The sequence below is a fragment of the Nelumbo nucifera genome, chromosome 7, assembly GCF_055504915.1.
Source record: "Nelumbo nucifera cultivar China Antique chromosome 7, China Antique-T2T, whole genome shotgun sequence".
Taxonomy (NCBI): domain Eukaryota; kingdom Viridiplantae; phylum Streptophyta; class Magnoliopsida; order Proteales; family Nelumbonaceae; genus Nelumbo; species Nelumbo nucifera.
In genome coordinates this window covers 27485795-27774152 of record NC_142655.1, presented here as the reverse complement: position 1 = coordinate 27774152, position 288358 = coordinate 27485795, and the positions used below count along the sequence as shown (strand labels likewise).

Genomic DNA, 288358 nt, shown 5'->3' with positions numbered 1-288358 from the left:
AGGGGTTCCGCTCCTCGAGGACCGCTTCGCGAACTGTGGTCCGAGCTGCCGCTGATGTGCACCCCGCCACCACTGAACCTCCCACAATTACATGGATGGTTCCCCGAACTGGCCTTTCTGCCGGAGGCTGTCGCTGCATTGGTTCGGCAGGCCTGCTGCTAGTCTCCGGGGCGTCTTTTAAGTGTTCGCCCGGCTGATCCGCCTTATTGCTATTATTGTTGTGCTGTACAAAGTTTCTTAAGTATCCGCGACGGATGAGCCCCTCTATCTCGTCTCGGAGGTTATTACATAGCTCGGTACTGTGACCGTGGTCCCTATGGAAACTGCAATACAAATTCTTGTTCCTTTCGTTCGGATTCTCCTTTAGGCGAGGTGGCCACTTCACGAAGGGGGCGTCCTTGATCGTCATTAGGATCTCGGTCCGCCTTGTGTTCAGTGGCGTGTAATCTGTTCGAGCTGGGAGGGGAGTTCGGAATGACTGGTTCGGTTTCGGGTCCCGGGCTGGGTTTTTCCGGTTTGCCGAGCTAGAGGGCTCACCGTCCCTCTTTCTTTTCTCGTTTCCGCCCTCGGTTCTTTGGTTGATTTCTTCCTTCGTCCTCATGAACTTGTCCGCGAGCTTGAGGAACTCGGCCACGGTTGCAGGCTGGTTAGCTACCATGTGCCACTTGAATTCCTTGTGTGTCACCCCTCTTTTTGCTGTGGCAAGCTGTACCGCGGGGTCTAACCGAGGTATCTGTAAGCATGCCTCGTTGAATCGTTTGATGTAGCCCCGTATGGGTTCTTCTTCCCTTTGGACTACTCCGAAGATGCTCTCCTCTGCTCTGGGGCACCGTTTGCTGGTAACAAAGTGTGCAGTGAAGACCTGCACGAACTGAGCCCAACACTTTATCGATCCGGGAGCCAGGTTCCTGTACCAAGTGCGGGCTACCCCCTTGAGGGTGGTGGTGAAGGCCACGCACATGCATGATTCGCTGGCCCTGGCGAGGTGCATTTGGGACTGGAAAGCGTCCACGTGGTCATTGGGGTCGAAGGATCCGTCGTACTTGTCTAGGGGGGGAGTTTGAAATCTTTAGGCAAGGGGACTGCCAGGAGTTCTGAGGCGAGGGGGGAAGGAACTGAGAGAATCGGGGCGATTCCTACCTCGTCCGATCTCGCCTCGCCTTTGCCTCTGAGCTCGGATAAGACGCGGGTGGTGGTTCGTCGACTTCGGTGGCGTCTCCGCTGCTGAGTGGGCCTTGTGCTGGTGTTGCTGGCCTCCGTGTTGCCGAGCTCGATGGGCTCGGAGTTCTGGTAGTCCGCTGCCGTCAGTGCGCCAAATCGGTTTCCCACCAGTGGGGACTCCGGTTTTGAGACCCGAGGTGCTGACCTCGCGGGCGAGGTTCCTGATCCGCCTGCGAGCCGCGAGGCGGGGATGACTTTTCTTTCTCTCCGGCCTGGGGACGAGGCCTGGCTGTTTGGGGGATTCTGGGGCCTGGAGGCCTTTCCTTGGTGAAGGCACCCATCCTGCGGAGAGGCCTTTACTGGCTTCGGGGCAGGGTGGCGAGGTGGAAGCGGTGGTTGGTTTGGTGTCAGTTGGGGAAACTGCTACTGATAGTGGTATTGGGAGAGGTTGTGCAACACTTGGTGTTGGTGAAGCTGGTGTTGCTGGAACTGCTGCATCTGGGCTTGCATTGCCCGCATGCATTGCATTAAATCGTCCAACCGATTCTGGCTAGCTGCCAGGGGGACGGCGGTCGGTTCGGAGAAGGTAGTCTCGATGGGAAGAGGGAAGGAGATGTTCGCGAAGGGCAGGCTTATAGGTGCCACTGTTTGTGGCGTAGTCAGGTTGGGGATTCCATCCACCGTGAGGGGGATGGTGAACTGCCCCACACACACTACGGGGACTTGGGGCTGTTCCCCGGTGGTGTTTGTCTCTGTGCCGCGTCCGGCGTTGCTGGATGAGGCCATAAGTAAAGAGTTCTTTAGAGAAGAAGGAAAGGGTATGAGAATTTTGGAGGGAGGCTTTTTGAAGCGTATTCCCACAGACGGCGCCAATTGATGATGCACGATCTGGCCGGTCTTAGCTGTTGATGATCTTGCCTCTGAAATGGGTAACAGGGACCTGAAACGGGAGGAGAAGAGAAGCTCCGGGGAGAACCCGGCGTAAAGGCTCCGAAGCTCAAGTTAGAATCCTTTAAAGGCAAGAATAACCAGATAGTGCGAAAGTTAGCATACCTCATCCCTGGGGGGGTAGAAGCCTTTTATAACCACTTCGCGCACTCACTTCCAGGCCTCCGTCAGGTCGGACATGATTACTTCTGAACTCCTGCCAGTTCGGGCGTCACTTCCTCTGGTCGGACAGAACCGCCCCTGTTCCTTCTGTCGGAGCCGTCTCTGCGGCTAGTGACGACGGTTGCAGGTGGCGGTGGCAGAAAGCCGTTTGAAATGCGGCTGTCAGGTGTCAGATCCCAAATCAGTCAGGTACGCCGCCCTTGGATAGGGACGTCCTTGGCATCGGGTACGTCTGGCGGGCCTGGTGTTTTGGAAGTGAAGTGTTGGAGTGGCGAGTGAGGTGCCTTGAGTTCGGTTTGGAGTGTTTCGAGCTGCCACGGGTCAGCTCGGGTCAGCTTCGTGAGGCTTGAGGCCCAGTACAGTTCGTGCTCCTCGCAGGGAGCTCGGGTTCTCAGGAGGGAGCTCGCTCTTATCAGGGAGCTCGGGCTCCTAGTAGGGAGCTTGGACTTAGGAAGCTCAGGTTCTTTAGGGAGCTCGGGTTCTTTAGGGAGCTCGGGTTTTAGGGAGCTTGGACCCTTAACAGGGAGTTCGCTCTTAACAAGGAGCTCGGACTAAACACAGCGATCTGGAGTTGGGGCTCGGTAGTGAGTGTGGACTTGCTTCCGATGTTCGCTTTGGGTGCTCTACTGTCCCGAGCTGCTTGCCTTTGCCACGCGTCGGGCGATCGCGAGGTCGGGCCAAATTTCCCTTCATCAGGTGTCATCTATGGAAGCTGAAGGTCCTATATATCCAAGGTCAAGTTGTTTCTTTTGAGGAGGCTTATGTGTTGATGCTTTGGCCGGGCGGAAGGCTTTGATCGATAGAGGAATGAGTGTTAAGTCTATCTATGTGATATGTGGTGTTGCAGAAAAGGATGTTATCCATTTGTTCCTCAAATAATGTAGCTTTGCCAGTTGGTCATATTTCACAATGGGTTGTTTCTTGGTTTTAGAGGGATGTGGGTGGGGTTGTAGATTCTTCAGAAAATTACAGACATAGTCAATGCAGATTTCTGATTTTTACTGCAGAGTTATATAAACATTCAAAAGGTCAAAAACCCCTATTTTATACACCAATGCCTGCCCATGAATTGGCATCAATTCCGAGCTGACATCCACTCCAATTGTACTTTGGGCCTACAAATTCTGACCCTAGGCTGATTGGTCATTCTCCCTACATTCTTTTGGGTGACTAGTTAGTCATGCCCTTGCATGCTAGTTTACTTAGAAAGTCTGTACTCTGTGGTGAGTTTATTTTCCATGGAAGCCAACTGGACCCAATAGAAGATATTTCAATTATGCTAGCAATGCTCTTAAAGGTTATAGGTGCTCTTCAAGAGGTAGATGCCTATTTCACTTTGTTATATCCCTATACAGGTAGGTGATGCTGTCCAAGTCGAGGTGGACAAGTAGTAGATGAAGATGCTGAGAGCTAGACAATGACTTGTGTTCCGTTGACTTGCACGTATAGTGTCAAAGGCTATAAGGTTGTGTTTGAATGCGGTGTAAAAGTAAAAGTACACCGATAGAGTTGTACACCAATCGATTTAACGTTATGGACCGTTGTAAATTGGAAAGTGTTATTATCAATGTAGATATTTGATAACCTTGCATTTTGATGCCTTAAGGGCATAAATTCAAGGGTATTTTCGGCCTTAGAATAGTCGAAGTGTACCATTTTTCAGTTAAAATCAATTATGTGACCTCTGAGGGTCTCAGTGCAAATTATGTAGAAAACTGAGAAATTTTCTAGCTGAAGTGTAGTTTTTGGGAAACGGGTGTGAAGACCAGCTAAGAGAGGGGGTGCTTTTGTAAAAAACTGAGAATAGAAATGTGCCTCCTATCTGCTAAACCCTATAGAGTCTTTTTAACCTAATCTTTTCACTCTTAGCAACCCTAGCCGCACCTAGGTGTTTAATCTCCACCCTCCACCTCTTTTAATCTCAACAACTCATTTTAGGTTTCTCCTTTATAGCTTTTAAACCCTAGGGTGCCACCTATTCTGCTAATCCTCACCATTCAGCTCCTCACCATTAAATCTCAGCCACTCCCACCATCCTATATCCCAACCATTTAATCTAGGGCACCACATATTCTTTTAATCTTAACCCTTCAACCCTAAATGTTCTAATCTACACCCTCCATTTCTGGGCACCCAAATCTCAGCCCTACATAATATTGGGTGCCCTCTCCTTCCATTTTCAGCCATAAGATCCATCCATTAGAAACCCTAGGGCACCCTAACTTTGCTAAATCCCAACTACCGCCCCCATCTTTCTCCCTATTTCTAGTTGTGTCCACCATTCTCTATAAAAAGGGTCCTAAGAGCCCTGTAGAAGGGGTTGGTCAATTCACCCAGTTAACAAGGCTAAGGTTTCTTGAGGAGTTCAAGGGTTGTAGAAGGGGAGGACGCCCGGTTCTTGTCATGAGGGGTTCCTACAAGCTGTTCGACCATTATACAACTACCGCCACTGGATCTGATCAACCATTCTTTTATTTTCGTTATTTTCTTTTTTGTTATTTTTATTTCTGCAATCTTTTAGATTTAATTCTTTTTTGTTTCTATGTTTTGCAGATCTGAATTTGTTCGGTTCAAGGCTAAGGTGTTTCGAGGGGTTCGAGGGTTGTAGAAAGGACAGACGCTCGGTTCATGTCAGGAGGGGTTTCTGCAAGCTGTCTGGCCGATTTGCAGCTACTGCCACAGGATCCAGATTCTGGATCATTTATTTATTTATTTATTTATTTATTTCTTTTATTTCCTTTGTTGATTCCCATACTTTATTAAATTCTGATTTTTATTTATTGTCCTGTTTAAATTCGAAACATTTAATTTAAGCAATAATAGATTCTATTTTCTTATTTTCTGTAATTCTCGATTGTATTCTCTTATTTGGATCTAAGTATATATTAATTTTTCACTTGCTTGTCTATGGATACGACCCGTTCTCACCCATTTACTACATTAGTGGTTGTTTGAGAAACAATAAAAATTATAAATGTTTAAACTGGTGTTCCAGGGTGTTTAATGACGCACTTCCGGAGACACCAAGTTTTTGGCGCCGTTGCCGGGGAAGCATGGAGAAAAATTTTTATTTACTTTTTTCGGATATGTTTCATTATTTTTTCTTTTTTGTTTTATTACTTGATCCGTTATCTCAGTTTAGTTCTTATTTCTCTTTGATTCTATAGGACGGAATAGCGAAAGGTGGGGTACCAAAGTGTTGCAGGACTACGGGACGGAAGAGAAGAGAAGAGAAATTGGATTGCGTTTCAGGTGTAGTCGTTCCATTTTATTTTTAATTTTATTATTTTTACTTTCAAACTTTTTTTGTAGAATAGTTATTTTTGAAATTTTGAATTAATTTTTTTTTCTAGATCTGATTTTTTTAGTATTATTTTGCTTCCATTTTGTATTTAGATCTATTCTTCTTTTTTTATTTTAATTTCTTGTTCGATTTTTTTTTGCTTTATTAGGTTTGTGTTTTTCTTTTGTTTTAGATTAAAAAAACAAAAGAAAATTTTGTTTATTATATTTTATTTTATTTTTTGTAGCATAATTTTCTTTTGTTTGTTTTATTTTATTTTATATTTCGGTTTACATTTTAGATTCATTTTTTTTCTTTTACTTCAGATAAAAAACAATAAAAAACCAAAAAAAATTCGTTTATTTTATTTTATTTTATTTTTGCAGCATATTTTTCTTTTCATATTAATTTTTAGATTTGTGTTTTTCTTTTATTATAAAAAACGAAGAAAATATAAATGAAAAAAAATTCAGCATATTTTTTCTTTTGTTTATTTTATTTTCAGTTAATTATTTTTTAGATTTGTATTTTTTTCTTTTATTTTATCTATTTCTTGCATAATTTTCTTTTTGATCATTTTATTTTCAGTTTAATTTTTAGATTAGCAATTACTTTGTTAGAATTTATTTTTGGTAGTTGTTAATTCTGTTTAGCACAATTAATTATTGTTTTATTTTCTGTTTGTAATTATTATTTGTTGCCATATTTAATTTCTTTTCTTTTAGTTGTTTAATTGAATAATTAATTTCTACATAGGAAATTGTTGAAACCTTCACATTTGAGTTTAAATTTCAAATCTGAATTTAAATTTTAATTTTAATTCAAATCTGAATTTAAATTTGAATTTGGATATCAAACTTCAAAATTTAAATTTTAAAATTTCGAATTAAAAAATTAAAAAATATTCAAATTTAAGTTTTAGGAATTTAAATTTCAAAATCTGAATTTGAATTTAAACTCCCAAAATTTTAAAATTTGAATTAAAAAATTTAAAAATATCGAGATTTTTTTTTTAAATTTCTCTTGCATTTTCATTCCATTATTTAGGGTTTGATATTCTATAGCATGCATCATATAGGTTTATTTATTTTCTGAAATTATTATTGTTAGTTGTGAATGTGTTGGGTGTTCTTTTTAGTATTTTAATTGTTCCTTTTTTCTTAGCTGTTTACTTTATTCTTTTAGGTTTAATTGCCAATTTACATCTTAGAAATAATTGTTCATGCATTGTAGTTAGTTGCATTTTGTTGTGTTTATTTTGTCTTTCCCTTAATTCATTTAAGGGCATCCAACCTAAATAAGATAAGGTGGGGATTTCATCACCCTTCCATGGCCCCAAAAAATCACCACCCTTCACGTGCGGTTCACCCTAACCCTAATTTAAAATTTGGATAGCAAGATCCTTTAGGGAAGCCTCACGTTTGGTTCAAAGGTGTGTTGAATTTTAGGAGAGCTTGAAATTATTTTCCATAACTGGCGGTTGGTGTCTAAGAAAGATGTTAAACGGCTAAGCCTAAGCGGGTTTTGTGTTACTTAATTAGGTCCTTGCGAGAGCAAGGGGAGCCTCCTACATCCCCACCTCTTACCTGGCTAATCAAAGGAAGTGGTGTAATTCCAAGTGAACCTAAAAGGATTCACATTGGTTGAACCACTAGTTTAGGAAACCCTAAGTCAGCCCCTAGGTCGTGTGGTTGATTTGTTTGCCTTTAAAAAAAAATAAAAAATAAAAAAAGAGAAAAATAAAAAAGAGTATTGAATTTTATAGAAATTGGTAGCAAGTGATAGGAGTCAAAATTGGTTTTATTTGAATATTGTCGAAATTGTTTAGAAATTGGAAAATACTCCCAAGTTTTCCCCTATCAAGATAAGAAGAGAAAGATTGAGAAATTAAACAAAAATTCTTCAAATTGTTAAACATAGTATTGCAAAAAAAAAGAAAAAAAGAACAAAAGGTTAATGGACACCCTAGACTTAGTAATCGAATCTCTTCACCTAAGTCAAGTGTCAAGATTCGCGTCAAACGGAAAAGGGAATGCCAAAGACACTTACCTAACACTTAGTAACCGGGTCTCTTCACCTAAGGCAAGTGTCGAGATTCGCATAAAATAGTGAAATGTAACAAAAATAATAAGTTCAGGGGTAGAAATCCGCTGTTAGAAATAATAATAAGAATACCCGTTTGATTTTAAAATCAATCTCATTTTATCAAGACAGTCAGCAAATGGAAGGGTAAATAAGATTTTTAAGCTATGTTTCAGTAATATTCAAAATAAGACAGTTTTACCCCTAAAGCCCAAGACCGATCTATACAGAGTTTGAGAATGCTAGAATCAAGATGCTTGATTACTTCTGTTGGGGATGACTTTGTAATGGAAAAGATCAATATACTCGGTGTAATTTTAAGGCTGCATTGCTAAGGGACTAGCAATGTTTAAGTTGGGGGTGTGATAACCCTACATTTTGATGCCTTAAGGACATAAATTTAGGGGTATTTTCGGCCTTAGAATAGTCAAAGTGTACCATTTTCCCAGTTAAAATCAATTATGTGACCTTTGAGGGTATCTGTGCAAATTATGTAGAAAACTGGGAGGTTTTCTAGGATGAAGTGCAGTTTTTGGGAAGCTAATGTGAAGACCAACTAAGAGAGGGGGTGTTTTTGTAAAGAACTGAGAACAGGAGGGCGCCTCCTATTTGCTAAACCCAGTTGGCACCCATCCTTTTGTATTACCATGCTCCCCTCTTCTTAGCAAACCCTAGGAGCCTTTTTAACCTAATATTTTCACTCTTAGAAAACCCTAGCCACCCCTAGGTGTTTAATCTCCACCCTTCACCTCTTTTAATCTCAACCACTCACTTTAGGGCTCTCCTTTATAGTTTTTAAACCCTAGTGTGCCACCTATTCTGCTAATCCTCACCATTAAATCTCAGTCACTCCCTCCATCCTATATCCTAACCATTCAATCTATGGCACCACATATTCTTTTAATCTTAACCCTTCAACCCTAGATGATCTAATCTACACCCTCCATTTCTAGGCACCCAAATCTTAGCCCTACATAATATTGGGTGCCCTATCCTTCCATTTTCAGCCATAGGATCACCCCAAAACCTCAAATAAACTGCTACAGTCTTCTTCCTTAGACAGTAAGAAAACATCCTAACAATGGCTCTAAACGACCCAGTGGTAATGACACTTCTATTATTCGTCAGATTTGTGGATATGTTGGACACACTACTACCACTTGCAGGAAATATCTGGAGCTCTAGGTGTCAAGAAGTTCTCCAACAAGAACACCAATGTAGCCTCTTGCACTACATCATCTGCAAGTTCTTCTCGTGACTCAGTCTAGTATTCGGATTCTGAGCTACAAATCATCTTACTGCAGATCTCAATAACTTATCTTTGAATAATCCATATAATGGTTATGAAGAAATCACTGTTGGTAATGGTATGCATTTACCCATCTCTCACATTGGCTCTTCTACTATTCACACCTCTTCTGGATCCTTTAATTTACATAACATCTTACATGTCCCTCGAATCACTAAAAATCTTTTGTCAGTAAGCCAACTCTACAAGGATAATGATGCAGTGTTTATATTTGATGCCTTTGGTTTTCTTGTAAAGGATCGGATGACGGGGAAGACTCTCTTCAAAGGACCAATTAAAGATGGCTTATACAAGGTGCAATCCATTTCTTCTAGCAATCTTGCAGCTTTGATTGGAGAACACACTTCTAAGGATGTTTGGCATTTGCATTTGGGACATCCTAATCATAGGATTACTTCTCATATTATTTCCAATAAATCATTTTCCTTTTGTACGACCTGTCCTAGAGGGAAAGCTCATTCTCTTCCTTTCTCTTCTAGTAGTTCAGTTGTTACAAATCTATTAGAATTAATTTTTTTCTGATGTTTGGGGTCTTGCCCCTACCACTTCGGTTGAAGGATTTAAATATTATTTATCTTTTGTGGATGCCTTTAGTAAATTTATTTGGATATTTCCTATGACTGCTAAATCTCAGGCGCCATCCTTATTTCTATCATTCAAAAATCATGTTGAAAATTTATTGGATTGTAAAATCAAAGTTGTTCAGACTAATGAAGGAACAAAATATAAGCCTCTTACTGATGATTTCCATTCTATGGGGATCTTCCATCGACGTTCATGTCCTCATACGCACCAACAAAATGGTGTTGTTAAATGTTAACATCGCATCATTGTGGAGACATGTCTAACTCCCATGGCTATGACATCTGTTCCTCAAAACAGGTGGTATGATGCATCCGAGGCTGCCATTTTTCTCATAAACAAATTGCCTACTCCAACTCTTTCCATGGCTTCTCTGTGGTGGAAGTTATTTGGAACTGCTCTAGATTACACATTACTCAGGGTTTTTGGCTGCTCATGTTATCCATATCTAAGACCGTACCAGCGTTCTAAACTGGAATATTGCTATGATGAATGTGTCTTTATGGGTTATAGTCTTCATCATAAAGGCTATAAGTGCCTTCACTTACCAACTGACCAATTGAATATCTCTCGTAATGTTATCTTCAATGAAGGGCACTTTCCATTTGCCACTATCTCTACAGAGGGATCTACCTCTCCTCTCACTATGCCACCAATTCTTGGGCCTCCACCACTTCAGTCAGTTTCTCACAGCACTCCTCTAATGACAAGTACAACTCCACCCTCCTCTGAGATTGCACCTCTCACTGAACCGCTTGATCCACCAGCAGCTTCTGCTCCCTTTCTTGAGAATGCACTTCCTGCTGTCTCCACTCACCCTATGGAGACTCGGTCCAAGCGTGGAGTTTTCAAACCTAATCCACATTATGCATTACAAACTAGCACACTCACTGATCTCATGCTCAAAAAGACCCTCAATGGGTTCTAGCCATGGCAGACGAGTACAAAGCCTTATTGTCCAACGACACTTGGTCGTTGGTTCCTCCTCCTCCCAACAAAAATATCATTGGCAATCGTTGGGTATATAAAATCGATGGTCAGGTGGTACTATTGAGCGTTTCAAAGCTTGTCTCGTTGCTAAGGGATACACTCAAGAGGCTGGTGTGGACTTTGATGAAGCATTCAGTGTTGTTGTTAAGCCTCCCACTATCCACACTGTGCTCTCTCTTGCTCTTTCTTACAACTGGGGTGTTCATCAACTGTATGTAAATAACGCTTTTTTACAAGGTATCTTGACTGATGAAGTGTATATGAAGCATCCTGTTAGGTTCGTTGATCTCCGGTATCCTTCCTTTGTTTGCTAGCTTAATTGCTGTTTGTATGGACTTAAGCAAGCACTGTGGGCTTGGTTCACTAGACTTCGAGATTACCTTCTCACCTTAGGATTTATTGAATCATAGCCTGATTCCTCTCTTTTTCTTTGACATACTCAAAGGGGAAACTCTTATTCTCCTAGTTTATGTCAATGACATTCTGGTTACAGGCTCCATTTCTACTTCTATTTCCTCTCTCATAGCTGACTTGGCATCTCAGTTCACCTTGAGGGATCTTGGGCCCGCACATTATTTCTTGGGAGTTGAACTTACTTGCTCATCCTCTAGCCTCCATTTGTCACAACACAAGTATATATCAGATCTGCTGATTCATGCTAAGATGCATGAAGCCAAATCGGCTCCTACCCCGATGTCTATCAGCACAAGGCTTCACTCCTCACAGTGTGATCCTCTCTCTGATCCATCATTCTACAGGAGCATTGTTGGTGCACTCCAATATGTGACATTAACTCGCCCAAACATTTGTTTTTTTATAAACAGTCTGCCAGTTTCTTAAAGCTCCCACCACTGTTCACTGGGTAGTTGTCAAGCGAATCCTTTGCTATCTGAAAGGCACTATCTCACATTGACTATCTCTTCGTCCCTCCAAATCTCTTATTCTCACTGCCTTTGCTGACGCAGATTGGGCGAGCTGCCCCATTGATAGACGTTCTCAGAGTGGCTATTCCATATTTCTGGGTACCAACCTTGTGTGTTAGAGCTCGAAGAAGCAATCTACTGTCTCTCGGTCCAGTACAGAAGTAGAATATTGGTGCCTTGCCTCCACAGCTACCGAAATCTCCCGGCTAACCATACTACTCTCTGAACTTGGAGTAAAGCTCTCTCTTGCCATTGTTTGGTGCGATACATGAGTGCCAAATCCTTAGCCTACAATCATATCCATCATGGTCGCACCAAACACATTGAACTTGATGCTCATTTTATTAGAGACATGGTTGCAAAATAACTGCTCTCCATACACTATGTTCCCAGCAGTGACTAGCTTGCTGACTTGCTCACTAAACTGCTTCCCTCTACACGGTTTCTTCATCACAAGGACAAGCTGACCATTAGTCCACCCCTGTCCAATTTGAGGGGGGAAGCTAGAGATAAATGCAATCTGTCCACGTCATCAACTAGATAGCAATAATAAATAGTTATCTGTGGACTTATCAACCCTAGATAACCATTATCTTGTTATCAACCTCAGATAACCATTTTCTTGTTGTACTTATCAAGTTATCTGTACATTTGATTTTAAATTTTTATACTCTTTATCTCTATCTATATAAACCTACGTAATCTTAGAAAATAATACAATGAGAATTTACTTCTTCAATTGATTCTCGCACATTGACTAGAATAGAAAAAGACACTGTAGACACACAACATGCAACAAGATTGAAAAACTAGTCTGAAAAACCTCTGAGATCGATGAAGTATTTTAATTAAAAAAACTCCCATTCTAATCTGTCATAGGCCTTAGAAAAATTGAGTTTGAGAATAAATGAGCCATATCTACCTCTTTTATTCCTTAGAGAATGAATTTCTTTTGAGGCAATAATTCTATTGTCTTGTATTTGTTTGCCTATGCAATCTCTTCACTATAATTTTGTAGAGAACATTGCAACACTTTATACGACAGAAACCCATAGCTTATTCCCCTCCATGTTTTTTGGGAATTAAAACTAAATTAGTATCATTGAGTTATGCTATATTTCACCTGGATTCATCCATAAATGTTTAATAAAATCAAAGAGATCTTAACTGATTTGTTCCAAACCTTTTTGCTAAACACAAGCTAGCACTCCATTTGCACCAGGGGCCTTCAGGCCTCCAATGCCAAAGAGAGCCTCCCTGATTTCCTCAATGGAAGGAAAAGCACAGAGCATGGAATTTTAATCAACACTAATATCATTCGGAGCATATACATGGTTTAGATCTTCCAGATTGGGTTCAGTGGGGAGAATAACTGAATATACTATTGTTGAAGTGAATTTTCAATGATATGTGGGTCAGAATTCCAATTACCCGATTGGTCCTTAAGCCAATAGATAGCATTCTTGCGCCTTCTTTTAGATGCAAATATGTGAAAAACCCAGTATTCTAATCGCCTCAGTTCAACCAGTTGCACCGTGCTCTTTGCTTCCAATAGATTTCTTCAAGGTACAAGCAATTGTTTAACTCTTGCTTCAGAGTACTCTCCTCTTGTAGATTTGCTTCTGTTCTAACATGTGTGAGTATATTAGTTTTGTGATGGAAATTCCCCTGTTGATCCAGTATTCTCATCTCAGGAATGTTGCAGTTCATCATTGAATTCTCTTTCTTCAGTCCAAGTAGCCTCGAAGCGAAATGGACAATTAGCTCTCCTTCAACTCTTCATAGTTGAAACCAGCAAAGGATAATGGTCACAACATATGGTTGGTAGATGTATAACCCAAGCTTAGAGAAGAAACTTAGGGGTCCGTTTGGTTTGCAGTTGAAATAGGAATCAGAACGGTCTATTCTCATAGTATGTTTGGTTCAGATAGGAATGGGAATAGAAATTGTAATCAATAGGAATAGGATTTCATTCCCAAGGGAAGGGCAGGGAATGGTCATTCCCTCAAATGGGGGAATGCCATTCCAGCAGGAATGGGAATGGGGTTCCAATTCCACCCAACCAAATAGTTGATATCGGAATAGCCCATTCTGATTCCAATTTTAGGCCCCTATTCCCGAATGAGATGTTCAGCATCACGTCCATTGGACCATGTGGATCGTGGTCGATGAAAATTTGCTCGAATCTAAAAGGTTGAAAGAATTAATAAAAGACATTAGTTCTACTGCCTGTGAAGATCAAAATTGTTGTCCACACTAGCGGAGGGGCCCCTACTTCATAAGGGCTGGAATGGAATTGTAACATTGCTATTTGCTAAATTAAAAAAGACAATGGTTTCTTAATAAGAAACTTGTAATTATAAGTACTCAAGTCTTGAAACTCATATAAAGACTTAAAAGAGATCATCATGTGCTTGATTTTTAAATATTGCTTCAGTAAAGCATCTCATATAAAAGAACATAATCATACAGTGATAGTTCTGAGTTCTACTTCATAGCTGTTCTTTGTTTCACATTGAGAACTCCCAGTTGGCCCAAATGGTAGGACTGTTCAACCCAAGAACTGTCCAGGCAACCGGTTCTATTTTACCCCAAACTCAGTTCCTAGCCAAAAATCATTGAATCAGTCAATGACCCATTGACCCGGGTGTTTTGGACTTTTTTTTTATTTTTTAATTTTTGTTGTCCGAACAGGCCATCTATTCAAACTGGACGGTCAAACCATCGACTGGAAACCGGTGGCCAAAACGGTTCCATTTTTGGAGCATTTTTTCTAGGTGTTAATAATTAAACGAAATAACTTTGTAGTCGTAGTCATGGGAATGGTGGACATTGCAAGGGATTGCAAAACCTTGAAAAATAATCCAAAGTGACCTTAAACACAGAAAAAATTGGTAGTAAATCCACCAAACTGGAAAAACCAAGGAAAAAAATCAAAAAATCGAGTCCAAAGTTCCGCTTTGAGACAGAGCTAAACATACATGCAAGCAAATAAAGAGACAAAGCAGATCGTCTTGTAAGAAAATAAAAAAAGCACTGCACAAGAAAACCCAAAGAAAAAAACAAAAGGGAAAAAACAAAATGGGGATAAACCCTAGACTGTTTTGGAGGATCTTCAAGAATGAAACCAAACACAAAAAATTAAAACAAAAGCAAAAAATGAAAAAAAGGAACATACCGCACACGCTCGAATACAACCCACAATAGAAGAAACTTTTAAATAGTGAAAATCCAAAAGCATAAAAAAACATGGTTTTCGATCCGTCGTTGACCCGGACGGATGGACACTTTGGCCCGTGAACCATCCAGGCAACCGGTTCCATTTTACCCCAATCCCAGCCCCTAGCCAAAAACCATTGAATTGGTTAACGACCCATTGACCCGGGCGGTCGAACCATCGACCCGTTGACTCATTCAATGGTTTTTCGCTTTTTTTATTTATTTTTAATTGGGAACTGTCCAAGCAACCGGTTTCGTTTTACCCCAAACCTAGTCCTTGTAAAAAAATCGTTGAATCGGTCAACGACCCATTGACCCCAACAGTTGAACAGTTCAACCCATTCAACGATTTTTGGTTGTTTTAAATTTTAATTTTTAATTTTTTTAATTTATTGTCAAAACGGGCCATCTGTTCAGAACGAATGGTCGAACCATCGACACAGAAATCGGTGGCCATAACGGTTCCGGTTCCGAGTCATTTTTTAAAACATTGCAAAATAGTAAACTTGGCCCAAAATTTGTCTAAAGTATATTTTATGTATAAAAATAGGTCCCCAACCGTATGTGCTCATACAATTGCAAGTAAGGCTAAGGTTCTCAGGAGTAGGATAGTTTGGTGGGGTTCTGGAGTGAGTTGGTTGTACCCTTTTGTATCTACTAGTAATTAAGCACATGCGTTGCATGTGAAAAATTTTTCTATATGTTAATTAATTGAATTTTATATATCTCATAGTTAAGATAGAAATAAAAAATGAATTAAATTTTAGAAACTACTACTACTACTATTAAATTTCGTATTCCATTTCTATCATAAATAAAAATTTCTTTTGTTTTAATAAATATTTTTATTTAACAAGATGAATATATATATAACATTAGAAATGTTCTCAAATGTTTTCTATAAAATTCTATACACTTTCATTTTTTGTGTTCTACATTTTTTTAAATATTTATTATTTAATTATGACATCATGGGTTTCTTTGAAAATTTGGATATCATTGAACTATCATCTAGATAAGAAAATAGCTTTGCTTTCAAATTAGTTTTAAATTATGGGAAATTATAGTCAGTGCTAGTTGTTGTACATTTAAAATTAGGCTATAGGTTGGTCTAGAAACCAACAAAACTATCATCTCTACATTTCAAATTATAAAAACCTCACCATGCCATCAGAGACTTATGTGGTTGTTGCCAACATGGGACCAAGGATCAAAGTATCATTATGTATCGGCCCGTATTAACCGATATGTATCGTATCGGGAACACCCCGATACGCCCCTACAGAGGGTGTATCAGGGTTTTGACCGATTCAGGGGGTGGAGGAACCTTAAACCGGCCCCCTGAACCGGATTTGAAAAAAAAAAGTAAAAAAAGTACCGATATGCCCTAATCGGAATATTGGGCGTATCGATATTTAGAACCTTGCATGGGACTCTTAATCCATGTTGGACACAACAAAAAAACTTATACCAAAATTGCCCTTTAATGCTAGGTGATTTGAAAATAAAAAAGGGTTTTTAGTTTCTCTCCCCCCCCCCCTCTCTCTCTCCCACTCTCTCATTCTCACAGTCATCTCTCTTTGCTCAATGATTGTGTGATTTCAAAATAAATAAAAATGGTTTTGTTTTTTGCATTTATGTTCTCTCTATTAATTTCTCTCATTCTCTCTACCTATCGTTCTCCCTCAATCTATACCATTCTCTTTATTGGTCAATCTCTCAATCTCCCTTAATTTCTATCGTTCTCCCTCAGTTTCTCTATCGTTCCCTCTCTCGTTCTTCTCTTTTTTATTTTCTTACACACTTATATGGTATTAATCATATCGTATAAAAGTATATGCGATCAACTTGGTATGGTTCAAAAATCATTACACCAATTTGATAAAAATTCACAAGAAACTTTTGGCTATAAAATTTACACCAACTGGGTAGAAATTTATAACTTGATTGTACAAGTGGTTTGATTAATATTGTATAAGTTTGTAAGAAGACTAAAAAAAGAATGAGAAAGGGAGTGGGAGAAAGACTGAGGGGAACGATAGAGAATGAGGAAGAAGGAAATATAAACTAAGAGAAAGATTTAGGGAGAAGAATGAAAGAGATTGAGAAAGAGAGAGAGAGAGAGAGAGAGAAAGAGAGAGAGAGAGAGAGGTTTTGATTTGGATATAGACTAAAGTTGATAGAGTGGGAGAGACAAAGGGAGTGGGAGATCGAAAGATGACTATGAAAGTGAGAGAAAGCGGAGGGAGATCGAGAGACAGAAAGAGTGGGAGAGAAACTAAAAACATATTTTCGATATAGGCTGTTTGTTGTGTCCAATATGGATTAAGAGTCTCATGTTGGAAACAACCACATAAGCCTTCAATGACATGGCAAGGGCTTTTATAATTTGAAATGTAGAGCTGATTGTTAAAGTTTTATTGGTCTCTAGACCAACCTACAACCTATTTTAGATGTATAGCTTTAATCGGATGATCAAACCACCATTTTTTTATTTTTTTTAATTGAGAACCATCCAGGCAACCGGTTCCATTTTACCCCAATCCCAGTCCCAGGCTAAAAACCGTTGAATTGGTCAATGACCCATTGACCCGAATGATTGACCCATTGACCCGTTGAGCCCAATCTCGGTTCCATTTTGGCCATTTTTAAAATTTTTGTTGTTAGAATGGATCGTCCATTTGAACTAGACGGTCAAGCCATCAACCCAAAAACCGGTAGCCAGAACGGTTTCGTTTTCGGGTCGTATGAGTCACACGCTCGAATGACATAACACATATGATACTACTTAATGGACCCCACACACTCAATTTTTTCCCTATAATTTTTGTTGCCATAACGGTTTGTCCGTTTGAACCAGAAAATCGAACCATCTATATATAAAGGAAATACTACCATATAGTGAAAGGGGAGACCACCCCTTTCCCTTTAATATATATACTACCAAAGGGTCTCCTATGTTGTAGGGGCTCGCTCATAAACTATCAGGCTCGAGCTCGAGCTCGATTCAAATTAGAGATTTGAGCTTGAGCTCAACTCGATTCAAAAGCTCGAAAGTTCGAGCCGAGGTCTCCCTCAATGGCTGAGGTGACACCCTATGTACACACTCGATTATGCTTGTGAGACCTTTGACTTCAAGTCTCCCTAGCAACTGAAGTGCCGAGCTGAGGTCTTCCTAGCAGTCGAGGTCTCCCTCAATTGCCGAGGTGCCAAGCCGAGGTTTCCCTCAATTGCCAAGGTGCCAAGCCGAGGACTCCCACAGCTACTGAAGTGCTGACCTGAGGTTTCCCTAGAAAGCGAGGTGTCGAGTTGAGGACTTCCTCAGTTGTCGAAGTGTTGAGCCGAGGTCTCCCTCAGTGATCGAGGTGACATCGAGCTCAAGCTCAACTAAGCTCGAGATTGGATACCTTTGATTGAAGGTCCCCTAGTAGTCGAGATTCCAAGCCAAAGTCTCCTTAGCAGTCGAGGTCTCCCTCAGTTCAAGAGAGTGGCATTCTTGTAATTTCTAAGGAAAAAATTGAGAGAAAGAGAGAGTTGGAAGGAGAGAGAATGGCATTCTTGTAATTTGTAAGGAAAAGAGAGAGTTGGTAGGAGAGAAAGTGGCATTTTTGTCATTTGTAAGGAAGAAAAAAAAAGAGAAAGAGTTGGTAGGAGAGAGAGTGGCATTCTTGTCATTTGTAAGGGAAAAACAGAAAGAATTGGTAGGAGAGAGGATGGCATTCTTGTAATTTGTAAGGAAAAAGAGAGAGTTGGTAGGAGAGAGAGTGGCATTCCTGTAATTTGTAAGGAAAGAGAGAGAGAGAGAGAGTTGGTAGGAGAGAGAGACCAACATTCTTGTAATTTGTAAGAAAAAGAAGCAAAAATTACTATAAGATTCCATTTCATGCTTCCCGAGGCCTTTTTCATACAGATTCCAACTTAATGTATTTATATTGATTAAGCTCGAAGTCTCTTTAACTTTGAGTGAAGAATTTTATATCCAACAAGCATTCCTTTCTTTAATGTCACTTATTTAAAAGATATTCTTTTATCTTTTTACATTTTATAATGTTTTTCTTATTTAAAAATATTCTCTTTTTATTTTTATGGATAACTATTAATATTGTATTGAAAAGACAATTAGTCAAGCCTTTCCAAACCTTTCATGAATAAGTAAAGTTTCTTTTTTCTTTTAAAATAATTTTTCAATTTATACAAAAAAAAAAACAAAAGTCTAGAACTTCTTAACCTTTATCTTGTTGTGAAAATTGACCTTGTGTCCTTTAAGATAACTATTCCACTTTTTAAATAAGACAAAAAGTTTGGCATTTTCAACATTTCTCATATTTAGAAGGTTCACTTTTTGTCTTTTAAGATATCTTTTCAACTTTTACAAGATAAAAAGCTTCACTTTTCAGACCTTTTTTATGAATAAGACAAGATATATTTTACTTTTTAAGCCCAAGGTTCATTGTGTCATCTATATCATATATATAAAGCAATGTAGCCCATGTCAAATGGTCTCTCCTTGCTCCAAATCCCCATGTTGCTCTCTTCTTAACTCTCTCTCATTCCCCTTTCCCATCACTCTTATTATGTTAAGTCAGTAAGCTATATTTATTTATTTTCAACCCAATTACATAAAATACTAATAGAATTTCTTTCTCTTAAGATATCTCCTCTTAGTTATGTATTATATTGATGAGATAGGATGCCAAAGTGATTTCTTATGAAAAATAGGAATTAGATTAATTTGAATGAATAATTAAGTTATTTAAAGGTAAAGTACCCATTTTTGCTTCATATGGAATCTCAAAATACAAGGGTTGTATGAACTTGTGTAAGATATATTTTGTTGTTTTGTCACAAGTTGTACATATGGATGTTTATAAACATTTACTAATTACAAGACTATCATCATTATTTGTTACCTTAAGTTTTTTATTGATTGAAAGAATGCCATTATTTGTCACATTGAGTTTTTTTACTAGTTAAAAGAGTGTCATTATTTGTCACCTTAAGTTTTTCTAATTACAAGAGTGCCATTGAAATCAATCATTGCTCCATTTTTATTTTCGCATATAACATTAGGTTTTCATGTAATTACAATAATATCATTATTTGTCACCTTGACTTTTACTAATTACAAGTATTATTAAAAAGCAATCATTACCTATTTTTTAATTGTATGTATGGCATTAAGTTTTTATATTGTTACAAGAGTGCCATAAAAATGTAATGATAATTTTTTTTTTTGTAATATGGATTCTAGAAATTTTAGAATCCCCTGTTAATTTTATGTTTATCATTTATTATACAATATTTCTTGTTTAGTCATGTAAACATATATTTATTATTTCCCTTTTAAAATGTTCACAACATAGCTAAATACAATTTTGCTTATAGAATGTTTAGTTATCTAATTAACTCATGCTAGTTTGTTGTTGTACTGCAATGTTTAACACCTGGGCTTTAAATAATTAACGCTAAATAGACCAATTTAACTCAAGTTTGACTCCGAGTTAATTTGATCTACATTTTTATATAATGCCACATTTTTATTCTTACAAACTACAATACAAAGTTATTGAGATGTCCTCTAATCAAGTTGGATATGTCTCTTGGTGTCCAAAATACTTTATAATGCACATTTTTGTAATTTTCTTTTGGAGATTTTAAAGTTTTACCAAATAAAGGCTTCCAAAATAATTTAAATTTATTTTAATGGCCTAAAATGTTACAAGAATCCTCCTAAGGTCTAAGTTAATCCTTTTGGAAAGTAAATTGCATCCATATTGAATAGATTATGTTATCTTAACTAAATTAAACTTGCTATTAAAGATTTATTATCTGTAAATATTATATTTAGACCTAGGCTTGAGACTTATTCTGCTCATTTAGTAGCCCAAATGGCTAAAACTTATAACATCTTTTTTTTTTGGGAGAACCCTCCCAACTAGTTGAACCTCTCTCCTAATAATTTTGCTTAGTTTAAATATATTTTTATTTATTAAAAATGTAATATGCCTAGAGACACAACATTTTGACATTGAAATTGACTTGATCTAAGAATTAATGACTTGCTCCTTTTATATTCTTTTAAATTGATTGCATGAAGCAAGATTCATCTTTTCTTTTTCATGTAAAGAGATCATGATATTCAACTTTTAACCTAAGAATAAACGTTGCAAAGCTTAAATTAATATATTAGATTTCATTTAGCTTAGTGTGCTTGTTATCATCAAAACACATATAATATTTGACCTAAGTTCAAAATTTTAAAACAAAACAAAAGGCTTGACTTTATTACTTTTTCTCATTGAAAGAAAAGATGGTCCCAATGAGAACAACATATAATTAAGAAAAATAATAATATTAATCATTTATGACAAGTAGGTACCACTAGGTGTCATTAGGCACCATGTCAGTAGAACAGTGAATAAATGCCTAACAGTTGAATGAAGCATTAAAATGAAGCTTCCCCAAATGGTAGGCGTACACATAAATCCATGCCAACTTTTATGATTATCTATGTGTACAAATCACCATAATGGGCTTAATGCTGATTTAGCGGTGACATAACAACGTTTTGATAAACACTTATCACGAAACGCTCACGGAACAAAACATACGTAATATTGAATCAGGAGATGTCATTTTGTCCTTGATATGACAACTTGTTAACTCACGTTATTTTGTTCATCTTTAAAGGCTTTTTGTAATTATTCATCACTTGACTTTTCAAAAAAAAAAAAGCATAAAGTTGAATTCTTGTCTTCATCTTATAAAAAATGTTGAAAAAAAAAGTGGATTCTATAAGTAAAAATGTATTCAAATATACATTTTTAATAATGCATCTCTTTTAAAATTCATTCAAAAAGCTAAGTTGCTTGTCTTTTTTCTTACGTAATGTAGAAAAAGGAAGATGCAAGATAATCTTGTCATAAATAAAACAAAAAAGAGTGCACTTGTCTCCATTGCCATTTTAGGATCAAATAATAATACATGCAAAGACTTTTCACTGAACTAAAACTTCAAAACAGTTCTCTCATAGTTCTTAAAGCTAACCTAGAGTTAATTCTAAGCATCAATTCACCTTTCTATGTAGAATATATTGCAACTACTCTTTAATCTTTCTAAACGTGAATTATATTAAATAGTAAATACTCTTTTTCAAAGTTAAATCAAATAGAAATGTGCACTAGGTCCCTCTTCTATTTTAATATGCATACTAATCTTGTCCAAGGAGAGTGGCTGCTTTTCTTTTGTCTAGCTAGTTCCTCAACTAGTGGTTAGCTAAGTCTTCCTTACCATCCCTTATTTAAGCAAAACAATTGAAAATCTTTTATCTTATCAAGAAAACCCTCACTCTTGTCTATCCAACTTAGATTAGAAAGGATATCTTAATCATTGGTGACAATGAGGAGAATCCTAAAGGAAATGTGTGAATCCCATATAAGAAAAGATGATGATAACAATGATAGTGATTCTCTTGAGCAAGAGAATGATCCAAATTTTCAAAATAACGCTTGTAAGTCAGGTATGATATTTTTTTTATTTCAAGGACATCATACAATTGAAAGTGTAGCCTTTAATGAGCTCAATAAAGAGGGATTTGGGTATATAGACCTGTTTGATCAATTAAGTTAGACTTTTATAGTGCCCATTTTGGTGAATGTCATATAATGAGATAATTGTAAGCAAACCCATTCAACAAAATTAATAAAAGACTCCATTTAGTCATACAAAAATGGCAAATCCATATTTTTTAGAATGCAAGAACTTGGAAACCTAATGGGAGTTATCACGGAATGTTCTATATTTTACAAAGACTCTAATCTAAGTGGCTTAAAACTTGTTATTTATATAGTGAAGTTTTATTCTCTACATTGTGTTTGAGGATGTCTCTCAAACTGAAGACTTCAAACCCTCAGTCAATATTCTTACAAAGTTTTAGTCAATGGTTCCCCCTCCAGGGTTTTTAAACCCCGAAAAGGAATTAGACAAGGAAACATTCTATCACCCTATATATTTGTTCTTTGTAGTAGAACTTTATCTAAATTAGCAAGTAACAAACAAAGAGTCCTAAAGAAGATTTAAGTTTTAAGGCCTCAAAATATAGAACTAATATTCCAATTCTTCTATTTATGGATGGTTGCCTAATTTTCGTTTAAGCTATGATTAATAATGCACTTAAGATTAAAGAAATTATGAAAAATTTCGCTATAACAATGGGGAAAAGGAAAACTTTAATAAATTAACAATGATGCTCTCAAAAATATTCATTGGAGAAAGAAAACGATCATTTCTAAGATCTTTGGGGTTTTTATTTATTAATAAAGAAATAGAACTATCCAATATTTTTTATTATTGAGTCCAGGGTTAATAAGGAGACCTTTAAGAGGATCATGAACAAAATGGATAAAAATAGCTAGGTGGAAAAAATAATTCTCTTTTCTTATCTATGATAATTACACTTCTTAATTCAATAATTTGTATGGTGTCATAACTTTTAATGATGTATTTCAATTTTCCTTAATTAATTGTGGATTCCATTAATAGAAAGTATAGATGATTCCTTTTGGGGAAATGGATGAGAATTTAATAATTTTGGTTAAATGGAACTTAATATGCAAACACTGGAAGAATAGTGGATGGGGCATAAAAAACTTAGGATGGATTAATGTGGCTTGTGTTGCAATGTTAGGATTGAATGTTTTAACCCAACTCAATAACCTTTGAGTTCAAGTCCTTAAAAATAAATACCTTAGATGTGATGTAGGAATTTATTAACTACTTTAGTCACTCATAAAAGAAGTAGAAAATTTTGGAAATGATCTTTAGTAATCTATTATCTTTCCACTAAAGGATAGAAAATGGACTGATTTGGCGGGCTAACCCTAAATGCAAGTTTAAGGTGAGATCAACCTATTCCCTACTCAAAAAAGAGAATGATTCTTTAAGAAATAGTATGCAACTACACATCCTCTAATTTAGAAAATAAAGCGTCCAGCTAAGATAAAATATTTTATGTTTCTCCTCAAGACAAACTTTGACCAAAGTAAGGTTAAAAGGAATGGATACTACCATAAATGTGGTTTGATCCTTTTGTGGTGATGATGAGGATGTTAACCATATTTTTTCTGTGTCAAATTGTTCATTAGTTTTAGTCAATTATGGATCTCATCACTTGTAGACCTCATGAGAGTGAGAATGCTTGAAAATGCTTGCATGATGATCTTATAATGGCATATTTGGAAAATTAGAAATAACAAGATTTTTCAATAATTCCAGTATACTTCCTTTGATGATCATCGATAAAGTCAGATCAAGCTTTGTGGAGTTTTTGCCATTTTGCTAGATGTTGATCCTCAACCTTGCTCTTTAAACAAATCCATTAAAGTTTTGATAGAAACTTCCTCGTAGGAATGGAGTGAAGATAAAGTCGAATGCATCCAGACAAAAAAAAAAAAAAAAAAAGGATGTGTGCCATAAGTGTTGTGGCAAGTGATTGCAATAGAAGGTTTACTTCATAGTCAATAAAGATGTTATTAGTTTGTATTCTATCACCATTGGAGAAGCTTGGGCGGCTCATGAAGTTGAGTTTAGATCAACTACCATGGCATGGTCCCTACAAGGGAGATGTTCCCAATGTAAGGCTACATTGGCTTGTTAGGGCCTTGCTGGAATCATATTGTTGGTAGCTATTTGGACTCCATGAAGCTCATTTGGTTTGTTTAGAGGAAATTGCATATCTGTTAATGGTGAATCTAAACTTGTCATCAATCCCTTGAAGGGTATTGAGGATTGTTGTTGCTGTTATTGTTTTTTTTTTTTTTAAGCTTTTACTTTATCGTTTCTTTGTCACTTTGTGAGGCTTGGGGAAGAGCTACCCCTTAGTTGTAAGTAGCCTCTAATTTCTTCATACTCTACCTCCTAGGAGGTGTTCTTTTTCTAGATTTGAGAGGGGGAAAGTTGGTCAAGAGAATTTTGAATCCCATTGACCAAGAAACCATGTTCTTTTTTCAGGTTTATGTGGGGGCTAGGGAAAGTTTATTTTCCTAGGTACCCATCCCTAGGTGGGTAAATAACTTTCCCACTTGGGGTAAAAGTTGCTAACACTTGAATGGGACAAAAATGCCCCTTTTAATATTGGATTTTTATGGCTAATATAGTCATTGCCTTATTTACATGGGAAATAAAAGAATATGGATAAATGCACTTACTCGGGTAAGTCTTTCCTAGGAAACACATACCTAGGTAAATGCATTTACCCAAGTAAGTAACATACCGAAAATCAAATGAAGTCCTAAAAAAATCCGCTCCTAACATGGACCATCAAATGTAACTAATCCCACTCGACTCATTTGTGAACCTAATTAAGCTTATAACAAAATATTATTTTTAATATATTTTTATTTATAACATATGTAAATTGATAAATTTATAATCAAATTTCATAATTCATATTCATTTATAATATTAATTTGAATTTCTTAATATTTTTTCAATATAAATTTATTCCTAATCAACTCAAGTAAAACTGAACTCAAATAAGTTGCTAGTTGAGTCAAATTTATGTAAAAAATTCAAAGCTTGAAAATCAAGTCCGAACTAATGAGTAACTAGAGGGGACCCGTGTGATGCACAAGAAAACGAAATGCGATTTTTGACAAATTATTGTAATTTATTTAGGTTCATATTATTTGATAATTTGAAGTAATTATCATCCTAAGTTCTACTAATTTTTGGATTTTAATAGTTATTTTTACAAAGTTATACTAATTTCATCTATTTTATCATATTTTATGGAAATTAGTGGTTATTTTTCCCCAAGTTCTACTAATTTCTGGTAATTTCTATTATATAATAATTTATGATAATTCTTGGTAAATATAATATTTTATGGAAATTAGTGGTTAATTTTGGCTAGGTTCTACTAATTTCTGGTAATTTCTATTATACTAATTTATGAGAATTCTTGGTCAATATGTACTTATTTCTTATACTTATTATATGTTAGTTTATTGGTCAATTAGTGGAAATTAGTTCTATTATATAATTTCTACTAATTTCTGGTAATTTCTATTGTATACTAATTTCTTGGTAAATATATACTCATGCATTATATTTATTATATGATAGTGTGATGGTAAATTCTAGTAATTTATCGATTTTATGGAATTTAGTGGCTATTTTGGACATTTCTACTAATTTATGATAATTTTCGGAAAATTATTTGAATGTATTTAGGATTATATTGTTTGACAATTTCAAGTAATTATCATCCTAAGGTCTACTAATTTATGATAATTTCTTTTGATTTATTTTTAGTAATTTTTTATAATTATTGGTAATTTATGTCTAATAATGGTAAATTCTTTTAATTTATATTTGATAATATTTATAATTATTTGACAATTGTTATTTTTACATTATTTGGCAATTCTAGGTATAACAGTTATCAAATTTCAAAAAAAAAATTCAAATAGAAATATTTTTAACTTACAATATGTAACAATCTTCAAAGCACAAAATCTATAAATGTAAACCAAAGCAATTCAATGTTCAAAGTAACGACACGTATCGGCCCGTATTGGCCGATACGTATCATGCCGATGGCTTCCCGATACGCCCTACAAGGGTTGTTTCGGGTCAGCCATTGGTTCAGAGGGTAGTCAAGCCTTAAACCTGCCCCTTTGAACCAATTTCAAAAAAATAAGTAAAACATAAAAAAAAAGCACTGACACTGGGCGTATCGGCCTGTGTCAATGTTTAGAACCTTGAAGCCATACATTAAGCTAAATGAAAATAGTATTTTTAACTAAAACTATGTAACAATCTTCAAAACACAAAACCCAAAAATTTAAACCAAAGAAATTCAATAAGCAAAAAGACAAACATTATTTTTGCTGATTTTTGTTAACATTATTTATTAAATATTTAAATATTAACAGCATTTATCAATAATAGTAAGTAATTATAATATTTTGTTAAATAATAAGTAATGATATTTTTAATAATATTATTTAGTTATTTTTAATATAACAGTAATTATCAAATTTATGAATAGGATTTATTAACAATATTCATTAAATTAATAATTACCAAAATTAAATTAAATTAACAGTATTTATGAGTAATAATTAGTAATTATAATATTTTATTAAATAATCAATAACAATACTTCTAATAACATTTTTAATTATTTTTGATATAGCAATAATTACTAAATTTATTAATAGTATTTATTAATAACGACATTTATAATTTTAATTTAAAGTAAAATTAAAGTAAATATCTATTTATTAACAATATTTATAATAACAGTAATTATTAATTATAATCACTAATTATATATTTATTAAATTACTGTAATAATCAATAATTATTAAAACCAGGTTAAAATAAATAGATAACAGTATTTATCTAAACCGGGTTTATAAATAAAATTGGGTTTGGTATTTATAATCAGTAATAGTTAGTAATTATAATCAGTAATGGTTAGTAACTATAATCAATAATTAAATTATTGCCATTTTGCGAGACCACCCCTTTTGTATTAATATATATAAGATATAAGATATAATATAAGATAAGATTAGAATATTTCATGGTATTTCAGATCTGATAGTTCAAAAAGACATATAAATAAACATATTCTAAAGGAATATATACATCACATGGAAATGGAATCTCATGAGGTCATCAAATTCTGTTAAGTAGTGTTTATGAAATTATTTATTTTTTTATGAACATTCAGCAATAACGAGCAAAGAGGGATATTAATGAACAGCTAATAATGTATGGTTCTAGGACTTCAATAGAATCTCTGTAGCTATGAATGAATTGAACGAATAGATCGTAGGTGTTTCAGGTAGATATATTATATATGATAAACTCAACTTTGCCTTAATCAAAGTTTTTATTTTTTTTGGGTATTACATATTACATATGATACATTACAATGGGATTAAGGGAGTGGTGATACAGTAGAGAGTGCATTAGGGCTATTGACCAAACTATTATGGGTGTTTATGTGTTAGTTTAGTTCAGTTGTAAGTTGTTTGGCTAATTAAAATAACCTAGTCAGGTTGGAGAGTTGGTCATCCAAAACTAATCAATTATTAGTGAAAATCAATCAACTCAGGTTGTATTGGTCTGGGTTAGTTTTCGGTTTGATTGGTCAGTTCAAAAAACTAAACTTAAAAAAGTAAATTTAAATTTAAAAATTACAACAATATTACCAAAATATTAAATTAAAAATTTATATTTAATATCTATATCTATCTATCTATATTTATGATTTGGTCAATTTGATTTTGGTCTGTTTACAAATGGCCAAAGGGCTCTATCAAACATCTCCTGAATGAGATATTCAGCATCACGTCCATTGGAACATGTGGATCGTGATCCAAGAAAATTAACCTAGATCTAACAGGTTGAAAGAATTAATAAAAGAAATTAGGTCTTCTGCCTGTGAAGATCGAAATTGTTGTCCAACCTCCTTTTCCACTCTAGATAATATTGAGTTGGATGTCCATACAAGCATCCCATGTCCCAAATGAAGTAACAAGATTTATTAAGCATGGTAGCAATAATGCAATGAGACAGTCTCCTCCTTTTGGCATATGAATCTATGTACTCTCTTAATGGGCCGTTATGAGTTTTATGCCCAGTGTGCTTGTGACTCTTTTGTCCTTCATTTTCTTTTAAATTTTCAAAACATCTAACCCAAAGTGAATGAATAAAAGAACTTTGATAGAAGTGTTTAAATAAAAGTACTTTAATAAAAATGTATTCGTAAAAGTGCTTTTACAAAATTACTTCCATAAAAATACTTTTATAAAAGTGTTTTTCTAAAAGTGTTTTTTATAAAAGTACTTCCATAAAAGTATTTTTATAAAAGTGCTTTCATAAAACTGCTTTCATGTAAAAGTACTTTTGTAAAAGTGCTTTTCGTAAAAGTATTTTCCTAAAAGTGATTACATGTAAAAGTACTTTTATAAGTGTTCTCATAAAAGTATTTTTCTAAAAGTGATTTTATATAAAAGTACTTTTATAAAAGTATTTTTTGTAAAAATACTTTACTTTTGTAAAAGCACTTTTCATAGAATTACTTTTATTAAAGTGCCTTTGTAAAATTGCTTTTGTAAAAGGGCATAATTGGTATTCTAAAAATTTACCGTGGACAATTTTGGAAGTAAAAATTTGAATAAGTGCTTATTGTATGAGCACTTAAAAAAAACTGGAAATTTGGGTTTAAAAAATAAGCCCTTATTTTTAAAATAAGCATTTATTTCAAGCTTATTTCCCAAACACCAATAAGTGCTTAATGGTGTATTCCCCGCCCAAATAAGCACTTATTTTTAATCATTCCCAAGCATGGCCCAAGTCTCATAAACAAATCCGTCCTAGCTCACTAGTAAACAAATACCCTCTTCCTACCTCCATTATCTTCCCCAGTAAGCAGCAATCACATCATTTTACTTCTTACAAACAAACAAAACAGTCAAATTTGAATCAACTGGATTTTGACATCAAGTCCATTTGCACTCCAATGCATTTACACCAATACAAATGAAATTTATTCAGCAAACAAACAGAGCCTAGCTAATGGGATAATAGAAGACATAAGGGCTTGTTTGGAAGGGCTAAGCTGGAAGCTTAAGCAAAGCTGGTTCAGCTGCTTTGAAGCACTCTGAATTTGGGATCTTCAAATGATTATATGCCACCCATGTGGGGCCCAAATAAAAAATCCAGAAGCCTCTATGCTTCAACCTCCCAAACAAGAACATAACGGAACAGCTATAAGGGGTGGTGCTTTTGAAGGGATCAATCCTTTATGTCTGCCCGCTTTAATACAAAACAATAGTTTAGGTTCAAAGCAAACAACCTATAGTATCCTAAAATTGGCTATTTTGGTTAAAATTTATCAAGCTTGCCTTCTTTCCCATATTTTGCTAACTTTACTCCTCTTTACGAGTATTTGAATGGGGTAATGGATAATATACAGTTGGGATATGCTGTGAAGCGTTTGTGGGGCGCGAATTCTTCAATGAACCAAGTTATGATTCCAGATCATCTGCCCACGTCTACCCACAATACACTATTCCTTTGAATTAAAAACATCTCCCCTAGCATAATACTATGTAGGAGAATGAAATATTTTTCATGTATATGATTGTGATATTATGTGGGTAGATATATACAGAATTTGTATGGACAAACACATTGCTTGCCTCTCCTCCGTCAAATCTCCATCTGATTCAATGTTTCGATGAAAGTGGCACATGTGACTCATTAATAATTTCAAAATGACAAAATCAACCTTGACCTATTTTGTCTCATGCAACACATTTTTTTTTGTTGACTGGTGCTGATGGCTGTTGGTGAAGTGGAAGTACTGTTGGGATTGGGATGGGCTTTTCTTCATGGATCAAATTCTTTATGTTGTTGGCCTTTAGTGCTTTTGACAGGCTAGTTCATAAAAGGAGAGGCTCTTGTTTCAAGATACTTAATAAGTAGCAAGAAGACTTTGTGGAATGAATTAATTTGTATTTGCTTCTTTTGGAACCCCACTAGATAGTCTTTGCACATGCAAAAATTGATTGGAGCATGAACAGCAGGAAGAACAAAAGAAAGTATAATTATTTATCAAAAAGTAAATACAAAATTATTATCAATTTTAAAAGGATAGAATAAGATATTAATAAATTTGGTTGGAAGTTGGAATAAAGGAAAGTTCCAGAAAAAAGGTTGGAAACAAAAGTCGACCAAAAGTATTACACATTTCATTCTAAGTTATTGAACTGAGCTTTATCATTTAATGGATAAAATAATATACCCAAAGGCTCGTCTTTGAAGTGATCACCTGTGGAGTGATTATAAAGTCTCGTTTGGCTTGTGGGAATAGGGGTCTGGAATGCAATTGGAAGGGGCCATTCTGATTCCAACTGTTTAGTCGGGTGGAATTGGAATTCTATTTCTATTCTTCGTGGAATGACATTTCCCCATTTGAGGGAATGATCATTCCCTCTCCCTCTCTTTGGAATGAAATCCCATTTTAATTGTTGTCTGAATCAAACAGACTATGGGAATAAACCATTCTGATTCCGATTTCAATTGCATACAAAACGGACCCTAAGATTGTGGTAGAAATAAGTGGGGCCGTGTAAGGAAGCTCCCTAGATGACCTGATTAAAAAATAATTTTCTTATATAAATGAATAAAAATTAGAAGAAGAAAGTAGGATATTTTGAGGTAGTGCAATTTTTTCACCAGTCAAATAACCTATTCATGCAATCAGGGTTTCTACAAACTACCACTAATAAAATATGCCAACTGGAGAAATTTTTATACCAACTGTTTGAGGCATGGTTTTTAAAAATGAACCGGTCAGGGGTCCAGTTACCGGTTCGAATGGTCCTTTGGACATTCCTGCTGATTTCAATTTCCATTCTTAATCTTGTCTAAACCAAATAGACTATAAGAATGGACCATTCTAATTCCGATTCCAGAGAATTTCGATTTCGACTACAAACCAAACGGATCCAAAAATGATCGTTTTATAGAGTTCAACAAGCAATGAAAATTATAATCATTTGGTTGAACATTATTGGATGGTAAAAAAATGCCAAATCACTTAGTAAAAAAAACCACTCGATTTGCTAATTTCTTTTATCAATATTAATGGTTATTCTAGTTTCTTATAAAACCCATGGTTTTTAAAAACGAACCGGTCAGGGGTCCGGTTACCGGTTCGAATGGCCGCCCGTTCTGACAAAAAAATTAAAAAATTGGAAAACGGTCAAAACCATTTGAACGGTTTGAACGATTAACCGGCCGGTTCAGCAGTTTGCTGACCAAAATCAACGGTTTTGAGGGAAAAAGTGGTTTTGGAGGAAAACGTGACCGGTTCCCGGTTTTTCCGGTCCGACCGTCCGGTCCAGTCCGGTTTTGAAAATAGTGATAAAATCAATATGTTAATTCAACCAATTTATGAAACATGGAACGTGTAACAAGGTTGGGCTCAAGTGGGGTTTGGGTTGGTATTATTACTTCTATTTTCTGCAATGTCAAATTTTTATGGTTATCACTCTAACACATGGTTTTCGAAATCGGATCGAACCAAACTGATGGTCGGACTGGAAAAACTGGGAACCGGTCAGGTGACGGGTTTCGCTTTATCTCAGAACCATTATTTCGTCAAAAACTGTTGATTTGATTAATAAATTGTTGATCCGGGCGAACGAACCGTCCAACTGTTTTGATCTTTTTTTTTTTAGATTTTTGTCAAAACAGGCCATCCATTCAGTCAAACGGTTGGACCATTCAACCCAAGAACCGATTCGTTGTCTAGTTTAATTTTAAAAACCTTGCTCTAACATAACCAAAATCGGTAAATATTGATATCGTTTTTATAAGCATCAGGGGAATGAATATTTTGATCCTTGCTCTAAAACTGCATGCTTATTCGAAGTCTTTGGTGCGGGTGAATGTTGTTAAATAAGGTGTGTGCCATTCTCCATGCCTGTGTTTTTGGATTCATGACATAAAGGAAATATGGCTTAGTGGTTCTCAAGACTCTCTTCCTATTGATTGGAGGTGTAACTCGGGTGGGTCCAACCTCCAACCCGACTTGAGTTTTTGCATGGGTTAGGTCTGAGTTTTCAAGTTGCAAGTTGGGCCTAGGCTAGAAAACTCGAGCCCAACCTAAATGTGGGTTGGGCTTGAGTTGAGGCCTCAGGTAACCTGAGATCAATTCAACCTAATTCGACTCAAGCATGGCCCTACCCAACCCAAGTCCACCTGAAAAAATACATATGTGTATTATATTTATATAAAATATTTTTTTTAATTATACATACATACATGGTAACCTGAGCTCAATTCAACCTAATTCAACTCAAGCATGGCCCTACCCAACCCAAGCCCACCTGAAAAAATACATATATATGTGTATTATATTTATATAAAATATCTTTTTTTAATTATACATACATACATACATACAAATATATATATATAAGATCAGAATCAGGTCATGAATTAATCTATTTGCACCCCTACTTCTTGTAGGGGTGTAAAATGGATCGAATTCGAATTGGATCAAGTAATATCTGAATTTGAATCCGATTAAATATTTGAATATTCGATTTGATTTGATTCGAATTTGATTAATTAATTATTTTAGGTAATTAATAAATATTTTATTTATATAATGTATATAAATATATAATTTAATTATTGTATATACAAATTATATTAAACATTGAAATATTTTTTATATTATATATAAGAATTAGTCGAATTCAGATATTTATCAAGTCGAATCAAGTCATATCCGAATTCGAATCCGATTAGCTATTCGGCATAAATAGGATATTCGAATTCGACCAATTAGATATTCAAATTATCCAAATCCGGTTCAATTATGTCAAATCTCGAATTCGAAACCGGATTTTCGAATACCGCTGACACCCTTAACTTCTTGGCTAGATTCTTCTTTTTGTAATGTTTTATTTTTTTGTGTATCTTTTTTCTCATTTATAAAAAAATGTAAGATTTAAATAGAGTGAATTGAATGTGGTGAAAAGTAGTAGTTTAATTTACAATTTAAATCTCACAATTAAATAAGGATTAAATTCAAAAATGAGTATTTTAGTCAAAAGAATATTCTACAATCTTATTCATATTTTCAATAGTAGTGTAAATATAGAATTATATATATGCTCAATTTTTACTATAGTTTTTGTATTTTTGTGTATAAAACTAATTCTGATATTTTACACTTACTTTTTATTTAATACGATGAATATATGATATTATACATGTGTCTAAATGCTTTCTTTTTTGCAAAATGTTGTATTTTTTATTTTTATTATTTATTTATGATGTTAAAGTTTAATACATTTAACCCAAAAGTTGAACTATTTATTATTAATTTTTTTTCATTTTTGGCCAGTTCTAAATCATGTATTTCATTTTCATTATCAATAAAAGAAATAGTTGTTTATTACACTTATGTTTTAATTTGATTACATAAATGTGTATAATTTTTCTACATTTTTTGTAATTTTCTATATTTATTTCTATTTTAATTTTTTTTTACCTAACTATGACTTTTTCGTAGATTGATCAATTTGATTCAAATGGTTGAATTGCTTAACCACCACTTAGATAACAAATGGTTTTGTTTATTGAGTCAACTTTAAAATATATGGATTTATACTATTAAAAATAATGGCATAGATCTAATTAGTAGCATTTATTAATGAAAAATAACTTAAAAATATAGGATATAATAAGAGAAAATTGGATTTAATACGCTAAGTATAAGACTTAATTAGAGGAGATCAAATGAGGTGGAAATTAATATTTAATTATTTTGGTGTTTTTTTGTTCATTTATCAAAAACAAATATAAGATTTAAATAGAGAGAATTGAATGGTGTAAAAAGTAGTAGTTCAATTTATAATTTAAACCACATAATTAAATAGAGACTAAATTCAAAAATGAGTATCGTTCGGTCCATGCTGTGATGGGCCGAGGGTTCAAGGCCCATGGGCCAGCACGGCACGGCACGACAGCACATGTCGTGCTGCCCACGGCCCGTGTGCCGACAAGGCCTAGCCCACGGCACGGTACGAAGCACAACCCACCAAGCCCGTAACGAGCCGTGCTCGGCCCGCCCAGGAATATAGCCGTTGGGGGGCCCAACGACTAGTTTCAGCTTTTTGGGGGGGTTTATAGAAATACCCCCCAACAACTATAAACAGCTATATTAGGGGGGTATTTGTGTATTTTGCTTATGGGAGGTTGAAAAAATGATATAAATTCCCCTCAATAGCTATATAACAACTAGTTTAAGGGGCATTTTGAGTAAAGTTATAAGTAACTTTACAATGACCAAAATACCCCTCCCAACAACTAAATAATAGATAGTTTTTTGGGTATTTTGGGCAATTGAATTATGTTCAATTCCTATAAATAGCCCTATCCTCCACCATTCTCATCACACCAATTCAACAATTCTCCTAATCTCTTCTCTCTCTTTCATACTCATACATTCTCAATTATCTACAATCTGAGAAATTCTGATTAGTTGATTGTCTGATTCTGCATTTTCCAATTCTCAAGTCTCAACTTTATCGAAGTTTCAACTTTCAACAAGAAGAAGGCTTGCTCAACCAGCTCAAGTATCTCAATTCGGGAGACTTGGACGTTGAAAGGCTTCAACCGTTGAAATCAAGTTGAGATTTTGAACCGGCAATCCGAGTAAGTCGAATTAGATTAATTTTTATCTTTTTAGAATTAAAAAAATTGGTCGGCTCTTCTGAAAACCAATTCCCCAACATGTTCACCATGGATGACATTCAATTGCATCACGATAGTGTTATAACTAATGTGATTGATGTCGATGGAAGTGGAACTTTCACCCCTAGTAGTAGTGATAATTGGAGAAAAATGAGGACTTCTAAGCTGAGTAGCCTGGTTTGGAAAGTTTTCAAAGTAGAGGATATTGATGGAAAGGGGAAAAGGGTCATTTGCCAAAAATGTAGGAAAGACTTTAGTTATTGTAGCAAGGGTGGTATGGGTCATTTGAGCAGACATCTGCTCACACATGAGCAAGAGGAAGATGAAGGGAGAGAAACAACCCAAACACATATTGGGAGGGGGACTAGTTTTGGTGCTTTTAGGTATTCACAAGAAAAAATGAAACAAGAACTTACTAACTAGATTTGTACATGCAGAACAAACATTTATATTAGCTGAAGATCCAAAGCTAGAAAAATGGTTGTGTAGTTCTGTAAACCCACAATATAAAAAAGTTTCTAGGAATACTATAAGAACTGATGCTTTAAATTTTTTTTATTCATATAAACAAAATTTAATTTCTTTGTTAGCAAATCTTAATTCTAAAGTTGCAATTACTTCAAATGTTTGGACATCCAAATTTAATATTAGTTATATTGGTATTATCGGCCATTTCTTTGATGAAAACTGACTTTTGAATAAAAGAATTTTAAGTTTTACTAGGCTTGAATGGCCACATAGCGTCCCATCTATTGCTGCAAGTATTTTAAATACTTCGCATGCTTATGAAATAGAAACAATTTGTTTTCTATTAGTTTTGATAATGCTAAAAATAATGATTCTACAATAAATATTTTAAATTTTCAATTGAAACCATGCTTAAATAGTAATTATTTCATATTAGATGTGCATGTCACATCTTAAATCTATGTATTCAAGATACCTTGAATATTATTTCAAATCAAATTTCAAAAATTAGAAATTGTGTTATATATATATATATATATATATATATATAAAGTTCAGGGGCAAGAAAACAAGAATTTAAATATTTATGCCAAAATTACGATTTAAAATATAAACATTTTATATTAGATGTAAAGCATAGGTGGAATTCTACCTATGCTATGTTAGAAAGTTGTATATCTCCTAAACAAATTCTTTTTTATTTTTATAATTTAAAAATGCCTAATGATATGATATTTGAGGAAGAATGGGAAATGGCAATCTGTATGAGAGATTTTTTAAAACATTTTTATGATGCAACAAATGAATTATCTAGAATTTATTATCCAACTAATTGTAATTTACCATATCAATTAATGGTAATTAGTGATCGTTTTGCTAAATATAGAAATAATCCACAATTTCAATGTATTGTTGAAATTATGCAAAATAAATTTAAAAAATATTGGGAGAACATTTCTCCCCTTTATTGTTTAGCTACAATATTAGACCCTAGGATTAAGAAAGATGGTTTAGATATTTTACTTGAAACATATTGTGAAAATATAAATATTGATATAAGAAATAAAAAAGAAGAAATTAATAATTTATTATTTGAAATGTACAGTTTGTATGAATCTGAAGTTGTAGGAAACACTTTTTTATTTAATAAGTGGAAGGCAGAAATCTACTAGTTCTACAAGTTCATTTATTGAACTTAATTTTTACAAACAAATTTTTCTAATTTAGGTGAAGTATCAAATAATTTTGATATTTTAGCCTGGTGGGGTGAACACTCGAAAAATTATCTGGTTCTCGTCGCCATGGCACGTGATCTACTAACCCCTTTGGTGTCGACAGTTCCATCAGAGTCTTGTTTTAGTGAAGGTACCAAGGTGCTAGATGACAAAAGAAGCTACATGAACGATGAAAGCATAGAGATGTGCATCTACTTCAAGGGTTGGCTAGATGTAGAAGAAAGATTACAAGACAAGGGAAGGCATGATACAACACTAGACATTTCACCTGAAGTAGACGATGAAAGTCATGAATGATGATTCATGATTTTTGACAACTTGAATACAATTTTTCATTTTTCCAAATTATTGTAATTTTTTTAATTTTATTTAATTTATTTGATATATTTTTTTAATTTTTAACAATGTAATTATGTATTTTCAATTTGTAACCATATTGTATTTTTTATATTTTATTAATTGATTCCATTTTTATATTTTATTCATCCAAGTATGCAATGATCCAATCATTGTATTTGTAATTCAATAATTTGTACCATTCAAATTTAAATGAAATAAAATTCCTATTTTTCTTCCAATTTGTTATTCAATCATTCTTATTTTAATTTGGTTAAGTATTTTTTTCATTTATGTGTTAAATAACTTAGATTTCTCATTTCCGAATTTTTTAAATAGTTCCCAATTCCCAAAGTTCATAGGAAAGTTAAATATTTTAGTTTTACAATTTTACTTAGAAAAGAAATCAAAATTTTCAAAAAAACAAAAAAAAAACCAGTGCAGCCCAGTTCGGCCCAAGCCCAAGGCCCAGCCCGGCACGACCCAAGCTCGCGGCATGGCATGGCACGGGCCCGCCTAGGCTTAAGCCGTATGTCGTGTTGGGTCGACCCCCAAAATTTCCACCAAGGAGGACGACACGGCCAATGGCGGCCCGCGGGCCAACACGGCACGGCCCGCCTTTAGGGCAGGCCGCCCACGGGCCCGACACAGCATGCTTTACACCTCTAATTATAGATGTGTTCAATTTTTTCTATAACTATTTTGTATTTTTGTGTGTAAAAATAAATCTAATATGTCACACTTACTTTATTATTTATTTATGACATTAAAGGTTAACATGTTTGACCCAAAATTTAAATTTTTTATCTTTGTCAAATAGTAAAATAATTTCATTTTTTATTTGTTCTAAATTATGTATTTCATTTTCATTACCAATAAAAATAATTCTTGTTTATTACACTTTTTTTAATTTTATTGATAAAAATATTATAAATGTGTCTATTTTTTTTACATTTTTTTGTAATTTCTATTTTAAAAATTTTATTGCCTAACTATGACTTCATAGGTTGATCAATTTGATTATAATGGTTGAATTGCTTTGCCACCACTTGAATTAAAAATGGTTTTGTTTTTTAGTCAACTTTAATATATATATATATATATATATATATTATTGTTAAAAATATTGACACATATATAATTTAATAAGAGAAAATGGAAGTTAATAATTTAAGTATAAGACTTAAAGAGAGGTGATTAAATGAGGTGGGAAGTAATAATTGAAGTTACATTTTCAACCTTACCATTAGAGATGAACTAAATGCACAATTATGGGCATTTTAATAGCTATAAAAGTTGACATTAAAATTGTAATAAAATGGTTTTTATACCCTTTCTCCACTTATAAGGCACTCAACCAAGAGATTTTAAATTCATTTGAATTAGAAGATGAAAGGTATTAGACACCCCTCTCTATAAGTTGTAAATGACAACCCAATTCTTAGGGTTAGGTTTGGATTGAGATAAAACCTAGCCCAGCCCGCTAAGTTTGATTCCTAGCTTCCACCTGAATAGGGATGCCAACAGGTCAAATTTGATACAGGTTTTTGCTAAACTTAAACCAGAATTCAGAGCCATTCCAAACTAAGTCCAACCCACCCATCCCACAAATAGGGCCTCAATACTTAAGGAAGACTATATTTATAAATGTTTCAATGTCACTATCAACGGCTGAATTGAATACCTTGACTAGAAAACCATTTAAGGCTGACCCGATAGGGTTGGGTCGAGGTAGGCTTGCCACTTAACCCGACCCAAAAACATCTCCATACTTAGTACCCAAGGAATCATGTGTTCCTCATCTAGTTAAAGTGATGTTCTAGTGCGTGAAGAGCCTTTTGTTATAATGTATAGTAACTTATACTTAAAAGATCTTCTCTTGGGATTTCTCCCCGGCAAAAACTCTTCATCCCTTGAATATATCCTTAAAGTTATGTATTTTCTCTCTTATCTAATGTTTTCTTGAATGTTCATAGCTAAATATGGAAAGCCCTAAATTTTATTTTTAATTATAAATTCACTGACATATCTAGGTGTTATATATCTGAGTCTAAACATCCTACCAACGATATTCAGTCCAACACCCTTCCAACATAATCTGACACCGAAACATCTCATACATGGAGTATCATAGTAGAAAGGTGGGTCCTAGTCTCACGATGAGTTTATTATGCGGTGTCAAATCTTGTTGAAAGGATGCTAGAATGTGATTTCTTGGCAATAGTTCCCTAAGGTCTATATGATTTTACCTGTCTATCTAGTTATCTATCTATATGTTGATCAAGTTAATTGATGAGTCCTATTTGTGTGGCCCAATCTTGAGCTACCACGTGCCCTTAGATGGAATGCTCAAAGTACTCGCTGATGATCTGAACCGGCCCAGTCGCCAATCCACCAGCTAATCTCATACATATGTTTCTAATTAATTTGCCTAGACCGACTAGGACAGTCACCAAGAAGCTCCATCTCCCAATAGGATTAAGACATGTTAGGTATCGATATGGGGTGTCATATCGGATAACTCAGACACGGATATGGATACGGATACGTTTTGGAAACGCATAGATACCTTAGGAAAATACATATGAATTTCATAAATATATTAGTAACACTAAATTTAAAATCAAAATGATCACAAAATAGTATCTATGAAGAAATATATTACAATTAATGAACCGGGATGCATAATTTTATTTATACTGCATCAATCAAGAGTCCAAGACACTAAACACATGCACCTATTATATTTTAATTATTATATCAATTATTTTTTATTTTACTATTTTAATTTTTTAACATTAAGAAAAAGTCAACTAAATATTAAATTTTCAAGTGCAAATTAAAATACCAATTAATAATTTATAAAAATATAATCTTAACTTAAAGTATATCAAATTTGTTAAAATTTCTAAGATGCATATCATATACAAATTAATAGTTTTTAATTACTAAAATAATTATTTCATTATTAATATTTTTATTTATATAAATTTTATAAAATAAAAAATCATTTTTTGAAATAAATGTAGATTAGTGGATTTGATAGATTCGATTTAATATTATAATACTTATTTTTTTTGTAAATAATAAATATGTTGTTATCACTTATTAATGTAAATTAAAATATTAGTTAATAACTAATAAAAGTATATAAAAATTTTAAGATCTATATCACGTACAAATTTATAAATTTTAAGTATTAAAATAATTATTCTATTTGTATAAATTTCTTGATATCAAAAGTCATCTTTTTTATATAAATGTGGATTTGATACATCATTTATCCTATTAGTTTATAAAATTTTATTTTTTTAAATTTTTAGTTAGAGTTGTTAAATATAAATATGTATTTTTTGTTTAAATTGCATGTAAATAGAAAAAGTTAATAAAATTAATTTTATTTTACTTAATATTACGAAATGTAGCATGGATTATTGGTTTCGAAATGTAGTGGATTCTAGACGCGCGTGTGGTGATCTGGGTTTGAATCACCTTTTTCGCATTTTTAATAGAGAGATTACTAAATGGACCCAATGCGTGTTGGTGTGGCCCGTATTACTACATATCAACCGATACAATGCGATATAGGCAAATACGCATCCGTATCCGTTTCATACTAGTGATTGACGAGATATGCTTATATTCGTAGCGTATCCTTGGGTGATACACCCTCCAAAAAACGTATGCACACTATAGCACTCTTTTAGCCTTCATCTCTTCCATTTGCTTTCCTCGAACACCTAGCCACTTCTACTCAATCCTACAACTCTCTACTCACTTATTGACTTAAGCATTGAAGAGTTCTCCCATGTGGACACATTCCCTAAGATTCTCTATCTCTCTTGTAGGTGCCTTTGAAAGCAGTTCGCTTCGTACAACCTTATCGGCTTGTACAGCTCTTGAACTCCTCCATATATTTTATCTTTACTAGAATTCTGACTACATGTTTGGTTTGATAGAAAAGGAGAGAAATAGAAAGTTGATAAGGGGAAGTTATAACAAAATTTGTTAATACCTTAACAATCCATTTGGTTGCTGAGAAGGGATGGGATAAGAAGGTATGGGATGAGAAAGGATGGGATGAGAAGAGAAAATTTATTTTCTCATTTTGGCATTCTGGTGTTTGATTGCTGAGAAGGGAAAATTATTGTTCATCGTCTTCCTTCGAACTCAAACTAGTGGCATAGACGAGGTGAGTCTCTCTCTCTCTCTCTCCTCCCCCTTTTGCATGCGAAGAATGAGAAAGAAATGTGAGAGGAAATATGAAGAAAGGAGGAGGGTCTGGAGGAGAAACCGGAGGAGGCCACTGCGCGTGTGGTTTCCTTTCTCACTGGGGTCGCACCATTTCAGTGCGACCCCATGTTCCAAGTTTTGGGAAACGGCATCTCACTATTTCTCAGTCTGTCTCACAAAATAAATGAATAAAAATAGAAATCTAAGGAGAATATTCTCTTTTCAATCGCACCAACCAAACAGACTGTAAAGAACTTTCCCTCAACTTACTTTTTGTTTCTCTCATATATTTTCTATTAACAAAAAAAACAGCCTAATGTAAAACATAGTGCCCTTCTAAAATGTTTTTTTAAGTCTCTAAAGTTGCTTTACTATTCAGAGCTATTCAGATAATGTGAGAAGGAGAAGTACCTAGCTTCAAAGTTCAAAGTATTTAGACGCATGAGCAACTTGGATACTGAAGCTTTGTTTTATTTGTTTGTCTCTCTATAACTGGACAAAGGCTATGATTTGACTGTTATTTTATATAAATGTATTAAAACCATTAAACCCCTTATATTTTAAGTATTGATAAGTTCAAAATCAAAATATATTTTAAGTATTGAGGTAAATAATTAGAACCATATATCTTGAGCAACAGCAGTCAACCAGAATGTGAGAATGGAATAAGAACCTATGTAACTATGGTTCAGATCTGTTCTTAACTGCCTCCAAGATGTAAGAGAAAGTTTTCTTGGTCACTTGGCTCATGATGGAATTCAAGGTTTGTATTCTTCACTGTTGAAGAATATCAAATATCCCTCTCTGAAATGAGCTGGATCTATTAAAGCATTTTTCTTAAGAATAAACAAAGGTTATCATTCCCGTCATTCGTGATTTTGATTTGTTTCTTGGATTTTTCTCTCGCTGGTTTATAGGGCTGTTACTCCTTGTATAATTTTGAGGGTCAGGTCTTCTATGTCAATAGCATTTTGACTATCAGCTCTTAAGAATGGGATGTGTTTGGCCCATTTCGGGAAACAGCATAATAAAGCTTGATTAATCATTGATGAGAATCTTGTAATGCTAAAACAAAGATACATCAATTAGATGGCATAGGCCTTAATAAAGAACATTCTCAGAAATCCCCCAAACTCAACTGTCATGGGCCTAACAAAGTCATCTTTAACACTGTTTGCCTTACTTTAATTTTGTTCCTACATGGATGAAAACAATTCTTCAGTGAATAAGCACATTTTCAGTTATGTTTGGGCCTCCTACAAAGGTCATCTGATTGGATGAAACTAGATGACTGAGAGCAATTCCAATAATCTTTGGACCAGTGATGCAGAAAGAATTAAATAAATTGCATTGTACAGAAGAATGGGTCTTCATTGAGAAATTGACATCAGTCTTTCAATTGTGCATTACTAAAAATGGTTTTTATCCAAAGACAAAATATAAAGGGCCCCACCCCATTTTCAGCCAATATTTGCAATAAAAACCCAATTGGAATCCATCCCATCTGGCCTAGGATTGCAACCAATTCTTCCATTTCCTTCTCTATAACTGGATCTAAGAATGGTCTTGATTTTGTTCTTCACCGTTAGGTGCAGTGTTTGATGAACATGGACAAAGAAGTCACTCAGTCAGAATCAGAATCAGATGTGTGTCCAAGAGAAACAGAAAACATATGGAAGTATATGCACTATTCATACCTACAAAAAAATGTTGCCTTTGTTACCAGGTGACATTTGATATAAAAATTTGGATTCGTCTTGTATATTAGCTATTCATTTATATCAAATAAAGTAGGAAATTAAAAATGAAATGTCCAACACAACCATTTAGGAGACTCCATGCAACACATTATGTATATACAAATAATTTTAGGCAAGGTTTTTTAAACCGACCTGGACAATAAACCGGTCAGGGGTTCAGTTTCCGGGTCGAACGGTCAGCCCATTCTGACAAAAAAATTAAAAACAGTCGGAACCGTTGAACGGTTCGAATGGTTTAACTGCCTAGGTCAGCAGTTTGCTGACCAAATCAATGTTTTTTTTGGCAAAAATCCGGTGTTGGGGAAAAACGGAACCAATCACCTGATTAGTTCCCAGTTTTTCTGGTCCGACTGTCCGGTCTAATCCGGTTTTAAAACCATGATTTTAGGTTTAACTTATATTTTAATTTTAATTTTTTATTTATTAACAAACCAAAAAAAAATGAGATTTGAGGCTAAAAAAGATGTCTTCTTTAACAAAATTACTAGGCTAAGAAACCCTTTTCACCTTGCATCACAGAGATTACAAAAGGTTACCAAAAATAAAAATCACCCCAATCTGATATATGCCCCCCACATGCATAGGTATTGGTGTTATTAAAAAGTTAAACTTAAAAATGAAACATTTAGGCATAATTTGAGCCTGTATCGACCCAGTGAGGAATCATTAATTTGAGCCCATTTTCAAAGTTTTCATGCTATGCCTCTCTTTCTTTGGGTATGTGTGTGAAATTCAGGTTCAGTTTTTTCTTCGGGTATGTGCGTGAAGTTCAGATTCAGTCCTCACACTGTCTTCACAGCCCTTTGTAACTGTACATTGGGAATATCTTCCCATCAATAAAAGCACACAAGTACGAAGATTTTGTCAATGCACGGATGAAAAAGGCTGTGAGACAAGTGTGACGACGGTTTTGTGAGGATTAAATCCAAATTCATCCATGTGTCTGTACTCAATAGTCGTGCAATAGTTCGAACAGTCGTGCGGCAGTCCCAAGTCCCAACCAGAACTCTATCGTTATCAACATCCGTGTTTGCAATTCGATTCCATTCAAGTTCTATAATGTTTGTTCTATTAACAATTAATTTTCTTTGAGCAGAGAGGTTTTGATGATTATTAATCAAAAGGAATACTTAAAAACTACTATAATTGATTCAAACAGTTTTAGATTTGAATTAAAAATGCTAAAATTAGTGTTATTGTTTGTAATTCATCTTTAGATTTGAAGTTTTCAATGAATCTCGACCCAATAGAGTCCAATTTTAACAGCGATCTAATCAAGGCTCTAAATCAAAACCCTCTATAACCCAAGGTGATGAGGTAGCAAGGCTCTAATTCAAAACCCTCTATAACCCAAGGTGATGAGGTAGCAGTATACAAAGTTGGTTGAATAGCAAGGTTTGGGTGAAAGTTTCTTTGAGCTGAGGAGTACAATGAAGGGTTTACCACTTCCATATATCTGAGAATTTCAAATTTGGAGGATAGTTAGAGATCTTGAAAGAATCTCAAAGTTGGCCACTCCACTAGTTTTATAGTAATAGAATGTGAAGTTATCCAACTCCACCTAGAGATATAAATCGGGTTGTGCTGCCCGCAGTCTGATACGACAGAATGCGGGCCGTGCTAGATACGGCACGATCGTACATGCTGTGTCAGGGGTTTCAGGTCCATGGGCAGGCATAGCATGAGCGTCTGCTGCCTATGTGCCTGTATGGCCCAGCTTGGCCCGTGGCACGATCCATATAAAATAAAAATTTAAGACTTTTTTTAATTTTTGTGTTTATTTTTTTAATTTAATTTGAGTTTTTTTTATTTTTTATTTTTTTTAAATATACCTTTCATGGCTTGGCCTAGTCCATGGCCTGGCCTAACCCAAGGCTTGGTCCGTGGCACGACAAGGGCCTGCATGGACTCGGGCCGTGGGCCATGCTGGGGAGGGAAGCGCGGCCCAACTCAGCCCATGGGCTGGCACAGCACAACCCACCAAAAGCATGGGGCCACCCACAGACCATGCCATGTCCACTTAGACAGTCCAATTTACACCTCTACTTCCACCTTCAATTTCTTTGTCCACCAACCATTGTATTGGCCAAATTCAGTTTCAATCATAAGGTGGGCATCTAAGCTTCAAAATAAGCTATTCCATGTCTCCTATTCAGTGGATCTTGTCTAGCAACCCTAAGGATTGAACATGACCCAATGACCATGGTTGCCTAATTATTTGTTTTGATTTAGCCTGATTGCATGTTAGAAGTTTTATTCATGTTCATATGCAAATAGGCTATGACTGCATTGCTTTCATTAATTTAAGATTGCAATCATGATGTGTTGGGTTAGCAAGTTTTATTAGTTGATGTTTTCCCATGCATTTTCCAAAGTGTTCATGTATCATGCTAGTCTCCCATCATTAAGTTTTTCTTACTAGTTGATGTTTATTAGCATTTGGCCCCCTTACCAAAAAATCCTGGTTACACCCCTTATCAAATTTAATAAGTAGAATTTATTGATGAGAAATAACATCTTAAATATAAATTTAATGAGAGAAAATAGGAGTTCATACTTTAAGCATAAGACCATATAAGAAAGAACTAAATTAGGCAAAAAGTAGTAGTTTAAATTATATTTTCTGCCCTCACAACTTGGATAGGGATACGGATATGTTTGGAAAACACATAGATACGAGCGAAAAAATATGGAAGCACTTGGATATACTAAGAAAATGCACATAAATTCCATAAATACATTAATAGCATTAAGTTTAATGTCAAAACAAATATAAATAATATATAAATACATAAGATTTGTATATTTAAATTATATATATATACATATACATATGAAGAAATATATTATAATTAATATAGCATGACATGTAAATATGCAACTATTACAAATTAATATATGCAAAAGGCCAATATTATTTAATTATATATTAAAGTGTAAGGCATAAATCATATGCAACTATTATATTTGAATTATCATATCATTTTACTATTTTTATTTTCTTATTTTTTAACATTAACAAAAAAATCAACTAACAATTAATTCTTAAATGTCTGATAAATAATATTTATATTTTTGTAAACAATAAATATGTAATTATAAATGTAAATTAAAATATCAATTAATAATATATAAAAATATATAATCTTAACTTAAAATATATCAAATCTATTAAAATTTTGAAAATGCATATCACATGAAAATTCATAAATTTTAATTACTAAAATAACTATTCCACTATTAATATTTTATTTTTATAAAATTTCGAATTTAAAAATTATTTTTTATATAAAACATAGATTAATGGATTTGATAAATTCAATTTATATTATATTTTCAAATACTTTGTAAACAATAATTTTATTTTTGTAAATAATAAATACATTGTTATTTAATGCAAATTAAAATATTAATTAATAATTTATAAAAATTTAAGTTATATACCATATGCAAATTTATAAAATTTAAGTATTAAAAGAATTATTCTATTATGAATATTTTATTTGTATAAATTTTTTAAATTAAAATTCATTTTATATATATATATATATATGTGTGTGTGTGTGTGTGTGGATTTTATAAATTATTTATTTCATTTATTTATAAAATACTAATTTTGAATATTGCCTTTTTAATTTATAGTTGAAGTTTTTTAAAATAAATGTATGTTGTTTTTTGTTCGCATGTAAACATTAAGTTTAATAAAAGTTATTTTATTACACTTACTAATATGAAATGATAAATGGCTTTGTGGTTAATGGGCACCTAGGCATTGGGCGTGCATTGAGCCCCGTATCGAGCGTATCGTGTTGATATTTTAATCCTTACTACTACTACTACTACTACCACCACCACCACCACCACCACCACTACTACTACTACTACTTCCTATTTATCATATTATTATTATTATTATTATTATTATTATTAGTATTAGTATTAGTATTAGTAGTAGTAGTAGTAGTAGTAGTAGTAGTAGTAGTAGTAATGTTCTTATCAAAATTCATGTAACAAAGATAACTAGTCAAAGCATGTTGTAGTGGTGGATTTATTGCCTTTCAATCTAAAGAACCAACTTCAAATCTTCTACTTGTAGTTTATATCAATGTTTACACCCTATAGTTGAATTGGATAGTCGTATTTTGTAATCCACTTCCATCCTTAATAAAATACTTCCTATTTATCATATTTACTTGTGTTTGTATTATAAATATATAATATTAGAGACATCCCAAAATTTTTCTACAAATTTTCTTTAATTTTCATTCTATCTTAAAATTTTTAATATTTAATTATGGGATCAGGGGTTCACCTATTTGACCCAAATAATTGAACCATTTACCCATCACCTGAAAACCAGGCTTTCATTATTGTGTTGGTTTTAAAAAATATAGTTTATGCTTTTAGAATTATTGTTCATGGATTTAATTAATAGAATTTAATGATAAGAAATAAAAATACTTAAAATATAGGACTAACGAGCGACAATGAGAATCCATACCTTAAATATGAAATTTATGAGAAGAAAATGAAGATTCAAATTACAATTCTTGCGATCACAATAATATATATAAACCAAATTAAAAAATAATGGCAATTTATTCAAGGAAAAATATTAACAAATTTAACCTACAATTTTCATTTTTTATAATAATATAAATTTTACTAGTAACAATCAACATAATATATCATATATATATATATATATATATATATATATATATATATATATATATATATATATATATATATATATATATATATATATATATTCTCCATTCAGATAAGCTATTTATCTATTTTCTCCATTTTTTGCATTTTTTTCTATTTTCTTTTGTTTTAAAAATATAAAAAAGTAATCATTGTTTAACTTGATTAGATTAATAAAGTTGCACACTATTAAAGAAAGACCTTTGGGTTTTCCAAGTCCTCTTATTTTAATGCATGTTATTAATACATTTAAAAGAGAGATAGAGAGAGAGAGAGAGATTTAATGGTAATTAAATAATTACATTATTTTATTAATTAACAGTATTAATTATACTTTTAATTAATATAGTATTTTTAATAATTACAGTATTATTAATTAATCAAAAGTATTTATTAACTAATAATATTTTTAAATAATATAGTACTTTTAATAACTAAAGTATTTTAATTAATTAACATTATTTATTAAAAATAATCTATTTTTTATTAACAGTAATTTTAATAATTGAAGTATTAATAATTAACCATATTTTATAGTATTTTAAATAGTTTCAGTATTATTAATTACATTATTTATTAATTAACTGTGTTTATTAAAATACCATATTTTACAGTATTAATATTTTAAAATTGTTAATTAATGTAAGTTATAATTTAAATTGTATTTTAAATATTATATAAATTATATTTGAAACTGTAAGTAATAAAATTACATTTTAAATAGTATTTTAAAGTAATTATTTTTAAATTATTTATTTAAATATAATTTAAGCTATAAAAAGCAAAAAATTACATTTAATGAACAGAAATTATCAAAAAAAAATAACCAAAAATGGATTAACATGATTTTTAATATATATGATAAATTACCAAAATTCAACAAATTACTCTTTGAGAGAACCTATTTATCTATTTTCTCATTTTTTGCATTTTTCCTATTTTCTTTTGTTTTAAAAATAAGAAGAGTAATCATTGCTTATCTTGATTAGATTAATAAAGCCATGCACTATTAGAGAGAGACCTTTGGGTTTTCCAAAGCCTCTTATTTTAATGCATGTTATTAATACATTTCAAAAAGACATTTAGGGGAGAGAGAGAGAGAGAGAGAGGGAGTAGTAATAATAATTACTGTGTTTTAAAATTTATAGTATTAAAAAAAATTACAATATTTATAATAATTACCAGTATTTTTATTAGTTAACTGTATTAATCATAATTATTAATTAACAATATTTTTAATAATTATAGTATTTCTTAAATATTTATCAATATTTATTCAAAAACATTATTAAGTAATGTGTTTATTAATTAATATAATGTAAATTACAGTTTATTAAAAAATAGTATTAACAATTACAATATTTATTAATTAACAATAATTAAATAATTATAGTATTTTATTCATTAATAGTATTAACTCTACTTTTAATTAATATAGTATTTTTAATAATTACACTATTAATAATTAACCATATTTTATAATATTTTCAATAATTGTAGTATTATTAATTACAGTATTTATTAATTAATAGTGTTTATTGAAATACTGTATTTATTAAAAAATATTAATATTTTTATTAATTCATTAATTAACCGATTTTTAAATTGTTAATTAACATAAGTTGTAATTTAAATTGTATTTTAATATTACATTTAATGAACAAAAATTACCAAGAAAATAACCAAAAATAAAGTACCAATAATTTTGTCATAATTACCAAAAATTATCCAAGAAATTACCAAAAATGGATTAACATGATTTCCAATAAATATGATAAATTATCAAAAATTAAAATATAACCATTAAAATTACTTTTTGAAAATATGTACTAATTATCAATAATCTTCAAGAAGTAAATTTAATTAGTTCATAGTGTATTTAAAATACATTTGATTTTTCATATGAATTATAAATTATTTAATTTAAACATTATAATCTTTGCCTATGATAATATTATTTCATAGTATTACAATAGAAAATAGAAAAAAAAAATGTGTTTATTATTATGTATTTTCATTATTTCACTTTCACTCAATAAAACCCGTGAATCACACGGGTCCAACTGATATTTTGTTAAAACCTAATCCAGTTGGATAGTTTGATTTATTAAAAACAAGAGAAATACTTCAGTCTGGTCCCTATTATCACTTTTCTTGGTCAAATCCATCAATCAAAAGTAGTATTATTAATATAAATAATATATTGGGCCAAAGGCCATTACCCAACACCGGTCCCAGGCCCCGTCCATGAGGGCCTTGCGAGGGTGGACTGTACATGGGCCTACGCTCCACTCTTCGGCCCATCATCTGTTGCATCAAGTAGTCAACGTCGCATTCAGTATTCATTCAAATTCACAGGGAAAATCTATGATACGAAAAAGACATAGTACCAGAAGAGCATTCACGAATCAAAATCCACCCGTGAATTTTGACTATCTGATTAATTAACACGTTAACGATACCGATTGATTGGTCATAAATTCGAACCCGCATTTGCCCTAATGGTCCCACTATCAAAGTTGAATTTTAAACGCATCAATTCGAGGTATTTACTAAAATGCCACTCACGGACGGAAAAAGACAAAAACGCCCGCTTTAGGGTTAGGGTGTTCTCTTCCTCACGCGTCCTCGGTTTGAGTGTTCCTCACGCTTCCCCTTTAAAAAAAAACGTGGTGGGCCCAGAGTATTACTTTTCTTTAATTCCCAAAGCACCCTTGTTGGAGCACTTAATTTCACCGACATTTCAACCAAAGTTGAGCGACGTCAAGATCAGGTTGCTTCTGTCTAATCTAATAATTTTTTGGTTGAAATATTAAACTTTCATTATAACAATGCTAATATGGATTATATCAGTAATTATGATTTATGAGCGCTAAAATGTAATTATGCACAATGATTGCACTAAACAGTATATGAATTAAATAAAAGCATGTAATTAATAAAATATCGCAAAGAAAATCTGAGTGAAGTAACCGAGAATCTATTAAATTAGTACTATCTTTACCAAAAGAAAACTTAAATTAGTACTATCGATTAATTATTAACAATTTATTCTCGTGTGTGAGGTGGTCATTTACGTCACTCTCAAATCCGAGACGCGGGATCGACCTCGCGGTTTGACTAAACAGTTGTATTCGTGATTTAGACAACTGCGTCTGATTTTTTATCGGTTAAACAAACCAAACCAATTGGTTGAACCATTTTCATCAAAATTGACTACCTTTCCGATTTGTCATTGTGAACCGGATTTTTAGAGAGTTGGTCTGAAACCAAATAATAGCAACTTTTTGTTCTTCTGGGATGGGATTGCAAAAGAGTAGGATCTAATCAGTATCTGAATCCAAAATTCAATAGCATGGATTCGAAGTCGATTTACATGCATATTAGAGAATGACCCAATACTAAGTACGGGGTAACTAAATGTGTGTATAATTTAGTTTAAAGTTTAATATTTAGTTATAAAAATTAAATTTAAAAAAAACTAATATAGATCATACACCTTTGTAATTGACAATTTATTATGACTTATGTTGCTGCTCGGGTTAACCGAGAGCAACGGGGTAAATTCACTCCTAAGTTCTAAAGGCAAGCCGAAGAAGGCCTTGAGGGCTCTAAAGAGGGTAAGCCGAGGCTAAAGACTGTAGGCTGAGGTGAAGGTCTCCCTTCTGACTACGATAGAGGCCGAGGACTATAGGTCATCGTCTCGGTAACGAGGTTCCTGGAGATCCAAGGTACTACAAAACAAGAGATATCAGAGGCCCCGGGTGGAGACCCGAGGCGGAAGCTCCGACGCTCAAGTTAGTACGAGGTGTAAGGTAGGATGAGGTGCAGACGAGGCCTCGATGGTGGTCCTCGGGTGCACTGGGTCCCCAGGAGTAAATGCTAAGCGAGGTAGGTGCTGGAAGTAAACGAGGCAGTTGTACCAAAATTCTGGAATCTGGATCCCTTGTCAAGGGAGAGTTACCTGCTTTGCGATTAGCTCCGTATGAAAGCAACAGGGCTTCCCCCCGCCCCTACTGTGGTAGACCACATCAACTTATTTTATTTGAAAATCATTATTAATTTATGTTTTTTTAAATTGATTTAAGATATCAAGTGAGATCTTTTTTGTAAACAACAACTCACATTATTTGGTATTTACTATTTATCTAATAAATCTATTTTGAGTTATTTATTTTTAAAAGTTAAATTAGGTTGCTTCCTAAAAGTTAAATCAAGTATATAATTTATAAAGTATTTTCTTTTTGAAACAAAATCATTTAAAAACAAACGTGGGTTTATGATAATCTTTAAATGGATTCCACCATTTGTATTTAATAGACTATGGACAAACATGTGTTAAGCTAATAAAGAACTATCTATTGAGAATGTTTAGGAGTGAAACTACCAACTTTTTTAATCATATTTACTGAATTAATAAGATGCCACGTGTCTAAATGGTGGTAGTGGGTTGTGGGCTTTAGCAGCAAATTCTCAAAAAATGACACGTGTTTAGCTTTTCAGAAAAATGAGAAGGCCACATGTGTAAATGGTGGTGGTGAGGAGGGGCTATAGCCTATTAGTGGGCTATGGGCTTTAGTAGTAATCTCAAAAATTGCCACTTGTGATAATGGGTTGTGAACTTTAAAAGCAACTTCTCAAAAAATGCCAAATCCAAATTAATAATAAATATTTTAATGCTAATTAGATTATATAGAAATGCAACGAAATCCAAATTTGATCTGATCACTAAATGGATCATATTTTTTTCAAATTTGATTTGATCCATAAATGGAATTGAGACTACATCTTAAACAAATTGGAATCGAATTCCAATCAAATTAAATTTGATCCATTTGTTGCCTTACTTTTGAGATAAAATTACTTTTTAATAATGGATTTTTATAACTCAAACAGTTATTATCTTATTTATCTGAAAAATAAAAAAACATAGTGATGATGCCCGATCTAGAAGCTCCTAGCTGGAGAGATACTTGGACGTACTTGAGTGATGAGTTGGAGCAAATTGCAAAACAGAGATCAGAGTGACCGGGGTGGATGACCTGGGGAGGTCGCTCCGATGCTTAAGGCAGTATTCTGTTGTGGTTGCGAGCTAGAATTTGAGTGGTAGAGAGCTTGGATGCAAGTAATCGCGCATACTTGGACCATGGAGGGATTGATGCCTTCATATAGTTGAGCTATCGTGGGTTTCCCGTAATAGTTCTGAGATCTGCGGCCTAAATGGACGAGATCCGTTTCCGCTTTAGTCGGGGAGAAACGTATCAGTCAATGAACCTTATTGTCGCCGCCTAATCTGGGCGGGGAGAAGATCAGGTTTGTCGTTATGCGGTTTGATCCCGTAATATTCAGTTTGTTGGGAAGCTACTGGAATTGATTATGTGTCACTTCGGTTCCTGGGCCCTAAACTCGATTAGGCACCGAGGTGGCGTTTTGCCGAGGTGACTTTATGCTAAGGTGGCCAAACATCCAAACTCCGCATACTATTGACTAGGCTCCCCTTGCAAAATTGTCATCCTACAGGCAGGTCGCGTCCACGTGACCTTTATTTACTAGGTCGTGCCAAATTACCCCTCATCAATTGCCCCCCATTCCTCATGGCAGGGGTCCTGACCCGGCGCAGGGAGTTCGTGACGAGCTTAGGTGGATTTGGCACAAAGTCTAGGTGATGTGGAGGGGGAGTCGTTGATCGAACCTGTTCAACCATTTGGCTCAACCAAAAAGTGACCCAGATCGCGCACACGGTACGCACGGACGTCAAGCCGATTATAGACTTCGTGGACGTCAAAACACGTGCTAAATCGATTTCAACCTCGAGAGGCATGCAATCCGTTTTCCTAGGAGTTATCGGATTGTGTTGATCTTGACTGTTGATTCCTGGATATACTAGTTATAAATAGGGGCCAAAGGGCCCATTTTCTTCGCCACAAATCCGCAAGTCCACAAGTTTTGAGGTCACGCTCAAGTATTCCAGTTCGATGTCAGCTATTTCTGGGTCCGAAATCGTCTCCCTTTCTTGGGTATTCCTTTTGGTGAGTCCACCTTCCTTTGCTTTTTGTATCCATTGTCATTTTCTTTAATATGTCTAGCCTTAGCTTAGATAGTCTTCTAGACGGGAGCGGCGAGTCCGCAAGGGCCGAGGTGGGTACCTTGGCTCAGATCGTGGAGCCTCATCCTGTCGATGTGGTCACTTCGGGACAGGATGTGGACCCCAGTCCGCCCGAGGCAAACTCACCTCAGCAAGAGCGAGAAGCTTCTGGCAAATCAACTTCTGCCTCACATTGAGGTCAGCTGCCAGACAACTTCGGCCCGTCGACAATGACGGCGAACAGGCTCCTAGCCTTATTAGCTCGGTACAGACTCCCTAGCAACTTTGTGTATAGCATCCCCTTAGGCAACTTTCCTTGGGATCATGATCACAACGAGATCGTGGTCTTCAAGGAGCAGCTCATAGCCGGTCTACGTCTTCCACTTCACCCTCTTATAATCGAAATCATTAAATTCTTTAACATCACCATAGACCAGCTACACCCGAACTCCATCCGTAATATCGTCGGAACCATTTCTCTTTTCCATGATTACAACTGTCCCCTTGACCTCGACATCTTCTCTTCAATCCTTTCCATTAAGAAGAACTCGTCCTGCGTTCTGCCCGAGCACAGGTGAGCTTACTACTTGTCTCCTCGTCCCGAGTGTAAACTATTGCACGATCTCCCTAACAAGGTCCCGACCTGCAAGAAGGGCTACTTCGTGGTCCACAACACCGATGGGTGGCCTTTCCCAACTCACTGGAGGGCAGCCATCTAGGACCCCGACGTTAGACTGGACCTGAAGACAAGGGAGGAGGTTCGATCTTGGGCGAAGCTTGGCTTGAAGTTCGAAAACTTCGTGACCGAGGAGAAACTCGTGCAAACCGGCCTCAGTCCTCTTGGTAGGTTGCTACTTGTTGTACTTTTTCCATTCGTTTTACTTCGGTATTGTATATGACTTAGCTCGTTTCTTATCGCATTTCCATGGATGACATCCTTGCTTATGAGCTCTTCGGGAGCATGAAAAAGGGAAAGAAGAAGAAGAAGATAACCTCCAAGAAGGCTCACATCGAGACTGAAGCTACCACCACTGAGGTCGCTGTTTCTAAGCCCGAACACCCACATGTCATCGACCAGCCTCCCGTAATCGGTTTGGATGAGGAGGACCAGGGCAAGGCCACCCCAACCCGCATTCCCAAGGAGACTACGTCTTCAGAGCATGTTCCAACGACCACCACCTCTTCGGGCAGCGATGCTCCAGTCCGGAGTATTTTGACTCCGAAGTTTGGCCTTTTTAAGATCAAGGATGTGGTGTTTACTAGGAGATTGCTCGTTCGAAAGACTTACCAATTGCTCAGCCCGGGGCCCAAGCGGCCACACATTGTATGGTGGTATGTTCTTGAACTTATCTTTCAAGTTGCCTTCTACTTAGATTTTTTGTACATTGATGCTTTTTTTCTACTCTTGGCAGGTGAACTCCTCTATCCATGCCTTGGCCTACCAGTCTGAGATGAACCTAAAGCGGGCTCTTGAAACCGAGGAGTCTTCTCAAAATGCCCACACCGAACTTAACTTAGCTCGCAACAAAATCAACCAACTAAAGAACGACGCGCGAGATAAGAAGGAGCTGCTAACTCTGCAGATGACAGAGAAAAAGGAGCTCGATGAGCATGAAGCGGCATTGAAGAGGGAGATCAAGAACCTCAAGGCTCACGTGAAGGAACGGACTGAAATCTTACTTCAGGCGATGGAGGAGGCCAAGGTTAAGGCAGTTGAGGAGTACAAGTCTTCGGTGGAGCTTTGGGAAAGGTTAGTCGAGGCTGGGACAGTGGGCAACCGCAAGGGGTTCAAGCTCAGTAGGTGGTTGACCCGGCATGAATTTCCCCACCTCGACCTCATCACCATCACCACGACGAAGATCACCAAGGAGATGGCTATTGAAGCAGCCAAGGATTCGGACTCCGAGGCGAAGACCGATGACGACCTACTTGATGACGAGGGAGAGGAGACTAGTGCCGCCAAGGACCATATGGAGACATATCCTCCTACTGAAGTCTCCGTTAAGGATGAGGAGCCCCGAACAGACTGACGCCTCTTTTCTTGGACCCCCCTTTTTGTAATGCTCGATGTTTTAAGCCTCCGAGCTCGGTTAAACCGTTGTAATCTTTCTCTTTTTTTATGTACTTGGAGTTATTTAACAATGAAATACAAGTATTTTGCAATCTTTGTGTGCAAAATTATTCTATCGATTACTCCCGATCTGGCAAACTAAACCAAATAGAAGTAAATTTTTTCTAAGTATAGATTACTCCCGAGCTGGTGAGTTAAACCAAATAGGAGTGAAATTTTTTCTAAGTATAGATTATTCCTGAGCTGACAAGCTCAACACTAGTAGGAATAATCTAATCATCATTATATGCTAGGGTGAACAGATACTGTAGGGTACATACCCAACCAGTTTGTGCCTGGGTTACTTTGCCTTGCCCATGCCAAAGCAAATGGTTTTAAGCTGCCTATGCCAAAAAGACGACTACGACTTTTATCGTGTCGAGGTCTCTTATCAGCTCGACACCATAGCCCTTAGGCTTCTGGGAGTGACTTATAGTCCTCTCTCCAACTCGTCGTCGTTTTACTAGTTCGGTGATCTCATGAGTAATTTATACCTGGAGTTGTGGGCTCAAACGTAGTACCTTCTTAAGTTGTGGGATCATACGATACAGACCTTCCCAGTTCGGTCGGAGCTTACCCACGCCGGGCTCAGGTACCATAACTTTCCATAGGACTAGATCACTAACACGAAACTGCCGCTTCCTGATCCGGGCGTTATAGTACCGAGCCACTTTTTGCTGGTATGTCGCAGTCCGAATGTAGGCCAATCTCACACCTTCTCTACGAGGTCCAAGTTGGTACGGAGCTTGTCATTATTTGCTTCCTCATCATAAGCCTCAAGTCTCAATGTGGGCACTTCGACCTCTGTCGGGATCACCGCCTCTGTACTATATGTGACGTTGAAGGGGGTCTCACTCGTCGCTGTCTTGATGGTAGTCCGTAGGCCCAAAGAACATTGGGTAGCTCGTCCACCCACAACCCTTTACCTCGTGCAAGACGAGCTTTCAACCCGCAGAGAATAACTCTGTTCATTACTTCGGCCTACCTGTTTTCTTGTGGATGTGCTACCGAAGTGAAGTTCTGTTGAATCCCCATCTCAGCGCACCAGTTCTGGAATTTAATATCTTCAAATTGCTTCCTGTTATCTGAAATCAAGACTTTGGACAGTCCGAAAGGACACACGATGTTTTTCTAAAAGAAATTTTGCACGTTCTGGGCTGTAATGCTTACTAGCGGTTCGGATTCCACTCACTTCCTCTATCTGGTTGCCGGCGGAAATGGACCGAGGATGTCGATTCCCCACTACACGAAGGGCCACAGGCAAGTAAGATACTTCAAATCGGCAGCAGGTTGATGAAGGATGTTGGCATGCCTCTGACATCTATCACATTTCTTGACGAGTTCGAGTGTGTCCGCTTTAATTGTGGGCCAATAGTAGCCTTGCCTTAATGCTTTTTGGGCAAGGGCCCTACCCCCAGGTGTCCTCCACATAAACCTTTATGGATATCGCAAAGTACAAGCTCAGCTTCTGTGGGTCGCAGGCAACATAGGTAGGGGAGCGTGAATGATCTCATGTACAGCTATCCGTCTATGAGAAAGTACTTGGCTGATTGATGCTCTACCCTTTGAGCTACATTGCATTTTGTAGGTAGGGTCCCATGGAGCAGATAATCAATGAGCGGGTCAATCTAGTTTAGTTCTGCTTGCAACACGGGAGCGGCCTCTTCTGCACCCCTAATAATGCTAGGACAAGGAAGGTCCTCTATGTACATAGTCTGCAAAGTGTTGTTGTTCGTGCTTGCTAGTCGTGATAGAGCGTCGGCCTCGGCATTCTCAGACCTCAGGATTTGTCTGATAAAGCAGGAGCTGAAGCTCGATAGGATCTCTCTGACTCTGGTTAAGTAGGCTGCCATAGTCGAGTTACGCGCTTCGTAGCCACCATTGACTTGGTTAACTACTAGTTGAAAATCACTACAAACGATGAGGTGCTTCATTCCCATTTCCTTTGCTAAGTTGAGCCCGACAATTAGTGCCTCATACTTTGCCTTGTTGTTCGATGCCTTGAAACCGAACTAGAGAGCATACTCCAGCTTTACCTCGCTCGGGCTGTACAGTATCAGTCCCGCACCGCTTCCTCGCTGATTGGACGAGCCATCGACATGGAGGATCCAGGGTTCCTCGTCCCAAGTTGGTACTGCTACAACCGGGACCAGTGTCACACTGGTTGATGCCTCCGACGTGCAAGCGGGCTTAGTCAGTTCAAGGGCCGGTGCACTGAACGTGCATTCTGCTACGAAGTCCGCCAAGACTTGGGCTTTGATCGCTGGTTGTGGCTCAAACTAGATGTTGTACTCGCTAAGCTCGATGGACCACTTCGTCAACCTCCTGGACACATTGGGCTTAAGTAGGATGTGCCTCAGAGGTCTATCCGTAAGGACGACGATGATATGGGATTGGAAGTATGGGCGTAATTTTTGGGTTGCTACCACTAGCACGTACGTCAGGTTCTCGATGTCAGGGTATCTAGTCTCTGCATTCTGCAGTACCTTACTTACATAGTAGGCGGGCCGTTGAACCCAGTCTACCTCCCTAATTAGTACAAAGCTGACTACCTCGTCACTCGCGGAGAGGTACAACTTCAAAACATCTCCTTCCTCAGGTCGGGTTAAAACTGGGGTGGTACTTAGATACCTTTTAAGCTCGTCAAACACGAGCTGGCATTCTTCAGTTCATTCGAAAGTCTCATTCCTTTTAATTGCTTTAAAGAAGGGGAGGAATCGACTTGCCGACTTAGACATGAAACGGCTTAGGGCTGCTACCTGGCCAGTCAGCCTCTGAACTTCTTTTATTTTCCGAGGTGGTCTCATATCTATAATTGCCTTTACCTTTTCTGGGTTGGCTCGATACCACGTCGGTTGCCTATGTAGCCTAAAAATTTTCCCGAAGTGACTCCGAAGACACACTTATTTGGATTTAATTTCATATTATATTTTTTCAAAATTCGAATAACAACGTCTAAATCGTTAATTAGAGATTTAGAGACCTAGGTCTTCACGACCATGTCGTCAACATAACACTCCACTTTATTGCCAATCAAAGGGTGAATTTTTGTTTACAAGTCATTGGAAGGTTGCTCTAGCGTTTTTCAAACCAAAGGGCATAACTTTATAGCAGTATAGCCCTAGTTCGGTTACAAAAGCAGTTTTGTCATAGTCAGTCGTGTCCATCCTAATCTAGTTATAGCCAGAGTAGGCATCCATGAAACTCGGCAACTCGGGCCTTGAGGTCGCATCTACCAGGCGTTCAATTTGGGGTAGGGGGAAGCAATCCTTTGGGCAAGCTCTGTTCAGATCGGTGTATTCGGCGCACATGTTCAGTTTTCGGAGTTGTTCGCTTATGAGTGCACTGATCTGGAGAGTCTTGGTCGATTCGGTCTCTGACAACAGTATGTGGATCGTCTCTTCCATCGGGGCAGCTAGCTCCTCGCTGTAGTCGATCGGTCGCTCCAGTTCGACGTCCTCTGCTAACTTTGCTTTTCCTTTGAGGACAGCTACATAACACCTCCAGGACTCGAGGTGGTCACCACGTACTACTCCCACTCCGCAATCCATTAGGAACTTCACCGCAAGATAGTAAGTCGACATTACTACGCATAAAACATGCATAATAGGCCAACCTATGATTGCGTTGTATGGGGATGGAGTAGTGACCACCAAGAATGTGTGCTCGAACCAGACAATATTTGGCCACGTGCCCGCCTCCACTGGTACTGTGACACGACCTATAGGCCTAACTTCCTCTCCGCTGAACCCTACTAGTGGGGCATTTGCTGGTTTTAGGTCGCTCTGTTGTAACTACAGCTTGTCAAAGGTTTCTTTGAAGAGGATATCGACCGAACTACTTGAGTCCACCAAGATCCGCCTTACTTCAAAGTCATTGATGACCATCTTCACAACCAGGGCATTGCCATGATGATATTGGATCCCACGGGCATCGTCCTCTGTAAAGTAGATCGGTTCTTCGATTCGAGATCGCTTGGATAGGTTCTCTACTTCATGTTTTAGTTCTCGAAATGATGTTCTCCCAGCCGCTATTGTGCACCCCGCTACAATAGATCCCTTGGTGATCATATTAATCACCTCGCGGATCGGTCTTTCTTCTGGTAGCGAGCGAGGTGGCTGCTCGTTCTGTCTGCTGCTCTCTGGGGCATCTTTTTTCTGATCTCTCTGTCGGCTCCCCTATTCCTTTTCCACATGTGGAATGTACTTTTTCAAGTACCCACGACGGATCAGTTCTTCAATTTCATCGTGGAGGTTTCTACAGTTTTCTGTCCTATAACCATGGTCCCGATGAAAGTGACCAAAGACGTTCGGATTCCTGGTCGTTGGGTCTCCGCAGAGTCTGGGTGGCCATCTGACAATATAGGAGTCCTTGATTGCCATTAAGATCTCTCCTCGCTTCGTGCTCAAGGGAGTATAGTTCGTCCTCTCCACTAGAGGGGTCTTGGAACACTGACCCAACTTGTAACTTTGCGAAGGGGATTTGCTCCTCGAGCTCGGGGACTTACTTTTTTTTTTCTTTTCTTGTTGTTCGTCCCTTCTTCCTCTTTCTCTCTCTTTTCTCCTGGCTGGTTGTCAATTTTCTAGTTTATCTCCTCTTCAGTGTTGATAAACTGATCTGCCAACTAGAGGAACTTGGTGATGTTCTTTGGTTTGTTGGCCGCGACGTGTTACTTGAACTCTTTGTGGGTGATGCCTTTGCGCGCTACGGTGAGATGTATGCAGGGTCAATGTCCGGTATCTGCAGGCATGTCTCGTTGAAGCGTTTGATATAAATACAGATTGACTCTCCCTCCCTCTGCACCACGTTTAGAAGGCTCTCATGTGACTACAGGCACTTCTTACTAGTGATGAAGTGGGCCGTAAACATATCTGTGAACTGCGCCCAACTTCTGATGGAACCTGATGCTAGGTTTTTGTACTAAGTCCGAGCTACTCCTTTGAGTGTGGTAGAGAAAGCCACGCACATACAAGCTTTGTCGGCCCTGACGAGGTGCATCTAGAATTGGAATGCGTCCACGTGATTATTAGGATCAAAGGACCCATCGTACTTGTCTAGCAGCGGGACCTTGAAATTTTTTGGCAATGGGGCCACTAGAAGCTTAGGTGACAGGGGGGAAGACCGGCTCAAAAGAGCAGGCGTTGTTCCTGTGGCCACCGAGATCACCTCCTCTCTTTCCCGACCTTGATCTGTTGGATGGCTAGGCTTTGCTACTGGATCATTCCTTGCTAATGAACGGAGATTCTTGTGATGTCGCTACTGCTCCTTTTTTGGTGGAGCGACATTCATACTGTCGGCCTCCATGTTGTTAGGCACTTCGATCTTACTTCGAATAGTAGGGCGAGCTGGTTCAGAGATTCTCCTCATCCCTTCCTCTTCGTCGTGCGTTCGATGCTGGCTATTGTGAGGAACCGAAGGGTCTCCCTTGGAGCCTACACCTCGGACCTCGGGTTGATGCTCCACGTGGAAAATCTGCCGGTTGTGCCTCTCGGGCTGGCTGGGTTCGGGCCTATTCCTCGAGCTTTCTCTTCGGGAAGCAGGGGGAGTACGTCAGCCACCTACGACACCTTGCGGCGGGGTTCGTCCTGAAGGGGGGACCAGTACCTGCCAAGTTCTCTCCCTGCGGGGGGGAGACTGACGAGCGTTATGGCGTTGGTTGTTCGTCGGCTAGCTTGGTTGCAGTGGTGGGAACTGCTGCTAATATTCTTGATAAAAATAATATTGCTGGAACTAATGAATCTGCTGCATTTGAATCTACATTGTCGGAACACTCTGGACGAGGTCGCTGAACTGGGAGTGCCCAATTCCAGGGGTTATCACGGAAGGCTCCGACAATGTGGCCCTCACCTGGGGGAGCGGGACACTCACCTGTTGGGTATTGTGGGGTGCGGACAGTGATGGGACCCCGGATGCGGTCAGAGGAATGGTGAACTAGCATATTGTCACCGAGGGTCCTTGAGGAGCGACTATCTGCTGCTCTTTCCCCCTAGTGATGTTCATGTTACCCTTACCGTTGTGGGTGGATGATGCCATTGAGGTTGAGACTGAGTTTGAGACTGTAAAAAATTGGGATGACCTTTTGGTCGTTTACCACAGACGGCGCCGATGCGCGATCTGGAAGCTCCTAGCTGGAGGGTTACCTAGACCTACTCAAGTGATGAGTTGGAGCAAACTACAAAACAAAATCAGAGTGACTGGGGTGGATGACCCGGGGAGGTCGCTCCGATGCTTAAGTCAATATTTTGTTGTGGTTGCGAGCTAGAATTTGAGTGCTAGAGAACTTTGATGCAAGTAATCGCGCATACCTGGACCATGAAGAGATTAATGCCTTTATATAGCTGAGCTATCGCTGGTTTCTCGAAATAGTTCCGAGATCTGCAGCCTAAATGGACGAGATCCATTTCCACTTTAGTTGGGGAGTAACGTATCAGTCAATGGACCTTATTGTTGTCGCCCGATCCAGGCGGGAAGAAGATAAAACTTGTCGCTATGCGGTGTGATCTCGTAATATTCAGAGTCTATTGGGAAGTTACTGGAATTGATTACGTGTCACTTCGATTCCTGGGCCCCAAACTCGATTAGGCGCCGAGATAACATTATGCCGAAATGACCAAATATCCAAACTCCGCATACTACTGACTAGACTCCCCTTATTGAGTTTTCATCCTACGGTCAAATCGCGTCCATATCAACTTTATTTACTAAATCGTGCCAAATTACCCCTCGTCACATAAATAAATAAATTCTTAAAAAACAAATAAATCCAAAATACGTTGGAACATATATTTTGTTGGAATGTGTTCCGGACTCCGGTCACACATGCAAAACTATATATTTAAGTGCGATGGCAACGGCTCAAGAGATTGACCCAGCGGTCAGACCGTTTGACCCGTGATCCAACGCCGGGAATGATGTAACGTGACTCACGTCCTGTCGGGAATTTGACAGTACGATACGAAACTAACGAAAGTAGATTCCAATCCGAGGGTTAGAAACCACAAACCACATCTCAGCACATGGGCGGTTGAATTACATGTGAGAGGATCAGAGCGCACAAGGAAATCATTGTACGATGGCGCAACTATTTTCGCGCGCTGTCAGCTTTTCCGTGATGAGTACATCAAACGCCATTGACTGTTAACAGTACGGTCATCGACGTGGCCCCATCCTAATCAGCCCCTCGATCTCGGCCGTAAATCGCGAGGCGTCGGTAGGGTGGGCCCGGTGTGGGGAACATGAATATTAAAAGGTTCTAAAGTCTGTGCAAGCACCAGCCAAAGAAGAAGCAGAATGTCTTTTCCTATCTGCTTTGTCCAGCTAGTGGACATGCGTTTCTTGAAACTTAAAAAACACGTGCGTGAATCTGTGCAATAAAAAAATCATTTTTATTTGCAATCATGATTAGCGTCATTGGAGGTGTTCAGTGAACCAGCAAGCTGCAAGCCAGACCCCATAAATTCTTAAAACTGGCCCCAAATAGGATTTATCGTCAATCGAGCTCGGATTTTGTTATTATTTTGGCCATCTGAATCGTTTTTTTTTCTTTTTTTGTTTTCTGTTTCTGGGGTTTGATTTGATCGGGAAAGATGTCAAGAGCGCCGGACCTGACTGAAACCGGGAGGTTCGCCGGGTGGAGGCCGGTGAGGGGGCTGACGGAGAAGTCGAATTTCACGCAGACGTGTAGTCTGCTGAGCCAGTATATAAAGGAGAAGGGGAGTTTGGGAGATCTCAGCCTCGGAATCGGCTCCAGTCTTGACGGGAAAGGTATGTAATCGTGATTTGGGGTGAGTCGTCTTGATTGAGCTGGTTTTCGACTGCGTCTGTGAAATCCGATCTGTTTTTTATTGTCCAGTGATTGTTTTCTCTTTGGTGATTTTGTTTATAGTTTTAATCTTTTTTTTGTCGGTAGATTAGGGTGGATGGTTCTTTCTTTTTTTAGAAAAATTTATTTTTATCAATCAGATTCGTGTTTTGCTGTTTAAAACGGCAAAACCCTACCTGATTAAAATAGAAATCTTTCCTCTATTGGGTGCGATTTTCTACGAAACCCTGAAAAAAAGAATTGTCAGATCTTTTCTTGTTTTGCTCAGCTCATTTCGATCTCTCTCTCTTTCTCTTTCTCTTAATCTGTTAATTCTTTCAACTGTTGCGAGAATCTCATAAAAATGATCTACTAAAATTCATTTCTGAAAATATTATATATCCATAGGTTCAATTTTAACTTCGAGTTCAAGCAAGCCGGAAACGATGAATTTGAATCTGTTGCCGGTGTTGGAAACACAGTCTGATTCAGACCGAAACGCCCCATCTCGAGAGGTCAAATCCATGGATTTGTTTCCTCAGCAAGCCAGTTTCCGAGTACCCAATCCCCCCGAAGACACAACAAAGAAACCTGATTTCAGGTATAACTCACTAATTAATTTGTAATTACCATGCACGTACAGCACGTTTAAGTAGTTGATTAAGTTCTCTCTTGTATTCTGTGAAAACAGACCGGCGACGAAGGAGCCTGAGAAGGCCCAGATGACGATATTTTACGCTGGAAAAGTACATGTATACGACGATTTTCCGGCGGACAAGGCGAAGGAGCTCATGGTTTTAGCTAGCAAAGGAAGTGCCATCCAGACCCCGGCTTCCGGCAGCATCGATACTGTTTCCGGCAAAGACCAACACAACTCCGTCGGCCTTGCTCCTTCCAATTCTAGCTTGATTCCTGCCTCCTCCACCAACAATCCCAACCTAGGCAAAGACCAACACAACTCCGGCGGCCTTGCTCCTTCCAATTCCAATCTGGTTCCTCCCTCCGCCACCAACAATCCTAGCCAAGGCAAAGACCAACACAACTCCGGCGGCCTTGCTCGTTCCAATTCCAATCTGGTTCCTCCCTCTGCCACCAACAATCCTAACCAAGACCGAGCTCAGCCTCAGCGACCTCCTCAACCCAGTAGTTCAGGTATGCCACCCTTTTTCAGAGCTGAAATTTCTTCTTGAAAACATATTTTTTTTAATTTTTGGTCTCTTGGGTATCTAATGCATTCGAAAATTTACGATTTTCTGAATCGAAAAACTTGGGATTTTAACATTTTCAGAAGCAAAATAGGATTTTTCTTTTCTTTTGCTTCAATCAAAAGCTAATCCCAATAAGATCGAGAATATTTCGTTTTATTTATTTGTTTTAACTGTCATGTGTTGCAGATCTGCCGATTGCAAGGAGAGTTTCACTCCACAGGTTCTTGGAGAAGAGGAAAGACAGGTATATTTAATGGCTTCTAAGCTGTGTTTTTTCAGAGTATTAATGGAGATTGTACAAAAATTAATCGTGAAGTAAAACCAGAAATAGAAGTTCATGTTTAAGCTGTGTGTTTTACTGTAATTTTCATCTATACCGTACATACGGACTACCGTACCATAGTAGCCCCATTTAGTGAGGGAAGGGTTGACAAGATTGGATGGCTACGATTTCATTTGTGAGAAGACTGAGACCAGACTACTTAAATCTACCCATTAATGTTTGATCAGTTGTTATGTTGAAAATTTGCAGGATTGGGGCAAAAGTACCCTACCAAGTGGGCAACCCGGGTGAGGGAGAAGCTCCTTCCAGTTCTAAACCGGGTTCTGAAGCGGGTAGCTCGGGTGAGAAAGAAGGTCCTTCTAGTTCAAAACCGGCTGAAGTGGGCAACTCGGGTGAGAAGGAAGGTCCATCCGGTTCAAATTCCAAACCGGATGAAAGCAGGACATGGCTGGGATTAGGTTCACAAAGAGAAGCTCCTTCCGGTTCATCCAGACCGGAAGAAGGTAGGACATGGCTGGGATTGGGTTCACAAGGAGAAGCAGCTCCGTCCAGTTCCAACTCCAAACCGCCTGAAGGCAGAAGCAATGCGTGGCTCGGCTTGTCCTCACAAGCTCGATCTCCACAGTAGTTCAGCTTCAGAGTTCAGAGTTTAGCCATTTATTTGCCCTATGACTAGCTCAGTCCTTACTCTTTTACTTATGGCTGAGGTCGATTCGCTTTGGATCTCTACCTGTGCTACGCCTCAATCCCTGTATGAGAAGAATCATTAATTGCTATTAAATTTTTATTATAGTTTGATTAGGGTGAGTTCCACTCTTTCACTCACTCAACATTACAACTCTCTCTTGTGTGAAATTGTTGAAGCAACAGTCAACAGAAAGCTTTGAAATCCCTTATCCATTTGACATGGGTCAAGTTGTGAAATTGAAATTGAGAGATCTATTTGTTTTCCTTTTGAAACATTAGACTGCACTATGTTGCAGTTACGACAGAAAAATATGAGGTTTTAGTTCAGATTTGAGCTCGATTCAAAAGATTAGGGCCTGATTTGGCGTGTCTTTCTGTGCAGTCTTTCGACTGTTTACAAGCTGGGTAGATTGCGTTGCATTCTTTTTCCATTTGATTCGTAACTGATCTAATTGCCAAAAGTTGGTATACCGAAAAGACATGAGAAGTCCATTTTGGGAAGTTTCAAATGGAGCTTTTCACATCTTTCTCGCTTTATTCTCACTCGGAAAGACACAGAGAGACGCGTAGTAACCAAACTAGCTTCGGGCTGCTCAGATCTTCATGCAAAAGCTCAATGCGTCTTTTGACTGTCAGAACTACCAAAAGATCTTCCCAAAAAGACTTGCCAAACAGCCCCTAGATGTTTGAGATTGGCTTGACTCCATCTAGAGGTGTAAAGTGGGCCGTGCCAGGCCGGCACGGTACGACCTGTGGGCGGCCCCGCACAAACCCTCCCTGGTGAAAATTTTGGGGGTCGACCCGGCACGGCCCAGGCCCATGTGGGCCCGTGCCGAGCCTTGGGCCCGGTCGGGCCGTGTATCGGGCCAAAGCTATTTATTTAAAAAAAATTGACAAAAAAACTTAAAATTTTAATTTTATATGAAATTTGTGTATAAAATTGTTTATATATGCAATAATTAAATAAATTAGTATAATAAAATTTAAAAATATATATTTATTTTATTAATATATTATACACTAAATATTATTATATAATTATAATATATAAATATATATAAAATATATATGGGCCGTGTTGGGCCATGCTAGGTCGGGCTGCAGGCTAGGCCGTGCCAACCCACGGGTGGCATGGCTCGCTCGGTCATGCCGTGCCGTGCCGTGCGGCTCGTAGACCTAAAATCCCAGGCCCAGCACGGCCCACATGGTCGTGCCGGGCCAGTCCAAGTTCGTGCTAGGCCACAGGCGGCACGACCCGATTTACACCTCTAGCTCCATCTCGAGAGTCAATCAAGCTTATATATAAAATAAAAAAAAACATTATACATATAAAAATTATTTTTAAAATAATATATAAGCTCGATTAAACTTTCAAGCTTGAGTTTGGCTTTACTAACAAATGAGCCTATATATTAAGCTTGAATTCGGTTTGAAGCTTGGTTTAATCCAAACCAAAATGAGCTTTTCACGGAACGAACTCAAATAGTCTTTGAAAGCTTGGTTCATATCTACCCTTAATTGAAGTTTGCAAATAGATTGAGTGTAAATTTTGGTTTTCTTTTTTCTAGATTTGACCTTGTCTTATTTGTTTGTATAAAGTAAAATGGTGTGTGTGTCCTACCTTAGACAAGACCAACAAGAGAATGAAAATAAGAGGTGGATTATTTGTTTGGGAGTGAGGTAGAAAGTAAGAAGGTGATGCAGATTTTGCAACAGTTATTAAAACAAATTAGACAAAAAATTACATTGCTAATAAGTTCAAATGAGATAAAAAGTACAAATTTTACATAAAATAAGAGTGTAAGTGGGTAAAAAATTTATATCTGATTCAAATTTGCACTGCAATCAAATGCAGCCTTATAGTTTAATCAGATAAATATTCTCAGACTGGCCGAGTCCTGAATCACATATCTAAGTAAAATAAATTCATGGTAATTGGTTAAGTATTTACCAAAGTTCTGTTGCATGGATAGTAACTACTTGAGCACATCTTAGTTATTGGTAAATAATATTTTTTAAGCCTATTGGTATATGATGCTAATTACTTGTATAGTGCAAAATTAAGTAAATTACCCACTAATAAGATACATGAAGCAATTATTAGTGGTTAATTGTTTGGGATACGAATGGTTCAAATGCTAGAGTTGCCGTGAAGACTCACATTGCCGTTACTACTTACTAACCAGACATGTAGATTCTAGCGTGTTGGACCTAGCGTAGTCCACAATTTTTACATTTTGAATTTTCGGTCTTTGGGCTGAGTTTAGGCCCAAAACCCCAAGCCTGGTCTGGGGTATATATATATATATATATATATATATATATATGCAACTGTTTAATACATTGTACATAATAGGCCCACCTTAGCCTGATTGACCAATCCAAGCCTGGTCTGGCGCTGGGCCCAACCCGAGTAGTAATACTTCGGTTTGAGTTAAGCCTGGGCTTGGACAAATTCAGGTTGGACCTCGAGCTCAAGCCTAAGACCAATTCGGCCTAGGTTGACCTTAAAACTGGCCCAATTCATCCAACTTAGCACCCCTAATTGGATCTCTTAGTGAGAAATAGTATTTTAGTATGTCTCATCAAGATTTAAAATAGTAATACCCACCATATAAAAAAATTAGCATATAGTGTGTTTCAACCAGTCGACACACTTTTTTTTAATTTTTTTTTTCAGATTGTTATTTATAAATGGGTTTCTTAAGATGGGTATTTACAGTTGAAACCATTAACATCCCCTAACTCGTAAATCCTAGGCCCCGTTTGGTTCGTAGGAATAGGGGTTTGGAATCGGAATTGGAATGGGTTATTCCGATTCCAACTGTTTGGTTGGGTGGAATTGAAATCTCATTTTCATTCCTGCTGGTATGGCATTCCCCCATTTGAGGGAATGGTCATTCCCTGCCCCTCCCTTGGGAATGAAATCTCATTCCTGCTGATCCTAATTCTCATTCCCATTCTTGTTTGAACCAAACAAACTAATAAGAATAGACCATTTTGATTCCAATTCCAATTATGACCCAAATGGACCTTTAGTATTTTAGTTTCGATGACTCTAGATGTCAATATGATACACATGATACAATGTGATACATATTGATACTTTGAACCTTGACCTTATCCGAATTTCCAATCATATGGGCTCTACCATATGAATTTTATTTGACCATTATCCATTGTCAATGCCATATCCACTGTTAAATTATGAGTGCTTGAAATCATTTCTTATTTTTTCAACCTTTGTTCTTTTTGTTTGCTCTTAACCCGTATGATCCCTTCAACTTATAACAGACCACTTCTTCCTATCAGTGTTGTAAGTGGTATTCTATGCACATGACCAACCAAACCATCTTAGACCCTGTTTGGTTCATGGGAATTGAAAGGGATGGTAGAATCCATTGTATGGACGCCAAAACAGTTGCGGAATGGGTGGGCGAATTTAAAAAATTTTCTACCTACCTTTCAATTGGGAATCGCATTTCCTAATTTTAGAATCAAGATTCAAGGATCCTACTTGAACCAGAACCGAACCAGATCTGAACCAAAAGTGAAGGGAATAATTATACCTGATCTAAAGAAATAATATCTCCCAAAGTTGGTGTTCACGCCCAAAGAAAGCACCAAGATCTGCTCCTGCTGAAGATGATACAGCAACTGTGGAACAGAACCAGCAGGGTGTGTCATACACATTGAATCCTTCAGAAGATTCCTTTGGATGACAATGAGCACCAAACCGAATCATCCTTTCAACAAAGACTGATGTCAAGAACTTTTCTTGATCTTTCTCTGACAGAGAAAACGAACTGAGACAGATGGTGGCGGCTGCAACAGGAGGGAGCTAGAGAAAAAGATGGCAAATTGCTTTTCTTTACTCTAGGGTTTCTGAGTTCCTATCTCACAAAACTGTAGGGTGTGTTCTGTGTCCCTAGGGTTCGAATTCTTGTCATTCGAATAGAGTTTCCTCCAATTGCTTAATGATTAAGAAAAGATTTCCTGATCATATCAGGAGTTGCCCTTATCCAAATCTGTATTTGGATTAGGACTCTCCTTAATCCTATCTGTAGATTAGATAAGCTTTTGGGATCATCCTAATCTCAGATCCGCCCCTTAAAATTGACTGATCAAATTAGCCCAGTTCGAAATGGACTTTAGGCCCAATAAGGTTATGTGCTCAAATGTCTTTCAAACTGCTACCCAACATTGATCTACACACCAACCACATGGGTTCGGCCCAGCCTCTGTTACAAGGCCTGGCCGAATTCACTAGAGGGCCCAGTGAACCCCTTGAGCCCATCATATGGACCCTAGGGCCCAACACTTACACTAAGTGGTCCCGGGGCCAAGCCATCTTATAAAAACACAGGGACTGCGGGCAAGTGCAAGATTAGCCCATCAGGTGTTATCCCAAATGGCCTTACACTTAACCTCTCAGCCTAGAATGATCAAGCACTGCCCGACAAGAAAGGACCTCTCCCTCGGCTACAAGGAACAGTGCTGCACTCTCTACTTACATGGATCCCGGGAATTAAAACCATTTGCAAATAATTTGAAACCATACTTAAATATATATCATATATATAAATTTTGCAAAAGCAAAATTCCAACGATTGAAATCAACTGCCGGCAGTTTGGTTTCCATCTGAGAGAGTGCATCCCCGATCATTACCTTTGTCCGACAAAGGGGTTGATCTCATCACTATGATCACCCACTTAGATGAATTCTCAGACTATCCCAACATACCCAGGTTTTGACCCCGGTAAGGATCTCACTGATTGGCATATCAAAGACAGCCCAATCCGGCACCTAGTGCAGTACCATAATCGGGTCTAGGGGTCAGGTGTAACTTTCCAGTTTTGTCCATCAGTCTCCAAGGTCTAGGGCAATACTGGAAATCTGGTCCGGTTCAAGGGTTCAAGTAATCCTACACTGCATGTGCCTTGGATCTCACCCTGGCGGCTAAGACAAGCCACCCCAACAGTTAGCAACACACCAGTGTCAGCCTTGGCAGGATAAATCTCCCCAGACTTATCCAACGGCTGTGAACATTTAAAACCAACACAAGTCTCATTAAGTGTCCAGTTTTAGGGTCTTACACACAGAAGTATACCACATAACATGAATCAAACATGTACTTCATTTATTTACATTAAATATCAAAACTGATTGAAGCTAAGGGCATACAAAAAGTGTCCAATAGGAATAGGGGGTCTGGAATCGGAATTGGAATGGGCTATTCCAATTCCAACTATTTGGTTGAGCGGAATCGGAATGGCATTCCCCCATTTGAGGAAATGGCCATTCCCTGCCCCTCCCTTGGGAATGAAATCCTATTCCTGTTGATTCTAATTCCCATTCTCATTCTTGTCTAAATCAAACAGACTATGAGAATGGATCATTCCGATTCCGATTCCAATTCCAACTGTGGACCAAATGGACCCTTAGTGTACATGGTGGAGCTTAGGTATAAAGTTGGGCCCAAACATTATGTTGAAAAAAAAAAAAAAAAACATAATAGACCAAACCCTCCTGCCCTATTTCTCTCCAAACCTACCTCTTTTACTCCCTATCTCATTTTCTTGTTGTTTTTTTTTTCCCAAGAAGAAAGACCATGGGAAAAGTAAATCAATTACATTGAGAGTGAAGTAGTATTTACATTACAGGATTTAGGAATTGTCACAAAACCTATAACCAAAAGATATGGTGGTCTTCTTACCTTTGGCATTTCTGACTTTTTGTAGTAATATTTGTGTTGTTTATGTTGCAGATCTCTATAATGTAATTGACTTAATATAATTTTTTCATTACCATAAACCAAAAAATATCAATATAACTCACCCCAACCCAAACAAAATCCCTAGCTCCGCTACTGTTAGTGTATTTTCTCTCATGTATCGTCTATTAGAGCTATTCATCCATCTCAACATAAATTCATTTTCTGGAGAAATCATTTATTGACTGTCCAACTGACCATATCAGTCTATCAAAACCATGATCGTAGCAAATGTGCCTTGTACGAGTGCAGATATGCTAGTAAACAAACATACTAGGCACAATATATTTTTGTTTCACTCCTTCCACTACTTTTTCATGGTGAATGTTAAAATCACCTCATTTAACATTTAAAAAATTTGAACAAAACAAGGAGTCTTGATCTTGTGTTGGTAATGAAAAAATGGAACTACGTACTTTAGGCTACGTTTGATTGTAGTGCAAATGAAAAGAACACAAGTTCTGATTTAATTTTGTTTTGAATTTTATTTCGTTTTGTTTCATGTCTTATTTTACATCATTTATACTGAAATAAAATAAAATAAGCTAAAATTTGAAATAAAAATAAATTAGAATCTGCACTCAAATTATTTGTACTATCATAATTTTGCATCAGTGCAAATTTATTTGCACTGCAACCAAACACAGCCTCGAGAACGAAGTGAAAAATTTTCTTGTGTCACCTGTCCTCAACAATAAGTAACATCTACTTTGGGCAATATTTGGCTACATCGGTTTTCTCATGGTGTATATTAGTTGCATCGTACCTACAATCGGGCTGGAGCCAAATATTTCACCTTGTAGGGGTGTCAATTGGACCGGATTTGGTCCAATCCTATCCAGTCCAATGTCAGTCCATTACAAATGGACCAGGTCCAATCCAATTCAATGAATATTTTAGATCATTTTGGACTGGTCCAATTTAATGCCTGGACCATCCAATTTATTCAAATTTGTTTTAAATTTAGATTAATTTTAACCCAAACCTGGTCCATTGACACATATATTCCTATCTTCTATCAATGGATCAGATATTGGTTCAATCCAATATAAATTCATTATGGATGGACCAGGTCCAATCCAATCCAATCCAATAAATACTTTGGGCCATTAAGCCTGAACTGATCCAATTCAATATGTCTTGTTGGCCCATCCAAATTGATTTTGGTTTGGACGGGGTCCAATCCAAAACCGTTCCAATGATACCCTTATCACCATGTACTTTTCGCATATTGTTTTAGGTCATTTACTAAAACACCCAGTGTAGTTTCATGGATTTACTAAAACCTACCCTATAGTACTAAAACACCCCTATAATTTGCAACCAATTTACTTAATCGACCTTCTATTAGTTAAAAGTGGAACATTACAGTTTTAACCTTAGCATCCCTCAAACAAATTTAATCTGCATAAAACAAAAATGGAAATGTCATTCTTGTAGAAGGAAGACAAACCATTGCTGAGAAAGAACCCTAGATGTCATTGTTCCCTTTTCTTCAATCTACTGAACGCAAACATTTTTTAATAGATTTGAAAATCAAACCTTCTTAATAAAAAGGTTGGTTAAGTAAATTGATTGCAAACTATAGGGGTGTTTTAGTAAAATGTAAATTATAACTAGGTTTTAGTAAATTTGTGAAACTACAAGGGGTGTTTTAGCAAATCACCCTAGTGCTTTTTAAAAACTTTCATGTGTTGAGAATTGTTTATTAGTAGCAGATCCGGACTCCTCTTATACAGTTATAATCATTTGTTATGCCAAAACTAGAATGACCTTTGGCACTGTATAAGCCTATTACCTCTAAATAGAGAGAATGTCCTAGAATCAAATAATTTAGGCTATGTTTGGTTTGAAGAAAAAAATAGGGAAAGAAAGGGAAAGATAGGGAAATTCATACAAGGTTTGTAAAGGTTTCCCTAACTTTCATTTCTTTTCCCTACTTTTTTCTTCAAACCAAACATAGCGTTAGGGAATGTATCTATCAAGAGTCCATTTTAGCTCATACGTCTATTTGAATGTTCCTCATGCCTATCAACAAGATGATTCGACATAAAGAGTCTGGATCTGCTTCCAGCAAAACATGTTCCCAATTTCCAATATGATTTATATCTACACATCTCAAACATGTTTCCTATGGCCCCTTTAATTAGTACAAAACATATTTGAGATGTGCATCTACGAATCATGTTGGAAGCATATCGAAACATGTTTTGTTGGGAGCAAATCCCAACTCCCATAAAGGGTGGTCCATGTAAGATTAAATGGGAAATTTGTAATCAAGAAATATTTTCCTCAAACTAGCATTTTTTCAGCCAAAAAAGGCATAAGTGTTCTTTGTGCCATAAGCAAGCACACCAATTTGACCAAAGGATTAAGCCAAACATAATATGGCTGATCAAAGATGGCTCGTCTATTGCAACTTTTCATTAATTTCTTTAGATCCCGGCAGTTTTTTAAAAGGCTTGAATCCCAACAATTGATTAAGGAGTTCCTATTTCAAGTGCATCTCTTTATTTATTTACTAGCGGAGCATCCATGCAATGCATGAGATTTGTCAAGGGAAAGTGAAATGATAGAAACCAATAACTATTACTGATGAGGGCGGATTTGGCCCTCCAATGATATTGTGACACATGGTACCTCAGAACAATTAGGTGACACCCGAAACCATTTTAGCAACAACTTGCCTTAGCCAAGTTGATGGTGTCCCACCTGGCAGCCTGGCGCGACCTGGCAGCCTAGCACAGGCACAAGGTGGCAGCCTAGCCCTGGCGCGACCTGATTGCTTGGCCCTGGTGCCGACCTGGCGACCTGGCCCAGGCACGAACTGGCAGCCTGGCACTGGCGCAGCCTGGCCCTAGCGCGACCTGGCAGCTTGGCCCTGGCACGACCTGGCTGCCTGGCGGCCTGGCCTAGACACGACCTGGCAACCTGGCATAGGCACCGACCTGGCGACCTGGCACATGCGCCGACCTGGTGACTTGCAAGACATGCTCGCCAGCGAATTCGACATGCATATCCAAACACTCCCACAATCCTTGGAAGTTGGCCCACGTGCTAAACGATCCGGAGGGTAGTCAATGTGCATGACAGTTACCTCTAGGAATCTCGAACCACTTAAACAACCTCGCAGAAATCTCGGATATGGTGCGTGAAGCCCACGCCAAACAATGCCTATATAAAGGCACCAACCCCAGAAGCAAAGGAGCAAGCAAGCAAGTAAGCAAATTCTAGCTATCATACTTTGTGATTTTTAGCTCGCAGTCTACTATGAGAGTATTGACTTAAGCATCGGAGCAACCTCGCCGGGTTATCCACGCTGGGTCCTCTAACATTTAGTTCCTTGCAGGTCTCTAAAGAGCAATGAAGCTCATCAATCCAGCTCGGCACCTCATAGGCAGCTCAGCACCTCACAGGCAGCCCTGCACCTGGTCAGCTCGGCACCTCACAGGCAGCCTTGCACCTGGTCAGCCCGACGCCTCACAGGCAGCTTGCCACCTGGTCGGCCCAGCACCTCATAGGTAGCTCGACACCTAAGCAGCTTCACTTCGGCTTTGAGTCATCGGCCACTTGGAAGCAAACCAAATGACGAGGTACTTTGCCAAAAGATTGATACATGACCAAAAATTAATTCATCAATTACATTGAAGGAATGCAATTTTATTTAAAATAATTAATCTTTATTTTAGAAATTTGTTGCAAAAATATTTTAGTAATTTGGATTAATTATATAATAATTTTTAACAAAAACAATAAATTACTACTAATTACTTAATAAAAATATTTTTACCATATTATCTATTAGTGGTCTATTTTATTTATTTTACTTTATTAATTATTTAATGTTACATTCTTTTTGTAAATATCACTTAAATATTAGTAAATATATAAAATTAGGTTGTGGTCAAAATTAAATTAATCTAAGCCCGAGCTCAAGATTTAAGACTTTAGGTTGGGATTTGGTTGATTCCCAACTTGATCCAACCCCTAAACTGCAACCCTAAGAGTAATGTGACATTCGTAACTAAACCAAACCAAGTGCTACCCATGCATGCATTATTTCTTGGGTTTTTAACTATTTTTTATTAAAATTATTAATATTAAAGCCTAAGAATCTATGGAGATGGGCTACCCCCCATTATGTAGCTTAATGGACAAAATGGAATAAAATAAAAGATCTTAAGCCAGATTTTGATAGTGTATTGACAGTTTTTAAGGTTGTCGGGCCCAATCTAACCCACACCCCATGCATAATAATATTTGTCTAGGCCTAAGAGAAGAACAATCTTGTCCGTGTTAATTATAAAACTTCAATTTTTACAAATTAAATTTTTTATTTAATTTTATTCTATAACAAAAAATCTATAAAAATTTCTATCTATATATTAAAATAAAATTTGTTATCAAAATATATATGTATATAACTTCTAGGTCAAGCTTAGGGTTTGCTTAGCTCGGGCCCTACCCACTTGGGCTATCAATGGACTCTGAAAGTCAAATACCCGATTCAACTCCGAATCCAATTATCTTGGATTTGAATGTTAGAACTTGCATCCAATTAATAATTGGATCAAATACAAATTAAACCCCATTCGATCCAACTAAAATTTGAGTCCAATAAAAATTATTATTTTATGTATATATGTAGTATGGTTATGTATACATATAGATACTATGTATAATTATATAAAGTTTACAACTGACGAATTTAATATTTTATATTTATATACATTTTTATACATATATACTTTAAAATAATTAGTTTTTAAAATTTTTTTTTAATTTTTTGGTCATTTTAAAAACAATAAGATGGTTACAGATTAAATCCAATACAAATATAGATCTAAAGATTTCATAATCGAATGCAGATGCAGATGTAGCAAGATCGATCTAAATCTGATTCGTTTACATCCCTACTACTGTACTCATATTATGCATGGGCTTGGTTCAAATCTGAGCTAGACCTAGCTTAAAGGAAAACAATTGCTTGAGCTTGGAAATTTGTATGTTAGCCAAGCTGGGCTTAAGTTACAACTTATCACTCCTAAGTAGAAGTCTTATGACATGTCTAATTGGGCCATTATTAGTTTTATTATTTTAGTTAATTTTTGTATAGAATGCAAATGGTTTATTTTATTACTTTTAATAATTTTTATTTTTTATTATTAATTATAATTATCCTATTAATATCAATCATTTTTTATTAATTTAGGAACTACTATTTTTTATTAATTTCTTAATTTTTAATAGTTGCTAGATAAAAGCTTGCTAAATTTTTTATATTTTTATTAACTTTAGTAACTTTTTTATTAATTTTATCTATTAAGTTTTAATTTATATTTTTTAAAAATTAACCAATTAAATATGATTTGAATATTAAACAAATAAATGGAATATGGATTAGAGTAAGATTCTCTCTCTTTGAAATACAATAGGCTAATAATGAAAGAGACGTATAGAAATATGCTAAAATAGGTTAATGATGAAAGGGGTGGGACTTATGTCTTAGAATTCAATCTTATTATTTTTAGGTGATTTAACTATTTATGTTATTTTTATTAACTAATTTTGTATATTGTTATTTTTTTATGGGCTGGGTTGGGCCCATGCCAACCTTGAAATATGTGTGTCTGATGCAGGCCCAGCCCTACGCAAGACTGAAATGATCACCCCTAAACAAATTGCTTTGGTTTATTAGAATAATGAGGAGAGGAGAGAGCGAATAAAAAAGAAAAAAAGTAAATGAATTTTGAGCAATTTAATGGAATGGTTAAAGTCTGAAAGACTTAAAGATTGGTTAATTGAGTAATTTTATTCAATTTTAAAAATAAAAATTCAAGAAAAACTACAAATTAGATAAATGGTAAAGAAGCAAAGAGAGTTAACGAGGAGAGATGAAAGTCTTTAAGACTTAAAGAATTAGCTAATTGAATAATTTTGTTCAATTTTAAAAATAAAAATTTAAGAAAAAACTACAAATTAGATAAATGGTAAGGAAGCAAGGAGAGCCATGCTGACATGGCACATCAAAGCTACATAAGACGGGGTTAGCCTGTCACCAAAAATTAAAAAACAAAAAATCATATATCTTCTCATACACCTAATCCAGATATTGAAAGAGATAGAGCTATAAAAGAAACTGGGTAGATACTACCATTTTTTCATTCAGAACTCATTTTCCTCTACTACTTACTTCAAGTAGAGCCACTTACGGAAGCTCAAAATTCTATACTGCCTTCAGATATTTATGTGGAAATTTTTTTGGGATGGCTTACTCGCAAATGATAAATGTGTTACGTGGCTTCCTAGAAATGATCAGTCGTATGCTCTTTGCAAGCATCATCCAAAAAATCTCCATCGCTTGTCTTGTTTCACATAGTCAAACGTTAATCAACGATGGAGTAATATTAGGAAAACTACCATTTATAAGTATTAAGCTCATATGATATGATCTAATGCTAGTAATAATGTTTAACTTTTATGGATGGTTTCATATCTGAATTATACTTAGGGGGCGTTTTTTTTTAGATTTTAAGAGAGGGGAAAGTTTGTCAATGGGATTTTGGTTTCCACTGACCAAAAATTGCATGTTCTTTTTTTAGATTTATGAGTTTATTTTCCTATGTATCATTCACCCGAATAAGTGATATCTATCTCCTAAGTGGGTAAATAACTTTCCCACCTAGAGGGAAAGTTGTTAACACTTGAATGGGACAAAAGTGTCCTTTTTAATAATGGATTTTAATGGTTAATATGGTCATTGCCTTATTTACATGAGAAATAAAAGAACATGGGTAAATGCACTTATCCAAGTAAATATTTCTCAGACCTCGACCGGGACGGTTCAGCCAATGGTGGATTGACTTGGGTTGGCTCATATCAGGTTTGTGCATGGGTTTGGGGCCAAACCGATTGGCTCGAAGCGGGTCAAAAGAAGTAAATCGGACCAGGCCGGATTTGGGTCGGTTTGTACGGATATAAACCAAACTGGACGATCCAAACCCGGGCAAAGCAAGTGGAGTGGTTCAGTGTTCAGACTCTTGCCGGTCCGACCCGTTTCGGATTCGGGTCGACCAGTATCAACTTGTGTCGGGACGAGCCGACTGCATGAATAATGGTTAGACTGGACGACCCAAACCGGGCAAAGCAAACGGTACCAAGCCATCCCATCCAAGGTCTATTTTGGATTCAGGTCGACCCGGATCGATATATGTTGGATCGGGTCAGACCGCATTGAATTGGTTCGGACTTGGGTCAAATTGATTTGGATTTATGTTGGGTGAAGTGTGTTGATTCAAGACAAAACTAAATTTAGTCAATAATTAATAGAAAATTAATGCATTAATTATAAATTATTTAATTCAAATGAAGAAAATAAAAAAAAATGCTAAGGAATTAATACTAATGTCCATAATGGTTAATCCAACGGTTATCCACAACCCAACCCAACCCAACCCATTATGGATTGGGTTGGGTGATGGGTTAATTACACAACCTGTCAACTAAATGGGTGGGTTGAACGGGTTAGATACTGGGTGGGTTGGGCGAATTCAACGGGTTGGGTGAAAAATTGCCACCACTAGATGTTATATATTTATATTGATAATAAAATGAAAATAAACAAACTCCAATTTGCTAACATACAAGTATTATGGGAAATATCGTGCAGCTGCAAATGCTACTCTGACATTGGTGTAAGACATGCTCTGTGATGAGTCTACCGGATTCAAAAATAAATAAAACGAAAAAACACCAGAAAGAATAGTTTTTTATTTTATCAAATTAGAAGAGACTATGGCAACACGTAGGGGTGTCAATGGACTGGTTTTGGATTGGATCTCGTCCAAACCAAAATCATTTTTTATGGATTGGATGGATCAATAAGACATATTGAATTGGACCAGTCCAAACTTAATAGTCTAAAGTATTTATTGGATTGGATTGGACTTGATCCATCCATAATGAATTTATATTGAATTGAGTTGGATTGAGCCAATATTCTGGTCCATTGATAGAAGATAAGAATATAGATGTCAATGGATTAGGTTTGAATTAAAATTAGTCTAAATTAAAACAAATTTGAATAGATTGGACAGTCCAGACATTAAATTGGACCGGTCCAAAATTATCCAAAATAATCATTGGATTGGATTGATCCGGGTCCATTTGCAATGGACTGGATCGAATTGGACCAAATCCAATCCAATTAACACTCTAAGAACACCGATAAGAAACGTGATTTATTATATGTTGAAGAAATTTAGAGGCAAGGGAAAGCTAATAAGGACATGGGTTGAAGTGGTGAGAAATGATTGAATTTGTGCTGTCATTGCTGAGAGATGCTTAAGGGAAATAACAAGGAAATACTATAATTGATGCGCGTCTCCTCCATCCATGAATCTCGACACTTGATTTGGAATATCATCCGAAATCCCACATGACTCATTTATTATTGTGGGAGGCATGCATGAAGGCAAACCATATATGCTTTAGATGGTGTTTGGTTGCTCTGGAATGTGAAGGAAGGATTCTCTACGTGGCATGCAGGAGTATTGGAAGATCCAGATAAATCTAGCACAAAGATGGGCAGCGTTAGAATCATTAAAGAATTTTTTGTATTCGGTGCCATGCATCATTAATAACTTCTCCTTAACCCTTTTTTTCTAAAACATTTACTTCCATCATGGCAAACTTGTGCCCATACCGATCTTCCTTTTGCAACCTTGTTGTTCGGGCCATGGCTAAGCTGGCCCTACGAGACACGTGGCCACCTAGTTATCGCCCGGCCACGTCATCCTAGCCCGGCTACGTTAATATAGCACGACCACGTCGGTATAGCTCGGTCGAGCTACGCTATTATGGTGGCCCCCCATTTCCTTTCAGCCACGTCAACTATACATCACGTGGATGAGCACAACTACGGATAAAGAGGAATAAGGAAGATGACTCCGCTGGGGAATGAGACTCTATCCTGAATACCTCAGCGGCTAACCTCATCCTGACAACCCTAGAAGCCCAATCCGACTAGGACACAGATCTTCAGCTATAAAAAGGTATTCCATGCTTGAGGTAAGGGCCCCCAACTTCTGACACCAGTACTGCTACTTAGCTCGGACCAGCATCCTTATAAGCTCGGCCCGACCATCTACCACCTTCTACTGACTTGAGCATCGGAGTACTTACCCGAGGATAACTCCTCGGGCCTCTGACTCCTCCTTTCTTGATCACAGGTCTTGAAGCGCGGCCTCGTCCTTGTAGCTCGGCCTCGCCCTATCAGCAAGGATTATCTAGTTGCTCTCCTCAGTTTGTGCACTACCTCGGATTGAGCGGCATCAGTATGGAGCCGTCTATGGGAACGCACAAAAAGCCTTTCCCGAAAATCCTTCCTCATCGCGCTATCAAGATGCCCAAGAACCAGCCCAAACAATCAACAGACCGATCCCCATCTCGGGAGTCTCACCACCGCAATCCTCCGCATCAAGAAATTCCACAGCCTGCAACCGTGGTTGATCCTGGGCAGTTCCGAGCAATGCAAGAAAAGGTCGACAAGATCTTTGAAATGATGCAGAATTTAGAATCCGCGGCACCACCTAGCAAGACCATCCCCCCTTATGCACCGACGCACACAAAGGATGATCCTCGTCTCGAGGACTCCAAAGCGCGCTGAGCAGACAAGGGCATAGTGTAGTCCAACCAAGAAAAGCAGGATACAACAAGAAGGTCGGCCCCCTCCACCCACTCTCATAGCATGACGCACCAAACCACGCGGATCCCTGCCAAGGAAAGGATCGGCAGGTGAACGCCACCTCACGCGGTCTCCGTCCCTGAGTCTAGCTTTGTGAAAGACCGCGCCACATGCCCCAAGAAGAAAACGGCAATGCACATCGCGGCCTCAGACTAAAGGGATGACGAGATTCGGGAACTCCGACAATGCTTAGAAGAGCTAGAGCGCAACTAGAGAAGCATGGCACCGGTAGTAGATCAACCCGCACCACCGACTGTGCCCATGGCCAAGGAATCGCCCTTCACCCAGGAAATTGTGGACGAGGTACCTCCTACAAGATGGCGGGCACCTCAGCTTGACAAGTACGATAGAAACACTGATCCCACCGACCATATCGAGGCATTGAAGGTTCAGTTAATGTTGCACAGATCCTCCACGGGCTTGATGTGTAAAACCTTAGTGGCCACCCTCGTAGGTCTAGCCCTAACTTGGTATTCCTCCCTGCCCACGCTCAATAGCGTCGTGGGAACAGTTGGAAACCCAGTTCCATGCTTAGTTCACAGCGAGTCAAAAGCATTAGAAGACCTCGGTCAGCCTCATGCAGGTGCGATAGAGGAAAAACGAGTCCCTTAAGGACTACCTGGCAAGATTCAACAAGGAAGCACTACAGGTCAGGAACCTGAACTAGTTTGTAGCTGTCACCACTATCCAACATGGCCTCCACCCATCCCCATTCAACTTTTCCATCTCCAAGAACCCTTCACAAACCTTGTCTATGCTGATGAGCCATGCGTAGAAGTATATCAGCGCAGAAGAAGTGCAGACACAACTACGGGATGAGGAAGAGAGGCCCGACAAGAGGAGGAGAGATATTAAGGAGCGAAAGTTAGAAAGATCAGATCGGGACCATAAGAGGCAAGACCGCCGACCCGACCACAGACTACAGACACCCCCACTGACCTATCGAAACTTCATGTTGCTTAATATGCCATAGTCTGAAGTGCTGATGCAAATCCGCGACCGTAACTACATTCATTGGCCCGAGAAGATGAAAACACAAACCAACAAAAGGAACCACAACAAGTATTGCGAGTTCCATAGAGATCATGGCCACGACACGGAGAACTGCTTCGACCTGCGCAACCACATTGAAGACCTAATCAGGCACGGATACCTCAGTGGATTCATCAAGAGCGAGAAGCAAGCACAAGAGGAATAGTGCCGCGGAGGATGCTCGACCACCGTCCCGAGCTCCCTCTGCTGGTGTGATCCACATCATATCGGGTGGAATCGTCGTAGGAGGGGAGAGTAGCTCAAGGCACAAGAAGTATGCACGACCGTGCAGAATCGACAACCGAGGGCACAAGAAGAAGCGCGACCAGTCCATCACATTCACCGACGATGATCTTCGGGGGTTCAGACCATGCATGACGACGACTTGGTAATCACAGTTGAGGTAGCCAACTTTGAGATAAGGCCGATCTTGGTTAACACGGGTAGCTCCACCGATGTACTCTTCGATGATGCATTTGAGAAGCTTGGAATCGGCAAAGAGCGCCTCACTCCCGTCAACACTTCCCTAATGGGCTTCTCTGGGGAGTCCCTCCTGCCCACTGGAAGAATAACCCTCCCCCTACTGATTGGAGATAGTGACATTACTACGACGACCATGGTACACTTCATTGTGGTTCGTTGCCCCTCTTTGTACAACGCCATTCTCGGTAGGCCAACCCTTAATTCTTTGCAGGTTATGGTCTCCACATTCCATCTCACCATGAAATTCCCCACCGAATATGGCAGAGGGGTAGCATGTGGAGACCAAAGAACTGCACGGTAGTGCTACTTGCTCTCTTGCCAAGGACCATGCCCAACCGCAAAAACATTGATGGCAAAAGCTTATGACCTAAGGGACGATGTGAGAGCACAACGCGGCCAACTTGAAGACCTCATCCAGGTGTTGTTCAATGAAGAAGACCCCGAAAGGACAGTCCAAGTCGGATCTCTCCTAGATGACCGCCTCCGGGAAGAGATTGTATAGCTACTAAAGGACCAAGCCGACGTATTTGCCTGGTCAGCAACAAATATGCTAGGGATCGACCCCGAAGTCATCGCACACCATTTGAACACCGACCCCCGCTACCGACCTATCAAGCAGAGGAAGAGGAGCTTCACAACAGAATGATGGCAAGTGATCGCAGACGAAGTACAAAAGTTACTCGACACCGGCTTCATTCGGGAAGTCAAATACCCCGATTGGTTGGCCAACATGGTAATGGTGAAGAAATCTAATGGAAAGTGGAGGATATGCATCAACTTCACCGATCTAAACAAAGCCTGCCCCAAAGACAAATTTCCTCTACCAAGGATCGACCAACTTGTCGATGCAACGACAGGCCATGAACTCCTGAGCTTTATGGATGCCTTCTCAGGGTACAATCATATCCAAATGCATCCCAATGACCAGGAGAAAACAACTTTCATCATTGACCGCGGCTTATATTCCTACAAGGTAATGCCCTTCGCCCTCAAAAATGTTGGTGCCACTTACCAACGGCTGGTGAATGAGGTGTTCAAGGATCAGCTCGGCAAAAATGTAGAAGCATACGTTGACGACATGCTAGTGAAGAGCAAAAAGGCCGAGCACCACCTTGCCAACCTAAAGGAAGTCTTCGGAACCCTCAGGAAGTATAAGATGAAACTGAACGTGACTACATGTGCTTTTGGGGTCGGCTTAGGTAAATTCCTGGGGTTCATGGTGACACAAAGGGGGATTGAGGCAAATCCAGAGAAAATACGAGCCATCATCGACATGCAATCGCCCCGAACTCACAAAGATGTGCAACGACTCACCGGTAGAGTAGCTGCCCTTAGCAGGTTTATGTCCAAATCCGTAGATCGATGTCTGCCCTTCTTCAAAGCCCTTAAGCAACCAAAGGACTTCCAATGGACCGAGGAATGCGAACAGTCCTTCCAAGAACTGAAGCAATACCTGAGCTCGCCGCCTCTCCTCACCAAGCCGAGCCCAGGGGATGAACTATTACTCTACCTCTCGACCGGGGATGAGGTCGTCAGCTTGGTACTGGTCAAGGTGGAAGACCGGGTACAGAGGCCGATCTACTACGCCAGCAAAGCCCTTAGTGGTACGGAAACCCGATACTCCAACTTGGAGAAAATGGCTCTGGCTCTGGTCACCTCGGCCAAAAAGCTTAGACCATACTTTCATGCCCACAGTATTCAAGTGCTCATTAACCAGCCACTTAAGTAAATCCTCCAAAGGCCGAAAGCATCTGGCCACTTGATCAAATGAAGCGTAGAGTTGAGTGAGTTCAACATTGAATACTCACCCTGGCCTGTGATCAAAGTTCAGTCCCTAGCTGACTTCATTGCCGAATGCACATTCATCACCGAGGATCCTGCCCCACCGCCACAAGTATGGACCCTGCACATGGATGGCTTATCCAATCACCAAGGCAGCAGAGTTGGCCTTATTCTCTTCGGCCCGGATGACACGATGTTAGACCATGCCCTCAAGTTCGTGTTTAAAGTGTCCAACAATGAAATTAAGTATGAGGCCTTGATCATCGGGCTATGCCTCGCCTTAGTCCTGGGAGCTTGGAGAGTAGAAGCCTTCAATGATTCTCAGTTGGTATTCAACCAGATCCATGGACAATTTGAAACACGCCCACGATGGCAAGTTACCTACAGAAGGTGCAGGAGCTCATCCACCAACTTGAGCACTTCAACATCCAGCAGATTCCTCAAGCCGAGAACATATGAGCCGATGCGCTATCCAAGTTAGTCAACTCCCCGACAACCGACCTCGGCAAGATAGCACAGTTGGGCACTCTAGCCCAGCCGAGCATCGCACCAATAGCTCTCCTTATCCTTCTAATACAGCACAACCCATCCTGGATGGACCCCACAGCATAGTACCTCCGAGAAGGCACACTTCTAGAAGATCGGACAAAAGCGAAGAAACTCCAGCACAAATTAGCTCAATATTACCTTATCCAAGGTCAGCTCTACCGCCACTCACACACTCTCCCCTACCTGAAATGCCTCTCCCCATCCGAGGCAGACTACGTCCTCAGGGAGATCTACGAAGGTATCTGTTGCGCACGCACACTAGCACATAAGGCACTCCGACAAGGTTATTTATGACCGACGATGAAGCAAGATGCAGCCCAATCAGTTCGAAGTTGCGACAGTTGTCAGCGACACTCCAATCTCCATCACCGGCCTGTAGTCCCCCTGAAGCCAATCATCAGCCCATGGTTGTTCGCGCAATGAGGGATGGACATCCTCGGCCCCTTACCTACTATGATTGCTCAAAAAAAGTTCCTTCTAGTGGAGATAAACTACTTCACCAAATGGGTGGAAGCTGAAGCTTTGGCACGCATTACTGCACATAATGCCCGAAACTTTTTCTAGCAAAGTATTGTCTACCGATTCGGTGTTCCACGCATCCTCATCACAGATAATGGGACACAGTTCACCGATCGAAAGTTCGAGGCCCTCTGCTTTGACCAGAAGATCGACCATCAGATGACAGCTGTACACCTACCCCTGGATGGTAGCACAACAGCAGAGGGTGGCGAAGTACTACGACACTAAAGTTAGAAGACGTGAGTTCAAGACAGGTGACCTCGTCCTTCGCAAAGTCATAGTGCCCGCGCTCGAAAAAGGAAAGCTCGGACCAAACTGGGAAGGGCCGTATAGAGTCACCAACGTTCTTGGTCCGAGCACCTACAGGCTCGAAGACCTGGATGGCCAACCAATATTGAGGAGTTGGAACATAGGAAACCTTCGGATGTACTATCAATGATTCAATATTAATAAAGAGCACCTTGTTCAAGCAAAACGTTGAGCGCCCAACACACCACATGCGCGCACACCACACATAACACACACACCACTACACAATTGAGCTATACAACCGCGCTACACGACCAAGCTACACGACCGCGCTACACGATCACGCTACGCGACCACACATGTGTAGCTCGATATAACCCATTGACTCGGCTGACCTCCAAATGGCCTGAGCCCACAACGCACAGCTCGGTAGCGTATTGCCGACCTACCTGACTCAGCTGACCTCCGATGTGTTTTCCGGAATGGTCATTGGTGCCGGATATGATCTAAGGTCGGATTTGAGGAGTGCAAGGTTGCACGGGTCCAGGTAGAGAGTCGAGAGAAAAAGCGGGAATGGTGGAGAGAATTCTGTTTTAGCTGATTTTGGAGCTAATCGGACAAGCTAATGGGCGTCCGTTAGCTCTGCACACACCGAGGAGGGTTTGCGTGTGTCAGGACACTTGGCAGCCTTCCAATGTGTGAGACATTTTTGGAGCACCTGGCCGTGGGGCGCAGATGTGAACTCATAGGGCACACGTTGTTTACCAAAAAAATGGTTCACGTTGGAGATCCATGATGTATTGTTATATATATTTGTTTGAATCATTTTTTTCAAAATATCTATTTTACCCTTTTATGAATTAGTGTGCATATGTTTTTATTAAAATAGTCCTGTCTCAACAACTGCTCAAACATTGTTCATCTTCTTCCTCACGACACATGGCGGCAGAATGGCGGTGCACTCTATAACCCGCTTGAACACTATTCATCTTCTTCAACTGCTTCACCATTAAAGCGTTCACGTAGTCTTGCATGAAAAATCTGTAGGTTCTTCTCATGGAAAAGTATAAAAAAAGGTCATCCTTTCCTCTTTAAAACCCTTACAGACCCGTCTTGACAAACCAGAGTTCCCTACCTCCCTAGGGTTCTCTTATCTCTTCTCTCTTTGTTTCTTTTCAGAGATGAAGATGATGAGGAGCTTCGATGGACCTACAGTCTCTGCTCTCTATCTTTTAGTTCTGTTGTGCATTCCTTTCTGCGCATTTTCTATGTTACATCCTTTCAATTTCAGAGGGCAATAGTTACCTAGGTAATCCCTTTAGCCTATCTCCCTTTTCTGGGTGAAAACGTGCACAAACACGAACATGCCAGGCTCGAATTTCTTCTCCTCCTAGGACTTCACCTCCAACCTGTGCAACTTCTCTGGTGTGTACTGTGAAGCCAACAAGGTCACCGCTTTGAAACTAGGTGATCCCATAGTTGGTTCTCTTGGCCTAACCGGTCGTCTCAATCCTACAATCGGTAAACTTTTAGCCTTAGCTAAGCTCTCCATTGTTCCGGTAGAATTATTGGTACTCTTCCTCAAATGCTACCACAATTGAAGAACCTCTGGTTTCTCGCCATTAGCCGTAACTTCATATCCGAGGAGATTCCGACGAATCTTATAGAGCTTCGGAGCCTTCAAACGCTCGAACTTAGCTACAATCAACTGAGACGCCAGATTCCCTGAACAATCGGAACTCTCCCATTGTTATCCAATGTCATTCTCTATCACAACCATCTGTCTAGTTCAGTCCCTCCGTTCTTATCATGAGCCCTAACCTGCCTCGACCTCAAGCACAATAACCTCTCTGACATTCTCTCACCTTCGTCTCTGCCTTTGTCGCTCCAGTACCTGGCAATGTCGTACAACCATCTCACAGGACCAGTCGACCGGCTACTATCATGGCTCAATCAATTGAACCACCTGGATTTAAGCATGAACCAGTTTACGAGCATTATCCTGGGCAATCTCTTCTCATTTCCCATCACAAACCTTCAGCTACAGAGGAACCTATTTAGTGGCCCTGTTCGACCGTGGAACCAGGTCAGAATACAGACTGTTGATCTTAGGTACAACCGGTTAGCCAGAGCCTCGACTACCCCCAAAAGAAGCAGTAAAGGACTGAGAAAGGAGAGAGGGCTATTTTAGTAAAAACTAAGAAGCCTGGAGGGGGGAGTGCACCGCCATTCTGTCGCTGTGCGTCTTGAGGAAGAAGATGAATAGTGTTTGAGCAGTTGCTGAGACAAGGCTATTTTAGTAAAAACATATGCACATTAATTTGTAAAAGGGTAAAATAGGTAATTTGAAAAAATGATAATCTCTTTAACGTTTTCCATCTTGATCATTGACGGAAGGGAGGTACTTGTTAAATTTTTCAAAATAGAGAGGTTTTTGATAAAGTAAAACTATAAGGAAAGTTTTTATAATGATCAAAAACTTGAGGGGAGAGGTTTTTGTATTTTACCCAAATAACAATGTATCTAAACAGCCATTTGTGTTATTTCATGTATGAATTTAAACGGGTAATCCATTGTTGGATGCCCAGATTTGACCACCATTAATGGTCTCCAGCTGCAATATTAACCGATCAAGGAGGAAAGGATAATTACCCTAGTTTAGGGTTCCCAAATTGCATGTTGAGGGCTCAAATTTCTACATAAAACCAGCTAATGTTAATCATTCCAAGCAAATAAACGGTTGATCTCCAATGAATGCATTACATTCCCCAATAAACTTTAGGATCTTTATAAATAAGTTTATTTATCAAAACCATGGCAAAATCACTATGAATTCAATTGTTTAAGAAATGAAAAAAAGGAAAAAAAAATTGTTTGATTGTATTTGGTTGCAATGCAAATAAATTTGCACTGATGTAAAATTATGGCAGTGCAAATGATTTGAATGTAAAATTTGACATAATTTTGTTTCAAATTTTAGTTAATTTTGTTTGATTGCCGTACAGTAAGTTAGGACACAAAGCAGAATAAAATAAAAACCAAAACAAAATAAAACAAGAATTTTCATTTTTTTTCGTTTGCACTTCCATGTATTTGTGTTAGTGCAAATAAAATTGCACAGCAATCAAATACAGTCTTAAGAAAATAGGAAATTCAAATCCGTTCCGGTTCCTCTACGTTTCAGGTCGCAGGGATAACCCTGCTAGTCCATTCATACTGGGACACGTATCTTGCATGTTTTAATCTACCGAATGTTGCAGAATACGTGAACAAGAAGACGAAAAAGTTGTTAGTTGCCATGGATGTTGGATCGAAACGTAGAAAAGGGTTCGAACAGGTCCAGTTACACCGTAGGAGAACCTAGTTGAATTTCTTCTTTTTACGATGACACTGGCGTCTGATATTTGGCTTGACTCGCAGGGATATCCCTGCTGAACCAAGCGTAGAGGATTAGGAAAGGTGCATAGGGAGAGGAGGGACGATGGAAAGGAACTGATGCCGAAAGGCGAAACCGAGTCCAGTTCAGAGAATATGAGAAGAAAACCCAAACCGAAGGAACGCTCCCGCTTTTGAAATTTGTTGTGAAGCAGAGCTCGAAAAAGTGGTACCTCTCTCTCTCTCTCTCTCATCAATCGAAAAAGGTGGTTCAATTCTCTCTCTCTGACGTTTGTCACGTTTCATCAGGTCTCTTTTCTGGCTTTCTTTGCTGCACGTTTTCTTCAGATCCCTCCCGAATTCCGATCATAGAAGACAGCCAGGTCAGTCTCCCCATCTCCCTTTCATATTCATTTTCCCAATATCTTTTAATCCGTCTCTTCTCAATAAGTTATGCTTTGGGCTTTTGGTTTTCATCGTGTACGATTTAGCTTCGATTCTTTGCTTGTCCCGGATCTGTTCTTGCTCCATGAGTTTTTGAGGTTCTGATCGAACACCCTTTGCGGTTTCGCTCGCAATTCGATCTCATTTCTTTCGTTCCCATCCGGGTATTGCTTGTTTACGCTTGATTTACCGACCCTTTGGTGCTCTACTGAGTGATCGTGGTTTTTGATCTCGAGTTGTTACAGATTCTGAATTGTAATCTAATTGGGTCGGAAATGGCCGAAGATGCCAAGGAGGATCAAGCTTCTGGAGAAAACAATTCTTTGTCTAGTGATACAAAGAAAGCGGAAAGGGAAATCAATAAGCGGCGAAGAGGGTTACTCTCTCGGGTTTGGAATGGGATCTTTCGAACACGAGCGGAGGATTTTGAGAAGAGACTGCAACATATATCTAAAGAAGAAGCTGCCGTCCTTGCAAGGATGAAAAGGAGATCCCAGAGTTGGCGGCAGACGGCGAGGAATCTTATCGTTTTCTCCATGGTGTTTGAGGTTAGACTGTTTGGCTCCTTTCAATCATCTAAATTCTGTAATTCAGATGGTCAAGAATGTATTATTTTGTCAAATGATCTATGTATCCATTCAATGCATAGATTTTGATTCAGGTTCACCTTAGAATATTGCTTATTTCATCCATTTCTCTGTCACGTTGGGCATATATTTTTATTTGATGTAAATAGGAAATTTGATTTAGTGGGCTGCGTTAGATTTTCCCATATACTCAAGAAGATATTTATGAAGAGACACATGAGAAAAGAATTGCATAAGGGCGATTAGTTTCATTACGTGCATATATAGATCTCCCTAGTCAATTAATCCCTAAAATTTATGTGATTGTATGTAGTGCTCATTTGTTCTGTTCATCTGAAGTAAAATTAAGAAAATTAGCCATTTATGCACTAGATTTGTAAGAAATACAGCAGGGAAACTGGTCAAGAGACAGTACTCCCGATTATGATCTGTGGATGTGGATGCAAATGTCAAGTTTTGACATAGACATTAGGTATTGGATATAGAAAGGTTAGAAATATGGAAGAGGCCTTCGTAAACATAGTCATAATCAGTCAGAAATGTATTTAAGCATGCGTACATGCACATGTTTTTTCATTTAAGATCATGTTGTTAAATTTAATGGAAGAAGAAACCAATATAAATTGCACAAGACATCTTTATGCACGTTTTAGAAAGATATACACATACACACTTATAACCAATCTTGTGCCCAACATCTGGAGACCAGAACATGCTTGTGGTGATAGTGTGTTTATATGTGCTTTTTAGGGGCATGCTATCCCCTGTCCTATGTACCCCCCTTTTCCTTTGTATAAAAAAAAAGTCATGGGGGTTCTTCTATGACTTGGTTGGTGCATTCCTAACTGAGATCCATTCACAAGCTTACTCTAGCTGCTATTTTGGTTGCCTTTTGAACCTAGCTAGTGCTAAATCAGAGACTTCCAATTTGTCTATCTTTAGATCCTCTATTAAGATCAACGAAGAAGGTAGAAAAAGATCTTTCTTTGGGTAATTATAAAAAGATCATTAGGGATTTCTTTGGCTGGATGACCAACAACGTGAGAATAACTAATCAATTTAGAAACATTATGCAAGAAACAGTGTTTTAAAAGGCGTGAGAGGTGTATGCCTGGAGGTGTGCCTCCAAGCGAGGCACCCCAAAATTTCCCTGAGGCGTATTCCAGATGTGTTGATGCCTCTAAGGTGTACACCTCATATGCCTTTTGCATGAAACATGCTAGAAGCGTATGCCTCATTCACATGTCATACAAAAAGACAAAACAGAAAAAAAACGAAAGAAAAAAGAAATGAAAGGAAGGGAAAGAAAAAGAAAGAAAGAAAGAAAAAGAAGAAAAATAAGAGAAAAGAAAAGGGGAAGTAAAGAGAATGGGAAAAAAAGTTTTCAACTAGTACTATGCATCTTCATTTTTCTTAATATAAAATATCTTTATTAAAAAAAGAGAAAGATGGATCCTCCTTCCTCCTCTTCATCCTCCCCCTACTCCCTCCTTATTCCCCTCCTCTTAAGGAGGCTTATGCCTCCTTGTGTACAGCAGGCTTTTCTGAACTATGCCCCATGCCTCCAAGTAGTGGAACGCCTTTTGTCACACCTCCGTGTTTTAAAACATTGGCAAGAAGAAAGGAGAACAGAGGTCAATAATGGGGAGGATGCGAGATAGCAAAACCTTTATTCGTGGAAAGTGATTGTGGAGATTTCCTGATCCTGAGGTACTGTTTATGCCACTCAGTTATAGAGTAAATGTGGACTTGGTCTGAATGGCTAGGTCGTAGGGTTCAGCATTGCACTACCATCCCTTTGGAAATCTATTGACACTATTTTTTTCCTGTTTCTCTCACCTAACCAGATACTATGTGGTGTTTGGAAATAGAGTAAGGTTTCTGGAAAGATCTATGGTGGGTGGAAATTCCTTTTGGCCAAAGATTTCCCAGCTTCTTCTTATTCTCAGTCTAGGGAGACTCCAATTGTTACTTGTGCTACCTCATATTATTTGGAACGCAGATGAGGAGGCGATAGAGTTTGTAAAAGTCTTGAAACTTATCCCTTATTGAATGACTCAAAACTCAAAGATGATTTTCATGATACTCGATGCTTCTGGAAGTGGTAACTGGTTCTACTTTGGTGACCCCAGATGCCAATTCTCCTGGTGTTTTATTATAAGGTAAAAGACATAAAACATACCCTGAGTTTTCATAAATTGACTTAAACATACCCTGGATTTTTCAAGTGGACTTAAACATACCTTCCACCGTTATGTTAAATTGTTTAAATAGAAAGACACTTCTACCCTTTGCTAAGATGTGAAAAAGGTTATCTTCTACTTTCAGACACCAACCCTGTAAACCTTCATTTAAAATTTTAAAGAATGAAGCAATTGCCACTAATGGGGCATGCCTTTCTATGCTCTCTTTAAAAGTTTAAACAACAAACTATTTACAGTGTTCTGAGAAGAGAATATCCAAAGATGATGGATTGTATTTGCTTTTTTTGTGAACTTGGATTCAATTTGTCTAAACTCTCCAAGATGATGAATTAACAGAAATTTGGTATCTCCAGAGCTCCTCCTCTATGCAGATGGTGGTTTCTACCATTTGTTTTAAAATGATAAATTTCTTTTTGTCCTTCTTTTTCTTTTCGTATTTTCTTTGGACTCTATTTTTCTTTTACAATGGCTGATTAAATCTAGCAATCTAATAGAGCTCTTCAGAGACTTGATTGAATTGAAATGACTCTTTAGGGTTACAAGAATGTAATCATGAATAAAAATGTAGGGTATAAATAAAGAAACATCAACAAATACAGCAAAAAATGTGTTTGACTTGGATCAAGATATCAATGTGGTTATGTGGTGAAGGGTGCTAGATTTTTTGTTCACCCTGCAGAAACCACAAGGAGCAGAGCAGATTTTAGCTGGGGGAAGACGTTAATTGAATAAACTATTGACTTCTAAAATTCCTTCAAATTTCAAAGCCTCATACCTTTATTCTTCAGCAACTTTAGCCCAAGAAAGAAAATGGCAAAATCTTATTAAGTTGAATTAAATAAAAAACAGATTTAGTAATTAACAAAGTTGACAAACCCACAAGAAAATATTAGAAAAACAAAGAAAAAACTTGTTAATGAAATATACTAGAAACAATTGTAGAAGAGCAAAGTTGCAACTTCCCTCAGCTCAGTATTAGCCTCACTCCCTTCCCAAGTAAGATAACACTCAATTATGTGTGTCTTAAGAAGCCAACCTGTCTCTTCTTCAACTACACAGAGCAAAGGAAAATTAAAAATAAAAGGAAAAAAAGATGAATTTCTCAAAATCACTATGATGGTGGTTTCTACAATGTGTCTATGCAGATGGTGGCTTTTTACCATTTGTTAGCCTTCGCTGTTATCAAAATCCCTATGATACTTCATCATCTAGATCTCCTCTACAAGATTAGTGTACTGAGAATAAGTTTTGAGATTTGCTGTACTCATCATTACTCCCCAGGGAGGATTGGAACAAGGGATTAATACCTCTCTAAGCTTTGCAAGCGATGACGAGGTGACCCCCAAGAAATGCTACCAAGTTCGGCAAATTGGTGTGTGTGTGGGGGGGAGAGGTTTTCTGGACTGACACCATTCAAACATTGGGGGTCAGCTATTTTCTTCCAATTCAAGTTTGATTTGCCCAAATATGCACATTGGCAAAGTGAAGGGCAAATCAGGAATTTTAAAAATTTAAATGAGTCACCTAGCGTCACATGTTAATTGTTCTTAACGTTTTAATAAGGAAGGTTTTATTTAAGTCCAGAGGGGTCAGCCCACAAGGTATATTTGAGTCAATTTGAAAAACTCAAGGTATCTTTAAGTCAATTTATGAAAACTCAAGGTATGTTTAAGTCTTTTACCCTTTATTATATTTGTCTTTACCAGCTGTTTGATAACAGCTGAAGTGGCCAAACCAGTGATTTAAAAGGCGTGCCTAGGTGCAAAAGTGAGGCACATTTTAGGGTAGGCACCTCGCTCGGGTCCTAGGCACAACACTTTCAAAAGTTGCACACCTGGTGGACTTAGGCATGCTCCTGATGCGCCTTGCGCCTTAGCCCAAGCGTGCGCCTTTTGAAAATTTTACGTTTTTTTGCTTTTTTTGAACCTAGCGGCTAGGCTGGGGGCTTCATCCCCAAACCCTGACCACACCCCTCGAGGCAAGCCCAAACAAGTCCATGTTAGGGTCTTAAATTCTTAATTTTCACACAAAAAATAATGATTTTATAATTTTAATTGCCTTTTAAGAAGATATTTTATTAAGATGAATGAATGAATAACATTCCGAGAACCCCCTATTTGCTAATGTTGTTCATTCATTCATCTTAATAAAATATCTTCTTAAAAGGCAATTAAAATTATAAAATCATTATTTTTTGTGTGAAAATTAAGAATTTAAGACCCTAACATGGACTTGTTTGGGCTTGCCTCGAAGGGAAAACATTAATTTTAAAATTTAAGTTTATATTTTTTGTTAATATTATGCTTAATTTTTTGTTTTTTTAATTTTTGGCTTTTTTTAATTTTCTGACATTTTTTAATTTTTAGCATTTTTTTGTATTATCGCGCCTTGCTTCAAAAAGGCACACACCTCACCTTGTGCCTTGTGCTTTTAAAATACTGGGCCAAACTGAAAAGTTTATTGCTTTGTCTTGTAGTGAATGGATTTTTTTATGGATCTTGTGGACTCCTTAATGGCTGAGGATGAAGTAGGGTAGATCGCTATACCCTTGAATTATTTACTTTTTAGTCATTTGATTCACCAAAATACAAAGCAATAAGTCATTCAGTTCAGCAACTTCAGCTGTTATGAAATGGCCCCTTAGACCTTAGTCCAGATGCTTCTTCTCCTCCATATAATATGCTGGGATCCAGTCTCTCCTCTTAGTCTGAAGATAGCAGGCATGAAGGTTATTACTTGTGTGATTTAATTCAACTCTTTTGGAGGATTGGATTCTCTTCCCCTACTTATGCTTCCTGTATCAGGGAGATGGCAAATTGGCTTATCATCCCTTAAGGTGAGGAGGGATCATCTAGAGTTTTACTATGAGAGGAACAAAAGAATCTTCTTAAATAGATCCATCCCCTCTCAAATCATTATTGATTTAATAAAAGTTCACATGATGCAGGTGATTCTTATGATGGATGAGTTCAGTGACTTGAAGACTTCTTTGTGGAATCTGTTGTGAGGAGCTGGCAGACCATCACATCTTCCTCCCTCTTATGCTAGTGATCATTCAGGAAAGGTTGGGCAGAACTGTGAAGATCAATTTCTAAAGTTGCTAAATTAGAAATATGGGACCCTTGTATGCTGGATCCTGGAGATGCTTTTAGAGATCACATGGGCACACCCTTCTGGTTTTCTTTGGCCTATAGAGGAGGGAAATCCAATTTTCCAGTGGGGTAAAAGTCATGGTTTTTCTTTTGGGGTTAAATTGATGCATTCTCTGAGCTTCTAGATGACCCAGCTGGAGAGTGACTCCCAGGCAGTGTTGCATAGACTCTCCTAAGTCCTAAGTGGAAGTGGAAGATGTGTCTGTGTTGGAGACATTTTGGATTCTGAGACTCCATGGCTTCTTGAGGGACACTTCTATAATCTATAGTTCTATGTAATATTTACTTTTTGTGTCCTAGCATATTTGACATAAATGAGCAGCTAATGTACAAGAGAAATGCCATTTTTTCATATAAACATTACTCAGTAACAAAGGCAACATTTTAGACACCTCTTTTTTGGGTATATAATGTTAATTAAAAAACGAACTATTTTTATAGTATACATTTTTTGATAGACATGTCTACAAGTCAGACTCTTTGGCATGTGTTGGATTCTAACTCTGGTGTCTGATGTCTGTATCCATGTCCATGCTGAGTCAGACTCCTAGGTTGTTGCTAGCTGACACATACAGAAAGCAAGGTTTTTTCCTTAGTGACAAGTGGGGAAGATCTTTCCCTCGCTGGCTCTAAGTTGTGTCCCTCCCTACTAATTTGCCAAAATCCTACGGTATGAGGTGCAGGTTTAGCCCTTGTGGTATGTTGGTCTGCCTCTTTGGGGTAATCCTAGATCCTATAATCCTAAATAGCTTCTTGTATTGTACCCATTTAGCATGAGAATGATCTATGAATGCAGGTTTCCAGTTTCTTCTGTTATGTAACCAATTTTACCATGTCTACCATTATAGATCTTAACAGAATGGGACCACTCAATGCCTTTATTTTTGGTGGTGTTGCTGGTTTTTTGGTTGGTGGTCTGTCTGTTGCATTACTTGGGCCACAAAAGCCGAAGTTTTGAAGATGTCGATCTTGTTTGAAGTCTTTAAAAAAGTCCCTAGAAATGGTCATGTCTTAGGTTTGGAGAAGCCTAAAGATAGAAGCAAAAACTTTTGTCTTTGAGGAGACAAGGTTTAAGGGTTCGGATATGTTGAAGGTTACAGAGATGAAAAGAGCTACTGTGTTTTTGTCTGTAGAAGTGATTGAATGGTTCAAAAACTGGATTGGTGGTGCGTCAACAGCAAATTGGAATCTTGTTTGAAGATTTCAAAGGTTGAGGAATGTAGAAGATTTGGGCCGAAAAGAAGGAAAACAATAAATAAAGGTACTTAGTGCTATATGAGTTTTTTGGACAAAGGGAGCTGTTGTGTTTTCCGGAACGTAAGAGAAGTTCAGGCTGGGGAGAGGTCTCAAAAACTCCTTTTTTTTAAGTATTTGCAAAAGAAGGAAAATGCTAACAGGGGGCCTATCCATCTCTCAAGATCAATGCTGTGGAAGGGGAGCCTTTGATCCTTGCTTGTGGGCTTTGGTGTAGGTAAGTTAGTGGTGATGAACAGAGGTAAAGAAATTTGGGAGGACAGATTTGTGATATCAGCTAATCAAGAAGAGAGAGATTGGATGAGAATGGGGGAAGATATCCACAGACATTTCAATTTGAAGATGGCAATCATAGTCACCTTTTATGATAGATGCAGATCTCTACTAGAGTTCACTGAGAAAATCACAGAGGTAGAAACTGAAACAGTCCATACACACGAGGGGAAAGTGATGGTCGAGAGATGGTTTTTGTTCTCAATTGCGAAAGATTTTTCCTTCATTGAAGGAGTAATTGTAAGGGTTTTGGGGTTTCTGTTCAACTTGTGGAAGAAAGAAATTCTTCTGTCAATTGCTGTTATTTGCGGGGGTGCATTTGAAAGAAGTTTTTTTGGATGGTCTTCATTTGGCTGCAATGAGGATAGTCAGGATGAAACCTGAATGTATTCCCAGGAAGCTGGAGGTATGCTTGAATAGGTTTTCCGTCAAATGTCTGGTTAGAAACCTCCATTGAAACTTCCCAGTGGAGCAATGGCTGCAGAAAGGAAGATGAAAATTTTGAAGTATCTGTTCTATTTGGCAATCCTGGGGTGGCATATTCAAATGAAGAGTATTGGAGTCAACAAAAATCAGAGACCTGTGTGGAAGAGGGTTGATGAGCGCTATTTTATCTTTAATGGAAGAGCTCGAAATGGTTCTTTCTTTTGCGTTTGGGAAAGAACTTGCACAGAGAACGTAACATCAGTTCCCAAAATAGTCTTTGGTAGCATGTCTTCAGAGGAAGCTAGAAAGACTCTTTGTGTAGGCTCAGATCAGGGTTGACTGGAGTTTGCTCTTGACCAAGATCCTACACGTGCTGCAGTTAGAGGTGATTATAATAAGAAGGTTAGAGGTGGAGCAAGAAGGAAATCAAGATCAAAGTAAGTTTTGGAGGAGAAGTCGAAGGGTCATGGCCCTAAGTGGGGGTCATCTAGGACTTTTAGTGTTGAGGTAGAGAGTGTTGAACTGGCATGAGATATTTTAAAGAGTCATGCGACAGAGGAAGCAGGTGGGCCAGACCCAAGCCATTTTGGCCTTGACATCTTGGGACCAATAAAGCAAAGGTTTCTTAAAGTCATGTGGTGACTTACTTGAGCATGTGGAGGGGGGGGGCAGGATTGAATGTCGGTAGATCTTTGGAGAGATCTATCACCGTCTACCTCAAAGACGTTAGCAGAGCCTTTGGTGTTTCAGAATCATGGTTTAATGAGAGAAAGAAGGAGAAAGGATATATTATCAAATTTGGTTATGGAAAGAAAGGTTATAAGGTTCAAAAAACATTCCTCTAGGAAGCATGAAAGTTAGGGTAGGAGGAAATGTGAAGCGTGGGATTGGGTGATAACAAGTTTTTTTGATAAAGACAGGTCAAGATACTCGAGTGACAATTTGAAGCTCAATTACTCGGAGGTGCTAAGGCTTCTTTAGGCCTTATTCAGACTTAGGATAGGGTTGCAACAATGATTGAAGAGCAGAACACAGAGGAAGATATCCAGGGCTCAGTAATAGAAGGTGGTTCTCGTTGCCATGAACCCCTTGGGGGCTTTGATCTAGAAGAGCATTTGTTTTCAGATGGGTTAATAGGAGAAACAGTGCAAAAGGGTTTGGTGGGCTTTGAGAAATCAAAAGAAAGGCGATGATTCTTTGGTAAACTTGAAAAAACCCAAGGAATCTAATGTTGGTCAGTTGATTCATGTTACAAAAGTGTTTCATTGTTTGAAGGACTAGTTGGGGATGGCCCTTGCAGAAAGTATAAGAGATTTTACAAGAGGAAGAGGATGAAGAATAGAACTAGAACACAAAGTAGTGCAAGAAACAGTATCGGTTTGTAGTCATTGGAGAAAGAGGTGGAAAAAAAAAAGAAACTGGGTCTATGTTCAGAGGTTCAAAATCTTCTTTGTTTGAGGAGGAGGCTTAGGTTGTGGAGGAAGAGAAAAATGTAGGAGAGGAGGAAAACAAGGAGGTGGTTATTGATTGATTGAGGAAAACCGAACAAAAGATGGATTTGGAAAAGATGGTGGAAACTGAAGTCCAAGTAAGCAAGGTATTAGGGCTATCTTTTTTCAGAGGGGAAGAATTTGTGAGGAAAAAAGCGTTTCTGTAACTGGAAAATAGATATATTTTGAATGGAGAAAGTTCTCAAGGGGAATTTGGGGTGGTGAAGGTTGTCAGGGTCAGTTTTAGTTTGGAGATTTTTGGGGGACTTCTTTTGGGCTTTGAGATGTTGTGGGTCTTGGTAGTGAGTTCTGTCTTTTCTTTGTAAGGTTTGGGGAAGAATTTTTCGTTTTTAAAAGGGTTTGTGGATTTCGTGTTTTGGGTTCTGAAAAATACTTCCTTCTTGTAAAAGAGTACATATCTCCTATAGATGGAAGGATGCTGAAGATGTCAAGTTTTCCATTTATTACATAATGATATTTAGGTTCCTGATTAAGTTATGAAAAATTGAAGATGAAGTTGTCCAGTTGTACAGATTTTCAAAGAAAAGAATCTTGCCCTCCATGGCAAGTGACTTTAGTTGTCCTTAAAACTTCACTCTGGCTGTCGCTAATAATAAACAAATACAGGTTGCAGGGGAATTATATTCCCACAAACACAGTTGCACTCTTTTGTCCTTGGAACCATTTCAGGTATCCTTCCTCAATTTTGTTGGTACATCATGTGTAATGTGAGTGGTAAAATGAGATTTTAAGGGGACTTTTTCATTTGGATGATCCTACCCTGGGTCAAATTCTCTGTAATCTTCATGTCCAGGTAAAATTATATGCCCATCTTTTAGGTTTCTTTGGTGTCTCCTTTTATTGTATCTTGATATTTCAGTCTTTCCAGGAATCTATGGAATCTGGAAATTGACGAGTTGTCTTCTTTTAAAGGTGTCTTAATGAAGTATTTTTCAGAGGTAAGGAGAGTGGAATTTTTTGTATGGTCCATCTTAATGTCCTTTCTTCTGAAGTCTATTCTGAAAGCTCAGCCTTCTAAATCTAGAGCTTTTGATTGAGAAGTGTGATAAGATATTTAACACTTACTGATATATTTTTGAGGAAGACAGATTGATTGTTGATTTGATGGCCCATTCCTGATTCTTGCATCATGCCGTTGGCAGAAGGGAATTGCTGAAGTGTCTTTTTAACAATTACCATGTAGTTACAGACTTGCAGCTATTTGGAATCTCTGCTTAACAACATTTGGGACTTGATGGTCCCTTCTTCATAATGTAGTTGACTTGTAATGGTCACCTTCCTTGGAAGCTTGGGGAAATTTAACACTTACTGATATGTTTTTGAGGAAGACAGATTGGCTGTTGATTTGATGGCCCATTGCTGATGCTTGCATCATGTCGTTGGCAGAAGGGAATTGCTGAAGTGTCTTTTTAACAATTACCATGTAGTTACAGGCTTGCAGCTATTTGGAATCTCTGCTTAACAATATTTGGGATTTGATGGCCCCTTCCTCATAATGTGGTTCACTTGCAATAGTCACCTTCCTTGGAAGCTTGGGGAAATTGATGTGGAGATCTTTTATGCTTGCTGTCCTCTGAAGCGTTGGGGAGCTTCAAGGGTCTTTTAGGGAAGCTCTATAGATTCTTCATTTTATTTATGTCAAATGATTTTATGGGGTTACAGCTGATATAATCATATGGAATTGGTTATATATCACTAGGTTGAGTCATATTCATTTAATATTGACCCTTGGGATCCACTTCTGAGAAATCTTGGCTTAATTTAAATTGTCAATGAATGTTTTAGGCAACTTTAACCACTCTGACATAATGAAACACTCATATATAAGGTCTATGGTTTTCCAGTCCAATTGGTATAAAGGTTGAATTGAAACTTAACTCTTGCTGATGATTTGGTGAAGTGGGAGTTATAGTTGGTATGACGCCTTGGGATATTCATAGGATGTGAATGTGTGGGGTCAATTCCCTTTCTTCTCTGCATAACATGCTTTTCATATTATATACCTACTACCTAGGGTCTCTTTGGTCTTTATTGATCCTTAAATATATTCTTCATATTTTGGTCAGAAAAAGGAATTTGTATGGCCATTACAGCAAGGGGTAAATTAGTTAAACCCTTCCTTCCTTTTATTTATCTTTGTTTGGCCTACAAAATCATGGTCCTTGTTTGATGGTGTCTGTCTACATCTATGATTCCTTTAGAGCAGGTTACTTACTGGTTTTGCATTTTGCAGGTTGTTGCAGTAGGTTATGCCATCATGGCAACGAGATCACTGGATTTAGACTGGAAGATAAGGGCACTTAAAGTTTCTCCCATGTTTCTTTTGCCTTTATTATCTTCTGTCATTTATTCAACACTTGTAAGATTCACAAGAATGTGTAAGTATCTTAACCTCTAATGCTAATTTGATTTTCCTTTTTAGTTACTATGATATTTTTGTTGTCCAAATTTAGCTCATTTTATTTTCTCCCTTCTTGTAATTACTCATTGTATCAATGCTTAGTATGCATCTTAGTTTTGCCATGCCTTCTAAAGGGTTTAATGCTTAGCATTTGGTGCTTATCCGCATACTGCATTCCATATTTTTTAGGTTTTTTATAGAAAATGGTAACTTTCATTAGATAAAAGAATTAGAATCACAAGGCTCAGCTCCTAGCTTAGTGAATCTGAGCCCCTAATGACTTTTCTCTATTACATTCAGCCCAAAATAATTCATCCCTGTTTTTCTCTTGTTTGGCTAACACATCTGCCAAACAATTAGCTGATCTTCTAACTAAAAAATACACCATTCTCTTTCAAGAGGCACCTGATCTCTGGTCTCCCTGTGATTCCAAATCTCCAAACAGTGTGTTTGTGAATTGAATGTTAGTCTTATTGTTCCTAAGGATATATGGCAGAGTAATAAGGGCGTGACTTACTGATGTAATTGAGCCTGTTTGGATTGGGAAATTTTATCATAGCAGAGATTCCAGTGCCATTACTGAATTTACTGTTACATGGCCTATTAATGATATTTTCCCTGGGACTTGATACAGTGATGGTGGAAAGTCATTAGCAGACCGTTACTGGATGAATGAAAGGTGGAGTAGTGGAGTAGATGGCCCTTGGTCAATTATGTCATTGGATTATAGGCACCAGAGATTTGGTTTTGTTTTTTCGGTGAGGGGTGAAGAAGGAACATCCAAATCCAAGAGGTGCCAAGATCAGACAATTCTTCAGCTGATTGTATGTATGCAATATACATACATACACATTGTATGTATGAGTAGAAATCACTAATTGCAGATTTAGTTGAGTTTCTTGTGAAAGGAAAGAGGGGGAAGATGAAGATTTCAGCAGTAGAGAAGAAAGGAGAAGAAGATTTCAGTAGTCGAGTTTCTTGTAAAATTAACCCTAGCCACCTACCTCTCATTCTATTTATACTTAAAGGATGAGATATTACAATGATGCCTTTAGTAGGGCGGCTACTAATATAGCTGAACAGTCACAACTTAAAAAAAACATAAACTAATGGGCCTAAAGCCCAATAACCTCCTAACTAAATAAAAAACAACTCGGACCAACTCAACACTCCCCCTCAAGGTGGGAGTAAATGTCACACATTCCCAACTTGCGTAGATCATGCTCCAGCTTGTTCTTTGCAACACCTTTTGTGAGAACATCAGCGAGCTGTAGATCAGAAGCAATGTATGGAAGACAAACTTCTCCAGAAGTTACTCTTTCTCTAATAAAATATCTATCCACTTCAATGTGCTTAGTTCGGTCATGCTGGACTGGGTTATGGGCAATGTTAATTGCTGCCTAGTTATCACAATATAGCATCATAGGTTCTTCTGCCTGTACAACAATTTCTTTTAACAGGGAACGGATCCAAAGAAGTTCTGAAACTCCATGTGCCATGGCCCTTTATTCGGCTTCAGCACTTGATCTTGCCACCACTGTTTGTTTACTCTTCCATGAGACAAGGTTACCCCCAACAAGGGTGCACACTCCTGAAGTTGATCTCCTATCATCAAGGCATCCTGCCCAATTTGCATCTGTATAAGCCTCTAGTTTCAACTGTCCATGATCAATAAACAATATGCCTCTGCCCGGGTGTCCCTTCAGATAAGCAAGAATCCTGTCAACTGCCTCCCAATGATGGACTCGTGGAGCATGCATCTATTGACTTACTACACTTACTGCATAGGAAATGTTTGGTCTTGTCATACACAAGTATAGCAGCCGACCCACAAGTCTCTGATATCTTCCAATGTCTTTTACTGGTTCACCTTTTGATGCATTGATTTTATGATTCTGATCAATAGGGGTGCTGATTGCCTTTGTTCCAAGCTTCCCTGTCTCTTGAAGAAGATCCAAGACATACTTCCTTTGAGAGATAAAAATTCCATGTTTTGATCTTGCAACTTCAATGCCTAAGAAGTATCTCAGTTCTCCAAGATCCTTAATTTCAAATTCTTTATGTATGTTCCTTTTCAGACCATCAATTTCACTCAGATCATTCCCAGTGACAACAATATTATCCACATAAACAATTAGGACTGACACCAAAGATCCCCTTCGCTTCACAAACAAGGTGTGATCGGATTGAGTTTGAGTGTAGCCAAAAGCAATTAAGGCCTTTCTAAATCTGTCAAACCATGCTTTGGGAGATTGTTTCAAGCCATAAAGTGACTTCTTAAGCCTGCATACTTTTTCCTTTTCAGTATCATTGTAAAAGCCAGCAGGAAGATCCATATACACTTCTTCTTGCAGATCCCTATTTAGGAAAGCATTCTTCACATCAAGTTGAAGCAAGGGCCAAGAGTATGAGGCAACAAGAGAAAGAAGTATCCGAATAGAGGTCATCTTTGCAACTGGTGCAAAGGTCTCTAATTAATCAATGCCATAGGTCTGTGTGTACCCTTTTGCAACAAGTCTTGCCTTGCAACAAGTCTTGCCTTCTGGTAGATCCACAATATCCCATGTCTGATTCTTAATCAAAGCTGCCATCTCTTCCTGCATAACTGTCTTCCATTCAGGTTTGGAGAGAGCCTTACTAACACTCTTGGGTATAGACACTGAATCAAGAGAGGAAAGAAAAGCACGGTAGGAAGGAGAAAGTCCACTGTAGGATAAGTACTGTGAAATACAATGAGCAGTACACTTTCTCTTCCCTTTTCTGAGAGCAATAGGGAGATCAAGGTTATCTGTAACAGTGTTAGTAGGATCAATGGGAACTGAAACAGTAGTGGGACCAAGAGGAATACTTGAATCCATGTCAGCCGAATCTAGAGTCTCCAAGGAATCGATAGGAAGTGATGTGAGTTCTGCTGTAGTGGAATCAACCTCCTTGTGAAGTCTCTGTCGTAAGTAATGCTGAGAAGCAGAACGCAAAGGAGGTGGCAAGGTAGGTGACATAGGGTGGTGGTCAAGCACAGGAGTAGACACAGGGACTGGAACTGGGAGAGGAATAGACTGTTGACTCACTTCTCCAAAACACTCCCCCTGAGAAGGATTCTTTGAGAAGAAGTACGTGGATTCAAAAAAGGTGACATCCATGGTAACATACCGGTTCCTAGAGACTGGATCATAGCAACAATACCTTTTCTGATTCTCTGCATATCCAAGGAAGACACACTTCTTTGCCTTGGGATCAAGCTTCGAGCGGTGAGGACCAAGGATATGTGCAACACACCCAAACACCCTGAGAGGAATATGAAACATCTCCCCCTGAGGAAAAAGGAGACTGAATGGAGTGTTGAAACCAAGTATACGAGAGGGAACCCTATTAATCATATATACTGTTGTGAGAACTGCATCACCCCAAAATCGAACTGGAATTGTAGATGTGATCATCATGCTTCTTGCAATCTCAACAATGTGTCTGTTCTTCTTTTCTGCAATACCATTCTACTGTGGACTGTAGGGACAACTGCTCTAATGGACAACACTATATTCTAACAGATATGAGGCAAGGTGTCTTTCAAAATATTCCTTGGCATTGTCGGATGTGAACACCTTTATTCTTGTTCCAAACCGTGTTAGTACCATTTGGTGAAATTGCCTCACCAAGGATGGTACTTCATCGCGGGATCTCATCATGTAATTCCAAGAGTATCGTGAGAAATCATCCACAAATAAGAGAAAATAGCGATAGCCTCCCATAGAAGGAACATAGTAAGGGCCCCACACATCCGAATGAATAACATCAAAAGAAGAACATCTTTTAATATTAGGTTTAAATGAATGTCTACAATGCTTTCCAAGTTGACAACCTTCACACTCCAGACTTGACAAACTAATAGACTCAAAAAGTTTTGGAAACAAAAAACTCAAAGAAGAAAAAGGTAAATGGCCCAAACGATTATGCCAAAGCATAATTTGGCCCACAGGCCCTGACTCACTATCCCTGTTGACACGATGACTCTGATGAGGAGGAAGTACATCCAGGAGGTAGATTCCATTCACTTCACGACCACTCCCAATCGTCTTCTTTGAATCCAGATCTTGCAAAATACAATGACTAGGAGAAATAATTACTGAACAGTTCAGGTTCTTAGTCAAACTACTAACAGATAATAAATTAGTGCTCAATCTGGGAACATGAAGGACAGAGGGTAGAGAAATAGAATCACTAATCTTGACAGATCCCTTCCTAGCAATGGAGACCCTATCTCTGCCAAAACAGAGCTGGTAAGTTGAAAAAATAGTAGAGCTCTGGGTCATGTGCTTTGAGGCTCCAGAATCTATAATCCAAGGAGGTCCCTCCTTACCTGAAGTAGAAACATAATTTGCAGTGACGTGTGAACTACCTGTGTGAGCAAAGGAAGTAGAGTGGACTCCACCAGTGCCACCTGTACCTTGCTGTTCGCTTGCAGTTGAACTGGAACTGGTTGTATCCCGCTGGTTCAGAAGTAGCCCATACCTCTCAAGTTCGGCCCTTGCTGCAGCAGCTGCAACAGACTCTAGAGCAGCTGTAGTAGGAGGGGCCGGAATGTCACCAGTAATTGCCATGTGTGCATTTCCCTTCTTATTTTTCAATCTAGTCGACACAAGATGTGGGTGAAGCTTCCAGCAAGTATCTCTTGTGTGTTTAGGCTTCTTACAGTAGTCACAGATCAAATCTCTTTTATCTTCCTTCTTGATTTCACTGCCACCTTGATCTCCACTTTGATTAGGTTTCACAGCACTTACCATGGCAGACTGATAAGGAATAAGGTTTTTCATCATCACATCTCTCCTGCACTCCTCCCCTGACACAAAGGCATATGCCTGGGAGAGAGTAACATTGTCCCTGGAAAGAAGGTGTTGTCGTGCAATATCATACTCAGGATTAAGGCTAGCAAGAAACTCAAACACCCTATACTTCTCTAGATGTTTCTGATAGGTAGCTGCATCCTTAGTGGTTTCCCAAGCAGATGTCTCTAAATGGTCAATCTCCTGCCACAGGGTTTTAAGGGCTGAAAAATAGGCTGCAACAGATCTATCTCCTTGCCTTGTAGAAATAATCTGATTTCTCAACTGATAAGCCCTAGCAACATTCTCCCTCTGTGAATAGGTTTCTGCAACCCCATCCCATATTTCCTTAGTTGTATTTGCCCATAAAAAATTTTTACTTATATGGGGCAACATGGAATTACACAACCAAGTCATCACCATATAATTCTCCTGTACCCACCGGGAGTTGCTAGTTTCGGGTTTCACCTCTTCACCAGTGATATACCCTAATTTCCCACGAGCACCAATGTCCATCTTTGCAAATTGTGACCATTCTAAGTAATTTGCACCATCCAACCTAACTGTAGTAATGGTCCCAGCCCCAAAAGGGTCTCCAGCACCTCCTCCCACTGATCCCATTTCACTCCCGGGCTTATTTTCAACTCCGTGGCCCTCCATGCTTTTCAAAAAATGTAAAGAAAATAATTGAAATTTGCAACAAGATCAAACAAAACACTTTTTGGAACCAACAACACCTTTCTGGTGTCCTAGACTTTCTTCCTACAAAAGATTCATTTTTTGTGGGACGGGAGAAGAGAGTGAAGAGGCAGCCGCTCTCTCTAGAAGCCTCCAAATCAGGCAGGACTTGAATCGCCCCTAGGTCAAAATTGAAGAGTTCAACAAAAATAGGACTCTTCCCCTTTCTCCAATTTTTCCTGATTTTGATGAGAAACCCTAGACCAGCTACAAGGCACACAGATCCACCAAAAAAAATCCAAAAACTGGGCTTACCTGAGAGCTTCGATCAACCTCTTAAATCACCATGCAGTCGGCCGATCTAGGGCTGCATGAGAGAACAACTTCAAGGAACCTTCAGTCCGCTCTGATACCAAGTAGAAATCACTAATTGCAGATTTAGTCGAGTTTCTTGTGAAAGGAAAGAGGGGGAAGATGAAGATTTCAGCAGTAGAGAAGAAAGGAGAAGAAGAAAAGAATAGGAAGTCAACCAGGATTGTAAAATTAACCCTAGCCGCCTACCTCTCATTATATTTATACTTAACTTAAAGGATGAGATATTACAAGGATGCCCTTAGTAGGGCGGCTACTAATATAGCTGAACAGTCACAACTTAAAAAAAAACATAAACTAATGGGCCTAAAGCCCAACAACTTCCTAACTAAATAAAAAACAACTCGGACCAACTCAACAATATGCAATGTGTCCAGTAGATCGGAAACTTGGCTCCTTCACCAGAATCTGAAACAACAAAACCCATAAATCAGAAAAAGGGAAAAAGACCCTGAAGATGAGAAAGCATCGTCTAGCCACCTCTCCTCATCGAGGAGGAAATTATCCATCCTTCCTGGAGAAGGCAAGCTTAAGAGAGCTTGCAGAGTGTTCTAGTCTTCTAGACCATTGTTTATGTGCTTGCAGTGATGGATGCGCTGGGGAACATCATCTTTGTCCAGCAAGGTGCCAACCAGCTGGTTGGTAAGGTCTCCTGCTGGTTGTAGTGGAGACTTGGGATCGAATCCTGCCTGCACCTGGGTTGGGGGATGGGCTCCCCCCCCGTTGTGTAGCCCTTCACAAGATATCAAAAAAAAAAACATCCATCTTTGTCCAGAGTTTTGGAGGCATGAGAGGATTTTAGACAGCTTGTAACTGGGTCTTTGGTTTTAGGATCCTTCTCAATCTCCAGAGTAGTTGATCTTCTCTAGCTGTGAGAAAACCAGTTGGTTTTTGGAAGAGATAATTAAATCCATTTCACCTGGAGATGAAGGGATGAAAGGGGCAGCAAACAAGAAATAAGAGATGATAACTAGGGTTTGTACAGGAGAAAGAGAGCAGAGATGAGGGGTGTGTGTGTGTGGGTTTGTCTAATGTCCCACATACCCAAACAAAGTATATTCTATACTAATGAGTTACAATAGGTGAGAAAGGGCCATTGTGCCCTCCCTTCTATAGTTTAAGAAAGAAATAAAGGACTATACTCATATGGTACATAGGATACACAATAAAAAGGTACTCCCAGATAAGAAAAACATGAAATCAGCCCTTCTCACAACAGAGATAGCAAGAGACTAATAAACAAGAGTGAATGAAAGAGTACGGAAGGGAAATAAACTTTTCAGTCTGGTTGCAGCTGCCACTTGAACTAGAGTTCTTCAATTGTTCTGTATTTTTCTGTAATTTTTTATATGCTTTTTTTTTCAGTTTAAATTTTTTTCAGTCAGTTTAGATCGGATCAGAACAGATCCAATCTGATCCATTTGCATTAAAACAAATTGGATTGGGTTCTGTTTCTATTGGATTCAGATCAGATTGGATCCGGATTGTTTATAATCGATTCATATGGATTGGATCGAATTGGATCAGTACCTGGTCTACTGACCACCCTACCCACTGCCTAAATATATTACACATAAAAATTAATAAAATCCAATTGACTATTTGTCTCCTGTATTATTGTAATTTCAATGCAATGGAAAACCACAAGGAAATAATTCCATTCCAGGTGGCATCAGAACTAGAGCTTGCTGTTGGTTTTTCTTTATCCATTTTTCCTAGAGCATAAATACTAAATTTTTATGCAGTCACGTTGATGCGATGATGTTTTATGTTTAACATCACACATTTCCTTTGAAGTTTTAATAATTATATATATGCCCCTTTTGAATTATTAGCTATTCGGTTTGGTGGAAAGATGTAGGGCATCTGGTGTTTAAAAATGCATCTAGTTTCTTGTTAGAAAACATTTATCATGTTTTTTTTTGCAAAATTCCATATACGGGGACTTCTCTTCCTGGGATTGGATGTGTCATTTGATCTGTTTTGTGAAATTCTTGCTTTGTCCATGGGGACATTAGTTACTTGGTTGTATGGCATTCTGATTGAGACATGAGACAATCAGAACCTTATATTTCATCCATGCATCTCTGCAGGTGAGAGGAAGGACCAGAAAACCCTTGAAAGGCTGCGTGCTGAAAGGCAAGCAAAAATTGATGAACTGAAGGAGAGGACAAACTATTACACAACACAGCAGCTTATTCAGGTGATGAATGGAATCACTTAGCTATACATCATTCCATCTATTGTAGTGTTCTATTTGTGTTAATATTTTATTGCAGATGAACTAGTAGTTGGAAAATGCATGAACTCATAGTATCTGTGTAGGGTGCTCACTGTAAGCCATTGTCAGTGCAGAGATATGACCCTGATCCAGCAGCAAAAGCAGCAGCTGCTACTGTTCTTGCATCTAAATTGGGTGCAGATTCGGGCTTGAAGGTGTATGTTGAGGATGAGTTCAACCTGAAAGCTGCACCAGGAGACAGCAATGATGTTGAGCTTGTGCAATCTAGTGGGCTTCGAAACCGGAAAAAAACTGATGTCAAATTTGGCAGTGCAGAGAGCACAATGATGACTCAACCAATTGATGAAACACTGCATGATTTTGGGCAGAATCAGATGGTTGTTGAACACCATCTAAGATCAACTGCCTATGATGGAGGATGGGTTGCTCGTATTGCAGCATTGCTTGTTGGCGAGGATCCAACACAATCTTATGCACTTATATGTGGAAACTGCCATATGCACAATGGTGAGCGGTAAACTCTTCTCGTGTTCAACTACTTGGTGGTTATAAAGATATGTTATGTGTTTGATGATCACCAGTAGACCTGTTCATGGATCGGTCAGGCCAAGTTTGGGCCAGGCTTTGCATCTTTATTAACAGAAAATGTCCAGGCCCAGCCCTTATATGAAGCCTGAAGCCTCGTCTGGACATAAGAAGTCTTACCTATGGTGTAATTTATTATTGGGCCAGGCTTGGGCTCAAGCTAGGCTTATTTAAGAAAGCCCAAGCCCACGTGCCTAAAATTTTGTCCAAGCCCAATAAAGAATGGGCTGGGCTGGGCGAGCCCATTGCACTACCCGGCCCATGAACAGGTCTAATCAGCAGCATAGTTCTCAAGATGGAAAATTTTATTAGACATTCTTTGATGATCCATGTGAAACACATGTTTCTTTCAGAAGACCCTCCAAGGGAAGAATGTAGAACCGATCCAATGAACCTTTGTTTGTTTTGGTGCAGGGCTGGCCAGGAAGGAAGATTTCGCATACATAACTTACTACTGCCCACATTGCCATGCACTTAACAGGTCAGGGCAACTCATAGAGCATGGTTCCGGTTCCACCAACGCAAGCCTCCCAACGACCCCAACCACTCGTGATGTGATTAATAGCCTCACTAGTGCCATGACAGACAGCGAACTCCCAACTAACGATCAGATAATGGCTGCTGCTGCTGCACAGACGGCAGGAAGTGAAGTAAACGCATCTGGGGTTGATTAAAGACTTATTTCTGTACAATTGCTTATGGAAGGAACTTTTCTTTACTCTATACCTCATCTTTCGTTGTGGTACAAAAGTGTCTTGTGGTAGGAGTGGAGAAGCTTTTGTTTTTCAACTGTGAGAGCCCCTTCAACGACATCTTACACCATATTCTATACATACCCGATTGTCATTTTGTTTGGTCTTTTTTTTTTGGGTTTTCTTTTGAGGCGGTGAGTTATCTCTGTAGGATGAATTACCCTTATTTTTTATTGCTTTTTATTTTTTAGTGAAAATACCTAAAGAAGCATGATGCAAAATATATTTTTTAAGGATAGTTTTCATATAATTTTGCTTTGGAGGTTTTTTTTTCTCTCCAAAAGATTTGCTTGGAGGGCAAAAGCCAGAAGGCAACGCACACGCACAAGTAACTCCGTTTCTATTTTCTACAATAGTAACTTTTGTTAACTCCAACTTTGTAAAAACATATATAGGTAACTTCGCTTGTAATTTCTTCGTAGTTATTAACAATATGTTTGGTAAAAGTCTATTGTGATCCCAATCTGATGTTCAATCTGAAGTACTTCAAACCGAGGGTACAGTCAGATAGTCTTGCCAATTGGACAAGGCCGAGGTGGAAGGATGGAGCCGCACATTGAGATCTGCAACCAGGAGAAAGGTTAGAGACCCAATGAATTGTTCCCTGGGTAGATACTCCGACATTTAAGTTGGCAGGGTAGAGAAGGATGCAGCTAGGATGAACAGGTTGAAATAGCGTTGGTCCAAGCCTAAGAGATGGTCTAAAGATGTATTCAAAGAGTGTAGTTCCCAAAGCCCTTTACCTCGAGCGGGGAATACCTATTTATAGTTGGGTGTTCATGCCCCAGATGGATAGGGCTCTCGAGGTTGTTGAGATGAGGGTATCCGTTGAGGTCTTTGAGAAGTTTCCTTTTCTCCGATGAAGTTTGCTCCCTTGTCCGTGTGGGACACTCTTTAGTCGTGCTCTTTTGCTATGCATGGCGTTGATGTGGCTTGAGAGGGGAGCAGTCGTGGAGATAGCTATGTGGCATCCTTGGCCAGTTCAACCATCACCCGAACACCACCCCCTTAGTTCCAAAGTCGATGAGTGTAGTGCTCGATCGTGGCTGGGCGTGGAAGAGTTCAAGGATCCTCGGTTGAGGAATACTAGTTTCTTCGAGTTGATTAGCTCAGGGTAAGACAGGTTTGCTGGGCAGACTGATTGGTTCAATGCTCATGTCATTTTCATTATGGGTCAACAAACGTGCCGTTTCGTCTTCCGATGTCACGTTCGTGCAAAGTGCAACGTTTAATCGGCATTGTTGATTTGAGCAAAACTGGATTGTTGGTCCTCCCTATATAAAAGGGGAGGTGGCAAGCCATTTTTACTTTGTCATTTTGATGAGCGATCATAGGAGCTTGGCGAGAGTTAGTCCTCGGTCGGTGCTTTAGGTGTTTTGCGGTGTAACTCTTTGGTAAGATGTCTTCATCTTCCTCCTCGTCTTCTTGTTCTTCCTCTTTGTCTAACTCTTGCACATCGGGTAGTGAGTCTGAGCAGAGGCCTCATCCCGAGGCCACCGCGTTCCTAGCTCGTGAGACCGATGCCCATGGGGCCGAGGTTGATGGGCCTAAGGGTGGGGGTGATGCAGCGGAGGAGGCCATGGTCCTTCGAGAGGCTGAGGTCGGGGAAATTGATGAGGCAAAAGTGGACATTATGTCAGAGGAGGGGCTCAACGCTCTTGGGTGGTTCAATAGCCGCTTTGCCTCTTCACCTACCTTGTAGGTTGACACCTGGAGACCTGGCCCAAATTAGGGCACTTTATTGCATTCCCAAGGAGTACGAGCTAAGGTACCTCAGCATTGGTGAGAGGGCTACCTCAGCTCGGTCGGGGGAACTTTGCATCTATGAGCACAACCTGATAGTTGGGCTGAGATTTCCTTTGAGTGAGGGTATCGCAATGGTGTTGAGGTGGTACCACATCCAGTCAGTCCAGCTAATGCACAATTCCTTTAGATACTTGGTTAGCCTCCTTTGTTATTGCTTGGTTCACAACATGGACATCACCCTGTCGATGTTCACATACTTTCTTCACCTGAAGAAGCACTAACAGGGTTATTATTACTTCTCGGCCTGGCAATACAATAAGGTACTCGTCGGAGCCCCCGCCTTGGTGAAACACTAGGAGGGGTTCTTCTTCATGTGTTGCCCGGGGGGCTAGTCGTTTCCTATCAAGCTGTCGATCTCGAGGGCCAAGGTGAAGGCGCCGACCGAGGCTAAGTTGTCTAGTGAGGAGTTAGCAGCAATCAGGCGGATAGAGAGGGTAGACATGTAGGAGTACACGTTGTTCTCTATGTTGATCCATGTCGGGCTGATGGAGCCCCCGGCTGGTCTATCCTTGCTTTTGTGTCTTTCTTCTTATTTCATTTCTTCATCTTTGGCTTACTCGTTCTCTTTAGTAGATACGATAGTCGTTGACGAGGAGGAGAGAACGAAATGCATGTAGGCTGCCAAGCATAAAAGAGCGTTGATGTCGTGACTGCATGACAGTATAAGAGGTCGAGGCCTATTGAGGGAGACGTGGTGGATGTCAGCTCTGACGGGTTTCCACCGCATGCTGGGCCATGGCCCGCGCCACTGGGAAGTCTTGAGATTCTACCGAGTCTAGTGGAGCCAGTAGCCGAGGTGTATAGGCCGAGCTAGAGTGTTCGGCCTGAGGACACTCTAGAAATTGAGGGCGTGCCCGAGCAGCTGGCTAGGGGAATTTTACTATCCGGTATCCATAGGGAGACCAGCTACTGCACCAGCGGAGTGTTGGAGAGCGCAACCATCATGGAGTTTGTCATAGTAAGACTCTTTGCACTGCCTTTTTCTATTCTTCGGTGTGATTTTCCATGCTCATTGACTTGTGTTTTCCTTTTATAGGTTGTCTATGCGGTGACAACATTGGTTGACTAGATGCACACCCCCTATCAGAAGGCAATCGAAGAGGCAAAGGCGAAACTATTACATGCCGAGGAGGGCAGTCACCAAGTACAAGGAGTCTGAGGAGTTCCAGATTGCCCTTGACGATTTTGCTACGAACTCCTGGCAGATCGGCTTTGCTCACTACTAGTGGAGGGTCATGCGCGAGCACCTTGAAATCTCCGCGGTTGTGGAGTAGTATGGTTCCTTTGATGCTGGGGCACCACCAGTTGAGCAGTCTTCCTCGAACGACAGTGCAGCCACCCCCAAGGACGTGAGCTTATAATCATTGTATCACATTTTCATTAATGGAAGTTTGGTTCTCTTTCTTTTTTTTTCTTTTGTTGTACATAGCTCAGTATGTTGAGCTTATAATCATTCTCACCTTTTCATCAATAGAAGTTTGGTCTTTTTGTCGAGCACGTTTTGTGTCGTTTTTCCCTTCTTTTTCTAAGTTGTTGTGCTTTGGAATTAGATTGGTCGATAGGGACCATAGGTTGTGCTTCTGTACTTGCTCTTAGGCTAGTCGGGGTTTCGAACTTGATGTTGTGGTTAGGGTCTTCGGCTCTATGGCCTCAGTCTCATGTTGTTTGACGTCTTGGGCTTGATTCTAGATGGTTGGGATCTTCGACTTCGTGGCCTTGGTCTCATATTGGCCGAGGTCTTATGCCAGCCAAGGTCTTTGGCCTTCACTAGCTAAGGTCTTCGGCTTTGTGGCCGAGGTTTGTAGCTCTGATTCTCGTCGGCCGAGGTCTTTGGCTTAGTGGCCTCGATCTTATGTTGGTCGCAGTCTTCGGCCTTTGTTGGCCAAGGTTTTTGGCTTTGTGGCCTTAGTCTTACGCTGGCAGAGGTCTTTGGCTCTAATTCTTGTCGGCTGAGGTCTTTGACTTAGTGGCCTCAGTCTTTTGCTGGTTGAGGTACTTCCAAGCTCCCAACGTTGCTAGGAAGCTCAGTGGCACCTAGTCTTGGAGAGCTTCACGCTCTTTGATTGGGCTAGCCGTGGTCCTTGGTTAGCTATACTCCGACCGTGAGTCAAGATGGTGCACGAAGTTCGATGACCGTCCTCTTACCATTATGTGGCGGGGACGTCATTCCCGTGGTGCCCGTCAGGGGCTTGTTCTGGCCTCGACCGTCTATGGTCAGTCGAGTCTTTTGTGTGATGGTTGTCGGGCCTTAGTCGTTATAGGTCGATCATGTCTTTGATGAGGTTGTTGTCGCGCTGCATCCATTAGTCAGTGCGGAGTTCGACCGTTGGAGTTCGGTTGGACTGTATGCGGGCATTTTGCCGTTTGTGCATGAAGAAAATTCTTTATTTATCGAGTTTGTATAGCCTGATCGCTGTTAGTGCTCATCGCCGATCATCATCAATACATCCTATCCCTGGCACTCCAACTCCTTGTAGTAAGTTTTCTGCGCCTAGTTTCCCCCCTTTAAGGATCGCCCTGCTCGAGATGACAGCGATGACCCTGATCGGGAGAGCTCGGGTTGAGGGCTCGTCGGTGCGGTGCAACTCTTTTCTAGGTTTATGCTCTTTGATATCGATGAACCCACATAGGTATCCATATAGGACAAGGTCTTCCAGGTGGTGGTGAAGGTCATGGCAACTTTTGGTGTCGTTGTCATGGTCTCGGTGGAAATCACAATACATGTCCTGATTCCTCTTGTTGCCCTAGGTTTTTATCGTTTCAGGCAACTTGACAAAACTATGGTCGCAAATCTGCATCAATATTTCGGCCCGTAATGCGATCAGGGGAGTAAAGTTCATGTACATCAACGATGGGGTCCTTGGTCTACAGTCAGGTTGGTGATCCAATCTCTTGCTATCTCTATCCGATCTATGCTCGTCATGGTCCTTTCGCTTCCGATCATGTTGGTCCTCTTCACTCCTTTGTAGTGCCTGGGCTTCCTCGATGTTCATGTACTTCTATGCTTGCTTCATGAGCGCGGTTAAGTTGGGCGGAGGGTTCTTTTGCAATGAGAAGTTGAACATTGAGGAGCGCAACCCACTCATGATGGCTGTCACAACTACCGACTAGTCTAGAGCTCGGACTTGATGGGCTCTAACGTTGAACCTCGCCAAGTATTCCCTCAAGGTTTCTCCTTTCCTCTGTCGTACATGTATAAGGTTGGCCGGTGTCTTCCAGTGCCTTTGGCTGGCGGTGAACTGTGTCTCCAACTGTTCCCAGGTGGATATGGACCACGGCAGAAGGGAGGTGTACTAGGTCCTAACTACTCCGTGGAGGGTGGTGACAAAGACTTTGCACATGAGACCCTCGAGGGAGCCGTTCAACATCATTATCGCCTTGAACCCTTCAATATGGTCGTTTGGGTCTGAGACCCCATCGTACTTCTTGAACTAAGGAGATTGTCATTCAGTTGGGGGAGGCTCGTCGACGATCTCTTGGACGAAGACGGGCTCTTTTGCAAGCTGCTAACCGTGATGTTGCTATGTTGGTTGGGCTGTCGGAGAGGCCGCATTGCGATCCGCTTGGCTGCATTCTAGCTCGGCCAATCATTGTCATAGGTCTCTGATTTTAGTGTCCCTTTCCGTCAGTGCCACGTTGATGGACATCTCTACTTTCGGGGCTGCTTTCCGATCTCGAACTGAGCTAGATTCGGCTATCGAGATTGAGGATTGTTGTATGTGCTAGCCAGGTCATTCTCACACCAAAATCCTTGTGCTAGAGCGATGTGATTTACTGCAAATGTCACATGCACAAGGCCAAGTTGGGGGTTGGACCTTTGAGATGGATGCGGACACTCGCGGTAGGATTGGTCCCCGTGCTAACTTGCGTGGCACCTTTTAGAGTCCTCGGTGCGAGGATCGGCCATGGTAGGCGCCTACAAGATAGAGCAAGTGGCTTGGGGGTGTGCACCGGTTGTCCCAACATCTCCATCATGGTGGGGATATAGTCAACTGTCTGCTACATGACGAGGAACTATGTAGGGTCGACTGCTGCCTGATGTTAGGGATCCTAAGGTGGGGAGTTGCGAAGTGAATGGGATTCCCGAGATGGGGAACGGGCTCCAAAGCGGTCGGATGTGTTCTAAGGCATAATTGCTTTTAGTGCACAGAAAGGGTTTTGGGAAATGACTTTTTGTATGTTTCCCACAGACGACACCAATCTGATGTTATCTGATCCGAGGTGTTCTTAACCGAGGACACAATCAAATAGTTTTGCCAACTGGACAAGGCTGAGGTGGAAGGACGGAGCCACACACCAAGATTTGCAATCAAGAGAAAGGTCTGAGACCCGAGGAGTGTTCCCCGGGTAGATACTCCAATGCTCAAGTCAGCAAGGTAGAGAAGGATGCGATCAAGATGAGTAGGTTGAAATAGCGTTAGTCCGAACTAAAGAGATAGTGTAAAGAGGTATTCAAAGAGTGCAGTTCCCAAAGTCCCTTACCTCTAACTCTAACGGGGAATACTTATATATAGTTGTGTGTCCATGTCCCAGATGGATAGGACTCCCGGGGTTGTCGAGATGAGGGCATCCATTGAGGTTTTTGGGAGGTTTCCTTTTCTCCAGTGGAGTTCACTTCTTTGTCCGCGTGGAAAACGCCTTCTTAGTCGTGCTGTTCCGTTACACGTGACGTCAACATGGCCTGAGAGGGGAGCAGTCACAGAGATAACTATATGGCATCCTTGTCCAGATCAACCATCAACCGAACAACAATAGTTGTAAAAAAATACAATAGAAATGAAAGTGTAGAAAAAGGCTAGAACAAATAACTTCGAAGATTTGTACGTGAGCCTTTTTGAAGGGTCAAATCTCCCATTAGAGCAACTACTCTTAAACATATAGTTGTTCCTCCTTTTTGAGAAAGGTATTTTATTAATGACAAAAAAAAACTATAAACTATATATTCATTTTGGTGTAGGGCTATAAAGTTTGCTTGAAAGAGACCAACTAGAAAAGAAAATGTCTTTATCAAAACACTTTTGATAATTTAACTATAATATCATTGTGACGCAACGCATGTTTCTTATCGTGTGTTGATTAGAGAGGCGAGATACAAAGTTCATGTCACGCAATTCAACACTGTTGTATTAAGGCTATGGAGTCCTCCCAAAGAAGTTGAAGGGTTAAAGATCATGAGGGTCTTACTCATTGTATTAATTGTTGTATTTTTTGCATGTATATATGTAAGAATTAGTGGTATGTGTTTGTTTGTTTTACCTCTGGACATGTGTATTTTTTGGTTGTTAATGAATTGTATCCCAATAAACTTGTAGTGCGGAATTTGATCCCTTTGTTGATGGAAAGGGTTAATAGAATGTCTTAACTCTATTATAATTGTTGTTCCTTTTGCCATTGTATTCAAGTTAATCAACTAATTAGTGAAGTTCCAATGGTGACAAAATTGCGGCATTAATGGTTAGTGTCCAACAATAATGAACATATTACTGCATAAATATATCGAGGACCTAATGGTTTAGGTTTGGACTCGTGAGGATGACACTAGTTCCATTGGTTCTCATTCATTGTCAAAGAATTATTTGCCTAACAACACAAGGGACATAAATAGGAGGTCAACACTCCTGCACCTCATTCCAAGGTTTTGCTCTTGGACCAAGGGAATCAAGAAGGCTTATGACCAAGGTATCCCAATTTTTTGCATGATCTCCATTAGAGTGGGATGACCAACCTTGCACGTGAGATCCAATTGTTGGTCCCTAATAAAGTGATGAGGGCCTATCAATAGTAGGGACCTTACAACAAGTTCCATTATACAAATAACCCTTCATTAATATGAAAAATGATAAGAAACCTTCACCCACTCTCCTCTCTATCTCCAACTCTCTATGTATTTGATCAAGTTTTTGATAAATTTATCAGAAACAGGATCATAAAGCCGATCATATTTCCTCTCTTTCTCTCTCTCCATCTTTGTATCTGATCAGGTTTCTAATCAGTTTCACCACCATTAACAATGACCGATCATATAAGGAAAGGGAAATATTCATTTAAATCGCCTATACACAACATTAATCCCTACTAAACATATGCCATTCATCCATCTCGAATGTATCAAACCATGTCTACAATAAATAAACACAGCCTTAAACCCTACTTCAAAACATATGCCATTCATCAATCTTGGTCATATCTAACCATGTGTCTACAACTAAGGGAATGAAAACCCTAAAAAATCTTGCATTAAAATCAAGCAAAAGTCAACGTAATATAAAGACAGTTAAAAAAGCATACTGAATGATAGCAAAAAAAATACCCTGATTGTCTCTTCCGCCGCCGACAACAAGAGTCATCTTCTCCGGCAACGACTAAGTTAAAAAAAGGGGTACACAATTTCTTCCGACGATTTCTTCCACAATACATAGAGTAAAGCACTAAAGCACTAGTTTCTTTGATTTCAACTTTTCTGGCGTTGCATTCGGGCATCGATTTCAACTTTTCCAACATCGCATTCACTTGACATCACCGGCGCGAGGAACTGGTTTCTTCAGAATTTCAAGTAACAAAGTGGGTGAACAGTTCCTACTTGCAAAGAAAGGATTATAATTGGGGTCATTTTTGTCATTTTGAAAATTAATTCAAGCATTGCTCGAAAAACCACGGTGGGTAGTTATGTCTTTTTGCATTTTGACCAATGGTGAATTAACGCCAAATATTGGGTCATCACAAATTGAAAGTTCAAATAGTAGATTATCGCATTTTAAAGTTCAGGTACTAAATTGACACTCACCTAAAATACAAGATACCTATTGAGAATTTTCTCTATACACATATATTATGTGTTATTACAATTAATAATCCAGTATGTGATTGTCACGTTTTGAAAATTTGGATACATTTTAAAGTTAGGGGACAAAGTGACGCTATAAAGTACAGGTAATCTAATCGGGAATTTTCCCTTAAATTATTAATTGTTTTTATTTTTATTTTTATTTTTACTTTTTGCATTTTCTTTCATCCTCCTAGCTCCCACGGTCCAGGACATCAAACAGAAACAGTCCATCTTCTCTCCTCTCCGACTTTTCTTATCGTCTTCAACATTTAATCTTTAATCTTCTTTGGGATTAGGATTTTAGTAGTTGTTGCTGGCTTGCAGCGGCAACCTTATTAGGCGGCGGCGAAGAGTTGGCTACTGCAACTACCATCTTGAGCGGGGATTTCTTGCAGCGGCAACCTTAAAACTGTGTCGAAGACTTGAAGCTATCCTGTGGTTGATACTCAGGTTGCAGCTGAAACCTTCTGGTTAATGTTGCAGAGGAGATTTTTTGAAGAGGAATTTCTTTGTTGAGATTTCAAAATGCCCCATGTTACTTTCTCCAGAGTCTAGAAAAACAGCCGATTCAACATGTCTTACTGAATTATTGTGAATCTGTAAGAGAGGGGTTTTCAGAGAAGTTAATCAGCTTTGGATCTTTTGACAAAGAGGGTGGTTTTCAATCTGCAAAGAGGGGGGTTGTTTAGAGAAAGCACAACGGAGGGATTTTTCAGTCTGTAACAAAGAGGATTTTTGGTTTGTAACGGACCGAATCGTTTGAACCAAACGGTTGAACCGCTGACTTGGAAACCGGAGGCCAAAGCGGTTTTGGTTCGGGACCTTCGGGCAAAGGCAGCACTTCTGAAACCAAGATAGCGCAATGGTTTTTCAACAGTCTTCGGCACATTTGGTTTCTTCTTAATTTTGATATGTTTCTACATTTGGTTTCAGGGCTTCTTTTTGTTATTTTGTTCTCTCACGATGTTCGAAGGATTGGTACGTCAGTTGCTGCTAGGTTATCTCGGTCGATATGTTAAAGATATTCATAAGGAGCAGCTCAAGATCGGATTATGGAATGGTAACCCGAGCCATAGCTACAATTTCCCTTCAATTTCTTTAGAGATTGTTGCTTGTTTCAATCATTTGATTTGTCATTATGTTGCCTATGTTTGTTTTGCTCCATTCTTTTAACTGATTAAGAAGTTTCACACCTGAATTAATTTTGCTGGATTTTTTTCGTGTTTGTATTCTTGTTTTTTCCTCCATTTTGATGGTTATATGGATAAGGTGATTGAAATTGACTCGTTGAGCTATTTATTGATCATAAGTTTTTGTAATCCTTACTTTGTTTGAAAAACATATACAAGTAACTTTGTTTCTAGTTTATTCCTGGTTACTAATAGTATGTTTGGTCAAGGGCTATTATGATCCCGACAGTCGTAACTAATATATAATAGAAATGAAAGTAGAGAAAAAGGTTAGAACAGTCAACTTCGAGGGCATGTAGGTATGCCTCTTTGAGGGACCAAATCTCCCACGGGAGCATTTACTCCCAAAATATAGTTGTTCCTCCTTTTTGAGAAAGTAAGGTTTTTCATTAATGGCAAAAAAACCTATAGACCATATACATCCATTTGAGTCTAGAGCTACACAACTTGTTATCAAGATATCAACTAGAAAAGAGGTCAGAGGTGGAGAGATTGATTTCTGATATTGAGTTTAGTGGTAGAGGGGAGAGAAGGAAGTCTCCCCTTTAAGGGAGTTCTAGATTTGAAGAGGGGCCAACGCTAGTGTGAAGCTTAATGAAGATTATTAGTTGGAATGTGAGAGGTTTGGGGAGTGCAAGGAAAAGAAGGGTGATTAAGGATTTCTTGAGAAGAGAGAGACCTGATATAGTTTTGCTACAAGAAACCAAGTTAGCAGAGTTAGACAAAAGGTGGGTTAGAAGTGTGTGGAGATCAAGAGGAGTGAAGTGGGCCTCAACTCCTTCATGGGGAGCCTTCTCTTGTGCCTCCTTTTTGAAGACCCTCTGTTCTTCCTCCCCTCAGTTGGCCTTTTCGGTTAAGGAGCTTTTGGCTAAAGCCTGTTCCCCCTAAAATTATTTTGTTTTGCTGGGAAGTGTTTTGTGGGAAAATCAATACTTTAGACTGCCTACAAAAGAAGAAGCCTTTTATGTGCTTGCCCCCTAACTGGTGTATTCTTTGCAAAGCTAATGGTGAGGGCTGCTTCCACTTACTAATTTCCTGCTCCTTTGCTGTTGTTATTTGGGATTAGATTTTAGCCTAATTTAGATGCAGGTGGAATCTACCCACTGATGTAAGTTTGCTTTTTGACCCGTTGGTCTTTGTATGGCCCACAAAAAGAGGGAGGATCATGTGGAAATGTATTAGAGCAACTGCACTTTGGACAATTTGGGAGGAAAGGAATGCAAGAACCTTTGGCAGTTTTTTGCACAAAATGGCTGTTCTTAGACTTGAACCTCATTTCTCATGCTTATCAGCCTGGGATTTTACCATTGCACTAAGCAAAAAATAAATAGGGAAAGTCGGGAAAAGTCCACTTTGAGGGGGACAAACCTCTCCAAGGGGGCAAATCCTCCACCAGAGAAGCTGCTCCTAAAACATAATTCTTCTTTTTCAAAGCTATATGACATCTATAATATACAAGAGAACTAGGACAAACTAAGCATGTAAGTTGCCTGATAAAATGGGTATTGAAGAAAACTTTCTAATAGATCTCAGAAATATAACTAATTTTTAAACTAAGAAATAAAGAAAAATTAAGTACTTTTTAGATACAGGATCATAACAAGAGCTTTATGAAATGCATTGATAGGTTTTGTTTTGCTGGCCTTTATTTTTTTTTTCCTCAAGTGGTCATGAACCTAAGGTTCCAATCTCCAATTAACTAGTGACAACGTTCTCAGATTTTATATTTGATGTCATTTATGTCCAAAAATATATTGCTTAACCCTTTTACCTAATCCTTATTTGGTTAGCAAAAAGACCTATGCTTTTTCCAAAAAAAAAAAATCTTTACTTAATGTGCCTACCATTAATGCATGATGCAGGTTGGAACCTGCAAACTGAGAAAAAGAAGAAAAAAATAACCTAGGAATCAACACCTAGGTACCTTGTTGGACACCTTAAATAGATTATTCAAAGCTGAGGTTCCTTGAAGAACACCTGTTACAATGCCCAACCATGGGTCAATTCAAAAGTCAAAACTATGTGTATATACATCTCTACCACCTGGCCTGAACCCAAGGTCAATACACACAGATGGGCAGGCCACCGGCCCTCATACCCAACCATGACCTGTTGTGGTCTACAGTATGCTAGTCTGCTTTTTTGGTCTCAATTTTCAAATGTAACTATGCCTTGTTTGAGCACTGGCAGGAGTAACCACCCGTAACTGCCTGCGCCTCATTGTTATACACCTTGCACCTGGACCAGGTCATGTTCTCATCACCACCCTTGCCCATCTGTGTGTATTCTTCTGTCCAGGTGTGCACTTTGCTCTTGAGTGCCTTCCAAATCTGAACATTGTGCACCCTCTGTTGGCGACTACCAGCATCACTGGGTCTTGTTGTCCTGGCATTGGTGTGCCAACTGCAAGCTATCTGCATGCTTGGCCAACAGCTATGCCCTGCCACGGCATCTTCCTGCCATAGATTGTCTGCCTTACTAAATCTGCCCTGTCCTGCTATCCCAGTAATAGTACACCCTATATGCCAGTCCTTGCCCACAGTCCTTCATGGCTGTGGATTCTCATGCCTCCCTCATGAGATGAGTAAGTCTTTTAGTGGCTTAGGTCAAGGGCATATTTGTCATATTGGTTATAATTCATAATTAGGTGTGGATCTGTAATTTTGTTGTATTGTAGTGCACTCATATAAAAAGCTAATGAAGTGGGAAGAGCTGAGCTTGTATGGAAGATTTGTTAGTCTTGCCCACGCAGTTCACCACGACCACTGAGCCATGGAGCCATCAAGTTAGGGTTTAACACTAGCTATAAAGGGGTGGGGAGACCTGAGCTTGTATTGGGGTCCCCATAGGCTTGGGGTACTTTTTTTTGGTTGTTAGCTTTCAGCTGTTGTATATCCTTCCCTACATATGAGCAGCTCAAGTTGAGGGGATTCCATTCTATGACATTTTAATAATACTACATTTGATTGTATTTTATTATTAATAAAAGATTGAAATGCTATAACTATCTCCTTGTTAGTTGTCTTTTGGACATTTAAACAAAATACCACTTTGTTCTCAGTCACCTTCTCAAGAAACAAAAAGAAAAAGGTATGAGAATGTTTTTTTTTTCTCCAGAAAATTATAATTATTAACAAGAACGTGGCTTTGGTGATTGCAATGCCATATATGCTAGATATTTTTGTCTGTGTGGCCATGAGTCAATGTTTGTCCCAGCTATCTGGTGTTTTGGGAGGGGTATACTGGATATGGACTTAACCTTTTTTTTTTTTGCACAAAGGCCCCTATTTTTTGTCTATATGCATATATTGTATAATTCTTAAGGCAGTTTTACCTTGTTTTGCAGGAGAAGTTCTATTGGAGAATGTAGAGCTAATTCTTGAAGCTTTTGACTACCTACAATTGCCTTTTGCACTAAAACAAGGTATTCTGATCCATTTTCTTTCTCCCATCCTGAAATTTCTTAACTGTGGAGAAAATTTGATGGTACTTAAAAAGTGTCTGACTGCATGTATTTCTCCTAGTTTAAGAAAACAGATTTATATTTGCATTTCGTCTTACTTGAACATGAAATAAGCAGAAATATCATTTGCTATGAAATATAGTTAACGTTGGATCTTAGGACCCCAATACAACTCAATCCTGTTAACCAAGTTGCTATGAAATCTTTTAACTCTCCCCAAAATCAATGAAAAAAGTTACAATTGAGTCCAAAACAACTGATTTCTTCCCACCCCTTGTTTTGCCAAGACATCAGCAAAATAAGTCTTAGTTTCAGCTCTGAACTTCTTCCCCCACCTGTTGTTAGCACGAATGAAGCTTATCTCTTCCTCCATTCCTTTGTCTCAAATGTGTGATTATACTTAAAATGATTCCTTGAAGGTTTATTGACTAATTTCATATATTTCCCTGATTTTTAACTTTTCCAAACATCTTAGTGAAATTTACGAAATATCCCAAAAAATTCCCTGTCTCCCTATGGTGAAATGTTCATTAATATTGAAATTGCGAACCATGTTCTTAACAAGGGTCTTGTGGCCGTAAGCTGCTTGTTGTTCCACCATGGCTACTGGGAAAGGTCTTCTGTGCTCTTTGACTCAGTATGGTGAAAGTTTTTATTCTTTGTTATTGATTGAAAAAAGGTTTTCTCATTTGTTGGTATAATTGATTTTGCTGTTATCTGAGCTCATTCATTTTTAAGCTCCTTTTCTCTCTTTCCAATTTATCTTTTGATGCTTTTTTCCTCTTTTTTATGGTTTTCTCTTCAAATAAAAATATATTTCCACTTATCTTCCCAATTAAATTCTTTCTTTTCTCTGATAGAAGGTAAATGTTTTCTCTTATCATCTTCTCTTTTACTTTGGTCATGTTTTCTAGGCCATGTTGGGAGATTAAGCATCAAAATTCCATGGAAAAAACTTGGTTGGGATCCTATAATAATCGTGTTAGAGGATGTTTTCATGTCTGCCTGCAGAAGAGATGATAATGAGGTATACTGGAGCATTTTATTTCATAAGTAATAATTCAAGCTTCATCTTTCATTCACTGTATGGTGGAATCTTCTGAAATTAATGACAAATTTGGATCTTGCTGCTAAAAAGATACGATGGATAATCATATTACTATAAAAGGAAAAAAGATTTCATTTGAAATCTAATTGTTGAGCCATTTTTTTCCTTTTGGTAGTGGAGTTTAGATTCAGTTGAAAGAAGAGAATATGCAGGCAAGAAGGCCAAACTTGCCACAGCAGAGCTAGCAAAATTATCAAGACGTGTATGTGGTGAGTAAATTTCATTTCAAATTTTCTTTTCTTTTTATTTTGATGTACATATACTTATACATATATCCTTCTTCAGATTTCTAATGTTCAAACATCGGTAATTATAGTTATTTAACTGTAATAATTTTTTGATAAACTAATTTCATGTCTGCATGAATCAGGTGACATAATTTTCAAAATACTCTTTATGATGGTTGGTAGCATTTAAGCTATGAGATAGTGGAATGAATCTATAAATCATGGACTTGGCACTAGTCCAGACTCCAGAGCAAGATATATTTTGATTCTAGGTGGGGGAGGGAACTAGTGAGGCACTAGCAAAATATCTTTTTCTTGGTGTAATGATGAAATCTCAGGCTGACAAGTGTGAGTACATGGGTTTGAGTTGAAGAGCAACCACTCTATGCAAAAATGCCAAAGTTTAGTCTGTACCCAGTCCACCCCTTCCAAGATCCCTGATAGCTGGGACCAACATTGAGTAATGGCCTTTTTTGGCTCTTTTTTTACCCCATGTACATGTATTCAAAGGGTATCTTTTTTGTATGTCCTAATTACTACTGGGGATGACATGTTAGAGAAGTTGGTTTCCAGGGATGAAATTGAAAGCTTTGAGGTTTCTGCCGAAGCGGTGCCTGTGGAGGAGGATATGTTAATAGAAAGCTTGGATTTAAAGAAATTAGTTGATAAAGAGGTGGAAATTGGCAAATTATTGGGCTTTATTCTTTTTGGGAGGGAGAGTTTTGCAAGGAAAGTTTTTGAAGCCTTTGAAAGGAAGAGGAAGGAAGAAAGTATGAGGAAAGTTTCTGAAGCGCTAGGAGGAGAAAGATGGGATGAGGAAGGAGGTTGGGAAGAGTTTGGAGAGGTTGAAGATTAATTTGAGCTTCGTTGGAGCCTATTTGCTTCTGATGTTTTAGTGCAAGTTTGGTATCAGTCGAGCTTATTTTTCTGAACTTCGTTTTAGTTTGGGTGGGAGTTTTTCTGTTGTGATTGTGGGGTGTTATCGCAACACCTATCTCTTGGTTGTATTCAGTGTTTTTTTGTTTCTTCAATAACATTTTCCTTTTACTTATCAAGTTATCTAAAATAAAAAAGATTGTAGGGATGTGGGAGAGGGGGGAGAGATTTAAGGGGAGACTTTTTTAGAAATGATAAATTAAAGTAGAAGTGAAGTGATTATGAGGAGAATAAGAGAACCCAATGTTTCTCTATCCATATGAGATATGGTTTCTCTCAAAATAAAAAAGAAAACAAGAAAAGGGTATAAATTGTAGTGATGTGGGAGAGGGAGAGGGAGAGGGGGAGAGATTTAAGGGGAGACTTTTGAGGAAAGGATAAATTAAAGTGGAATTGAGGTGATTATGAGGAGAATTTAGGAACAGAGGTGAAAGCTCTGTTAGAAACTGAAGAAAAATTCGAAAAATGGAAAAAAAAAATTACAGGGGACAACAGAGGAAGGAGAAGGCTTCTGTGGAATACACTGCTTTAGTATATAGTTATAGATACTTATGATTAACAAAATCTACTTGTTATTTATCACAAAAAGAAATGGTGGCATAGTTACCGAAGTACTGCAGAAATTATTTCTTGGCATTATTGCTGTTGTTTGAATCTGGGCCATTTATTGAATAGGTACTCTTGTTATCTTGGTGCAGATAATCAGGCTGGACAGTCGTTCATTTCATACATTACTGCAAAGGTAACCATCTTGAAAGTTCTTTGTTGCATTAATTAATTAGATCTGAACTTTATGGTAGCTGTTTATGACCTTTTTTATTTGTAAGTTCTTTGTTGCATTAATGATGTCATAATGACATCATAACTTTGTCCTTCAAAACAAGATTTTAACCATTGGACTGCAATAGTTTGAGTGGTTTGAAAGCTGGTTCAGTCCTGAATAAACTGAATATAATAGTAAGCTAACCTAGGGCTGGTAGATGGTGAAAAAGGTTTATGGGTAACCTTGCTTTAACATCAAACAAAGTATTCTCTGAATCTAGGAGAAAATTCAGAGAATAGTTGCTGGTTTGCTTCTAGTAGCAGAGAACTACTGGAGAATAACAGAGAAAAGAAGAATCATGTGTTTCTCTTACACTGATTTCAAGGACAACTGTGGAGAAAAATAAAAACTCACTCATTCGATTTTGTTTAGTTCTATTCTGGATAGATTTCAAGGACAATCAATGCTCATTGTCTTTAGCGTATGCTTATGTTGTGACAGTGGGACCTCCATAATTGATCTCATAACTTCTATCCCCAAGAAATACCTAGGGGTACATATAGGGCAGGCCCAACCGAGCCCGGACTGGTTGGAACCATTCATTTCGATGAGAAGTAATCTTTGCTATGGCATTTCTTACAACTTAATCTGATTGAGTGTGTGATTTATATGGGCCATTACTTGGTGTAACGGTAAAATCTCGGGTTGTCAAGTGTGAGAATGTGCATTTGAGTCTGAGAGCAGCCATTTTGTGCAAAAAAATGTGAAATTTTAAGACCGTATTGGTGTATTCGGTCCATCCCTCCCAACACCCCAGCTAGGGCCAACATTGGGTAATGGCCTTTTTTGAGTGTGAGTTATCAAAAACTTTTCTGTTTCTCTCCTTCAACAAAGGCCAAAATATAGCCTTGGGAATCAACTGCCAGATCACTTTTTCTTTATGGTTCAGCCTGCCTATGTGCCAGGTTGCCAGCTTGAGAGAGTCTCCAAAATTGTTTTGGGGAAGACCCAGCTGATGTTGAGAGCACTCAAAATGCTGGTCTAGATTTTGTGGCTCATGGGGCAATGCACAATGCACAAAGAGGTGATTGACTGTCTTGGGATCATAGCTGCAAAAGTCACAACTCATAGAAGAGAGATTCATTCTTCTACCTGAGAGCTTGTCTCTGGTTATGCATTTACCTAGGACTGCAGTCCAGGTTAGGAAGGCCACCTTTGAGGGGATATGATGGGACCAAATTAGTCTGTGAGGGAAGTGTAAAGAGTGGGGATTATTCAGGTTCCTTATGAAGGATTTGACAGAAAAATTCATGCTTTGTCCCAGGTTCCTTATGTTTTGGAGAGAATGTAATAACTTCACCATGTGCTCTTTTTCTCAATCCTGCAAGTTTCTTTTCTTCTGAATTTGGTAAACCAAACCACCCGGTCAGCATCAATAGGGAACATCTCCGCTACAGGTGCATCTTTGTTCTCCACAATGGAGAATAGTTTTGGGAAAAAGGTTGCAAGGGTTCTGCTGCTACATCACCAGTCTGCCCATTCCACCCATAGCAACCATAAGGAGAGGTTATGTAACTAGAATCCCAGCCCTAATGTTGTTGTGCCACCAGCTATCTCTTTCTAGGTTGAATCTTGTGAACCATTAATTTAGAAGGGCCATGTTCATGTCCTTGATGCTGTGCAGGCCCAAGCCACCATTAGCTTTTAGGGAGCAGATTTTTGACCAGTCAATCAAGTGGAATTTGTTTTCTTGTTTCACACCTTTTCATAGGAAATCCTATTGGATCTTTTCCAATTTAGAGGCCACCTTGTGAGGCACAGGTGAAAGGGGTAGGAGATAAGTAGGTAGGCTGGACAGGGGGCTTTTGATTAGGGCAAGCTTACCTCTCTTTGAAGGGTATCTTTCTTTCCATGAAGCGAGCTTTCTTTGCATATATGTGCATCTCTCTCTCTCTCTCTCTCTCTCTATATATATATATATATTCTAGCACAGGGTTCTAGATGGCACTAGAGAGGATGCAATTTTGGTGGGATTCAAGGATTGTGAACTCAATTTTGGATGAGATGTTAAGCCATATTTGCTTAGTTTTGAATTTTCTCTATTTACCTTTGATGAGGCAAAAAAATGTATGAATATATTTTGTTTTGCATTTTTTTTTGTAGTAGGATCCCAAATTGTTGTTTTTGGGTAACTTTGTTGATAGTTTGGGACCAAGAGTATTTTCGTCATTTTACAAGTCAGATTTTTGGCCAGGGGCAGTTGGGTGCATATCTGTTGGGTTTTGGTCCCTTGGGTCTTTTTGTAACAAAAGTTATCTTTTGAGGGTTCATTTGAAGTTAGTTTTGTTCTTAAGGAGTTGCTTGTGAGAAGGAAACATTCTAGGGGCTTGAAAGGAGGTGAGTTTACTTGGACTCCCGTAGCTGAGAAAAGCTTCCAAGAGCTAAAGATGAGGATGACAAAGGCTCTGGTATTGGCTTTACCTGATTTTAACAAGCTCTTTGAAGTTGAATGTGATGCATCCCATGTTGGAATTGGAGCTGTTGTTAGCCAAGAAGGCCATGTAGTTGCTTACTTTAGTAAGAAACTCAATGATGCTAGAAGGAGGTATTCTACTTCCACTTATGATGTTGAGTTTATGCCATTGTGCAAGTGCTGAAGTTTTGGAGGCATTATCTTATCCAACGGGAGTTTGTGTTGTATTTAGACCATGAAGCATTGAAATACCTTAACTCCCAACAGAAGATAAAGGGAAGACATGCTAAATGGGTTGACTTTCTACAAAAATATAATTTTGTTTTGAAGTATAAGGCTGGACAGCAAAATCGGGTAGCTGATGCTCTTAGTAGGAGAGTTCACTTGGTGTCAACAATGTCTACTAATGTTGTGGGATTTAGCTCCATCAAAGACCAATATCAAGATGACCCTTATTTTGGCCCTATTTGTAGAAGCTATGCAGTAGGTGACAAGGATATTCGAGCTAAGTTTGTGTGGAATGATGGTTACTTATTCATGGGCAATAGGTTATGTATTCCATCAGGATCTTTGAGGGCATTACTCATTGCTGATTTGCATTGCAAGGGACATTTTGGTCGCAAGAAGACACTTGAAATGGTCTCCAAAAGGTACTTTTGGCAAGGCTACAAAAGGATTTGTTCTATTATGTTGATAGATGTCACAAGTGCCAAACATCTAAGGGGCAGCATCAAAATACAGGTTTGTATCTTCCCTTACCTATACCAGAAGCACCATGGACTGATATTACTATGGATTTTGTGTTGGGGTTGCCAAGAACTGTTGGAAAACGTGGGGTTACTGGTTCAGATTTGAAAATAGAATTGTATATATTCCTAGGATTGTGGAAGGATTGATTTAGAAAGTTTTTTCTTTCTATTTCTTTCTTTCTATTTTTTGTACTTTCTAATTGTTTTTTCTTTCTATTTTTTCTTCTTTCTATTTTCTTTTCTTTCTATTTTTCTTTCTTTCTATTTATTGCAGCAGCTTACTGTATAAATATGCCAATTGGCAATAGAATGAAACATATCAGTATTCTACCATTCCAAAACATGGTATCAGAGCTCTAGGTTTGTCAACCTTGAGATATTTTTTCGGCCTTCATTGCTAGTTTTTCGTGTTTTTCTCTTCTGGCCTTTAGTGTTGATCTATAACCAGAAGTGTTCCTTTATTCTCCTTTCCTGCTGGCCTTATTTTTCCTCCATTAACAGTGTCCGACATGACTGCAACAAGTGCTCCCGTTCAAACCGATGAAGGAGCAACAAATTCTCATCCTTACACTGGTGGTTTGCAGAATATTCAGGCAACATATAGACTGAATGGCCAGAATTACTTGAAGTGGTCACAACTAGTGCGTACCTATTTGAAGGGAAAAGGAAAAATTAGTCACCTCCTTGGAACAGGACCAAGGTTGGGCAAGCCAAATTTTGATGCTTGGGACGAAGAGGACTCCATGATTATGTCATGGTTGTGGAGTTCAATGATACCCAAGATCAGTGATACTTGTATGTTTCTTCCCTCTGCAAAGGCTATTTGGGATGCTGTCCGACAAACCTATTCCAAAGCCCATGACGCTGCTCGTGTCTATGAGGTCAAAGTGAAGACAGTGGCAGCCAAACAAGGGAGCAGGAGTGTTACAGAGTATGCAAATCTGCTGCAAAATTTATGGCATGAGCTTGATCATTATCGGGTTCTTGAGACAAAGTGCGCAGAGGGTGCTGTGATCTTGAAGAATTTTATTGAAAGAGATAGGGTGTATGATTTTTTGGTTGGACTGAATGCTGAATTTGATTAGGTCCGAATACAAATTCTTGGCAAAGAAGAAGTGCCTCCATTGAATGAAGTTATAGCCCTTGTCAGAGTTGAGGAAAGCCGTCGTGGAATCATGCTTGAGCGTAAAGATCCCGAAGGCTCATTCATGGTGGCAAGGGGAGGAAGTTACAGTGGTTCAAAGGGTGAGAACAATCACAACTTGGCTCGTGACACAACCACCTGTGACTCTAACGGTAACCTCTGGTGCACCTATTGCAAGAAGCCCTAGACACACGAAAGATCGGTGCTGGAAACTTCATGGGAAACCTCCCACATCCAGCAAGGAATTGGGAAATCGAGGAGTTTCAAAAGGAGTTCAACAGACCCATAATGTCTCCACAACCCCGCAGCAAGAACACTCAAGTCAGGGACCATTTAATGATGAAGAAATTGAAAAGCTAAGGAGCTTCCTGAAATCCTTGAAACCAGGAAGTGGTTCTACGTCTCTTGCTGTTTCAGGTGAGTCTTTATCTCTAGGATTACATGCCTCGACTAGTGTTTTTTCATGGATTCTTGATTCTGGAGCTACTGACCACATGACACCCTCTTCACTACATTTTCTCACCTATACACCCTGTCCTAGTAATAGAAAAATTTCTGTTGCTGATGGTTCTTTCACCACAGTGGCAGGGATTGGGAATATTCAAATTACCCCATCCCTATTACTTAAAAATGTACTTCATGTTCCTAAGTTATCCACTAGCCTTATCTCTATACATAAACTCACCCAGGATGTGAACTGCAATGTTGTGTTCTTCCCTTCTTACTGTGTATTTTAGGATCAGGTTTCGGGGAAGAAGATTGGACTTGCTAACGAAAGAGATGGACTCTACTACCTTGAAGCAACCAACAAACTATCTCACACTGTTATGCATGTCACACACGAGTCATTCTTATCTACCTCCAATAAAGATTTAATTTGGAGTCATCATTTCCGTTTTGGTCATCCTTCATTTCCTATTTTAAAAACAATGCTTCCTTCCTTGTTTAAAGGAATTGATGTTGAAACCTTTCATTGTGATGTTTGTGAACTTGCTAAGCATAAAAGGGTTTCTTTCCCAATCAGCAATAAAAGATCTTCGACTCCTTTTTATTTGATTCATTCAGATATATGGGGCCCTTCTCAAATTCCCAACATTACTGGTTCCAGATGGTTCGTCACCTTTATTGATGATTGCACTAGGGTCACATGGATTTTTCTTCTTAAGTCTAAATCTGATGTGGGTACGATTCTTCCCAATTTTCATAACATGGTCCAAACTCAGTTTGGTGTGAGAATTAAAAGGTTTCGATCTGATAATGCTACAGATTATTTTAATTAGAATTTGTCCCCATTTTTTCAGAAAGAAGGCATTGTGCATGAATCCTGCTGTGTTAACACTCCCCAACAGAATGGGGTAGCTGAGAGAAAAAATGGCCATCTTTTGCAAACCACCTGAGCCTTTCTCTTTCAAAATCAGGTGCCAAAACAATATTGGGGGAAGCTGTCCTTACTGCTGCCTATACCATAAATAGACTACCATTTAAAGTTCTTGACAACCGAAGCCCAATACAAGTTCTTTCTCAATTTTACCCTGATATTCGAGCCTCAAATAATTTCACACCAAGAATTTTTGGCTGCACTGCCTTTGTTCATGTCCATAATAAGGGAAAATTAGACCCACGAGCAATCAGGTGTGTCTTCTTGGGATATTCCCCAACTCAGAAAGGTTATAAATGTTATCATCCAGCCACCAAAAAATTCTACACCTCCATCGATGTCACATTTGAGGAAGGAAAATCTTTTTTCACTCAACCTTATCTTCAGGGGGAGCCCTCATTAATGGAAGATAAGGCCTCAAATCTACTCTCCCTAGATGTATTACCCTCCTCACAGACATTCAATTGTCAAGAATCACATCCCTCTGAGTCACATTCCTCTGAGCCCCACATTCCCGAGTCTCAACAAGAGTCAAACAACCTGACCATTGAACCAAATTCGGACACTGTTAACCCCACGAATGATGTGCATGATAATGCTCAGAACCTGAACCTACACCTTCACAGTCTGAGTATGAGTATGACCTACCTATTGCACTGAGAAAAGGAACCAGAGAATGTACCAAACGCCCATTGTACCCTTTAGCCAAATATTTATCATTCCAAAGATTCTCTAAATCCCATAAAAGTTTTCTAGCCAGCCTTAACACCATTCCAATTCCTAATACTCTAGCCGAGGCACTTTCTAATAAGGAGTGGAGAAAAGCCATGAGAGTGGAAATGGAGGCATTAGAAAAAAAACAACACATGGGAAGTTGTGGATCTACCAAGAAACAAGAAAACGGTAGGTTGTAAATGGGTGTTCACAATTAAGTACAAATCTGATGGGTCATTAGAAAGGTACAAAGCACGCCTGGTAGCCAAGGGATATACACAGACTTATGGGGTAGATTATCAGGAGACTTTTGCCCTAGTAGCTAAAATGAATACAGTAAGGGTGTTACTGTCGTTGGCTGCTAACTATAATTGGGATTTGCAACAGTTTGATATAAAAATGCGTTTCTCCATGGTGATCTAGAAGAGGAGATATACATGGACATTCCACCGGGTTTTGGAGAAGGCATTAAAGGGAACAAAGTTTGTCGGTTGAAGAAAGCACTATACGGTCTCAAACAATCTCCGAGAGCATGGTTTGGAAGGTTTACGAAGGTAATGCTGAGTACAGGTTACAAGCAAAGTCAAGGTGACCACACATTGTTTATCAAACACACAACCTCAGGGGGAGTTACTGCACTATTAGTCTATGTGGATGATATAATCGTTACTAGGAATGATAAAAAGAAGGAAGCATTGAAAAACTGCCTTGCCAGAGAATTTGAGATAAAAGACTTGGGGAGACTAAAGTATTTTCTCGGAATTGAAGTTGCACATTCTAAACAAGGCATCTTTATCTCTCAACAAAAGTATGTTGTTGATCTTTTGAGAGAAACAGGAAATATGGCATGTAAACCAGCTTCCACGCCTATAGATCCCAATCATAAACTTGGTGAAGCCAACGAGAATGTAAGTGTAGACAAGGAGATGTTCCAAAGACTAGTTGGAAAACTCATTTATCTTGCACGTACACGACCGGATATTGCATATGCTGTAAGTGTAATAAGTCAGTTTATGCATAATCCTAAAGAAGTTCATCTGCAGGCTGCTCATCGAATTCTGCACTATTTGAAAGCCAATCCAGGAAAAGGAATTTTATTCAGAAGAAATGGGGGACTGGCTCTTGAAGCATATACAAATGCCGATTATGCAGGATCTCCAGTAGATAGACGGTCCACTTCTGGTTACTGTACCTTTTTAGGAGGAAGCTTAGTCACTTGGAGGAGTAAGAAGCAAAATGTAGTGGCTCGGTCAAGTGCAGAGGCAGAATTCAGGGCTATGGCACAAGGAGTGTGTGAATTACTCTGGTTGAAGATAATTTTAGAAGACCTGAAGATTCCACGAGAAGAGCCTATGAAACTATATTGTGACAACAAGTCATCCATCAATGTTGCTCACAATCCTGTTCAACATGACAGGACAAAGCACATCGAAATTGACCGGCACTTTATAAAAGAGAAACTGGACAGCAAGTTGATTTGCACTCCCTATGTGTCTACAAAAGGACAACTGGCCGATGTACTTACTAAAGGGCTCAATAGTACAGACTTTCGGAGAATTATAGCCAAGCTGGGAATGGAGGATCTCTATTCACCAGCTTGAGGGGGAGTGTTGGAAAACGTGGGGTTACTGGTTCAGATCTGAAAATAGAATTGTATATATTCCTAGGGTTGTGGAAGGATTGATTTAGAAAGTTTTTTCTTTCTATTTTCTTTTCTTTCTATTTTTTCTTCTTTCTTTTCTTTCTATTTTTCTTTCTTTCTATTTATTGCAGCAGCTTACTGTATAAATATGCCAATTGGCAATAGAATGAAACATATCAATATTCTACCATTCCAAAACAAGAACAACTAGGGGTAATAACTCTATTTTTGTTGTGGTTGATCGTTTCTCTAATTTATTGGTTGCCAAAAGACTTCTGATGCTTCTCATGTAGCTAACTTGTGTTTCTAAGATGTTGTACGGTTGCATGGATTGCCAAGATCTATCACATCAAATCGTGACACAAAATTCCTTGGCCACTTTTGGAGAATGTAGAGAAGATGGGCCGAATGGCCCATAGGCTGCTTAACATTCTTTATTTTTTATGTTCTTTGCTGTAATGGGCCTTAATCTTTATTCTTTCTTGTGTTATGTTTCTTAATTTTCTGCCCAACTAGGGGCCTCTCTATAAATTATTAAAGTTTAACTTAATGAAATGGAATTAGGGGTGTAAGAGAGAAGGTTATGTTCGAAAATCTCTCTCTCTGAACCCAAGTTGTCGCCTTCTTCTTCTTCTTCTCTCTTCTTAAAATCTGATTTTTGCTACTTTCTATTGAATTTTTGCAACTTTCTAAACAACCCTTTCTTTTCAAAAGGCTGTTTTTCTTCTTGGTATCAAAGCAGGCTCGTTTTTTCCCTCTTTTCACCTCTTTTTTCCCATACACAGTGTGTATGGAGAACTGAATTGTATGAATAGTTAAATAAACCTATTCCAGCCTAGTTGTTAGTGGTTTCTGGAGAGAAGGGGATTGGTTTTGTCGTCCTCTTGAGATTCAAGTGTGTTGCCCGAAACCCTAATTTGCTGGAGAAATCTGATTGCGGGCCCCACAGGGAGTTTGACCTGGGCGCTCAGTGACTGAAGGCCTTCTCATCCTTCATCTTGAAGATCAAATCAAGTGGATTGGTGTTCTGTGAAGTCTACAAGGAGCGGCTGAGTTTTCTATGTTTCTCCCGACTTCCGGGTGTGACGCAGGTTGTTGATACGACTGCATAGAGGTTGGCTCACAACACAGTTTTTGTTCTGTCTTCATTTGTTGTTATTCAAAGTTGTTAGAAGTCATTTTTGAAGTATTTAAGAAGATGAACTCTTCAGAATTTGAAAACAAGCATGTTCCTGAATCTAGACTAGTGACCACAGTCACTATAGCATGTTCCGGGAGCCTCTATAGACTCTCTACTGGCTATGACCACAGTCAAGCTGGATGGAACTAATTATTTGGCTTGGTCACAATTAGTAAAAATTCATATCTGTAGTAGAGGCAAATGGGGTTTTATCTCCGGGAGCAGAAAGGCTCCTTCAGAAGATGATCCATCATATGAAAACTGGATGCAAGAAAATTATATTGTTATTGGATGGCTTGTGAACTCAATGCAACCACAGATTAGTCAACACTTTGTGGATGAATTCAGCAAAGGAAATTTGGGATAGTGTTGTCGAAACCTATTCCCAGAAATTAAATGTGGCCAAGGTTTACAAGTTGAGAAGTGATGTGAAGAGTTTGAGACAGGGGGAGAAATCATTAGCTGTATACTTCTCAACACTGAAGTCTTTATGGCAAGAAATAGATTTGATAGAAGCTATAGCCTGGGACACCACTAATGATGCTGAGACCTACAGGAAACTGGTTGAGAGAAACAGGGTGTTTGAGTTCTTGACAGGGCTGAATCCAGAGTATGACATCACAAAGAAAAATATTTTATCCAAGGATAGTGTTTCACTGTCTTAAGCCTATGCCTTGGTAAGTAGTGAAGAAAGCAGAAGACTTGTCCAGGTCCAAGGGGCTGGTCTAAATGATCACTTTGCTAATATGGGAGTGAAACCCAAGGGAGTTGCAGGGACTCCAAGTAGCTCAGGGAAGAAAGAGATTATCTGTGAGTATTGTAAAAAACCAAAACACACTAAAGACAAGTGTTGGAAATTGCATCCTGAGCTTCTTTCTCTTCGGTTTCAAAAGAAGTATGATAATATGAAGGTAGGGAGTGCCAATGCTGCTGTTGGTCCAGATAGTGACATATACCAAACTAAAGAGATGATGACTAGTGAACAGTTAGCAGCTATGAAGGCAGAATATGAGAAGTTTGGGAGGATGATCAGTCACCTAGAGGGTGTGGCCTCTTCTTCCAACCCTCCAGGAAATTCAACCTCTTCTGCATTTGTTCATTCAGGTATACGGGCTTCTGCCAATCATGCAACCATTTCAGGTAATCGTAGGATCCCTTGGATTATTGATTTTGGTGCTTCTAATCATATGACCAACCTTTTCACTTTGTTTGTTTCATATGATTTACTTCCTAGACGTGACAAAATTACCCTAGCCGATGGCTCTCTTGCCCCTATCTCCGGCAAGGGAACCATCAAGGCTATAGATTCCTTGGTTCTTCCTTCTGCTCTTCATGTACCCAGGCTAAATACAAACTTGTTATCGGTAAGTAGCCTAACTAAGTCATTAAACTGTTGTGTAACCTTCTTTCCTTCCTATTGTGTTTTTCAGGTCAGAAGGTGATTGGGAGTGGCCATGAGGCGAATGAAATATATCTGCTGGATACTCCTGGACAGTGCCATGAACAACTTGGAAAAGATGCTTTTGGGTCTACATCTACAAAGTCCATTAGTCGAGTCATGTTATGTCATTTTCATTTGGGTCATATTTCTTTTTCTACATTAAGTCATTTATTCCCAGAACTGTTTAAGGGAATTAGTTTGTCCAGTCTTCATTGTGAGTCGTGTGAACTGTCAAAACATTGTAGAAACAGTTATCCTCTGAGTAATAAAAGATCTTCTCCTTTTCATATTGTGCACTCTGATGTGTGGGGGCCTTACCACTTACCTTCTATGGGTGGTTACAAATATTTTATCTTGTTCATTGATGACTTCTCTCAGTTCACTTGGATATTTTTGATGAAGTCCCGTGATGAAATTCCTAGACTTGTGAGGCAATTCCATGAATTTGTCCTAACCCAGTTTGATACCAGAATTAAAATTTTCAGATTCGACAATGCAAAAGAATATTTTGAGAAAAGCCTGACCTACTATCTCACTGATTTGGGGGTTATTCACCAAAGCTCCTATGTTAGGACCCCAGAACAGAATGGAGTTGCTGAAAGAAAAAATAGACATATTGTTGATGTTGCAAGAAGTATTCTATTTGCCTCACATGTCCCTACAAAATTTTGGGGTGATGTTGTTCTCACTGTTATCTACCTTATCAATCGTATGCCATCCAGGGTTTTGGGGTTTAAGTCTCCCTTCAGTTTTCTTCATCCAGACAAGGATCTTTTTCCTATTCCTCTTCATGTCTTTGGCTGCACTTGTTATATACATATCCCAAGTGTCCAGAGACATAAATTTGAACCAAAAGCCCACAAGTGTATCTTCCTAGGTTATTCCCCCACACAGAAGGGTTACTGTTGTTTTGATCCGAAGACTGGCACTCGGTATGTCTTAATGGATGTCACCTTTGATGAGTTTTCTTCCTTTTATGGTTCTTCTCAGGATAGACATTGTCCAAAAGGGGAGAATTTGTCACAGTTGTTTGCTCTTCCCCTTCCTGTTCCAGTTGAGTCTTTTGTTGAGACTCTTCCTCCTTCAAATGAGTCAAGGGAGGATCAGTCATTTCACTCTCATTCCAATGTTCCTATCCCTCCTCCTTCACCTCCTTGCCCTCTTTTAATCCCAGGTTGTACCAACGGCAGAGAACCAGAAATGAGCATATTGTTTCCCCTACAACACATGAACCTCATGCACTTCCAGTTACAGAAGAGACAACAGGTACTGTTACAGCCCCTTTGGAGCCATCATTCCTAGACCTTGATATCCCTATTGCTATTAGGAAAGGAAAAAGGAAGTGTACTACACATTGCATTTCCAAACACCTTTCTTATAGTTTGCTCTTTCCTTCATATTTTGCCTACCTTTCTTCTGTTGCTTCTAACCCAGTTCCCAGGTCTATGTCAGAAGCTCTTAGTATTCCAGAATGGAGGGATGCTATGAGAATAGAAATTGATACCCTGCACAAGAATGACACTTGGGAAGTGGTTGATTTTCCTGAAGGGAGGGATCCAGTAGGCTGTAAGTGGGTTTTAACTATCAAATATCATGCTGATGGCACCATTGAAAGGTACAAGGCTAGGCTGGTTGCAAAAGGCTATACACAGACATATGGGATTGATTATCTTGAGACCTTTGCCCCTATTGCCAAGATGACTTCTGTGAGAGTTCTGCTATCTCTGGCTGCACACTCAGACTGGCCACTTTATCAGTTGGATGTAAATAATGCATTTCTGAATGGAGAGTTACATGATGAGGTCTATATGTCTCTTCCTCCATGGATGTATGAAACAGATATGAAAGGAAAGGTCTGCAGGCTGAAGAAATCTCTTTATGGACTTAAACAATCCCCTAGAGCATGGTTTGAAAGGTTTAGGGCTGCCCTTGTTAGCTTTGGCTATGTACAGACACAATCTGATCATATCCTCTTTGTGAAGAGGAGAGGATCCTTGGCCGTTTACCTGATTGTGTATGTTGATGATATTGTTGTGACTGGTAATGATGTATTAGGGATTAATGATCTTAAATCTTTCTTTCATACAGAGTTTGAGATCAAAGATCTGGGGGAATTGAGATACTTTCTTAGCATAGAAGTTGCTAGATCCAAGGATGGGATCCTTATCTCTCAGAGAAAGTATGTTCTTGATTTGCTCTCTGAAACAGGGAAGATGAGTGCTAGACCAGTTGCTACTCCTATCGATATGAGCCATAAACTCTTTGCTTCAGATGGAATATTGTTAAAAGATAAGGGAGTCTTTTAGAGACTACTTGGAAAACTTCTCTATGTTTGCATGACTCGGCCAGACATTGCATATGCTGTCAGTTGCATTAGTTAGTTCATGCATGCTTCTAGGGATATTCACATGGCAGCAACAGAGCGGATTCTGTGTTATTTGAAGGGCTCCCTTGGAAAGGGGATTCTATTTGCTAAGCATGGCCATATGAAACTTGAAGTCTACACAGATGCTGATTGGGCCGGATACATTGATAACAGAAGATCTACCTCTGGGTACTGTAGCTTGGTGGCAGGTAATGTTGTCTCTTGAAGAAGCAAGAAACAATCAGTTGTTGCTCGATTTTCAGCCAAAACAGAATACAGAGCCATGACTCATGGAGTTTTTGAACTACTGTGGTTTAGATCCTTGATGGAGGAACTGGGTATTGAGCATGATAAGCCAATGATGTTATATTGTGATAATCAGGCTGCCATCAATATTGCTCACAACCCAGTGCAACATGACAGAACTAAACATATTGAATTTGACAAACACTTCATTTGAGAAAGAGTGGCTTCTGGAGAAGTGTGCTACTTTTCATCACCTCTGAAGGATAGTTAGCTGATTTCCTCACCAAGGGCATTCCCAAGGCTAAACTTCAACATGATACTGGCAAGCTTGGCATGATTGACATCTATGCTCAGCTTGAGGGGGAGTGTAGAGAAGATGGGCCGAATGGTCCATAGGCTGCTTATCCTTCTTTATTTTTTATGTTCTTTGTTGTAGTGGGCCTTAATCTAGGCCTTATTCTTTCTTGTGTTATGTTTCTTAATTTTCTGCCCAACTAGGGGACTCTCTGTAAATTAATAAAGTTTAACTCAATGAAATGGAATTAGGGGTGTAAGAGAGAAGGTTATGTTCGAAAACCTCTCTCTCTGAACCCAAGTCGCTGCCACCTTCTTCTTCTTCTTCTTCTTCTCTCCTCTTGAAATTTCTGCTACTTTCTTTTGAATTTTTGCAACTTTCTAAACAGTCCTTTCTTTTCAAAAGGCTGTTTTTCTTTTGAGAACTTTATGGAAGCGTATGGGTACTACCCTACAATATAGCAATATATTTCACCCACAAACAGATGGACAAATTGAAGTGGTTAATTGAAGCTTAGACAACTTGTTGAGGAGCCTAGTTGGAGACTACTTAAGGCAATGGGATCTTATCCTACCACAAGCTGAATTTGCCTTCAATGATCCAGTTAATAGATCCTCCAATGATCCAGTTAATAGATCTACAAGGAAGACTCCTTTTGAGGTTGTGTATGATCGGTCATCTAAAAGTGTTTTTGATCTAACTCCTACAACAGGGTTGCAGCGAGTGAGTGATGATGCCAAAGCTTTAGCTGAATCCATTCAAGAGATTCAAGAGAATGTACGGCAAAAGCAGAAAGAAAGCAACCAAAGGTATAACGAAGCTAAGGATAAGCATCGTCAGATGAAAGAGTTTCATGAGGGCAAGGCTTATTTGCGGCCTGAGAGGTTTCCTGTTGGGTGCTACCATAAGTTGAAGTAGAAAAAGATTGGTCTATGTCAAGTGCTGAGATGGTTTGGTGACAATGCATATGAAATCGAGTTACCAGCTGGTTTGTCCATTTCACCCATTTTTAATATAGCAGACCTCTTTGTTTACCATGGGGATCTAGAACCAACAACAAAGGTTGGACAAGGACAAGCACAAAGGGCCAATAGTTCTAATGAGTTTGAACAAGTAGAGGGTGTAGAAGATGTTCGAGTCACCAACACTCGAAATGGGGCATCTTTTAGGTTCTTGGTCAAATGGAAAGGGAAACCATCAATTGAGAACTCTTGGATTAGTGAAGAGGAGTTTATGAAGCTAGATGGAAACATGTGCAAGGCTGCTAAAATTGTTGCTCGCATGGGGTTGAGCTCTTTTTAACCCGGCAGGAATGACGAGGCAAAAAAAATGTGTGAATGTATTTTGTTTTGCATGTTTTTTTGTAGTAGGATCCCAAATTGTTGTTTTTGGGTAGCTTTGTTAACAGTTTGGGACCAAGGGTATTTTCGTCATTTTATAAGTCAGATTTTTGGCCAGGGGCAGTTGGGTGCATATCTGTTGGGTTTTGGTTCATTGGGTCTTTTTGTAACAAAAGTTATCTTTTGAGGGTTCATTTGAAGTTAGTTTTGTTCTTAAGGAGTTGCTTGTGAGAGGGAAATATTCTAGCCTTCTAGGGGCTTATGTGTAAATATTTTAACTGGCTTGTCCAGCATGCTAGTGAGTCTTGTAAAAGAGAAGGGGGCTGTTTTTGTAGGGGTCTTTTTGGTTATTTCTCTCTTGTTTGAGCTGTAGCTCAGCCCCAGCTAGGGTTTCAAGTATTGGGAGCTTGGGTTTTGAGGAGTCGACCCATTTTTGGCACCTTCCAATCCCTCTATCGCTGCGTGTCCGTGCGGGAGGCCAGCTTGTTGCCATTGTTACTGTAGCGGAACTGTTCCAGGAGGAGTTTTAATTCAAGTTCAGGTCTGAAATCCCTAAACATCCAACTTGTTTGTTGTTTTCAGCTTGATATTTCTTGCGGTTATTGCTGCATACTTGAGGTACTGCATGTAATTTGTCTTTCTGTCCACATCAACCTTATTTCATTTCTTTTCTTGATGTTTGGTTATGGACTTAAGCTGATTGAAATTGCATCCTATGCCATTCTTGTTCAAGTTGCCTAATGATGCTTCTATCTGTAGCAAGAACAAAGCTTCAATATTCTTTTTGGCATCATGTTGTTGTTGTGTTTACTTTCTATGTCAATCCTTAGACATTGAAATATTTTTGTTGTTCTTTGTTGATCATTAATCTTATACTGCAATGCCTGGCCTTTTTCCTACACAGATACTTGAAGGCATACAGGTCTCCATAAAAAATGTTCATGTTGTATATGTTGATGAGCAAAGTGACTCGGTACTATTTTTTCCTTGTTTTTTTAATTCTATATCTTTATTTCATTTTAGCTTCGAGTGTTTTAAATGCAATTTTCTATCATTTCTGTAACGTCTTGTTCCAAGTGTAGTTTGCTCTGTGGCTATGCTTCTTGTCCTACATCATGAAGAGTAAAGTTTTTCAATATACAAGTACTAGGTTTAGTGAGGAAAGTGAAGAGGTGGGGATAAGGTTTTAGATTGAGTGGCTTGGAACATACTATACACATCCACAGAGTTGTTAGGTGTATGCTACATGAGCAACTATGATGTTATGAACTTATGATGTCATTGGTTTGACTCAATCAATCCAGCAGGTCATCTGTGCATATCATATACAACTAGGGGCTATATGGGGTGTTTGTATTTGTTATTATTTTTGTCTTCGTGTTTCTCTTTTTCTAGTGGCTTTTGTTTTAGCCCATGATTCCAACATCTTGAAAATTTAAGTGGTCCTTTTTCCTGGTTAAGGTTGAGAAGGAAACTTTTTAGTAGGAATTGTAATATGTTTTAATCTTCTCAGGATGTCTTCCTATGATACAGATTATGCTTCTTACTTTTTTGGATTTTTCCAGGCACGGTCCTTATTTGGCTTAAGGTTTTCCAGTTTGACTGTAACGAAGCAGAATTCTGTTGGGTAATCTTTTATCCTTGTCATTTTAGATGTAGCATGTAATTGAGATGAAATTGTCTATATTATTTCTTGAAAACTTTCTTCAAGAAATGCTGATAGTTTGGAGAAGTGTAAATTAAGTATTTGTTTTTTTGTCTCTTTCCCTTGTTTAGCCGAATTGTTCATTGAATTCCCTTTTTAGTAGTTAGCTGTGGAAAAGCCCCAAGATGGTTAGGCCTTCTTAGTCTTTGATAGGGGTGAATGTTGATCATTGATGTGATAGCATTGGTGTAGTCACTCGAAGTGGCTCTTATGAGGGGTCCCTAGGCTCAAGAGTCCCAAGAATAAGTCCTTCGACATAGTTGGTTTTTGAGCACAAAGGATGGTCCACTGTGGTATTGAATGTGTATGTTAATGATATAATGATAATTGACAATTGACCCTCAAAAAGTATAAGCTCAAAAAGGACTCCTAGCTTTTGAATTTGAAATAAAAGATCTAGGAAGAGAATAGGTTTTGGAAATTTTGAAATGAGAAAAAAGATGTATAAATAGCTGATCCAGGACATGGAAATTAAGCTTCAGTGGATTAAGAGAAGTGCAAACTCCTTTGTGGATGCACTTGCGAAACAAGGGGTGGGAAGAGCTAATCTTTATTGTTATTGGGCAATATTGTAATATAAGTTTCATTCTTGATTTTACCCCTCCTCTCTATTGTATTTACTCCTCTTTTATTAAGTTTTAATAAAATTTCAATTAATTATCCAAAAAAAAGTTCTAGGAAACCTCCATTAATCAAACGGAAATAAAAAAACAGAAAAATTTGACTATGTGAACTTACTTGAAGTCAAACCAAAACTTGGGTGCTTGAAAAACTAGGGTTTTGTTCCGTCCAGCAGATGGGTGGGAGAGAGAAGACACAGCCGCACCTACCAGAGTAACCCAAACTCTTCCAAACCTGAACCGCCCTCCTTTAGCAGTCACAAGACACCTTCCAAGCACAGAGCGCCACACCCAAGCTTCACTTTTCCTGGTAACTCGAAAGATCTCTAGTCGGCTAAGGTTTCGGGCAGCAGCAAGACAGCATCACTTCTTGGCAACAACTGGCCAGATCTAAACTCTTCAAACCCTTCTACCAACCAGGCAAGTGATTCTCTATACTATAGAGAACCTATCCCTCCATACACTCCCTTGATTTTAGAGTGTACAGGAACAAAAGAAAAAGAAGAAAAAGAGGAACTGAACCCGCTCTGATACCAAGTTGAGAATCAGTCCTCTAATATTAGGTTTAAGATCAGTGATTAACAGTACAAATCAGATCTGAATGGAAGTGCAAGAGCTGTGTATGTAGAAGAGAAGAGGTAAGAGAACAAGAAGTCGAATTAGGCTTTTTCCTCCTCTAACCCTAATTTTATTAAATTCTAAAACAAATTGATGATGACAAGTATACCCTTAAGTGGGCGGCCAGCTTGGCAGTTACATAAGGGAAATAAAATAAGAACAAATAACAGGCCCATCAAGTGAGGCCCATCAACATAAAATAAAAGATAAAGAAGGATATCACATAAGAAGCTGTTAGGGCCCATTCGGCCCAGTCTCTTTACACAATCTTATTCAGGGTTTCAAAGTGGGAATAGAGGAAATCCATGTGACTCATTTACAGTATGCTATTTTTCTTGAGGCTAAGAAGGACTATCTTATTAGTTTGGAATGATTTTAAATTGTTTTGAGGTGGTTACTGGCCTCAAATGCAATAGCATCACTGGCATCAGTGTCCCTCTGGAGCTTCTAGAAGAGTTAAGAAGTCTGGACTGTACAGTGGAGAACTGGCCTATAAAGTGTTTGGGTTTGCCCCTGGGTGGAAACCCCAGATCTTCCAACTTTTGGGACCCAATCACCCAATTACTGAAAGTTGTGAAAGGAGACTTGATTCTTTCATGATGTTTCTTTGTGTTTGGTATACTTACATAAGTCCATTGCAATGTTTAAATTATGGACATACTGATAAAAAATGTTTAAATTATGGATAGTGCTGTTCCCAGTACTAAGAAGAAAGAACTTTGGTGTTCAGGTTGTAAAAGATTGTTTTTTAGTTCTGTCTTATCTGTCCTTGAACTTAAATGATGACTTTATTCCAATTTTTAGTTAGAAATTAAATTTGAGCTTCATTTTTCAGGTTATCAGGTGTGAAACTTAGAGGTGGCCAAGTGAACAAGATTGTGGAGATCTCAAGTTTGGGGATCTATTGTAGCACTTCTCTGGGAACTCTGAACATTGATGATGATAATGGCAATGACTCCCAATTCTGTAATGCGAGATTTGAATGTGGCTTAAGTGATTATATACTTGCACCATTTGATGTTGCTGTATCTCTTGTGGTATGCACTTCTGATCTGTTTTTGTTTTAATCTATAACAACCTAAATTTTATTGATTTATAATTACATAATGAGTACAATAATGCAATTGCCAGATTGTGCCTGGCACTCCTGTTTTTTATAGGCTAGCCAGCTACTACCCTCCAATTCTTCTTTGTATTTAAATCAGGGTTAATTACTTAAATATACCCTTTAGTTTTATTAAACTACTTAAATATACCCTGTGGTTTCCAAAACAACTTAAATGTCTCATGGGTTGATACCATTTGACACAAAGAGGTTCTCCATTAAAATGTGTTGGGTCATCTTATATTTTACTAGTATTCCAACTTTTCCCCACAAGTGGGTTCAAATCCAAAGCTGTGTTGCACATTCTTTTTTGGTATTTTAAATAGGGGTTCCTCTGTGCAGTTTTTGATATTGTAAATAGGCGTCAAATCCAAAGCTGTTTCGCAGGTTCTATTTCATTTATTTGAAGCCTCATATTGATATTCAGAGTGTTGAAGATTAGTCAATTTTGTGTTGTTTTAAGAGTAGATGTTTTATGTTAGTTGTTAGATAGGAAGTGGGGACCACAACAGTTATGTGTCCAAATTTTATGGTTTATTTGAGTCTTTTATATGCTGTTTTATGTTTTGCCGCCCTATAAGGGCATGGTAGTCTTTGTACTATTATATTTTTAATATAAATATTAAGTGAAGGGGGCGGCCAGATTTTTGCTCTCTTTCTTTTCAAGATCTCTTCTTCTCTTCTTCTTCTTCTCTCTTCCTTCTCTCTTCAAGAAACTACTTTTTTTTTTCTTTTTTATTTTTGAATTCAGCAGATTTCTACTTGGTATCAGAGCTTCGACTAGGATTCTTGAAGCATTCTCATGCAACCCTAGATCAGCTGATTGCATGAAGTAATAAAGGGCTGATTGATCTGCTATAGATTGCCTAGTTCTTGGATTTTTTGGTGGGATCTAGTCATCAGGAAGGTGATCTTCGTTTTGGCATCAAAACCAAATTTTGCTAATCCCGGAGGGATCTTATCACAGGAGGGATCAGACCCCTGAAATTTTGATAGGAGGGATCTTATCACAGTACAACACTTCTGAAAGAGCACCTAATTTTGCTAATCCATCTGCAAGAGCGTTAAAATCCCTTGTAATCCAGCACAGATGAACATTTGTATTTGCCAGTAGGTTCCTTGCTTCTGTCAGAAAATGACTGAGTCTCCACGGCCCATTTTCATCCCTTAAAACTCCTCCAACACCAGCAGTTCCAGGGTTGCCTGAGGCACTTGCATCAAAACATAGGGTCCAAGTTCCTTCCCTCCTATGTAAGGGGCCACTTTTGATGGGGAAGAGGGGTGAAGGGGGGGAGGAGAAAAGGAAAAAGCCAGCATCCTTGTTTAGGTCGTTTATAGAGACTCCTTTAAACTTGTCTGAGCTGGAAGCCCACTGATTACATTTAAAGGTAATGCGAGAGATCAGATCACTCTTCGTCTTTGCCTTGTTCTCAAACAAGCGGTTGTTCCTTTCTTCCATAGTTTTCAAGGCGCCAAGGCGAGTCTAGGCGACAGGGGGGCGCCTAGTCACCTAGTCGCCTAGGCGTCACCTAGGTGATGGATTTTTTTTTTTAAGTAAAAACATGTATCCTAGGGTAGTTCCCTAGGTTCCATAATCACATTTCCTTAATAAATATCCATAATTTTCATAAGAAAAGTATAAACTTCATATTAAAGTATAGAAAATCAACATATTCCAACATATTCATGAGAAGAAAAAGAAGGAAGGAAGAATTCATTTTGGGATGCTTGTAACGAACTATTTATCATTTGCTTCTAATGAAATAAATTGAATTTTATCTATCAAAAAAAAAAAAAGAAGAAAGAAAAGAAAATTCGAAAAACATAGGGGATGAAACCCCTATTTCTGTAATAGGAAAAGAAGAAAAGAAAAGTTGGAAGAAGAAGAAGAAAAAATTAGTTTATAAAAACACAAAATTAGTAAAGAAAAATAAGAAAATGTGTTGATTGGACAACATTTTATGTTCTTTCTTATTAGTTCAGTTTTGAAGTCTTTGAGGGTTCAATACAGCATTTAGCAATGTTTGTGTTGATTAAACCCTAACAAATAAGAAAATAACAAAAAGAAGTTAGTATATAAACACACAAAAATGAATATTTTAATTTAAAAATGTCTATTTTACAAATATAACCTCAAAAAAATTAAGAATATAAAAGTTTGTTATAACACGCTATAGAAAACTGCTTGGCGATTAGGCGAGACGAGACTCCAAGGGTGCCTTGTCGCCTAGGTGTCGCCTTGAAAACTATGCTTTCTTCCCAAACTTCCCAAAGTACAGCATGCAGAATTATTTGCCAATAAACCTTACCTCTTTTACTCAGTCCTTTACCTTGCCATTGATGGAGCAAATCCTGGAGGTGATTTGGGGGCAACCCAGCTGTACCCAGCTAGCTGTAGAAAATGGCTCCAGATGTCCCTGGTTTCCTGGCAGTGAATGAAGAGATGGTCAGTTGATTCCCCTGCTCTCAAGCAAAGGTTGCAAACATGGGGGGAGATGGAAAGTCTGCCAAAATTCTTCCTTTGCAATAGCTTACAATTGTTTATCCTGTGCAGACAGGTCTCCCATACAAAGAAACACACTCTAGAGGGGATGTAGTTGCACCAGACCTTCTTGAAAGGGAAGAGATAATTCTGCTCCTCTGCAACCTGGACCTTGAAGACAGAATTGGAAGAGAAGTTGCCTATAGGGTGAGGTTTCCAGGCACGGGAATCTAGGGAATTAGGGGAGATGTAGACTTCTCTAAGGGAGAGCAGGAGTTCAGTTAGCTCATTGATCTCTGACTCCCTTAAGGGTCTTCTAAGACTCAAGTTTATGTTGCTCTCAGTGGGGGAAGAGGGGAGGGATTGGGAGATGGTGGCTTCTTTGTTTAGGGCGAGGTTAAAAAGTCTAGGGTAGGAAACTGCTAGAGTAGTATTGCCCCACCACAGATCAGTCCAGAATTTTATTTTAGTACCATTACCCACTTTAAACCTTATGAAAGGAAAGAATTTGTTAGAGGTTGAGATGATACCTTTCCAAGGGCTTAATGAAGTTACACGGTTTGAATGAAGGTTGCAATCCCAACGATTGATGTCCAACCCGTACTTGTGATGACAGCTGCCCAAAGAGAGTTTGTTTCTTTAGGAAATCTCCACAGTCATTTTCCAAGTAGAGAAGTGTTCTTCTCTCAGGTGACCAATTTCCAGCCCTCTCGCCTCTTTTGATTTGCAAGTCTGGGCCCACCTCACTAGATTACTTCTTTTCTCCCTTCCACCATCCCATAGGAAGTCTCTTTGAAGTTTCTCTATCTGTGTTCTGATTTTGATAGGTAACATCGTTTCCAAGTGGCTAATGTCTTTTCGCATTTTTCCAACTTTGGCTCCCAAAAACTTTGACTTTTTGGATTCCCACCCAAAGGTAAGCCTAAATAGGTTAGGGGAAGGTTTTCCACTCAATAGTTCAGAATATCCTTGAACCTATCAACAAGAGCTTCTTCAACTGAATTGATTGTCACTATGCTACTCTTTGTGAAGTTAACCCTTAGCCTGATGACTTGTTCAAAACAATTTAGAACCCTTTTCACATTTGTTATGTTTTCCAGATCGGCTGGCTTCTAGGAAAAGAATTATATCATCTGCAAATTGGAGGTGGGAAATGTTAAGTGCACCTCTTCAAAACCTTTTATTAAATTCAGATATTTTGCTTTGTCTACGAGCTGACTAAATACATCCATCACCAGAGTGAAAAGAAAGGGAGAGAGGGGGCATCCCTGCCGAAGACATCTGCTTACCTTTAAATAACATTTCGACTCTGTCTCTCCATTCAGTAGAATTGAAAACCAGGTTGAGCTTATGCATTCTTTTAATCCACTGCAACCATTTAACTCCAAAACCCCTCAGTTTCAAGACTTGGAAGAGGTAATCCCAATCTACTTTGTCATACACCTTTTCAAGGTCTAGTTTTACAAGTAGACCCGACCTGCCACTCTTCCTTCTCTCTTCAACACTTTCATTTGCTATTAGGATACTGTCCACAATTTGTCGATCTTTCACAAAAGCAAACTGATTGGGAGAAACCAAATCTCCTAGGATTTCTCTGGTCCTTTTTGCAAACACATTTGCCAAGATTTTATATACACTCCCTACTAAACTTATGGGCCTGAAGTCCTTTACTTCCAAGACACCTCCTTTTTTTGGAATGAGACAAATGAAAGTTGAGTTATTACCTTTGTTTACAACAGCCGAGTGAAACTCCTTAAAAGCTTCCAAAAGATCTTCTTTTATTATGTCCCAGCAGGTCTGAAAAAAGAAGATAGGAAAACCATCTGGCCCGGGGGCTCTGTCTCCATCCATGTAAAAAATTGCTTCCCTTATTTCTTGTTCCTGCAATTCACTTTCAAGCCAATTCCTCTTTTCTTCTGTTAGGGTCGCCCCATCCCAGCTTCTCAGAGTTAGTTTTCTGAAACTTCCTTGGAATAGAGCTTTTTAAAGTGGTTAAGAAAAGTCTCTGGTAACTCCTCCGCATCTTCTACCTCCCTTTGGTTAACTTTAATTCTTGAGATGTAGTTTTTCCTACGCCTTCCTGAGGCGTGATTGTGGAAGAATTTTGAGTTATTGTCACCTTCCTTTAACCATTTGATGCTAGACCTTTGTCTCCAAAAGATTTCCTCCCTTCTAACAACATTCTCCCAGGAGTTTCTCAAGGCTTCTCTTCTCCTCTTTCCTTCTCCATTCAAGGTACCTACCTAATCCTTTTGGTCTAGATTCTTGAGCTCTGAGAGGATAGTACTTTTTTCCTCTACAAAAGATTTGAATTCTTCTTTCCCCCAGATTTTCATCGTTCTTTTTAGGTATTTCAGCTTTTGTTGAAATTTGTATCCAGCCCAACCCTCTACTTTGTATTCCTTCCAACAGGATCTTACTTTCTTGTTAAAGTCCTTGTGCAAGGTCCACATTTTTTCTATCCTAAATGGGGATTTTACTTTCAGAACCTTGTCTGTCCGCAGGGCTATAGGCCAATGATCTGAAGGGGTCTAATTTCTTGGATGAGATCTAGAGGTCGGACCATGATGATGTGGCATATACATATTTATACTATGGGTCATATAAATACTATATATAATATAATTTACAACTTTTAATGTACTTAAATATGTGGATGGATGGTAAGCTTCTTAATTTTTAAAACAAATGACTAGGGTTCAAGCCTTTTGACTTACATTTTCTTTAAAATACATGCATAATAATGTAATATGTATAATAATTAATAAATAATCATTAATTAGTATAAGTAAAGAGGTGGATTAGTGGTAATTAAGTAATCTGTGAAAATAAGAGGTCTTGGGTTCAGATCTTGTTAACAACATTTTAAAATTTCGCTTATATATGGACCCGGGCGGCTTCATGAAATTGAGACCGGTTCACCAGTTTTCCGATTCAACCGGCTGGTCATCCAGTTTTCAGTGGGCTTTGAGCAAGTCCGGTTATTGGGGTATGACCGAACCGGCCAAGGCCCCGGGTCACGGTTCAACCGGCTAGTACGGTCCAGTTCTCTAAACACTGGTTATTTGAGGGTGCTGCCTTAATGTTAATCATACCTATATTTCGAGCTTAAGAAAAATCTTTTTGAGGTGATCTCCATTGTCTATTACCTACATGCCTCTTAGTAGAGGTTGCAGCCATTCCTCCCTCTACTTCCTCATAATGTTATTAACAAGGATTAAAATTTTGTCATGTATCGGGACGTAACAGCTGATACGTATTGTATCGGGGACCCTTCGATACACCCCTATACATAGTGTTTCAGGGTCCCACCTATTTCAGGAGGTAGGTGGGCCTTAAACTGATCCCCTTGAACCAGTTTGAGAGAAAAAAACTAAAAGGCTGTTTGGCAAGTCTTTTTGGGAAGAGCTTCTAGTAGCTTTGACAGTCAAAAGACGCATTTTTCTTTTGCATTAAGATCTGAGCAGCTTGAAGCCCGGTTGGTTAAGGTGTGTCTTTCTGTGTGAAGATGAATAGAAAAAAAACACAATAGCTCCATTTGGAGCTTCCTGAAAATCGCCCGTTTTGGGATTCTTGCGTCTTTTCGATGCGTTGGCTTTTGGTGGCTAGATGTACCGCGAACCAAACGGGAAAAGACCGAATAGCGGTCTGTTGAGCTTGTAAATTGCTGATAGACCGCACGGAAAAACGCACTAAATTGGGAGTAAAAAAAGGAAGGCATGCTTCTATTACAGACTGATACGCCCCATCCAACATATCGGCCTGTATTGATATTTTGAACCTTAGTTATTAAAGGAGAATGATGAGTAGTAATCAAATGATTATGTCCAATATGCTACCTTTATTGCGATGCACTTGATTAAAGCCTCCTTTTATCTTGCTCTTTGAAGGTTCTTGTGTTCCTCTTCTCCTAAACTGTCCAAATACTCTTGTTTGGTCTTTCTTTTATGTTTTATTTAAGGCTTCTTTGTTGGTTGTACTCCAATGTAAGGAGATACTAACTAAATGGCCAAACTTGATAAGCAGCAAGAAAGATAAGATCTTTTGGCACATCACTCCTTTTGCAGTCTGTTGGGCTATTTGGAGAGAATGGAACAGGTGGATCTTTGAACCAAGTTTAGTGAAAGTCATTGGCATATCGACCATCAGTTACTGATTGGGACCTTTGTTTTGATCAGTGAACATGTATTTTATTAAATTTCAGATTGTAAACAGTTTATACAACTTGGTGATGGGACTGTTGATCCCTTTAATCACTCTATTCTATCCCTCATTACAGTGCAGCCCAAAATAGTTGCTGTGTCAATGCCCCCTGTTTTGCTAAAACATCAGCTAGCCCATTTGCAGTTCTTCGGACCCATTTAAATTCAGCCTCAACCTCCTTTGCAATCTTTTCCACTTCCCTATTCACATGTTCAAACGTCCACAAGGTATCGCTTCTGTTTGCTGCCCAAGAAATTACTACTTTTGAGTCCCCTTCCACCTCTACATTTCTGTATTCTAACTGTTTGGCTAACTTTAACCCTTGTAATAATGCCAAAAGTTCATCCTTCAGTGAGTTTCTGGTGCCAATCGGTCCTGAGAACATACCCAATATCCTCCTTTCAGAATTTCTGAATACTCCTCCTACTCTTGAAATGCCTGGATCTCCAAAGGAGCTCCTATCAAAATTCAGTTTCACTTTATTGCCTTCTGGTGGTTTCCACTCCAGCCTTACTTTATCTCTTACTCTCGAGGACTGTGCTACTTAAGACCAGGTTCTTAGAATGTATGTGACTGAGAAGACTTGAAAGCTATCCAAGGATTTTACCCAATGAGCTAGTTTCACTTTAATGCTATCAATCACTTCCTCTACTGTTATGCTTTTTTTCGGGAAAATCTTGTTATTCCTCTCTTCCCATATTACCCAACAAATTGCTGCCTTTGTTGCTTTCCACATTACCATCCCTCTTTTCTTCCATTGTCTCAAGAAGTCACAGTTGAAGAGTCTTGCCACATCTTGAAGGGGAACCTACCTGCAGCCAAAGAGAGTACAAAAGAATTCCCAAATTTGAAGCACAAAAGAAAAACAGATATCAATAAATGAGGTAGGGTTTCACCACGCTGCAGTATATTGCAAGTGTTTACCTTACCAAGGAATATTTCCCAACAGAAGGCTTGAATCTTCGGGGGAACAGGCTTGCACCAAATTTCTTTCACAGGGAAATCCCCACCTAGGGGGATGGGGGAAGCAAATTTTCTGAAGAAAGAAGAGCAAGAAAAGATACCGCCTGGAGAGCTTACCCAGATTCTAGAATCATCCAGCAAAGGGTCCAAGTGGACTTGCCCAAGTTCCAGTTCACACCATTTGGACACGGTGTTCCCAACATGGATATAGCTTCTCCCTTGAGGTTAGATAGCACAAAGAGATCAGGAAATTTGTCTTTAAGTGGGGTTTCCCCTACCCATACATCTTCCCAAAACAGAATTTTATTACCTTGTCCCACATTGAACTGGATGGAATTGAGGAAAGTAGGGTAGATTTCATGAATTGCTTTCCAAGGAGAAGCCAAAGAACTGTGAGGGGAAATTTTTGCATCCCAGCCATATCCATCCACCCCATGAATGCTCTCAATCACTTTGTGCCGTAGTCTGTCGCTCTCAAAGGGAAACCTCCAAAGCCATTTACCTAGTAGAGCTGTGTTCCTTAATAGGATGTTCCCAATTCCTAAACCCCCTTGTTCCTTAGGTTTTCTAACCTGCTCCCACTTGATCAAATGTTCCTTGGGGAGAGATTGTCGATACTTCAGAATTTTGTAATGGGTAACTTAATACTTCAGTGCTTCTGAAGTGTTCTCTTTTTACTAAAAACATTTCAGAAGTTTTAGTGGAGTGGTGCAACATGGGGACTTTCCAGGAGGTCACCCATCCTAGTGCTACTCATGCCCAATTATCCTTTACTTTTAGGGTTCTGATAGGATCTTTGATCATTAATTTATTAAACTTTATCTTATCAGAATACTTAGCTATTTTTAAAGGAAAAGTTTCATGATTTCTTTCAAACATGGTTCCTAGTAGAATGATGACATGCCATTGTTATTCATGGCAATATGATACCTTGAATAAAGTTGACATTGCCATTATTACTCCACTCTTTATTTTTTTATATTTCATTTTTTGGTAGATTCTCTTTTCTTATTTCTGAATTTGCTTACATTTTTTGATAGGTAATGGTTCAATTTTATTAAAAGCAGTAAATACGTGCAAAGATTACATAGACTTTTTGCAGATAGCAGATTTTACTTCCTTTAAAATTTAATTTACGATTGAGACCAAAAACTGAGCTCTATCCATCCTCTGTTTATTTAAAGCATCAGGCATACAATTTACTGATCTTTGAACCCATTTACTTTAAATTTGAACATTCCTAGTTGGTCACATAAATTGCTTTATTTCATTTCTTTAGGACCAAAATGCTGTTTCATTTTTCATTAGCTATCTACTAAGCACTTTAGAATCACCTTCAATGATTGTCTTTCTATATTTAATTCTCTTGACTGCTGAGCATCCAGTATACCAGCCATAATTTCTGAATTTGCTTTTACATTTCTTAAACATTCATCTGTATGCTAAAATGTTAAGCTATTTCATGAATTTGTTTCTGTGATATAGGTAAACAGATCTGGGAAGGTTGAGAATGGCATACCACAATATTCTGTTAGGGCTGAAATAAATGCTCTGGTTAGTCCTTTCCGCATTGTTCTGTCAATTTTGAAGTTAATTTAATTTATAGTTAATATTTAGTTGGTTGGCCCTGTTATATATTATGTAACCTTTTTGTGTACTGTGGAAAATTATTAGGTGATGTCATTGAATGAGGTTCAGATGCAGCGAATCTTAATTGTTTGGGATTATTTATGCATCTGTCAGTTGAGAAAGAAGTAAGTGATGATAATTCCTAATGTTTGTTTCTACCTTTCCTCCCCCCTCACCTTTTGCTAGTGCAATATTTATCACCATTTTGATTAATCCATCAACCATTTTATTTACCACAAAATTTGTGTTTGAATAATATCGTTTTAGTTATTTTCTCACTTTTACAAATATAAATCGGTCTATTAGTTGGCTTTGTACTAAACATTTTGCATGCTAAAATCATTTTATCTATGGTTGTGTCTGATCCTAGGACTGTGAAATCATTTTAGTAACTAGAAATTGATAGACCTAGTATTCCATGGTCACCCACCACAGCTTATTCTAAAGTTAATTTTTTTTGGTGTTAAAGTTACATTTCAATTGGTGTACCAGTGTTTTAAAAGGCGTGGGAGGCGTATGCCTCCGCTTCGACAAGACCCCCCTTTCAACTAATGTTATGCATCTTCATTCTTCTTAATATAAAAGATTTTTATTAAAAATAATGGAAAAATGAGATCCCCCTTCCTCCTCCTAACCCTCCTCTTAAGGAGGCTTATGCCTCCTTGTGTTCGGGAGGCTTACGCCTCTTGCATTCTGAACTATGCCTCACACCTCTAGGTAGTGGAACGCCTTGCATCACGCTTCTGCGTTTTAAAACATTGTGGTGTACTTTGGAAAATCTAAGGAATTTAGATATTTGAAATCACTTCGCTATTTTTATTAAGATATTTGGGAAATCTAACGAAATTAGGAAAAATTACTAAAATCATGGAATTTGTTGATGAAACATTCTAGATTGTTAGAAGTATAGTTACACATTTAAGACGTAAAAAAGCATAGAAATAATTGTATATATTAAACAAGAGTATCTCTCTGTTTCCCTTTAAGCCTTTTAGTCTTCTCGTCTGTAGTATGTCATTCACTTTCCATTTTGACTTCTTTTTTTATTTTTCTTACTATATATTTTGATTAAGTTAAGAATCTCTTTTATGGTTGTCTTTTTTTTCTTTTTGATAATTTTAACAAAATATGGGAAGTTTTGATAATGTTCTAAAATTTTAAATTTTATATATTTAATTTGTCATGGCATTGAACACAATGGAATGGTGAAACAGGATTCATGCAACATATAGTAGGGACAAGGTTTAAATGATGGTGATGATGTTTAATTTTTCAATGAAATTCAAAATATCCTTGATATATTGACAATGCATTAGAGATATGAAGAAAAAGGATCCTTGGAATATTTCATACCACTCCCTAATGAAATGGACAGATTTCTGGAATATGTCACCAAATATTACCAATATTACAAACCATGGTTTCATTTGGGAGGAGTTTATATTTAATATAAATGAAAATGTAACCAGTTATTGAAAATTATCTATGTTTTATTTTGGCAAAAAGACGTAACAGTAAGAAAATAATATTGGTACTTCATAGAAGTCAAGGGATGATATTGAGTGGTTATTTTCTTTTGTGCATGAACAAAGTGGTCATATTGTACTGGAGAGTTCCAGCCTATTTGCCTCTGCTTCTACAATGTTGGTCAGTAAAATTTTTAGAAGTGAGGGATGCAATTTAATGGAGGATGGCACCTTTGCAAGATTATGGCATTTGGAAGGAAAGAAACCATAGAATTTTTGAAGATCAATTTTGTTCTTTTCATAGGGTATGTAAAGGGTAAATGTTCCTTTCTAGTGGCTGCTCTTAACCAACAATAACTTTAAGTGCATGAGCAAATCTGATTTTCACATCCAGTGTGATGAGGAATTAGTGCAACATTAAGGGCCGTTTGAAAGGGCTTCAACTTTGACTGAGCTGCTTCACTGAGCCTCTTTGAAGAAGATACTGAAACTAGCTTCACTAGAAAGTCGGTTACTTGGCTGAATGAAAGCATATTGGGGCATTCCAGGTTTTTCACCAAACATAGTTTGTGGGGTGTACTTTACAAAGCCAGAAGCTGCTGCGTGGAAGCCCTCCCAAACGGGCACTAAGAGTTAATATTAATTTGGTGTTGTTTTCTTTTTCTAGTTTCTCTATAAAGTTTCTCCTATGAAAAAAGATTTATCACCCTCCTCTCTTGTTGATTATTTTGTACTTTTAATAACAATAAAGTTTTCTTTGTTACTGATCTGGAGAAGCAAATCATCATTGTGTCTAGGTTGTGTATTGCATATCTGTCCAGTTAATATCTGTATTAAGTTTCCCAAGTACAGCATATCCTGATAAACCTTAATATCTGTACTCTAATTCCACAGATATGGGCGTTACCGGCCTTGGTGTAGTCCTTTATCAAGGAAATTAAAGGGGTGGCAAAAGCTGTGGTGGCATTATGCACAAGAATCTGTATTGTCAGATGTTCATAGCAGGTTGAGGAAGACATCTTGGAGATACTTTGGTTGGCGGATGTAAGTCCTATTTTGCTTTATTTTCAAATAATAGTTGATTGGTATGTTTTCTTTTCCTATTTGCAAATAATAAGCTTATGTCGTTTGTGCCATTTAGTAAAGTATGACTTTTGAATCAAGGGTTAGAATTTTGGTTTGGTAGAAATGTTAGATCCTAATTTAGGAAATATGTCAGAAATGTCATATGGAAATATTGTAAAATTAAAATATGGTGGAAACATTGTGATATATGCAAAAACATTGATATTTTATGAAATGACAAAATAAAAATATATTTTTTATTATTATTTTGTTCAAAATCATCATACAAAGCCAAGAAACAAAGGTTTAATAGACAAAATAATACATTGCAAAGTTGTCTTTTAGACTTTATGAGTATAGTTGTCAAGGCATCTAGGTGATTCTGGGCAACAATGGGGCACTTAATCGCCTAGGTGATAAGAATTTCATTAAATTAAAAATTAAGGTTGTGTTTTGATAAGCTTTTTTAATAAGTTTGTGCTTTGACAACAAGTAGATTCCTTGAAAGAAAGCGTAAATCTACAACAAAAAGCACAAAGTCATTCTGGATTACTTCATGCTTCTGCTACACACTTTGGTTGAGCCTCTCAAAGAACCATTCAACCTAAAAGCTTAAGCTGTTAGGTGAGGTCCCTGAACAGTTTTTTATTCTTTAATGTGCCCCCTCATGTGAAAGCCCATTGGGCTTGAAGCGTGGACAAGCATAGACCCACCCATACCTTGTGCTGAAATTTAAGTAATTATAATAGGGTGGCAAGGATTGATCACTGGGCCACTTGGTCAAAAAGGTTCTGATACCATCTCAAAGAAGCATTCAACCTAAAAGCTTAAGCTGTTAGGTGAGGTCCTTGAATAGGTTTTTATGCTTTTCACAAAATGCAGTAAGGTGCAAATTTATGTGGCATTACCAAGTGTGATATAAACACAACAAGGCATGCACTTGGTCATAGTTTTCAAGGCGCCCAGGTGAGGCTAGGCAACCAAGGGGCGCCCAGGCTCGCCTAGGCGATGAAATCAGAAAATAGTAGGCCTACGTGTTTCTATCCTTCATGAGCTAGTTACTTGGTTTTATACATTAACCTACAAACCTCTAAACTAAATTTTCTACTTATGATTCTTGTAGGCTTAAAGCATGCAACACAGAATATTAGAAATAGAAATTCGGACTTAAAAAGAAGAACTGTAGCCCGTGTTTGACCAAGAAAAGAAAAAGAACTTAAGGAGAAAACAGGGAGGCAGAGCCCTGTTTTAGACCAAAAAAGGAAAAAAGAACAAGGGGCTCCACTGCTGTTTTAGACCAAGAAAAACAAGGAGGCGGAACCCTTATTCCAGGTTACCATTGAGGAGGACAAAAGTGCAGGTAAAAGGGTGAAAAGTTTGCAGGAAAATGAAGAAGAAACGAAGGGGGTGAAGCCCCTGTTTGATTCCAAAAAAAAAAAATCATGCAAAAAACGTATGGAAAAGACAAAAAAACAGGAAGAACCAACAAAAAGGAAGAAAAAAAAAGGCTGAAAACAAAGAGGGTAGGAGGAAGAATAGGCGGGCTGAAAACTGAGAAGAAGATGATTCATTTGACTACCTGGCATAGTCGAAGTTGTTTAGACTTCTAGTTGGTTATGCAGCATTGCAGAAACAGTTGGAGTTGGACTGTGTGTGAAACATACCTGACCGGACAGCTCTTCCTCTTCTATTCAGTTCTGCCATGAAAATAAAACCCTAATAAGACAGCACTCTTCTAATAAAAAGAATGATAATGTGTGATAGGTTCTATTGTAATAACAAAAACTAACCAATAAAAACTATTTGCAGCAAAAGAAAAGTAAAAAACAATATAAAAATATTAAAGGATCAATGTATTAATGTGTCTTGCATCTAGTCTAGGCGTGCGCCTTGGAGTTAAGCGCCCACCTAGTCGCCTAGGCGTGCGCCTTATACAAACTTATCATGGCGTCTGGGCGAGGTGAAGTTTGAAAACCACCTAGTTGCCTTGACAACTATGCACTTTGTAAAATTTGTGACACATAGAAAAATGTCAGATGGCAAAAACATCACAAAATATATGCCAGGTGGCAAAATTTGTGACATGAAATAATATGCTATGAGGTAAACTTTGTGGCACATGGCAAAAATATATGCCATATGGCAAAAATTGTGATACATGACAAAATATACACCATGTGGAAATCTTCTGTTTGAAAGTGCTTGGACTCCCATTTCTTCTATGGTCCCATGAAAACTTAAAGAAAATTGCAGTTTTGTGCGGAGGAGTTCTGGAAGATGCAACCAATCTCAGTGCAACACCTTTGAAAGTGAGAGGGGTTAAACTAGAAACAATACTGAAAATGGTGAAGCTGGAAATGGTGGTATGGCTGCTGTCATCGGTGGAGGAGAGACTATGGAGAAGCTTGTGGGAGGTAGAAGACAATGGCGTGGCAAGGTCAAGGAAGGAAAGTGTGAAGAAGTCTAACCATTGTTGCAAAGAAAAGGTAATTGCTTAGGCTATGCATTCAAAAGAGTTTGGCCAGATTTCTAAAGAGGGATTAGAATTTGGGCCTTCCATTCTTGATCCTGGGGTTACTAAAAGATCCTACGCTGAGGTGGGTGGCAGTTATGGGGCGGCAATAGGGGAAAAAATTTGAAAATGTGCCAAAAATCAACCTGGGGGTTAAACTGATTGAACCAGACAGCCCAACCCCAACTTATATCTTAACTGGGTCACATGACCTAAAAAATCAGGTGAGCAACCTGGCCCAAAGGTTGGGGGACGGTTGTGGGGGTCTATCATCGTCCAAATCGACCCCTGCAGCCTCCTCTAACGCTGTGGTTTCGAAAAACCTTCTTAGACTCCTAAAGCTCTCGGAGGCTCTGGTAAAGGAGTCGCTTGTACAGATATATAAGTTGCTAGCATACATGAGTTGGAAGACAATGGTTGGGAACTTGGAATTTTGGCAAGGGATACAACTGCCTCTCCTTGGAAAACCATATATAAGTTGCTTCTAGTCTTCTCCCCTTGGATCAGGTATGGTCTTAACTCCGGTAATAGAATAAAATTTTGGGAACAACTTTGGGTTGGGGACTCACCTTTGATGGACCAATTTCCCTCTTTGTATGCTCTATCAGATTTGAAAAATGAACCCATATCATCCTTCTTAAGCCCTTCAGACTCTCCTTTTGGTTTTGGGTGGAACCTAGTGAGAAGGGCAATTAGGGATACAGATTTGGGCCACATCATGTCTTTGTTAGCCATCCTTGAAAATATTTTCTTGGACCCTAATAAGGAGGATACCAGATTTTGGGTTCCTTCCTCATCAGGTGTTTTCTCTTGTGCTTCGTTTTTTGAGACATTAACTCAACCTTCTGATCCTATTGGGTTGTCTTTCCCGGTTAAAGAAATTTGGAGTAGGCCCATTCCTCCTCGGATTGGTAGTTTTTGTTGGGAAACTTTCCTGGAAAGAATTAACACAAATGACCTACTTCAGAAAAAGAGACCCAATTCTTGTTTACTTCCTAATAGGTGTACTCTATGTAAAGCTGATGGGGAAACTGGTTACCATCTTATGGTTACTTGTTCGGTTGCTAAATCAGTATGGGAGTGGGCTTTTTCCCTTTTTGGATGTGTTTGGATTCCCCCTGGGGACGTCCAAAGCTTGTTCTCTTCTTCTTTTTTCAAATGGCCGAAGAAGAGAGGGAAGATTATGTGGAGAAGCATTAGGGTAGCAGTCTGTTGGACCCTTGTTAAAATAATTTAGTTGCTGATGTTAGGGCCTGTTTTGGCTAATTAAAGTGTTTTTTTTTTTATTTCGTTTTTCTCTTTCTGTTATGTCTGTTATTGTACTCAGGGGCACAAGGGTCTTTTCCCTTGTTATTTCTGCCGCCCTATATATATTAAAATAAAGGCTGGCGCCGCCAGTACTGTTACATTGCAAAACCCTTCTTTCTTCCCTCCTCTCTTCTCTTCTTCTCCTCTTCTCTTCTCTTCTCTTCCTCTTATTTCTGGCCAGCCATACTGTCAAGATGGTATCAGAGCGGGAATACTGATTAAAGAAAGCAGATCGAACAACCTTACTGAGAGAACAGATCGAACAGACTAGCAGAACTTGGGTGGAACAAAAATCTGATTCGGGACTGAAAAAAACAACTACAACTGGTACAGTTCTCCCTGTTTCTCTCTTTACCCTCCTTGGTCATGTGCCGAGTGAAAACCCTATGAGTTTGGGCGGGCTGAATGCTGTCGAATCTGTGTACCCCCTGTTTTTTTGGATCGTGTGATCCTGTACATGTGTTAAGACAACTGTAGGTCAAGGATGACCTGTCTTCTCAATGGTTTGATTTGACTATAAGTAAGAAAGATCTCTCCTGCTGATTAGTGGCTGTTAGACATTCTGGAATTCTGGTAGGTGGGACTGTTAAAACTATACAGGTCTAAAATCTGTCGAGTATTACCTCTGTTTTGTCCGGAATTTGGTACTGTTTGTGCTCAACCTGGTTATTAAACCCAAGTGTGTGGGTGTGAACTGAGTGGAGCATTGTTTTGTGGAGTAAGGAGGGGTCCTAAGTCCGGTGTTCGGGACTGATTTACTGTTTGACCATGTCGACTGAGAATTCTGCTACTTCAGAGATTTCAGGGAGCCACAATGGAGTGAGTGGGGGAATGGATATGAGCTTTCCCATGGTTGTTATTCCCTTTGATGGTCTGAATTACCATGAGTGGTCTAGGGGAATAAAACTCTACATCACTGCTAGGGGGAAAATAGGATACATCAATGGAAGAGTGAAGGAACCAAAGTATGGAAGTGCTGAGCATGATAAGTGGAACCAAGAGAATGGTATGGTGATGTCTTGGCTCTTGGTTTCAATGCTGCCACAAGTAAGGAAGACTTTTATGTGGGCTGAAACTGCTTGTGAGATATGGGAACAAGCGAAGTCCACCTATTCAGAGCAGAGACACTATGCTAAGATATATCAACTTTAAGATGAATCCTCTACTTGCAAGCAGGGGGAGAGGAGTCTCTCAATGTACTATTCTGATTTGACATCAATATGGAAAGAACTTGATCACTATCAGAATGTGAATTGGAAGTGTGATGAAGATGCAAAGGCCTATAAGTCACTTGTATCTCAGCAACGAGTATTTGCCTTCCTCCTAGTGCTGAATCCGTCATATGAGTCCATCAGGGTGCAGATCTTGGGTAGTAAAGACTTGCCATCAGTTCAGGAGGTGTATGCCTGGGTGCAGTCAGAAGAAAGCAGAAGAAGTGTGATGAATGGTGTAGAAGGGGAGTCAGTTGCCCTAGCTGTCTGGGGAAATTCAGATACAAATGTCGGAGGTGGTTTTAAAAAGGGTGACACTCAGAAAAAATCAGATGACAAGAGCAAGCTTTGGTGCACTCACTGCCAGAAGACACGACACACGAAAGACACATGTTGGGATCTCCATGGAAAACCTAAATGGGCACAGGATTTGGGTAAGAAGTCAGCACCTGATCAGGGCAAGAAACCAGGCCAGCAAAATAAAAAAAGGTATAACTCAGCTAATATGGCATCGACAGAGACTAGTCCTTCAGTAACTCAGGAGAGACATCCAGTTCCGACCCTAAGGAAGATATTATCAACTCCTTCCGTGAACATTTGGAATTGTTTGGTAGGACTCTCTGCCAGATGGATTATGGCAGAGACTTTTGCTCCAGTAGCCAAGATGAACTCTATCAGGATTCTTCTTTCCTTGGCAACAAATCTTAACTGGGATCTTCACCAATTGGACATCAAAAATGCTTTCTTGAATGGTGACTTGGAAGAGGAAGTGTACATGACTCAACCCCCAGAGTTCTATGCCAAAGGTAATGAACAAAAGGTGTGCAGGTTAAAAAAATCTCTATATGAGTTGAAACAATCACCTCGGGCTTGATTTAGTAAGTTCCATTTAGCAGTTCAACAGATGGGGTTCAAACAATGCCAGTCGGATTATACTCTATTTGTGAAAAGAGGTGAAGGTAAAATTGCAACTCTTATTGTGTATGTGGATGACATAGTGATCACAGGAGATTGGGAGGCTGAAATCCGGAGATTGAAAAAATTCTTAGCCACTAAATTTGAGGTGAAGGATCTAGGCCCCTTACGATACTTTCTTGGAATTGAAGTTGCCCGCTCTCACAAGGGCATCTTTATTTCCCAACGGAAGTATGTCCTATATCTACTAGAAGATACAGACAAGTTGGGGGTAAAGCCATTTGATTCACCTATTGAACCTAATCACCATCTGGGAGACATTTAGGGAGAGTTTTTGAAAGATGTAAAGATGTTCCAGAGACTCGTGGGGAGACTTTTGTATTTGTCTATGACCAGGCCTGATATTGCCTTTGCAGTGGGTGTCCTTAGTCAATTCATGCACAGCCCTAGGACAACTCACTTTGAGGCTGCAGAGAGGATCTTGAGATATCTCTAGAAGTTTCCTGGAGCTGGTTTGTTGTTTTAGAAACACAGTCACTTAAAAGTGGAAGTATATACTGATGCAGATTGGGCAGGAGCAGAATATAGTGCCTTTGTAGGAGGAAACCTTGTCACATGGAGAAGCAAAAAACAAAGAGTGGTGGCTAGATCCAGTGCTGAAGCAGAGTATAGAGCGATGGCTCATGGGGTTGCGGAAATCATGTGGATAAGAAATCTGTTAGGTGAACTGGGTTTCGCAATAAGCAATCATATGTCACTTTGCTATGACAATAAAGCTGCCATCAATATTGCTGCTAATCCAGTTCTGCATGATAGGACAAAACACATTGAAGTGGACAAACATTTTATTAGAGAGAAACTTGAAAGTGGAGAAGTGTGTACACCATATGTCAGCTCAGAAGAACAACTTGCAGATATCTTCACCTAAGGTCTCCATCATGTGCGGCACAAAGATTTGTGTGACAAGTTGGGCATGATTGACATCTATGCTCCAACTTGGGGGGGAGTGTTAAAATAATGTTAAAATAATTTAGTTGCTGATGTTAGGGCCTGTTTGGCTAATTAAAGTGTTTTTTTATTTCGTTTTTTTCTTTCTGTTATGTCTGTTATTGTACTCAGGGGCACAAGGGTCTTTTCCCTTGTTATTTCTGCCGCCCTATATATATTAAAATAAAGGCTGGCACCGCCAGTACTGTTACATTGCAAAACCCTTCTTTCTTCCCTCCTCTCTTCTCTTCTGTTCTTCTCCTCTTCTCTTCTCTTCTCTTCCTCTTATTTCTGGCCGGCCATACTGTCAAGAACCCAATGGGAAGAAAGAAACTCACGAATATTTTCAGACAAGGAAAGAATCCTTGAAGACTTATTAGATCTAATACTGTTAAGGGTGGCACATTGGCTGAAAACTATGGAGCTGTTCTCAGATTATTCTGTGGTTGATTTGGTAAGAAATTGGAAAGAGATAGCTTCCTCTGCCCTATGTAAGAGGACTTGTAGTCCTTCTTGGTCCCCTTCTCTCTTAGGGCTGAGATTCTTGCAGCCCTGGAAGGTATCCAAAGAGCAAGAGAGTTGAACATCAGATGTTTGGTCCTTGAAGGTGACTCGGAAGTGGTGATTAAGTGGCTAAAGGAAGAAGACAGCGGTTTGTGGAGTTACAACAATGAGAAGAAAAAATTAAAATGGTTGAGTAGGGATATTGTGGTGCATTACAGCTGGGTGAAGAGGACTGCTAATTCATTTGCTGATGGGTTAGCCAAGCAAGGGGTGAATAGGGAATCTATTTTTTGGGCTAACTTTTGACTTTCTTCCATTGTATTCTGTTGGTGGGGAGTTAAGACATTTTACCTTCCCCTTTTGTACCTTAAGTTTCACATAGTTTCATATCATTAATAAAGTTTATTGTTACTGATAAAAAAAAAGTGTATCAATAGTCATAATATTATCCAAGCAGAGAAATCATGGAATTGAATCTATCCTATATTTTTCTTTGTTATTTCTCATGTATCTATCTTTTGTAAATTTAGCTCTCTTCGTCCAAAGTTGTGCTGATTCTACATTCTGGCTACTTGATTAAAATGTGTTTTTCTTAAATGCAGAAGTTATTGCCGCAAGTATGTAAACTTATATAAAACTAAACTGAATTTTCTCCGACAAGAACTGGTATGTGCTGTTTTTTTCCTTTTTATATTTGTATTTACCATAGTGGATGAGCTGTTGATGATAAGCTTCTAATAAGCAAAAACTGCCTTATGGTTTTCAATATACTATTCCTGAGTTTCCTTTCTTATTGTCTGGAAAAGTAGTTGGATTTGACTTCTTTTTTCCTCTTCTTCATCTATGTCCACATTCTTTTTGTTGTTTTTGGGTTGCTGTTGGCAAAAAGGAAAAGTTTGGAGATATTGATTACTGAAGGCTGATACTATAAAATTGAATGGTCTCTTTCTGGGAGGAAGAGGGTGTAGACACTGATTATTAGCTGGGGCAGTGTGTGATTTGAAGCCAATTTCTTTGCAAATCACCTAGATTCAGACCTACAACAGCATAAGTAACAGCCTGAGTAATACCCTTCGAAAAGCATCTGCATCTCCTTCCCAACTTGAAATTCAGGCCATGCCATTTGACATTGAAATCTCCAACAGAATTTTGGTGTCTCAAACTGTAGTTTATTGAATTAAGGAAAAATTGCCACAAACTTCTTGCAACCTGACAATTTATGAGATGTCCTATGGACTCCCCATCTCTATAGCATAAAATACACATTAGGAGAGATGTATCAAGCCAAGCGTTTTCTTCTGAAGATTGTCACAAGTATTTACTTTACCATTAGCCACCTCCCAAATGGAGGAGATACGAAGAGGAACTGTGGAGAGCGAAATCCAGAACAGAATTCTCTTCCATAGGATAAGCATAATACGGTCTTCCGTGTAACTAAGGAAACAGATGGGTAATCTTAGTGGAATCATAACTTGTATAGCAAGTTTGACTTCTTAACACCTAATTTGAATCACCCTTCACATTGAGAACTAGACATACTGGTAAACTTAAGAAAATCTAGAAACAAGACCCTCAAAGAACTAAAAGAAACATCAAACATGACTCAATCAGATATTCTGCACACTCGGATAGTCAGATGACACATTACTCCCATGATGTTGACTCTGGTAGGCTGAAGCAGTAGACTCAAGCTGATAGATCCCATCTTTCTCACAGCCACTCTCAATCATATTCCTTGAAGCCAGATCTTGAAAAACACAACAATCACGAAAGAATGTTACTGAACAGTTTGAACTTATAGTAAGACTATTGTAGGTGGCCTTTCCTTGGATGCAAGGTGGTGAAGTGTAGAGGATTTATAAGTGACGAGTACTGACAGAAAGTAGATTGGTGTTTAATTTTGGAACATGTATGGCAGATGTAGGAAAGTGAGCCCATCAGACGGAAGCCCTAATATCTCCCTTCTTTGACACAGGAGCAAGAGACCCATTGGCTATGGAGACTTTATCTCTACTCAAACACAATTGATAAGAATGAAATAAGGTAGAGATACTACTCATATCATCAGAAGCTCTGGATCTATGATGCAGGGAATATCTAAATTACCTGTGACTGAAGCTAAGTTGGCAGTGGTTGTTACACTTACACCTGAGTATGCAGACACACTGGGAGGGCAAGGTGCAGACGATGTAGAACTGCCAGTCATACTGTTCTCAGTCTGTCTAATATATTCTTTGTACTTTTCTATCTTTGCCTTGACAGCATTCAATGTGTCCCAGGAAGGTGTAGGAATGGAGCCATCACAGGATGCAACAATAATATTATTAGCAGTCCCTTTCTTGTTATCATTCTTCCTGAACCTTTGAGGCCTTAGATATGGGTGCAGCTTCCAATCAATGTTTTAAAATGCGGAGGCATTTCACTGCCTGGAGGCGTGAGGCATGGTTCAGAATGTAGGAGGTGTGAACCTCCTTAAGAGGAGGATGAGGAGGAAGGAGGAAGAAGAAGAAGTGGAAAGAGGATCTCATTTATTTTTGTTTATTTTTTTTTTTTATGAAAGATGTCTTGTATTAAGAAGAATGAAGATGCATAACACTAGCTGAAAAGGGTTTCCCTTCCTTTCCTTTTCTCTGTTTTTTTTTTCCCTTCTCTTTCTTTCCCTTCCCTTTCATTTCTTTCCTTTTTTCTGTCTTCTTTTCTTCCTTTCTACCTTTTTCGCATGAGGTGTGCATGAGGCATACACCTCTGTTACAGCTCATGCAAAAGGCGTATGAGGTATGCGCCTCTTGGGCCTGAGGCGTACACCTTCGAGGCATCAGCGCCTCTGGCATACACCTCAGGGCGTTTTGGGGGCACCTTGTCTGGAGGTGTGCCTCTAGGTGTTCGTCTCCCACATCTTTTAAAACTCTGCTTCCAACATGTATCATGTGTGTTTTGTCTGTTTTACTTCTTAGAACTTAGATTGCTGTCGAACATTGGACGTTGAACGCCAAACCCATTGTGGGTGTTCTTAGAACTCAGATCTGTTTTTCATTTTTTAACTTTGTTCTACGATAATCAAATCAAGAAGGATTTAATTTGATATCCAATTATTCAACTAATCAATTTCAAATCTAGGGATTTCTAGATCTGTTGGGTTTGAATTGAATCTGGATATGCTATATTTCTTAAAGAATTGAATTCGGATAAACCCCTATTTGAATTTAATTATCTCTGTTTGCACCCCTAAACAGCTTCAGACAAATGGGAATTATTGTCAATCAAATTCGATGGTAGCAATTATACTCTATGGTAGTTCCACTTCAGTTTTATGTTGAGGGCCAAGGACTTTGGGGTTATGCGGATGGTTCAATGGCCAAGCCTAATGAATCCAATAGCAAAGGGGTGAAGCAGTGGATGATAGACAGTGCAAGAATTGCTTTGTGGATTCTTTGTTTGATTGACACTGACATAGATATTCCAATGAGAGGCCTTACGATTGCAAAGGAGATATTTGAATACATGGAGAAGGTCTGCCAACAGCCCAACCTCTCTTGACAATACCAAATTGAAATGGAAATCTTCTCTTAAACCTGAGGGGAGAAGAAGATCCACGAGTACTATGTTGGTTTTGTTAATCTGTGGACTGAGTATGAATTAGTTCTCATGGGGGGATTCTCTGTCAGCTTGTTGTGTCAAGATTATGAAGGAACATTTGATAAAAGGATGATCATGCATTTTCTAATGCATTTACGGCCTGAATATGAAGTGATTAGGTAAAATATTCTGAATATGGATACTACCCCTACTCAGGCTGAGTATCGAGCTATGCCTTCTGTCTGTAGTGAAATTGTGTATTAGAGATCTTCTTGGTGATCTTCACATTCAGATTCTGGGCTCTATTCCCATTCATGTAGATAATGTCAGTGCCATCAAGGTTGCCTCTAATGTTGTTTTTCATGAACACACTAAACACATAGAAGTTGATTGTCACTTCATCAGAGATCAATTCCTTGCTAGAATCATCACTTTTCCCCATGTTTCATCTGGTCTTCAACTTGCTGACATCTTCACAAAGGCGTGTCCTCGCCACAAGTTCCTAGCTGACAAACTGATGCTTCTAGCTTGGCATCAGTTTGAGGGGGAGAGCAGGTGTAGAAATACTATGGGCTGACTTGGTTGGGAGTATCACATTGTCATGTATCTTATATACAGTATCTTTTATTTCTCTCTTGTATATATGACTTTTTCTTATTTGTTTTAGAGGACATAATTGTCCTTTCACTCTATTGTACTCACATGATATATAATACAATTCTTTGGGTGTGTGAACTCAAGACACCCTTTCAAGTTCTCTGTGTACTTCGAACTGTCTCTATCATTAGAATGCACTTCCCAAGTGATTCTTCTCAATTGGCCTATATATAATCTTCTGCAACAAGGGTCAAAGTATATGAAGCTGTATGCTTCATCGGACAGACTGTTTTTTGAAAGCAAGGGGTTTTACAAGGTTGAATGCTTCTTCATGAAATATCTTTGTGCTGTTTATCCTTCTTAAACTTTCAATGGTTTGTGTTTCTATGTTTGTTGATACATTTGTTGTATTCACCTGTTGGTTGTTTTCTTCTGTAGAAATGTTATTTTAGTGTATCAATTGAATACTAAATACCTGTGGAACAGCAAGAGTTATTTTTATTCCTTTTTGTTTCTGTTTGATACATTTGTTGGTTGATGATGACTAGCCTGTAGATGAAATTACTCTTCTGGAACTGGAGCGGATGGAGAAAGAATGTGATGTTGATGATATCCTGAGATACAGATCCATCGCAGAATGTGAGTTGCAGGTATTGGAATTTTTTTGTAAAGGAATCGGCTTCAATACATAACAAGGTTTTTGATATGCAATTCCTGCCCTTATATTGAGACTTATTTATTAGTTTTTTTTAAGTGGAATATATACATATATATTATATTAATTAAATAGGGAGGAGAAGAAACATGTGCTACACAGACTGAAGCTCCACAGGCAGGGCTTGTCCCCCTTATCCCAATAGTCATGGGCCAAACAATTTTGCAAAACAAAGGAAATTCCACTTACAAAAATGTTGGATAGACAGCAATTAAGGAGGGGCAGTCATCCACAAAGCTCTCTGCTGATCACACCTCTAGCTAGCCTAGTTGCAGTTCAGTTAGTTGACCTCTGGGCTCTGCCATACTGCCTCAAGTTTTATGTCCTGCTAGATTATATCCTCATTGATTCGTATCAATCCAATAGTTCTGCCATTATTCTTGACTGCATCAAGAAAACTGTGATCTAAGTTTTTTCATAATAAACAAATAATTCAATAAAATAAAAAATGTGATATGAAATCACCTGAAAGGAAAAATAACCAAACTAAAAGCAAACAATAAAACTCCTCACTTATAAATTCTCTACATTTCACCACCCTGCATCCAAGGAAAGGCCACCTACAATAGGGGCAATACAGAACCCACATCATCATACACAATCAGCCTCAACCCCTAATCACAACACATCAGCAGCTTCAAAATATCAGGCCTCATCCATGTCATTATCAGGCTCAGGAAGCGAGTGGTCAGCATCTGCTCTATTCTTTTTTTCCTACTCTAAAAAATTTCTCTCAGAAAACTCCTCCTTTCTCAAGAGAAGCAAGTGCAGTGATTACTTACCTGGACCTTCTGTTCAATTACTTTCTCCAAATCAACCTTTATCTTTCTTGTTTAAAAATCACCTCAACCTCATCCTCTTGCATTTCAGTCTCCCCCTTATTTTCTTCAGACATTATCTCTGATTCTTATACAACATCCTTCTTGAGATTGTCGTAGAAAATTTTGAGCTTGCATCTAATTGGCCATCTGATTAACCTAACAGTTATCTCTGCTTAGGGTCAGCTTCATCAGATTGACCTTACCACTTCATGTATTATCAGAAGGAGACGCCTTATGCTTCTCCCTCTCATGCACATTTCTAGATGCTCTAATGCAACTTCACCCTCCTCACGATCACCATGCACAGACAAACCATCTGAAGTTCTTTGCTGGCACTCTATCTTTTGGAATAACATCAGGGCAAACCAACGTATGTCCTCCACCCAATTTCCTCTCAACTAATTATTCAGCAATAACTCCTTACTGATTACTACTGCACAACATGGAAGAGCACTCGCCTTTAATCACACATTCTCTTGTAGACCTTCTTGCAACTCTTGCAAAATTTGTAACCCCAAAGGTCCAACTTTAAAAGAGAGAAAACTCTTGAGATAGGAGCTGAACATCGTACTTTATGACAATTAGTGAGTCTCTTCACAGCATTTGACCTCTTCTCTAAATCTAACTCATCAACGGCTTGTGTTGAAACCTTTACCTTGATATCTTTGCACGCCAAAGTAAAGTCTTTAGAAATCTTCTTAATCCAGCCCAGGTGTACCGCAACTTAGCCAATAGGAATCTCAATTTTCTCAATGACCAGAGATGATTCAGATTCTAGAGCAGACACCTTCATCTCTAAATTTCCTTTGTATCTACCTTGATTCCTATTACCTTCCAACAAAAAGCCAGAAGCCTATTATTTTTCTCTGAGACCAAACATGCAACCACTGGCATCTCCTTTTCAGCTCAACTAGGAAATGTGAGGTCTTGGAACAAGAAGTCTAGAGCAATGCTCTGAAAATTGTAATTGAATCGTAATTTGTAGAGAAAGTTAAATTGAGTCGAATCGTGAACCGTATCGTAAATCATAAGATTATTTCTATTTTTAAAAATTGTCAAAAAATAAATATAGATATGCTAAAAGGCAAAATATATATATAGAGAAGTGATTATACTTTATTTTTATCCTTATCTATCATATATATACCTGAAACAATAGAATTTTCCACTTATACAGTAGAATTCTAAGATGATATGATCAAATAATCCACATACAATGACTCTTTATCTTCCATATAATAGAAAATAAACTGAATATATGGTCTTAAATAACACAACTAGTAAGGTCTTTAAAACAAGTCACCCTTGACAAAACTAAATATAAACAAAACAAAATGACAAAGTAAAGAACTAATTCTTAATTGAATTGATTTGAATTGCAGTGAATCGCAAGAATCGTATAATTTGTAAGATTTATGAATCAAATTGTAGGATTCAAACAAAAATCATAAGATTTTTTGCAGAAAACGATTCAGACATAAGATTTGAATCAAAACCCTTGGGATTCATGATTCAAATCATGAATCATATCATAAATTGTAAGATTTTGACAACATTGGTCTAGATGTCCTTTGATGGTTCTGATTGCTCCGACTAACAATGATTGCTCTCATGATGATGGAGATTGACAAGTCCCGATTTATGAATCAAATTACATAGGCATGCTTCTTTGCAAGAGTTTTCATGTCTCTTGCAGGGGTTTTTGGGAATTTTCTTCAATATTGTTTTGTTCGCCAGTTCTTCTAGGCTCTTCTAGAACTAGCATAGGTTGTGAAGTGAGTCTCAATTTTCTTCAATATTGTTTTATTAGCTAGTTCTTCCGGCCACTTCTAGAACTAGCATTGGTTGTGAAGTGAGTCTCTAGAGCCTTCTAATAAACAAGAGGGTTCTTCAGGTATGCAAATGTAGTGGGGACGTTAGAGGTTGGGTTAGGTTGTAGTTTGGTTATTGACTTTTGATGGTGATTTGGCTTGGGAGATCTTTTGCTTGCGCAATTTCAAGGGGTGTGAACCGGACCGGGCATAGAACCGGAGAAGGGAGAGGTTCATGGGTCTGAGGTTCAACTGGGGTCGAACTGTGATGACATGGCATATACATACGTACATACATACATACATACATATATATATATATATATATATATATATATATATATATATATATAGCAAATAACTAAAAGGTCATGGGTTCAAATCTTGTTAACCACATTTTAAAATTTCAATTAGTTAAAGAACTGGGTGGTTTTATGAAACCAGGACCGGGCCACCGGTTTTCTGGTTAAACCGGCCGGTCAGCCGGTTTTCACTGGTTTTTTAGCAAAAGTGGTTATTGGAGTAATACCGAACTGACCAAGGTCCCGGGGCACGGTTCAATTGGTTTGGTCCGCTTTTCTAAACAATGGTGGTAAGGTGCTTCTTTTGTTAGTATATAGAAAAAATAGATATCTCACATCCTCAAACTTTTGTTTATGTAACAAAGGTTTGTCATATGGTAACCTATAGACTTAAAATGGTCAATTGTCAAAATACCATCAGGTTACTGCAGTTGTGTAAAAGCCTCAACTCTTGGTGAGTAGGGTAGCACCAAATCTCTTGTTTCTTATTTGTGTGTCATAATAAGGCTTAAAAAATAACTCTGAACATCTGTTTTCTCCTTCTATAATCTGCTAAATCAGGACTAATTTAATTGCTTCTAATTGGGTGAATAGGTTGATACATTTCTCCACCTCTCTAGTCAATAAAGAAATTTTAGGTTTTGGACTATTTACAACCTGTTACCCTCTAAACTCAAGCATTGGGTTATCATAATTTCTTTGTACTCAATCTACACAGTCTTGACAGAGGTGACACAACTTTCCAACTCACACCATTTGTCTTCCTGAAACCTTTTTCTTGGCCCTTCTTTTTGGTGGAAAGTAAAATTTAATTAGAAGAAAAAAGGAATTATAGTCAGGTAAAGGCGTTTGACCTTGATGCAAAACATTACAAAGAAATGAGCAACTGGACAATTTGAAATCCTTCCTTAAGCAACATGTCCAATGAAATCTGAAGTTGGGTATAACAATTAAGACTATTAGTCTAGACCCATGACTTGATGTAATGGTAAAATCTCAGGTTGTCAAGCGTGAGAATGTCGGTTCAAGTCTGAGAGCAGCCATTTTGTGTTAAAAAAATGCCAGAGGTTAGGACCGTATCCAGTCCACCCCTCCAAGACCCTGGATAGCTGGGACCAACATTGGGTAATGGCCTTTAGTGTAGACCCATCACACACTTGAAATTCCTGTGACATCAGCAGGTGAAAAATGAAACCTCATAATACCCTTCAACTCACATATCCTGTAATTTGAAGATTATGACTTTAGAGGCCCACTCAACCCTCAGAACATATATTCTCCCTGTCACTCTCCTCAACAAGGACTGCTTCTCCTCAAATCTCCAGTGTTCTTAGCTATTGAGCTTTACTCATTACTCTGTCTAAAATCGAAATCTTCACATTTTTTAGGTTTACAAACTCAATCACCATTTCACTAGATGAAGCTTTTTCCTATTTCCTCCTACAAGGCTACAACCAATAATAAATGCTGTTTAATAATTTCAATTTGATTGACATCTCTGTGAAACTTAAGGAGAGAATGATAGTGGATTGACATGCTAGAATACTCTAGAACAAATTAACTCTGTCATCAAAAGATATATAGATGTGCATATGTTGTACCAGAGGTTTTTTCAATCCATTTAATGGTAGGTTGTGAAATAGATGATGAGCTTTAGTACCAATTGGAAGATCCAAATAAAAAAGGGTAGTAATCAAACTTGACATCTCATCCCCACGGAAAAATCCTCAAGTACGTTTTAGCCTATACCTTACACTCCATTCATCATACTCTTGTTAAGGTTCTAAGAGACCGGAAAATTACTTAAATATTCGTAAAAGAATCACCTAAGAGTTTGCATGTGCTCTTCTGATGCTTTACAGAAAAGTGTATGATTGGCATATCGAAAATGTAGAAGAACCAGACTATCCAAACCAACCTGCCTTCAATCATGCCTGATTCTTCTCCTCTCTTAATTATCCTGAGTTGGACTTAAGCCAGCAACACAAAAAGCAATGAAGAAAATTGAATCTCTTTGGTGTATACATAATGACACTTGAAAATAGGATGGAAATTTGATGATTGACAAATAGGATGTTGGTTAATACAATCCTCTAGTAGTGTTGTCCAACTGCACTATCTGAATGTCATATACTGATATAAATATATTCTCTTATGATTCTAGAATTCATTTTCAGGAGTCTCTGTTGAACTCTGCATCTTCCAATATGGGAACAATTGGTACCAATGTTTCCATGGAAAAGCAGCAGAATGATGAATGCTTATTGAGCAGGTCCCGTGGATGGCTCAATTGGTTATCCCTTGGCGTGCTAGGTGCTGGAGGGACAGCAGATTCCAGTCAATTTTCTGGTGTTGTTTCAGATGAAGTAATTAAGGTATTTCTGTTAATTTCTGCTGTTATTTAATATTCATGGTTGCCTTCCCTTCAGGTGTTCAGTGAAGTACCCAAATGCATTCCTTTTTGTGAGAATTATGCATTGGATTTTCAGCATATAAATACTAACATTTTCTGTTTGTATATGCTCCCATACTTTTTGATACTAATGGATGTTGACCTTACTGTTTTATTTTATATAGAATTTCTTCTTAAATTTTATGGCTTTTCTTGAGCAGGATATTTATGAGGCAACAAAATTTCATCTATTGCCTTCAGTTGATGGTGATGCCTCTGGTGGAGATAAAACCTATGTGTCTAATATCAAGTTCAACATTCATCAAATTAATGCAACAATTGGAAAAAAGTATGATTTCTGCTTGTCTGCTTAATTTTGTTGTGTTTGTGTAGGAAATATATTAGTTATTGTTTAATGTTTATTATTGGTTGCGTTATTTCAGTAATTTGTCTTGTTTCTAGAAAGTTTTGAGATTTCTATAGTGCAGTTTTAGTACCATCTTCCATAGAGGTCGATGTGGTGCTTTTGTGTGATATAATGATATTGCAAATTTTGCTTGTTGGTTTTTAATTTTTGGTACTAAGGAAGGTTTTGCATAAGCAAAAAAGCCATCAACCAGTGATTCTAGCAGTGCAAGCTTGAGCCTATGATGCCTAGAAATGGATTTAAATACTGACACAAATCCGGAAAATGGGGAAACGACTCTCCATTTCCTAAAAGAAAAGTCCACTTTAGTCCTTAAAAATTGATCTTTTCATTTTTTTATATATATATATATATATATATATATCTAGTGATTCAATTGCTCCACCCATATGGTACTATACCAAGAGACCATGGATCCACTTGGATTGGAAGTGGTAAGGTGTTAAGTACCCCCCTCTCCAAGCTGCAAATGACAGCTAATGTTTTAAAACACAAAACACGATGTGAGGTGTTCCACTGCCTCGAGGCATGAGGCATAGTTCAGAATGTAAGAGGTGTAAGCCTCCTGAGCACAAGGAGGCATAAGCCTCTTGAGTGTTGCTAGAACGCTCCTTGACTCTCATGCACCAGCAAACCTTTTGGGTGGAGGCGGCCAGCACTGCTGTGCATCTTATCAACCTTCTTCCATCATCTATCCTTGGTAACCTGTCCCGACATTAGTCCCTGTTTAAGACTCCTCCCGACTTACCCACGCTTCATGTGTTTGGTTGTATCTGTTTTGTTCATCTTCCTCGACATGAGCGCACTAAGCTACCTTCTCAGTTTGCTTTGTGTCCTCCTTAGTCTCATTGGGTTAGAATCTCTCAGAATGTGATGTTTCTTGAAAATCTCTTCATTTTTTCAACATATCACAAAATTTTGTGTTCCTTTAGTATCTATCATACAACACTTTGAGCTTGCAGGTACTTCAGAAATGCCAACTTCTTAGTTGCTGCACCAACTTTATTTTAGGAAGCGGCTAGCAGATCCAACCCCTACGCTCCCAACCTCTCCTCATCTAGAGCATGGTGCCACATCCACTCCTACGCCTGTAAGTACATAATCCCCTCCTATTCATACTGATGTTTCTACCTTGCATTGCTCCAGTCTCTAGACCACTTGACCGCTATGTTTTCCCTCAGACCATAGTTCTTTCTCTGCTGTGCTGTCCACTATAGATATCCCTCGGTCTTTCCAGTAAGCTGTAGCTCACACTTATTGAAGAGATGCCATGGATGCTGAAATAGTTGTTCTTCTATAAAGTGACACTTGGGAGTTAGTTTGTCCTTCTCCTGATACCATAGTTATAGGAAGCTGGTGGGTGTATTTTGTAAAGTTGAAATCTGGTAGTAGTCTGAATAGATACAAGGCTAGACTGGTTGCTCAGGGATTCAAGCAAGAATATGGGATAGACTATGAGGATACATTTTCCCTAATGGCCAAGATAACCACGGTTCGTCTCCTTTTGGCCATTTCTACAGTGAAGAATTGAGTCATTGACCAAATTGATGTAAAGAATGCTTTCTTGAGTGGGATCTGAAGGAGGTAGTGTACATGAACCTCCTCCTGGCTATTGTGATGAGCCTCATCTAGTTTTTTGCCTCAAGAAGTCTCTCTATGGCCTTAAACAAGCCTCTTGTGCCTGGTTTGAGAGGTTTCAACTTGTTATCACAAATGCTAGGTTCATTCAAAGTTCTTCAGATTACTCTCTCTTTACATCATAGCGTTCTCAGGGTATCAAATTGTTGCTTTTGTATATTGATGACATTCTCATAATTAGAGATGATCAAGATGGTATACATCAGCTCAAGCATCTTCTTAGCTAATCCTTTAAGATGAAAGATTTGGAACCCATTACTAATTTCTTGGGCTTGGAGGTTCATCATAATTCTAGTGGCTAATTCCTTAATCAACAAACGTAGTCAGGCTCGCTCACCTCATAGACACAAAGATAGTTGATACCCCATTGGAAGTCAATTTGAAGTTGAGTAAGGTTGACGGTCCTCTTTTAGAAGATAACACCTTGTATCTAGGGGTGGTAATTGGATTGGATTTGGCCTTATCGGATCCAGTCCAATGTGAGTCCATTATAAATGGACCAGGTCCAATCCAATCCAATGAATATTTTGGACCATTTTGGACCGGTCCAATTCAATGTCTGGACCGTCCAATCTGTTCAAATTCGTTTTGATTTAGATTGGTTTCAACCCAAATTGGTCCATCACCACCTATATTCTTATCTTATATCAATGGACTAGATATTGGCTTAATCCAACCCAATCCAATATAAATTTATTACGGACGGACCAGGTCCAATCTAATCTAATAAATATTTTTGACCGGATTGGTCCAATGCAATATATCTTGTTGGTCCATCCAATCCGTCCAAATTGATTTTGGACTGGTCCAAAATGACATGCCTGGTCCATTGACACACTTACTTGTATTGTCGGTTTGTGGGAAGTCTTATCTACCTCACAATGACATGCCCAATCATCTCATATGCATTCCATATTGTAATCCAATTTGTTTCTGCTCCTCGTCAACCTCACATGACAGTTGTACATTGTATGATTAGATATGTTTGGGGGACTAATTCCTATGGTGTGTTCTTCCCATCCACCTCATCGCATTAGCTATTTGCTTATGCTGGTGCCGATTGAGCTGGTTGTCCAGATACTAGGAGATCTACCACTAGGTGGTGCATATTTCTTGGAAATGTAAGAAGCAATAGACCGTTTCCAAACCCAGTGATTTAAAAGGCACGCCTAGGCATGTAGGTGAGGCGCATTCCTCGCTCAGGTCCTAGGCGCACCCCTATCAAAAGGCGCACGCCTGGTGTGCCTAGGCATGCGCCTAATGCGCCTTGCACCTCAGCCCATGTGTGCGCCTTTTTAAAATTTTTCGCTTTTTGCTTTTTTTTTTGAGTCTAACCGCTGGGCCAGGGGCTCTGCCCCCGGACCCCCAACCATGCCTCTTGAGGCAAACCCGAACAAGTCTATGTTAGGGTCTGAAATTCTTATTTCTCACATAAAAAATAATGATTTTATAACTTTCATTGCCTTTTTATTACAATGAATGAATGAACAACATTTGCTAATGAACAACATTAGCGAATGAATGAACCCCCTATTTGCTAATATTGTTCATTCATTCATTGCAATTAAATATCTTCTTAAAAGGTAATGAAAGTTATAATATCATAAGAATTTCAGACCCTAACATAGACTTGTTCGGGCATGCCTCGAGGGGCATGGTACAAAGGTGACTCATAGAATCAAGAATGCAATATGTTTTACATCACATTAGCAACTTGAAGCAATGCAATTAAGGAGAAAAAGAGATTGTGAGTTTTACATGCTTGAAAATGCTTTATATGTTTGCTTTTATTTTTAAATTTTCATTTGAGTACAGTTTACATGTTATGTTTATGTACTTTAATTTTAGATAATAGGTTTTTTAAAACATTTATTTTAAAGTTTAAGTTTATATTTTTTATTAACATTATGCTTAATATTTTTTTGATTTTTTTTTGCATTTTTTGACCTTTTTTTATTTTTTAGCTTTTTCTTTTGTAATTTTGCGCCTTGCTTAAAAAGGCATGTGCCTCGCCTTGCACCTTGCGCTTTGCGCCTCAAGCGCAAATTGGCCCTTGCACTTTTTTTTGCGCCTTGCGCTTTTAAAACACTGCCACTGAAGTAGAGTATAGAGCCATGTCCTTAGCATGTAGTGAGATTATTTGGCTCTAGGTGCTCCTTCATGACCCCAATATTTCTCAGTCTTCTCTTGTTCCTTTATTCGTTGACAATCTAAGTGCCATCAAGATTGCTTCTAATCCTGTTTTCCATGAAAGGACAAAGCATATTGAAGTGGATTGTCACTTTATAAGAGACCTCCTTTCTCGTGGACAATCTGATAATAGTGCCCCTACATCCGATTGAGCGGGAGTGTAGAGACAGGGATAGTGAGGGTTAATTTGTAATTTTACTTTCTTTTCGTACTATTCATTTTCTATTATTTTATTCTGTACATTAGTTATTGTACTATAAGGACAGAAGTGTCCTTTTACATTTCATTAATATAAATAGCTCTTTCGTGGTGTGGTTGTTTTCTCTAGTACAAATTGTGCACTGACAGTTAAAACCTACCACTTTATATATTCTAAAAGTGTTAAGCTATAGTGTAAGTATCCGTGCATATCTTGTATTGTATCTAATACTTATTGAATATGATATTGGTATGCTAGACATGTACAAGTATCTAATATCATAGGCTTGAATAGTATTGTGTTTAGTGCTAGATACAATTAAACCTATGATATTTCCATTTCAATGGTTAAATTAGCTGGAAATAATTACATTGGGCACAATATAGCAAGATGTAAGTTCTATTATTGGAGGACGGGGCTAGATGGGAATATCAGAAGTTAAGCCTCTGGTATTCTCCTTACAGTGGAGATTACTTAAAGTGATAAACTGCAATGTCTGAATCTTTATGCTTAAAGTAACTTGAGTAACACTAGTGTACCCATTTATTTTGACATATTGTTGAAACTGAATCTACCATTCCTTTTTATCTTGATCTCACCATTGCTGTTTAGAAAGGTAAAAGTGAATAAACTCATTATTCTTGTACTATTATCTATCCTATTTCATATTATCTATTGAGTTATTATCTCTTTTGTATTGAGCATTTGTGCTCACTCTTCTTTCCTGTTCCTAACAGTGTCACAAAAGTTATTTCTCATTCATGACCCTAGAGATGGAAGCTATCGTAAAAGATAATACTTGAGAGTTAGTTGATTATCACAGTGGAATGGAATCAGTTGTGTCCAGATGGGTGTTCCTTTCATGTTTAAGTTTGATTATTAATAGAAAGGCATGAAGCCTAGTTGCATGCCGAAGGTTGTGCATAGACTTGTGGGGTTGTGATGACAACCTGTTTACCACATAAGCCTCTTCGAGGGGGCTCTACCACAGAAACCTCTTTTTTTGGCTTTGGTCCTTGGATTTCCTCTTCTTTTTTTTTTTTTGGCTTTTTTCGACTTTGAAGATAGCACAGCCTTCCTGCATGTGCTGAAAGGTGAAACAACATTCACAAACAAGAAAACACTGGTCCTACGGCCAGAAAAGAGAACTGAAGAGATGACAGCTGATCAGTGCAAGGAGATACAGTGCTACGCCCTTCAAGAAATCAGATTACAGCCTTCCTGCATGTGCTTGAAGATATGAACTAGGTCAGATGATAGGGAGTCAATTCTAATTTGGAATTCAATTCCAATTTGGAAGAAGATAACATTTGGAAGAAGATAACATTGTAAGAATGCTAAGAATGGTTATTTTCCGTATTCTTTTCTTACTTGCAAAAAGCAGAATGCTAAGGTGGTATTCTTGTTGTTTGGATGCTCCTTTTCTTTGCATTCTAAGTTTACATATTATTAGAAAAAGCTTTTTTTTTGTTCATGTTGCCATTAGAAAGGGTTTACATTTGAAACAGCGTTTTGAAATCCTTTCTCTATGTGACTTTTTCCTGTTACACAGACCTTTCATTTATCCTTTTCCAAGGGTGTATTTCTCCTTCCTCAATCCCTATTTGTAGTTTCCATCCTAGTGATATGTTCCAGCCATTACGATCACCTCCCCTAATCCTTCTGATGGTTGTTTTACCTAAATATTTATCCTCGAGACCATTAGTAACTTATTTATTTTTTATTGTTTTATATGATTTATTGTGTATTACTTATTCAAGTTTGGATTTATTCCCTATTTCTGGTGGTTTAGACTTGTCTGACTGGTGGAACTCTATGTTAGTAATTGTTAATTCTTGCAAAGGTTGCTTTTTTATGGTTTTAGTGAAAAATTGGTTACATATGTTTTAATTTATTGATTTTCCCTTAAATTTGATTGATAATTATATTCTTTTTATAGGACTTTAATTATGACTTTTTTATTCACTTAAATTGTTTTTTTATTTTTCATTGTTTTCCTTATAAAAATTTTCAGGGGGTTTGAGAAGGAATCTGTTCATTTTTCTTTTGGTGGAATAAAAATTAAATGTAATCATTGGGAAGAATCGGCAACTATTCATGGCAAGTTCAGCTCGCTGGAAATAATTGACCCATGTACAAAGAACACCATTTTAGTTGGCAGGAAGGTTTGTAAACTCTTTTCTGTTTTTGCTTTGCTGATTTACTTGGAGATCCTTTTGTTATTGAATGATAATTGGAAGTTCTGCAAATTGACAATAAAAATGATTTAAAAGAGGTATGCAGGAAAGGGGTGAGGGGTGAGAAATAAGGCTGTATGATTTACTGAGTGCTCTTACTTTATCCATCACTCTTCTTCTCTTCTTCCTCACTCTTTTCTACTGTCTTTCTGTTTTTCTATCGCTTAAACAAGTTAAATTTGTTATATTTTGTTGCTGATTACAAGACAAGTAGGTAACAGTGCACATCTCTTTTCTGTGCATAGACCCATACACTACTAGGATCACCAGTGTATAGGGTTTTGAATGGCTGGTCAGTCTAGATTAATCCTCCTGGTTTTCCTGGAGGATTTTGGAGAATATCTTGAAATTTGCTGCCTGGAAGTGATTTCTAGAGATCTTTTAATACTAGCTCTCCTATTTTGTTTAAGTTACTTTGACTTCCTGTTGAGATCAACAATTAGTTTTGGTGCTGTTTGTGTGATTGGTAGAAGTGGCTCATATTTCTCCTCCTCTATGATGTTGGGGACTCAACAAGTGTAGAAATTTTGGCTGCAATGTTTGGAATGGTGAACGTAAGACCTTTTTTTATAGGGATTAAGAATATAAAACCCTGCTATGGACTTATTTGGGCTTGTCTCACGGGGCTTGGTACAAAGACGGCTCATAGAATTGGGAATGCATAATGTTTAACATCACATTAGCTATTTGAAGTAATGCAACTGGGAAAAAATAAGGAGATTAAGAGTTCACATGCTTGAATATGTTTTATATGTTATGCTTTGATTTTATTTTTAAATTTTCATTTTAAATATGTTTAACTTGTTATGTTTATGTATTTTAATTTGAGATAATATGTTTTCTTGAACATTTATTTTAAAATTTATGTTTATATTTTTAATAAATATTGTGTTTAATATATTTAATATTTTGCATTTTTTTATTCTTTTGATTTTTTAGCAATTTTTTGTACCTTGCTTAAAAAATGTGTGCGCCTCAGGTGCAAAATTTCCCTTGCGCTTTTAAAACATTGGGATGAGGGGAAAGTACCATGGAGGTACAAATATGAGTTCAAGAAATTTAAATGGCTGTTGAAAGACATAATTGAAGATTGTATACATTCAAAGGTCTACAAATAGCTTGGGTGATTTGCTTATGAGACAATATATATGTACACACACACACACAGGCCAGGCCAGACCGGGTTTGGGCCTAGCTTTGCCTCTTTATAAACAGATGACTAGGTTCGAGCCTGAGCCTGGCCCTATATAAATTCTGATTGGGACAAATATTTTATAATATATTATTCATATATTAGTAATAATATATTGTATATTATATGATATTTTATATATTATATAATTTATAGAACATTATATAATACATTTTCTGCTACTAATATTATTATTACACAATATTACACAATATTACATAATATTACATAATATATATTGTAATTTTTATTATGTATGTACTATCATCAAGTTGAGCTCGGGCTCAGGCCAGACATAAAATGTTTCAAGCCTGAGCCCGAGTCCGTGAGCTTAAAAGTTTGTCCAAGCCTGACATAAAATGGGCTGGACTGGGGCAGCCCATCAAGCTGCCCGACCCGTGAACAGTTCTATATATATTTGAAGCCCTTGTGGCTTGTTCAAGGGCATAACCGGAATTGATTACATCAAAGGGAGGTTTTTGGAGATTACAAGACATTTTTTTTGATAAATGAGTGATATTTATTCAAAAAAGAACAATATGATAATACAGTACAGACTGCCCAAGGAGAGGTACGAACTGGTACCTCTCCTAAACAACAACAATTTATTACATCAGACTAGAAAACGAAAAATTACAGAGCTGCCCAGAATTAATGTTCCCTTGGTGCCCCTTGCTTAGCTAATCCATCCGCTTTGGTATTAGCTGTTCTACACACCCACTGAGAATTAACAGTCATGTTCCTTGAAAACCAATTAACTTTCCTCAGAAGGTCCCTGTAGCACCAAATAACTGAATCTGGATTTTTTAACCAACCCACAACAGCTTTGGAATCTCCTTCAATAAGCAGATTCTGAACTCCTAACTGGTCTGCAATCTGAATACCTTGTACCGCTGCTAGAAGCTCAGCTCTAATAGAATCTCCTATACCCATGGGGCCTGAGAATAAAGCTAAAATATTGCTGTCTTTATCTCTCAGCACCCCTCCTATCCCAGAGGGACCTGGGTTGCCTTGGCTGCTACCATCAAAATTCAACTTTGTCCAGCCTTCAGAAGGAGGCACCCACACAGCTGGTACCCTATTCTTTCTGGTACAGCTACTAGCCACAACTATCCAGTTCCTCCAAATGTCATCAAAAGAGAATATGTGAAAGGAGTCCAAAGATCTCAGCCAGTGGATTTCCCTAGTCAAAATACAATCCTTTACAGTCTGAATATTTCTCTCCTCTCGGAAAAGCCTCGCATTTCTTTCTTCCCAAATTGTCCACAAAGCAGCAGCTCTAATGCACCTCCACATTGTTTTACCAGTTTTTGTAGGCCACACAAAGAAGGGTCAAAGAGCTGATCTACGGCTGTAGTCTTATGTCTGTACAATCTATAGTAGAGCCAGCTTGACAGATCCACTTCATGCTAGAAGGGTCCAAGAGATACATAATGGTGTTTTTTGTGAAATCCATGCAACACTACATCAATGAAAGTTATTTGTTGGTGAAAACTTATAAGGAAATTTAGGAGTGTGGTTGACACATTCCAAGGTGCTGAATGTAACCATAGCATCTCAACTGAGTGAGGCATATAGTCTAAAGCAGGAGTAACCATTGGCATTATACTTTTCTATTATTATGTTTGTCTGGCAAGAAATTGATTACCAGGAAACAATAGAATGGAAAAGCTATGTGAACAATATGACTTATAGGAAATTGGTGGAATGCAATAGGGTATTTTTGTTTCTTGCAAGCTGAACCAGGAGTATGATATTAGTTACCAGATAACACATCCTCACTAAGGATGACATCACCCTATTATAGGCATACTTGATTGTACACAATAAGGAGAGCAGATGGGGTGACACTAGAAACACCTTTTCCTGAGTATTTAGCTCATGTATCCACAGATCCCAAGACTTAGTTGTGTTAATTGAAATCGAAGGTGAGGAAAAGAAGGATGTGGTATGTGATTATCATAAATGCTGAAGGATACTAGAGAAATGTATTGGAAGTTACACTTGAACTTCAAGTTGACAAGGTTTAGAAATTCCAGGAAGCCAAGTACGAACATGACAGCTAGTAGTGATGGGTTAGAATCTTTTTTTCTTTTCATATTTATAACAAGACTTTTGTTGCAAATAAGAAAGTAATGTATTTACAAATTACAAGGCCTTAACTTATTATAGGCCAGGTTTGCTGCCTATCCCAAGAGTTTATGAAGTTATATCTGTGTCAAAAAGAGTTGTTCCCTAACCACCCCCTGTTTAGCCAAAGCATCAGCCATGACATTTTCTGATCTTTGCACACATTGATATGTTGTACCCAAATCCCTTGTTAACCATTGGATTTGCTTGATGACTTGTCTATACTGTCACATTGCCTGTTTATTGTTCCTCATGTAGTCAACCATTTTTTCATTTTTTTTGGAATGCCTCAACCATGGGATTTCTGATGTTCATGATTTTGGTCAGCGCAATTCATGCAGGATGGCTAGCAGCTCTCTTCTTATTGAGTTTCCACTTCCAATTGGTCCAGAAAGTAGAGATACCTCCAATCCATATTCATCTCTAAATACAACTTTTACACCTGATTGTCCTGGATTGCCAAATCTGTTGCAATCAAATTAAATTTTAAATGATTAATCCACGGTAGTTGCCACTGCTTTTGATGCACTACCCTCTTGATGGGGTTGTCAATGGGTTGGGTCTACCAGACAGAACCGAACTGTCCGAATCAATTTTGTATGTTTTGGTATCCTGATTAATATTTTGGTTGGGACCAGTGCTTGCTGTTCTGAACTGATTAAGACCCAAACAGATTATAGAGTTAATAATATTTGTTGTTAGATTTAAATAGTTTTTTCTTTATTTATGCTGTTACAATGCTGTCAGCTTAGACTGCTGTCAGAATGTTCTTTTCTTTGTATTAGGGTGAGCCCCAGGGGCCTAATTGCAATTTCTTATATTTGTTATAAGTTATAACATTTTAAATAAAAGAGGAGCTGTAGCCGCCAGCTCCAAGATTTCGACTCCCACATTCTTTCTCTTCTTCTTCTCCTCTCCTCTCTTCTCTCCTCTCTTCTTCCTGTTTTTCTTGTATGTTTACAATATTTAAAGGTCTCCTGAATTTTCTTGTAATTTTGTTATATTTTATGTCTTAATTGGGTCTAATCAGGTCAGTCCTGATTAATAATTGGTTCTAGTTGTGGGTCAAGACACTGGTGGATTAAGGAAGGTGATGGAAGCACTAGATTCTTCCATGATCTAGCAAGTGGAAGAATGCGGAAAAACTTTGTGGCCAAATTAGAGGTCGAAGGGGAGGTCATTACAAATCAGGACGAAATAGCCAAAGCCTTCGTGACTCACTTTAAGTCCATTTATAAAAGGCCTTCGAATGAAAGATTGTCTATGGAAGGGTTGGATTGGCCATGTTTGGGAGAAGAGAAAGTGAGGTGGTTGGAAAGAAGTGTTGAAGAAGCTGAAATCAAGAAGGCAGTGTTCCTGATGGATAGATCTAAGGCACCTAGACCAGACGGATTTACTATGGCATTTTACCAAGATTGTTGGGAAGGAATAAAGGATGATTTGGCTGAGGTTTTTAAGGAATTTGCAAATAATCACACAGTGAGCAGGGGTGTCAATGCCACGTTTCTGGCCCTAGTCCCTAAGAAACCTGATGCTATTCATCCGAAAGATTTCAGACTAATTAGCTTGGTGACTAGCATTTACAAAATTCTAGCTAAGGTTCTATCTTTGAGGCTTAAAGAAGTTACCCCCTCCTTAGTCAGCCAAACCCAAGGGGCCTTTGCACAAGGAAGACAAATAATTGACCAAATATTGATTGCCAATGAAAGTGTGGAGGATTTGTGGAGGTCTGATAGGGAAGGCTTTGTGTGTAAGCTGGATGTTGAAAAGGCTTACGACATGGTGGACTGGAAGTTCCTTAGTGAAGTCTTAAGAAACTGTGGCTTTGGTGAAAAGTGGTGTAATTGGATCCTAGGTTGTGTTAGTTCCTGTCACAATTCAATCCTGGTGAACGAAGTGGTGAAGGATTTCTTCTCAGCTAGTAGGGGTATCAGGAAGGGGCTTTTCACCTTAGTTGCTGATGTGCTTAGTCGTTTAATCTCTAAGGCTGATAGAGAAGGTGTAGTTAGAGGGTGGAAAGTTGGTAGAAATGAGACCTCAGTTACCCATCTCCAGTTCGTGGATGATGTATTAATCGTTTGTGAGGGGGCTGAGATTGAGAGGGTGAGAAGTTTAAAGGTGCTGATTAGAAACTTTGAAAGTATTTCCAATTTGAAAATCAATTTTGAAGAGAGTTGCATTGCAGGGGTTAATTTGGAATCAAGAGAAGTGGAGGCTATTGCTGAGTGCTTAAGAGTGTTCTATCTCTACTTGGCCTTTGACCTATTTGGGGCTTCCTTTAGGAGCAAATCCTCAGGAGAGTAGGTTCTGGTGCCCGGTTGTAGAGAAGTTTGAGAAGAGATTGGCCTCATGGAAAAAGAACTACATCTCTCTGGGGGGAAGAATCGCCTTAATAAGAGCTACACTTGCAAACCTTCCAACTTACCATTCTCTCTGTCTTTAGGATCCCAACTAGGGAAGCTATGAAGTAGGAAAAATTAATGAGAGACTTTCTTTGGGAACTAGGGGAAAATAGGAAAGACCATTTAATTAAGTGGGAGGTGGTGTGTAGGAGTATAGAGGAAGGGGGCTTGGGACGAGGAAACTTAATTTAAAAAAAATGCAGCCTTACTGGGGAAGTGGCATGAGGTGATCGGAAGCATACATGGATGCTTAGGGAATAGATGGGGTGCTGGTGTATCAAGGCAAGCAACTTCGGCAACCCCTTGGAAGGCAGTGCACAATATTCTTCCTCAGTTCCTCAGTCATATCAGTTTTGATGTGTGTCATGGCAACTCCGTCCTCTTTTGGGAGGACATTTGGGTTGGAGATGTTCCCCTGAAAACCCTTTTCCCCTCCCTGTTCTCAGTTTCTCGATACAAAAAAGAGGTTGTTTCCAAATTTTGCTCCTCATTGGAAATCCCTTGGGCTCCTACTTGGGATTTTGGGTTTCGTAGAGGCTTAAGGGATGATGAGATTGAGTGTTTAGTCAGTTTACTTTGCCTTCTTGAGAAAGTTTGTTTGAACCCCTTTGAACCTGACAAAAAAATTTGGATACCTTGAGCGGAAGGATCTTTCTCTTGTGCTTCTTTTTTCAAATCCCTTTGCTGTTCTAACCCTCAGCAGGCCTTCCTTGTCAAGGAAGTTTGGTGCAGACCTGTTCCCCCTAAGATTTTGGCATTCTATTGGGAAGTGTACTATGGGAAAGTTAATACCTTGGATATAATCTACAAAAGAGAAGAACTTTTCTCTGTATTTCCCCCAACTGGTGCATCCTGTGCAAATCTCAGAGTGAGGACTGTTATCATTTGTTAATTTCTTGTTCCTTTAATGCAGAGTTATGGGATTGGCTTCTCTCTTTGTTTGGGAGCAGTTGGAACTTGCCAGCAGATTTAAGACTGCTTTTTGATCCCTCTACTTTTGTTTGGCAACAGAAAAGGGGTAAAATCATGTGGAGGTGTGCAAGAGCTACATTGATATGGACAATCTGAGAAGAAAGGAATGCTAGAACTGTTTTGGAGAAGGAAAAGAACCTTCAAGAGATAGAGGACTGTGTCTTGGTTAGGGTGATTCATTGGCTGAAATCTTTGGACTTGTTTCACCAATTCTCCTTTAATGACATTTGGAGGAATTAGGCAGCAGTTGCAAGCTGTTCCTCTTCCAAGACTAAAGTGAGAACAAGCTGGTCAGCTCCTCCTACAGGCTTCTTGAAGTTGAATTTTGATGGAAGCAAGTCTAGGAAACCCAGGTCCTTCTGGGTTAGGTGGGGTGTTGAGGAATGAAGTTGGGAATGTGATACTTATCTTCTCAGGTCCTTTAGGAGTGGGAGACTCTACTAGAGCAGAAATGTTTGCTGCCTTGCAAGGTGTACAGTTTGCAGCTCAATTAGGGGTAAACCAGCTAATAGTTGAAGGTGACCCCAAGGTTGTAGTAAGCTGGTTGCAGGACCCAGAGTCAGTAGTTTGGTGCTTCAGGAATGAAATTAAAAAGTTTAAGGTGCTGACAAAAACATGGACCTAAGAATACAATGGGTGGGGAGATCAGCAAATGCTATGGCGGACTGCCTAGCCAAGCAAGGGGCAGCTAGGGAAGTTCTGTATTGGGCATAACTGTAACTTACTACCTTTGTTTTCTTCTTTAGTGGAGAGATCACAGCTTGTGCCTCTCCAAGGGCTCCTTGTATGTGCTAATATTTCCAAATTAATAAAAAGTTCATTTATTTATCAAAAGGAATGCGGTTTGGTACTGGTACACCCTGTTCTGAACCAGACTTGACCCATTTAGAGCTCTACCTCTTGGTAGATGAGCTTTCTACCACTTTCCAATCTTTAATTATGCCATCCATTGAAAACAGGGCAAATATGTCCATAGTCTTCAGCCAATGTACCAGTTTATTGCTGGGATAGTGCACCACTCCACTTGCAACCAAATAATAAGAAAAACCACTTCCAAATACAAAAAACAAATGAACTTGAGATTTGTAAATGTAGACTTCTCAATAGCAAAACGAGGAATACAAATGTGAGGAAAAAAGTATCATCTATGTCTTCTGCATCCTGTTACATGTATAAATTTCTTATGATACACATGCAACGAAAAGCCCTGCTTTTGTTTAGCACATGCTTGCTCCAAACCTTCCAAGTGGAAAAGGGTGTAGCAAAGGTATGAGTGAGAACAAAGCCCAAAAAAAGGAAGAACAAGAAAAGGAGCCACGAGGGAATTTTAAACAAGTTTGAAATAAAGGGGGCTTCCGACCGTAAGGACCATAATGCCCCTTAAAAAAGCCAAGATCCCAATCAATTGCAAGAGGGGAAGAAGAGTTAAACTTAGACATAGGTTCCATTTTATGAACAGAAGAGGCGGAAAGAGAAGAAAATTGATCTTTCAAGGGGAGGTCCTCCATCTGCATATCATCTTAGAAAAGAGGTCCTATGACCAGACCAAACATCATATCATATGAACCTTAATAATTTAGGGAGAATGCCAAAGACTTCTTTCCATGGAAAGGACAAGGTAGCCCATGTATCTGAACCAATATCTTAGCCATTAGACAATGAGCCATGAGTGCTCATGGTGACTTTGTGTGGTTGAGCAATAATCTGTCCTGATTCTAGAGGTACTCTCCATAATCACTTCCCTAACAAGTGTAGAAATATGTAGTACAGTTTTAATTCTTTCAACCTTGTAAGATACAATCTACCAAAAGAAGTCTGATAAGATGATAATCAGAAGTGTAGAATAGTTTAACAATATATGGGAATACAAGAAAGTGTATCCACTGCATTGCATATACTTTCTCACAATTCTAACCAATGTTTATTTTAGTATTTTTGTTGTTTTCTATACTCCAAAAGCATTAGAATATGAAATTTTACTCAGTGTCATGGTTTGATATACTGTTTTGGGGATTGTTGATAATAAAGTCACACTATATATAGGTAGATGTTTTGGTAAGCCGTTACTGTTCTTGCTTATGATATCTGGAGAATATGAATTGTATTATTCGATGCCATATCTGAATTTGTTTGTAGTAATTATTAATATTTTTATTTGTTCTAGTATGTGGTCATCCTTAAAATTGACCCTCCTAACATGAAGTCAAATGGTAATAACTTGCATTCTGTTTCAATACTGTTTTACACATTGTAGGTAGTCAGTGAGGAAGCTTCTGTGGAGTATGTTACTCCCTTTATGCATGTCCAAGTTGATATGTCTTTGATGGATCATGACAGTGAACTGGGAATAAAGGTAGCTTTATGTTTATCTTTCAAATTTATGGAACTGGAAATTAGATGCATATTTCTATGAGTACGAAAGTATTGATTATTAGATATTTTTCATCTATGGCTTTCTAATGAATGTTTTCATGGTAAACCTCTGTTCTTAGGTTGTTCTTCAACCATTTGAGATGACCTATGATTCAGAGTTTATATTGAATCTCCTTGATTTTCATCATATTTTGCAGTCTTTCCAATTTCAGCATGAACGGGTAAGATTCTTTTTCTGCTGCCTACATTTTTTTAGTAATGCAGTAGACAAAAAATTCATTGGTGAAGAATGTACTGTGAAAGAGCATTGGCTTGACATCTTGTCAGAAAAAAAGAAAAAAAAAAGCTAATAATAAGTCATTTGGGTATACATATTTGAAGGAAAGAAGACTGATATAAGAAGGTTTTGTGATGGATCTTGGTTCTTTTGTTATTGATTGTCTTTTGCTAACACCCCAAAAAGTACATCTTATCGCTTGGTGTTAACACCCCCAAAACACCCTTATTGCTTAGACAGTTTACTGAGTTGCAACCCCAAGGATACAATTCCGTATCTTTTCTGCCTTTCTGCTTTCATCATTTTACTCAAACCAGAATTTGCCATTTGGTTGATTCACTGAAGTTGTGGCTTCCCAACAGTTTATTGTGCCAAAAATGTAGGAGTTTGGCTATGATGTTTGACTGTTGGATCAATTTCATGACAGTAAAGTTTCTCGCTTGTTTTTGGAATAATTTCACTTGTAATTTGTAAATAAATGCTTCCATGGAAGTTAAATACCTTTTCTTCCTTTTTTTGACTAAAAACAAGATGACACTTCGTATATAAATCAAATTTCTTGCTATTCTTTGATGAAATCATTCATGTTTTCTAAAGAATACTGGTTGCAGGAAGGTTTTGGTGTGTGGTGGTACATGACCAGTTATTGAAATGCTGCTCTACATGGATGCTCTTCACCTTTCCTCCTCTACATTATTTTGGACAATTTGTTTGTTTTTTATTATTTTTTTTGAATTTGCGTTTTTGTCAAACAACAGGTGCTCTCATCTCTAAATGGGTTTGAGAAATTTGAAAGACGAATACTATTGAAATCTCAGTAAGTATCTTTCTGCCATTGAATTGTTGCAGCACTTTATTTCTTTTGTCATATGTAATAGAAAGATGTCATTCTTTCTCTTTCATATTGTTCTAGATTTTTATAATATCCTTTGTTCATTTTGCAGATATGTTCTCTTAAACCGCAAAAGAATGACATGGGATGTCAATTTCAAAAATGTCATCATATGCTTTCCATGGAGAAATGATTATTTTGGATCATCCACCACAGTAAATATTTTCAGCTTTTTCTTTGAGATGTCCTATTGTAGTAATATTGAAATAGCGTAACAAGTAGAACAGAACTACTTTCATCTTACCAACAAATATAAAAGAAGAGGTTATATTTATGCAATCTGGATGAAATCAATTTAAGAAGTATGTGTCGTATCTAGTAATATTATATTGGGCATTTAGGCCAGGCAGAAACTCAAAAGCTCTGTTCCTTTCTGGCACCATCTTGTATAAAGCTGCACCTCTAAAGCAAGTCCATTCAAATGTCTCCAAACATTTGAGCATTCTCAGTCTAGAATACTATGTGGATAAAGACATCTTCCCTTGTTTAAGATTATTTACCTCTAACTGATAGGCTCTGTCTACATTTGAGAATATATCTTGGCTGCATTGTCCTATATTTAGATGTCTTCATCCATAAGAAAATTTGACTGATCTTTGACTGCATTGAATTAGTCAGCCAAGACATTATCATCATGCCCTGCTGGACTCACTTGGCATGCTTATGATCCTGAGCATTTGCCTCTTTCTCAGTACCTATAAGATATCCCAGTTTTCCATGCCCACCAATGTATATTTGAACACCTTGTGACAACTGGAGGTAATTGCTTCTATTCAATCTAACTGTTGTTATGAAGAGAAAAGTCACATGATACTACTACAGGAGTACATAGGTGTCTTCACCTTGCTTATGGTCCTCTCCAGATATCTCCATTAATCACCAAGTAATGATTTCCAGCAAAGAACCAGAAAACAAAACAAAAGCAATATAGATACTATAGGATGATGCATACCTTACCCCGAAACATCCCCCAGGCTATCAAAGCAAGAGAATATAGCTGTTATTCTCTTTGGCAGCACCAAAAACACTTCCAACCTGGATTGTTCTTAGTAAAGCCCAAATTCTAGAACTTCCATTGATCTTAGTAAAGCCCAAATTCTACAAGCAACCAAGGCCTCTAGCCCAAAAACTAGGTCTGTGCCTGAATCTCTGGTTTTTCCGATGGTTTTTGAGATCTTCTCCAAGACTGGTACTTGGGAAGAATCACACACTCTCCAAAAACCACCATGCCAGGTCACAAAACTTCAAAGGACCCAACCCTAAGATCACCTCATGCAGTCAACAACTGGATTAGAGTTGCATGAGAGAAGAAACCTATATCAAGACTAGGCTCTATACCAGGTTGTTGATCTAAGCAAACCTCAGTCTTGATAGTTTGTATGTATTTGAATCAGAAAAAAAAAATTGTTGCAGCACTGAAAACAAAGTAGAGAAGAAGTAGAAAGAAGAGAAGTGAGACTAGGAAGAATAGATCATTGGGCTTTCTTTAGAGTCCCATCTTTTATACTTTATGCAATCAAAGGTAAAATTACATGTGTGACCCTACTTAGGTGGCAGCTATTATAGTATCTTGAAACTAACTAGCTGGCCCGATAGGTCAAATAATAAAGAAACAAAAAAGGCCCAACCGCCCAAAAAGCTCAGTCCTTTCTTTTGAAAGAAATTGAAGAATGTTGTAAGGTGTTTTTATTATATGTTCTAGGTCTTCCTGTATTTTTTTGTTCTTAGGGACCTCTCTGTAATATTTATTTAGAGGGGTCCTCTCTTTGATAGAGAGAGATTCACTCTTCACATTCTGCTGTCTTCTTTCTCTTCTCTTTTTTTTTTTTCTTATTTCTTCCTTCTCACGTAGGTTCTCTTTGATAGATTACATGGTATTGGAGCATAATCTATCATAGAAAACCTTTTTTCTCCTCCTCATCTTCTATAGCAATCTGATTTCTTGAAGGGTGTAGCACTGTAATCTCCTTGCACTGATCAGCTTTCATCTCTTCAGTTCTCTTTTCTGGTCGTAGGACAAGTGGTTTCTTGTTTGTGGGTGTTGTTTCACCTTTCAGCACATGCAGCACATGTCAGCTGATAGTTCAGTCACATCTAATCCTTTTGGAGGGCAAAGTAATGCTAATAGCGGCATGGAGAATGTTAGTTTCTCAGTTTCCATCATCCTTCTTGATGGTTTAAATTACTTGGAGTGGTCTAAAAGTATAAAAATGTTTGTTGGAGCCAAAGGAAAATTAGGGTATCTCACTGGGAAGACCAAGAGACCTAGTACAGAAAGAGCTGACTCCTAACTATGATAAGTGGGAATAAGAGAATTATTTAATCATGCCCTGGCTTGTTTCTTCCATTCAGCCTTACTTAGAAAAAACTTCATGTGGGTTGAAACGACTAAGGAGATTTGGGACTAAAAAAATCAACTTATTCTGAACAAAGCCATTTTGCTAGAATCTATCAATTGCAAGCTGAATCATCAACCTCTAAGCAAGGGGACAAGTCTTTTACGGCCTACTATTCTTGCCTCGTGTCTATATGGCAGGAGTTGGATCACTATAGGACTATTGATTGGAAAAATGGTGATGATGCTTCTGCCTATAGAAAATTACTTTTCAAGAAAGCGTATTTGCCTTTTTATCAGGTCTGAATTCCATTTATGAACCTATTTGAGTTCAGATTTTTGGTAGTGAGGAACTCTTGGGTCTTGAAGAAATCTTTGCTTTCGTTCAATCCAAGGAAACTAGGACGGCTATGAATCCTCCTGAGGGGGAGCAGGTTGCGTTGCTAACTAAGGGTGATAACAAGAGAGGTGATACACAGAAAAGAGGTGATTTTGGTAAGGATATATTTTTGTGTACCCACTGTAAAAAGGTCTGGACCAATGTTTTAAAACGCGAAGGCATGACACAAGGCGTTCCACAACCTAGAGGCGTGAGGTGTAGTTCAGAACGTAAGAGGCGTAAGCCTCTTGAGCACAAGGAGGTGTAAGCCTCCTTAAAAGGAGGGGGGATGAGGATGCATAGCACTAGTTCAAAGGGCGGGTCTTGTGCATAGCACTAGTTCAGCTTGCCTACCCCACTCCAATCATCCTCCCAAAACCTGATTCTTGAACATCTCCTACTGAGCAGCTTACTAGGCTTCTAAATTCCCCATTAAAACTCATAATCCCCTTCCAAACACTCACCCCATATGATGGCCTTACTTCTCTAGGTTCCCAACCCAACCCAACCTTACCACCTGTTAACAGATGTTATTTTATATATGTATGGTACCGCAGGGGTACTTTTGTAATTTCTTTCTTATTTTTAAGTTGTATGGTCGCCCTAGTATAAATAATAACATACTGCACGCCTGCAGTCTTCTTTTTGGCTCTCAGTCCTCTCGTCTCTCCTCTTCTCTCTCCTTTTCTCTTGTACAACATGGTATCAGAGCAGGTCGTCCAGGCTTGAAAGGTGAAGTCGAGCAGTCTGTCCCTTCATCTTCCAGTTGTGTCCATCTGCTGTTCGGCTTCCAGCATGTAAAAGTCTGTCTGTTTTTTTTATCTTCATCTGCTGTTCGGCTTCCAGCATGTAGAAGGTTTTGTTTTGAGGGTGACAGGTTGTCAGAAATTATCATCTGCTGTCCATCTGCTGTTTGGCTTCCCTGATGTTCGACTGAAACTTTCAGAAGTTATCATCTGATGTTCATCTGCTGTTTGGCTGCCCTGGTGTTCGACTGAAGTAACCTCCTATTTTTACTTTGTTCTCATTGACTGTTCAGCTGCCCTGATGTTTGACTGAAGTAACCCTTTTTTTTTTTTACTTTGTTCTCATTGACTGTTCGGCTGCCCTGATGTTGGACCTGTTCCAGGTCTACCAATTAGATGTGTGGTGAGCTTCACCTCTTCCTTTCCTTTCTGTTGTGGGGTTGTTTGATCCCTGTGCAACCATAGGTCATAAGGACCTGTTTATGTGCTGCAACAGCAGTTTTGTTTTTGGAACCTCCGTGAAACCATAGGTCATAAGGACCTTGTTTGTGTGCTGCAACAGAAGTTTTTTTTGGTGGACTGAAGGTCTGGAAGTGGCTGGTACCTTCTGTAATAACTCTGAGGCTGTGTTTCTTTTTTTTTGGGTGTTGTTTTTAAATCTGAAATCATGAGTGGTGAAGATTCTGCTACATCTGGAGTTTCCTCAATGCTGAATGGAATGAGTGGGGGTGTAGACCTATCATTTCCCATGGCTGTTGTCCCTCTTGATGGTTTAAATTACTTAGAGTGGTCAAGAAGGATCAAGCTGTACATCACTGCAAGGGGGAAGATAGGTTATATTAATGGGAGAATTAAAGAACCACACTCTGGGAGTGCTGAATATGATAGATGGAATAAGGAAAACAGCATGGTTATGTCTTGGCTCTTAGTCTCTATGCAACCTCAAATAAGGAAGAATTTCATGTGGGCTGAAATGGCAAATGAGATCTGGGAACAAGCAAAATCTACATACTCAGAACTGCGACACTATGCAAAGATCTATCAACTACAGGCAGAGTCATCTACTTGTAAACAGGGGGAGAGGTGTCTATCGGTATATTACTCTGACTTGACTTCTGTCTGGAAGGAGTTGGACCATTATCAGAGTGTGGACTGGAAATGTGACGAGGATGCAAAACTGTACAAGAAACTTGTCTCCCAGTAGAGAGTGTTTGCCTTCTTACGTGGTTTGAACCCTATGTATGAATCTATCAGAGTCCATATTCTCAGTTCTAAGGATCTTCCATCAGTTCAGGAAGTTTATGCTCTTGTACAATCTGAAGAGAGCAGAAGGAATTTGATGAACAGCCCTGGTGGAGATGCAGTTGTGTTGGCAGCAAAAGGGGGTGTCTCTACCAGTGTGGGAAATTCTTCTAGGAAAGGAGATCTCCAGAAAAAAACGGAAGATAAAGAAAAATTGTGGTGTACTCATTGCCAGAAACCCCGACACACCTGAAATACATGCTGGGATCTTCATGGGAAACCGAAATGGGCTCAAGATCTGAATAAGAAGCAAAGTTTAGATGTGAATAAAAGGTCAGGACAGCAAGGTACAAAGAAACACACTATGGCCAACATGGCTACTCGAGAGAATCAGCCCCCCATCCATACTGTGACTCAGACACATTCCTCTGGATATGACCCAAGGGAGGATATTATGAATTCCTTCCATGACCATTTAGAGCTCTATGGTAGAGCAATTCGTCAGATGGATGCTCCTCCCTCAACCTCATTTGCATCTACATCAGGTAACTCTGCCACAACTTTCCATGTTGCTTCTCATACCCTTGACTCTCCATGGATCATTGATTCTGGAGCGTCAAAACACATGACTGGTATGTCCTCTTACTTTCAAACCTATCACCTTCTTTTTGGAAGAGACAAGGTGAGACTAGCTGATGGATCATACGCTTCCATAGCTGGTCAAGGAACCATCTCTCTTCCCCTTGGGCTTACCCTCTCTGATGTTCTACATGTTCCAAAATTTTCCATTAATTTGTTCTCTGTTAGTAGTGTTACTAATTCCTTAAACTACTCAGTGACCTTTTTCCCTTCTTACTGTGTGATCCAGGATCTGGCCTCGGGGAGGACGATTGGTAGAGGACGTATGGTTGATGGACTTTACATGTTGGAGAATAAGGCTGGTTTTCATGTTACAGAGTCTATGAGTTAGTCCTGTAAGAGTCAAGTTTATTTATGGCATTGTCACCTTGGTCATTTGTCTTTTGAGTCTTTAAAAGTTGTGTTTCCAGAACTGTTTAAGTCAGTGTCAGTTTCAGATTTCTCTTGTCAAACGTGTCAATTGAGTAAACATTGTAGAACTAATTTTCTTCCAAAAATTAGTAAATCTGAATTTCCATTTCACATTGTTCATTCTGATGTGTGGGGCCTTGTTACTTTACCATTTGAGAGTGGTTACAAGTATTTTATTACCCTCATTGATGATTATTCTAGATATACTTGGGTATATCCCATGCGAACCAGGGAGGAAGTACAAAAAATTATCCAAGATTTTCAGCAGATGGTCTTCACTCAATTTCAAATTGAAATCCAAATCTTTTAGTCAGATAATGCGAAAGAGTATTTTCATAGTGATCTCACAGAGTTCTTTGCTTCGCGTGGTTCACTTCACCTTAGCTCTTGTGCCCGAACACCACAACAAAATGGTGTTGCTGAACGAAAGAACCGACATCTCCTTGAAGTGGCTCGGGGTTTACTACTCCATATGAATGTCCCCAAACGTTTTTGGCTTGACGTTGTTCTTTGTTCTACCTACCTCATTAACCGTATGCCCTCTCGGTGGTTAGAGTACAAAGCCCCACATTAGCTTCTCTTCCCTAAGGCCCCCCTTCTTCCCATTCCTCCTCGTGTATTTGGTTATCGGTGCTTTGTTCAAAATCTGTCTCCCACTCGTGGGAAATTGGATTCTCGTGCTACTCCTTGCATATTCCTGGGGTACTCCTTCACTCAGAAGGGATACCGTTGTTTTGATCTTGTTTCTCGAAAATTTTATGTTTCCATGGATGTCTCTTTCTTTGAGAATGAGCCTTTCTTTTCGGTTTCTCCTCAAGGGGAGTGTAGACATGAGGAGAAACTGGTTCAGCTCCCTTCTCTTCCTGATTCTCCGCCTTTTTGTGTCTTCTTCCGTCGTCGCAAAGGCCAACCAAATTCAAGAGTTGTGGAGAATCTAGGAGCTGTACCTCCAGTGCCATCAAACTCCTCAGGGGCGGATCATACTCACTCAGGTAACTTGGCTCCCAATGATGTCCCTGATTCTATTGCAATTGATACCTCTGTTGCTAATGACCTTGACCTTCCTATTGCTCACAGGAAAGGTGTTAGATTGTGCATCAGTAAACACCCAATTTCCAACTTTGTTTCCTATGAGAACATTTCACCCTCTTTTCGTGCTTTTCTTACTTCTATTGATAGTGTCCCTATCCCCAAGAATGTGGCAGAAGCTCTTTCAGTACCTGAATAGACAGATGCCATGAAGGAAGAAATTAATGCCCTTCATAAAAATGGCACATGGGAACTTGTAGATCTTCCTAAGGGAAAGGATCCAGTTGGATGTAAATGGGTGTTCATCGTCAAACCTAGGGCTGATGGCATGGTGGAGAGGTATAAAGCTCGTTTAGTGGCATAGGGGTTTACACAAGTGTACGGAGTTGATTATGCAGAAACTTTTGCTCCTGTTGCCAAGATGAACTCCATTAGAGTTCTATTCTCTCTTGCTGCTAACTTGGATTGGGATCTACATCAGCTTGATATCAAGAATGCATTCTTGAATGGTGATCTTGAAGAGGAAGTTTACATGATACAACCCCCTGGTTTCCAAGCTCAAAGCAATGAACAGAAGGTGTGCAAGTTGAAGAAGTCTTTATACAGGCTGAAACAATCACCAAGAGCTTGGTTCAACAGATTCCATGTTGCGGTTCAGCAGAAAGGATACAAGCAATGTCAATCAGATCACACACTGTTTGTGAAAAGAGGAGAAAGGATACAAGCAATGTCAATCAGTTCATGCATGCACCTTGGTCCACTCATCTTGAAGCAGCAGAAAGAATCCTCTGATATTTTAAAAGGTTTCTTGGTGCTAGCTTGTTATTTCAAAGACATGGACATTTGAAAGTTGAAGTGTATATACTGATGCAGATTGGGCTGGATCTCAAATTGACAGAAAGTCTACTAATGGCTACTGCACCTTTATAGGAGGAAATCTTGTCACCTGGAGAAGTAAAAAGCAAAGTGTGGTGGCTAGATCCAGTGCTGAAGCTGAATATCGTGCAATGGCTCATGGAGTGGCTGAAAGTATGTGGATAAAGAATCTGTTGGGTGAGTTGGGTTTCCTAGTGGACAAGCCTATGACCCTATTCTGTGATAACAAAGCAGCCATAAACATTGCAGCTAACCCAGTGCTACATGATAGAACAAAATACATCGAAGTCGACATGCATTTTATCAGAGAGAAAGTCATCACAGGCGAAGTGTGTACTCCCTATGTCAGCTCTGAGAACCAACTTGCAGACATCTTTACAAAAGGACTACACCACTCAAGACATCATGATCTTTGTGACAAGTTGGGCATGATTGATATCTATGCTCCAACTTGAGGGGGAGTGTTAACAGATGTTATTTTATATATGTATTGTACCGCAGGGGTACTTTTGTAATTTCTTTCTTATTTTTAAGTTGTACGGTCACCCTAGTATAAATAATAGCATACTGCATGCCTGCAGTCTTCTTTTTGGCTCTCAGTCCTCTCGTCTCTCCTCTTCTCTCTCCCTTTCTCTTGTACAACACCACCCCATATTTTCCCAACACCACCCTCTTCCACAAGGACTCCTCTCTCTCTAACCCAAACCTCCATAGCCATTTCCCCAACAAAGCCCTGTTGAAAACTCTCAACCTTCTAATCCCTAGCCCTCCCTCTTTCTTTGGTCTGCATACCTTATGCCATCTCACCAAATGGAATTTTTCCCCCTCCCCCCCTTTCTAGTCCCTCCCAAAGGAAATCCATTTGTATCTTCTCTATTCTTTCGGCCACACTTGAAGAAAGCTAGTAGGTTTATGTCTTACTGCAATTTAGAAAAGAAAAGGAAGGAAAAGAACTAGGCTTCGAAGAGAAGAAAGGAAGAGGGAGAGAAGAGAAGAGAGGGGAAGAGAGGAGAAAAGGGAAGGAAAAGAACTAGGCTTCGAAGAGAAGAAGGGAAGAGGGAGAGAAGAGAAGAGAGGAGAAAAGGGGTTCGGTTGATAATTCTGCCGCCCCATAAATATCATTATATAGTTTAGTTTCCTTACAAGAATAGGAGATAAAAAAGATAAATTCTAGTCCTATCTAGAATAAAACAAATCATAACATAGGATAAGGCCAGCTGGCCCAACTTAAAAAAGAATTAAAATAACTAAGCGTGGGTATGAACTAGAGCCTAAGTGTGGGTATGGAACCTCACACTCGTGGCTACTAACTATTTCTACACTCCCCCTCAAGTTGGGAGTAGATATTTGTCATGCCCAACTTGCGTAAATCTGTCTCCAATTTGATTTTTGTGACTGCTTTGGTGAAGAGATCAGCTAATTGCATGTCTGAGAAAATGTAAGGAAGGCACACTTGAGGTACAACTCGCTCTCGGATAAAATTTCTATCAACCACAATATGCTTAGTTTTGTCATGCTGTATTGGGTTGTGGGCAATATCAATTGCAGCTTGATTATCGCAATACAACATCAGAGGCTTCTCATAATCAATTTCCAACTCATTAAGCAAGGATCTCAGCCAAAACACTTCTACAACACCATTGGCCATGGATCTGTTTTCTGCTTCTGCACTAGAGCGAGCAACAACATTCTGTTTCTTGCTTCTCTAGGAAACAAGATTTCCCCCTACAAATGCACAATATCCATAGGTGGACTTCCTGTCATCAACACATCCAGACCAATCCGCATCTGTATACACTTTTATTTTCATGTGTCCATTATTCTTGAAGAGTATACCTCTCCCTGGACATCTCTTTAAGTAGGCAAGAATCCTTTCTACTGCAAGGAGGTGGGTTGTCCTAGGAGAATGCATGTATTGGCTAACAACACTGACAACATAAGAAATATTTGGTCGAGTTGGGTAGAGATCAGTGTTTTAAAAGGCGTGGGAGGCGTACGCCTGGAGGCATGCCTCCAGGCGAGGCGCTCCCAAAACGCCCTAAGGCGTATGCTAGAGGCGTTGATACCTCTGAGGCGTACGCCTCTTGCGCTTTTTTCATGAGGTGTGCTAGAGGCGTATGCCTCTTGCACCGCATGCACACCTGATATGAAAATACTTAAAAAAAAAAGAAAAAGAAAAAAAAAGGAAAGGAAAGGAAGGAAAAGAAAAGAAAGGGAAAGAAAAGGAAAGGAAAGAGAAGAAAAAAAGAGAAAAGGAAAGAAATGAAAAGGAAAGGGAAGGGAAGAAAAGACAAGGGGAAAGAAAATGGTTTGCCCCCTGCCCCTTTGAACTACTATTATGCATCTTTATTCTTCTTAATATAAAAGATTTATATTAAAAATATAGAAAAAATGAGATCCCCCCTTCCTCTTAAGAAGGCTTACGCCTCCTTGTGTTCGGGAGGCTTACGCCTCTTGCATTCTAAATTACGCCTCACGCGTCTAGGTAGTGGAACGCCTCGCGTCACGCCTTCGCGTTTTAAAACATTGGCAGAGATAAAGAAGTTTCCCAACCAGCCTTTGGTACATAGCCCTATCCTCAAGAAGTTCTCCATTTTCTGCACTTATTTTATGGTTAAGCTCAATAGGTGTGTTAGCAGGTTTCACTCCTAACTTTCTAGTTTCTTCCAATAAGTCCAGAACATACTTTCTTTGAGAGATAAAAATACCATGCTTAGATCGAGCTACCTCAATTCCTAGGAAATAGTGCAATTCCCCTAGGTCTTTCACTTCAAATTCCTTGTGAATATGCTGTTTAAGAGTTTCAATTTCACTAATATCACTCCTGTTATCACAATGTCATCTACATAGACTGCAAGTAGAGTTAGGGAAAAACCTGTCTTCTTAAAGAAGTGAGTGTGATCTGACTGAGCCTGTATGTAGCCGAATTTGTCCAAAACCAGTCTAAACCTATCAAACCAAGCTCTCGAAGATTGTTTCGGCCCATACTAGGCGTTCTTCAAAAGGAAAACTTTCTTTCCTGCTTCCGTACTATAAAAACCAGGGGGTAACTCCATGTATACCTCCTCTTGCAAGTCTCCGTTGAGGAAAGCATTCTTAACATCCAACTAAAATAGTGGCCATGAGAAGTTCGTAGCAATGGATAGTAGGACTCTAGTATTCATCTTTGCAACAGGTGCAAAAGTTTTCGTATAGTCTATGCCATAAGTTTGTGTGAATCCCTTTGCAACCAATCTGGCCTTATACCTTTCCACAGTACCATTAGCATTATATTTCACAGTAAACACCGATCTGTATCCAACAAGTTTCTTCCTTTTAGGCTGGTTAACTAGTTCCCATGTATTGTTCTTAACAAGAGCATCCATCTCTACTTGCATTGCTTCTTTCCATTCAGGTATCAAAAGGGCTTCTTGCACTTTTCTGGGTATAGGAATAGTAGCAATAGATGCCATGTAAGATCTATAGGATTCTGAGAGACAATCATATGGAAGGAACTTGGAGATGCAATGGGCAATGGATGAGATGCAACGGTGCTTGCCTTTACGAATTGCAATTGGAAGATCAAGGTCATCTAATGGTGAGGGTTGAGCATCTGTAATAGTGGGATCAATTGTGGGAGCAGTAGTAGTGTCTAGATCTGGGGTTGTAGAAGATGTTGGAATTGACCTGGATTGCTATTGAGCATGAGAATCAACTTGCCTCCACCACTTTTTCTGATACACTCTCAACTCTCTGCATTTTTTACAACCCTCACCCTCTTCACAACTCTCCCCCTCAGTAATCGGGACAGGTAAAGGAACTTTTGCGGCTGAAATTGAAATCCCTTCCTCACTACTCTCCCCTGAGGAGAAGCCCTATAATAATAGGGCATATTCTCAAAAAAATGACATCCATGGACACAAAACGCTTCCCTGAAACAGGCTCATAACAACAATATCCCTTTTGATTTTGTGCATATCCAAGGAAAATACATTTAGTAGCTTTGGGTTCAAACTTGGAGCGATGAGGTCCAAGGATTTGAACAAAACAAGTACACCCAAAAGTTTTGAGGGGAATAGTGAATAGGTCTTTATCTGGATACAGAAGACTGAATGGAGTTTGCATGTTTAGAACCCCGTGAAGGAACCCTGCTAGTAAGGTACACGGCTGTACGGATTGCATCCCCCCAAAAGCGTATGGGAACATTAGAGTTGAGCATGATGCTTCTGGCTACCTCTAAGATATGTCAGTTTTTTCTCTCAACAACCCCGTTTTGCTGAGGTGTACGAGGACAGGTGCTTTGATGAATGATCCCATGATCAAGGAGATAGGATGCCAAGGGTTTTGCAAAGTATTCTTTGGCATTATCGGATCTAAGAGTTTTGGTCTTGGTTTCAAACTGGGTTATTACCATCTGATGGAAAGCCTGGGTCAGGGAAGGGACCTCATCTTGAGAGCATATAAGGTAAGCCCATGAGAAACGGGTATAATCATCAAAAAATAACAAGAAATATCTGTACCCCCCATGGTGGGAGTATGATATGGCCCCCAAACATCGATATGCACAATTTCAAAAAGAAGGTTGCTTCTTTTATTACTCAAAGGATAGGATGATCTACTGTGTTTTGCGAGCTCACAACTTTCACACTTCAAACTAGACACTTCTACTGACTCAAATAAGTTTGGAAAAAGACTCTTCAAAAACCCAAAAGATAAATGACCTAAGCGGGTATGCCAAAGTTTAATCTCACTCCAAGACTAAGAGAAACAATTTCCCCACTTCACTCTGCTTCCCCTGTGAATGTTCAAGCAGGTAGACTCCATTCATCTCATGCCCAATCCCAATCACCTTCTTCGTTTCCAGATCCTGAAAAACACACCGATCAGGGAAAAAAGTTACTGAACAGTTTTTATTTTTAGTAATACTAATAACTGAAAGCAAGTTGGCACTAAGCTTGGGAACATGCAAAGCTGAGGATAGGGTGATGGCATCAGACAATCTGATGTCTCCCTTGCCAGAAATTGGCACAAGGGAGCCATCAACAATAGAAACTTTGTCTCACCCAGATGATAAACAATAGGTGCTGAACAAAGCTGGTCATATGGTCTGAAGCACCTGAATCTATCACCCAGAAAGGTCTTGTGTTACCTGGGACTAAAGCATGACATGTGGTAGCTCTTCTACCTATATGAGCAAGGGCTGAAATAGGATGAGCAGGTGTGGTAGCCGAAGACTAAGATGTAGATCCAGAAATACCGGCTTCATTCTCTAGCTGTGTCAGTGCAGCCCGAACAGCTGCTAAGGCATCCAAAGATGTGGTCCTTGTGCTGGAAGAAGATGCATTGGCAGTGGTAGTTGCTACATTAGCACTCCCCTTCTTGTTTCTAAGTCTAGCTAGCATTAAGTGAGGATGCAACTCCCAACAGGTGTCCCTAGTGTGTTTGGGCTTCTTGCAATGATCACAAAAAATATCTTTTTTGCCTTCCTTCTTAACTTCCCTTTCCTTCTCCCCTCTAACTTTGAATTTTGTTGCTGCTAAGGCTACTTTGTGGGTTGAAGAGATAGCATCACCTTCCTCCTACTCTCCACTGTGGACTAATGAGTAGGCTTGAGATAGAGTCACACTCTCCCTAGTGAAAAGTTGTTGTCTTGTAATATCAAAATCTGAGTTTAGACCGGCTAAGAACTCAAAGACTATTTGTTTCAATCAGTTTTCTATATGTTGCTACATTCCTCTGGCTTTCCCATTCAATAGTTTCCAAGTGATCAGTTTCATGCCAAAGGGATTTCAGAGTAGCGAAATACACTGAGACTGGCTTCTCCCCTTGTTTGAGGTTGTTTACTTCACACTTTAGTTCATAAACTCTAGCCACATTAAGAGGTTGAGATTAAGTCTCCTTCATGCTGTCCCAGATTTCCTTGGCTGTTTTTGCCCAAAGGTAGTTTCGGCTGATGTGGGGCTGCATAGAGTTGCATAGCCAAGTCATCACCAAGTAGTTCTCTTGAACCCATCTTGGATGAGATATTAACCTCCTTGGCTGGTTTCTTTGTGTCTCTGGTCACATACCCTAATTTCCTCTACCCCCAATGGCCATCATTGCCGCTTGGGCCCATTCCAAGTAATTTGTTCCATCAAACCTAACAATGGTAATCTGAAACGAGTTTTCAGTCATGTTACTAGTCCCAAAACCTTCCCCTTGAGTTTTCACCTCACTTTCAACCTTTTCCATACTAAGTAGATCACCAAACTCCAAGAAGAAAACTAATTTTCTACTGAAATACCAAGAAAACAGAGAACAACAATCCAGAAACTGATCTCAGCAAAGAATAAGAACCAGAACTAAATTTCAGTCGACAGTTCCTTCTCAAAACTGTAACTTTAATCAAAACACCAGAGAATAACAGTCTAGAAACTGATTTCAACAAAGAATAAGAACCAGAACTTAATTTCAGTTGACAGTTCCTTCTCAAAACTGTAACTTTTGTCAAAATACCAGAACCCTAGGTCAAGATCAGCAAAGAACAGGTCTTGATTCTTTAAAAACAGCAAGGTGATCTCAGATTTATTATGCTGCTGCTAAAAGAAATTTATCTAAGATCAAATTACCTTAAAGGTTTCACCTTTTTCAGAAAAAGAATTCTGATCATAAAAGAAATCTTGATAACTTCTATCGAGTTACCTTAAAGGTTGTACCTTTCTCAGTAAAAAGAACTCTGATCGTCTTCTTTGGTTTGAATCCCTACCTTGATCGAATCTGATCTCTGATTCTTCCTGGTCACTGGATAATTTCTCCAAGAATCTTTCACCTTCTTGGGCAGTCTTCAGTACTCCAGTAATCTCCAAGAACCAGGCAGCTGCTGCAGAGGTCTTGATCTAATGGATTTTCATGTAGCCGACCAGATCAGGCTTACATGAAAACCCTAGTTTTCCTCGCCAATAGCTCTGATACCAACTTGAAGAAATCTAGTAGATTTCTGTCTTACTGCAATTTAGAAAATAAAAGGAAAGAAAAGAACTAGGCTTCGAAGAGAAGAAGGGAAGAGGGAGAGGAGAAGAGAGGAGAAAAGGGGTTCGGTTGATAATTATGCTGCCCCATAAATTTCATTATATAGTTTAGTTTCCTTACAAGAATAGGAGATAAAAAAGATAAATTCTAGTCCTATCTAGAATAAAACAAATCATAACATAGGATAAGGCCAGCCGGCCCAACTTAAAAAACAATTAAAATAACTAAGTGTGGGTATGGAACCACACACACTATAGCCTAAGTGTGGGTATGGAACCTCACACTCGTGGCTACTAACTATTTCTACAGCCACCTGAGATGGAATTTTCAGCAAGGACAAGTAATAAGTTGGAAGACTAGAGAGGGCACTTTTAATTAATGTTATCCTCCCTCCCAATGAGAGATACTTTGGCTTCCATCCATCCAACCTTTTTACTCTCTCCACTATTGGTGTCCATAAGGCAACCGGAATTTGAAGCCCCACCTATTGGCATGCCCAAATATGTAAACGGAAGCTTTCCAATTCTGCACTCAAAAGCATTAGCTCAGTCCAGCAGCACTTCCTCATTAACTGCTCCCACTCCAATCACCACACATTTTGCCAGAATTGCCCTTAAATTTAAAACTTGTTCCATCGAAGCATCCAGAAAAATCAAAATGTCATCTACATACTGCAGATGAGATATTATGCAAGGGCCGTCCCTTCCTGTCTTAAAGCCCTCAATTAAACCCCTCTGCCCACTACTCCATAACAGTAGATTTAGAATCTCCATAACTAAAACAAAAAGCATAGGGGATATTGGATCTCCCTGCCTCAAACCTCTTGAGGCTTGAAAAAACTCTGATGAGATGCCATTCAAAAGGACTGAGAATTATACTGTGGACATGCATGCAAACATCCAAGATCTCCATCTTTCTTCAAACCCCATTAACCTCTGAACTTCCTCTAAAAAACCCCATTCAACATGATCATATGTTTTCTCAATGTCAATCTTACAAACCAAGCCTGGTCTCCTGCTTCTTAATCTCGCATCAATGCATTCACTTGCCACTAAAACTCCATCTAGGATCTGTCTGCCTTCCATGAATGCCATTTGTGATTCCCCTACCACCTCATGTAAGACTTTTCTCAACCTTTTTTATAAAACTTTAGCCAACAGCTTATATGGGCTGCTAATTAGACTTATTGGTCTAAAATCCTTCAAATTCACTGCTCCTTCCTTTTTTGGAATTAAAGATATGAAAGTAGCATTTGCTGATTTCTCCAAAATTCCTGCAACATCATTTTAAAGTCTCCTTCCAGAATGTTCCAACAAGACTTTATAAACGTAAAGTTGAAGCCATCTGGCCCCTGGGCTTTGTCTCCATTTATATCTTTTGAGGCTACACTGATTTCCTCCAGACTGAAATCACTTTCAATCCAGGAAGCTGAAGCTTCACTCAGATTCTTAGGAACCAACTTCCCTAACCACATCCAATTCCATATTCTTGAAGTATACAAGTTCTTCTAGAAATCCACTACCTTCTCCTGAATTCCAGACCACTCCTCCACTACCTCCCCCTCTACCTGTATTTTTGAGATTAAATTTCTTCTCCTTCTTGCACTAGCATATGCATGAAAAAATGCTGTTTTTTGTCCCCTGCTTTTAACCAAGTCAATCTGGACTTTTGTCTCCAGCTTTCCTCTCCTCTATGAATCAGATGGTTAAATTCCAACTCCAAACTTTCTCTCTCTACTCTTTCTTCTCTAGATAGATCCCCCCTCTTCCATCCTATCAAAATTTGCCATTTTCTCCAAAACCTCTCTTTTTCTCTCCCTCACATTTCCAAAAACCGACACATTCCTTTTCTTTAACTCCAAAAGCTGCAACTTTCTGATCAATTTTAAACCTGTTGATCCTTTAACTTGGAAACCTTCCCATTTTTCTTTCACCCAATCCATGAACTTGGACGATCCATCCACATATTCTCAAATTTAAACGGTCTTGGGCCTGAAAACACTACCAACTTCCTCAACAATACTGGTTTATGGTCTGATATAGTATATGGAAAGGTTTCTTGTATCACTTCACCTATGTGAACCACCCAATCTCTGGTATACAGAAATTTGTCCAGCCTTCTTAATATGGGAGGGGATTGGCCATTCTTGCAGCTATATCTACACCCATTTAAAGGTGGGTCTATTAGGCCATTTCTCCTAATAAAATCCCCAAACCTCCTCATTCCTGCACTTTCACTTTCATCCTTCCCCCCTTTCCTCTCCCCTACTTTTCTGACTATATTGAAGTCTCCCCCCAGGCACCACGGACCATCCCACTCCCCTCTAGCTTCTTCCAACTCCCACATTTCCACCCTTGCCCCTTTACATTTGGACCATAAACGTTTGTTAGTCCCCATTGCCAACCCCCTTCCACCATCTGAAAACAGATTGAAATGGAATATCTCCCTTTCTTTACCCCCAATCTCCTAATACTTCTGGTACCCATAACACCACTAATCCTCTCGAGAGACCCTCTGCATTCACTTCTGTCCATTCTCCAATCCCTGAACCCCAAATCTCATTCTTCAGGAACATGTCGAAAGTTTCCAGCTTAGTTTCTTGTAATAGTACCACATCAGGATTGTGGATTCTCAAAGAGTTTTTTACTACCTCCCTTCTTCTACCTTCTTTCAATCCTCTCACATTCCACGTGTAGTCGTATGAGACTACTAACAGCCCAAGCTGTGGTGTATAATCAACAGGAAATTAAGAAGATGAGAGGAGAGAATGAGAGGAGAAAGAGAGAAGAAGAGAAGAAGAATTCGAAGGAAGGGTTTCAGAAAAGAAGAGGATGCTTAATCTGCCGCCCCCCTCTTTCTATTTATATTAATTCTGAAGTTGGGATAAGACTGCTTGCATGGCAAAAATAAAATCCTAATAAAAGACTAATAACTAATTGTGGACTCACTAATAGTTGTATACGAGTACAATAGAAAGAGGTGGGGACCACATCAGTGGTTTCTACACTCCCCCTCAAGTTGGGAATAGATGTTTGTCGTTCCCAACTTGCATAGATCTGCTTCTAACGTCTTCTTTGAAACTGCCTTGGTGAGAAGATCGGCAAGCTGCATGTTGGAGCTGATATATGGAAGACAGACTTCTTGAGATGAAACCCTTTCCCTAATAAAATGTCGGTCCACTTCAATGTGCTTGGTTCTCTCATGTTGTACCGGGTTATGAGCTATATTAATAGCAGCCTGATTATCACAGTACAACATTAGAGGTTTCTCATAGGTAATACCCAATTCATCAAACAGTGATTTCAACCATAGTATTTTAGCCACACCATTTGCCATGGACCGATATTCAGCTTCGGCATTGGAACGAGAAACAACATTTTGTTTCTTACTCCTCCAAGTAACAAGGTTACCTCCTACAAAGGCACAATATCCAGAGGTAGACCTTCTATCATCAACACAACCGGCCCAATCTGCATCTATATAAACTTCTATCTTCATGTGATTATTATCCTTAAATAGTACACCTCTGCCTGGACACCTATGCCAATATCCTCTCAACAACAAGTAGGTAGGTAGTTCTAGGAGAGTGCATATACTGACTAACAACACTGATTACATAGCTGATGTCTGGTCATGTAAGACAAAGATAGAGTAGTTTCCCAACTAATCCTTGGAACATAGCTTTATCTTCAAGAGGCTCTCCACCTTCTGCACTAATCTTGTGATTCTGTTCAATAGGTGTATCGATTGGCTTAACACCCAACTTTCTTGTTTCTTCTAACAAATCAAGGACATACTTCCTTTGAGAAACAAAGATTCCATGCTTGGATCGAGCTACCTCAATACCCAAGAAATATCGTAGCTCTCCCAGGTCTTTTACCTCAAATTCTTGATGGAGAAGTTTCTTAAGAGACTCAATTTCACTGTTATCATTCCCTGTTACTACAATGTCATCCACATATACAGCAAGTAGAGTCGAGGAAGTATCCACTTTCTTAATAAACAAAGTGTGATCTGATTGAGCCTGCACATAGCCAAACTTTTCAAGGGCTTGTCTGAATCTATCAAACCAAGCTCTGGGGGACTGTTTTAGTCCATACAAAGCTTTATTCAGCCAACAAACTTTCTTATCTGTCTCTGTACTATAAAAACCAGGAAGTAAATGCACGCACACTTCTTCTTGCAAGTCTTCATTGAGGAAGGCATTTTTAACATCCATTTGGAACAAGGGCCAAGAGTAACTGGCTGCAAGAGATAATAACACTCTGATAGTAGTCATTTTTGCTACTGGTGCGAAAGTATCCAAGTAATCTATACCATAAGTCTGAGTAAATCCCTTTGCAACTAACCGAGCCCTATACCTTTCAATGGAACCATCAGCATTATGTTTCACAGTAAACACCCATCTACATCCAATTGGTTTTTTCCCTTTAGGTTGATCAACTAGCTCCTAGGTATTATTTCTCAAAAGGGCATCCATTTCTACCTTCATTGCATCCTTCCACTCAGGAATGGTTAGGGCTTCCTGTACTATTTTGGGAATGGGAATATCAACAATGGATGTAAGAAAGGACTTGTAAGAGGGAGACACATGATCATAGGACAAGAATTGTGAGATACAGTGGGCTGTGGATGAGGTGCAACGGCGTTTGCCTTTACGAACTGCAATGGGAAGGTCAAGGTCATTCAATGGAAGTGAGGGCTTAGAAGATGGAGAAGGCTCAACAGCAGAAGGCTCATCTGTAATGGGAGATGGAAGAGATGTAGTACCTAGATCTGGATCCACAGAAGGAATTGGGGCTAGCCTGGACTACTGATCACCGAAATCGACCTGCCTCCACCGTCTGTGATAAACTCCTCAAATCCCGACATTTTTGACAACCCTCCCCATTACACCCTTCTTCATTCAATGGAACAGGTAAAGGGACTTCTGATGTGTTAACCCCAACCTTACTACTCTCCCCTTGAGAAGAAACCCTAGAGTAATAAGGTACATCCTCAAAGAAAGTAACATCCATGGATACAAATCTCTTTCCCGAAGTAGGTTCATAGCAGCAGTATCCCTTTTGAGTTTGTGCATAACTAAGGAAAATACATTTTGAGGCTTTGGGGTCAAATTTGGAATGGTGAGGGCCAAGAGTTTGCACGAAGCAGGTACAACCAAAGGTTTTAAGAGGGACAAAAAATAGCTCTTTATCAGGATATAAAAGAGTGAATGGAGGTTTCATGTTAAGAACCCGTGAAGGGATTCGGTTGATGAGATACACAGCTGTGAGAATGGCATTTCCCTAGAAATGTATAGGCACATTGGAGTTAAATATGATACTTCTAGCTACTTCCAATATGTGCCTATTCTTTTTCTCAGCCAGCTCATTCTACTGAGGGGTATGAAGGCAGGTACTCTAGTGGATAATCCCATGGTCAAGAAAATAAGAGGCTAGTGATGTTTTAAAGTATTCTCTCGCATTATCGGATCTGAAAATTTTGATTTTTACCCCAAACTGGGTTAAAATCATCCGATGAAAGGTCTAGGTCAGGGTAGGAACCTCATCTCGAGAATGCATCAAGTAGACCCAAGAAAACCGGGTGTAGTCATCAACAAGCAGCAAGAAGTATCTGTACCCCCCCCCCCCCCCCCCCCCCCCCCCATAACAGTGATGTGATATGGTCCCCAAACATAGGTATGCACAATGTCAAAAGGAACACTACTTCTCTTATTACTTAATGAATAGGTTGTTCTACAATGCTTTGCAAGCTTGCAACTTTCACACTTTAAACTGGACATCTGGATAGATTCAAATAAACTAGGAAACAAGCTTTTCAAAGACCTAAAGGATAAATGACTCAATCGGTTATGCCAAAGCATGACTTGACCAATAAGTTGAGAAACAAAAGACCCTCTAACTTCACTGCCTTCCCACTGTGAACTTCCTCCAAGCAGATAGATTCCATTTGTCTCACGACCAGTCCCAATCACCTTCCTTGTCTCCAAGTCCTGAAAAACACATCGATCAGGAAAAAAGGTTACTGAGCAATTTTGGTTAGCAGCTAACTGAAAGTAAATTGGTGTTAAGTTTAGGAACATGCAGAACAGAAGACAAGGAAATGACACTAGACAACTTGATGTCTCCCTTGCCAGAAATGGGAACAAGTGATCCATCAGCAATAGACACCTTTGTCTTTATCAGAGGATAAGTGATAGGTAGTAAATAGTGAAGGCAAACCAGTCATATGATCTGATGCACCTGAGTCTATTACCCAACAATGTTCAGTGTTACCTAGAGCTGAGGCATGATAAGCTGAGGCCCGTGTACCTGAATGAGCAAATGCTGAGGTGGGAGGATCTGATGTTGTGACTGGCTGAGATGATGATGCTGAATTACCAACCTCTTTTTCCATCTGAGTCAAGGCAGCTCAGAAAGCAGCTAGAGTGTCTAGTGGTGCTGCTCTTGTGCCTGATGAGGTTGCACAATCAGTAGTAACAACTGTATTAGCATTCCCCTTTTTGTTCCTAAGTTTTGCTGGAACTAGATGAGGATGTAGCTTCCAACAGGTTTCTTTGGTATATATTTGGTCCTCCTTGGCTGGTTCCTTGACATCTCCCAGTAAATAACTTATCTTTCCTCTACCCCCAATAGCCATCATGGATGATTGGGCCCACTCTAGGTAGTTTGACCCATCAAATTTTACAGTGGTAATCTGAAAACTGTTCTCAGGTATGCTACCAGCACCACCAACCCCTAAAAGGTTTTCCCCTTGGCTCTTAAACTCCATTCTTTGGCAAGAAAAGGTTAAAGAATGCCTCTTGTATCACTGAGACTGGGTATTACACCCAGAATTTGCTATCAGCTGAACCTAAGGTCAAGACTCTATCACTAAGACTGGGTAATCTCACCCAGAATTTGTTAACAGCCGAACCTACTTTATCCTTCTAGGTCGGCAATCAACCCAAAAAGGTAACCTTCCAAGAACAACTTAGAGTGCAGGGCTGAAACTAACTGCAGCCCTAGAATTGGCGAGAGTCAAGAAATTAGAATCTTGAACCTAGAACCAGACAAAGGTCAAGAAACAAGCAAAGAACACAATCAATGGCTAGAAAAGGGGGGGGGGGGAGATCTCTCAGCCGCACCTCTTAAAGTAACCAAAAAACTATTCTTTTAATGTATCAAGAACAGTTCAAGAGGAAAAAACTTTCAGTCGAACCTTTGAATAAACCAGAAAAGGTAATCTTTTAATAGATCAATATTAAAGATGAACTTACTTCAGCAAAACTCTGGTCGCAACTTTCAAAAATAAGTCTGAACCCTAATCTTGAGGGTTCTTCCTTCTGACTTTCTGGCCACAACCTTCAAAATCAAGTCTGAACCCTAATCTTGAGGGTTCTTCCTTCTGACTTTTCCTGATTGTTGGTCATCCTCTGATGCTTCACCAACAATCTCCAAGATTCAGCTGATGATCCCTTTTGCTGGAAATTTTCCAACCCTAGGAAATTCTTATGCAGCCGGCCATGTCAGACTATCATAAGATTTCCTAGGTTGACTCTGATACCATGTGATCGTATGAGACTACTAACAGCCCAAGCTGTGGTGTATAATCAACCGGAAATTAAGAAGATGAGAGGAGAGAATGAGAGGAGAAAGAGAGAAGAGAAAAAGAGAAGAAGATTTCGAAGGAAGGGTTTCAGAAAAGAAGAGGATGCTTAATCTGCCGCCCCCCTCTTTCTATTTATATTAATTCTGAAGTAAGGATAAGACTGCTTACATGGAAAAAATAAAATCCTAATTAAAGACTAGTAACTAATTGTGGACTGACTAATAGTTGTATATGAGTACAATAGAAAGAGGTGGGGACCACATCAGTGGTTTCTACACCACGTGATTAGTTTCATTATCTGCCACTGCCTCCAATTACAAGTGTGATCCTACTTAGGTGGCAGCTATTAACTTAGCTCTCGTGATGAAGTCCCTGAAATTATAAAAAACTTCCAATGTTTGATATATACTCAATTCCGTGTTAATACTCAGATTCTTCATTTAGACAATGCAAAGGAGTACTTTGTTAAGGATGCCACTGCTTATCTGTTGAATAATGGTATACTACAACAAAATGGTGTTGTTCAGAGGAAGAACAAATATCTATTGAAAGTGGGTTGTGATTTACTTCTCTAGATGAATGTTCCAAAGTGGTTTTGGGATGATACTATTTTCACTGCTACATACTTAATCTATCGCATGCCATCATGTCTGTTACAGTCTTGGGCCCCACATTAGTTGCTTTTTCCTTCATCCACATTGTTTTCCATTCCTCTCTAAGTGTTTGGCTACCAATGCTTTGCTCAAAATTTGTCTCCTACATTTAGTAGGTTGGGTCCTTATTCCTTGTGCATTTCTTGGTTACCCTACTACTCACAAAGGTGTACAAGTGCTTTGGACCTGTGTCTCATAAAGTCTTTATTGCTATGGATGTCACATTCTTTGAGTAGTGGTAAGGTGATATAAGTGTTTTGAACATGTCCTTTTTTTCCTATCTCACCTTAGGAGGTGAGTAGTGGTGAGGTGATATTCTTTCCTTTCCTTTTTCTCCGTAGCCTCAGTTGTCTCAGCAACAATTTTCTTTGCCTCCACCTCCTCATCCTAGGTTTTCTCGTTATACTTGACAACATTATAAGGGTCCATCGTTAGATCAACCCCTGAATATAGGTGTGGAACTAGTTGTTGTGCAGCCATTGCCATTAGACTCTTATGAGGCAAATCCTCACATCAGTCATTCTTCAAGTACCCTTGAACCTACTTCTTGTGATATTGATCTTCCTATTGCTCTTTGTAAGGGTGTAAGGACTTGCACCAAGCACCCTATTGCCTACTTTACTTCCAGTGCTTCTTTGTCTCCTAGTTATAGTGCTTTTATCTTTGCTATTTGTAGTGTTTCTATTTCAAAAAGTGATGTAGAGGTATTGGATCTACTTGAATGAAAAAACAACTATGTGTGATGAAATTAATGCCCTTCCTAAAAATCACACATGGGACCTTGTCGATCTTCCAAAGGTAAAGAAAACAATAGGTTGCAAGCATTGAGATGATGGGTCCATTGAAAGGTATAAGGCAAGACTAGTGGCAAAGGGGTTAACTCAGACACATGGTGTGGATTGTAACGAGATTTTCTCTCTCGTTGCCAAGATGAATTCTATCCATGTCTTGTTATATCCAGTAGTCAACTTCTCATGACCGCTTCATCAGCTAGATGTGAAGAATGCTTTTTTGAATGGTGACCTCAATGATGAAGTGTATATGTCTCAACCTCCTAGATTTCAAGTACAAGGCAACAAGGATAACGTCTGTTGCCTGAGGAAGTCTCTATATGGTTTGAAGTAGTCTCCAAAGGCGTTGTCTGAGAGGTTCAATAGTGTTGTTCAACAAGTTGGTTTTGTGAGTGCCAGGCTAATCACACTTTGTTTATAAAGAGAAAAGGTGAGTCGGATACCATTTTGGTTGTGTATGCAGATGATATTGTGGTAACAAGAAATTGGAAGTAAGAAATTCAAGAATTGAAGGGATTTCTGGCCTCACAGTTTGAAGTAAAGGATCTTGGTCCTCTAAAATACTTCCTTGGCATTGAAGTTGATTGGTTTGGCAAAGGCATTTTTATTTTCCCAAAGGAAGTATGTCCTTGATCTATTAAAGGACACTAGGATGGTGGGATGTAAACCAACTGAGACTCCCGTGGTTCCAAGTAATAAACTTGGAAAATGTGAAGATGAAGCAGTCTCAAATGTTCATCAGTATCAAAGACACTTATCGGGAGAATTCTATATCTTTCCATCACTGGGCCTGATGTTGCATTTGTTGTGAGTGTTTTGAGTCAGTTTATGCACTTACCTTGACCTTCCCACTTTAAGGTTGCTGAGAGAATTCTATCCTACTTAAAAAGGCACTCTAGTAGGGGTCTTCTTTTCACTAAACAAGGCCATACCAGGGTGGAAGACAATATTTATGTTGATCGGGCTGGTTTTGTTGATGATAGACAGTCCACCACTAGGTACTGCACCTTTGTAGGAGGAAATTTGATCTCTTGGAGGAGTAAGAAACAGTTTGTGGTTGCAAAGTCAAGTGCAGAAGAGGAGTATAGGGCTATGTCCCTAGGAGTTTCTGAACTATTATGGTTGAAAAATCTGCTCACTGAGCTTGGTGTGTGGGATTCAAATCCTATGTCATTATACTATGACAACATGGTTGCAATCAGCATTTCTCACAATCCGGTTCTACATGAGAGAACCAAACATATTGAGATTGACAAGTAGTTCAACCATGAAAGAGTTGAAAGGGGTGAAATTTGTATACCATCGATGTGTTTACAAAGGATTTAACTTCCTTGTGCCATGAAGAGCTATGTTACAAGTTGGGTATGTATGATATCTACAACCCAACTTAATGGGGCGTGTTGTAAGGTGTTTTTATTATATATTTTAAGTGCAAGGGGTCAGAGGGGTCCTCTCTCTGATACAAAGAGATTCACTCTTCACATTCTGCCGTCTTCTTTCTGTTCTCTTCTCGTGTCTTCTCTTCTTATTTCTTCCTACTCACATGGGTTCTCTTTGACAGATTACAAAGAAAAAGGGTCAAATAGAAGACCTGCAAAAAGCATTTTCTACTGAAGAAAGTAGTGGCTGATTGACTAGTAAACTCATAGTCAATTTGGCTCATATTTGGTGGCACTAAAGTACACTTATAGTACTAAAATACTGTCAATTTTGAGCTCTATTCTGTGTGGAAGTGTCCTAACTAATGACTCAAGTTGGTTGCTTTTTTGGGTTTTACAAGTCATGGTAAAGGTCCGTCATAGTCAACAGTTTAATAAGTAGATCATATTGGCATTTATAGTAATTCCCATAATTTCTAATTATTTCTTTTGATGAACGGTAGAAATTTTATTAGAACAGAAAGAAATGTTACACGATTACAGAGTACATCCAGCAGAGGCGCGAGATGCAGCCCCAGCGAGAAACAAGATTACAATTGAGCCCAGAATAATTCAGACTTATGCACCCACAATTTTGCAAAAAAATCAGCCATCCCATTAGCTGAATGCCTTTCCCATTGGACTGAAATTGTCATATTTCTGACCAGCCACTTAACTCTTTTCATATATTTTTTGTATTTCCAAATTAGAGTTTCAGGTTCCTTCAACCACCCTATTTTCAGTTTAGAGTCACCTTCCACTAGCAGTCTGTCATAATTTAATTCTTTAGTAATCTGCATTCCTTGTAAGACAGCTTGGAACTCTGCAAAAGGAGTCCCCTACTCCAACTGGACCTGAGAAAACAGCAACAACATGACCTTCAGAGTTTCTGAAAACTCCCCCTATACTAGCTGGGCCTGGGTTCCTTAGACTGCTGCCATCAAAATTCAGTTTGATGAAACCTTCATCCGTTGGTTTCCATCCCACAAAGGTTTGACGCTTGTAGTAAAACTTCTTGCTACAGCTTCCCACTTTCTCCACATATCATCTGTTGGTTCGGCTGTCTTAATTTGTATGTTTATCTTTGTTGGGTCTTAAGTCATTAGTTATTGGGCCTTAGTTACTGGGCCTAATCTTATTTAGTGTTTATTTTGACTAGGTGTCCCATCACTAATCAGGGGCATTCTGGTCTATTTCTGTAACATTATGTAATGTTCTTATATATAATAGATTAGGGCTGGCTGAGAACACTTCTGCCGCCCATCTCATATCTTCTTCTTCTTCTTCTTCTTCTCTCATTCGACAGCTCTATTTCAGCAAACATGGTATCAGAGCATTAATCTTTCGACTGGTTACAGCAGCCGCCTCTTCTTCTACTCGCAGTTAACTCTTTCACTTCTTTTTTTTTTGGTTGCTGCAAAAAAAAACCCTAGGGTTGGTCGTAGAACACAGCTAGACCTACATCTAGGGTTTCCCTTGGTTGTAGGGCCCAAGGGGAGTTAGACCCAGAGGCTGATGCCCTAATAGACGGAGTACAGCAGACTGTAGCCATTCGGCTAAGATAGATCTGTGTAGAACAGATCTAGGCAGAAGGACTAATCTCAGCAGTCCTAGAACTGTTCGTGGGTGAGGTTATAACCTGCGATAGCAGTGCTTAGCACACAGTAGAAGCCAACACAGCAAGTTGCAGGCTGCGGCAGCAGTGATTAGAACACAGCAAAAGGTAGCACAACAGATTATAATCTTTGACAGCAGTAATTAGGGCACAGTGTGTAGTGCAGTACTCGGTGTTTCAGCTCTGTGTCGGGTTCTCAGGACTGAGTTTACAGTGCAGCAAGTTCCGTAAGTGTGAAACAGTTCACTATATATTGTGTTTACAGTCTTGACATTTACGAGTAAGAGAAGATGTCTTCCATATCCAGGGAAGTGTCTTCTAGAGATGTTAGGGCTTGTGGGAGATCTCCTAATTTGGAGAATCCAAATCTGCACAGCCTACAGATCACAAGTGTGTTGTTGGATGAGTACAACTTCAGAGAATGGTCTGTCTCAGCCATGCTTTTCATCACATCCCGGGAACTCACTGGTTACTTGGACGGGCAGAAGAAGGAACCCGAAGTGGGGAGTGCTGAATATGCAACTTGGCACAAGGAGAATGCTACAGTTATGTCCTGGCTACTTGCCTCAATGACTCCAAGAGTAGCTAGGACTGTTCAACATTTCTCCACGGCTGCCAAGATATGGGAAAAAGTTTCTAAAACCTATGGGCAGAAAAAGAATAATGCCAGAATTTACAGACTGAATCAAGACATTGCTGCCTTGAGGCAAGGAGATATGAGTGTTGCAACATATTTTGCTACACTAGAAGGACTATGGGAAGAGTTAGATCACCACCTTATTATTGATTGGGAGAATGCCAGAGACAAGGAAAAGCATGACAAACAAGTTGAAGAGGGTAGAGCATTTAAGTTTCTAGCTGGCCTAGATCCTATATATGAGAGCATAAGGTCCCAAATTCTGGGAAGGGATGAAATGCCAGACTTACATCATGTTTACTACCTTGTGAGGAATGAAGAGGTGAGAAGAAAAGAGATGCAGGTTGATACTCAAACTAAACTAGCTGAATAGTCTGTGGAACATTCGGCCCTAATCTCTACAAATCAAAGGGGAAACAGGCACTCTGACAAGAGACATCTGAAGTGCACCCACTGTGGAGGGGAAAGGCATGTGAAAGAGACCTGTTGGGTTCTCCATCCGCATCTAAAGCCAGCTGCATTGAGGAAAGATAAGAAGCATCAGAAGGGTCAATCTACAAGTGCGAATCTGGCTACGGGTCAAAGTGATGATGGTTCAAAACACTCATCCACAGTTACTTCCTCTTCCATGGGACAGACCACTAATTCCCTTGGAACCGGGTCCTTGGGTTTTACTGCCGATGAGGTAGAGGTACTTAGTCGGGCCCTAGCCCGTCTAAGGACCAATTCTCTTCCATCCTCCTCCCTTGCCAGATCATGTATTGTCTCTGCCTTTAGTGCATCTAGTACTATTGATCCTGCCTCTTGGATTATTGATTCTGGTGCAACTGACCACATGACACACATGTCTTCTCTATTTTCTTCCTATCATTTAATGTCTGGCCAAGATAAAATGAGGGCTGCTGATGGTTCTCTCTCTACCATCTCTGGGAAAGGAGTGGTTGACCTAAGCAAGGACCTCTCACTCAAATCTGTCTTGCATGTTCCCCATCTTTCTTCAAATCTCTTATCTGTTTCAAAGCTTACCAAAAATTTGAATTGTAGCATAACCTTTTTTCCTACTCATTGTGTCTTTCAGGACAGATTGACGAAGAGAACGATTGGGAGCGGTCATGAGTGTGGAGGTCTCTACTACCTTGATGCAGACATCAGTTCGGCCTTACAAACATCTGCTACTAGTAGTCAGTCCAATGTGGAGTCAATAGCTAGGTTACATCTGTGGCATGCTAGGCTAGGTCATTTACCGTTTTCATCATTGGAAGTGTTGTTTCCAGAATTATTCAAAGGTGTTTCAAGTCAAGAGTTAGTTTGTGAAGTCTGTCAACTATCAAAGCAATGTAGAACTGTTTATCCAATTTCGAGTAACGACATTCAAGCTCCTTTTGACTTAGTCCACTCTGATGTTTGGGGCCCCTCTCCCATTATTTTTGTTGATGGCTTTCGATACTTTATCAGTTTTATTGATCACTTTTCTCGATGCACATGGATCTACTTATTAAAAGCACGAGAAGAAGTACTGCGGGTAACCATGACATTTTGCAGAATGATTGAAACACAATTTGGCACGAAGATCAAACAATTCAGGTCAGATAATGCTGCAGAATACTTTGAAAGGTCCTTGAATCTGTTTATGGAGGATGCTAGAATGATTCATCAGTCATCTTGTGCTAGTACCCCCCAACATAATGGGGTTGCTGAACGCAAGAATAGGCACCTATTGGAGATTGCTCGAGCCTTACTATTTCAGCACAAAGTTCCAAAAAACTATTGGTCTCAAGCAATCCTTACTGCAACATATCTGATAAATCGAATGCCATCCAAGGTATTGGGGATGAAAACTCCTTTCTCTGTTCTTTGCCCTCGTCTTCCTGACTTTTCTCGTTCATCGAGAGTCTTTGGTTGTGTATGCTTTATACATGTCAAGGATCCAAAGAAGACCAAATTGGATCCTAGGGCTACAAAGGGAATCTTTTTGGGGTACTCCCCTACTTAGAAGGGATACAAGTGTTATGATCCAGTCACCAAGAAAAAATATGTCACAAAGGATGTGGTATTCTTTGAGTCTCAATCCTATTTTCATTCTTCCCAGAATCCTCTTCAGGGGGAGACTAGTGGGATGGAAGAGGATCCTTTTGTTCCCCCATTCTTTATGCCTCTCTCTACCTCAGGGATTCCATCTTCTCCTCCTAATCCACCTAGTTGTGGTATCCCGGGTCAATCTAGTGAGGCTCCCATTGTACCAACTACTACTAGTGATGTTGCAAATATTACTGAAGACTCCAACAGGCTGCAAAGAGATATCAGAATCACCTACAACAGAAGGAAGAAGGGCCCTCTAACTCATGACAGCAACCAATTGGACTCGGATCAACCTGTCTCAGAAACTCAAGGTAATCCTATCAGTTTCTCTGACTTGGATCTTCCTATTGCCCTTCGTAAGTCTACTCGTTCTTGTACTATCAGACACCCCATTGCTGATTTTGTGTCTTACTCACATTTGTCTCCTCGTTATTGTTCTTTTGTGTCTGCTCTCTCTTCTGTGCATGTTCCTACCAGGTATTCTGAGGCAGTATCTGACCCAAAATGGAAAGAGGCTATGGACGAAGAAATGAAGGCCTTAATGAAAGCAGGGACTTGGGAATTAGTGGATCTACCAGAAGGGAAAGGCACTGTTGGATGCAAGTGGGTGTTCGCTGTGAAGCATAGGGAGGACGGGTCCATTGAAAGGTACAAGGCTAGACTGGTAGCAAAAGGGTTTACTCAAAAAGAAGGGATTGACTACAAAGAAACCTTTGCTCCAGTGACAAAACTCAACACAATCCGAGTTCTATTATCATTAGCTGCAAATTTCTCATGGGGAGCTACATCAGTTGGACGTGAAGAATGCTTTCTTGAATGGCGACCTGCATGAAGAGGTGTTCATGGATCCTCCACCAGGTTATGGGTTTGGGAAGAAGGTATGTAGACTGAGAAAAGCCCTATACGGCCTTAAGCAGTCCCCTCGAGCTTGGTTTGAGAAGCTATGTGGGGCCATGAAGAAAGGGGGTTACACTCAAAGTGGGGCAGATCATACCCTATTCATAAGGAAGAGAAATGGCAAACTTACAGCACTTATTGTCTATGTGGATGATATGGTAATTACAGGGGATGATCAGGAAGAAATTAAAAGACTAAAGGAGGTCTTGGCTGCTGAATTTGAGATCAAAGACCTGGGCCAACTGAGATACTTTCTTGGGATTGAAGTTGCAAGATCCAAAGAAGGCATCTATATATGTTAGCGGAAATACATTCTTGATCTTCTTCAAGAGACAGGCATGATGGGGTGTAGGCAAGCAGATACTCCAATAGAACAGAATCATGGTCTACAGGAGTCAGTAGGAGAGGACTACCTTGATAAGGAAAGATACCAAAACCTAGTGGGGAAGTTGATTTACCTGTCCCTCACTCGCCCTGACATTGCTTATGCTGTACATGTTGTTAGTCAGTTCATGCACACTCCTAAAATCCCTCACATGAAAGCTGTGGAAAGGATCCTCAGATATTTGAAGTCTTGCCCGGGGAAAGGGATTCTGTTCAGGAAAAACAGTAAAATTGAAGTTGAAGGATATACTGATGCAGATTGGGCTGGCTCTATTGGGGACAGGAAGTCTACTTCTGGGTACTGCACCTTTGTTGGAGGAAATTTAGTTACATGGAGGAGTAAAAAACAGAATGTGGTTGCTAGATCTAGTGTAGAGGTCGAATATCGAGCTATGTCTCATGGTGTTGCTGAACTTTTATGGCTTAAGATCTTGCTTGGTGAACTTGGAATTAAGATTGAGTGTCCTCTCAGGTTGTACTGTGACAACAAGGCTGCCATCAACATTGCAAATAACCCTGTGCAACATGATAGAACGAAACATATTGAGATAGACCGTCACTTTGTCAGAGAAAGAATTGTCTCAGGAGAACTCTGCATCCCTTATACTCCCTCTGAGATGCAGATTGCAGATGTTCTGACTAAAGGGCTAGCTACAATGAAATTCGTGGACTTACTTGGCAAGCTAAACATGATTGACATCCATGCTTAGCTTGAGGGGGAGTGTTGGTTCGGCTGTCTTAATTTGTATGTTTATCTTTGTTGGGTCTTAAGTCATTAGTTATTGGGCCTTAGTTACTGGGCCTAATCTTATTTAGTGTTTATTTTGACTAGGTGTCCCATCACTAATCAGGGGCATTCTGGTCTATTTATGCAACATTATGTAATGTTCTTATATATAATAGATTAGGGCTGGCTGAGAACACTTCTGCCGCCCATCTCATATCTTCTTCTTCTTCTTCTCCTCTCATTCGACAGCTCTATTTCAGCAAACATCATCAAATGAGAAATCAGAAAATAAATTTAGGGACTTGGCACACATTATAGCTCTATATAATATGCATTCCAGCACTGCTTCCTTCTTTCTTTATCGTTGGACACTCTACCATTCCTTTCCTCCTACACCGTCCAAATCAATGCAGCCCTGAAACGTCTCCACAAAATTTTACCCCTTCTCTTTGGCCAACTGAAAGTCGTTGGGTCAAAGAGACTTCCAATCTAAATAGGTAATCTCCACCTGTGACCATAATTTCTATTTATCATAATTGTTATAACATAATTACTATTTATTGTAAAAGTCAACTTACTATTTTCAGAAATTTGCTGTTTCTTATATTAGTAGAGCTAGTCAGCTAGAGAGTTTAAGTGTCCCATTTTGAAAAGAAAGTTTCTACTTTTTGTTTGAAGTTTGAATACATTGAGTTGACCCAAGGCTCATTTGGTTTCTACTTTATAATGGCTGAAAGATTCTTATAAGTTGGTTTGTTGGCTAAACTGCTGATTGGTTTGTGGATATCCTTGGTTATGGATTTTTAGTTCTTACTGGGCTTTTGTTTTGTTTTGTTGTTTTATGATGTTGCTTTTGCATTCTTTTTTTTTTTGTCATAATTGGTTCTGTGTATATGGTGTTTATTGGTATGGTTGTGGAGGTTGTTGTGTTTTTGGCTCGTTTGTTCTGTTTTACTTCTCTTTCTCCTCCTTTTCTTCTGTATATGTCCTGTATTTTTTAATAAAACATCATTACCTATTATATATACTACATGACTTGTTGTTTCTTCCTACTTCATATTTCTTGTATATCTAATCTGCTATATGTGGCAGGTTTTTGGACTTGGTGCTGTCATGTTAAGATCAAGACTTCTGGCGGGTTCGATTTCAGACAGTGTAGACCAAGATGGAAATTTGTTCAAAAGTTTATCTTCAACAAGTGACAAATCATTTGATGTCCAAATTCATGATATCTATGACCACTTTGAAATTTTGTTGAACAATTTTGAGGTCAGTGTTATTATTTCTTTTGCTCAATTTACTGTTTTCAACTTGCAATAATATGGCTGAAACTGATATTTTGCAGGTGAAGATAGTTCTGGCAGATCGTTGCCAAGAAGTCTCCCTTTTTGAGAGAGCTAACACTTCCATTATCTTGGAATCTTGCATTATTCCTGATGAGTCAGCCTTGAAACAGTTACAGGTGTTTTGATTTAAGGACTCAAGCTTTATTTAGTAATGAACACTGTTCTTAATTTGTGTTGAGAGATGTCATTGATGAAGTGTAGGAACTTTTAAAAAGGAACTAGTTATTCTTTTTTTTTTTTCTACTTGCTTAATTGACTATATTTGGATTTGTTATGTTTTCTTGCATAAAACAAGATGTATTGGCATCAGCATGTAATGAGTATCAGCTTATATTTAAGGTTGGTTACTATGTGCACATTTTTTATTCAATGGGTGTAATTTACTTGCTTGGTTGATGCTTTCAGTGCAGCTAGCTTCTCCTTCATATGATCAGTCCTCTGCTACTAATTTTGGATCCTTGTGTCAGTTTCAGCATATCTGAGAATTTTCTCACATACATGCATTTGTTGGCTACATGCCTGATATTCAGAATTTGATACTTTTTCCCACTACAACAGTCTTGGTTTCCCGATTTGGTCATAGAAAGCATTCTATCAGCTTATCAATAAAGTATGATTGGGGTTTATTTTCAATTCCATCTGTGTAATCTTGTCATGGTTGGCATCCCACAACACATAATTTTAAGTGTAACTCTATGTTAAAACTCATTCACTACATTTTGTTTCTATAATTGTGAAATTAAAGTATTGATGTTGGAATTTAAGTTGATCATATGCAGGATTATTTTTATATGTTTTTGGACTCAAAATGTTATAGTCAACATGCAGTAACTATAGTTCTCTCTGGATTTTCATGTGAATTTCATTTGAGATCTATTTATTCAATTCTAATTGGTTTTATACTTACCCACGCTGTCTTGTTACTTTCCCTGTTTCAGGTTAAGTTTTTGGTGTCATCACTTAATATACATTTCTCACCATTAATATATGGTGTGGTTTTGGGTTTTCTTGCTTGTTTGGATCTCCCTGAACAAAAATCACAGATGATGATAGCACGAAGGCCCGATATCCTTGATGTGAAGTCAGGAAAACAAAGGAATGCTGATGTTTATCAATTCTCTGTTGCTGCTAATTTTGAGCTGGTTACTTTCCTTGTCGGCATGTCAGATAATGTAGAAAATAATTTGGTCCTCAAGTTTGCTTTAGGGGAATTGGAGATTCAGTATGTTCTGTCTGCATAGTTCTTTCATCTGTATCTTATCTTTCTACTGTTTGTTTGATTTTGTTTTTCATGTCATTGTATTTGTCCAAGCAAATGCTGATTGTTGAGTTTGTGGGCTATTTGTATGGAAGATATGTATATGTGTTGGGCCAAAATGGGCCTTATGTGTCTTAAGTATTATTTAGTCACTTTACTTATTCCGTTTAGTTGTTGGGCCTTTACATTAATGAGCCTTTAGTCTTCTTTTTTGTTTATTATTAGTGACGACTACACCTAATTAGGTGGCAGGGGTGTTTTGGTAAAACTATTGTAATTAGTAATAAGTATAAAATAAAGTGTTAGGGGCAGGTGCTCATTTTTTTGGCCTCCCAACCAGTTTCTCTCTTCTTTCTCATTCTTTTCTTTTTCTTCTTCCTACAGCTTCTAAACCTTATTTTTGCTGTTTTATTATTGAGGTTTCCAACTTACAACTTAGTATCAAAGCTATCTTAAGCAATTTTGAAGTAGTCCTCATGTGGGTCTAGGATCAACTATATGCATGAGATGATGGTAGGGGCTGGTCAACTTTTATTTTTGGTCTGATTCTTGGATTCTTTTAGGGGATATTACTGCCCAAGCTATGGTCTTGGAAATTAGCCTAGAAAACAGGTGGAATCAGTGAGAGAAGGTGATTCTGTTGTGTGTGTACTTTCATACAAGTGTTTTATCATATATCTGGAGCTGCTAGGAAGTAGTGTAGTGATTAGGGATGGATTAGAGATCGATCTTGATAGCAAGTGTTTCTGGACTGTTCTAAGCAATCCTCCAATATTGTTTCAGCATTCTGGTGGTTTCCAGGTTGGTAGTCTACTTTTGGGAAGACTACTAGGTTTGGTTCTTAGGGCTGTTTTCTTTTGGGAAGTGTAAGTTAAGGTGCTTAGGGTATTCTTGTGTGTTTGAAAAGGTATAGATATTTCTTAGGAAAAAAGGCAGGCAATGATAGCTGGAGCCCAATGGAAAGTGTAGTTGACCTTCAAAACAACACCATCACTGCTGTGAGACTGGTTGGATCAAACTATTTGCAGCTGGCCCAATTTGTGAAGATTGGAGTTGGTGGTCGCGGTAAACTGGGATACTTACAGGAGACAGCAGGGAACCTGATTCAAAGAATGCTTCTCATGCATGATGGATTTAGGAGAATTACATGGTGATGTTGTGGCCACTTAATTCAATGCAACCACACATTAGTAAGAATTACATGTTTCTGGATGCAGCCAAGAAGATCTGGGATATAATCTATGCCACTTATTCTCAGCCATTAGATGTAGGAAGGGCTTACCAGCTGAAGATACAGGTGAATAGTTTGAGGAAAGGAAATATTCCTCTGTTGTTATATTTTTCTACTCTTCAGGGATTGTGGCAACTGTATGCTGAAGATACTGAAGCCTATGGTGATAGGCTTACTCATTAAGGATGTCACTTTGGTGCAAGCTTACTCATTAGAATAGTGAGGAGTGCAGGAGAAGTGTGATGCTTGGTTCTCCTGGGGTTGACTCAAAAAATTTAGTCTGCGAACATTGCAAGAAGATAAAAGGTATACCCAACCTTTATTAATTTTATTTGGCATGATGTGGGGTTTGGTTCAAGTGTTCTCTTTTGGGAAGACACTTGGCTGGTTGATGCTCCTCTTAGTTTCCTTTGTCCAGCCTTTATTCAGTGTCTGACCACATGTACCAACCAATTTTGAGATTTGTCACTTTCTCTTCTCTAGGTGTGAGTTTCGATTTTGGCTTTAGAAGGGGGCTGAGAGATAGTGAGTGTGAGACCCTTATTCAGTTATTGGATAAACTCCAGTCGGTTTTCTTGGTTCAAATCATGGAGGACACTAGAATCTGGGTTACCTCCCCCGGTGGTATTTTAACTTGTGCCTCATTTTTCAATTCACTTTTTCAACCATTAGAGGTGGGAGAGAATTTCTTGGTGAAAGAAAGTTGGAGTAAGCCCATATCACCTTAAAGTTCAAGCATCGTGCTAGGAGTTTTTTCATGGAAAGGTGAACAGCTGTGATTTGCTTCCAAAAAGGAGGCTGAATATATGTCTTTCCTCACATGTGTGCTTTCTTTGTTTTGCAAATAGTGAATCCTTACCCCACTTACTAATCTCTTGTCCCTTTGTGGTGTTTATTTGGGAGTTTTTGTTCTCTTTTTGGTTGCAGGTGGGTAGATCCTCAGGATGTAGTGAGTCTTTTGAGCCCAAATTTCCTAAGACAACCAAAAAAAAGAGGAAGAACATTGTGGAAGGAAGTTAGAGCTACTATGGTGTGGCCCATTTGGGAAGAGAGGAATGCAAGAATGTTTAATGAGAAGCTCAGGTCAAAGGAGGAGTTGGTGGAACTAATAAAAATTAAAGTGGCTCATTGGATAAAAACCCTTGACATCTTTCAATGTTTTACAACAATTGATATACTAAGGGCTTGGAATGAGGTGGCACACTCTTCAAAACAAAAGGAAAGAGAGATGATGGAATGGAAGCCACCAACAAGAGATAAGATAAAGTTAAATTTTGATGGGAGTTCAATGGGAAACCCAAGGATGGCAAGTATTGGTGGTGTGTTTAGAGATTCCTCAAGTAAATTGCTGGCTATGTATGCAGGACCTACAGGAGAAGGGGACTCATTAAAAGCTGAACTGATGGCGTTGTTACAAGGCTTATAAATTGCTAAGCAGTCCAATTTTAGAAACCTGGAAGTTGAAGGAGACTCAAAAGTGGTTAGAGGTAGCTGAACCATTCCATCTTATTCCTAGCAATTATTAATGTCTTTGTAGTTGGTACTACTAGGACTATTAGGAATAGCCGATGTTGTAGTAACAATATTTCTTGTTTACTGTCTTTTATGTGATTGTGAAGTTCATATTGCCTTTGTTTCCCCTTCAAAACTTTTTTTTGTTGATTTTAAATATGAGTATAGTTTCCAACTCCTTTCACAAGTTTGTGTTGTACTTGTGTTCACCTAGATCCTCATCCTGAATCACTTTCCACATCGCACTTGTTGAAAGATTCTCAAGCAAGTTGAGAACTTGGAATATTTCATTGGGATCCATATTTTGAACCTTCTTAATCCTGGTCTACATTGTTTCAATCTTTAGGGATCCAGTTAAGGTGAGAATTGAAGAGATTTCAAGAATTTCCCATGAGAGCCATGTTATGAGGAAAAATGTACACCCTAACAAATTGGAGAATGGTAAGAAGGGGTCTAGGTTTGAGGTGATTGCGGGATAAAAATATAATGCTGTTGGGGAAATGATTGTGGAGATTCCTTACTGTGAAAGGAAAAAGAATCCTGTGTCATTTGTTGACTTAAGGAAATTGGTTGTGACTTGGTGCTAACTAGAAATGCCACTTCATAGTGCCCCTGAATTACTATAGTTCAATGTACACTGCATTTTGATATTTTATCAAATGTGACATTGTTGGAGTGTCCAGAGTGAAAATAATGGGAAGATTTGTAGTGGGGTGAGTAATCATTATGTCAGGCCTACCCTAGAAATTTTGCCTCGTAAGCCATTTGTTAATTTGTCACTTTTATGAATGTAAGTTTATCTTTGTAGAGAAAAGGGGTAACTTTGTTTTTGTACTTCTCTATTATATAATATTAATGTAGTATATATGCTAGACATCCCCGTACCTTATTGTATTTTACTTTCTTATGTAAGGGCAGTATTGTACTTTTATTTCCTTTAATATTAAGTTAGGTTTTTTGGGTTGGGTTGACAGATTAGAACCAACTGAACAGACTTGGTGTTCTTTGTATTTTCTCTCGTCTCTCTCAATTTCTAGCTTAATGTGGTATCAGAGCAGGTTGCTCTCTGATTTTCTCTGGCTGAGTGCAAGAACCATCATGTTACTAGTACAATGAGAGCTCTTTTAAATGATTCCCATGTCCCTATTACTCTCTGGGTGGAGGCGACCATCCCAGCTGTGTATTCATCTTCCCTATCATGAACACACAAAGTTAAGTACTCAATCAGCTATCTGTGCATTAATGGGTTACAGCCTGGAACATAAGGGGTTCTTTCTTATGATCCCAAAGTTCGTCATCCTCGCATTTCCCATATTTTGTTCTTTGAGCATGGTGTTAAGTTACCTGCACCATGCTTCTTTGTTTTGCATCACTTTGGCTCTGCAAATGATCCTCTCTTCTTAGTCCTCTACAGTTGCAAGTTTATTACAGGAAGCATCCAGTTCCTTCCATGTCTATGCTCCCTCCAACATCAGCACCAGAGCCTGTGCATCCTTCTCCCACTACTACCACTGTAAGTCTTATCAACAAGCCGTGGCAGTTAAGCATTAGAAAGGTATTATGGACACAGAAATTCAAGCCGTAATGGAAAATGACACTTGGGACCTCGTCTCTACTCTCTCCTCCTCCAGATGCATCTATCATTGGTAGTAGATGGGTTTATTCAGTGAAACTCAAGTATGATGACACCTTGGTTAGATACAAAGCTCATCTAGTTGCACAAGGATACACTGGTGTTCTGCAAGTCCGAATTTTTATGAATTGTTTAATATAAATTCTTGAAGAACAGCAATCTGATTTAAACAATGCTTATTTTAGAGGCTTACCTTAGAAACTGCTGTCATCACAGCAGAGCTATCAAATTTTATGACTCAACAGAAATGATCAATGTGTCTACTTCTTGGTACTCCATTGCCTTGCCAGTTTGAAAATAGTAGTAGAAAATACAGAAGAAGAGGAAGAGGAGAGAAAGATAATAGAGTCACAAAATTACCCTTGTTTAAAAAATATATGAGGCACAACAATATAATATATTATTTAGGGGTCATTACCTCTGATACCAGTCTACCCCTCACAAGACCACAGATAGCTGAGACCAATGTCAAGCATGATACATACACTATATGACACCAGATACTACATAGACACTTCTAGAGACTTCTAAAGCATCCTTTATAATCCTAACTATTTTAAAATATGAAAATTAATCTTGAGGAAGCAATTGGCTTCAAAAACTATATACATAATTATGCTCTAAATCTATTGAATGGTTTGTATCCATATCAGTGTCCATGATCTTAGGAAATTAATATTTTACCCTTTTTACATTCTTGCATGCACTTTTTGGTATTCATATCTGCACATTTTAGGCCATTTCTTAGAACAATAGTGAAGTCTCAACCTGACATTGTGAGAATGCTTGTTTGAGTCTGGCAACAACACTTTGTGCAAAATGAAATGGCAAAGGTTAGGTCTGTATACTGTCCATGCCTACCAAGGAATGCTGGAACCATCATTTGGTAGAGTGCTTTTTAACATGTGTTATTGTATCCCTATCTACTCTTTTTTTCTAGATTTTCTTTATTATTTTTTTGAAGGGGGCTTACTGGGTGGGGAGAACAAACATTATGTATTTGAATGATGTTTGGCTGTGTGCCTCTGTGGTTTAAGACTTCAAGTTGACACAACAATTACAAGAAGTTGTGCTGATGGACTAAAAAGAAATTAGATGGATTTAGTACATTGTAGCCTGAAACTGTTGAATTGATAGAAATACAAAGCAAGACAACCTAACAATTTCGCCATCAATAGAAACCCTTTGATTATTTATCTAGTCATGATGCTTTTCGCTCTTTTGGTTTTGGCTGCTGACATCTTTTTATGGTTTAAGAGAGACAAAAGTATTATTGACTATGTAGTTGTTTATAGTGTTCTACCAATCATCTGGCAATCTATTCCCTTGTAATTTTCTTTCAATGCAGAACTTAACTTTACTACAGAGTACAGACAAATATATGTGGCTCTTATACATGTAGCAATTTGGGCTTGTCGTATAAATTAATAATGCATCTAAATTTGAATGGAAATTACAGGTATGTTGTTGAACATTTTATTGAAGAGTGCACTGTCTTTATGAAAACACTTAACATCATTACATCTGCAATAAACAGTGAGGGCAGTAGCCAGATTTTGTGCTCGTCCAGGAATACATCTTCTGCCAACCAAGCGCATTACAATGACATGGATGTTACACATAGCAATGCAAGTGGTATTCTTTGTGAGCAAGATGTCTCATCCAATAAATGTTTTCTTTTACATTATGAAGCTCAAAGAAGTTTGGGCACGGTTTATCACAGGTTGACAATATGCTTCAGTGATGTTGATCTACACTGCTATCCTAATATTTTCGGGCCGCTGCTTGCATTTTGTGATAGATTATCTGAATATGGTACTTCATCTGGTTCTTCTGGACAAAACTCCTTTGGCCCCTATCAGGAAGTTAAAGATGACCTCCTAATGTCTGTCTTTGAACTCCAGAGGTTTGGATTTTCAAATTTCTGTGAATCTGAACTTGCGGCATCTCCAGGCATTCCTTTGGATCATTTTCCATTTGTAACAGTTAGAAATTCTGATCCTCTCTGCAACACAGAGATGTCTCGAGTTTGTAGCATTGTGAGAGATAAAAAATATGTCAGACGACCAAAGTTCAGAATAAGAAAGAAGTCTAAAATTTGTCTCATACCAAAAGTTGTGTATCCTTCCATTGGTCATGAAATTACCACATCTGGGATTTCTAGTGGTACTGGTTTGTTTGCTGTTGATTTGGAACTTAATGGAATCAGAGTACATTTTCACGATTCTTCTTGTATTCTATGTACTATTACATTGCCTGTCTCTAAATCTTTACTTTTTTTTCATGGGATTGATTGTTGGGATATATTATGTTCTGTGGAGGGTTTAGTTCTTTCTTCATCCTGGTGTAACCAAAATTTCCGTGAGGTTGTGTGGGATTCATCATTGCCAAATATTTCATCTGTTCTTAATATTCGTTTAAAAAAAGTCAATGCCAGGGCTTTGTCTGATATTAAAATAAGCATCAGCATTCAGCATGTATGCTGTGTTTTAATGTCTGAATTTCTGGCCATGTTAATTGGTTACTTTTCTTTGCCTGACTGGAGTTCAGCTGGAAATACAAGGGGTGCCACTGAAAATGTCAACTTCAAAATAGAAAGCAAAATTTGTAGAATGATATGCAAGTTTGAAATACTTGGCTCCACATTAATTTTACCTTTGGAAAGTAATGTTCACCACTCTCTACAACTTGAACTTCAACAGCTGTACTGCACTTTTATCCCAAGGAGCAGTTCTGAAGATGGTATTAAGAATATTCCTCAAGAGTGTTTGGCTTCTACAGATAAAATTGCAGACAGAGTCCATCTTCTTAATGCATTTGGACAGGATTTATCTTTATCACTGCTACTAATTGAGGATGAACGGCATGTTTCTCCAGAACTTTGTGAAGATGGAAACCTAAGAAAATGTCTCCTAATTAAATCACTTGATGGTGATTTGTGGATTAGAATACCTTGTGTAAGTACAACATCACCTGAGCAATGTGCTGTTCCAGTATGTGTAATGACCAAGATTCACAGTTGTCAACTTATTGCTGAAGGTGGGATTTTATTTTTTGAAAATGTCTCAGTAAATATCATTGTCTCAATTATTTTTTATGTGGATAGTTTCATTTGAAAATATATACATATTTTTTGTGTTTTCTGGTGGCAGATTGTTACTTGTTCTATGGAATCGAAGCACTTCTAAACATGACAAATCAGATATCTGCAGTTGGTACAGAATCTGAATGTTTCACGTATAGTGTATTGCAGTTTTTGCAGACCAAGAAGAGTTTAAAAGAGCAGAGTGCAGTTATAATTGACCGTTCAAATGTGACATTCGTGGATATTCGATGTTGTATCAATTCACTATCAGTACAATTATGTCGCTCTAGGGGTCGGGACTCTTTCTCGTCAGAGCTGGTTGCCAAAGCAGATATGCAACTAACATTCTCTGCCTCATTTAGAAATGGGGTTCCCTTGTCCTTTGATATTGATTTCTCTGATCTTATACTCTACTCATTCCATAGTTCTGTTATCTTAGTGAAATGCACTTCATCTGGTTCATTTTATTCTGGTCTTGACATCCATTTCTCCAACTCTGACCAAGGTGAAAATGTGCTTGTAGTTGGTCTGCCTTCTCTTGACATTTGGTTACACTCATCAGATTGGAGTGAAGTCACTGCCTTTCTCTGTTCATTAGCTGCACACCATACTGGAGCTTCAAACATGATGAAATCATCAGAGAATCTAAATTTAGACTCTTCGGAATTAGTACAAAATGAAACACTAACCATGCTGCGGGATCCTATTGATCTTATTGTGAAATCTGTGAACATGGGCTTATCAATTCATTTTCCTCTATGGGTCAAGGAAAAGGTACCGAGTAGATCTGAGAAAGCTGAAGTCCAACAGGAGATTTATCGAACCTTGTCTTCTAATATACCTGGAGAAAGAACATCATTTCAAGCAGGATATTGTAAATATCTAGCAGTTACTCTGCACAGTAGAAAGAGCCAATTTGTTATAAGTGGTGGACATGTAAAATTGGACTTTAATGTGGATAAGATGAATGGAATTCTTGAGACAATGGAGAGAAAAGAAGTTTTCTCTTCATCTCTCTTCCAGTTATGCCAAGTTAATGTGGCAGCAGAAATAAATTATATGCAGCCAGGCATTATGCATGCCAACTTTGAGGTTCAAATGGAAAGTTTAGTTGTGTGGTTATCATATCAAATGTTCTACTTCTGCCATGATATTGAATTTAAAATTTCTGATGGACGCACTTCTGAATTTTCATTTGGTAATTTTGTTCTTGACATGCATCTTAGGAAGGCTTCTCTTCTTCTGACTGATGGAAGGGTATGTTGTCTTTCATGACCATTTACAAAATTGCATCTGTAACTTATATAGTGTTTAGTCATTCTTACAGCACTATATATCATTTACATGTTTTGACACCCTCCCCAGTGAAACTTTGAGGGATCAAATAGGGATAAGTCTACCAATATAAATATTTTATTCTTGTTTTCTAAATCTACTTTGTCCATCTAGTCGGTTTTCATTTCATTCTTGCAGTTTACTTTTTAATCAGTGCAATGCTTATTATAATTGGTGTAGATTAAGATTCCCATGGTTGTTATTGTTTTCTCTCTAGCTTTGATGCAGAATAGTCCTTGGGTACCTTCTGAGTTAATTGCTGCTTTTTAACTACTCTTCGTATCATTCTTAACCCATTCTAATGAACTTCTTAGGTTGATAGTCTTTCTGCTTTTACTTGTTTAGAAGAAACCATAATGATATTGTTGCTGAGAAGGAAGACAATTAGGGTCATATTTTACTTATTAGCCTAGTCATTGTATAAACTGGACTTCAACTCTATAGACCAGATCTGTATGGTATACAAAACCTGATAAAAAACTGAGAAAGCATAAAAAGAATGAAAAACACTAGATGGTAGAATACAGCTTTTGTTACTTGATAAGCATCTCTACAATGTTTTGAATGACAAAAAGGAAGCATGACCATGGTAAAAATGATAAGGATATATTTCACACAATAGAAAAGGATCGCCAAGACTCTAAGATGAACCTGTCAGGGATTTCTGGGCTAACTAGTCTAGAAGATAAACTCCATTAACTTTACAGCCATTTCTAATCATCCTCCTTGTCGGAATAATGTTAAAATAACTTAGTTGCAGATGTTAGGGCCTGTTTGGTGTTTTTTTTTTATTTCGTTTTTTTATTTCTGTTATCTCTGTTATTGTACTCAGGGGCACAAGGGTCTTTTCCCTTGTTATTTCTGTCGCCCTATATATAGTAAAATAAACACTGGCGCCGCCAGTACTGTTACATTGCAAACCTTCTCTCTTCTCTCCTCTCTTCTCTTCTCTTCTTCTTTTCTTCTCTTCTCTCCTCTTCCACTTATCTCTGGCCGGCTACACTGTCAAGATGGTATCAGAGCGGGAATGCTGAGTAAAAGAGAGCAGATCGATCAACCCTACTGTCAAGAGAAGATCGATCAACCCAAAGAACAGATCGAACAGACTAGCAGAAAAGAAATCTTATTCTGGACTACAGAATAGCTACAACTGGTACAGTTCTCCCTATTTTTTCTCTTCTTTACTCTCCTTGGTCATGTGCCGAGTGAAAACCCTATGAATCTGGGGCGGCTGAATGCTGTCGAACCTGTGTAACCCTAGTTTTCTTGGACCGTGTGATCCTGTTCATGTGTTAAGACAACTGTAGGTCAATGCTGACCTGTCTTCTCAATGGTTTGAGTTGACTATAAGTAAGAAGGATCTCTCCTGCTGATTAGTGACTGTTAGACATTCTGGAATTCTGGTAGGTGAGGACTGATAAAACTATACAGGTCTGAAATCTGCCGAATATTACCTCAGTTTTTGTCCGGAATTTGGTACTGTTTGTGCTCAATCTGGTTGGTAAACCCGAGTGTGTGGGTGTGAACTGAGTGGAGCATTGTTTTGTGGAGTAAGGAGGGGTCCTAAGTCCGGTGTTTGGGACTGATTAACTGCTTGACCATGTCGACTGAGAATTCTGCTACTTCAGAGATCTCAGGGAGCCACAATGGAGTGAGTGGGGGAATGGATATGAGCTTTCCCATGGCTGTCATTCCCTTTGATGGTCTGAATTACCTTGAGTGGTCTAGGGGGATAAAACTCTACATCACTGTTAGGGGCGAATAGGATACATCAATGGGAGAGTAAAGGAACCAAAGTATGGAAGTGCTGAGCATGATAGGTGGAACCAAGAGAACAGTATGGTGATGTCTTGGCTCTTGGTTTCAATGCTGCCACGAGTAAGGAAGACTTTTATGTGGGCTGAAACTGCTTGTGAGATATGGGAACAAGCGAAGTCCACTTATTCAGAACAGAGACACTATGCCAAGATATATCAACTACAAGCTGAATCTTCTACTTGCAAGCAGGGGGAGAGGAGTCTCTCGATGTACTATTCTGATTTGACATCAATATGGAAAGAACTTGATCACTATCAGAATGTGAATTGGAAGTGTGATGAAGATGCAAAGGCCTATAAGTCACTTGTATCATAACAACGCGTGTTTGCCTTCCTCCTAGGGCTGAATTCGTCATATGAGTCCATCAGGGTACAGATCTTGGGTAGTAAAGTCTTGCCATCAGTCCAGGAGGTGTATGCCTTGGTGCAGTCAGAAGAAAGCAGAAGAAGTCCGGGGAAATTCAGATACAAATGTCGGAGGTGGCTTTAAAAGGGGTGACACTCAGAAAAAATCAGAAGATAAAAGCAAGCTTTGGTGCACTCACTGCCAGAAGACACAACACACTAAAGATACATGCTGGGATCTCCATGGAAAACCTAAATGGGCACAGGATTTGGGTAAGAAGTTAGCACCGGATCAGGGCAAGAAACCAGGCCAGCAGAATCAAAAAAGGTATAACTCAGCTAATATGGCATCGACAGAGACTAGTCCTTCCATAACTCAGGAGAGACATCCCGGTTCTGACCCTAAGGAAGATATTATCAACTCCTTCCGTGAACATTTGGAATTGTATGGTAGGACTCTCCACCAGGTGGATTCTGGGCCTACTCCTCCTACCTCATTTGCGTCTACATCAGGTATTGCCACAGCCTTCCATGTGTCATCTCATACTACTGATTCACCTTGGATTATTGACTCCGGAGCCTCAAATCACATGACCGGTAAGTCAAATTTGTTCCAGACATATAACCTTCTCTCTGGGAGAGATAAGGTAAGACTGGCTGATGGTTCTTTTTCTACCATAGCTGGCCGAGGCACCATATCTCTCCCACTTGGCCTTACTCTTCCTAATGTCCTGCATGTTCCGAAATTACCTATTAATTTACTGTCCATTAGTAGTATTACTCACTCTTTGAACTGCTCAGTCACCTTTTTTTCGTCTTCGTGTGTGTTTCAAGATTTGACCTCGGGGAAGACGATTGGTAGAGGAAGCATGGTGGATGGTCTCTACGTGCTGGAGAATAATGCTGGTCTAGTGGCGACTGAGTCCACAAGTTCGTCGAGTGAGAGTCAGGCCTATTTATGGCATAGTCGTTTAGGTCATCTTTCTTTTGAGTCGTTAAAAGTTGTGTTCCCAAAGTTGTTTGAGTCCTTGTCAGTGAGTCAGTTACAATGTCAAACTTGTCAGTTGAGTAAGCATTGTAGAAGTTCTTTACCTTTAAGAAATAAAAGATCTGAATTTCCATTTCATATTGTTTATTCTGATGTTTGGGGCCCTGTTACTCTACCTATTGCGGCTGGCTATAAGTATTTTGTTACTTTGATTGATGATTATTCTCGATACACTTGGGTTTATCATATGCGATCTCGAGATGAAGTGCCACAATTTGTGAAAGATTTTCAAAGCATGGTGTTCATTCAGTTCCAAACGGAAATTCATATTTTCCAGTCGGACAATGCAAAGGAATATTTCCATAGTGATCTCACGAAGTTCTTTGCTTCGAGTGGGTCACTTCAGTGAAGCTCTTGTGCCAGGACACCCCAACAAAATGGTGTGGCTGAACGAAAAAACCGTCACCTTCTCGAAGTTGCTCGTGGCTTGCTGATTCATATGAATGTGCCAAAACAGTTCTGGATGGATGCAGTATTGTGTGCGACATATATCATCAATCGCATGCCCTCTCGGCTACTAGAGTATAAGGCCCTACATCAGCTCTTGTTCCCTACAGCCCCGCTGTCCACCATTCCGATGCGTGTTTTTGGGTGTCGTTGTTTTGTCCACAACCTGTCACCTACTCGTGGTAAACTTGACCCTCGGGCTATTCCTTGTGTTTTTCTTGGTTACCCTTCATCTCAAAAGGGGTATCGTTGCTATGATCCCATTGCCCGCAAGTACTATGTTTCCATTGATGTCTCATTCTTTGAGAGTCAACCGTTCTTCTCGGTTTCTCCTCAGGGGGAGAGTAGGGTTGAGGAGAAACAGGCGACGACTCAGATTCAACTACCTCCTTTACCCGATCCTCCTTCATTCCGGGTTTTTCATTGTCGCCATAAGAGCTAGCAGAGTTCAAGAACTGTGGAGCCGGACACTATGCAACCAACATCATCGGATTCACCCGAGGCAGATCCGTCTCATCAGCCAGGTACACTTGCTCCCATTGCTCCTTTAAATGTTGATTCACTTGTCCCCAATGATCTTAATATTCCTATTGCTAAGAGAAAGGGTGTTAGATCTTGTACCACTAATCATCCTATCTCTAACTTTGTGTCCTATGAGCATGTTTCACCTTTGTACCGTGCCTTTCTCTCTTCTGTGGATAGTGTCCCCATCCCTAAGACCGTGGCAGAAGCTTTGTCAAATCCTGAATGGATAGATGCAATGCAAGAAGAAATTGATGCCTTACACAAAAATGGTACGTGGGAGTTGGTAGATCTTCCGGAGGGGAAGGAACCAGTGGGGTGCAAGTGGGTGTTCACAGTGAAACACAAAGCTGATGGAACTGTTGAAAGGTACAAGGCTAGACTGGTAGCAAGAGGCTTCACACAGGTATATGGAGTGGACTATGCAGAGACTTTTGGTCCAGTAGCAAAGATGAACTCTATCCGGATTCTCCTTTCCTTGGCAGCAAATCTTGACTGGGATCTTCACCAATTGGACATCAAGAATGCCTTCTTGAATGGTGACTTGGAAGAGGAGGTGTACATGACCCAACCCCCAGGGTTCTGTGCCAATGGCAGTGAACAAAAGGTGTGCAGGTTAAAAAAGTCCCTATATGGGTTGAAACAATCACCTCGGGCTTGGTTTAGTAAGTTCCATTTAGCAGTCCAACAGATGGGATTCAAACAATGCCAGTCAAATCATACCCTGTTTGTAAAAAGAGGTGAAGGTAAAATTGCAGCTCTTATTGTGTATGTGGATGACATAGTGATCACAGGAGATTGGGAGGCTGAAATCCAGAGACTAAAAAAATTCTTAGCCACTAAATTTGAGGTGAAGGATCTAGGCCCCTTACGATACTTTCTTGGAATTGAAGTTGCCCGCTCTCACAAGGGCATCTTTATTTCCCAACGGAAGTATGTACTAGATCTACTAGAAGATATAGGCAAGTTGAGGGTAAAACCATCTGATTCACCTATTGAACCTAATCACCATCTGGGAGACAGTCAGGGAGAGTTTTTGAAAGATGTAAAGATGTTCCAGATACTCGTGGGGAGACTTCTGTATTTGTCTATGACCAGGCCTGATATTGCCTATGCAGTGAGTGTCCTTAGTCAATTCATGCACAGCCCGAGGACAACTCACTTTGAGGCTGCAGAGAGGATCTTGAGATATCTCAAGAAGTTTCCTGGAGCTGGTTTGTTGTTCCAGAAACACAGTCACTTAAAAGTGGAAGTATATACTGATGCAGATTGGGCAGGAGCAATCAATGACCGAAAGTCTACTAGTGGTTATTGTGCCTTTGTAGGAGGAAACCTTGTCACATGGAGAAGCAAAAAACAAAGTGTGGTGGCTAGATCCAGTGCTGAAGCAGAGTATAGAGCGATGGCTCATGGGGTTGCGGAAATCATGTGGATAAGAAATCTGTTAGGTGAACTGGGTTTCGCAGTAAGCAATCCTACGTCACTCTACTGTGACAATAAAGCTGCCATCAATATTGCTGCTAATCCAGTTCTGCATGATAGGACGAAACACATTGAAGTGGACAAGCATTTTATCAGAGAGAAACTTGAAAGTGGAGAAGTGTGCACACCATATGTCAGCTCGGAAGAGCAACTTGCTGATATCTTCACCAAAGGTCTTCATCATGTGCGGCACAAAGATTTGTTTGACAAGTTGGGCATGATTGACATCTATGCTCAAATTTGAGGGGGAGTGTTGGAATAATCTTAAAATAACTTAGTTGCAGATGTTAGGGCCTGTTTGGCTAATTAAAGTGTTTTTTTTTATTTCGTTTTTTTATTTCTGTTATGTCTGTTATTGTACTCAGGGGCACAAGGGTCTTTTCCCTTGTTATTTCTGTCGCCCTATATATAGTAAAATAAACACTGGCGCCGCCAGTACTGTTACATTGCAAACCTTCTCTCTTCTCTCCTCTCTTCTCTTCTCTTCTCTTCTTCTTCTCTTCTCTTCTCTCCTCTCTTCTCTTCTCTTCTTCTTCTCTTCTCTTCTCTCCTCTTCCACTTATCTCTGGCCGGCTACACTATCAAGACTCCTATTGCTCATTCTTGAAAGACACGATAGTTTGGAGAGAAGGTTACATTACAATTTAGATTTTCCTTTAGAGAATTAACAACTTTTAGGTTATGTGGGAGTAGAAAAACTTTATCAACTCGCAAATTATTGACTAGATAATGTCTTAAAATGATTTTAAGAACATAAGCAGGATCAATTTTGCTTCAAAGAAGGAAATTCTAGTGAGGCATTAGGAGCTTGCTTATTCTGAAACTATAACTTTTGTTGGATTTCCACTCTAATTGAAGTAGATAGAATCAAAGCTGGGAGTTGGTTGTACTGCCTTTTTCTTACCATAAGTTTTAACAGTTTGGAGTTGGCTATATATGTTTGTTATGCTTCTATTTTTATTTCTTTACTAATTTATCTATTTTTTCTCTCTGTTCATTTGCCAGAGTTGTAATGCACCACTCTTGGTGATTGTCATAAGGAGCATGCATTTGCATGCTAACATAACTCAAAACAATTTTATGGCTGTACTTTCAAGCGACCTTGTAGTGAACTACAACAACATTCAAAAGGTACATTTGTGTTTGGTCAATATAGTTTTTCTACTTCAAGTGAACTAGTTTCTAACCTCAACCCACTATTTTTTAGGTTATGTGGGAGCCATTCATGGAACCATGGAATTTTCAGTTAAGCATCATGAGAAAAGTTGAAAAAAGTGCTCTTATGAACACCTCTATCATTACAGATATCCAAATGAAGTCTTTGGCACAACTTAATTTGAATTTTACGGAATCCCTTTTTGAGGTACAACATATTATATACTTGCACAGACACACACTAGCAGATACCAGTGTTATGTAACGATATATAAATCATTATGTTGTGAATCTCTTTTCTCGTATGCTTTAAATATTCTTAATGTTCACTATAAGTTTGTGAATCAGTTATTAGAACTAGCTGTCCTTGAATTAGTAATGAAAGATTACAATTCTCATTTATTAACCTTTCGGATTACTGTAGCTTCCTAGTTGATAAGGTCTGATGATAATTATATTTGAATCATATTCTCTATTTAATTATTTTATTATTTGGGAAAGATTGAGATAAGAAGACAACAAAATTGGTTCTCTCTGCATCTCTTTCCATGAGGTTTAAGATACTTAAGTGGAATGTATGCCTTTATGTTCAATCATTTCATTAATCATCTCATAAGATTGGTTCAATCTGAATCTGGAATAATCTCTCCATACTGAGCTGGTTTGTCTACTTCTTGATAATGCCTATAGGGATGTCAATGGGTTGGGTTAAGTGGTAAACCCACATTGTCCCAATCCTAACAGGTTAGAGTTGGGTTCAGGTTGTGCCTGACCTATGCCAGACCTGAACCATCAATCAAGTGTTGATGTACCATTGGTGGGACAGGTTGGACCCATTGACATCCCTAAATATATCCAATCCTACTGCTTCTGTTAAATCTATTTCCATCATACTCTAATCGATTTTCGACAATCGTAAGCTTCATTTTGTATCTCTCTACAATGTAACCTAAAAACAAAGACTGTAAAAACTTAGATGTAGTTCTAACTTTTCAAAAGAAAACACCAAACTTGACTAAATGACCAGCAGCCTACCTTTAAGACAATTAATGAAATAGCTGATATGCAACACAAAAAACAGAATCTGCTTGAAGATATGAACTAGTTCAGATGCTAGGGAGCATAACTCACAAGACAAGGAGGGAAAATATAAATCTTTTCATGGAGTCCTTCCAAAGAGCAAATAAAAGAGGAAATCCAAAAAACAAAAGCTTTAATAGCATTAAAATAGGGACTGGAAGATGCCCTAGTCTACCAATCAGATCAGATTTCCTTGCCCAAATGACCCCTTGATCTTCTTTCTCATATAAAAACGACCTGAACTTTAAAAGCTCAAGTCTAGATTCCACCAAGTGTGAGAGAATCAAAAGAAAATCAGATTTTTCTCCTAGTATTTTCTGGTCAGTTTTTCTCATCGATTAGAAAATTGGATCAGACTGGCTGGTCAGACCTATTGAACGAACCATGACCCAGGCCCCTAGCTGGTTTGGTCATACCCCGAAAATTGTAATTCATGAGAAACCAGCCAAAACTGGATGACTGGCCGATTTAGCCAATTGGTGAATCGGTCCCAATTTTATAAAGTTAAAAAGTTTTAGTAAGGTGAAGAAGTTGTGTCAAGAATGCTTGGTGTTTACTGTTCACACCAAGAGACTTTTCATTTATCCTCTTGAGCAAAATTACAAAGGGGCCCTTGAATAGGCACCAAACACAAGCATACATAAATGTCCTTACACTCTCAGCATATAAAATTGCTTGGGTCACCACATGAATAGAAACTTCAAAATGGTAATTGGTTTAAAAACATGAGTTGAGAGGCTTGAACCCTGGTCATTGTTTTAAAAATTTAGGAGCTAGCCATCTATCCACCACTGTATACAATAGTATAAAATATATAATATAATATTTGTAAAATATATTTATATATTATTTATGTAACCTGACATATACAATAGTAAAGCTTGATGGTGGGAATTACTTGGAGTGGGCCCAGTCCGCAATGATGGCAATTGGAGGAAGTGGAAAATTGGGGTATGTAGGTGAGAGAGAAATCTACCGATGCCTCTCGCAGCAAATGGGTTCAAGAGAACTAAATGGTGATGATTTGGCTTTGCAACTCAACGTTGCCCTATATTAGTTGGAACTACAATCATGAAATCAATGGGATCCAATGGTTGATCCAATCCAAAACTGGACCATAATGGTGGAGCAATTAAATGAGATTTAATATTAGAAATTAAATTAATTTAAATGATTTTCATGTAATTTTCTCCTGCTTTTTCTGTGCTTGATTATTACTTGTTTAATCATAGAATAATCCATAGAACATTAGTAAAATACATGGAACAAGGATCAATGCACAAATGATGCATATATATATATATATATATATTGATCAATAACAACAGATTTCATTAAATAGGAATAAGCTTACAAAGTAGAGGAGCTAAAGTATATTAACTACCCAAGAAAGTGGGAAGGCACCCAAAAAGAAAAGAACAATTACTACTGAGCCCAGAAACCAGAATCCCTTTTCACCCCTTACCTAGCTAATCCATCAGCAAGGGAATTTGCATTTCTCTTTACCCAAATACACTGAACTTCCATGTCCTTGGTCAGCCATTTGAATTTTATCCTTTCATTGTTGTAGCTCCAAAGCTTAAAGGTATCTTCTACTCTTCTTTTAGCCAGCTCACTACAGTCTCAGAATCTCCTTCTATAATCAGTTTCTTGACATTCGGGTCCTTATCCCTTTGTAACCCTTCCAAAGCTGCTAACACCTCAGCTCTCAAAGAGTCTCCCACTCCAATTGGGCCAAAGAACATAGCTATTACATTCCCTTTCTCATCTCTTAGCACCCCTTCAATACCCAAAGGCCCTGGATTTCCCATATTGCTGCCATCAAAATTTAGTTTGATAAATCCAAGAGGTGGAGGTTTCCAGTTGGGATTCGAGGTCTTCTTAACTGAGGCTGAACTTGCAATTTCTTTCCATTTTCTTAACAGATCATCTGTTAACAAATCAAGTGATTTCAACCAATGGTTTACCCTTATATGGATCACTTCTAGCACGGTTTCTAGACTAGTCTCCTTTTCTAAAAAAAAAAATCCTTGAGTTTCTTTCTCCCCATATAGTCCTGTAAACAGCAGCTCTAACACATTTCCACATGATCCTTGACCTTTTTGTTGGGCAGTTGAAAGAAGAGGAAGTAAACAAGCTTTGCACATTCATTGGGGAAGTCCACCTGCACCCAAACAAAGAAGCAAACCGTTTCCAAATATTTTTTTGCAAAAAGACAAGATATTAGTAAGCTATAACTAGACTCACCAGCAACTTTACAAAGAACACACCAGCGAGGAGATAAACATCTATTGGGTCTTTTTCTTTGAAGCAAATCACCTGTGGTGACTCTTTCCAGGAAAGCTTCCCAACCTTTGGAGGGATGGATTGACACCACACTTCTTTGGTAGGGAATGACAAGCCAATAGGAATAGCCGATTGTATTAGGGCTTTAAAGAAGGAAGTACAAGTAAAGGAACCTAAAGGAGAAATAGTCCAAATCCTGCTATTTGTTTTTGTAGGCTCCAAGAAAACCCCATCAAGAATGGACATGAGAGTTAAGGTACTATCCAATTCTGTGTCCCTGAGAGCTCTTCTCAATACCATGTTCCATCCAAACCCAGAGGTTGAGTTCAAGGGTACAAGGAAGGTGGCAACTAGTTCAGTTTTAAAGGTGGAGATAGCAAAGAGGGTTGGAAATTGGTCTTCTAAAGAATAATCCCCAACCAAACATGTTCCCAAAACTTAATGAGAAAACCCCATCAAGAATGGACATGAGAGTTAAGATACTATCCAATTCTGTGTCCCTTAGAGCTCTTCTCAATCCCAAGTTCCATCCAAACCTAGAGGTTGAGTTCAAGGGTACAAGAAAGGTGGCAACTAGTTCATTTTTGAAGGTGGAGATAGCTAAGAGGGCCGGAAATTGGTCTTCCAAAGGAGAATCCCCAACCAAACATGTTCCCAAAATTTGATGAGATTACCTGAGTGCAAATCATACCTAATCCAAGGAGAAAATAAAGGCAGAATAGCTTGGATTGCTTTCCAAGGTGGTGCCCTTGTAGTCCTAGCCAGAATCTCAGAGTCCCATCTATTCTCTGCAAGCCCGTGAATACTACATATTTGTTAGGCAGTGTATGCCCTTAGCTCCAATCAGCTTGATGTACATTATGACATTTATTGTAGATGAATCAAAGTACATATTTGATTCATGTTATATGGTGTGTTTCTGTGTAATACCCTTAAATTGGACACTTATGAGACTCATGTTAGTTTAGAATCTTCACAGCCGTTGGATAGACCTGAGGAGGTTTATCCTGCCAAGGCTGACACTGATGTGCTACCAAGTGGGTTGGGGTGGCTTGTCTCAACTGCCAGGGTGAGTCCTAAAACACATGCAGTGTGGGTTTTCTTGAAACCCAGAACCGGACCTTTTTCTAGTTATGCTCTGGACCTTGGAGACAAATGGGCAAAACTGGAAAGTTACACCAGACCCCTAGACTCGATTATGGTACTGCACTAGGGGTTCACTGTATTCAGCAGTGAATTCAGCCAGGCCTTGTAACAGAGGCTAGGTTTAACCCATGTGGCTTATGTGGAGATCAATGATAGGGTCCCACGCCATACAAAGAGAGCTAAGCTAGCTAGCATTAAAGGAAGTGAGCTTGAAAGCTTAATGGGCCTAAAGTCCATTTCAAATTGGGTTAATTTGATTAATTAAATAGGGGGCATATCTGGGTATGGATCAATAGATAAGGATAAGAGGATAACTCTTATCCACTTAAAGAGCCCAGATCCAAATAAAGATTTGGATTAGGAAACTTCTAATTGGATTAGGAGAAGCTAATCCTGATTTGCAGATAAGATAAGGGATAAGCCTTATCCCTTAAAGAGTCTAGATCCAAATAAAGATTTGGATCAAGAAACTCCTAATCAGATTAGTAGATTAACTCTTTAAGGTTTATATAAAAGGAGGAGGGCGAACTGGAAAAACACACACAGTTTGACTGACTTTTTTGCATCCAGTTCTCTCTCTCTCTCTCTCTGATCTTGCCGCCCTACCCTGTTCGATCTCCACCTCTTGGAGTGATCAAGATTGGATCTTGATATTGTTTCTTGGTGGAAGAAACAATCAAAAAGCTGTGCTCACATCCCTACATAATTCTTGCTAAAGAATTTTGGTTCTTGCTGAAGAATCCCCTTGTTGATCCTGCCTCACCCTAAGCTGTGTCATCTTCAGTGGAGGAAGGATTTGGTACCCTCTTTGGGCGTGAACGTCTACGTTGGGAGGAGCTTTTTGCGTGGATTCCGTATTAGGTATTCCTCTCCCTAATCTTGGTTTCAGATTTGGTCTAGTTTGTTTCAAGAACGATCCTTGAAAAATGCAATTTTTCTAAAACTGGGAATAGGATTCCCGGAAGGGTGAAAGAAATTTTTGAAATTTCGCCCAACCTCCTTGCATGGTTCGGCCATCCATATGATGGATCACCCTTCCCTTCAATATTATCTTAGCCCACAGTTTTTCCTTTTCCAATGAAAATCTCCACAACCATTTCCCTAGTAGAGCCAAGTTTCTCTTACTTCCTAGATCTTCATCCTACTTACTCCTACACCACCTCCCACCCAACCCTATGGTCCTTTTTCTCCTCCCCTGGCTCCCAAAGGAAGTCTCTCATTAGCTTTTCCAACTTGCTACACAAATGATGCATAATAACCATTATGTGGTTTGTTTTCACATTATGGATGCTTGGGTGTAACTGGTGATTGTTCTATTTCAGAAAATTTTTAGGTCCATTGATGAGATTGATTTGGGATTTTGCATGTTGGTTAGAAATCCCCGACCAATGGTGATTGTTCTGGTTTACCTAGATACATTAAAGGAATGTGTCTAAGGAAATTTCTTACAGGAAGTCCCAAGGCCACCCTGAGTTTGTGAGTAGAAGGTTAGAGATTAAGAAATGAGTCGTAGGTCAGGAAATATCCTCTTTGTCCTTTTATCCTTTCACTCCAACCCACTTCCATGAGATGGACATGTAAGAGCATGAGATCCTAGAATCATCACCCAAGCGAGAGGGGTTTCAAGAGGATAGATGCACTTAGTCAAGAAATTTGCATATAAAGAAATTATCCAGTGGAAGCTATATTACTTGATGACGTGAAGGAGATTAGAGATCAGAAATAGTTGTTTGTGTCCCTCAAAAAAAACTCGGGGGATAATTGACCTGAATGATGGTAACATCTTCTGTTCCTTCCATCTGCCATGTAGTCATGTAGAAACTTACATATGCTTTCTCCTCTAACCCTTATCCTTCCTCTGGCATCTGCCATGTGCCACTGCCTCATCTTCTCTTTCCCTATTAAGTCATGGCCACATTCACCCAAACCTCCCTTATCGAGGTAAATAAACATAACTTACCATTTTGTTACATACTTGTATGCTTCCAACTTCCTTTCTTCCGGATCACATTTCATTCCATACTTGTATACACCCAAACATCAGGCATCCTTTCTTATTCTAAGAACTTCGTATGAGACTAGGAACCATAAATTGGTGAAGCAAGTAGAATTCATAATGTCCTCAATTCATCAGGATTTATACCTTGTTGCCTGAAGATTATGTTCGATTGTAGGTTGTCTATGTCATAAAATTATTAATATTTGCCCAAATTACCACTACTTCCTATTATTTAGTTCTCTTTTTTTAAAGGTCTTTTGCAGGGGAAAAGAGATGATTGAGGATGCTTGGAATCAAGCTGGGCCAAATGATTATTCTGAAGGACAGGGTTTCTTAGAACATCAAACAATTGACAATGTATATACAAGAAAATATGCCCCCTATGTGCTTCAAAATGAGACTTCCTTGCCTTTATCTTTCCAAGTCTATTTTGGGAGTGTTACTGAAACTGATTTTGATGTTCTGCCAAAGGAAGAAAGAAACATTGTTCAACCAGGAACTTCTGTTCCTATTTATATTGATGAAAGTCCTGAGGAGCAGATATTTGGGGATGGGCCAGGCCATTCTTCTGACAGGTTAGGTGAAAAAAAATCAACTGGGGTGTTGCATCACTTGATTTCCATTCAACTTCACGGGACATCACGTCCTTCTCCACCTATTTCAATGGACATTGTTGGACTCAGATACTTTGAAGTAGATTTTTGTAATGCTTCAGACAAAATAGAGATAAACAAAAGTGAAGGTGCTTCAATTTACAGTAGAAAGGTTGAAGAGAAAAATAGAATAGATCCTACCACTGGATTTCTTGTTCCTGTGGTGTTTGATGTTTCAATACAGCGCTATAGCAAGTTAGTACGTTTGTACTCAACGGTATGTATGTACTCAGGATTTTCTGCTAATGTTACTTTTATATTATTGTTTGTTAACTGTTGTTGGATTCAGGTTGAACTTTCAAATGCGACAACTATGCCACTGGAGCTACGGTTTGATATTCCATTTGGTGTTTCTCCCAAGGTATGCTCTTTTCATCTTGTCAACAAACATTTGGTTATTTCTTTTGACTATGTGGCTTTTCAGGTCCTGGATCCAATCTATCCTGGTCAACAGTTTGCACTTCCTTTGCATTTAGCTGAATCTGGTCGCATCAGGTGGCGTCCAGTTGGGAATGGTTACCTGTGGAGTGAAGCACACCAGCTGTCAGATATTCTTTCACAAGAAAATAGACTTGGATATTTGCGGTCTTTTGTCTGCTATCCATCTCATCCTAGTAGTGATCCATTCCGCTGTTGCTTATCAATCCAAGATGTCAGTCTTACTTCATCCATTGAGACAAAGAAGGGTCCATTACTTCATTTCAAAGAGGCTTCTGGGAGGCAACCAGTTAAAAGTGGAGGTCAAACAGTAAATCATCCACATAAGTCTGAGAAACGATTTCTTCACCAAGTGACCTTAACTGCACCATTATTGGTGAAAAATTATTTACCCAGGGCATTATCCATGACAATAGAAAGTGGTGGAGTTGCCCGTACAGTATTACTTTCAGAGGTTCGTAATGAGCTTAGTTCATACTAACATGATTTGCTATCAGTTCTGGTAGCCATTTATTTATTTTTTCTTTACATATACTGTATTGACTTTGGTGTGCAACCAAAGAGAATGTGATTACAACTTAATCTTGTTTCTTCAGGTCAAGACTGTCTCTCTTTTTCATATTGACTCTACCCATGATCTTGGAATAGTTTTCCATATGGATGAATTCATGTCAGCTACTTCAAAGTTCCCACGAGCAGAAAAGTTTACAGAACTGGCTAAGTTCAATGAAAACAAGTTATCATCGTCTGAAACATTAGCCTTCTACCCTAGTTTATCTAATGGTAGTTCATGTTCTTGGTTGGTTTGGATGAGCCCCATTGTTTACTCTGTACAGTTGCTTTCTAATCTTCTTGTTGCATCTCTCCAGGTGTTATATATGTTATGGTAGAGAAGGTGATGGATGCATGCTCTGGTGCTCGGGAAATTTGCATCTCTGTTCCATTTTTGCTGTATAATTTTACTGGCCTGCCACTTATTGTTACAGATTCTGCAAATGAAATGAAAGGAAATATCCTGAATATTCCATCCTGTTACTATTTCATTGATCAAGAACAACTTCTAGCTAGGAAACAAGGCATAGGCTTTGTCTCTTCTGAGCAGGATTCATATGCTACATCACCAACCATTGGCAATTTGAACAATTCTCTTTTAAAAAATAATGCCATCTCATTGAGACAGTATAACAGGTTTCCATGCAAAGATTTCATACCGTGGCATTCTCCTATTACTTCTCATCAGCATATTGAAAACCGTGATTTGCTTGCTCGAGAAGCAGCTCCAAATAGCTTAAAGAACATACTTGATACAACTAGTGAGCTTAGTGTGCACAGTTCTGGTAGTGAAAACACCAGTAGAAAGATTCAGGCATGCATGTATTCTCCTCACCCCAGTACTGCAGCAAGTGAACTTATGGTTAGACTCAGTACATCCTTTCCTGAATCTCTTAATGAAAATATCCAAAGTTCTTCTTGGTCTAGTCCGTTTTTTCTTGTCCCAAGTGGTTCTACTAGTGTGCTAGTTCCTCAACCATCTACAACTGGAGCATTCATAATATCTGTGACATCAGGTCCAGTTGCTGGACCAGTGTCTGCAAGTACTAGAGCCATCACTTTCCAACCAAGGTAATTTGAGTCATTATTTGCAAATCATAATATTGTAATATGCTAATACAGGATTATGTTTGCCAAGAAGCTAGTTACTTGAGACCAGTCTAATAAATACTGTATTCTGTTTTTTTAAGCATTATAATTTAGGTACTAACTTATGAAATTTACTGATTTTTAATCTCTGCAGATATGTGATTAGTAATGCATGTCAAAAGAACATTTCTTTCAAGCAGAAAGGAACTGATCTTGTTTCCCACCTGGTCACTGGACAACATTCTCATCTTCATTGGGCTGATACAACAAGGTATTAATGAGATATTTCATTTTTTTTCTTGTAAAATTATCTATTTCTATTTCTTATCTTTATTGGATTTGATAACTTATCTTAATGACCTACATTGCCTTAGATCATTCCTCCCTTCTAACTAGGGAAGTAAATCTTGTTCCCTTTCATTGATTTTCTTCTTTTCTCTTCTTCCCCCCTCATGTATACTTTTCTGTACTTTATCTTTTGGTTGTTTATGTAAAATTGCAAGCTCTAATCGACTTTCCAGGGCTTTTTTGTTGATAACATTGAGTTACCGATTTAAAGGAGTTAAAAATACAAAGAAAGAGTAGAGATTAGAGAAGAAAAGAGGAACAAGAATCAAGAAAAGGGAAGAATATATTTGGGAGCAGTTCCTTTCTTCTTGACTCATAGGAATCCTAGGACTCAAAACTAGACTCATAAGAATCCTACCTAGCCTTAGTAGGACTCATACTGAATTGCCATTATCCTATTTCAATTCAAAGAAGATTTAATAACACTTAAACTACTTATTCAATGACTCTAAAACTTAAAACATAAACTGTAACTAGACAAATCAAACCCTATCATTGGACCCCACAGAGAATTGTAAAATTTCAGAAATTTCCAATTTTGACTCTGCAGATCCTGCATCATTCTCCCCTGGTTTAGAATAACTCGTCCTGAAGTTTTGAAGAACTCAAGGATGAAAAGTTGATATGCCTCAATGACAAAAATAGAAGTTCCCATAGGTACTTCAGCACACTTGGACTGTAGACTAGATGCTTGGCATCTAGCTAGAAAAGGATCTTGAAATCAATATGTAACTGAAGTACTGCCTGCCATAACCTTTTTTTTGTTAAATCATAGGTAACATTAACTTTTTGAACACGTAATCATCAGTTATCACTATGAATCATTGTTTGTGATTTCGATATCAATGAAAAATTCGCCATGTAGAGTTGGAGAAATTTTGGATATATTTCACTAATTTCACTAAGATATTTGAAAATTCTAAGAAATCAATAAAGTTTTCTAGAAACATTGAATTAATAAACCTTCAAGAGATCATTAGAGGGAATATAATTGCACTTTTAAGGCTCAAAACCATAGCGAAGAACTATAAAATTCAAATAGGAAAAACTAAGAGACTGTAATAGGTATATTTCTTTTTGTCTCCTTTTTGGTCTTTAGCCATCTTCTATATATCAATTATTTGCCATTTTAACATTTGTCCTTATTGTTATTATATGTTTTGATTAGATTGAGAATACTCTTTTGTAGTTATGGGTGTTTTTCTTTTCCTTTTGATTTATAGTGACTTAGTAAGTGAATCATATCAAAGTAGTAAGCTAATTATCTAATCAGCAATTCCCTATTGGTTCTTTTAGGAAATCTGTTTAAAAACTATGATGGTCTTAATGAAATATTGAAAAGTTATTAATAATATTCTAAAATTGTATATTTTAAAAATATAGTCTATCAATGAAATCTGAAATTCCGCTGACATATCAGCAAGATATTGGGGATATTTGAAAAAAAAAAAGATTCTCAGAAGATTTTGTATCACCACCTAGCAACAAGGATATTTCGGGGATATATCGCCAAATATCGTCAATATTGTGAACCATGCTATGAACTTTCATATCCAAAATCTCAACTGCAGCATTTGGAACTTCAATCTCTGGTTTGAGAATTACTATCTCTATTTGTCCATCTACCTTTTGTTCTTTAGCAAACTCTAGGACTTGTTCCATTATGGATGTTAGTGGATCTTGTGCTATGTCAACTTGCAATTGTTGAATTGGTTCCAATTGAAGTTGTAACGTAATGTCATGACCTAATTCCTTACTAAGATCTACTACAACCAGCACATTTATATCTTGTACCTGAATTTCTTCAACTTGCACCATCTCTATCTCTTCTTAATCATTAACCTCAATCTGATCATGGGTGTTGGAAACTTCTTCAACAATTTTCATCTTTTCCTGACCCACACCCTCTTGATCTTCAGTGTTTACAACTTCTATAAGTTGAAACTATGGCTATTTAGCTTCATTCTGCTTTATCTTCAATTTTATAAGCATCAACATGCAAGGAATCATCTGCTTTATCTTCAATTTTATACCTTCTTCCTATTGATTTCAAATTCTTTGTTGTAAGCAGTTGCTTCTGGTTTGGAGTTAGACTGGAGCCACATGGTCTTTTGGATCAGATATTTTCTGTTTTGAATTTTTTTCTTAAAGCTAATGTTAATTATCTTCCCAGGACTTTTACTTTAGCTGCTCATAGAATTACTCAGGAAGCCAAAGGTTTTGAAAACTCTCAAGAATGGTAGTCGCTCCAACCTCCATGGTTATCTTCTTATGTAAATAGTTTGTTTGTTAGTTCTAATGAAATATTACTTATCAAAAAAAATGCAGTTGCTTCGTCTCTACCTTGAGAGCCAAGTCAAAAGCATGATCTAAGTCATAAATTTGCACTGTGAACAATTTCTTCTTGATATCATCCCTTAGTCAATTCCTAAAATGAGCTAATTTGTGCCTTTCACTTCTCTAGTGTGACATCTAATAGATAATTCATCAAACTTATACATGTATGAAATTACAGATAGCATACCTTATTTGAGATTAGTCAATTCCACGACCCCTCAACTTCATGTGTGCAAATCTAATTCCTTTGTTTGTCAGACATATCATGCTACTTGTGATCAAAACAAAAATTCTTCTAGTCCAGCAACCCAATCAATGAATACATGCGGATCATTATCTCTTTTATAATCTGGCATTTCCCTCTCTTTTAACATTCTTGAAAACCTTTCTCCTGTAGTCGACATTATTATATCTGTTTTATTCAATCATCTTCTCAGATAAGCTAATCAGAGACCCTTCATATGGTTCAAAAACCCAACATCATTGATTCTAGAGCTGTAAGATTGTTTAAAAGGTAAACTAGGTCTCTACAATTGATCACTTTGTGGGAACAAGGTAAATAATCATTAATTATCAAAGAAACATGGTGAATAATCATTAGCTCTGATACCAACTGATGTAGGACCAGATCAATTCCATTCCTAGGAGAATGTTGAATGATCGACCTTTGTTTAGAATCTTGTGGCTGCTAATGACTGTAAAGGCTTCTTGAAGGAATGAGAAAGAAAACAAGGAGAGAGAAGAGAGAGAATACCCGGAATCACCCACATGTTACATAGAATCACTCTAGGGGGGAATCAGTCACCATAATTAGCATAAGTTCAAGAAAACTCAATAAACTTCATTAACCTTTGTGCTTAGTGTCTATACATATTTATAGACTGTAGACTCATAAGAATCCTAGAACTCAAGACTATAGACTCATAAGAATCTCAGTTGGACTCAAACTGAATTGCTATGATCTTATTCAATTCAAAGAAGACTTAATTAATTCTTAAACTACTTATTCAAAGACTCTAAAACTTTAAGTATAAACAAACCATAAGTAGACAAACCAGACCCTATCATTCGATCCCACTGAAAATTATAAAATGATGAAAATACCCCTATTATCCAAAAATACATAATATTTCAGAAAATCCCAATTTTGACTCTTCAGCTTCTGTATAATAAAAGTAGTGCAGATACACCTTTTCAGATTGTTACCTTGTTTAAACCATCAAACAAAGCCAAGGAACTAAGGTTGTTAGACAAAATAATACATTATGAAGTTGTCTTGTAGACATTAAGTGTTAAAAACTACATAATGGAGTAAGTTCAAGCAAAATATAAACTAGCAAAAGTGCAAATAATTCTAATAAGATCAACCAAATAATTAGTTACACAAAAAAACTATGTTAATAGTGTTATTAGTTAACATATGCATAATGTATCAGTGTGTTGTTCTCATCCTATTGCAGCAAAGAGGGTCCTATCTTACTTGAAACTTGAAAGGGTCACCTGACCATGGTATTCTTTATTCCAACCATGACATCTTAGAACGGAAGCCTTTACAAATGCATATTTGGCTAGCTCTAAGGATATAGACACGCTACATCAGGACATTGCACCTTTGTAGGATGGAATTTAGTATTCTGGAGAAGCAAGAAGCAGGTAGTTGCCCAGGTCTAGTCCTAAGGCAGGGTACAGAGCTGCTGCTCATGGGATGACAGAATTGCTTGGTTGATAGTTCTTCTAAAAGATTTAGGCATGAATATTGAAGAGCCATTGAAGCTATATTATGACAATCAGGTGCCAATCAATGTTGCTCTTATTCCTTTTGCAATATGATAGTACCAAATGCATTAAGGTGGATTGACATTTTGTGAGAGAGAAGATTCTATCAGGAGAGATTTGTTTGATATATATCAAATTAGATTGTCAATTGGCTGATGTTCTTATTAAGGGAGTCGTGAGGAACAAACTTATGGGTATATTGGGCAAGCTAGGCATGACAGATATGCATGCTCAGCTTGAGGGGGAGCATTAGAATACATGCTGTGTTTAAGTGAGGGTATTTATGCAATTGTAGTTATCATTATAAAACATAATAGACTCTTTGGTTAATAAAGACAATTAGGTTAGCAGATTGACTTTCTGTTTTTTCTCTCTCATCTTTTCTTCCTTCTTATTTCCTTCGTCTAATCTATCCACGTCTTTAGTAAAATGATTACTAGATATGCGATGTTTTTCTTATAAACCATTTGAGGTTTTGGGATCAAACATGACTCTGTTAATACTAAAATGAAAAAAGGTTTAATCATGTATTAATGTCGGTGCTGGCTGTATGAGGTTTTTGGGAGAGTTGGACTGGAGAAGAACCTAACCTACATTTTACACAAAGTGGCTGTTCCCAGATTTGAATATGCTTTCTTTGCTTGAGATTTTACCATTTTTTAGGTCTCAAATAATGATAGAGTAGACACACCTAAATCCTCCCAATGAAGTAGAGATAGGTTGTTCAGGAAACAAGAGTTGATGTGGGGATTGGAATTAGGATACCTTGAATGGTATCCTATAGGATTTAATATGCCTGATTCGCCATCTTCAAAATAAACAAAAAAAACTAAAAAAATATAGATAAATAAATCACTCTTTGACTTGCAAATACATACATATACTACATAATACATAAGTAAATAAATCACTCTATTTATGTACATTTCAATTTTACTTGTGCTTATGCTTGTTGGGTTATTCTTGTTCTTATAGTCGTGATACATTTTGAGATTTTGACAGTCGTTCACTTCTGGAATTTTTGTATGGATATATTTTTATTTATGCATTTCTTAATTATTCTCTCAACAATGCAGGGACTTGCTTATCTCAATACGTTTTAATGAACCTGGATGGTTATGGTCAGGCAGCTTCCTTCCTGATCATCTTGGTGATACTCAGTTGAAAATGCGTAATGTCTCTGGTGCATTAAGTACAATACGGGTTGAAGTGCAGGATGCTGATGTTTCCATTATCAAAGATAAAAGGACTGTTGACAGCTCACATGGAATGTCAGGGACATACTTGATTCTTCTCTCTGATGACAATACTGGCTTTATGCCATACAGAGTTGACAATTTCTCAAAGGAGGCAAGTAATTGGTGGAGGCTTGAGAGTGAATGTTAATGTTGCAAACATTATTTTAGGGAAAATTCTTAGAGAAGCATTACAAACTTCTTATATTTCCTAATATAACCATACAAATCTTGCAAATAATCAAGTGTATTGTACATAAATGTTAACATGCATGTATGCATGAACTTATATTCAAACATGCATCTTGCCCATGAACATACATGTTATTTAGGATTTGGATGTGTCGCTTTTTGGTTCACTAAATCATGATATGGTACACCATATATGTATTGGAAAGAGCCCATATGTTTTCTCTCCTTACATTTCTTTTCTGATGTTTTTACCTTTTGATGGAGCTATCCTGTATTAACAGTAGTTATAACTTATAAGAACAACACTTGGAAGAACATGATTCCATAAGGTTCAAGCCTTAGCTTGAATGGTTGCACAAGTAGTTACCTAGTGGACTGTCTCATCAAAAGTAAGCATATAATTCCTAATAGATGTTTCTTCTCTACAGATACATATAATTCCCCTCATATACGACATGCATTTGTTTTAAGTTTTAGTTTCATGTTTCTTACTTACCAATAAACAGAACTTTTAGTGGTAAATGTTTGTTATGATTTTGAATTTTTATACATCAGTTTTCTCTTTAATGTTGATATTATTTTTATACAGATTTGTTAAAGGTATATTTTGCAAATTTTCTATTTTTCAGAGGTTACGGATTTACCAACAAAAGTGTGAAACCTTTGAGACTATGGTTCATTCTTACACTTCATGTCCATATGCTTGGGATGAACCTTGCTATCCTCATCGTCTTGTTGTTGAGGTATGGTCAACCCATTTTCTCTTTAAAAAAAAACTTAAGAATTGATTTACATGCTAATCTATATTTATGTGCAAATCATAAGGTTCCTGGTGAGCGAATCCTGGGTTCATTCATTCTCGATCATGTAAAGGAGTACACACCTATATGCTTACCTTCAACAACAGAGGTACATTGTTAGGTTACTAACTGTTAGAGTGGAAATGGTAATATTGGTGGTTTGACTGCATTATGACTTCCGTTCAAACTATCCTACTCAGCAGTCAATATTGAATTGTAATTTGATTTGATGTTCTTTATATCAAAGCTCAAAGGAACATGAGTTAACCTCCATGTTAAATGAAACTGCACTAGTAATCCAACTCCAAAGTCTTAGTTGCCCTTGATCCCCTATTCTCTTTTTTATACTTTACACAAGTTTATTGACCTCAAAGTGAATAAAACATAACAGAATCCTCTTCTCTATTCAGTCTCAAAATCTAAAAAGAAAATATATATATATATATATATATGAAGCTCAAAGGAACATGAGTTAACCTCCATGTTAAATGAAACTGCACTAGTAATCCAACTCCAAAGTCTTAGTTGCCCTTGATCCCCTATTCTCTTTTTTATACTTTACACAAGTTTATTGACCTCAAAGTGAATAAAACATAACAGAATCCTCTTCTCTATTCAGTCTCAAAATCTAAAAGGAAAATATATATATATATGAAGGAAGATCCATTAACAGGAATATAGGAAGAACCAAAGAAATGCATACTTCTGCCCACCATATCCTTCTCCCCTCAAAATGAATAAAACATAACAGAATCCCCTTCTCTAATCAGTCTCAAAATCTAAAAAGAATATATATATATATATATATATGAAGGAAGATCCATTAACAGGAATATAGGAAGAAGCAAAGAAATGCGTACTTCTCCCCTCAAAATGAATAAAACATAACAGAATCCCCTTCTCTAATCAGTCTCAAAATCTAAAAAGAAAAAAAAAATGAAGGAAGATCCATTAACAGGAATATAGGAAGAACCAAAGAAATGCATACTTCTTCCCACCATATCCTTCTCCCCCCAAATCTCATTTTACTCATCACATTCTCTAGGAAAACCATATTCTCCATGAAAGTCTTTGTATAGAAGATGGACCGAATGGCCCATAGGCTGTTTATCCTTCTTTATTTTTTATGTTCTTTGCTATAATAGGCCTTAATCTGGGCTTTATTCTTTCTTATGTTATGTTTTTATTTTTCTGCCCAACTAAGGGCCTCTCTGTAAATTATTAAAGTTTAACTTAATGAAATGGAATTAGGGGTGTAAGAGAGAAGGTTATGTTCGAAAATCTCTCTCTCTGAACCCTAGTTGCCGCCACCTTCTTCTTCTTCTTCTCTCCTCTTGAAACCTGATTTCTGCTACTTTCTTTTGATTTTCTGCAACTTATTAAACAATCCTTTCTTTTCAAAAGGCTGTTTTTCTTCTTGGTATTAGAGCAGGCTCGACTTTTTCCTCTTGTCACCTCTTTTTTCCCATACACGGTGTGTATGGAGAACTGAATTGTATGAATAGTTAAAGAAACCTATTTCAGCCTAGTTGTTAGTGGTTTCTAGAGAGAAGGGGACTGGTTTTGTCGTCCTCCTAACAGATTCAAGTGTGTTTCTCGAAACCTTAATTTTTTGGAGAAATCTGATTGCAGGCCCCACAAGGAGTTTGACCTGGGCAATCAGTGACTGAAAGTCTTCTCATCCTTCATCTTGAAGATCGAATCAAGAGGATTGGTGTTCTGTGAAGTCTACAAGGAGCGGCTGAGATTTCTCTGTTTCTCCCAGATTTTGGGTGTGACACAGGTAGCTGGTACGACTGCATAGAGGTTGGCTCACAACATAGTTTTTGTTCTATCTTCATTTGTTATTATTCGAAGTTGTTAGAAGATGAACCCTTCAGGAGTTGATAACAAGCATGTTGCTGAATCCGAACAGGTTCCGAGAACCTCTGTAAACTCTCTACTGGCTGTGACCATAGTCAAGCTAGATGGAACTAATTATCTGGCTTGGTCATAATCAGTAAAAATTCATATCTGCAGTAGAGGCAAATGGGGTTTTATCTCCAGGAGCAAGAAGGCTCCTTCAGAAGATGATCCATCATATGAAAAATGGATGCAAGAAAATTATACTGTTATTGGATGGCTTGTGAACTCAATGCAACCGCAAATTAGTCAGCACTATTTGTGGATGAACTCAGCAGAGGAAATTTGGGATAGTGTTTCTGAAACCTATTCCCAGAAATTAAATGTGGCCAAGGTTTACAAGCTAAGAAGTGATGTGAAGAATTTGAGATAGGGGGAGTTACCGTTAGCTGTGTATTTCTCAATACTAAAGTCTTTATGGCAAGAAATTGATTTGATAGAAGTTGTAGCCTGGGACACCACTAGTGATGCTGAGACCTACAGGAAACTTGTTAAGAGAAACAAGGTGTTTGAGTTTCTGACAAGGCTGAATCCAGAGTATGACATCACAAAGCAAAACATTTTATCCAAGGATAGTGTTTCACTGTCTCAAGCCTATGCCTTGGTAAGTAGTGAAGAAAGCAGGAGACTTGTCCAGGTCCAAGGGGTTGGTCTAAATGATCACTTTGCTAATATGGGAGTGAAACCCAAAGGAGTTGCAGGGACTCCAAGTAGCTCAAAGAAGAAAGAAATTATTTGTGAGTACTGTAAGAAGCCAAAACAAACTAAAGGCAAGTGTTGGAAATTGCATCCTGAATTTCTTCCTCTTCGGTTTCAAAAGAAGTCTGATAATATGAAGGCAAGGAGTGCCAATATTGTTGCTGGTCTAGATAGTGACAGATACCAAACTGAAGAGATAATTGCTAGTGAGCAGTTAGCATCTATGAAGGCAAAATATGAGAAGTTCGGGAGGATGATCAGTCACCTAGAGGGTGTGGCCTCTTCTTCCAACCCTCCAGGAAATTCAACCTCTTCTACATTTGCTCATTCAGGCATACGGGTTTCTGCCAATCATGCAACTGTTTCAGGTAATCGTAGGAGTCCTTGCATTATTGATTCTGGTGCTTCTAATCATATGACCAGCCTTTCCACTTTGTTTATTTCTTATGATTTACTTCCTGGCCGTGACAAAATCACCCTAGTCGATGGCTCTCTTGCCCCTATCTCCAGTAAGGGAACCATCAAGGCTACAGATTCCTTGGTACTTCCTTCCGCTCTTCATGTACCCAAGCTAAATACAAATTTGTTATCTTTAAGTAGCCTAACTAAGTCATTGAACTGTTGTGTAACCTTCTTTCCTTCCTACTGTATTTTTTAGGATCTGGAGTCTCAGAAAGTGATTGGTAGTGGCCATAAGGCGAATAGAATATATCTACTGGACACTCCTGGACAGAGACATGAACAACCTGGAAAAGCTGCTTTTGGGTCTACGTCTACAGAGTCCATCAGTCGAGTCATGTTATGTCATTTTCATTTGGGTCATCTTTCCTTTTCTGCATTAAGTCATTTATTCCCAGAACTGTTTAAGGGAATTAGTTTGTCCAGTCTTCATTGTGAGTCGTGTGAATCGTCAAAACATTGTAGAAGCAATTATCCTCTGACTAATAAAAGATCTTCTCCATTTCATATTGTGCACTCTGATGTGTGGGGGCCTTACCACTTACCTACTATGGGTGGCTACAAATATTTTATCTTGTTCATTGATGGCTTTCCTCGGTTTACTTGGATATTTTTTATGAAGTCCCGTGATGAAGTTCCCAGACTTGTGAGGCAATTCCATGAATTTGTCCTAACCCAATTTGATACCAGAATTAAAATTTTCATATCCGACAATGCAAAAGAATATTTTGAGAAAAAACTGACTTGTTATCTCACTGATTTGGGGATTATTCACCAAAGCTCCTGTGTTAGACCCCAGAACAGAATGGAGCTGCTGAAAGAAAAAATCGGCATATTGTTGAAGTTGCAAGAAGTATTCTCTTTGCCTCACATGTCCTTACAAAATTTTGGGGTGATGTTATTCTCACTGCAACCTACCTAATCAACCCTATGTCGTCCAGGGTTTGGGGGTTTAAGTCTCCCTTCAGTCCTCTTCATCCGAGCAATGATCTTTTTCTTATTCCTCTTCGTATCTTTGGCTGCACTTGTTATGTACATATCCCAAGTGTCCAGAGACATAAATTTAAACCAAAAGCTCATAAGTGTATCTTCCTTCGTTATTCCCCCACACAAAAGGGTTACTGTTGTTTTGATCCGAAGACTGGCACTCAGTATGTCTCAATGGATGTCACCTTTGATGAGTTCTCTCCCTTTTATGATTCTTCTCAGGAAAGGCATTGTCCAAAGGGGGAGAATTTGTCACAGTTGTTTGCTCTTCCCCTTCCTGTCCCAATTGAGTCTTCTGCTGAGACTCTTCCTCCTTCAAATGAGTCAAGTGAGGATCAGTCATTTCATTCTCATTCCAGTGTTCCTATCCTTCCTCCTTTACCTCCTCGTCCTCTTTTTAATCCCAGGTTGTACCAACGGCAGAGAACCAGAAATAAGCAGATTGTTTCCCCTACAAAACATGAGCCTCCTGCACTTCCAATCACAGAAGAGACAACAAGTACTGATTCAGCCCCTTTGGAGTCATCCTTCCCAGACCTTGATATCCATATTGCTATTAGGAAAGGAAAAATGAAGTGTATTGCACATTGCATTTCCAAACACCTTTCTTATAGTTTGCTCTCTCCTTCATATTTTGCCTACCTTTCTTTTGTTGCTTCTAACCCAATTCCCAGACCTGTGTCAAAAGCTCTTAGTATTCCAGAATGGAAGGATGCTATGAGAACAGAAATTGATGCCCTGCACAAGAATGACACTTGGGAGGTGGTTGATTTGCCTGAAGGGAAGGATCTAATAGGCTGTAAGTGGGTTTTAACTATCAAATATCATGTTGATGGCACCATTGAAAGGTACAAGGCTAGGCTGGTTGCAAAAGGTTATACACAAGACATAAGGGATTGATTATCTGGAGACCTTTGCTCCTATTGCCAAGATGACATCTGTGAGAGTTTTGCTATCTTTGGTTGCACACTCAGACTGGCCACTTTATTAGTTGGATGTAAAGAATGCATTTCTGAATGGAGAGTTACATGAGGAGATCTATATGTCTCTTCCTCCAGGGATGTATGAAACAAATATGAAAGGGAAAGTCTGCAAGCTGAAAAAATCTCTTTATGGACTTAAACAATCCCCTAGAGCATGGTTTGAAAGGTTTAGGGCTGCCCTTGTTATCTTTGGCTATGTACAAACACAGTTTGATCATACCCTCTTTATGAAGAGGAGAGGATCCTTGGCCGTTTACTTGATTGTGTATGTTGATGATATTGTCGTGACTGGTAATGATGTATCAGGGATTAATGATCTCAAATCTTTCCTTCATACAGAGTTTGAGATCAAAGATCTGGGGGAATTGAGATACTTTCTTGGCATAGAAATTGCTAGATCCAAGGATGGGATACTTATCTCTCAAAGAAAGTATGTACTTGATTTGCTCTCTGAAACAGGGAAGATGGGTGCTAAACCAGTTGCTACTCCTATTGATATGAGTCATAAACTCTCTGCTTCAGATGGAATATTGTTGAAAGATAAGGGAGTCTTCCAAAGACTATTAGGAAAACCTCTCTATCTATGCATGACTCGGCCAGACATTGCATATGTTGTCAGTTGCATTAGTCAGTTCATGCATGCTCCCTAGGATACATGGCAGCAGCAGAGCAGATTCTGTGTTATTTGAAGGGTTCCCCTGGAAAGGGAATTCTATTTGCTAAGCATGGCCATATGAAACTTGAAGCCTACACAGATGCTGATTGGGCCGGAAACATTGATGATAGAAGATCTACCTATGGGTACTGTAGCTTGGTGGCAAGTAATATTGTCTCTTGGAGAAGCAAGAAACAAACAGTTGTTGCCCGATCTTCAGCCGAAGCTGAATACAGAGCCATGGCTCATAGAGTTTCTGAACTATTGTGGCTTAGATCCTTGATAGAGGAACTGGGTATTGAGCATGATAAGCCAATGATGTTATACTGTGATAATCAGGCTGCCATCAACACTGCTCACAATCCAGTGCAACATGACAGGACTAAACATATTGAAGTTGACAGACACTTCATTCGAGAAAGAGTGGCTTCTGGTGAAGTGTGTCTACCTTTCATCACTTCTGAAGGACAGTTAGCTGATTGCTGTAATGAGCCTTATTCTAGGCTTTATTCTTTCGTGTGTTATGTTTTTATTTTTCTGCCAACTAGGGGCCTCTCTGTAAATTATTAAAGTTTAACTTAATGAAATGGAATTAGGGGTGTAAGAGACAAGGTTATGTTCAAAATTCTCTCTCTAAACCTTAGTTGCCGCCACCTTCTTCTTCTCTCTTCTTGAAACCTGATTTCTGCTACTTTCTTTTGATTTTCTTCAACTTTTTAAACAGTCCTTTCTTTTCAAAAGACTGTTTTTCTTCTGTCTTGGTTAGAAAGAATCAATGTTCTTTTTATGAAATGATATCAAAACATTCCACTATATCTTGCCTAATCATTTGGTAGAGCAATATAATTGTGCAAACTTGTGGTTGTTGAACCAATATCTGTTCCTTTTACATTTGTGTTTTTCTTATCTTAATACCAGAAAAAAAAATGTATTTTGCAACACAAATGGAACATACAGTTGTGTCTCTAATGAGTGTTACTGTATATGGAAGTTTTTATATCATTCAATTGTACTGCAAGACCCTTGTGTTAGTTATTTATCTGCCCTGATCGCTAATCAATTTCCCTTTCATGAGTGTGATTTATTCTTACAACTTACACACATTTGTGTCTTCAGAAGACTGAAAGAAGATTTTTTCTCTCTATCCATGCTGAAGGAGCGGTTAAGGTGCATTTCCAATATTATTTCTTGGTTGGTTGACTAGAAGCTTTTGATATTAGTTTGTTAATATAAGAATGTTAATACTTTTCTTGTTAACAGGTACTCAGTGTCATCGATTCAAGTCTTCATTTTTTGAAAGATATGAAGGAAACTCAATTTCCTGGCTTCAAAAACAAAAGAAATCCTGATCAGGAGGGGCCAGCATCCTCTGATTACAGAGAGAGGATTGTGGTTCACTTGTCATTTATTGGGATTTCTCTGATTAACTCTTACCCACAGGTATAGATAATAGAAATTCTGTTTTCTTTACCAATCATTTTTCCATATTGGCAACTAAATGTTTCTTCTTTACAGGAATTGCTTTTTGCATCCGCTAAGGACACCAAGATAGAAGTTCTCCAAAATGTGCATCAGCAAAAGTTTTCTTTTCAAATTTCTTCTTTGCAAATTGATAACCAATTGCACAATACCCCCTATCCTGTTATCCTGTCAATGGATCATGTATACAGAGGAAATTCATCAGACCAGCTGAAAAGTAAAGATGATAGTTCAAAGATCAAAAATGCAAATGTGATGCACACTATTTCTGAGAGTCCATGTGGACCTATGTTATTTCTAGCTGCAGCAAAATGGAGGAATAAGGATATTTCACTTGTTTCCTTCGAATACATAACTCTAAGGTTATCTCATTTTCATTAATAATTGATATCAGTATCAATTTTGTTAGTACATAAATGATACAGTAGTCTTATTACATGTGTGCAGATTAGCAGCTTTGCGGCTTGATCTTGAGGAAGAAGTGATCTTAAGCTTGTTTGACTTTGCCAGGACTGTAATTTCAAGATTACAGATCAGAACCTTCAAATATCCCGGTTTTATGCTGCATCTGCTTGTATATAAAATATGCTCCTGTAATGTAACAATCTTCACAAATTCATGATTGGCTTTCTTATTGTAGGACGTGAACCCCTTTCTGTGAATAATCTTTTTGGAAATAGGGAAAGCAGTCCAGCATTACCTTCGGTTGGTCCAATCGGAGCCCCATGGCAGCAAATTTACCTCCTAGCAAGAAGAAAGGAGAAAATATATGTTGAAGTATTTGATTTATCTCCTATCAAGTTGACCTTGAGGTGAGTCCTAATTGTTTTCTCAGTCACATTCTTTCTTTAGCTTTATCTTGATGTATTAGATATGTTATTTTTGCAAGTGGTAGTATAGATAAAAAGAAATGAGTTTGATGTTCCACCTATACAATGAAACAAAGAACTACCACAAGGTGACCACCTACTAAGAAAATAAATCATTCTTAATAGGAAATAATTTGCAATTCTTAGTTTATCTCAAAACCCTATGGTATGATCATTTCACTAACATGATGCTCCTTTGATCTTACAGTTTCTCAAGCACTCCCTGGATGCATAGAAATGTGGGTCTTACATCACCAGAGTCTCTCATCCACTTTAGTAGCACTGCTTTCCAGGTGGGAATAAAAATGCTGTCTTAGGAACTTATCTGATCAGTTCTTTGTATCTCATGGAAGATATGGTTAAGAGCAACGAAACGGTATTTGTTATCAGCATATAATGGAGGATGTACAAGGAATATTAAGTTCAGAAAATACCCCCAAAGCCAAACTATTTCACTACAGGCTAAGGACATGATCTTAGGTTCAGATTCTGATGATGACTTAAAAATTATGAGTTCCTTCTTGCATTTCTATGAAATCAATGAGTTACCAAGAAATATGCACCAGCCTGTAGTGGAGGGACAAGTATTAGGACAACCTGCTAAACCTACTTCTTCATAGTCTCTAAACTGAAAAGTTGAAGATGAGTGAATTAGTGAAAAATAACCCTCTCAATATAGAATCACACTAGTACCTTATTATCCTATGTATAGTTGTAGAATGAATACTCTGGAGATACAAAATACCTCACAACCTAAATTTCATATGCAATATTTGAATGGGCCATGGTTGAATATATGAGACTTCCAAAAATGTTGTTGATAATATAGCATAAAGTTAGGCTATAAATAGAACCCTCTTTCAAGTAACTGCATTCAACTCTATTGGTGTGTCAACATTCTTCTCAATAAATGCTCAAAATGTGCTTATTTAACAAGCACTTATTCAAAAGCCCATTTAGAAAGGAAAAGATCCTCTAAACACAGGCTGCCTTATCCTCTTTATAAGTATAGATATCCTTTATTGTAGTTATAATGGTACAGAATTTATCAGGACCTGCTCTTATATCAAATTGATAAGGATAGATGAAAATTTAGAGGAATGGATTAGAGGGCTGAATTCTAGCTTTACGACAATTTCTTGAGTATCTAAGACGTGCAATTTGACCTATAAAGCTTTTTGTGTCAGAGGATAGATGAAAATTTAGAGGAATGGCTTAGAGGGCTAAATTCTAGCTTTATGACAATTTACTAGCAGGGACCCGTGCGATGCACGGGAAAATCTAAAAGATTTAATAATTTATTTTTTATTTAATGTTGATTTGTAAAAAATAATTATTGTTAATTGAATATGAACAAATATTTCTTAATAAACTTAGTTTTATTAATAATTTGTAGTAATTTTAATAATTTTTATTCTTTTTATTATTTTTAAATGAAATTTTGATTAATTTTAAAATAAATAAAAATAATTATAAAAGCTAACATTTTTATTAATTCCACTAATAATTAACAATTATATAGGAATGACAATGGAGTGGATTCAGGACAGGGCACCCCATTCCTTTCCCTGCCCCATTGTCAAGACACTCTACCCCATCCCACCCCGTCCCCAATGTCACGCGGGTTCAAGGCAAGGTAACCACTCAATGTCGGGCAAGTTCGGGGGCAAGGCACCCCACTCCTCAAGGATGGAGAATCCTCGAATTTCCCTGCCCCGTCCCCAGTATTGGGCGGGTTCAAGTAGAGGTGTAAATTGGATCGGCACGACACGACCCACATGTGGCCTGCACAAAGTGCGAGTTGTGTTGTGCTGGCCTATGAGGCGTCCTGAGCCGTGCCTCCTCTATTACTTTCCTATTGGTTTAAATGACATACCTTAGGAGAGAGATTATAGGAATATTTTTAGGTAGTTGGGTGACATGGCTTAATGGGAACGGTGGGAAGGGGAGAGGAGAGAAAGTCAAAGAGAATGTAGGGTGGGAATAATGGAGCAAGGAGAGGCATGGTGACGGGGACTCGTGCTTTGTTAAGCGAAAGTTAAACAATAGAAATACATAAGAGTATATAATTGTTTTATATTTGAACTTTTTTAACAATCCGATCAAACTCAGCCCGAGTTGATCGGTTTTCTAGTATTTCAGATCGGCTTTGGTTTAATAAATATATATTAATATTTTATATTTAAATTTATTTTTTTAAACGGGAAAGTAGGAAAATTCCCATATTTGTTAGTCTAAAATATTTTATTTCATAGATTTAATTTTTGTAATTTATTTTTTAATAATATCATTGTAATTTATGAAATTTAAAGTTATTTTTTTTAAGTTTAAATCTTTTGAACAAACAAACTAAACCGAAAATAGACCCAAATCGATACAACCCGAGTTGGTGGGTTTTCGCTAATGGTCAATCAGCTTCGAGTGACAAACTGCGAACTTGACCAGATCGATTTGGTTAGCGAAACAACATGCAACTGAACTGAACCAATCATTGAACACTCCTAATTTCAACTAAATTTATAGTCTAATCTCTAATAAATAACAATAGTTTAATCTCCAATAATTATTGAAAGTTTATAGCAAACATACACGATCATTGAAAATAAGTTTTTAATGAAAATATAATAGATATATAATAAAAATACAATAATTACAAAAATATAATAAATAATGAAAATATACTAAATTAGCCAATAAATAGTGTAATCTTAAATAATAGTTTAATCTCTAATAAGTATTAATCTATAAATTATAAAAAATATATAATTACTAAAAATAAATTTATAACAAAAATACAATAAATACGACAAATGAAATCTCAATAGTTAAATAATAGTTGTTTAATCTCCAATAGTTATTGATAATTGTATATTAAATAACAAAAATACAAATATATTTATAAATAATTACTGAAAGTATATTTATAAAAAAAACAATAAATAATACTGAAAATAAAATAAATATTAATTATAGTAAATATAAATATATAATGAATATACACTATTATTGTAAAATTATTACTAATAAATATAATTTTGTTGATAGTTATTTTCTATAATTATTAATTGATTTAAGTGAAATTAGTTATTTACAATATTATTTACTTATTTAAATAATATTGTTATTTAAATTCTTAAAATATTAATTATTTATTGAATTCAATAATCCATAAAATTATAATTGTACTATTATTACATAATTCGTTATTAATTTTGTAAAATATTAAATTATTATTAATATGTATTTTATGAATTCTCTTATAATTATTTTTCTACTTTTAAGATTTTTTTTAAATTTATTACATAATTTTGTTATTTTAACTATTTAAAATTTTGTCATGTTAAATATTTTGTTATTTAAATATTTAAATAATATTTAAAATATTTAAAATTTTCATTATTTGAATTTTATTTATTTTAATGTTATTACGTAATATTAAATATTTTGTTATATTATTTAGCTATTTTTAATGTTTTTTATTTAAGATTTTTAGTTATTGAAATATTTAAATAATGTTTTATTTTTAATGTTAAATTTTTATTATTTGAATAACATTTAAATTGAATAATTCGTAAAATTATAATTTATATTGTTACTACATACTTTCATGATGAATTTTGTAAAAATATTGAATTATTAATAATATGAATATTATTAAATCTATTAATTTTTTGTGTTTTGAATAATTTTTTTTTAATTTAGTAATATAATTTCGTTATAACATTTAAATAGTTCTGAATTTTTTTTAATTGAAACATTCTTTAGATAGATATAGATAAAAAGTGGGGGAGAGGATAAATAGGAATTAAAGATAGTTTAGGAGAGAATCTCTCTACTAAATTAGAGATAATTTAAGAGATAAATAAGAATTAGAGATAATTTAGGAGATAAATAGGAATTAGAGACAATTTAGGAGGAAGTGGGGGAAAGTGGTGCCACTTGGCTAAACATTAGAAAAGCAAATCCCTCTTTCTTTATGGTTGTTAGAAATAGTTAAGCATATGTGATTTCCTTATTGGTTTAATGGGTAATTATGTGGAATTAAAAAATAAATAAATAATTCAAAAAAACAGAAAATTAGGAAGGGGGTTTGAAGCAAGGAGAGGACTGCTGACATGGCAGGACCAATTTTAATATATATATATATAGATTGGAACTATCTAAGATGTGCAATTTGAGCTATAAAGCTTTTTGTGTCCAATTCAACAATCTATAATGTTCTCCCTTAACTGATGAAGTTTCCAAGACTAAAGATAGTTCCATGAATGGAAATTTTCTATAAAACTTTGTTGAAAGATTTAGAATACAGAGATTCTTCTCTTGGTAAATCTATAAAGTTGCCTCTGATGTAGATCCTTCATTTGGTAAGTCTCAAAATGAAGCCACCAAAGGCCCATCAGACTCAACCACATCAAACCTCCTATATTGAGAATGCCTGGTAAGTTGCTCAGTTTCCTCCCCCACTTCTGTTCCTGAAACCTAGTATATTTAAGGTAATTACACTCTTGAATTTGTTTTTTGTGACACCTCCTATGGTTGTTCTTGTAGAAAATCCAATGATTTAAAGCACATCCATACCACTAACTGCCACAAATATGGAAGCTACAAAGAGCACAATTTTTCGAATGAAAGATGAGGAATTTGTACTAAAGGGGGGAACAAATAGGGAGTATAATAATGTAAAAACTCGGTGAATTAGTGGACAATCAGCTGGGCTAGGGGTGGACCATGCCCCTTGAGGCAAGCACTGGAGTGGAGACAACCCCATATTTGCTAATGTTATTCATTCATTTAAATGAAAGATATTTTTAAAAGACAATTAAAATTATAACATCTTTTTTTATAGGGATTAAGAATCTAAACCCTAATATGGACTTGTTTGGGCTTGCCTTGAGTGGCTTGGTACAAAGGTGATTCATAGAATTACAAATGCATAATGTTTAACATCTCATTAGCTATTTGAAGTAATGTAATTGACAAAGAATAAAGAGATTCAGAGTTTTACATGCTTGAATATGTTTTATATGTTATGCTTGATTTTATTTTTAAATTTTCATTTTAAGTATGCTTTACATGTTATGTTTATGTAGCTTAAATATTATCAATATTTTAATTAATATTAATATGTTTTAGAGTTTATATTTTTTAATGTTATTCTTTATTGTTTATATTTTTAATTGATGTGTTTTACAGTTTATATTTTTAATTAATATTATGTTTAATATTTTTTTAATTTTTTTGCTTTTTTTATTTTTTAGCATCTTTGTCCTTGCTTCGAAAAGGCATGCGCATCGCCTTGAGTCTTGGGCACAAAATGCCCCGTGTGCTTTTAAAACATTAGTTCAGTCAATGAAATGAAAGAGAACAGTGTTGTCTGTGGAGAAACTCTCTTTGACACACAACTTAGGTTTTAGCCCTGAAAAAGGAGCTTTCTCTTCCAGCCTTCCCTTGGTCTGAATGGTATGCAACCAACCACGATCTTAATCTATTTTCGATACTGCCAATTACATAGATTTATTAAACATCATGTGGAAATAGTAATTCACTTTTATATATCAAAAAAAAATAGTAATTCACTTCTTCAAATATATTTTTCTTGTCGGGTTCAAAGTTGGGGAAGGGGCCTAAACTAATTTTTCCTTGTTGTCTATAAAGGATGGATACATCCATAAAGGAGGAGAAAACTAAAATAGTGGAGTAATGCCCTACTAGGGCAGCCATACCACCCCAAAAGAGGGAAACTTTAGTTTTTAATAATACTTCTCATCTTCTGTATTCAGAAATTTGAAAAACAATTATGATAGCTCATGATGAAGGCTTAAAACTTCAAAACCTACTAAAAGCACGAGGAAGTAGAACTCTTATTGGATCATTCAATGGTCAAACTCTAGACAAATACATATCTTAATTTGCAATTGTCTGAACACAAGATAAAAATGTGGTTCTATTTGCATAGATGTGCTAAGGGTACCATCTCTTGCCTATATTAATATTTATAGTACAACTTGATTATAGAGAGGCCTTATGGCTATTGCTGATGTTGAGGGTGCACCTGTCTATCTTCGCCAACTAACTATTACACATCATATGGCTAGCTGGGAGTCCATCCAAGAAGTTCTCATCAGGCACTATACCCGGCAATTCCTTCATGAAATGTACAAGGTGAGCTCTGTTTTATAAATTTGCCTTCTTGTTTTGAACTCGTGCACATATGGTAAACATCATCAATCTTTTAACAGTCCCTTTGATATGGACAGAAAAGAGAAAACTCCTACCAAGTTGTATGTGATTGGAGTTTGGTACATGGTGTGGGTAAGAAGGAATTCAGATTTGGTAAAGGGAGAAGGAATGAAATAAAGAGTTATAGATCTGAAATGTAGAAGAAAATAGATAGGAGAAAGGGAATAAAGAAAAGATCCCACAACAACAATTAATGAAATTATATTTTTCAATCATCTAAAAGTTCAATTGCACTACTGCAACTAAGAAAACAAATAGGGAGACTAATACATATCTCTTCCAATCCAGTGTTTCATGAAAGAACTAAGCACATATAAGTGGATTGCCACTTTGTCAGGGAAAAGATCACCAGTGGAGAATATGTGAGGTCAGAAGATCAGCTAGTCGATCTCTTCACCAAGGGTTTAACTTGTGTTAGAAGTATTAGGAAATTATTTCTGTTATATTTAAGTGGGCTATGCGATTCTTTTCATTCTTTTATTTCCTATCTACTTAAGAGGAGCTTTAATGTAATTTCAGTTTTATTATAAGATTAATAAAAGAGGGGCGGCAGTTGAGATCAGTTATGTTTGATCTCTTCTGCTCTCCATCCCTAGTTCATTCTGTTCACTTCTCTTCTTCTCTACTCCTATTCCTCTCAGTTTTAGATATTTTTTCCTGCTATTATTCCTTTTATTTCAGGCTGATCACTCTCTATGCTTCTTTCTTGCAAAACCTTGCAGGTATTTGGTTCAGCTGGTGTAATAGGTAATCCCATGGGATTTGCAAGGAATGTCGGACTGGGCATTAAGGAATTTTTCTCAGTTCCCATTAGGAGCATTTTCCAGGTTCATATTATTTCTATTTAGCATTTGATCTGGATGAAGATGCTGCATTTGCTTCATATGTTGAAAATTAACTTTGATTTTTCAGAGTCCTGCTGGAGTAATTACAAGTATGGCACAGGGCACAACAAGTCTGCTTAGCAATACAATCTATGCTGTTAGCAATGCTGCCACCCAGTTCAGTAAAGCTGCACACAAGGTATTGCTACATGTCTAATGTTGCCAAATCTTTCCATCAGTGACATGCAACAGTTGCTATTTGTGATCAATTATAGAACACCTGATATCATTAAGAGATATTTCTGTTTTCAGGGTATTGTTGCATTTACATTTGACGATCAGTATGTAGCAAAAATGGAGAAGCAACAGAAACGTCCAGCTTCACATAGCAAGGGTGTATTAAATGAATTCCTGGAGGTACATATTAATGCATTTTATGCTTATTAAATAAATTCCAATCGATAATAAAATGAGAGAGTAAACTAAGATGGTTTGGTCATGTGCATAGAAGACCACCTACAGCACCCATAAAAAGAAGTAATCTGTTGACCCCATATAGTTGGGATTAGACCTGTTCACAGGCCAGGCCGGGCTTTGCCTCTTTATAAACAGAAAATCACCAGGCCCGAGCCCGGCCCTATATAAATCCCAAAGCCTGATTTTGATAGGTATTTAAAGAAGCAAGGAAGGAATCCATAGAAAAATAAAACAGTTTCTCAATTCTTATACCAAATTATTTTGGGTTATAGAGATATTGGTACCAAATATATTAATTATATATTATATAATATTTTATACATTTAATATATATAATACTTTTTTGCTACTAATTTTACTTCTATATAATATATATTATATTATTAAATATTATATTTCTATTATATATTTAATATTATCGGGACAGGCTTATTTGGGAAAGCCCGAGCCCGGCCCAAAAAATAGTCGTGCCCGATTTTTAGAGCCCGAGTCCACGAGCTTAAAATTTTGTCCAAGCCCGATTTAGGACGGGCCGGGCAGGGCCAGCCCATCGGGCTACCCAGCCCATGAACAGGTCTAGTTGGGATAAAGCTTAGATGATAATGATGATGATGATTATGATCTTGTATACCTGAAATTTTTATGGATGAAGTTGTTATTGACTAAACTAGGGTTGTAAGTGGATAGGATGAAGTTGTAGTGTTGTGACAACAAAGCTGTTATCATAGCTCACAATCTGGTACAGCATGACTGCTGAATATATTGAAGTGTATAGGCACTTATTCATGAAAAAAAAATGACACAAGAGGTTTCCTGATGACCAATTGGCTGATTTTTAAACCTAAACAGTTGTAAGAACCAAATTGCTTATTGTATTTCACAAGTTGAGCATGAATGACTTCTGTGATCCACTTATGGGAGGCAATATAATGGACTGCCTTTTTATGGGTTTGTAACCCAAACTATAAGATCTAATAGAAGGGGCACTTGCCTCTCTCTCTTACATTCACCTCTCAACTTTGTTCTTTCTTTTTTTTTCTTTCTTTCACACGGGACTATCTGATTATTCAACTAATGTCATTTGTGAAATTAATATGTAAGTTTTTGAAAAAGAAATAAAATATTGATCACTATGTTACATATAACATTGACTTTCTTTTTTCTAGATGTAATGTGAATTGAGCATCAAAAGCTTTTCATTGCAACATGGATGTTGATAAAAAAGAGACATGGGTATTGGTTATCTTGCTATTCTTTTGATCATCGTCAACATCATCATCATCTCCCAAGCCTTATGCCAACTATATGGGCTCAGCTATCTTGCTATTCTTTTGATACAGTCGTCAATTCATTATTTAGGAGAACCTAAAACTTGTTGACTTCCCTTACCATGTTTGCCTACAATGACAACTGAAGTTCAATGTGCCAGACCCTAATTTAAACTTGAATTGCTGAATTTTATTTTAAAATTTTATCTGTAATCAAAGATCATTAGTATTAGCATCGTTGTAAATAGCTTTTCTGGCATTCTTTTCCACAAAACTCTTGAAACTAAATATATGGATTTTCTGGATGTTCAACAAAGTAACCATATAGCATGGTTAACTTAATAATGCCCCTTGATTTTTTTTCTTTCTCAGGGCCTAACTGGACTTCTCCAGTCACCAATCAGAGGAGCCGAGAAACATGGCCTGCCTGGTGTTCTTTCAGGTAGCACTAGGCATGCTTTAATAGCTTGAATGCAAGGCCCTCATTCATATAGATTCATAAAGGTTGCTTGATCAACTTAAGATGGATTTTTCTCATTCCTGCAGGTATAGCTCTAGGAACTGCAGGAGTTGTAGCACGACCTATGGCTAGCATTCTTGAAGTCACCGGAAAAACTGCACAGAGCATCAGAAACCAAAGCAACCTCTACCAAACCCGCCGATTTCGTGTCCGTCTTCCAAGACCTCTATCCAGAGAACTTCCACTGAGGCCCTACTCCTGGGAAGAAGCAATTGGGACATCATTGCTTCTGGAGGCTGGTGATGGCAAGCTGAAGGATGAAGTGTTTGTTAAGTGCAAAACACTGAAACAGTCGGGGAACTTTGTTGTAATCACTGAAAGGCTGATTTTGGTTGTTAGGTGTTCTAGTTTAAAGGAACTAGGTACACCAGAATTTTGTGGTGTCGCAGATCCAGATTGGGTAATAGAGACTGAGATAGGCTTGGATAGCGTAATCCATGCTGATAGAGAAGAGAATGTGGTAAATGTTGTTGGAAGCAGTTCAGAGACTGTGTCATGGCAGCAACAACTAAAGAGAAGCAGCACAAGGACAAAAAACTGTAGCACTCCCACTATACTACCACTCTCGCAGACAAGCATGGAGTTGATGAGCAAGGAGGACGCTGAGGATATATTACTACTTATATTGTCTACTGTCGAACGGGGCAAAGAGCAAGGTTGGGGAATACATGTTTTACATCAAGGTAACGTCAGATAAAATGTCTTAAAACTGTATTGGGAATGCATGTTTCTGCGTGAACCAAGTTCCCATGTGCATCAGAACTGCTTATCTGAATGAACAAAAAGGAAATGTGTAATTGTGTATATATATTTTCATGTTGTATATAACAAGTTCAACCCCCCATATAAATCTTTTATATGGATTTAGTAGTTTAGAATTGATTTTGACATTATATCGTACACCATTTCCAATTCAGCTTATCCAGAACACCACCTTTAGTTGTTCAACTAGCCTCCTTTCAACCTACAGGTTCAATTAGTGGGACACTTAATAAATCAAACACCTAATACTTCGTTTGTAAGATATTCTGCCAGAAATTGAGAGTACCCTCAGGGTCTTAACCAAATCCAATCCTGCAAAACCTTGAGACATATGATTAAGGCTTAAAACATCGATACAGTATCTTCAATACAGGGTGTATTGTATCGGTTTCTAAGTTGGCAGCGCATGGCATGGGTGAAATGGCCAATGTTGATGCCATTCTTCACATATCATTGGAATTTGATTCTTTCAAATCAGAGGTACGGCTACGCATCACTAGACCATCCTTGATGGTATGACAAGTAATATAACATAAGTTTTATTTAACTTGGGGTTGCATGTAATTCAAATAAAACACTGCTATATGGAAAGGTTCAACTAAAATTTTGATAAAAATGGATCACTAAATTGGTATTCTGTAAATATTAATGAAATGAATGATCTTTAAATTTAGAGAATTAAGCAAAGCCTTCTATCTTACATGGGTGATCCTCATAGTAGTGTACAGCTTTGCGCTGTATGCCTGTATCCATACAACTAATACCAAGGACTATTGTATGACTAGCGTATATAGCACAGAAAGAACAATATTCATACTTCAAATTCATTTGGGATACCCTTCTTACAACATGAGTAGGCAACTGAGGTTATGAATCTGTGGGTCCGAACAATGAGAAACAAGTACTTGAAAAAAAATCAAGTTTTTGGGAAGCCAAAGCTAAGAAGGGAAGTTCATGGGCTTGGAGAGGAATATTAAGTCAGGAGTTCCTAAAAAAGGGTACACTTTGGATTGTGGGAAATGATAAAAGCATAAATCTGTGGACTAAGACCTGCATGGGAGACCCACCCATTGAAACCCAGGTAGATAGAAGCGAGTTGTCGAACTCTGAAAGCAAAGTATGTGATATCATGGCCACAGGAAAAAATGGGATGAGAACAAAATTTCTAGTCTCCTAGGTTTAGATTTGTGGAACAAAATCAGAGCTTTCTTATCCCATCTAAGGAAGGTACAGATGATTTGGAAACTGAGCCCTATGCGTGTTTTGATTAAAACAGCCTATAGTATTCGATCTTCATTAATCTCAAACTCATTTTCTTGAATCTTGATCCTCCTAGTTAACAGGCCTCCAACTAGATGTCTCTTAAGACAGCGGGGAGTGAATATTGAAGAGTGTGCAACTTGTGGAGAGAGGGAAGGTTGTGCTCACATTTTTCTGAATTGTGATTATGCAAAACAAGTTTGGAGTCTACTGACTTGGCCATCAATAAGACCTATTTGATGGCGAAGACTCGATTGTAAATTGCTGGGGAAGAATTCATAACAATACAAATGGAGTGGTACCGATTTTCTTGTGTTCATTTTATGGAGTTTAAGGAAAAACGGGAACCAGAAGGTGTTTAAAAATATTTCCCTCCAGCTTATTTATTCAATAAAGCCCGTGATGAGTGGATGGAATTTAGAGAGTTCAATTGTCTTAACTCTTCTGATATTAGGATGATGTTGGTGAAGTGGGTTAAGTGGACTCCTCCAAGAGAATCCTGTATTGAAGTTTTTTTTTTTTTTGAGCAAATCCTATATTAAAGTAAATTTTGATGCTTCTAGAAGAAATGATGTTGGTGAAGTGGGCTAGCAAGATCCTTCTACTTGACGAATATTATTATCAAGAAGACTCCAAGCTTGCGGTGAATTGCCTGAGAGGTTACAACATCCCCCCAAGTGGCCCCATCGGGCATAAAGAATATCATTAAAAGTAGGGTTTTATCTATTATTTGCTTTAGGGTCCAGATTTATGTGGGGTTTATAGAAAATTCATTTTCCCTGGGTATATCCATCTCCCAAGTAGGTAAATAAATTTTCCACCTGGGGAGAATTTGCCAACACTTGGATGGGACAAAATTGCCCTTTCAATATTGACTTTTTTATGGCTGAAATGGCCATTGTCTTATTTACCTGGGAAATAAAAGAACATGCATAAGTGCACTTACCCGGGTAAATGTGTTTTCCTGGGTAAGTAGCTTCCCAAAAAACTAACAGGACCTTAGCGATTTCTGGGGGAGGGCTACCCCACCCCGTGTTGTGTAGCCCTAGTTTGCTCTTTTCGAGCAAAAAAAAAAAAGAGTAGGCAATGGATATTGAGGTAGATTCTCCAAAGAGCCCCTCCATAATTTATTAATGTTCTAAAATTTACTGGCCTTGTAGGATGCTCCCCCCCCCCCCCCTAAGAATAATTCGAAACTGTGATAGTGGTATTAACAGCCAGTAGCAAGTAAACCCAAGTGTGTTTTATCATTCATTGCAACAAGGCAGCCAATACAATAGTATATCAACCAAGAAGACCATGAGCAAACTTCAAGAAATAAATGAATTAGCCATCTATATATATAATAAAATTGGACGGTCCATGTCAGCATGTCTCTTCTTTGAGAGAAGCTATTTATCTATTTTTTATATTTTTTTATTTTCTTTTATTTTAAAAATATAAAAAAAATAATCATTGCCCATTTTGACTAGATTAATAAAACTGCAAACTATTAGAGAGAGAGACCTTTGGGATTTCTCAGGCCACTTATTTTAATGCATGTTATTATTACATTTAAAAAAGACATTAAAGAGAGAGGGAGAGAGAGGGAGAGAGAGAGAGAGAGAGGATGGAGGGATAGTAATAATAATTACTATGTTTTAAAATTTACAGTATTAATAATAATTACAATATTTTTATTAATTAACTGTATTTATTAAAAATAATGTATTTATGAATTGAAAGTATTTTTAATAATCATAGTATTTTTAAATAATTATCAGTATTTATTCAAAAAACAATATTAAATAATTTATTTATTAACAAAACAGTATTAACAAATACAGTATTTATTAATTAACAGTATTAAGTATTAACTATGGTATCTTTAAATAATTATCAGTATTTATTCAAAATCAGTATTAATCATGTATTTATTAATTAATATAATGTACGTTGTAATTTATTAAAAACCAGTATTAACAATTACAGTCTTTATTGTTTAACAGTAATTAAATAATTACATTATTTTATTAATTAACAGTATTAACTATACTTTTAATTAATACAGTATTTTTGATAATTACAATATTATTAATTAATTAAAAGTATTTATTAAATATTGAATTTATTAATTAACAGTATTTATAATTAATATAATACTTTTAATAATTACAACATTTTTAACAATTATAGTATTTTAATTAATTAACATTATTTATTAAAAATATTATTTTTTATTAACCATATTTTACAGTATTTTCAATAATTGCAGTAATATTAATTACAGTATTTATTAATTAACAGTGTTTATTAAAATACTGTATTTATTAATCAAATATATTAATTTGAAACTATAAGTAATATAATTAAGTTTTAAACTATAATTAAAAGTAATTATATTTAAATTATTTATTTAAATATAATTTAAGCTATAAGTAGCAGAAAATTATATTTAATGAACAGAAGTTAGCCAAGAAAATAGCCAAAAATAAAATACCAATAATTTTGTCATAATTACCAAAAATGGATTAACATGATTTCCAATAAATATGATAAATTATCAAAAATTAAAAAATATACCCATTAAATTTACTTTTTGAGAAAAGTTATTTATCTATTTTCTCAATTTTTTGCTTTTTTCCTATTTTGTTTTGTTTTAAAAATATAAAAAATTAATAATTGCTTATCTTGATTAGATTAATAAAGCTACACACTAAGAGAGAGAAACCTTTGGGTTTTCCAAGGCTTCTTATTTTAATGAATGCTATTATTACATTTAGAAAAGACAATTAAGAGAGAGAGAGAGAGGGAGGGAGGGAGGGAGGGAGTAGTAATAATAATTAGTGTATTTTAAAATTTACAATATTAATAATAATTACAATATTTTTATTAATTAATAGTATTAAACGTATTTATTGAAAATAATAAATTATTAATTAATAATATTCTTAATAATTATAGTATTTTTAAATAATTATCAATATTTATTCAAAAATAGTATTGAATAATGTATTTATTAATTAATATAGTGTGCGTTATAATTTATTAAAAGCCTATATTAACTATTATAGTATTTATTATTTAACAATAATTAAATAATTATAGTATTTTATTAATTAATAGTATTAACTGTACTTTTAATTAATACGGTATTTTTAATAATTATAGTATTATTAATTAATTAAAAGTATTTATTAAAATAATGAATTTATTAATTAACAGTATTTTTAAGAATTTAGGTTGGGCTTTTATTAATTTCAGTTATTAGGTTTCAAATTATAGTTTTTTGACAATTAACCAATTAATAAGATTTGAATATGAATAAGGATGGCAATGTTTTCTATCCTATTGGGTACTCAACACCAAGCCAAGGATGGAGATTGCCTTAGTAGGGATAGTACGTACCCAATCGAGGATAGGGATGAAGATGGGGGAGTGAATTCCTCACCCTGCCCTAACCCCGATTATATATATAATATTATTTATCATATTATATATCAAAATATATTTCAAATTTTTAATTTAAATATATTTATGAAAATATTTTAATTTAAAAATTATAGAGAATTAGGTTCCCAAAAAAGAACCCATCTCCGTTAGGAATCGGGAATGGAGGGTCATATTTATCCCTAGCTGGGATCGGGGTCAAGGACGGAGATTTGTTTCAAAGTCAGAATCGAGAATGGGGAGTATGGTCCTCACCCCGTTGCCATAGTTTTATAATTAACATGGGCGAGCATGTCCCTATCCCAAGCCCAAACAAATATTATTATGCTTAGGGTGTGGGTAGGGTTGGGCTACGCAACTATAAAATTGTTAATACAATATAAAAACCTGGCTTGAGATCTTTTATGTTTTTGGTTCATTATGCTACACAATGAGGGTAGCTCAACCCCCATAGCCCATTTGGGTTTAATATTAATAGTTTTTATTTAAAAATAATTAAAAACCCAAAAATAATGCATGTATAGGTTGTGCTTAGATTTGATCTAGTCTAATTACAAATTTCACATTGCTCTTAGGGGTGCAACTAAAGGGATTGGGTTAGGTTGTGGATCAACCAAAGCCTAACCTAAAGTCTTAAACATTGAGCTTGGGCTTAGATTAATTTAATTATGACTAAAAAAGTTAATCTATGAATTAATTTAATTATTAACAAAGTAATCTTTGTTTAATGATTAATATTTTTTGTAAAAATTATTAATATAATTAATCAAATTACTAAATTATTTTTTATAACAAGTTACTAAAATTATTAATATAATTATCATTTTCCGTTGTTTCACTTTCCTTTTATAAATCCCATGCATCACACAGGTCCCTGCTAGTGGTGCATTGACAAAAGAAGACCATTTGAATCGACTAATGCAATTACAAAGAGGACATCGGCAAATGACATCCACATCACACTTAATGACCAATGAAAATGTTCATAGAAAAATTAATAGAATGCAATAAGAAAATTATTGATGGTTCATTTTCTAACAATGAAAAGGAAAGGAATTAATATAATACGCACTTTATATTATCCAAAACATGGATTACAAGAAATAAATGAATTAGATATGTCATTAATGTGGTTAAAAGTTATTAAGTCAATAAATATATAAAGATTGTTGTAGTAAAAACAACATAGAAAAGTATTTACCTAGTGTCGTCAAGATTGTTAAGAGAGAAAAGAAATCATAGGTAAGGGGAAAAAGATTAGATAAATGACTACTTCTATTAAATTAATAGGCTACTAGATAATTGAGAACCCCCAAATGCGGCTATCATTTTAGCCCCCATAACTCTGCTTATTGATAAGCCAATTGTTAAGGCTTCACATTCAGCATGTTGTGGAAAGCAAAGGAGGGTAATAAAACACTTGGAAGCAAAGGAAAAATGACAAATAATCAATTATTGTGAAGTTTTGCAAGTCTTTGTCCTTGGTAATCAACAACTACAAATATGTTATTCTTATAGTAGTTGACTATTAGCCAATTGCTGCGTTCTAGTAGTCGATTATTATACGAAGAGATTTCTTAGTTGTCAATTACTACCTTGGCAGAACTCAAGAGAACAGTAACAATAAGCTAGAAATAGCAGGGAAACATCAGAGCAACAAGACATTAATACACAACACTGATTTTTAATGGGGAAAATCTCTTTGATGTGAAGAAAAACCACAGGACAATATTAACCCAGAAAAATCTCCACTATAACAGCAATAGTGGGATGACAATATATTCCTCTCTAGCAGTAACTAGAGGATTGTATCATCAAGAGAAGCCCTCTTGACTTAGATCAAATATTCACCAAACAAGGTGGTTTACAACAGTAAAACATAATAAATCTTCTCACTTCAAACTGAGAACAAACACTCTTGAGAAACCTTCTTGGAGATGAATGATAGCACAAACGTTGTTGTGGATATCGCCTTCACAACATCTTCTTCTTGCTTGAACCCTTCCAAGAAAACCTTAGTCTCAAAGCCCAAAAGGTCACCCAATGAATGAATGTGTTTTTGGATGAAAGAATTAGTCTTTTCTCAACCCTTTCCTTACTTTTGTCCATTTTGTCTCTTCATTAAGTGAGTGGACCCTACCTCATAAGGAGGGAACCCAACAATCTCCCCCTCCCGATTTATGAGAATGGCTCCATCAAACCTACCTTATTCCTACAATAATTGAGCTTCTCACTTGTCAATGTTTTTTGCCATCATATCTAACCCATTTTCATCGGTATGGACTTTCTCAAGCTTTAGCAATTTCATCTCCAAATCACCAAGAATCCAATAATATCTAACATCAATATGTTTTGATCTTGAGTGAAAGGTTGAGTTCTTACTAAGATGGATGGCACTTTGATTGTGTAACTAGAGAACATACTTCTCTTGTTTTAGTCCAAGCTCTTGTATGATTTTTTTTTTCATCCACAACAACTCTTTGCTTGCTTCGGTAATGACAATGAATTCAACTTTAGTGGTGGCAAGGCAATGTCATCAGCCAATGTCTGCATCTATATAACCATCCAACATAGGTTTACCATTTCCAAAACAGGTTCATGGAGAACATACATAAATAGTTGAGCTATCAACAAGATCATGGTGAAGTGTCAATTTCCCATTCTCCGCTTAGAAGAAATGTTGGACCAACCGAACCAAGCATCTGCATTCCAAGATCAACCTTAAAAGCGACTATCACCAAATTTGTATCAAGCCTGATGAATGGAAGACAACCTTTAAAACCAAGGAAAATTTGTATGAGTGGTTAGTCATGCCGTTCAATCTTTCTAATGCCCCTTCTACTTTCATGCAATTTATAACCTAGATATTACGACATCTTCTTGGAAAATTTGTTTTAGTATCTTTTAATGATATTCTTATATATGGTAGAAGTACTGATGAGCACATGTAATATTTGTCTAAAAGAAATGGTGTTGCTCTCCATGAAGTCAAGAGTTTCCATGGTCTCGCTTCCTTCTACCACTAATTCATCCAGAACTTCAGCACCATCATTGACTACGTACATGAATGACTAAGGAGTGCTCCTAATGGACACCAGTGGCCTAGTTAGCTTTTGAGTATATTAAAGAATGATTATCCAGTGTTCCTATCCTCGCACTACCCAACTTTGATCTTCTCTTTGAATTGGAGTGTGATGCATCCAAGAATGGCATAGCTACAGTGCTCATTCAACTCAGGAGACTTGTGGCTGCTTATTTCAATGAGAAGTTATCTGGTCCACGACTCAACTACAACACCTATGTTCGAGCTCTCAAGCACTAGAAACACTACTAAGTTTGTGATTTACTCGGATCATGAGACACTTAAACACATGAACTTGGAGTCCAACTTAAATGTGAGACATGCCAAGTGGATGAGTTACATTCAAAAGTTCATCTTTTTCCTTAAGCACAAGGCTAGAGAATATAACAAAGCGGTCGAAGCACTCGATAGACATGTCTCCTTGATTACTATGACACAAATCAAGGCATTTGGATTCAACTAATTACAAGGCATATACATAAATGATGCTGACTTTTCATCCATCTTCTAGATTAGGGGTGAGCAAATGGGTAAGTTCTACACCTCTACCCGGAACCGAATGGAACCATCCTTGAACCGACCTTACCCAATCTGTTATAGGGTAGGGTTTGCTTCCAAATTCTTGGAACCGACTTTTGTTGGCCTTGGTGGAACCTGCCTTAGAACTGAACTTGTCTTCAAATAAACCCCAAAATACTTTTGGGGATATGAAGATTTTAACCCAAGAACTCATGGTTACAAAGTTCATGGTCTCAATTAACCATTGACTTACCAAAGTTATTTACTAGTAATTAAGCACATGCGTTGCACGTGAGAAATTTTTCTTCATATTAATTACTTGAATTAAAGATATATCATAGTTAAGATAAAAATTGAAAATTAACAAAAGTAACAATATGATTAAAAATAAACTTAAATGGTTATAGCAAATAACAATTGTTATTATTATCATTAAATTTTGCATTGCATTTTTATCATAAATAAAAATAACTTTTATCTTAACAATTATTTTTATTTAATATGATGAATATGTAACATCATAAATGTTCTCAAATGTTTTCGATAATGTCATCGGAGCCTTATGTGGTTGTTTCCAACATGAGACTCTTAATCCATGTTGGACACAACAAAAAGCTTATATCGAAATTGCCCTTTAATGTTGGGTGATCGGAAAATTAAAAAATAGGGGTTTTTAGTTTCTCTCTCTCTCTCTCTCAATCTCCCTTACACTCTCTCATGCTCACAGTCATCTTTATCTACTCAACGTCTATGTGATTTGAAAATAAATAAAAATGGTTTTTAGTTTCTGTATTTATGTTCTCTATACCAATCTCTCTCATTCTTTCTCTATATCAATTTCTCTCATTCTCTCCCTCTCTCTACCTATCGTTCTCCCTCAGTTTCTCTCCCACTCCCTCTCTCATTCTTTTTTTTTAATTCTCTTGCACACTTATATGGTATTAATTAGATCGTATAAAATAACATGAGACCAACTTGGTATGGTTCAAAAGTCATTACACCAATTTGATAAAAATTCACAAGAAACTCTTGCCTTTGAAATTTACACAGTGGAGAATGATAGACACTAAGGGAGGAAATATTGACCGAGAAGGAGAGTGAGGCAGAAGAATGAGAGAGATTGAGGGAGAACAATAGAGAGGGAAAATGAAAACCTATTTTTGATATAGGTTTTTTGTTGTGTCTAACATGGACTAAGAGTCCCATGTTGGCAGTACCCACATAAGCATCTGATGACATGGCAGGGGTTTCTTTAATTTGAAATGTAGAGTCGGTTGTCAGAGTTTTGTTGGTTTTTTGACCAACCTGCAAACTAATTTTAAATGCACAATCGACTTTAACTATAATTTTTCCTTTAAATTATATATTTCATTTATATTATATAAAATATTTTTTACTTATCACACTTAATTTTTGTTTGTCTATGGGATCATTTGACTCAAACCACTAACCCACCATCTAAAAAGACAAATAGTTTGATTTTTAGGGTGATATTAAATTTCCATCATTAATAAAATTATTTCTTATTTATAAAACTTATTTTTGTTCAATATAATGAATGCATAATATTAGAGATGTACCCAATATTTTATTTTTTATAAATATACATTAGATATGTGCCTCAATCTCTATCTTTTCTTTATTTTTGTGATTCTTTGTATTTTCTATTATTAAAAATTTTATTATTTAATTATGACATCATTTCATTTCTAGGTAGATTTTGAATTTGGCATTCCGTTTTTAACGTTAATAAAAATACTTCTTACATTTCATAGTTATTTAATTTAATTTTTATTATTTACTTATGGCATTATTTATTAATCCATTTGACCCCAAATGGTCGAATTACTTGCGCACCACCGGGAGGGAAGAAAATGGTTTTATTTTCAAATTACTTTTCAAAATATTTATTTTTATACTATTAAAATTAATATTATGGATTTAATTGCAAGAATTTAATGATGAGAAAAATATATTTTAAATAAAGGATTTAATGAGAGAGAGAATAGGAAAATATTTTTATTTCCAATTGGTTTTAAATTTCACATTCCATTTCCATCATTAATAAAAACATTTCTTATTTATCATATTAATAAAAACATTTCTTATTTGTCATACTTATTATTGTTTAATATGTATGTTAAAAATGTTCTCAATTTTTTAATTTTCTATTTTTTATTTTATTTATTTTTTAATTTTATTATTTAATCATGGCAACATAAATTAACCCATTTGACCCAAAATGATTTAATTTCTTACCACCACCTAGATGAAAACATTATTTTTGCTAGGTATATTTTAAATGTATAAGTTTTTATGTTATTGGAATTATTAATTAATTAAGTATAGATTTAATTAATAGAACTTAATGATGAGAAAAAACAAAAATGACTTAAATATATGATTCAATGAACATGAATGCAAGTTAATAACTTAAATGTTGGATTTAATGAGAGAGAGTTGAATGCATTGAATATCTAAAAATTACCTATTTTCAACTCATTTAATATCAAGAACTTATTATCCTATTTGCCCTCATTTTTTATCAATGAATTTAAATATAGAGGGGTAAATTTTGTCCTTAGAAAATTCCAGAAATATTCTTGAGGTCATTCGTACATTTTAAAGTAGTATAGATTTTAATATTTGAATGTGTACAATATGTAAAAGGTAATATTTACGAAATTTAAATTTAAATTATAAGTTTAGGCCATATAATGTTAATCTACATATTTAGTTACTCAATTTAGGCTGCATTTGGCCTTCCTTCTTTTAAGGACTTATGTCCTTTTTTAGGTTAAAAACTCGGTATTCATAGGAGCATTTTAACTACAAAAAGGAGATTACTCCTTAAAATAAAGAATGCCAAATACAATCGTAATCAATAAAGATAATATAAATTTTAAACCATATATTATATTTATTAAAAATCAAGTTTTTAAAAAACATGCTTCTTTTTTTTTTTTGGGGGGGGGGGGGGGGGGGGGGGGGAGGGGGGGTAAAGAAAGAACAGGTTTCACTGGTAAACACCAGAATCGAACTTGATACCTTAACAAAGTAGGTTTCAAGTTCTACCATGAAACCGAACTAAACTAAACCGACCCATGTTCACCCCTATTCTAGAAAGTTAATCAAGGTGAGCATAACAGTTTTCATTTACATGATGGTTATCTATTTAAGGACAAGCGGTTATGTGTCTTTGACTGTTCTTGGAGAATAATGATCTTGCAAGAAATATATTTTGAAGGGCACTTTCGGTGAGACAAGACCTTACTCCCTGACAGCTGTCTAGTACTACTAGCCTTAATTGCAGTGAAACATAGACAAGTACGTCAAAAGGTGCCAAGTCTTCTAGGGTGAGGCCTCCAATGTGGGCTTGTACCTCCCTCTTCTTGTGCCTACTCGTAATGATCTGACATCAGCATGGACTTTATTCTTGGAGTCCCTAGAACTACATGTGAATTTGACAATCAACCAATTCTTCAAAATGATACATAGAGTCCATTGAATTTGATACAAAAAGTTTATGGACTTTTCTAAAGATAACTGTATTGGATT

At 38.0% G+C, this 288358-nt stretch overlaps 3 protein-coding genes and 1 pseudogene across 12 annotated transcripts; all 4 read left to right on the top strand.

The window, feature by feature from the left end:
* The first annotated feature begins 63166 nt into the window (after positions 1-63166).
* LOC104593386 (protein TIFY 10B-like) lies at positions 63167-66146 on the top strand. The gene is made up of 5 exons (XM_010253167.3): positions 63167-63658; positions 64104-64296; positions 64387-64847; positions 65090-65147; positions 65436-66146. Exons 1-5 carry the CDS (start codon positions 63481-63483, stop codon positions 65812-65814), a joined length of 1269 nt encoding a protein of 422 aa, XP_010251469.1. The 5' UTR covers positions 63167-63480; the 3' UTR covers positions 65815-66146.
* Positions 66147-87370: 21224 nt separating this feature from the next.
* On the top strand, positions 87371-88197 carry LOC109114434 (uncharacterized; annotated as a pseudogene).
* A 1236-nt stretch (positions 88198-89433) lies between these two features.
* Positions 89434-111300, top strand: LOC104593387 (uncharacterized protein At2g24330-like). The gene is made up of 7 exons (XM_010253168.3): positions 89434-89610; positions 89691-89764; positions 90071-90373; positions 101466-101610; positions 109594-109703; positions 109856-110249; positions 110742-111300. Exons 3-7 carry the CDS (start codon positions 90101-90103, stop codon positions 110999-111001), a joined length of 1182 nt encoding a protein of 393 aa, XP_010251470.1. The 5' UTR covers positions 89434-89610; positions 89691-89764; positions 90071-90100; the 3' UTR covers positions 111002-111300.
* A 9118-nt stretch (positions 111301-120418) lies between these two features.
* Positions 120419-276641, top strand: LOC104593388 (vacuolar protein sorting-associated protein, putative (DUF1162)). 10 transcript variants are annotated; one of them, XM_088890930.1, is made up of 49 exons: positions 120419-120545; positions 120645-120771; positions 124248-124325; positions 125279-125391; positions 125588-125681; positions 127334-127377; positions 143270-143338; positions 143931-143992; positions 146144-146345; positions 155547-155615; positions 155736-155815; positions 158051-158200; positions 166261-166324; positions 170380-170481; positions 175658-175855; positions 176094-176221; positions 182341-182491; positions 191514-191612; positions 191752-191853; positions 192668-192726; positions 192854-192956; positions 225332-225508; positions 225585-225701; positions 226524-226807; positions 232679-234258; positions 234372-235561; positions 242306-242431; positions 242508-242663; positions 249219-249836; positions 249909-249980; positions 250044-250511; positions 250654-250840; positions 250927-251680; positions 251853-251969; positions 257236-257509; positions 258216-258329; positions 258412-258495; positions 265188-265238; positions 265332-265511; positions 265587-265912; positions 265998-266104; positions 266191-266362; positions 266628-266712; positions 272435-272581; positions 273382-273486; positions 273572-273682; positions 273796-273900; positions 275601-275670; positions 275775-276641. In XM_088890930.1, the coding sequence occupies exons 2-49, from the start codon at positions 120675-120677 to the stop codon at positions 276443-276445; spliced, it is 10512 nt and encodes a 3503-aa protein (XP_088747056.1). In that variant the 5' UTR covers positions 120419-120545; positions 120645-120674; the 3' UTR covers positions 276446-276641. The 10 variants fall into 10 exon arrangements, 9 of the variants coding, with proteins under 9 accessions (XP_088747056.1, XP_088747057.1, XP_019052588.1 ...); XR_016078241.1 differs by adding an exon at positions 270772-270857 and having other exon boundaries at positions 120535-120771; XM_088890931.1 differs by having other exon boundaries at positions 120535-120771; positions 232757-234258.
* Positions 276642-288358: the final 11717 nt, after the last annotated feature.

What these genes read in the sequence shown, in the direction of transcription:
- LOC104593386 (XM_010253167.3), top strand. Translation starts at nt 63,481, where the DNA reads ATGTCAAGAGCGCCGGACCTGACTGAAACCGGGAGGTTCGCCGGGTGG. An exon ending in CTCCAGTCTTGACGGGAAAG is followed by an intron (nt 63,659 to 64,103) that starts GTATGTAATCGT and finishes ATATATCCATAG; the next exon opens with GTTCAATTTTAACTTCGAGT. An exon ending in TCCTCAACCCAGTAGTTCAG is followed by an intron (nt 64,848 to 65,089) that starts GTATGCCACCCT and finishes CATGTGTTGCAG; the next exon opens with ATCTGCCGATTGCAAGGAGA.
- LOC104593387 (XM_010253168.3), top strand. Translation starts at nt 90,101, where the DNA reads ATGGCCGAAGATGCCAAGGAGGATCAAGCTTCTGGAGAAAACAATTCT. An exon ending in TGTAAGATTCACAAGAATGT is followed by an intron (nt 101,611 to 109,593) that starts GTAAGTATCTTA and finishes GCATCTCTGCAG; the next exon opens with GTGAGAGGAAGGACCAGAAA. An exon ending in AAACTGCCATATGCACAATG is followed by an intron (nt 110,250 to 110,741) that starts GTGAGCGGTAAA and finishes GTTTTGGTGCAG; the next exon opens with GGCTGGCCAGGAAGGAAGAT.
- LOC104593388 (XM_088890930.1), top strand. Translation starts at nt 120,675, where the DNA reads ATGTTCGAAGGATTGGTACGTCAGTTGCTGCTAGGTTATCTCGGTCGA. An exon ending in GTACAGTATTACTTTCAGAG is followed by an intron (nt 250,512 to 250,653) that starts GTTCGTAATGAG and finishes TTGTTTCTTCAG; the next exon opens with GTCAAGACTGTCTCTCTTTT. An exon ending in ATGCTGAAGGAGCGGTTAAG is followed by an intron (nt 265,239 to 265,331) that starts GTGCATTTCCAA and finishes TCTTGTTAACAG; the next exon opens with GTACTCAGTGTCATCGATTC.